We start from the raw sequence: 288358 nt of genomic DNA on the forward strand, positions 1-288358 counted from the left end.
TGATATTTTTCTATTATCACGTCAACACTGGCAATTTTGTTTCAGAGTGCGATTGTAAAAGTAATAAAATAAGCCTATAATACGAGATTTAACAATGTTGGAATATTTTCAATAGTATAGACTGAACACTCATAAAACCAGTTTGAAGTTATCGTAGTACAACGATATCATATTTCCCTGAATGGAAGCACACTTACAGCCCTCTAGCAACCCTATCCCGGGTGAAAATGAACCACGCGTGCGCGAAACGTGACGTCACTGTCTAATAAATTGATTTTCAGCTACCCATCCTTTTCCCACCTGTTTCGTTCCCGGTAATTCTGTCCACCTCGCACACGGTAAAGCGCTGGTGACCTTTTGTATGTTTTTCACAGTTCCCAAGTTTTTTTTTAATAGGCCTTTGTCTTTGGAAGTGAAAAGACTGAGAGCCTGAGGGCTTCGTATTTCTTAAATGAGTTTCTCTTTTCTGGAACCGTTTATACCGTCGAAAATAGGTTGTCTAGAAAACAGGTTAACGACATTAGGCTAGATGCACATAGATCTTACCGTTTTAGCCTGGGTTAAGGAACGCGGTTAAGATGCAAGTTATCTGGGACTTCTATTCGTGATTCATTCATATCATCAATATCAATATATAATCGCCATGACATAATCTCTTTTCGGGTACATTTTTTAATTACCTGTTTAAAAAAAAATTGCACAGTGATCACTGAGTAATTCGGTCTTGATTAAGTATGAAGTTTATTTTCCGTTTAGGCATTTTTTTATAGGTCAAGGTAAATTTATGCTAAGGCTTCAATACATAGTAGTTTAAAAGAATATATTGTGCACAATGCGTAGAATATTTAAGTAAAAATAAATAATTTGTAATGATCAATTTATATTTAATTAATTTTATAAAATGTAATTATTAATCTTAATGTAATTAATATATAGTGTTCATATAATTAAATGAACATGGTTATTTTTATTATGACACTTATTTAAAACTGGATATTTACCATGTTTTTCATTTTTATTTTGAGCTTGATATCTCGACGTTATCGAGTATTGTAGTATAAAACAACAACAACAGCCTGCAAATTCCCACTGCTGGGTTAAAGGCCTTCTCTCCCTTAGAGGAGAAGGTTTGGAAAATATTCCACGACGCTGTTCTAATGCGGGTTGGTGGAATACACATGTGGTAGAATTGTGACATGCAGGTTTCCTCACGATGTTTTCCTTCACCGCTGAGCACGAGATGAATTATAAAGACAAATTAAGCACATTAATCAGAGGTGCTTGCCTGGGTTATGATGCACGCGTTCTAACCACTGGGCCATCTCGACTCTTTTTCGAGTCTTGTTCATGAAATTATAACATGGTAAATAAACCGTTTTAAATAACTATAATATTAATAATTGTTATATAAATCTTAACTAGATTCGTTATTGTTATTTGTTTATACATATTTATTAATAATTGTCAAGATTTTTTTTTTTAATTTTTAAAAAAGGAACAGCCTTATTATACTCTAAAATAATATTGTTGGTTTACACTGGTCTCTCTGTTTTGGAAGAATACTGGGCGTTTATTCCAAACTCGAATGAGAGTTTATTTGATTCACTTGGGACAGATTTTCCTCCACTTATAGGTTTCTTTGCGATGTTTTCCTGCTCCGCGCGAGATCAATTGTAAACACGGATTAAGCACACGAAAGATCAAACCTGCTTGTTGGGGTTGAAACTCGTAACCCTCGTTCAAGATTGAAGTGTTTTTTTCTTCAATTATTATTATTAATATGACAATGTATCGTTGGTATATGCTTAATTTATTATTTAATGCAAATGTTTATTTGTACACCGGTTTTCATGGGTACTCTACTCCGAGATCCCGGGTTCGATTCCCGGACGATTCGATGTTGATTATTATTAGTTTTCTATGTTGTCTCGGGTCTGGGCGTTTGTGATACCTTCGTTACTTCTGATTTTCCATAACACAAGTGCTTTAGCTACTTAGATTGGGATCAAAGTAATGTATGTGATGTTGTCTCATTATTTTTATTAATTGAAGCTACCACCGATTCGGAATATAGATTTCACCGAGAATAACCGGCAAGAAACTCGGTAGTTACTCTTTGTCAACATTTAGAAATACAGTCGTGTGAGTTAAATACAATTACATATGTATGTAATAAATGCTGCCTGGAAGTTGACAAGTATTAACTCCATGCTTTTTTATCGTCTTTACAATCATGTATTGAATGAAATCCTTTATTTTCCAATATTTACAAACGATTTTAATTTACGAAACGGCAAAGTTAAAAATTTCTGCGGAATTTTATCATAGTAACTGATACCTTGCCCCAAGAAGGATTTATTGACTTTGCGGAGTCGGAAACTTGCTTTAAGCTTATCCTTACTTCTTGTATCCCTTTTTTAAAAACAGTATATTTATACATGAACATTAACAACTAGTAAGACATAGTTTCAGGTTTGCATTTTCAAGTTTATTCACCAGTTCGGAATATGATGAAATCTGAAGTAGGCAGACCTTCTTAAGAAGAACCCATGGAACGTTTTGTGCAGACACTAATACAAATAATAATACATGCTATAACTTGAATGCTGGAATACAATAAAATAACAATATATAGTGTAGTTTGGCTGTAGAACATTTTATGTATGACGTGCGCGGATTGCAAGTACAATGTAGGAATAAATAATAAAATAGTTAATAAAATAGCTTCATACATATAATGTATGATGTTTGTTGCCATTGCTTCATCGGTCCCCCGCCTAACTTATATGACTGTATCTCAGCGCTATGTGCTTAATAAAAGGAAAGGAGATCTGTCAATAATTTATAATTGAATAAAATTTGTGTTTATCTATAACTGTAAAGAGTAACTACTGAGTTTGGTGGTGTACGGTGGTTTACGATTGGTAGCTTCACTTAATTGTAAAATGACGATTCAAAAGTACTTGTAAAAGCCTACTTGAATAAAGTTTGTTTTGATTTTTTTATAAGCTAATATTTAAATCATTATTTGATGTTAAATAAAATAGAATTATTGAATTTTCGATTACCTTGACGCTTTGTACGATATTGTGACGTAAGATTTGTAATATCGTACCATAGATGGCGTTCTAATCTTGATTAAAACCAATCCGATTGTTTGATTTATTTTTATAAAATGTAAGAAATTAATCCATATATATTTAAAAAAATGTTCTACTTACGTTCAAAATGGTAGTCATAATTTATTTTATGATTACCGTATTTGGCAGACACTAAAAACATTTATTTATTTATTTATTTAAACTTTATTGCACAACTATTTAACAAAAAATAAATTGAGCAAAAGGCGGGCTTAAAGCTATATAGCCTTATCTACCAGCCAACCTTAGCACATGCAAGAAAGAGCGTACAGTAGATAGCGTAAAAACATCTTAGAAGTGGAGAAATCCTGGAGGTTTTTATATTTACTACACAGACCAAAGTGGTTAAACAAACTGAAAATGCTTAGTCTTATAACAACTCTATAAGCCGAACTTATTGAGGGTAGTTCGCGTACCTTCCGACTCGTATAAAAACGATCGCTCGATAGACTGCAGGTCACTTTGTCATCAGTCGTCGGTCGGTAAGAGTGTCGGTACCTTCACTACTTAGCAGTAAGATCGTTTATTTATAATTGTGTTTTTGTGTTTATTTATGTTTTTGTCATATCTGAAATTAACGGTTGTTTGTGATTGCTCAATATTTTGAATTACTGTTAAAAATTTAGATTATTTTCAAATGAATTAGCTAAAGGTTGTTTCAATTGTTTTTTTTTAATTATTTTTCCTTCTGATTGCTAAAAATACTTATTTTACCAATGGTAAGACTTTATCCACCTTTGTTCAACTTACCACATACTTTGCCACGAAACTGTAAAACTTTGTGTAACTGATTTCAAGAGTTATCTTAGTTCCCATTTTTAAAAAAATTGAATGTTTAATAAATATTAGCCATTTCTTATATCATTATAACGTAAACTAGTGGTTACGTTAATCTATAATTTATGGTTAGTACCATAAGTATATAATAATAATATTAAATATTTATTGACCAAATTACACTACTTTCACACAACATAAAAAACGAAACATAACAAAATGTCACTTATCCTAAAATACATCAAACAAAAAAAAATTACTAAAAGTACAACTACAACCGAACAAGTTTTGAGAGTAAAAAATTAATAATTAAAATAATATTGAACAATAAATAGTGTGCAGCAGTGTAATCTATAATCTCTTATTATTAAAAACCTAAAACACTTAAAACAGATGAATATTTTTTAAGCCTTCAGAGACTCGAGCCAAACATTACCGATCTCCAAACTCCGGGCCGTGACTGGTAAATTCTTAACAGAAAAATCGAATTACTTTTTATTCACGATTCGAAATTTGGTCAGATCAGAACTACAGTCTTATAAGCTAATAACTAAATAAACGAGGCAAGTTAAAGACACATAATAAAAGTAAAATTATTAAAAGCGTTCGCTTCGGTTTTTTTAATATATTTATCTCTATGAAATGTTTAAAAAATTCTTGCAGTGCTCTTCCGTAACTCACGTCGTATCTCACCTGTAAAACGAAAACTGTTAAAGTTAATCCACTGTTTTGATACTTGTACTACAAATACTACAATTGTTATCCTCGATTGTATTTGCCGAGATTTCACAACTACGGTTAGTTGCAAGTTTGTATTAACAGAATAAGAAGCAGCATAATAAGAGCAGTAAGCAATACTGCTCTTATTATTTTCATTTATTTATTTTATTTTATATGGTCCACCTGATGGTAAGTAGTCACCATCACCCATTGACAATGACGCTGTAAGAAATATTAACTATTCCTTACATCGTCAATGCGCCACCAACCTTGGGAACTAAGATGCTATATATCCCTTGTGCCTGTAGTTACACTGGCTCACTCACCCTTCAAACCGGAACACAACAATACTGCGTACTGTTGTTTAGCGTTAGAATATCTGATGAGTGGGTGGGCTTGCATATTTAATATGAGCTTAGCTTAAAATTATCTACAAGATAATAGGCATTATAGATCTATTCATTCACCAGGCGCTCTTCTCTACGCCAAATTATCGGCGAGCTTTTAGCGACGCGCGTGCTAACAAGATGTATTTGTGTGTGTGAGATGACAAATCTCACGCACACATCTAAATCAATGTGTCAATGAGTGTTCGCTGAGAATTTGATGCACCTTCGTGAGTGTACAGATATAGTACGACACAACTTAGATTTGTTGAAAAAGAGTAAGTAGGTTCTTGTCAGTTCTTCTCGGTAGAATCTACTTTCCGAGCCGTTGGTAGCTTCGCTTAATGTAGTTGTTAAATGACGATTTAAAAGTGCTTAAAAGCCTACCTAAGTATATTATAATTTGATTTGATTTGGAGCATCGGCAAATTCAATAAAACCTATTACTGCCGATTTATACAACCAATATAAACAATTCCCTATCGCGCCATTCGACGGTATTCGTCGCTATAGATTCTCGCTTCAGTTCAACCCGAGAAAGCAAGTGCATGTAAATCGACGCGTCAAATTGACGAATATGTTAGGTCATATGCTATTACAATTTATTAGGTTAGTGTAATGATTATTTATTTACATAAGAAATAAATATTGTTAATTCGGGATAGCGTACTTATATTAATTCGGATGCGATCGGTTTACGAATTTTACCAATGCTGCATCTAAGTTGTGTCGTATTATACATACATTCAATGTGTGCGCAACAAAAATCAAATGATACCACACAGCGTACACACAAGGTAAACAAATAAAAAATCAAGCACTTTATAAAATGTACATTTAATCTTACATTCATTTTTCACGTACTATGTACAATCAGAGAGAAAGCGCACTATACACGCACAAAAATATTTTATTCCCTATTTAATGGTATGTATTGTAAGTTTATATCCGCATACGTCAGAGATGACAGACAACGAAGATTTACATTGAACTTTACTGTAAAACATACAAACATCTGGATGCCAATTAATTTTAAACTTTATTATTTTAACAATAAAACTCATTTCACAAAATTATTGGAATCCAAAACGCTCCCATGCGGTGATTAAAAATAGTCATTTATCGACTTTTTAAATAAAAGTATTACTACGGCCATTATAAGCGATAAAAAATTTACAAATACACTTATTTTTATATGTCAAATTATACAAAATTTATTTTCAGTGTATGTTTGTTTTAACAAGAATAACCTCTAAACGAGCATTTCTATGTTACAATAATTAATAGTCATATCTTATATTGTTTCATTAAATGTATTCGCGTAACAAATTGTTCAGTGGAATTAAAGTATATAAACACAAGGGGTGGTTTTGTGCGCAGTTGGAAACCAGGTCTAACATAAAGAAGAATCTGTATCATAATTCTGACCAATTCTACTAATTTATAACGACTTCGATACGTTTTCGATCTCAATTCGACCGGACTTCAACTGGTAAGTCTATTCGATTGCGATAAAATATTAGTAGAGTTACCCCTTCATGCGATCACTAACGCAATTGGAACTGTCCTAAAACAGATCTTCATCATAATGGTGATGATTCAATCGTTAAATAACAGGCTTAGTCTTTAACCACATACATAATTAAATACATCTGTAATTTCTATATATTTTTGTTTGTACAATTATTGATAAAAAAATTACGTTACTTATATAATTTAATAGAAATGAATTTGATATCCTTATATAAAGAATCACCACCATATATGACATACCTTCGACACATATTCTTTTCTCTAAAAAAAAAGACAAATCTCAAAATGTTGACAGCTTTTTAAATTGACAGTTTTGACATAAATGACAGATCGCGTTATGTAAAATGACAAGTAAATTTTACAGCTGTGTTTTTAATTCAACAAATTCTAAGTTTTATTGATTTATTTTATGTTAAATTCTAAACAGTAACAACCATTTCTGATTACGTTCTGTAATACGTTGACAATTGTTTATAGTTAACTATTTGAACATTTAATTAAAATTGTATTATTATTCAAAAGATCGACATTTTAAACAAAATAGTTATACTTAAATTAACTAAAACACGATGTAAACAAAAATAAAATCCGTAACAAAAATGTACATTTCGAATTCTTCCAATATTGGAAATAAAATCATTAATTTCATTGTCCAAATGGAATATTACATCATACTAATATACGTGTTCATATAAAAGTAAACACGAAATAATTATTATTAAATAATCCTTTTTTACTTACATTGTTTACCAGCACACGAGTCTTCATAAGTCTATTAAGATGGACCATAGACTCCCCGATAAAAAACTCCTCGAAAAATAAAACTGGTTTTAACGGATTTGAATCGCGTATATTAATTATTTTTAACATCCCGACGTTTCGAGCACTTTACAGTGTTCGTGGTCACGTGACCACGAACCCTGTAAAGTCGTCGGGATGTTAAAAATAATTAATTTACGCGATTCAAATCCGTTAAAACCAGTTTTATTTCAATGTGTAATAATCGCGAAAATTTAAGACAAATCCTCGAGAGTTAACGTAAATGATGCCGGATTCATTAATAATGCCAAGTTGAAGTGAATCATTATAATACTGAAAATATTAAATCAATATAGAATATTATTATACGTTGTTCATTAGTTTCATTGTTCTGTCGTATCTTCTAAATAATGATCAAATAATTAGATACTATTTGAAATGTCTAGAAGCCAGTTTATTTTAGATATGTACCAAATTAATGCTCATGATATCCTTCTTACAAATATGTTTGCTAGCCATTTGTACAATATCATATATTATATTATGACACAACCGCAAACAGTTCAAGTGCATGGCGTTTTGCGTGCATTCTGATGACCTGTATTGCAAAAAATGTAAACTACAGATCCGTTACCGAGAATATCTTGTTCGGGAAATGGAATAACTTTCATATTCCTTAATCGAGCACTTAGAACGGCTAGTAGATTAGACAACTTGATATAATCATCATATAAACCTATTACCAAGCGTATCTTCGTGAAACTATATTAAAAATAAATGACTAGGCATAATACAGTGAGCGCGGTATAATAGTGGTCAATGAGGAACGCTGACAAAGTTTTAGGCATACTATAAAGTCAAATAAAAATGAACGATGTTATTATTTAGGACTGAAATGACATAAGTGACAATTCATTTTCCAATTTTGAATATGTTGAAATTATCAATAGATGTACGTTTTGGTATCAAGCAGTACTCGAAATATAAAAAGTTGATCACTGGCTTCCAGATCATTACAACTCATTGTTTTATTTAAAAGTCGCTTTAAAACAATATAAGTTACAGTGTCGAAATGTAATCGTTTTGACAGTTCCTTTAAACAGCTGTACAGACATATCCAAAATGAAATAAATATTAGAATGACGGTGAACACAGATTAAAAAGAAAAAAAAATGTTTGCACTTTTCTAAGACAATCAACGCCATCTATCGTGTCATTGCAATAGTGTTTATATTAGGCGAGTAATTGAAAGATTGGATTTGACAACCAAAAGTACTGACAATACCACTGAGTCAATTAGACCAAGACCCACTGGGTCAAAACCTATTGACATGGTAGCTGTTAGCCACAATTGAGGACAAGACCGAGCAAGGATTTATACCTCAATTACCAAACCCGGCTTGACCAATAGCCAAGCAGGAACAACCCATTTCATATCCGAAAAGATACAAATTATTATGAAGTTATTACCTTTCGTTTCTAGTTCTATCTCAAATTTTTAACATCAAACTGAAACAATAACAATCCTTCAATTACTCGATTCATATAAGATATCCTTTAGAACATAATTATGTAATAAATGCGCCATTTTTCAATCGTAAGTATCATTATAAGCAACATTATTTATAATATTTAACTAAATTGCACTTCTCAGTTTCCTTTGGTATATAATAAGGTACATAAAAAGTTATATTATTGTATAAAACGTCTAAACGAAGGCGTGTGATAATAAACGCGGTACAAATATAATATTGTATAAATAAATAACTTACTATTTAATTTAAAGTGAAATTATATTATACTAACTTTAGAATAAATAAAAAAAAATTAAAATAGCAGGCGTTCGAAATTTAAAAATCGCTCATTTGTAAAGAAATCGTGATCACGAATTGTGACCACGATACGAGCAAAAATCAATCACGGCCTAATATAGGTACATTAAGCTTTTATTGATACCTTCAATAAACTACATTTTGCACAACTCGGACTAGATTTTTATATTTTTTTTTACTTATATATACGTGAAGCTGTCCTTAAATATGTAATTATATCTAATCATTGTAACATTAAGTAATATCACGCAGGAATTTGCTTTCATTGATGTTCACACGACGATGTGTGTCATTGGAATGTTTACGAGATCTCTTGACTAGAATGAAAGTAATAAAACGCTGTCTGACACAAGATACAAAAATTGATACCTTAAAAAAGCGTTTAAATTTAAACTTGTGTTTTTTATAAATAAATTATGCTCAGAACTAACACTGACTTTTGGTTTTTTATTACATTTAACATTGTACAACTAACATTTAACAATCTTTGGTTATATATTTCGGTATGAATTTTTGTAAATTGCAACGTTTCACAAATCAATATATATAATAAATTACATTAATTTTCGTCCGATTTCATCGGATATTTCTGCTAAATGCCGCTTTAAGGTCAGAGAATGTCTTTTTTTACATGATTGACCTTTATTATTGCATCTTCTACTAACTATGAAAGCAAAACAATCGTTTGAATCCATTTCAACTGATATGATTATTGGAATACGTCTCCAATCAAAAGATTCGCAATTTTTTGTGTTTGCAACAATTTGAAATACGTCAGAAATTTACCAATAATTACACCATTTTCTTGGCAACAAAAATTCTATAATCACCCTATGATTACAGAAATTGTTATCATCAATACAATGTTGACAACACAAAATTTGCAATGTTTTTAGGAGACGTTTTTTTTTAATTTGTCGACATTTAATAATTGATAGAAACTCTTTACAGACGCACAAATATGCTACAATTTTAAATATATTTATATTATTCGAAGCGTAAACAAGGACGTTGAAACGCATTCAAACGATTAAAATACGCTATAAATAAATAAAACAAAATACATATCGTCCATCTAATACTGAAGAACAACTAAATAGCTATATATGTTTGACTAGAAACATTTATATCGAGAGATCAGTTTGTCTGGACCAACGCCATTGTCACACTAGAGTCCCTTTCTGTACACTTTGAACCGGAAGTTGTCCTACAAACATTCGAATGATCATTGAAATACAAAAATATCTAAAAATATTGATCAAAATTAAATACAATACATCCAAAATTTGACCAAGATCAAAGCAAAATGATCAAAAATAAAGCTTTTTTTTATAAACGTAGTGATATACCTTTGTAACTGAATCTGTTCCTCAATACATATAGTCTGAACATTCGAAATTTGTGACAACTCCTGTTTCTTCTCATAGCACTAACAAATGCTGCTGGGGGATAGGGCGTCACAAAAGGTGGTCGTCGTGGTCATCGTGATCTTCTTCCGACTCGGCTGAATCTAGACTCGGCACGTGGTCTAGGTCCTGGGCCTCGCATTGCTGATCCAGTTCCGTGGAAGGAGCATCATCGTCTTTCCATTTGTCCATTGATCTTCTGCGCGCGTTCATGAAGAAGTTACCGACTGTCGTCGGTTCTAAGCCGAGTTGCCTCGCTATCGTCACTTGCATTTCTTTTGACGGCCTCTTCGTTTCCTGAAATATATTTTAAATTCTTTTAATCCTTTTTGTATCAAATTTGTTTCTCATAATATGTTGCATTCGGACTATAATTGGATAATTGAGGAACTTAAAAATTCAAGAGTTGTTCCGGATTTAATAAAATACAAACTTTAATATATATTTAAGCAAGTAGAATTAAGATAGACCTTTAACCCAATATACGATTGTTTTTTCAAATATTTTAACAATTTTAACAACCCAGAGTATAACTGAATGGAATAGAATAGAAACAACTTAATATAGTTATCAACAAAATACTGATGAAAGTTTGTCTAAGCCTTTGATCACCAGATCAAATGTAAAATTACATATTTATAAACAATTAAGGATTTAGACTACTTTTTACCAAATATTATTGGCGTGGTAAGCGAACCTTTGTAAAATATCGTCGTTGTTTAATTTATTTCTTATTTCAAATTACCTTAAAAATAGCTTGCAGAGTACGCCGCTGGAGATCTGTGAAAACCAAACGCGGCTTCTTCGGGGAAGGCAGTATATCCGAACCCATATCCTCCTTGCGTTTGCAACCTTCAAAGAAAAAAAGGCTATTGAAAAAAACGACATCATTTTCAAATTTCGAATAAGTAATATTTTGCCTTTATCTTAAATATATAAAATCTTCTTTAAAATAAACACGTATTGAATTCGAAAATAATTAAACGAGAAAATATTTATAGAGAAGCCTCACTATTACATAAAGTAAAACAACATAAAACGACATACGATACTCACTGCCTCTCTGCGGGATCTGGGCCGCTGCAACAAACAAAATAATACAATTAGTACACAAATTATTCACATATTTTTAAATATTCTCTAGACCATCTGAAGCCCTTGCAATCTATTGACAACAAACATGCCACTAAACACAGACTACCTAGAAGGATCCTTTCGCAAGCAATGAATTGTGACCACGATACGAGCAAAATCAATTCCGATCACATCCATTGCGAAAGAATACTCAAAAGTAAAATCTAAGGAAACTATTTATATAACTATATCTATTCTGAACTTAAAATATTAACTGTACAATATTTCAATGTCGATCATTTCGTACATGTTTAATTAAAAAAAAAATTACGTGACATTTCGAAACAACAGTCATTTTGATTTTTATACGGTTCATTGACCGTTCGTTATCTCTCAAATTATTGTAAATATGATAAATTCATACCTGGCGACAATGTAAACAACATTAACAAAGGATCTGAAATCTCGCAGGCACCTATAAAATCATATATTTAAAATAAATCTATTGCAGCCCGGGCGCGGGGGGTAAACAAAAAGGAAGGGAGGGGGCAGCGTTAGCAGTCTAACATACATCTTGGCTTCTTCAAGCTAACAAAATACACTTACCTAATGCTAAAAAATATTTTAAAAACTAAAACGGTTTTATTAACTCCCGATTGTATAGACAGTATCGTTGCCTTTCATTGTGTACATTTAGACAATAATAAAAAAAAGAAGCTCCGGGAAGGATACTGCCTATTCAAATAATAAACATCTATAAAGAGCTCTATAAAATTTACACATTTTTATAATTCAAAAAAACAAAAGATAATATATATAATATAACCCATTAAGACATCGCTTCTTCTAAAGGCTTGTCACAAGGCATCTCAATTGTTAAACATATATAACGCTATAATAAATATAGTTTAGAAAATACATACGTATATACGAATATTACCTTTGCAACAAGCTATTCACAGACTTTGTAACCTAATAGAAACCAAGTCCACTGCTACGCAGCCAGGGATCGGGAAGGAGGGAGGATTCAAGGAATTGTTCAACTCAAATCAAATCATCACTTGATTAAACCAGTCGAAACATTTCGTAAAGCTTTCAGTCAGCGCCAACAAAAAGAAAACCAACTAATCATCTATTTCAACGGGAGAAAGTCGACAAAAAGAAAATAAAACAAAAGAGGCCGTTGATAAATCAAATCAATCGATAAAGGATCAAATAGGATCTAAGGGGGGATTTGATGTAATCCTGGGACTCACAAGCATGTAACGTCCCCGGCGGGTTCGTAAGCCGGTGTTTCCCAGGGCGGGGGCCCGGGTGGGTACATGGGGCCCTGGGGCACAGGCGGACCGCCCTGATACTCCCTGGGATAGACCTGCGGCTGCATGTTGTTTACATTGTCGCCTTTTAACGTTTGCTGGTTTGGCGCATCTGGAAAATTATACCTTAATCAATTGCTTCAATGAATTGTATCAATGTTTATATATTTCAAATAACTAAATACATAAGTAATTCTAGAAACAATCGCAAACCTACACTTAATTTAAAAAATACGTGACACTAAGCCCCCTACACGTACCCCTTTCGCCCTTTTTGTTAATTCGTCAATATCATGAGTTATGTAATTGAATATCGATTATTTTTTATCGATTATTGCTGACATGGGATTTTTATCGATTGTAATTTCCGAGGTAAATCGATCAGCTGATAACCCAAGTCGTGTTTCGTTTCTGCTAAACTGAACTATCTCATTTTGTCGCGCAATATAATATTCGAAATTTAAATTGATCGTACTTGTTTAGTAAAAGTGTGGCATAATTTTTTTTCTGTGTCAAATTTTTTATCGTTCGATTTTTAAAAGTTATCAATTCGAAATAAAACAAAATAAAAAAAATTACATGTATAATAATAATAATAAAAGCATAAGATGTCGCTATACCTAAATAACACTAGAACAGTCTACGAGGGGGTCGCTCGATCGATACAGCGGGTGGAGGGCGCGAGGGAGGGCGTGACGTCACGGCAGGGGAAGGAGGGTACCATGTGCTAGCGTTGCCCTCATCTAACGTTTTTAATGTTGTTTTAATCTTCGTGCGCGTGTCAGGAAACGTGTAAATGTGAGGATTTTTCCTTATTTCATTTCGATGTAATTAAACCTATATAATCTAATAATTCATTATGAAATTACTAACCCTATTAAATAATATATCTATATATGATTTAGATTTGTTTCAGTATGAAGATCATTCACGTTAAAGAAATACACGTGAAAACAAAGAAAGAAAAAGTAAATTGCATATAATCTGAAAGCTTTTAGGAATTATAATTTTTTTTTTAATTTAATTTTCAATTATTAAAAATAAGATCAATTAACAGATTACAATTAAGAGTTGTAAGTGAAGTAAATAAAATAATAATAAATTACGCAACACGGCAGGAGCTGGATGCGAATAGCCGAACAAAAACCACAGTGGCGTGCATTTGGAGAGACCTATGTCCAGCAGTGGACAAACGGGCTGATGATGATAATGATGAAATTACAAATTCTACCATCCAAATAATTGGAAGAGCGTGGTCGGAAAATACTTAACCCATCAGTGGGACATTTGCAGGCTGTTAATTTATTATTTAACCTAACTTCTTATAAATATCCTGGATTAGATATAAGATCGCTAGAGTATAGTCAGATGCTATAAAAATAGACTACTTAGATATTCAAACGGTTGGGCCAATCTTTTTGGAACAAACCTGTCTCGTTAGCACGTAGTATAGTATTATGATGATCCTCATTTGAGCTACCAAAGCCTTAATAGATCTCGCATTTCAATCAAGGTCTTTAATAAACTCATTTTTATATATTAAATGTTTCTAACCATCTATTAAGGCGCATATGATCACTTGCTATGTACTCTTCCAAACTATAATCTCTGAGTGATATTTCATTAAAATGGTTGAGAAACGAATAACAACCATTCTTTACTTTCCTATTTATAATATTAGGAAAACCTATAACCATATTATGGTGTTAAGAAAAATGTACTTACTATAGGTACTTAATATAGCTCATTATCCAAGCTCTTACAAACACTTTTGAAATTTACAGGATTATCTATATCAAAATCAAAAATCAAAATCAAAATCAAAATAAACTTTATTCAAGTAGGCTTTTATAAGCACTTTTGAAAAATTCACACATTTAAAAAATACAACGTCATGTTAATTAAATACAATTATTTCAATTAATGTATCCTGCTTGGAAGTCAACAGGTATTAACTCCACGCTTTTTTGTCATCTACAAAATCTTGTATCGAATAGTATGCTTTTTCTACCAATGTATTTTTAACAAACGATTTGAATTTACTAAACGGCAAAGTTAAAAATTTCTGCGGAATTTTATTATAGAAACGGATACCTTGCCCCAAGAAGGATCCATTGACTTTGCGGAGTCGGAAACTTGGCGTTATAAGTTTATCCTTACTTCTAGTGCATATACAATGATTATCACTGATTTTATCAAAGTGATCAATGTTACTGTGAATATACATGATATTGTTGTAAATATATTGCGACGCAACAGTAAGTATTCCTACTCTGTTAAAAACATCCCGAAGAGAGTCTCTAGCTCCAAGATTATAAATAAACCGAATTGCTCTCTTTTGTAAAATAAAGACAGATTTAATATCTGCAGCGTTACCCCAAAGTAATATGCCATATGACATAATACTGTGAAAATAACCAAAATAAACTAAACGAGCGGTATCAATATCAGTTAGTTGTCTAACTTTTCTAACCGCGTATGTTGCGGAGCTGAGTCTTCCTGTTAGGGATGATAAATGAGAAGTCCACTGAAGTCTGGAATCCAATTCTATTCCTAAAAACACAGTAGTATCAGCTACTTCAAGACGGTCACCATTTAAAGATATACTATAATTTTGCTTGCTAACATTAGGTAGGGTAAAAACTACACATTTTGTTTTTTGAGCATTCAAAACTAAATTATTTACTGTAAACCAATTGTGTATCTGTGATAATGCACCGTTCACATCGTCATAGTCATTTTTTTTCCTGTCAACCTTAAAAATCAGCGAAGTATCGTCAGCAATCAACACTATATCACAAATACCCTTAACATAGAAAGGAAGATCATTTATATATACTAGGAATAGAAAGGGACCCAAAATTGAACCTTGTGGAACTCCCATTTTTAACGTAGATCCAGAAGACTTTATTCCATTAATGAAAACTTGCTGGATTCTTTGACTTAAATATGAAGCGATGAGATCAAGAGCTTTACCTTTAACACCGTAATATTTGAGCTTATAAAGAAGCGTTTCGTATTCTACACAATCGAATGCTTCAGATAAATCACAGAATACTCCAATAGCGTTCTGTGATTTCTCCCAAGCATCGTAAATATGTTTGAGAAGCGCAATTCCCGCATCAGTTGTCGAGCGACCTCTTCTAAAACCGAATTGCTCACCATGAAAAATAGCATTTGTACCGAAAAGCTTACTAATCAAATTGATTCTACCGCCAAACAGCAGTACCCAGTATTGATGTATTTAGGTTTGAAGGATCAGTTAGCCAGTGTAGCCCTTGTACCTGACAAGGGACGTAACATCTTATTTCCCAATGTTGGTTCGCTGTCAGGAATGTCATTATCTATAGACGGTGGTGACCATTTACCATCGAGTGACCCATTCGCTCGTCCGCCTATCTTTATCATGAAAATCACTCACACACTCTCACTCTTCGAATCAGAACACTAAAATGAGTGGGTGGTGGCAATTCAATCTCACTCAAAGCTCTACCAAGCAGCTACCACCAGCTACCACCAGTATAAGCGTAAAACGCTTAGGAATAATAGTAGGTAGTAAGGTAAAGTAAAGTAACAGCCTATAAATTTCCCACTGCTGGGCTAATGGCCTCCTCTCCCATTAAGGAGAGGGTTTGGAACATATTCCACCACGCTCTTCCAATGCGGGTTGGTGGAATGCACATGTGGCAGAATTTCAATGAAATTAGACACATGCAGGTTTCCTCACCGCCGAGCACGAGATGAATTATAAACACAAATTAAGCACATATATATAGTGGTGCTTGCCTGGGTTTGAACCCGCAATCATCGGTTAAGATGCACGCGTTCTAACCACTGGGCCATCTCAGCTCTATAGCTTATAGTAGGTAAATCATTGCAAAGGTCATTGCTATTGCTATTCTCATTATTTTTAATACATATATATATCATATCATAAATGTCGAAGTAGCTTTTATCTGTCTATTACGCTTTCAAATCTAAACCACTGATTTGGATGAAATTTTCAAAGAAGCATGTTTGAACAAAGATACAAGAAAGGCCATTGACTACTGTTTTATACCTAAATAAATTAAGCACGCTTCTGATTAAGAAATTATCAAATAACTAGACGATTACAAACAAAAATACTTTCTAAAATTAATTAGATTTAAATTATTTTTGAACCGTATTGATAACATTATTTATATTAAATAAGATGCTACTTTGACTTTTCTTTTCATTATTGTGAATCACGTGATTTATTCTGAAGCTTATGTAAGTGATTGAAGCTCCTTATAGAGGACTTTTGTCAGGAACAGCGAAGTTTTTTTATGGTATTGGTTAGCGGACGAGCATATAGGCCAGCTGATTGTATGTGGTCACCATCACCCATAGACAATGACGCTGTAAGAAATATTAACTATTCCTTACATCGTCAATGTGCCACCAACTATGGGAACTAAGATGTTATGTCCCTTGTGCCTGTAGTTACGTTTAGTGCGTTCTAGCCACTGGGCCATCTCTAATATATTATATACTTGATGAACTTTATCACTCAATATATAAATTGTAACAAAGTGATACAAAGTATTAAATGAGAGCTATAACTGGTAAGTCGTCTATCGTCGTAAAACTCAATATGAGATTGCATTAAAGTAACAACTAAACTTGATTAAAGACTTAAACAAAATAAAGACAAATTCTAGGATAGGTACCACCCACTCATCTGTTATTCTACCGCCAAATAACAGTACTCAGTATTGTTGTGTTCCGGTTTGAAGGGTGAGTGAGCCAGTGTAACTACAGGCACAAGGGACATAACATCTTAGTTCTCAAGGTTGGTGGCACATTGACGATGTAAGGAATAGTGAATATTTCTTACAGCTTTATTGTCTATGGCTGATGGTGACCACTTACCATCAGGTGGCCTATATACTCTTCCGCCAACCTATACCATAAAAAATGGAAATAAATTATGAAAGTCGAATTAAAAAGATCTTTGCTTTAAAAACGTTAAACAATTTGACATCCGCTACAGTGGCCTACTCGTACTTTTACTCGTTCATCAATTAAATACGAGTGGACGAAAATAAATTTTACTGACATTTGAAACACTAGAATATTTTATTAATTGAATATAAATAGTATAGTTCTCTTTGATTCATAAATTCATATCGATTGTTAAAAAAAAAAACATTAATATATCAAGCGTATTATTCAACAAAATATTACAAAGATGATATAAAAGCCTGCAGCAAAAATTGTTGACTTTCAGGCACTATATATAATATGTCATTGTATTTAACTAACATAACGTTTCAAAAATTGGATAAGAGTAACTGCTGAGTTCTTTTGTACAATCAAAATTCCGAAACGGCTAATTTTTATATAGTTATGTAAAACTTGCGACCCACCCCAGCTTCGCACGGGTGCAATGCTGATACTAAATTTACAACGGATTCTTTCTTGTGCCTTTACGACACTGTCACTCTATCTATTGCAAAAAAAGCTTATCAAAATCCGTTGCGTGATTTTAAAGATCCAAGCATACATAGGGATAAACAGCGGTAAGCGACTTTGTTTAATACTATGTATTGATAATGATGACGATTCTAAAGTGCTTATAAAAGCCTACTTGAATATAGTAATGTTTTACATATATAGGTCATATTGATGGTTATGAAAATGTTAAAGTTAGAAAAAGACATTTCCGCAAATGCCTCGTGTCCAATAATAAAAAGGACTGGATTTTACTCTACCATACTTTTCTAATGAAAGTCCATGGATACACATTACACATGTGGCAGCCTCAAGACTCGTACTGCCGAGCATGAGATGAATTATAAACGAGATTGAAACACTTCATAATTAATGGCTTGACAAGGTTTTGATTTCCAGCCATATCTCCTTTATACATATAATAAAGTTGGAGTGTGTTTGTAATATGAAAATAACCTTTTTATTAAATGCTCATGTACATGATATATACACACAAATAACATTTTTTTACATTTTTGTCTGTATGTTCCGGCTAATCTCTGGAACGGCTGGACCGACTTCAACGGAACTTTTACTGGCAGATAGCTGACGTAATATATAATAATAATAAGTAGTAGGTAACTTAGGTTACAAAAATAACTTTTTTGTTCAATTTCATCGCTAAATATGTATAAAAATCTCACTTTCATTTGTGTACTTATCACGTTGACAGATAAAAATGAGAGCAACACGAATAAAAGTAGGTATTTACCAATACGTATCCATCTAAATTCGCAGTTAAGAAACATGGTACAGGTATCTTCATAATAGATGAATTTGCTTGGTGAAAAATATATATTTGAAATTATCTCTTAGTAGCGATTCCTGAAAATAAGAAATAAATTCTAAAATGTTATAAGAGCTTTTTAGAAATACATACTGAAATTATATTTTGGTCTTATGTTGTTTCCTATCAATGAACAGGGCTCTGGTAAAAAATATAAAAAAGTTTGAATGGAATATATTTGGCAATCTTTTACATTTATATACCTACTCTATTATTTATTTACTCTATCCTTGGACCATTAAAAAACATTTTCTTTATTATTTATAATGTCTCTATTTAACCAGGTATCATTAAATGAATAAAAAGAAAAGTTGGAAATCGCACTAGAAATTTCATTTAATCACCCTACAGCATATGTTCGGTTAAATAGGCCTTATGGTAATCAATTACCACTACTTGTAGACATTCGGGCTGTAAATATTACATATTCTTTAAATTACCAATACACCACCTATCTTGGAAACTAAGATGTTATGTTCTTTATGCCCATAGTGACGCTTGCTCACTCATCCTTCAAATCGCAACGGGACTTGAATTAAATCCTTAAAGACAACACGAAAATCCGAGACACTATGAAAGCAAGCCTCTATATATCTTAAACCTTATCCGGAAAAAACAAAACTTTATATGCCCTGCAGAAATAGGAAGATTGCCAAATATATTCCATTCAAACTTTTACTTTTGCCAGAGCCCTGTTCATTGATATAAGACCAAAATATCCTTTACGTATGTATTTCTAAAAAGCTCTTATGACATTTAAGAATTGTGATTTAGAAGATTAAATTAAATATTACCCTGAATGCTCAGTGGTGGACATTTGACAATAATCCTTATTTCAATTTTGGGTAAAGTATATTATGGTATTGTACGTTTAGAACGTTTTTATCCTTGATACCAAATATTTTATTGATAACTCAAAATTGCCATTGAGCGCCAGACAAAATGTCATCAATTAAATATCGACACAAAGATGAGAAAATGGCATGATATATGGTCACCATCGCCAATAGATACCACCCTGTAAGAAATATTAAACATTCTTTACATTCAAATGCGCCACCAAATTTCATGTCTGAGATGCTATGCCTTTCTGTTTTTTACACTGGAACTTACCCTTAAAACCGGACCGGAACAATATTAAGCCGTTTGACGGAAGAATATGATGAGTGGACCTATCTATTGGACCTATCTATCTATATATCCTACGGATTTGGAAACAGACCTACCAACAAGTAAAATGATAGATATATTTACATTTAATATATATAACAGTAACATTAGCTTCATGCCGTTTCCATCGTATATACCATTGTATTGACTTTGCGTGGTCGGAAATTTGATTGTATGTATTTAGTTTACTCTCTCTATGGATATACCAATACTATAAATGCGAAAGTAACTCAGTTTGTTTGTTGTTCTTTCACTAAACCATTGAACTGTATTGTCTACCATCAACAACAGCCTGCAAATTTCCCACTGCTTGGCTAAGGCCTCCTCTCCCCTTAAGGAGAAGGTTTGGAACAAATTCCACCACGCTGTTCCAATACAGCTTGGTCACATGCGTCAGAATTTCTATGAAATTAGGAACATACCGGTTTCCTAACGATGTTTTCCTTCACCGCCGAGCTGGAGATGAATTATAAACACAAATAAAACAAATGAAAATTCAGTGTCGCTTGCCTGGGTTTGAGCCCGTAATCCTCGGTGAAGATGCACGCGTTCTAACCACTGGGCCATCTCGGCTCTATTTACTGTCTACCATCAGATAGTAAATTTCTTCTACCCTTAGAATAAAAGAAACATATCAATATTTTAATTACGAACTCCGAGTAATAAATGGAATAATTGCTTGACCCAATTACTTGAAGTTGTATTTTTATCGTTTGCTACACTCCAGACGCTTGGCGAATTATTGGCGAAAGCCTTCGACAGTCACAACAGTTTCTATTTTGATATGTAAGCAATTATTCTTATAAGACATTGGTGAAAGGAGTTTCTGAAAAATAGTCCTCATGTACCAGATATTCCAAAAGTTATGTAGGTAGTATATTGGTATTGTAATGAATATTTAATATTTCTTTCAATGCCAAATTCTATGAGTGATGCTGACCACTTAGCTAGCGGTGTTCAAATGCCTGGCTGCCCACCTATTTAAAAAAACGCTCTGAATTCAAAAGAACAGTTATCCTACAGGACCAGAGAGAGATCAAGAGCACATAAGACTGTAAAGCTAAGTCCAAGGCCAGTACAACTCTGTTAGTGGGGCAAAAACTCGATGAGATATTACCGGAGATTACAGCCAAACCATTTAGATCCTAAACCAACAAAGCACATTAGACAGAGAAATAATTTAAAAATCAAAAGTCTTTATAAATTGCAAGCACCGTTCATTTATCTCAGAGTCTAAAAACAAATTTAAATTACGGTACGGTTCGAAGATATGCATGTAACTATATACTCAGATGAAAAAGAAAAAAAAAAGATTCACCAAAGGTGAAACACCTTTGTCAAGATTTGTAAGTGTGTAAAAAAGAACAGTTAGAACATCCGCTTTGTCACTTTCCACCTTGCCATGGTTCACGAAAGTTCATACACCCTAAAACTCAATAGCTTTCGAGGGTCTAACGGTGTAAACCGATCCTAACCCCTTTTAATCGTCGTCCCTAACACTGGGAAAATACGCATATTAATTATTCCTAGACAAAGTTAAACATTCTGTTTTTAAATATTATTAAATTAGTACGTTCCAGACAAAACAAACCTAAGCAATCAAAAAAGAATGTATATAAAAAACAAAAAAAAAAACAATCTATAATTCTATTTTTAAAAATACAATCGAATTAATCATCTCTAGACTGGTTTAACGTATTACAAATCACAGACCCTTAAACTTTATCATAGCCCAATAATAAGAATAATATGATTGTATATGGTTTCATAAAAATTTATAACGACCAGCGCACGGTAACAATACAAGCCCTTTGTCCGCCGTTTATTTCCATATATCATTAGTCACGACCCTATTATCACCCGCTTAGAAAACTACAGCCCTATCGTCGTCCCGGTTTCTCCGTCGCGTAGTGACGTACCACGCGGTATCGACCGCGCGCCGCGGCCATCATCGATTGTCGACGAATCGATGCATACAGCTGACGTTCGCGATGTTTGTAAACTTGGCGAATATCGATTTTATTTAAATTTTTAATTTTATGCTTGTTCTCTGTATGTTAGTTAACTGGATACATTGAATCGTCATCGTATGTCCTATGTAATGTTTTTAATCTGATTGTTTTAATAAATAGTGCTAAAATATTTTAACATGTACAATTTCATATTCTTAAAAAAAAATATTTTTTATATTAAAATTAAACGTAACAGGTAAATAATCTTATTACATTTTTACTTTTTTCCTATTTTAAGGGGTCAAACACATTCATTGTAATTCAATAATGATAAATCATAGTATCTATATCCTATAGTTAAATGCTTTAAAGAAAATAAAAACAAACACAAAATAAACTCCTTTCGACGAATTATTTTAAAGGGTTTCTTATAACGCCATTTTACGAAAACATCTTCATATTTTCATAACGTTATCTATTCAGTTACCCGATAAACAAAAATACATATAAAAATCATGCTAAACATACCTGCTAGCCTCAACGCCGACATTCTTTGAAATTCGGGTTCTTGAAGCCATTTCCACATTCGCCTAAACGTCTCCCTGCCAGACTTGAGCTTTGACCAAGGCTTGGGGTTTCGGAGCAGATCACTTAGCGTCCCCTGCGACCGACAAAGCACCCTCTGCGCGAATATTGCCTGAGGGATAGAATACCTCTTCAACTCTCCACTTATCCTTTGAGCTAGCTCCTTTGTATTAATTTCCTCCGTATCATTCTGAGATTGTTGTTGGGCCTGTTCCTCCCTCGCTAGCAGAGCCGCATTCAGATCCAAGCCCGGGCTCGGCAACGGTGGGGTGGGGGACCGCCTTTCAAACGAATTCGGGGACGCACTCCGTCTGCTATATGCCGATTGTGGGGACAAAGGTTCATTATATGGCGCGGGTGATAGGGAGGCATACGATTGCTGTTGCTGGATGACGGTGAATGTACCTCCCGCATGGTATGCAAATTTGTCTGAGACTGTGCTGATCGGAGGTAAAGGCAGCAGCGGCGTTAATGTGGCGTATGACGCTGGCTCGAGTCCTGGGGGTGTAAGTCGGCCGTTGACGGCTGACAGCGGGTGGAAAGCTGCGTCGCCGTCGGGGAGGAGGTCTGCTGGAGACAGTCTGGGTGGCGATACATGGCTTGGTGCCACTATGACGGTTAGAGGCGCGCGGTCGCGAACTCGTGTTTCGTCCATGGCGCGCGGCCGGCGGCGGCGGGGTCGCGCGGGCGACTGGAGCACGCCTGCGCGACGCACCCTTCCGTCCCCTCGGTCCGCCTGCAAACACCCCTACTCTATCACCCTTGCTAACAAACGTCCTATATCCACCACATTTAAACAACCTTGTATCTTATTCAAAGCACGAAAAGTTCCTTTTTTCATTGCCATCTACCGTCCAGTCTGGTTTTATGACGCGAACACTACAATGCACCCTTAACCTACCCTGAGGCGCTTTAACAACTCTATAGCTAACGGTTTATATCGTTTGCAGTCCATTACTGGCAATTGCTTATTTTGTAGACTACGCGTAGTTTTAAAGCGGTAATGTACTAAAAGAAATGACGTCGTACGAGGGTCTGAAGTGTGCTTTCTGTACGATAGTAGACTATGCCCTCGTTTGAGGTACTGTCACTCGGCTACTTGCTACCTCGTGGTGGAACTTCCATAGGAAAACCATCTTATTTAGCTCTGATTCATAGTTAACGATGGAAGTTAAAATACGTATTACTTGATTATACCTACCAAAACATAAATTTGAAAATAGAATTGCACCCATAATTTACTATTTTATGATTTTCCAACTTCAACGCTGGTCTATTGACTCTTAAATATATAGATAAAATAATTAAATATTTAATATATATTCACGATACACTGAAATAAAAGTTACAACCCTAACATATGTGATGAACAATTTATTCCGGATTAATGCGGAATATAGCGAAGTACTAATTCATGACCTAAATTGGTCAACATTCTTATTAAATAATAATACCAGTTATATCATTAACATCTCTACTAACTGTCAAAAAAGAGAAAATTACCCGAAGATTCTTCGCAGTATATTCTAAAATGTCGGTACAACATGCCGATCAAACCTACTTGAATAAAGTATATTTTTATTGTTTCTTTTAATTATACAGCAATGTAATAATTGTTATATTATTTCGTTTATATATAAATGTTTAAATATATGCTGCGGAAATGCTCAAACTTTATGTAACAATTCAATTAAAAAAGATAGTTTGACTCTAAGTTAGTTCAACTATTAAGTAATGCCTTTAAAGTAAAATTCAAGCACCACATTAGACAGTCAAATTGAAGTTGATAGTGTACTCTACATAGGTTCGCTTTCACAAGCACTTATGAACTTACTGTAACTCCTTAGTTTTAACTATTTAAAGTACGGTCTTAGTATTTCTAATTAGAACGGCCAGTAAAAAAATGTGAATTATATACAGTAACATATACATACGTAACACAATTTGAAATTGCAAACCTCTCCGAAAGCAGAGAGCTAAATCCAGTGGATTTATATGTATTTTTTCTTAACTTTCTTCAATCTGAACTATAAAAAAACATTACCTTTTCGCCTTTGAATATTAATCTTTAAAATTGCCGTATTATATTATTGTATATTTCATATGTATATATACTTATCATCATATTCATATTCAGATTACAAGATTATGCAGACGATAAAAAAGCATGGAATTAATACTTGTAGAATTCCAGGCAGGATATATTACATACATATATAATTGTAATTAACTAACATTACTGTATTTTTAAATGTTGAAACTATACAGTATGTATAATAATAATATACATGAATATATACAGTATGTGTAACAATATACAGTAAAAATAACACCTGTAAATCCAAACAAATCGAATTGTATGATTTTCCGAGAGCTTAGCTCACTTGAACTAGACAAATGTTTAAGCACACGTTGCATGAGGATTTGTTGAAGAGAGAAAGCAAATCTGACTCGCTCACACATTTCTAATATCAAATACAACCTATGCACAATTTTATACAATTATTAAAACATATTAACTAAAGATTTCACTATAAAAAAAAATATATATATACTCCTTTCTTTAAACCTCATTTTAAAAATGGAACAATATTTTTTTTGTCTACGATTTTTAAAAAACGAAGCTGATTTTTAGTGTAAACTTATGCGACATTATCATACTCGTTCTCATTGTTCGCTTACCCATTTCACCCATAGAGAACGCATTAGTTACATGGTAAGGTAATCGCACAGACGGGCATACGCCTGACCCCGCTCGACACCTGGCGCGCGACAAAGGGGGCTAGTGTTGTCCCATGTGCTTTTCTAGTATCGATAGCAATATTCTTTACAAATATACTGAAACTCTGTTAAATATCCTACGGCTGGATTTAAGTCTCTTGTTTTGATGAGCCGTGTCAGCCCAATGGTTAGAAAACGTGACACTTAAACGATTATTCTGGAGAATATCACTTAATTCGAATTTTTTACTTCATTAGTATTTATATTTCATTCTCAGTAGTGAAGGAGAACATCGTGAGGAAACCTGCACATGTTGAATGATAATAATCTGCCACATGAATTAGCCACCAACACGAATTATAACACGCGTGATGAAGTAAGCTATAAAATCTTCAACTAAATAAAATAACTTTAGAACATATCACTAATGTGTAATTGTTTATAAACAACATAATATGCATATATTCAAAATATATGTGTGAATATATACCTATATACTGAAATACAAACTTAAAAACTAACAGTTTTTATTTAAACTAAAAAAAAAAAACATCTAACAATAATTATTTGCGCACTAAATTTTAAAGATATGTTCAATATTTCAACTAATGAACAAAATCGCTAGTCAAATACATATTTATCGATATCGATAAAACACCGGTACTCTCATTAAACATAACAAGCAGCCGCCCCTAGACCCTACACCGCGTCCTGCCCGCAGCCAGCGGCCGTAACTTTGTGTTACGTCACGAAGGATATGTTTCGCATATTTCTTTGTTTAAAAAATAACTATTAGATTACATTATAACATATTAATATAAATTATATTATATTATTAATGTAATCCTTTCGATAATTCCTGATATTATGTTAACTTATTGTTCTATATAACGTTGTATAAACGTAAAACTATTAATAGTAACTTAAGTTTTTAAAGCTTAAATCTTATTTTATTTTTCCTTTATTTATTAACCTGGAAATTGTATTAACGTAGTTGTAAGTATTATCCATCTTTCCAATCAAATTATAATTGCTTAGACGGTAGGATTCATTATGTAATGTTTATTTATAATGTGTATAATAGTTTATAATATTATTCCATGTTCTAAATTCGAAAGAATAAATTTAAATATACCTACCCCATTTTTACCGTCCATAAATTTTATTAAATAATCCTCGTGTTAATGTCATATTATTTCATATATAGTTTCATTAATCTAAGTTGCATTCGATAATAAATAACATGAAAGATTAATAAAATAATTTCTGTTACGATTATTTATTCATGTACCTAAGTAATAGAAACTATTTAAAAAAAAAAAAACAAAAACAGAACAAAAGTAAACATGACAATTCAACACCTTTGCTTGTTTAATACATTTGGTTTTCATAAAAAAAAATGCGAAAGACAACCGTTGCGTCCAAAAAAAGTATATTTGCTTTTAAAAAAATTCTAACACAAAGGGTGTTTGAATTTTTAAATTTCGAACCCCATTTTAATTAGCATAGCGCGTGACAGCTGCGCGATCCCACTACAGTGCGTGACGTAACATCGATTTTTTTTTTCATCGATATCGATCGCACACCTGTTCAGCTCGTGCCACACTGTCTTCCGGGTGCGTTGACCCCTTACCACACCATATGGTCTTATTAAAATTTTAAGGATATGAGTTAAAGGGTTTCCTTGTAATAAAAGATTGAATGAAACCTGTATGAAACCAAATGTATTTATGTAGATAAAATATTGTTCTTTTTTGTAGGTATAACTCATAATTGACAACCTATTTCGACCTTAATGTTTATTAATTATATGACAATTATGCTCGAATCCATTAATTGTATATGTTGATAAAGAAAGTGTGTACCGCATAAAAAGTTATTAAGTCAAAAAAAACTTAAAAAATATTTATTCATAAAAAGGTAAGAAAGAATTAAAACAGATTCTAAAACATTTACTATAAGAAAAATCGATCATTGCTATTCTATAATTACCAGTTTATAACTGAAATTTAAAATACATCTAAATTACAGATTAACTATATTTAGGTTTTACATTATAAAACATAGAAATGTTTGGAAGAGTGTGACGCCATTTTGTCAAACTGAATATCTTACCAAATCAATAAATAATTCGTTTTCTCCAGCTCCTGTATTACCTTCGTCCACCATTACAATGTTGATTTTCTTGCCATCGACGAATACATTCACGGTTAATTCCATCATCACCTATAATATCGAAAATTGATAACTACGATCATATCGGAAATTTTACCCTCCGTGTGAACCGTCGCTATGACAACGGGCCACGAATTAGTAGACACCAACACCTTCATTCTATTCCTTTTCCTTACATTTACCAGCATTCATGAAAGAAAGGGATAGATATATGTTTGTCGTTTCGTTTCTAAGCAAGTAACCCCTAGTAAAATCGATATCGCACAAGGCTAGGCGTCGATTATCCGGTCTATTCATTGTCCAAGACCTAACGATCTAACTTGCATATTGGCGTAAGGAATATTCAACTCTAGTGGATTGGTATAAAGCTGATATTCGTGTGTAAGGGCGAGGTTGTTGTGTTGTGTGGTATTGTTTGAATATTTTGTAGGCTCACCGCATGTCACGGCATCGACTATTGATTTTTGCGATCGCTACCGAACGTAACTTCGATTTATTGGACGTTTTCAAACGCAGTTTCACTTTGATTTTATATTTAGGTGTTTATTCTATTATTGTAAAAACTAAGTTTGACTTTAATTACTGTTTGTTTCCAGATAAAATTACATTAATTTAAATGTTTAATATGCCCTTACAATTGACAATTTTATTATTCATTTTTTTATTGAAAAAGTCTTATTAGAAATACTAAATATAATTCGTAATGCATTACTGGGTGTTATATTGGATTAACTATAATCAATCATTTTACAATTAAGTGAAGCTACCACCGGTTCAGAAAGTAGTTACTCTTTTTCATCATTTAAAAAATACAAAATCGAATAGTTAAATACAATTATTTAAATTAATAATGAAAATATTATACGCCTTCTAACATTAGTAGTCACGATAATTATTACTAACAATACGTGGGCCTTGCCTATAATAGATGCTTATTATTAGGTGTACAACCTCATAGACAAAATATAATATTAATTTACGAAAACTTTCTAACAAATTTTCCTGCTAATTACAAGTTTTATTAAACAACACAAACTGGGTTAATAAAAAACAATTAATAATAGTTTTATCAGCATTATAATTAATATAAATATCCTAATTATTATCATAGCATATCCTATAAATATATTGAAACTTTTATGTATGTAAAATAGCAAGATGTAATATTGATTGTATTGTTTTTCCTCCCTAGATCCCTTTAGTGGTTTATTTGTGTTGCGTTCTAGTAACCCACCCTTCTGGGTTATTATTATTAATAAAATAATATTGTGAGGGTGCATACAAAAAGCTCCGACAAAGTGTTAGCTAGACGACCAACACTATGTTTTAGATATATGATATGATGATATGATATATATGAATTCATTCTATATCAGGATAGCGTTTATAGTCTATATATTGTTTTTTTATGGTATATGTTGGAGGACGAGCAAATGGCCCACCTGATGGTAAGTGGTCACCATCACCCATAAACAATGACGCTGTAAGATATATTAACTATTCCTTATATCGTCAATGTACCACCAACCTTGCGAACTAATATGTTATGTCTCTTGTGCCTGTAGTTACACTGGCTCATTCACCCTTCAAACCGGGACACAATAATACTGAGTATTGTTATTTGGCGGTAGGATAACTGATGAGTGGATTGTACCTACCCAGACGGGCTTCCAGAAAGCCCTACCATCAAGAAATATATGTTGATAGGTTGATTTCAAAGGATTACCTAAACTGATTAAGCAATACAGATCTCAGCTGTTTCAACTTTAGGATCATCGGATTGGTTGAATTAAACCAACATAATGTTGTCAATTGTTTTCATATTTAAAAATATATATAAAGATGTACACCGATGATAGAAGTTAATTATTAATGTAGTGCAAATAAATTTATTTAAAAAAAGCAGATAAGTCAGTACTTGTCTTCCACTAATTAGAAGATATCGCCATTTCCAGGTATTTTTCTTTTTACATTGCCATGCCATGCTATTTTAATTATTTCCCTCCTATCTTGTTCATTATATATACTTATGTATCACTTATATATTGTATATGTAATCACTAATACCTACCTATTCATACTGTAGGATATATTAAATATACCACATATCATCATTGCGCCACCAACCTTGAGAATTGTGAAGATAATGTCTTTTGTACCTGAGTACGGACTTATTCGCACTTCACACTCGAACAGACCGATTTCGACAGTTGAATATATTAGTTGTACCAGGTACTACCAAAGGCTTTCAGAAGGCGCTACCACCAAGTCTTCTTCCTAGTCGTTTCCTCATTACTGAGGGGTCGTGACCACCATACGTGTGGCTCTAATGAACACTTCGACCACCAAGTATGCAGTGTCTAATTGACCCCAAGTTTAAATACAGACAGAATTTTCTTATGCTTAATTTGCGTTCATTATTCAAATCATCCATCTCGTTTAAGAAAAACTTCTCAATATTTCGAGTCAAATTCTGCCACTACTGAAATCGATGCAGTGTAATGGATTTTCAACCATATTTAATAGGTGGCTTGCAGTAGTGGCATTTAAGCTATGTTACTAAGCTTGGAATGAGATTCTGATACCCGCTGAGTTTCTTCTCAGGTCAGGTTGTTTCCTTTTCCGGTAGTAGTGTTTAATTAGACTATCAATAATTTATTTTAATGCTTCTATATTTAATAAAGTAATTTGAGTTTGAGTTTGATTATGTGCGTTACTTTTCAACTGGACTTCTCGTCTTGGTAGACTCTACATTTGGAAAAATATGTAAATGTTTTTAAATGTTGAGAAAGAGTAAGTACTGTATTTTTTGACAGTTGTTCTCGGTATAATCTACTTTCCGAACTGGTGTTAGCTTCACTTAATTGTTAAATGACTTTAAAAGTGCTTGTAAAAGCCTACTTAAATATGGTTTATTTTGATTTTGAACTTAACCTAATCTATTCTAATAGATGAGATGTCTATTGTACTCACTGAAAAATATGTTAAACCAATATACATAAAACTTTTACTAAAAGATTCTCAGAGAAAAAATATAATTGGTATAGGAGAAGCTAAACATCGTCGTTATAAATTTGGGCGTTGACGTTTATTCCATGTTTTTGATCTTTAATGTAGCCACTTAAAGACAATTTTAACACGTATTTTAATATTAATATGTAACAAAATAACTTCACTTTATTCTTTTTTCCTATTTTATAAACTAATAACATCAAACCTACATTTGATACATTTTTGGACAAAATGTAACTCAAAAGAAAATTAATTTTCATTTTACTGTTTTTTTTTATCATGCCTAATTGAATTTTTTTTTCAGATATCAAAATGGTAAAGGTATTAAAATAAAACTCAACTCTGTTTGTTTCATTGTATTGCATCAACTGTAACACTTTCAGTTTTCATCGTTATTGAGCAAAGTTTACCTACATTATTATAATTGCTCATAATTCAACGCAAAATCATTTATCATTGTAACAACAATCATTACATATAAAGAACCTAATAAAAACTAACTATCAATCATAAAAAACCTTTTGTACGTTATACATGTACGCGGTAACTTTGTAATGTAGTACATTATAAATAATTCGATGTCGGTTTTTGTGCGAGGATTATAATTTAAAAAAAGAACATTATATTTTTTTAATAATACATTAGCGATTACGCGTTTTAATTTCAATATATATATGCATAAGTGATTCCGCGTCAAACTCGAGCATAACAACGCATGCTATGTCAAATGCTCCAACCCCTCATGACAATACACACACGGCACACGAGTACCGTCCTTATTTTGTTTAAGCTTTAAGCACCAATTTTCTTTATAACAAGTCGTTCGAAATAATTAAACGACTAAAATTCTATAAATATCTTACTATGTATAGGTTAAAAATACATGTTATAACATTTTTACAAGTCTATCTTTAGTTCATATTCCTTTGTAAATCGAATGACGCGTTGTTTTTTTTTTTTTAATAATCCAGGTATTATTTTTACATTTCACAGTCTGTGTCAAGGCGTCACGTCATTTGATCTACACGACAGATTAAACACAATTAAAAAAAAAGAAAAAAAACCTATAGAAAACATGTAAATTAATGTAAGGACAAACATTGTAACTCTTAATTGTTTACTACAGTTTAATTGTACAAATAGAAAATTATATAAATACACTTCGGAAGATATTTACAGACAATTATGGTCATGGACACAATCAATACTAAAAATTAATTAATAAATTCGCTAAATAATTTATAATTGCACATCAAATTCGATGAACTAATAAAATCGTAACTAGAAGTAATTTTTTTTCTATTGTTTAATAATTATCTTTACTTTTAATTATAATTTAGTTACGTATGTTATTCCAATTCAGAAATCCAAAGAAACACAATAAGACGGATTTTAGTTACATCATTTATTTTGTTTATATTTTATATATAAATATATTAGGATCAAATTATAATGTGTGAATATTAATAATTATAATAGATGCTGTTTCAATTATCGACAGATAATATTAAGAAGCAATGCCAGTATTCAAGGGTCAACTACAGACTCTCACAAAGAAATAGCGAGCCTATCCGAAACGCCGCGTAGATTAAGATATACATGCCAGTAAATTACATAATGGATACGTAAGTGGGTATAATGTATGTAAGTACTAAAATTATATAATATATTAGAAGTATTTATATATCAGCGAAACTACGCGTAAAAGCTTTACTTAACCGTACAATAATTATTAGATGAGGATTAAAGTTATAATCTGGATTCGAAATCAATATCCAGACTCGATTGTCCAGTTTGGGTTAATTTGGAAGTATAGATATCACCGACTGGATTATACGGAAGGATCGAAACGTGTACCTATAAAAAGGCAGATTGATATCTTGATTTTTTTTTTCAAATTAGCCGTGTTTGGGACAAATAAATCGATAGGAGATCCAGAGACAAGCCTTCGCGTAAAACAATTCTAATAACGAAGTTACGAGGACGAGGCTTTTTATTTAAAATAACAATAATCATTTATTTCTAGTTAGCACGTTGTATAGAACGCATCATAAATATACAATATTGTTGTATCTAAGGCACATAATGTTTAGGCTTTCAATTATTATTCCATATCGTAACAATGGTGCTAATCAAACGTCAAAAGAAAACATCTATGTTGCGACAAATACGTGAACGTCTTATTATTTAAAGATTCATCGATTTTTTTTTTAAACTTTTTTTTTTCGTTTTCGAATTCCGAATTTGTCGCAAACACATCAACTATTGCAAAGCTATTAATAAAAAACACTACTGAATCTACTGACGCTGTCAATAAAAAACCTTTTCACCTCTCATAATTAAACTTGATTACAATTCTTATTTTCGTCATAATCATAACAAATGCATTACATACAACATGTCTCATTTCGTTAACAATATGTACCAATAATATCTTTCCATTACAGCACTGCCCGTGCACTGCCAATCATACAAAGACTATTTCAATATAAGACACGTCCAGAATGAACAATTTAATCACAGTCTAGAATTTTCTGCACCAATTAGCTTTTAAATTCGTCACCATATTTATTGCCGTCGTTACAAAGTCACTTCGTTCGCGTTATAATACGACGAATTTTAGTTGGTTATCCGAATGTATTCAAAAGCCTTAAGTGTCGTTTACTATTTAATTTTTCTGTACTATATCCTCTAATTATGTCTATAGCTAGCAATTGACTAATTTCCGCCTTCTGTCTAGTCGTACTATATTTGCAGTTATATTTATATATCTATAGTATTTTTTTCTGTGAAATAGCTATGTATTAATTGTACCAAAACGCTTCAATGTTATACTTAATTTACTTAGAACTCAGTTCTCCGGCATTTTATCTATACAAAAAATATCGCGAGTCGACTGTTTATATCTGTTGGATTCTACATCAGTACCAATCTCTAGCTTCACTAAAGCTGTATTTATTATAATATTTTTTTTAATTTATTGCTTGTCATTTATTGCTACGTTACCTATTCTATTCCCTACATACATTTTTTATCAATAGTGCAACGGAAATTAATATACGAAACAATACGGCTTGTACTTGCCTTTACAAATGACAACATAAAGTTTATTCAAGAAACGAGAACACTGAAAGACCATACGATATAATATTGAAATGACGTCGATTTTAAATCATATTTTAATTTTATTGTTCTGCAAAAAAATTACTTACTTATACATGATTTAACTTATAAATCGTTGATAATGAACATTGAGATGAAGTAAGATATTATTTTACTTTGCAGAACAAGCTTTTAATGAGATTAAAGTACATACAGTCTATTTCAATCAAAGATGGATATAATGTAAACAAACATTTGACATTTGACGTGACATCATTTAAAAAGTTGAATAATCTGTGGTGATTTTTATAAATTTTCAAAATGGCGTTTTTATTGTCAGCGAAGTTATTGTTACTTTGGAATTAAAGTAAAAGTATTTAAGTGAAATAGTGTGTTATAAAAAAAGATCTATTAATCAAGAACAGCTGACAAGACTTATGATGATACGCCATTTTGAATCGTGTTTCCCATCAATTTTATAATTATTTTCGACAATATCGCAAATCACATTGTGAAATTTGACGTTTGGATTTGACGGTTAGTTTCGAATTTCGTTTGACGTATTAATTAAGTATTCTGATACGTTTGCTGTCTGTGTTTAAAATATAGCAGAGCTGACCTGAAGTTTGTTTAATTATGATCCGTCTTCGATTGAAACAGGCCGTGATCGTGAACACAGAACTTAATTTACAAACCCAACTTAATCATACCACACTTATAAATCTAAATCTATTAAAAAATCGTGTATATATATTTGGATCTCATTAAGTGTAATTTGGCCACAAATTTAGTTTTCATCCCTTACCAATAAACGTAAGGGGTTATATTAATGTAAATATTCTTTATTTTAAGTACAATAAATTTACATTGTTATTCTAATGACTAGCTTTTCACGTATGGCCACGTATTGCTAAATAATGTAACGAAAGAAAGTAATTTAATTATATTTTGCAACCAAAAAGTTCGTATACGTTGGACTCTTTGGCCACAAAATACGTTATATCGATTTATTAATGAGTCCACGGTTTAGGTATAAGTGGATGGATTATAAAAAAAAAAACTACAATTTACAAGTCCCTAGGTCGTAAGTTATATACGATTTCTTTATAAAAGGCACCTATAAAATGTCCCTCGACGACTGTCGAACTACACACGTCAATCGTTGTTGCTTTCGATTCGAATTTTCATAATTGACAAGATTAGGCGAGTTTTCTTTAATACAATTTTTTTAATGTTTCTGATCTGCTGTAGTTTATTAATCTCCATTGAAAACACCAACCGTAAAATAAGACGAGTTCTAATAAAATATTTATATTCCATCATTTGTTTAACGCATTTATTTAAATGTGTTATTGAATAATTCGGATCGAAAATGCAACAATACAATTGATCAGCACTCGGCTTCTAATTATACAACTAAACTAATCTCATAAGCAAGGCTCGTCTTTCTTATATATTCGTTCAATAAATTAAAAAAATCTCTGTATTCTACTTACGCTTATTCTAAAAAAAGTTTTTCAATACAAAACACACAACAACGAAACTAAAACAACTTATAATATCACACTTTCGTCAATCGCAACGTGTTTTGACGCCAGTAATGGAAGCATATGTTCATATACACTCCTAACTGCCTTAGAGGTCAGCAAAATAATTTATAAGCTGCATTATAATTAATATTTTTTTTTATTTCACTAAATTACTGGAAGGCTTGATCATATCATACTCGATTTATATTCTATAAAAATATTAGAATATAATATGTTGTTTTAATTTTCCGTAACATCATATTTTTACATAATTATCATTGGAGTATTGCTTTTCGTATCATCTATAAATGAAATAATATCATACCGGCCGGCGGCGCCGGACGCGCCGGGCGACGGCGACGACACCGCCGGCCGGCACGGTGCGAACCCAAACTTAAATTCAACTACAACCTTCGCCGAGTCCAATGCGATATTTACACTAGCCCCATTCCACTGTCAAAACGATGCCCAGCCAGCGCCGGACGTAGAAAATTATTGTCAAACGAAAAGAATTTACATCTGAATTTCGAATGCAATTCAAACAGTCTTGTGCGTCACGGGGCGCCAGTGCGGCAGCGGCGCGGGCGTCCAGCGCAGCGCGGCGGCGTCCGGCGCGTCCGGCGCGTCCGGCGCTGCGTCCGGCGCGGCGCCGGGCGGGGGCGCCGGCGGCGCGGATCACGGCGAGCGCAGGTCGGGCGCCGGCTTGTCGGGCGCCAGCTCGTCGGCGTCCACGCCCACGGCCTGCCCCACGCTGGCGCCCGTGTCCATGGCCGTCGCGTCCGACGTGATCACGTTGGATTGGAAGAAGCGTTCTGGAATGTAAAAGACTTCGGAATTATGATTCTCCCGTACGGTAGCGCAGAATTATTCACTCGATTGAACTTGATTTTAATGCCAATAGGATATGAAAATTTTTAATACGTTCACAGAGCGTATATTAAAAGTAGCCCCAGTTTGGGCGCCAATTATGAATCTTCGTTTAATTTAAAAAAAAATACACTTATTTGTGAGAACGTGATATAAATTACCATCGTCTAAAAGGACGACGTGGTCAGGTCCCGTTGGCGCTGTCATTATATTAAACTCTTCCTCTAATGTTGGGAATGGAGCGTTCCACCTGAAACAGTAATATTTATTTAATTTGCTTTTCAATAAATATACTACATTTCAATATTAAATTTGTTTTGTTCATCATCATCTGTATCATTACAAAAGATAAGGCAAAACTTAAGGTATATTAACATTTATTTTAAAATTATAACTGGTGTAATAGAACTAGTTGTTAGAAATGGAACACTTTGTTTCACTATAGCACAACAAATTTATTCAATACATTTCGATTAGTCAGAAAAGAAATGCAATAATCACGAATATTACTTTATAAACTTTATAATTTCATAAATAAAGTTACAGTACTCAAAACGTGAATATTTTGAGTATAATTGAACGCTATGTAAAATTATGACTCTTATTGTTTGATCTCATTTAAAAGGCTTTCGGTGAAAAATTATAAAACGCAAAGTATTTCTTATATTTCTTGCACTATGGTATGTTATTTACTAAACCGTACGACCAGAAATTAATCGAGATATACTTTAAACACAAATTAGGTATTATAAACATATTAGGAATAATTTTACTAAAAACAACATGTGAGCCTTAGCCGCGTATAACATCGGATACCTCAGCTACGTTAGTATTATAATCCCTTCGGAAAAAAGGTTGGTTACACACTCTCGACCCTTTTAACGATAAGCAAGAGAAAAGATGTTACACGACAAAATTGAAGAGGCAAGTAAACGTCTAAAATAAATCTCGATTAAAGATCCATCGTCGGGATCTCAGTTTCTGGGCGCACAGGGACGAGTCTACACGCAAGGATATGTTTAGATATATAATTAGAATTACGTAAATTGTCCGCTGTGGTACCTGTGCGGCGCGCGGGGCGGCGCGCGCGGCGCGTACAGGCCCAGCCCGCCCGGCGGGGAGCCGCCGCCCACCGCGCCGTAGCCGAACACCTGCACCGACTGAGCGTTAGAGACGCGCCACGCAGCTGTCGCCGACGGCTCCGGCTGAGCGGTTACCTGTTGCGGCTGCGCGTGGTAGTGGTTGAAGTGCGAGATGGGCGGGTGGCAGTCGCGGTAGTGAGGCGAGCGCCGGCGCGGCGACGCGGGCGGCGAGCGCACCTCGGGCGACGCCGGCGAGCCGCCGCCCACGCCCACGCCTACGCCACCCACGCCCACGCCCACCTCGCTCGCTGAGGATGTTAAATACAATTTTCGAATGAGTGACGACGACAAAGCTATGCTTTATCTTGTCTTATATATTTCAGTTACTTTAAAACGTGGCTAATAGTTCATATATATTTTAAGTAATATCTTTACTTTGATTGTAAGGCGATTTCATTTATAATAAATCATTAATCGTATTGGCACACTTAGCATAGCAGCCAATAAAGTATTAAAACCTTATTGAATAAGTCGTTACTGAAACCTAGAAATAAAATGTGAACCAATCTGTTACCCCTGACAAACCCTAATTGACATTTCAAATGGTAAATTTATGCCTACAAACTTAAACATTTCATATAATATTGGTCATAATAGAAAATCTAAAATGAGACAACACGAACGAAAATTCATATAGACACAATAAAGTCATCGAATTTTGTATTAGTCAAATGCCTTATTAAAATTAATACGAATTATTACATAAAAGTAATTTTCTTTATAGCTGTATATGTTTACGTAAGTAATAAAACATCGTTTCTTCCATGACATATCGTTATCAAAACACTATCACAAACCTACCCGTAGATCTGATAATGGTGACCGGCCTCGCCATGGGGGGCAGAGGTGGTGGAGGTAACATCGAACTGCTGAAGTAAGGCTTGGGGCTTCTTGATAGACTGTGAACCTGAAGATAAATATTACAAAAAAATATTAACACAGTATTTTCATTTACACAGAAGTTTTCTTTTAAATTTTCAGAATAAGATTGCCAATATTCACAATACCATGTTACAATATTAAATACCAAGTTACTTGAATGCACAACGTAACAGAAAGCCCAACAGCTAGGCAAATATGTCTCTTCTTGAGGCGCTCACATAGAATTCCTATTTGCTATAGGTATACCAATAGTTTTGGTTTGCTTTCTTAAGCTTTATAGGAATTAAATTGCAAAATAACCCAATTAAATAATAAAAAACACGAAACATGAAACTACTAACATTTGTATCATAGTGGACTTTAAAGGTACACTATAAACACTGCTCTCTGATTTCCTATACGATTATCGCTTCTGTAAACATTAATGGAAATACATTGGGACCCCAAACCGATCAGAAGCAAAGGTTTTGACATTTTATCATTTGTAAAATTCCAAAACTATATGGTATTTTATTCATCATAAAAAACGTATAAAAGGAGACATAAATATTTTCACAAGTTGGTGTATAACCTGTAACTGCTGCACATCCGAGGGCGGCTCCTGGCACACGAACGTGACGAAGTCCCCGAGCGAGTCCTGCGGCGCGCCGTCGTACTTCCCGCCGTGCTGGTTCGACAGCTCTGACGCTGGAGGGGACAACATTAACCGGCTAGATACATCCACCGTTTACAAACAAATACACGCTTACCTTTTTAAATAAGACATTGCGTTGCATACAAAAACATTCATATTTCTTTCGTGTTAAATACCCTAGATCTGAGAAATCGTATTACATTTTATTGCAATTCGATTGAACTCCTAAAATCATCATCCTCCTGCTCTTATCCCAAATTTACTTGGGGTCGGCACAGTGTGTTTTCTTCCTCCATACTTCTCTGTCGGACGTCATCTCACAAGTAACATTCTTTCTAGCCATATCTTCTTTCACACAATCCATCGTTTCTTTGGTCGTTCTCTACCTCTATATCCATCCACATTCAAAAAATCAAAATCAAAATAAGCTTTATTCAAGTAGGCTTTTATAAGCACTTTTGAATCGTCATTTTACAATTAAGTGAAGCTACCACCGGTTCGGAAAGTAGATTCTACCGAGAAGAACCGGCTCAATACCTTCCTTACAAATTAGTCCTCATTCCTCTTCATATGTCCATAACAGTCGGTTTCCACATGGCTTGTCGGTTACCGGTACCACTTTCAAACTTCCTCTTATGTACTCATTCCTTACTCTACACATTCCTCTCAGCATTCTCATCTCCGCAAGATTGAATTCGCAAAATAATATTTATTTATGACCAATTTTACGTTTTGGAAAAACATTATTTGCAAATACATGTTGATTACTCGAACATAAATAACACTCACCCGTAGGATGTGTGTCCGTAGGAGGTGGCGCGTGCTGGTAGAAGATGGTGTTGGAAGGCACTAGGGGCGATTGTGCTGCGCTCAGACCCGCTGAACTATGGGGAATACCTGTAAAACCAAACAAACATAGCTAATGAGACAAATTTAGATCGTATGTAGATTTAAGCTTGGATTTCAGGTAATCGGGTCTTCAAAATTTAGGCACGAGGGACATATAATTAAATTGGCCTTGATAAGTCGTCACCACTGCTTATAGAAATTATAGACTATTTTTTTTCTAAGTTAAAGTTTTCCTAAGTTTATATAGTAATATTTTTTATTTTATTTTGTGATTTTTACGTAATATTTTTATTTTATCTTTAAATTAATATGTAAACTTTTTAATTGTGCACTGTTTATAGTTAGTAAATGTTATGTACACTTGTCATTGACGTACATATCTGATGTTTTAATATAGTCACTTTAACTGTAAATGTTCAATATGTATGTTGTAAGTGTGCTTGTTGTAAATAAATAAATAAATAAATAAATAGCCGGACATTTTTTAACGAGAACTTACATCGTCAACTACTAAGCTACCTTTAAAACTGAGATGTGATGTCTCTCGTGCCTGTGTTACACTGACTCACGTAACCTCTAAGCCGGAACACAATTATAATATTGAGTACTTTTGTTTGGCGGTATAATATCTGATGAATGGGTGGCACCTACGCAGATAGACTTGAACAAAGTCCTACCACCAAGTAAACCATCAAGATAATTGGCGAAATGGAAAAGAAAAACTTATGTTTGAAATTAATATTAATAGAAAATTGGTAATGGTCTTATTTTGAAAGAGTTCTAGCCATAAATGTGCAGAAAATAAAGAGGATTCTAGATATAAATGTAATAAACCGTTGTAATTTAACAATGTTTTTAATATTAGAGAGCGGAAAAAAGTTACTGGCCAGTTAGAGAGCGGTACCGGTGGTAGCTTCACTTAATTGATAAATGACGATTCAAAAGTGCTTGTAAAAGCCCACTTGAATAAAGTTTATTTTGATTTTGATTTTGTACGGCTGTATAGGAAAAAAATGTATAACTCTAATTCTTTTGAATATACCCACTAGGAATTATTAAGGAGAAAACGACTATGTGCACAATACGAATCATTTTTGTCCGAACGATGCGTGCGTCGACACCAAACACAGAACGTGACTGATCGTTACATGAAGATATAACTAAATTATTCAGACATTCAATTATTTTTATACAAACATCTATAAATAGGTTCTTAGTGACTTTCGTAATACACAATACGTGTCGCTTTAGACGATTTGTTTTCCAGCTTCTCCGTAAAATTCCACTTGAAATCCGTCAAGTATAAAATTTGAACACATCTTAAATTTTAGGCGTTTTTATACTATCAATACTTGCTCAACTTTGCCGATTCTTAAATTCGAATTGTTTGTTAAAAATCCTTAATAAATAAGGCATTTTTAACAAGACAAGATGATAAAAAACCTTTTTGGGTTTTTTTTATGTTATAGGTTGTGTCACCATCACCCATAGACAATGACGCTGTAAGAAATATTAACTATTCCTTACATTGTCAATGTGCCACCAACCTTGGGAACTAAGATGCTATGTCCCTTGTGCCTGTAGTTACACTGGCTCACTCGCCCTTCAAACCGGAACACAACAATACTGATTACTGTTATTTGGCGGTAGAATAACTGATGAGTGGGTGGTACCTACCCAGACGGGCTTGCACAAAGCCCTACCACCAAGTTAAATCGTGTATATAATCCCTGTTGTATTTTCAGGCAAGATATAATATGTATAATTGCGTTTATCTTTGTATTTCAAATGTTGGATACGAGTACTGAGATTCTTGGGGATTCGTTTCGATAAAGTCTTCATTCCGAATCAGAGGTAGCTTTTAATATAGTTATGACAAATGATTTAAAAATGTTTGTAAGAGCCTCATTAACTAAAGTATATGATTTTGAATAAAATAATTGCTCTAATAAATATTGACTTACATAAAATCCTATTCATTAAGGATATAAATTGAACCTAGGAGTAATAGTGCAAAAACCTTCGCAAAACTTGTAACATCCCATTTTATTATCTCCATTGATCTATTTTCGTGCCGAGCTTGTCTTCCACTCCTTAGATTAGTATATATATATGTGTATAACTTCTGATTCCAAATTGTTATAAATAAAATCATTTAAAATATCACAGGTGTTCAAACAGCGGTACCAAATTTGAATGCAAATAAAAAATACAAATTTATTTCATTCGATAAACAAAATATGTCAGCGACCCATACAATGAACCCGTAACCAAATAAATGCAATGTTAATAATGATTCATATGAAATAATCTTATGCGACCGTATTTAGTACGAGATCCGTGTACGAACAAGTCGGACCAATCGTGAATACTAATCAACCAAACACACGTATCGTCGTATTGTTTTGGTACCGTTCTTGCGCATTCAATTAATATGCAATTGAAGACTTTACTAATAATATATAATAGTAATGAGTCATAAGTATCTCATTGAACCCGTTACGATATTCATAAATAGAATTCGTCAAATTAAACTATGCCCAAAAAATAAACTTGGCGTTAGAAGTACATTTACATCTTTTTTACGTACAATGATTATCACTGATTCTATAAAAGTAATCTATGTTACTGTGAATATACATAATGTTGCTGTAAATATATTGTAACGCCAACAATGAGCACTCTTTTGTTACAAACATCCCGAAAGCCTTTAAGCCCAAATTAAATTACAGCAAAGGCCTCAAGAAAATATTAGTGAATACCTATGAAGAGATTTTATATTGATATTGGTAGGTGATTTAGTGTTAATAATTTGCTGATTGGGTTGATCTTAAATAGTATTTGCTGATGTATATATAATGGAATCATATTGATGATGTATATATGAATTACTAGTGAGAGGCCATTATACATATCTGCTTTTGGAAATCAAAAAATTTAGGGATATTTTCACAGGATATCTTCTTAGTATAAGATAAAGTCCAGAGCTTGAAAACTCATTTCACAATCTGCAGGGTAAATGTAGACAGTATCTTGAAGTCATGGCGTTTTCCTTTTAAAACCGTTCTTCAATAGAAAATAATGATGGAACATTTGTTCATTAGCCGTTAATCCATGGAGCGTTTAATACAAACGGCAGCTTGTTAACGGCTGCGAGACTCACTGAAGCACTGTCCGACGAGCATGGCGGAGGGCGTGGCGCGCTCGGGCGGAGGCTCGAAGGCGGGCGGCGCGGGGCTGTTGTACCCATAGTACGTGGACTCCAGTTTGATGCCCCCGGAGCCCCCCGGTGATTCGGATCCTGTTTCTTGGAGGATAGACGCTAGAATGATTAAAATATTTTACGTGAGCATTTTCTACGTCAACGAAGTGGTAATGCTGCATATATTCATCTCCAACACTAAAACAGTATAATTTAGTCAAACGGAACTATTGCAACTAGTAGTACTAGAGTATTAGCATTTTAATAATGCGTATAAATAAAAGAGGTCATCTTCCAAAACGTGATGTCAAAGGATTAATAGAAACGATGCGACTATTTAATAATGTTAGGTTATAGTAATAAATCTGTAATTACCTTTAGATAACTTCCATAGCTCCTTCGAAGAGAAGACACCGGTCGCTAAAATGATATCGTTGCAAATAACACCGTTGTATGGATTATGGGTATATCCTGTAACCCACGATTCGAAATATTATAGAAAATAAAGTAAAAAACATCAAAAGGAAATCGCCAAACAGAATTGGACTCAAATTAACACATCTAAATGAATCAACTTTATAGAAATACAACAATTATACAACACTTAATAAAGTTTACACTTATATTTAAGTAAAACATCAAAATATTTTACACATCTAAATTAGAAAAACACACAGTAAAACTACGATCGATGCTATTTTAAATATTAATATAAATTAAGATTTAGACGAACGTACTAAAGTTAATGGTGATCAAATTAATACATAATCAGCAAATAAATCCATTAATAGTATTTTCTTAAAAGATATAATAATGTACATATAATGTTATGACAGAATAGTTTTTAGTAATTAGATAAAATACTGTGAAATCAAACTTTTATAGCAAAATAAAGTAATCTTACGTGAAAAATATGAATATGGCGTAAAATTTAAAAGAACATCGAATCTGTTAACCTTGCTATGTAACTTTTGACAGCCATCATCACGATGTTTTAATTACTTTTCAAAACTCATAACAACAAAAATACCGCAATCAATTAATTCAAAAAGCAGCTCTGATCAATATCAAAGTACTTGATGAATTTTTGATGAAATGTCTACCAAAATTGTTTAAAAATATACTAAAAGATTAATATCTGAAAGTTGTTAAGAGTTACACGATATCAACGTAAGAGTGAAAGAGAAGGAACACCGACTACAGTACATATTACACAAAGAACAATCGAGCAACATCAAGAACTTTCAAAACACCAAGGAAAGCATGAGGTGCAAGCCAATACAGGGATAAGTTGAAACGTCCAAATGCACAAATCTAAAATGGTGATCACAACATGTTTTTGTGCAATACCAATCAAAAAATCTCTCATCAATTTTACTGCTGCGACTAAAAATGGTGTTTTATTGTCTTTAATATATTTCACATTTAGTGAAAAATAAATCGTAAAATCATTATTATAGGGAAATATCCTAAAGAACTTTTACGCCGCCGATATAATTGGAAAGAAAAAATTTAATAGTCTAATATTGTACATAAATCTTTTAAACAAAATTATCAATAATAGATTAAAAGTATTTCTCTTATAAGAAACAAAAATTTCATAGACAATTTAAGTCCAATTGCGAAGGCCATTAAAACACCATTTTTAACCACGACACGAACACGCCACGACACCGACACGAGCCGGTTTACCTTTATTCTTAGCCTCGTGTTCATTCTCTTTGTCCCTAGTGGGATGTGGAGAGAGAGATCCGCTTAGTATATCTGAAACATATCAGTTATATGTACTAAGGTACTAAATATGATATATACTGCTTTCTAATTACATGCAAAAAAAGAAACAAAATCCAGAAAAGAAAACAATTGCAGCTCTACTTTTACAATCGAGTGTTAGCAAATAATTTTATGAAATAAAACAGTTACTAGCATTGATGATTTTATAGATGGAAGCTGAAAGCAATCCATCAGCTTAAACAACTATTACCGAAAATGTTTTGATCAGTCTTGTTCTGAAATTCGAAATTTGAAATTTTGAAAGTCGAATATCATCAATGCCAGCATTAACAAAAATGAACTAAGCGTTGTAATTATAAGTGAGCGAGAGACCTGGTAGACCGTCGCTCCCATTACCATAGCTGTTGATGAAGTTCGCGAGGTACAAGTCTAGTTCGCGCACAGACACGTTGATGTGGTAAGGGTTGACGCAGAGCCCCGGCTGCGTACATTCCGGGTGCTTCTCTAAGCGTTCCCCGTCTGTACTCTCTAGCGGTATCGCTTTGAACAATATCACCATTACCAGGTCTAAGCGCCACACCTGAAATATTAAAAAGAGAAGGCTTTAATATAATTGTACCTAAGATAAACAGGTCGCTGGCTCTTAAATTTGTGAAATTGTACCCTTTATTAAGCACTATGACATTCTTATTGAGACTATATAAGTCACACAAAATCGAAAGAACTGTCTTGTAATAATAAGAAAAGACATAGACTTAGAAATTTAGTATCTTTGTTAAAATCAATAATTTCGTATACAGAAAGTAATCGGTAAGCGATGAAGGAAAACATCGTGAAGAAACCTGAATGTGTCTAATTTCATAGAAAATCAAAATCAAAATCAAAATAAACTTTATTCAAGTGGGCTTTTACAAGCACTTTTGAATCGTCAATTAACAATTAAGTGAAGCTACCACATGTGTATTCCACCAACATGCATTGGAACAGCGTGGTGGAATATATATTTTTTATTTATTTATTTATTATTTATTTATTTTATGGAATAGGTTGGCGGACGAGCATACGAGCCATCTGATGGTAAGTGGTCACCATCACCCATAGACAATGACGCTGTAAGAAATATTAACTATTCCTTACATCGTCAATGTGCCACCAACCTTGGGAACTAAGATGTTATGTCCCTTGTGCTTGTAGTTACACTGGCTCACTCACCCTTCAAACCGGAACACAACAATAATGAGTACTGTTATTTGGCGGAAGAATAACTGATGAGTGGGTGGTACCTACCCAGACGGGCTTGCACTAAGCCCTACCACCAAGTGAACATTCCAAACATTCTTCTCAAAATTAGAAGAGGTTTTAGCCCAGCAGTAGGAAATTTACACTGTTTTTGTTGTTGTTCGTTGTTGTTGTAAAATTTGCTAACTTGATGCGAATGACAATTTTAAAAAAGTTCAATTTGTAAAAGGATTTTTTACAGTTATCGTGTATTTACCTTATCAGCTTGCCTCAAGCAGTCTATCCGCCTCATCTTCCCCTTCTGGTCGGGGTTGGAGAGCACGCACACGGCCGGCCGCTTGCCCGTGATACTGAGGACGAAATCCTCTCGGCAGTCCTGCGTTATATCTTTCCTCAGTTTCCCGAGTAGACGCGAAGCCCATTTCTGTTTTACTTCTGCTTTTTCGTTCTGGAATCATTCGAAATTTAACGTTAGCACCAATTTTTTTTAGAAATATCAAAGTTCGTTTGAATATGACGTAGTTTTATTTGGATGCAAAAAATGCTTTGTCTATATAAAATTATAATTCAAAAACTACCCATAATTTTCATAGAAGATATGCATCAATCCGTTGACTCATTAATACAAACAAGATTTCCTCTAATAATACCTAATCGTAGTCTTGAATTAGATATGATGTGATATTGTACAAGAATTTACGTTTCATTAAAATACTCATGTTTAGAGATAATACCCAATTATATTGGCTCCGTAGTAGGAGAATTAATGGAGCGATTTTTACGATTAATTAAATATTCCTGAATTGAACTGGCTAGATAACCATTGTATCATGACACCCAAAATATATCAAGCCTATTCCATAAGGCATATCAAACACAATATCTTGTATAACTATGCTAGCTTACTTACCAAAATACAAAAACTGTAAACCAAAACATTAATTTTGTCGGCCTTACCACCAAAAACAGATGTATATTAACTCCCAACTATCGTCTATCCAAATAAAACAATAATAATCCGTAACCACGGAAATCCTCACATTGAAAAATAAAAAGGGTATTGTTTCAACGAAACCCGTGCTAGTTTCTGATTTGACAGCTCGATATATGAGCTAGCATCATCAATATTATTTTTGGATCTAGGCCATTGGTTAAAGAACTTATGTAATGAAACTCAACATACTGTAACATACATACTTATTCTCTTTATCTCGCTTCGAAGATAAAACGTATTTCTGTATGAACAATCTCGAAACTCACCGCAATCGATCGTAAAATTACAGAAAGTCATATGCGATATTGACTATAATAATAATAATATTTAAAACGCACAAGCATTGAAACAGCTTGTTACCGAAAAACTCTTCAAACATTTTATGAGTGAATTTTTAAATTAAAAATATTATTAAATTTAGAATAAGTCAATCACAATATTTATGATTTTAGATCTAAAGTGCCGTAAAGACTTAAATATGACATCTAATTTTAAACCTAAAGTTCTCATAACTAATGACGTATATTGATCGAATTTTTAAGACTACTTTATCAATGAAAGATTTATAAAGCTTTTCATGTGTAAACATGACTTAGCTGATTATCAACGCTTACATTAAACTGCAAAGATTTTGTGGTGTTAAATTAGAAGAACACACGTTTTTGGAAGGTTATATTTTCTTTATCTCCTCTGTGTCTGACCAAGACAAATTATAGTAATATAGGTACGTACCTATTTGGATAATTTATTCAACAAATATATAGATAAAACAAAAAAACTAGTATAGTATAAACTTTAAATCGTTCTAAACATCCTATTTCTAGATGACAGAAAATTAATAAAATTATATTTCACACAACAAATATTAATTATGTTAAATAATGAGCCATCGCTCTCTGTTCTAATCACATAGATTAATTAAATAGATCATTTATTATAGTCTAGCTTAGGCAGCCAACACACTCTTAATTATTTATGCGCTATTCACATTGTCATATAAATTACGATTGAGACAAACAATGCATTAATAGCTAATAATTGTCGCAAACAAATCTATTTCAAATGTAAAATGACGACCAATTCTTAAAGATTTTGTTAATTGAAATTCATTTTATCCATTACCTTATGCAGATCATTAATATATTATTTATGTAATCCCAGATAGTTAAACAAATGAAATAAAAACTACAACCTCATAATATGAATTGAACACGCACTATTTAAACATAATGAGATAAACTTAAAATCAAATAGATTTATTCAATGTACTTCTACATTTATTACACTTTCTTATTGATGGTCAGATTAAATACTGGTTGGAAAAAAAAAACACCCGGAAAAGAAAAGAAGGCGAAAGAAACTCAGCGGGTCATTTTTTCAAATTAATTAAATACATATTGTATATGAAAAGAAATAGCTAGGTTCGATCGTTTCATGCCCCAAGGTGTGCTATCAAACATAAACTCATTAATTTTATAGTAACCTTTCGCACACAAGCGTTTTTTAACAAATTTTCTAAATTTGGCAACAGAATAATAACGGTATTTACTATATAAACGACACAAATAAAAACTCATAGATTAATTTAATTTAAGTCACCCAAATCTGAATAGTAGACAAAACAATGGGCCTAATTTTCAGCATTAACCTCCTAAATCAACAACTGGGACACGTGCTATGGAATTCTTCGTACGGCGTCCGACAGACGCATTGCGACTATCTACAAATGCAGACATCTTTGTTTTGTATCTTCCGCAACGCGAAAATCTGTTAACTCACGCCATTTTTGGCGTTATATTTTGGTACATTTCAATAATCTTGTTTAGATTGTACACCAAGTTGTATTGGAAAACGTTTAGATTTAAACGGTATTTGAGGTTATAAAATGCAACACTAAAATCACAGCCATGATGGATTTAGGCTATAATTTATACACACTTCGATTCCAAACTCAAAATACACGATTGGATTACTTAAAGTAAAAATTTTGCTTATAAAATTCATTGATAAATTTGAGCAATAAATTGTAATAGTAAGAAACGCTGGATGATTAATTAATGTTAGCGTAAAAATGCGCTGTAAATTACGACTTCCGCCGGATACGTCACTATTTTTACAAATTATTATCTGTACGATTTAAAAAGTTATCATAATACTATCAAATTGTGTAGACTCACTTTACAAATTCAAATAGCAGGCACGATAATCTAGCACTATTGATAATCGGTATTTTCTTAAAGTATTTTATAATATTTTATAATTTTTTACGCTTAAAGCAATGTCAACCATTTTTTAAAGATAGCCAAATACACTCCTGAATCACGATTTTAATATTTTTATTTTAACAAAGGTTTTGATTTTAAATTGACAATCAAAAAGAATGTTTTTTTTGTTACGTAGAAATAATTTCGTGTATAGTACACGCGTAATACATAAACTGTCCATTAGCAAAGCTTTGCTGTATCTGTGGTCAGATAAGCAAAGCGCAAAGGTTCAAAAAATACTGTAATAAAAAATGGAGTCCAGCACTGATGTTACTGTATATAACGCTGTGTTAAATGTTATTTTAAATTACTAGTTTTTAATCATTCAACAAACATGACTTACAACTTTACTGTACATCTAATGGGGTAACTCAGGAACAGTATTTTTTTATACGCCATATTTGTTTCTTTAATAACTGTGTGGCAGCTTGGCTTTAACGCAAATATTCATTATTCTTTTTTAAAAGTAGATTAGGTTGTTAGTACATTTTAAAATTGAACAAATCATTTTTAACATGGATGATTTAGCCTAATGATCGTTATTAATAGTAAATGACTGAGATGAAAGGAAATATAAATTAAAAAAAGTATATTACCTGTAGTTCATACTTTGTGTGTCGCTCCTCCTCAAGACTCATCCGTTTTTCGTGTTTTTTGTAATATTTCCTTTTGGCCGCTTGTAAATTGAACCACGTGTACGAAAAGGACTTTACAAAAGGCATCAGGGCCTCTATGAACGGATGGAACTCGTCCTGTGAACATTCAAACAATCAACAACATTTAAAGAGATTTTATGTCAATTACGAAAACTGGCGCCCAACGTGGGACTCAGAAAAAAAAACAATTAACTCTTTTAAAATTAATTTCTTTAATTCTCACAATATTCTTTTTAGAAATCGACTATTCGATATTTGAAAAACACATGTTAATAATACAAATTGTTAAAACGATACTGATACAGTTACGACTATTTTTCTTGCACTCGAGACAATATTTACATTCAAAGCATTCATAAAGTAATTGTTACCAAAGGCGAGGGTAGGTCACAATTTTATATTCTGATCGGAATTTTTAGTATATGTACGAGAAAACGCTTGAATCGTTTTATAACAATAAACTTCTATAGTTTACAAGTACTTTCAACTACAACTACTTAAATTTTATACGAATCTGAATACAACTAGATACTATACCTACCATTAATTTCAATCAAATATATAAATCAAAATCCAACCATCAAGTTTATATTACAATAAACAAATGCAGTCATTGTCCTCTAGAACCAAAAGTACGAAATCACACCAGGAAATCGAACTCAAATGAAATGTATGCAGGTTTTTCCATTCCATTCGATATGTGATTATTGATCACAATAAAACAATGGCTATGATTGGGCGTCTGATTCTGGAAATTCAATGAATAAGCACCTTATTAAGTTCAATGAAATTAGTCAAATTTTAATGACGCTTGAAACGAGCATCTGTCATAATTACCGGAATAGTTCTTGGAAACAATATTATGTATCAAATGTACCCTCAGATGACCTTAAATAGACTCCCTTAAATCATTCCAATATGACACAAGTACACAGGAACCGTCTAATCTTAGTTGCGTTCTTCGAAAGGTACTATTAATCTAAATTATCTAATATCTAAACATCTATGGCTTTCTAGTGATATCTATGATTGAAGCTAGTTAGCCTAAAACTATTATCAACAGAAGTATAATATTAATAATCGTGAATAGATTATAATATTTTAAGAATAGATATAATTAGAAAAAAATATTGACTACGTCATTCACGTAACCCAAAAGTCTGGTATATTATCATATTTTAACACTAAACGGCTTTACTTATTCTTAGTGTTAACAGATATTATCTATCTATCTCTTTCTGTCCTATTGATTTATCATTCCAAAGTACTGAGTATGACTACTAGAATCTGCCTTCCGACCCGGTGGTATATTTACTTATTATTGTTAAATAACGATTAAAAAGTACTTGTAAAAGCCTACTACATAAAGTACATTTTGAGCGATTTGTAAACTTAAAAAGTAACGTTCACCAACGTTGCAATTTTTCAATAAAAAATGTAATCAAACTGTTAGTAATCAATGCTTAGGACTGACCTTCTCTTTTTCCTAAGGAGATTGTATATCATACCCTACCATAATCTGATAGGAGTTTCTGTATAGAAATGTCAAAGAATATTCTATTTGCATATACTCGAGATCGAAATCTTTACTTGACACACGCGTTCGTTTTAAATCAACTTTCAATAAGGCGACGACAAAACAGTACAAATAAAAACACAAACAAACATTAACAAGTACCTACCATGAGTAAAATTCGAATTAATCAAGTATTCATCGAGTAAGGGAACGCCATTGTTGATTTGAATCATAACATAACATATGCAATGGTGTCGACTTGATTTATCGCATAAATTCCATTCGCAGGTTAAAAGACGAAGTTTTATTGTAACTGTAAAAAATCGTAAATGCCAACGAATCGTCTCGTGCATACGAGATTATACGAAGCGAAGAGGATGCATTCCTGGAAAGAGGCGCTGCATTCAGAGAAGCGAAGAATACGTTGGCTAATTCATTCGCATTTGCTTACATTAGCGAGATCCGTGTTAGATTGATTTAAATTGCATAACATTTTAATATACTCGTGTTTGGTTTAGCTTTGTAAGCAACAGATGTCGCTGTGATGCGTGAATTTTAGACGTTGTTATTTGGTTCAAACTTACAACTAGCCTGTACTAATTCAATCCTACAATTCATAACGGTATTCTTTTTTATATCTGTATCACTAAAGTGTTGTAATTATCATAATTACATATTTTGATGAGTTTTTTTTTAATAGATAATGAATTCAAGAGGAAGGTTTTTGTATATAATACGTGGTCAATATACAGTAGCGGATTCACAAATCTGCCGCTAGTAGGCTACTTAATTTTTGCCGCCCCTACATTTTTTTGCAACATGATTTGTGTTCTATCGACCTCATTACATCGGTTTTTCCCGTTATTAGTATGATTATAAACTAGGTGATATTTCAGTCAGTTACTAGATTAGTTTTCTAACCCGCTATGTAGTGACGAGTATACGGATTACGGACGTAATGTGCATACATATAATTGTAAGTTTTTTTTTTATTTTAATTTCTGTAAGATAATAACAAATTTCGGCTCAATTTGCCGCCCCTCTAAATCTACCGCCCTAGTCTCCAGCCTACTTAGCCTATTGGTAAATCCGCCACTGTAGCCGAAGAAAGACCATAGTGGCGTGCACTGGGAGAGGCCTATGTCCAGCAGTGGACAAAAATAGGCTGATGATGATGATGATGATGATTGCACCCGAGCGAAGCCGGGGCGGGTCACTACTATTTATATAAAAATAAGTAGTAGTAGTAAGTAGTAGTAGTAATGTCCCATATTAAACACAACCATATTATGTGGTACGTTTCGAATTTAGTCTTACGAAACAGTAAAAGTTCTTTTGCTATTTTATTCTAAATAGAAATTAACTATAAATCAATCAAATTATACCAAAAGCTTAAAGTTGAGATGGCCCAGTGGTTAGAACGCGTGCATCTTAACCGATGGTTGCAGGTTCAAGCAGGCAAGCACCACTGCTTTATGTGCTTAATTTGTGTTTATAATTCATATCGTGCTCAGCGATAAAGGAAAATATCGTGAGGAAACCTGCATGTGTCAAATTTCATAGAAATTCTACCACATGTGTATTCCACCCGCATTGGAACACCGTGGTGGAATAAGTTCCAAACCTTCTCCTCAAATGAGAGGAGGCCTTTAGCCCAGCAGTATATACATACATATGTAATAATTTTTAGAAAGTACTTCTTTAAAATAAGCCAGTACCATACACTGCGGTAACAATGGAACATTATTTTATACCAAATATATGTATGATTCAACGTTAACATACTTATTTATTACAAAGCATATATATTAAAACGTTAAACATGATCAATTAAATGTCAAAAATCGAGCTACGGTATTCCATCAAATATATTTCCACATAACAAATGAATGATTTTATGCAATCAGAAATTAAATTCAATGTTCCTAACCTATAAAAAAAACTCATTTAGTCACCTTACCAGTTCTTCTAGTTCTTCTAGGTCGGAGTTCTTATTGAGTGCTAAGACTTTTATATTGATTGTTATATGACGAAGTACGAGAGTTAAGTAGTTAGGTGTAAATTTGACTGTTCAAATAAGACTTATAATAACAATACTTGGTGGTAGGGCTTTGTGTTAGCCTGTCTAGGTAGGTACCACCCACTCATCAGTTATTCTTCCGACAAATAACAGTACTCAGTATTGTTGTGTTCCGGTTTGAAGGGTGAGTGAGCCAGTGTAACTACAGGCACAAGGGACATAACATCTTAGTTCCCAAGGTTGGTGGCACATTGATGATGTAAGGAATAGTTAATATTTCTTACAACGTCATTGTCTATAGGTGATGGTGACTACTACCACCAGGTGGCCCATATGCTCGTTCGCCAAACTATACCATAATAAAGACGCTATACAAAATGTTGAATTAATTAAATACCATTTTGTCTTCTATATGCTTCGGGTACCATCTTTAGTCGGATCTCTGTAATCTTTAAAAGACATCAAAGACTTAATGAAACGTCGCGTCTCATTGCTAATAAACATATTAAAAGTAAAGTAATGACTTTGATTGTGCTGTCTTGATGTACTATTATATGGTAATTTTGTTAAATTACTTAAGTTAAATTACTTGGTAGGGATTTGCACAAACCCATCTGAGCACTCACCAGATACTAGTCTATCATAGAGCAAAACTTATTCTTATTATGTTTTGCCTTAAGAGCAAATGAGCCTTGAGCCTAATAGCGATGATATCTTAGTTCTCAAAGTTGATCGCGCATTGTTGATGGAAAATATTTCCTACACCGAAAAAATAAATATATAAAGACAGTAATTTTGAAAGCACTTGACCTTGAATCTCCTACGCCGATTTGAGAAAATAACTTATGTTAGATAACGAACTTAATAAACGTATAGATAATAATCTAACATCTCACAGCAACCCAATAAGTATTCATCGATTTGAACCATCAGTTTTCTTTATGATAAAATATTTTTTCAGTTGATGATTGTTGTTTCTTAATATTAACGTATTCGAAATTCAAAATTACTATTCCAACTTAACATTGAGGTATTCGAAATTCAAAAGTTAGTTAAGAACGATCGTCGTCCATTCGTTTACAGACTCACAGAACCACGCAGCTAGAAACGCATAAATTTCTTTGATATAAAACGCTTTACCTTACTCTATAATTGTACTACACACGCCCACACGTAACATCAATGAAAATCGTATGGGATACATCACACCCAACCGTTCCAAGATTTATAAACAAAGAACCAGTCAAAACATCGAGTTGGCGGGGACGCCAGACGTAGCGCCGCTCTGCCAAGCACTGTTGGCAGGACCTGAAGCCACGTGGTACTGGCAGTGTCGATTGGTAAACTTGCCAGTAACTTGACCATATGTTGAGGTGATTGTACTGTTGGAATAGGTGAAAGTACGATTCAAGGACGCCTTGGACGGTTTTTGGGTTAAACGATTTGATCAACGATGATTTTTCAATTAGTAATTGCTATATTTAATCCCGATTAGTTTTGCTTACGGACAGTAAAATTATATACGAGGTAAGTCAAACTAGTCTCTATACGACTACGACGAAAAAGTGTCTTCGAAGTCGCATCGTGTCGTCTTAAACCAACCCAGAAAATAGCTGATTGAATTATTTTACGTCAGTTTATGAAACCGCTTCACGATACTTATATATAAATACGTTTTATTTCAGGCGATAAATATACAACCATTAATTTGCTAGTTGTATTAAATAACTATTTAGTACATGTAGTGAACTAAGATACATCTCATTTGTCAAATGTATAATACGATCATCTGATAGGAAATTTAATTTACACAAAATATATATTAGAAACTTTTTGGAAGTCAACCGAAATTTTAAAAATCAGCCAGTCATATTTAAGTTAAACAGAAAAATATTAAACACTTAGTAATAAAAAACAAAATAAATAGATGTAAATAATGTCTTCTAGTCTAAATATTAATAAAAGATTCTTCCGTTCGTTTCGTTCGAAATTTGAAAACCAAATATTTATTAAAAAGAAAGAAGAATTTCAATTAACTGTTTGAAATGTTACATAAACATCCTCCATCGCAATGACCAACGGTACAGGCACAAACATTTAAAATTAAATTAAAAGAAAAGCGTGAAAAGTCGTAAAGCTATCGAAATACAGGTGCAAATATATTGCACCTGATAGAGGATACAGAGTTAAAGTACAGTTGGCAGCAGAATAAGAATATAACAAAACAAACATATCAAAGTATCGTTCGAGCCAGTTCACAAACTTTATGAAATACTTAAGAATACGTTTGTTCAAATAACAACAGATATTATTTACATATCAGCTCTTATTGGTACTTTTAAATGATTATTAATAAGATTAATCACCACATAGTATAAAACAAAGTCGCTTTCTCTGTCCCTATATCCCTATGTATAAATTTTTAAAACTACGCAACTGAATTTGATGCGTTTTTTTTTTTAATAGATATATTGATTCGAGAAAAAGGTTTTTATGTATAATGTACAATTTAGAAAAGAAACACAGATAATTTTAGAGGTTTCCCCTATGTCATATCATTGCACCCGTGCGAAGGGGCGGGTAGCTAGTAAATGTATAATTATCTCCCGTTCGAAATCTAAATTCTGCAGTCCAGTTTGGTTATTTATAAAAATCTCTTTCGAAAATTACATCATTCAAATGAGCTTCGAAGACCATAGCGATATAAACTTCTCAAATCTTATAAGCGCGTTTCATGTATCAATAGCGCAATGGTATAGGTATAAAGTGGCTTTACCGATTATCTTTTATCCCCTTCTTAGAAACTCACTTCTGATTTCATTTAAAAATAGTTCAAATATACTCTTATGACATTGAAAAATTTAAATTTTGATTCACACATTTTTGATACACCATTGAACAAAAAAAATACCACAGAAAAAATTGGAAAATTTTTCGGTTTTCAGACTAACCGAAGTGTTAATATTTTATTGTTCAAGAGTATTTCAACGAAAAATATATTTGCTCAATATTTATAAAACAAAAATAAATTCACATTGTATAGTCTTCAAATTGAGCTATTTCAGAGGTCTCATGTGCCGGTTCCCTTAGTAGGCTGAGTAGGAATCCTTAAGGTTTTTGCTAATATTCCGCGCCACCCTTTAAGCCCGCTTATTCCTCCGAATACAACGTAGAGTCCGTTTTCTTTCAATTCCAATTCTTTCAGTGCAATCCTAAGTATTCGTAAAATAATAAATGGCACACCTTAATTAACGGATATAGTTCTGAGTCTATTCATATATGCATTACAGATATTTTTCTTTGTATTATGACTTTGCGTATAAATTCTAGTGAAGGACAAATGTGTATTCGTTTATATTTAGTTGTGTAAACGGAGTTTAATTGAACTGTTATCTACATAATTAATATAGGATCAATAAAGTTTATTTTATATTGAGATTATAGAATAAAGTATGAATATATTAATTATAAGAAGAGTCTACAAATATAGTAGAGCTGCACGTATGTGTTTCCGATAATAGTCACTTTTTCTTCCGAAATGTGAACTTGCTCAATTGAAAGTATTCGAAAGATCTAGTCGTGTTTACAAACTGTAAACTCTAACAACAAAAGCAGTATAACACGTTCCTAAAAGCCCCCCTCCGGTCCCTCTTCTATCGAATCACACGAACTATTAGGAAAACTTCCAACACAGCCACAAACATTGCCAAAACACTGGAGTGCGTTCACCCTGAAAATTTTGGCGGCAAATCGTTCGACGCTTACGATTCCTTCATTATTATTTTTTTTTTCCGTCTTTATTTCGCGGTCGTCCAATTTATTTTATAGATATTGGCGCCGGTTCATTGGGGATGCCCGGCTGGACTTGGCCCTGGCACCGCTTGGCGTACCTAACTGGGTCGCCTACGTCACACAGGAGCACTGGCCAAAATTACGGCACACGCGGAAATACGCCATGAAAAAAATAAAGCCGCCATCTTGCCACGCGCTGTTTTGGCGCGCAACAAGTGATTCGATGATGCGTCCAGAAATGCATTCGCTTAGTGGACAGCGCACGTAATTCTACAATAAATCCCCATTGTTGTAAACTGAATGCAAAATTCGATTATATGCATTTAGGTAGTTAGCCTGCACGCCGTTTGAATTTAAATTCGGTGAAGTTTACCCGAAGCTTCGAAACGAGGAATTTCTATAAAACGCATTTGAACACAAACTCAATGTATTACACTAACGCGTCAACGTTTTATATAGGAAATTGGAATTACATAAATATATTATAACTTTGAAAACGCAACTTTCCACGAGTCCTTCCTACACAGACACTAATGCGTTGTTTACGCAAATAACATTAATCGCGTAACTAAATTGTGTTACTGGGATCAGTACGCTGAATTTTTATGTGACCTGTTCTCGTCAGAAGTACCGTTTAGATATAATATGCAACAACTATAGTAGCCGATATATATTCTTTATTATTTCTGTGGTGTCCGTCTATATGTTTTACTTTGAGACTACATTCCTAAATAACAAATTTCAAGGACAAATTATAAAGAATAATATGGAACTGCGAAACCACCTGTAACTACAGTAGGTTACTGAAACCTTAATCCAAAAAAGTAAATAATTTATTACCTTATCATGAGCTAAAATTACAACAAATTTAAAATATATACTAATTTAAATACAATATCGAAAAAAAACATAACGCAAGTATTAAGACTGACTCTAAACATATTGAATTAAATTAAGTTTATATAAGTACCCTTTTGAATTTTACAGAATTGTCTTGAATTTAATATTAATGGTAGGTAATGTAGATTCAACAAAGAAAACCCGATAAGAAATCCAGTACACTATTTTGTACCTACAATATTACAAACAGATGTTATAAAAATCAATAATAATTAATTCTAAATATTTTATCTACGACTTAAAAGTCGCTCTGACTTCGCAAAGGTGAAATTTAATAATAAAGAAAATTATTAATTATAAAAAAAATCCTCTTACAATATCAAAATCAAAATATATTATTATATAGATAAATATACTTTATTCATGTAGTCTACAAGCACATATTTCAGAATATAGGTTCTACAGAAAAGCACCGCCGAGGAACTCAGTGGTCACTTTTTTTCAACATTTAAAATTAGCAGTTATATATTATTATAGATTATCATATAATCGCGTGTTGAGTAATATCCCTTATTTATAAATGTTTAAACAATAACAATTATCAATTATATCGACAATTCCGTCGACGTATAACCAAACTGTGATAAAAATACTACCCTCAATATATAACGCTGATCTAATCTTGTCAATGTGTCATGGTGTTAGAACTACCATTTGAACAACACATTTCATTTAACGATAGGTCGTAAACTAAAGAAAACACCTTCGATATCCCCGCTTTCTGACCATCAAAGACACACGGGTTACTTTTCACGACTTACGAATTTACGTATCCTTGGATAATGTTGCTAGTGTAAAAAAGAAAATTAAAATACTTTGAAGAGATAAACAAGTAAAATTTTCTACTTTAAGAAACTGAAATGGATAATGTTGCTAGTGTAAAGAAAGTAATTAAAATTAAAATACTTTGAACCCATAATATATTATTATTATTATTTAAAGAAACTGAAAAATAACGATAAAAAACACTAATGTTACGTACAATAAACATTGCCTTGGTATTTAAAAAACTTAAAATTGATTTAACACTAGCGACCAGCCTAAGATAATAATAATAAGATAAGATAAAGCCTTCACCCGGCTTCACATGACACAGAATTTGTGTATTTAAGACATAACATTGTAAACTTCTAAAATTAACCGTGCTTCTTAACAATAGTAAAAACCTTCCTCTCGAATCACTCTATCTATTAAAAAAACCATATCAAAAACCGTTGCGTAGTTTTCTAAGATCTAAGCATACATAGGGACAGACCGCGGTAAGCCACTTTGTTTTATACAATTTATTCAACTTAAATCCGTTAGAAAATATATAACCCAAAATATGTTTTTATAATGTTAAAAAGCAATCATTTATTGCCCAAAATCTAAAATCAATGCATATACACGGTACATATACCTAAATCACATTTTTTTGAATTTTTGTCTGTCTCTCTTTTTGTTCCGGCTAATCTTTGGAACGGCTGGACCGATTTTGACTTGACTTTCACTCGCAGATAACTGATATAATAAGGAGTAACTTAGGCTACAATAATATTTTCTTTGTTGGGTAAATTCAAACGCGTACAAGTTACCACATCTATTCCACAATATATTCAAAACAAAATCCATAAACCGTTAAAATTACAGCCCTGAGTGTAAAACGCATAACACAATACGAAACATTGCCCTACATTTGAAACCAAACTTGGGTGAAATACAGAATCACCAAATCTATTGACTTTATACATATGTGTGTGTGTATGTGTATTTATATCGCATTACCAATAAGTTGAAGACCAACAGCAGCTGAACTGTTTGTGCAGAAATAGAAAATAGCTTCAAGAAATGAACGCGAGGTCTCAGTTACAGCGATCTGTGGATATCGTATTATTTATTTATTTATAGATACGAATGAGTTTCGTGTCGTCATTTTAATGTATATATAAACCAGTATACGTTCTCTTAGATCTGAAGATCTTTTAACTACATTAATTATTAAATAATTTATAATGAAATTTCTATTAATAAAATAATTCTATATTGAATGAATATATCAAATTCAGCAGTTGAAGAAGAAACTTAATGTATATTTATTTAAACGAGGATTATTATTATTGTAATTATTAATCAATTTATAATGAAATTGCTATTAATAAAATAATGCTTCTGTTTTGTATGAATATATCAAATATATATTTCGAAGACGAAACATAAAGACAAGACATAATTAATAAACTGAACTAAATACGATATATTATTGATGTTGATTTAAATAAAATCTCCTTCATTGAAGAATTTTCGCATTATTAATAGTATTTAAACATAGTCTATATTATTATCGCTTAAACAGAAACCACGCATCATAATGCACTCAAGCCTTTCCTAGAGAAACATATAAAATATCTTCTTAAACTTCTAATACAGTTTGATATCATTCCACTAAAAAGTACTAGAGTAACTCTTAAATGCAATTCAAACACTAATAGAATTATATGTTGGTTTTATAGCAATATTCTAGTCATCCAGTGAATCAAAGGCTTATATTTATTCGAAATTAAATTGGATACATAGAAAACCATAATATTTAACGATCAAATAAAATAGTGATTTTATAAAAATTAACAAGATCATAAAAATAAATATGAAGACGTTAAATTTGTTCGTTTATTTGTGGGTAATCAGATTTTATTATTTTTTCACTGGATTATTTATTATTCCTAAGTGTTATAGGGTATACATTTTGAATTTTCTTTATAATAAATTACACCCGTGCATTCCAAATTGAACACAATTATTAGAGTAATCAAAGGATCTATGTATTGTTTTAGCTTATCAATATAATGTAAATTTAGGACCTTTTGCTTATCAGCTAATTTTAATCTTTGAACTGAATTTGAATTAAAAGATATTAATATTTTTGTAATAGTATAAGAATACTGACGAATGGTAAGTAACAAGACAAAAGACAACCGGAAATTCCAAAGCCACATAAGAATAATTTTACAAATTTCCTTTCATGTCGTATTTTGTAAATTAATACACAAATTATAATAGCATATGTATGTTATATTGTATGCTATATTTATTGGCCTGTTTTTTCAAAAACGGTCGTAATTTAAACCAACATTTTTACGAATAGAGTAGATAGTTTATAACAAATAATTTTCATAAAAAAAAGTTTCTATGTATATATAATAATTTATATAATGTTATATATAATGTCAATAATTTGATACAGACATACACACCATTGCATTTATAACGAAAATTGGTGAACAAAATCACATCTCTATATGATTCGAGGCAGATGTCCGAAAATAACTGAATTTGATTTTATATTTGATTAAAAACTGGTACAGCTAGCGGCGTCTCGGATCTGTTTATAGAATCAAATATGGTTTAAACAACCAATGGATACAAATCTATAATCGGCAATAGTCAAGTGGCATATCAGTATTAGCTTCTTTATAAGTATTTTCTATTACAAAAGACTTGTTAAAATATATCAGACCATTAATAATTGATGTTGAAATCAAATCAAAATAAACTTTATTTAAGTAGGTTTTTACAAGCACTTTTGAATCGTCATTTTACAATTAAGTGAAGCTACCACGATTTCGGAAAGTAGATTCTACCGAGAAGAACCAGCAAGAAACTCAGTAGTTACTCTTTTTTAACATTTAAAGAATACAAAGTCATGTTAGTTAAATACAATTATTTACATTAATATTATAAATGTGTACGTAACTCTCGTCTGTTGGTTCACGACTAAATCACAAAACGATTTTGATGAGACTTGTCATGAAGCAATCTTAAACTGCAAGGACATTTTTACATTTTATAAGTTAAAAACGAACAACTTAAACGCGAAGCTGAGGACGTAACAAGTATATTTTATAAATAAGAAAAGAAAGGAATTACAGTAATAAATGATTAAACATTTTGGAAAAACGAATATTCTTAATACATTTCATAGCCGAAAAAGATACTGACTAGATATTATTTAAGGATTAGGATTTGTTTTTCTCCAATTGTTTTAAGGACATTAAGATCGCACTAATACACCAACAAACGTACCAAGTCAAAAGTGGAATGGGAGAATAATTAGTTCTTTGCAAGGAGGTTGGTAAAAAAAGTTTTTAAGGTAACAAAACGGACGTTGCGTTACTAACTGATAAAATATAATATATAGATTTATGACACTAAATTGAATCAGAAATTATCAGTAAATCGCTATTAAATTTAATCGTCTTAAAATCGCTAGCAGTGTGATAATACCCAGCACTCACCGACCTTCCTCGTAAGAGCTTAGCTACATCAACTGTAGTTTTAATGCAACGTCTTTACAGATGGATATTATATTCTAACCGACTGCTATGTAAGGATGATAATGTATTAACCAATATATCAAGGCAGCGAAGACCTTCATAGATATCGTGCACATATCATCATTATCATTACATAGTATAAAACAAAGTCGCTTACCTCTGTCTGTCCCTATGTATGCTTTAGATCTTTGAACTTACGCAACGGATATTGATGCGTTTTTTTTTATATATAGAGTAATTCGAGAAGAAGATTATTGTATATAATACATGGACAATATAGTAAGAAAATAAGAAAATCTATAGTATATTTAGTATCAGCTTTGCACGCGTGTGAAGCCGGGGCGGGTCGCTAGATTTTTTCTAACGTTTAAAATACATGATCACCACCATCCGACAAGCAAAGTGCGAAAGACGATACGTTTAGAAAGCATGTTACTTGTGAGATGACGTCTGACAGAGAAGTATGGAAGGAGAAGACATGCTGCGCCGACCCCAAATAAAATTGGGATAGGAAGGATAATGATGATGATTATGATCACCACCTTCTATAAATATTGGCGCTAAAAATATGCCCTACATCTTACATCACCTATTCCCCAAAATGGTTGAGAACTAAGATGTTCGATTATTTGGTCCTACACAGCCTCAACTTTCAAATTGGAAAACAACAATACCCATTATGGCTAATGATATTCATTATTCAGTCAAAATAGTGAAAGAAGGTATTATATTTTACTTTTTTTATTACTCTCAGTGTTCGAAATTTGAACTTAATTTCGGCCGAATGTAAGCGATTCTAGCTGCTGAAATTCGGATAAACCGAATGCCATCTTAATATGCCATAAAACAAGGCAATTAACAAAAATATGAGTTAACACTTCTTATAGTGTAAATTGGTGTAAAACATTTTAGCAGGTGCCGTATGTGTATACATTAGTTAAGTAAGAGCAGTCTCCCTGAATATTTTAATGGGCATATAGGCCTTTTTACATTGAACGATATATTTTACTAGCAACATTATAAAGTTAAGAAAACATTAGAGAACCAACGCGCTCGATTCTCACTCACATTAATAGTTCTGTAATATGAAATGTTGACCCATTTTATCTGCAATTGTTTTAAACAACTTTGCAACTCGACTCAATACAAACTTCTTGGTGATTGCTATATATACATAATAATCTTCAAACAAACGGTACTTATACAAACATTTTTAATAAACAAACAATCTATATTAATATTATATATGAAAGTAACTCTGTCATTTGTCTGTCTGTCCCTCCAGTGGCGTAGTTAGGTGAGGAAGGGCCCGGCGCATAGAAAAAGAATAGGCACCGACACCGCACCAACTCTTTCCCATGCCCCTTTAACTAATAATTACCCTTTAAAATTATAGATAACAAATAATAAATCTTGTACGCATGGTCGGGTTTTTCTAGCTTCAGAAGATTAAAGTTTAGTTTAGAGGGCCCCCTGAACTCCGGGGCCCCGGTGCATAGCACCACCTGCCCTACGATAGCGACGCCACTGTGTCCCTCTTCCACTATCAAGCCGCTAAACCGACTTTGATAAAATTTGCTATGAAGCAAACTTGAACTCCAAGAAAGTCATAGGCTAGTTTTTGCCTAACAAATGACAACCAAATACAAAAACGCAAGCAAAGCCGCAGGCTACCAATGTTATAAATATTATTATATTTGGATTTTTTTTGTAAGAAAAATAATAAAAATGATTTGAGTCATGGTAGCACACACATGGTTAATTTTCTTTCTAATTATTTTTTTTTAAATATAAATACAAAATACGAATTAAATTAGATCAAAACAGACCATTTAAACTTTTAAACACATTAACTGGTTCGTTTAGTATATATGTCAGGTGAAATACTGTCACATAAAATGTTTCCTACCTATCCGCATTAAATCAGGCCGAATAAGGTCCCAGCCTTCCGAGAGGAGAACTAGCCTTTACCCAGGTGTAGTACACAAACAGACACTCTATTTAAATACATCGTGTCTAAGCATTGATACCTGTGTGCTTAGCATATTGAATGCGGACTTTGAAAATACACAAAGTTCTCCCAACTAATAAAATATATAATTCATAACAACTTATATGTATGTCACCGTAAGATTACAAAATCCGTTAGATTACAATCTGACGGGAGAGATTATAAACTATCGAAATATTGGGAACTGAGAAGTATGATTGCAATTTAACATATTATTTTTAGTAGTTTATTGTAATCTATAGAAGTTAAACTGTTAGATTACAATCTGTCCCGCGACAAATTGTCAACTGTCGTGCGTTTCAACGAATTTTGTAATCTTACAGTGACATGTATGTCTTACAAAATAAGTAAAGGTTTTTAGTAATCTAATTAGAGATTTTTATTTTTTAGAAGATCTTAAGAGCTGAGATGGCCCAGTGGTTAGAACGCGCGCATCTTAATCGATGATTGCGGGTTCAAACCCAGGCAAGCACCACTATATATATGTGCTTAATTTGTGTTCATAAATCATCTCGTGCTCGGCGGTGAAGGAAAACATGGAATATGTTCCAAACCCTCTCCTTAATGGAAGAGGAGGCCTTATCCCAGCAGTGGGAAATTTACTTTACTTAATTTATTATTTAGAATTAAAGTATACTTGGCTAGAAAGGGCTGCGTCATCCAAATCAGATTTTTCATTTGTTATTTTGTGTCTTAATTTGAAGGGCAAGTTATCTTGTATATATACAGGCCTAGAAGACAACATATAAGAAACAAGGTAGACAGCGCATCGACGATTAAAATATTAAAGCATTTAACTTCTTCAAAACCAAAGTCTATATATGGGCAAAGGTACATACCGTCTCTGCCTAAAATACATTACAAAAAAGTTGTATTGAAATCCAATATTTAAATTTTAAAAATATTCCAATTAAGCTATACTATTGAATTTCTAAACAATGTTTATTTGATTACATTTAAAAATAGAACGTAACATAATTCATAGAGATTTCCCACCAAAACATACGTCAGATTAAACCAGAGACAAGATGCGGTCACAGATAATACACGTTTACCAGAAGCGACAGGGATCGCATTAAAACAACAACTTTATTAGAATTCCGCTGTCCGTGTCTGTACACTCGTATGTTTGTACGTGCCTCCTTGGAGACAAGTGCATTCATCAGGCATAACTCCTTAAGACATCCGGGAACCGCGGCTTGGTTAAAGTTTGCATTAATATACTGCTAAGTCCGGGAGAGCTTAAATACTGACTGCGAAGTTATTTCATTAATGAGAATACTTGAATTATCCTTTTCATTTATATTACAACGGGAATTTTTAATAAGAATAATACTTTGTAACATTACAAATGTTTGATTTCTATATTAATATTATAAATGTGAAAGTAACTCTGTTTGTCTGTTTGTCACGCCCAAACCGCTGAACTGAATTTAATGAAATTTGGTATGATGCTAACTTGAACTCTACGAAAGAAATAGGTTACTTTTTTTAACCCAACACATGGTAATCATCACCCTAAAATGATAGCGAAGCCACGGGCGAATACTAGTATTTATTATAAATTAGTTATAATTAAATAAACGTCGCAATAATGATAATTTTATAAAAATATTAATTCACTGGTAACACATTCATTTTTAAAATATAAGAAACCCAAGAGTTAGGATAGACCACGTGAATCTTAAATATAGATCGTGGGTTCAAATCCAACATCATGTGTTTAATGTCATGAGAAAGTTTGCATGGTACTCCACATGACTACGAACCCGTAATAGAGCGGTGTGGCGGATTAAGCTCCAAAGCTTGTTCATTTATCTCACGTGCGCTAAGTTGAACGCAATCTTATGTAATGATATTATAACTATGAGAATGTACGTATATTTTCAATTTAATTTAGTTTTTTTTATGCTATAGGTTAGCGGACGAGCACATGGGCCACCTGATGGTAAGTGGTTACCATCACCCATAGACAATGACGCTGTAAGAAATATCAACTTTTCCTTACATCGTCAATGTGCCACCAACCTTGGGAACTAAGATGTTATGTCCCTTGTAAATGTAGTTACACTGGCTCACTCGCCCTTAAAACCAGAAAACAACAATACTGAGTACTGTTATTTGGCGGTATAATAACTGATGAGTGGGTAGTACCTACCCAGGCGGGCTTGCACAAAGCCCTACCACCAAGTAATATATTGGATATTAAATGAAATAGGGTTAGATTTGAATTTAATCTATATTCCGAACTTGTAACTCTTCATTTTGTTTGTAATATCCAAATGTTTATTTTGGCTGTGATTATTTCGACTTTAACAATAGCTTAAGGCTTCACGAATACAGAGATGAGCTGATAAAATTCCAGAATGCAGTTGCAGTTATACATTTTCCACGCAATAAAACACGGACATAAGCTCTTTTAAAAATAAGCAACGAAATATCAATTTATCTCCCAAGCCAAACAAATATATCATTTTATTTACAAAAGCAATAAATAACTTTTAACTAAAATTGAAAACTAAAAAGCAATCCCGCGAGGAATAATACCGATACTAGAAACTGACTACACAGATTAAAATCCTTTAAGTTTTTGACAAACTCCAGAATAGTTCGGTTCTTTCGAAGCTGCGAAGTTTTCAAGGGTATTTGAGAAGTTAAACTTCGATATAAAACAGTGTTCGTTGAGTTTATTCGTTTGGTGACACATTTCAAATGCAATCTTAAATTGTTTTATGGATTCTAGTTCAAGTTATTTCGGTGTGAAGAAACTTGAAAGAACGCTCAATCTGAAGATATGGTACGTGTCGAAATAGGATGCTTGGTTCGACAAATATATCAATAAAGCCGAGAAATTGGTGGGTCATAGTTTAGTGTTATTAATACCAGGGAAAGATTTTCCAAAGACCATTGGCACCAGTTATGAAAAATCTACCTGTTCCATTTTTGTTGTATATAAAAACAAATAGTTAGTCCAATTTCGGTATTCACAATGTCTATTGATGATTTCTTCTAAAAAATCCTGCAGGATATTGTATCTTTGCCTGTAATAATAATAATATCGAAATGTCCTGTTAAAAATAAATTATTGCGAGCTAGTCAATAAAATATTGATAAATAACTCATATAAATTTAAATTTAACATACCTATGTTATTTCATTTGTAAAAGTACCTATTCAGTTCAGACTGGAACTTAATCATTATGTGGGAAATAACTCCAAACTCACCACAGAACACAATCAATATCAGAAAATGAAATTCGAAGTTGAACATCAACCCCTGCAGCCCTGAATCAATTTTTAACATTTTACGAATTAGAAACGAAGAGAAAGCTGTATAAATATATATTTTTATGACATAGGTGGCAAACGAGCAGTAGGCTCACCTGATGGAACGTGACTACCACCGCCCATGGACATCTGCAAAACCAGGGGGCTTGCAGGTGCATTGCCGACCTTTAAGAAAGGAGTAGATACGCTCTTTTCTTGGAGGTTCACGTGTCGTATCGGTTCGGAAAAACCGCCTGCGAAAGCTATTTCCACAAAGTGGTTGTGCGAGGCAGAAAATGTCTAAGAAATCGCAATGTTGTGGATTTTCGGATATCAAGGTATAATTCATACTCTATCCCTCATCGTCACAGCGAATCTATCAATGAAAATTAAGAATTGGATCTTTATTTCAGTTATTCAACTCAAATAAACAAAAAAATGACCTCTTTGTTTGTAATAGATATAAAAGCGAAATACAACTCACTGATCTATTACTAAATCTCTGAAACTATAACAAATACAAACTTAATATTTGACAGGTGGGTTCCCTTTAGGGTGTAGACATCCGCTAAGAAAGGATTTTAAGAAACTCCGCTCTTAATGGGTAAAAAGAGAGTAGGAAAATTTTGTTTTATATACTTCTCGCGAGTAAATAAAGCTTCAGCTAGTATTCGTATATTATTGGGTCATCGATATTGATGGATAATGTCAGAAAACTGCATAGAAATAATAATATTTTACTGAAGATAATGTTAAACATACGTTTCGTTGTATATATTACACAACAATCATATATAATACGAGGATGTATATACAAAAGTAGGTTTATTGGGAATATAAATTTAACGAGAAAAACTTGTTTTATATAATGAAATAAAATATTGAAGCACTTTCGAGTCTCTTACAAGAAATGTTGAATAAATTTATAAGAATACAGTGTCTATTCAGAAGAGTCGCTAAGAAACTCTTTTTACTAATTATATACAACCTATTTAACGACATTAACCTCTTCATTTTATTTGGGTTTTAATGGTCAAAGAACGCTTATTTTTTAATACTGACCGTGATAAGATGCCATAAAATATTAAAAAACAAAATTGGCAAAACATAAGTTTTTAGTGAGCATTGAAGTAAGATGACAAATGACTTTTTTATTATTACGAATGTGAAAGTTTGTACAGGACAGGCAAATAAGGGTTTTATTTAAATTTTGATACAATGACAAAGTTTTATAAATCATACTTATATTTTGAGGTCCCAAAAAATATTTTTCAGTGCTGATTTTTTCTCAACCATATACAGGAAAGTTAAAACTAACAATCTTTAGTGAAGGTTTACGCCTCTTCCTTAAGTAAGTTGCCTTGCTTCAAAACACTATTCCAATGCAACAGAAAAGCATTAAATATTGCTCAACCTAAATTCTGATTACTCAGTTTTAATATAGAATAAAAAATGAATGCCTTAAATTTCTTATTTTCATATTTATTTCTCATAGTTTTGCAAATGTCATAATCATACTGTGTTGTTCGTGTTGATTATTGTATAGTTTTAATTTCATAAGTGTTGAGAACGAAAATCGATACAATAATTCCAGTAGAGCTTTTTTTACATCGTTCTTACAATAGAATATAAAATGTATATATTCATGTTCGAAAAAAAAATGTGGGTTTTTTTATTAAATTTTTAATGCATCTTTGACTATATTAATTATTCAATTACAGTAAACGTAGTACTACATAAACAATTTAAAACAGCACTCGATCAGTTATGCAAAAAAATTAAACAAGGAAGAAGTACGAAATTCAAAAAAAATTAGTGATGCGAAAACACCGAAATCCCGTTGTCCCGTTATATTCAAAAAACGCAGATCAACTCGCGTCCCGCGTTGCACTGCGTTTTATATTCCTTTCGCGTCACACAAGGTGAGCTGAGGCCGATGCACTGACACTCGAAAGGCGTACCATTCTAATCACGATCAATTTTTTTTCTCGACAATGGTCAGGCCTGTATTGTATAAATGTTATGTTAATATTTGCATTGTAATTGCTATTGTTTACAGATGTGTCATGGTTGCGTAACATATCGGTTGCTTTTTTTTATCGTTTAGAGACTTTTTTTGTTGTTTCGGTGACATTACATCGAAATATACTCCAGATGATAAGTTATTATTGATAATTTACACTCAAACCTAGAGTAAACTTTTAATAAACATAAATTTCAAATAATTACACATAGAAGTTCGAAGTCAAAATTAGTTCAATATTCATAAAACTCTCATTCTCAACTTTAATATATATTTGGGCAACATTGCCAAATAACGCTTAATTACAAAAAAAAACCATTTTTTTTAGTAACTAACTACGACATTGTATGTTTTTTGTTTTTTAACCAAATCAACTATTAAAACGTTATAGAATGTCATTGTTGATGTTAAATTATTAAACGAATTATTGTTTATGTGTTCATATTTAACAAAAACAATTATCGTAATCAAATCCACAAACATGTATTTTTTTAAATATGATCTTTCGTGCATTTTTTGAACCGCCATTTTACTAAATTAATTGAATTTAAAGCTATCAGAGTGTAGAATTTATTGAGACTAATCTGCAAGTAACCCAGTATTTACTCTTTTTAAACCGACTTAAAAAATGGTATTGGAGTAGGTTCTCAATTTGTCGGAATCTTTTTTATGTATGTTCACTGATTACTCATAATAAATCATATGGAATAAACATTCGAGCACTAAATTCAACTATTAATTAGAGCAGTTGTTTTATTTCTGCTAGTTGTAGAACTCTCATAAACTCATTAAAAGATTACTTCAACAAACAAACATACATTACGCTGGTATCGTGCACTTGAAAACACGGAGATAACTCAGAATGAGGCCATTAGTGTAATAGAAGTCGTTGAGCATTCGAAATCATGCAAATCCCGCAATCAAGCCGGAAAATCGGTGAAAATTATTCACGTGCAGTATAACTCCCAAATCCTGCTAAGACGACGACGTCTCGAACCCCAACGGATGACGTTTAACGGCAATCGTATGCAAATATATCCCGGTGTTGTCCCGGGATACTACGGGATTACAACTACCCACATCACTAATCCTCGTGTAAGTTAGCTTACTGTTGTCGAGGGCTTAGGGTAAGATATTGAGCTCGTATGTTTGAATATTGGTGTAATGTATGGACTGATAAATGCACTAGTGACACCGAGTTATGACAATATCGCCTCGGTAATTTGCTTTGCGTGGTCAGGTCTCTACGACTAGTGATGGGCCGTCGATACGAGCAACGCATTATCGATACACCGCGTATTTTACTATGCAATAAAATTACTACACTCGATTGTATAATGGTATCCGCCTATAAATCATTATTAATAAGACATAGTTAGTTACATGAAAGACGCGGCGCCAGACGTAGAATACATTCAAATCATATATTGATCATTAATTCATCACATAGATCACACTCGGAGAAAACACTTGAAATGCTACGCCGTCCTTAATGCATCTACGGAATACGTAACGACGCTGAGAACGTCTTAGCTTCGCAATGACCCTTTATTAAAATTAGACAAAAATGCACCGCTGGAAATAAAACGAGAATCACGTCCACACTCGAGAGCTGCCCGTTTCAATGGCCGCCGACGTCATTAGGAAGAAAGAAGTAATTAAAACTACGATAAAAAATCTCGAGAAGTAAAGTCGACGTTCCGCATCGCGGCGCGCGGCTGTCGGTATTGCTAGTAAACAATCCATAATCAAAAAAATCTTGTGCAAGTGTTGAACTATAAACAAGATAGTGTTTGGCAAGGCTGCGAGGCGTTCCCGATTAGACTGCGCCATCATTCCGCCGGTTCATTCAATATTTTTTTTACCGAACGCTGTAAATTCTTGGCTCGAACGCATCCGTTTACATGCCAAACAATAAATTTATTAGTCGAACGGAGGAGTGGCAACACTAAACACGCGTCACACGTCGATACGTCATCGATTGCGTGGAATTTCGAAGATTTTGGAAATCGATTTGCGCTCCCCCGAACGATTCGCACGCGCCCGTTATATAACGCCGCCGTCAAGGTGACTCGTCCGAAGCCACTACTGGATCTATTTTAGTTCGAATTTCATAAATATCCCGTGACAGCTCATCTCTCCTCTCCCGCGTCTTCGCCGCCATGCTTCGGCCATCTCCGACGCGGACTTGCGTAATTATCGAGCTCTGATGTCGCACCGAAATACCGTTCGACCGGCGTCGGAGCGGACCGGCGTCCTTGCTAATTTTAAAGTCCTTTCCGAAAGTTTATCGTTTATGAGGTAATAGAGGTGTGACGTAGAGCTGGCAGCGCGCCGGACGCTGTACGGCGACCGGTCCGAGGAAAAATGAACGCGTGCGTTATATTTAGCCGTGTCCCCGCAGCGGCGCACCTTGAGGGACGAATCGAGTCGAGAGATCGCCGCGCGGCCCGACTCTAGTCGGATAATGGGTTCGACGGCGGGCTGGCGGGAACGATCGGAAAACTAATCGTATATTACCGTACGCGTGTCCGGGCGGCAGATGCGCCGACCGAAATTGCGGACCGGCGGGCTCACCATCAATATCGTCGACCTAATTGAATATTATACAGCAATTTGTGTTGCCGAAAATCTGGCTGCGAATATGCGGTGGCCATATATCGTCGGCTAACGGTGTTAATGTTTTCTATGGGCTTGACACGATGCGATGCAGTGTTGCAGAACTAAATTTAGACGAGCTGTTTTAGCTCTGGGCTTTAGCGTTTGCGCAACATCGCCGCGGAACCGTGAGCGGGACGCCGCGTTCTATTATCGGAAAAATGGCCCGATATGTTGAGAAATATTGTCATTTCGGAATCTTTATCGGCTTCTCGGCCGTTCTTAATCGTTTTCAAATCCCGAATACCCTCAGCCTCGCGTCTTGTTACCGAATGATTATGAAAATCGAATGTTTTTGAATTGAAACATTTCTTAAATGCATGAGTCGTACTGAGGAGCACGACAGCTACTTTATCATTAGTCAGAGCTAAATAATAATCGTAGGTGTTCGGGCGAAGGAAACCACGTGGATACTAGTATTATAAACATCGAAAATTGACCGTAGCGCGTATATTGAATCTGATTGAACCTTATATTTTTATCGTAACAGTGACTTTAAGAGGCTTATTTATTTATTAGATAAATAGTTAATACTATAAAATATTTTCCTATTTTTAAAGCAGGAACATATTATGAACATGCTGCTCTAATTCAATATTCAAGAATTTATATTTTTTCAATCAAACACCATACACGATATTCTCAGGAAAATAATGAAACTGTATAAAATATTATAACCTTATTCATATTTTTTTAACAAAATCAAATAACACCTTTTTTAAGAATACTCAATAATTGACTATAATCTGTGGAAAGAACATAATATGTATGACGATATAAATTTTACTCAAAATCTCCTTTCATTACTCATATCTCTTAGTATTTCAAGATATTTAATTAGTAGATAGTTTGTTATATGTTTTATGACTAATTTAAACGCAATGTCTTGGCCGAATGACTATCAACGCACAGCTTACTATTGGCAACAGAGACATTATATATAGTCACACTAAGGTGGAAATTTTCGATGTTTCAAATGAACTAAAAAAAAAGTTAAACGCCATTATACCACAGATAAAATAACAAATTGTTTTCTTTTTGTCACTTAATAAAGGAGGTTTTATTTTGAACCATATTATATAGGAAATTAGAAAGTTTTAAAATTGAAATCTATATACAAAGATTTAAATTAAGGTATGTTTTTTTTAATAATTCATTAACAACATCCACGGGCTCTTAGTTGCCGATACCTTTTTTTAATTTTACTTTTAAACATTTCGGCTTTTTTTTTATTGTTACTGAAGCTGAAGCCGGCGCTGACATTTATTTCATTTTAAAATAATATTTACATAATCTATAATAAATACGTAATTCTCTTAATCCTATTTAATACAATCCAGTGAACCCTCGCGCTCTATCAGAGAATTATAGTCTATTTGAGATAGATAGTTGTTTCTTTTATATACATTTATAAGCTCATGACAAGATATTTAAACTGTAGGGTCGATTGACTATATATTTAGCACATATGCTAGTTTCGCAACGCAAACGCTCAATAACCTTTCTTAGGTTATTTAGGAATTTTATCATCAAGGGCAAATTATAAGCGTAATTTTGTATTAATTTTACCGAAGGAATTCGGGACTGATACTTACATAAACTTAGTTCTGTACAACATGTCATTTGGGCACTCGAGACAAATGAATATTTTGGTTTAAGGTTATATATGTATATTTAAAGTTTTTTTTTTTTAATTGTTACGATTTAAGAAACCGAAAGGCACATCATTCTATTCTCAGAAAATAAAATAAATGGATTCGAAATCAAAATATACTTTATTCAAGCAGGTTTTCGAAAAGTTCGAAAAGTAGATTCTACCGAAAAGAACAAGGAAGTCATTAGTTTCTCTTTTTCAATATTAAAAAAAAAACAGTCATGTTGGTTAATAACAAATATATATGCAAGTAATAATTACGGTGGATCAATAAAAGTGATTACAAACTCAAAAGGGTATATAAGTTCCCGGTACTGCTAAACGACTCGTCTTTTTGATAATAAACAAGTGTCTATTTATTTATTTGTTTATATATAGTTACATTCGCTATTTTTGCTTTACTTTAACGTTCTATTCGCTCCGTATGTCCTTTGTTTTAATCTGAGTATAAAAAACTACGTTGTGTTTATTACATGTCAAACTTATATTAAGAAAAAAAAATTGACAAATGCAATAATTTCTGCAGCCTAAAATATTGATACTTTTTTCTGAGTTCTAAGTAATTCCAATTTATAGAAACGTTGCAAAGACCCGATATCTTCCATCCCTACATGCAACTCAAATCTTGAGAGGTTTATAAAGGCTATTATGAAATCGACCTACAAGGGTGGCTGGAGAGATACTATATCGGACGATCTATGTCTCAGACAGATATAGATAAATATCTTTTTAGAGACAATTTATAGGAAATAGAAAATTGCTTTGAACATGGTGCGTTAAGGTAGTTCGTTGAAGGGTCGTTTAGACCATAACCGGTACGAAAGGGTCAAACCATTGGTCAAATATTTCTATCGCCATGTATTCAATCCATAACACTTCCGAAAAATCATCAATTGTGTATATTTATTTCATTGTTAGTTATGCTTTTGTCTTAACGACTCAAGATTAATGGTTAAAAGAAAGTAATTAAATCTGCATTATATATAAAAGCCCTACCAAGTAAATACCGTAATAAAATATTTTTTATTCATAAAGACAATTCCAATGTTAATAAAATCTTTGCCCATATTATTAGCCTACTAAAAAGAAAGCAGAATTAAAAACATAACCCTATTTTCAAATCTACTCATTGGCGCCAATAAATAACGTCCAAACCGCTGGACAGTTGATATAATACAAAAACAATATTACAAAATCAATTTTCAAACTGTATGCACAAAGATATCTCTCTCACGTCTGACGGTAGTTGAAAGTTGGCGAGTTAACGAAGTTTGCAAGATGGCGTCGAAGTAAGAAACTTCGTGTCAACTGAAATGTATTACATGTTGTTTAACACGTCCTACATTGATTCCAGATTTAAACAATCGAATAACAATCGTTGTTACGATAAATAAGTTTGCGTTTAAAAACAATTCTAAAATTTTCGAACGATTTAAATTAAATAACTGTTTTTGTGTCAGGCAACATTTAATTATACGTTTGAATGTGTTTTATTGCATACAATATTCTTCAGAGAATAATTGTTTAAAATTAATGTAATGTAAATATATTGAATGACATTAGTTAATACGTTTATAACAATATACCACACTAGAAATTTCCGTAGGAATTGTTAGATTTGAAAGAATTTTGCTTGTCATATATGTGTATTTCCTATAACTTTTTTAATAATGTTGCATACTTTAATATTTTAGAAACGTATTCAAAAAAATCTTGGAAATGTAATAGTATAACATATTACTGCGTCAATAAAAGAAAGAGACACATATATATTTTAACACGTCACTCGTAATTCAAAACTGAAAAAGGGTGTCATTGTCATCTTAAAAGCTCGTTTGTATTTTAATTAATATCTCAACTTTGAGGGGCTCGACTTCGCTAGCATTTCAGGAATGGCCATTAGATGTTCGGTATAAAAAGCGTATCCTTCCCTTGGGTTAAAGATTACTTCCTAATAAATTTATACACAATTAGAAGAACATTTGAATCGTCTACCCTTGGATTCCATAGACTAAAACTGTTATCTTACTAATGTTGTCTTAAATTTTCGCGATTACACATTGAAATAAAACTAGTTATAACGGACTTGAATTGCCAATTGGATTTGATTTGGGATGCCAAAAATAATTAATATACGCGATTCAAATCCGTTATAACTAGTTTTATTTCTATTATCTTCCTACTATTCGCCATATTAGTTTATGTTTACTGCTCCTCTACTCAGCTCGGAGTGTGTAGTTTTGTATTACAAAAATATTGTACCAAATAGACATTTTTCTTGAGATAAGCTTGTTCAGATTAACTATCAAACGTTATAAAACATATATATTTTATATAAATGAGGATTTCAATAGCTTTAACATCGATAGACCAGTCACAAGCGTTGGAGATAGATGTGAAAAGTGACGAAAAATTAGATGTCCACAAAATATTTTTACGGACGTTTAATATTGTATTAACTCGAAGCTTTTGCCAACTTCTGGCAACTGTCATAACAGCCTTGACTCTGGTCACTGTCAATGTTTGTCAAAAATAATACTACGAGCACGAGAGCGAAACGTGAAAATTGAAAAAAAAATAAGAAATAAATACGTTCAGATTTGAAACAAGCAAATTTAAACTTCAATATAATCTGTGTAAATTACAAAAAAAATATATTGTTTTAAGGTACGTAATAATGAAAACGAAATTTACGATGGCCGTTTATTCTTTTCAATATAATTTCGAAGCAATTAGAACAAATGACAATTTTTGTCTTGTAAAATGACAATTAACAATTACGTATTTAAAAACAAAATTAGTTTTTTTGCTGCATACATTGAATTTAATTTAAGCAACACAAAGACAATCAAATAAAATATACGTAATGTTATTTCATCAATGCCACTTCTAAGCTTTGTAGGTCTGCCTAAGTCTATATCCTCATTGCCCAGACGGTGCTGAGTTATCGGACTACAATACACCTACTTACAGCCACCAAGACACCGTTGCGGTCACTGAATCTTGTTCGAAGTCGATTGGATTCGTAATGGCTCTAAAGATGTCCCGAATTCGGAAAACGTGTCGAGTGTTTGCCAGTGGACAAGTGTGAAGAGAATTATTCAATTATTTAAAAAAAATCACGAGATTTTTCGTGACATTTCTCAATTTTAAACTTATTCATGGAATACTTTAATTGTATTTTCCACCATTTCGAGGTAAAAAAATGCATTCTATATATATGTAGGTTAACTAACAATTATTTAAAAAAAGTAGGTAATTGATTCCATAAAAAATCATAATGTCCAATATTGGACCAAGTTCACATGCCAAACATTGGTCCAAATAACTGTATAGAACCTTAATAAAATAAAAAACAATTATAAAAAATTTTTGGTAGTATTGCAAACATAAAAGCAGAAATAACAAATAAGGCCGTTTAAAGTGTTCTAGGTAATTTTTATTAAGATAAAGTTTTAGATTACACGTAATTCTGTTAAGCTAATTTTCATTTTTTGTTTCATCTACGAACTGCATTTTTTTAAATCTCTTCTTACTGCCTGTCATATCTACATATGTACAAAGTATATGTAGTCGCCAAGAAGAGCTTTATATATTCTGTATTAATATTATAAGGCCAAAGTGTTTGTTGGAGCGTGCTAATCTCAGAGTCATCGAATCCGATTTGTAAAATGTTTTCGCGTAAGACAGCATATTTATTGAAAATGGTCTATATAATCCCATATGACCCACGGGGATGGGGCAGTAACGATTATAGCGAACGAAACTGCACGTAGTATTTAATTTATATTTATATCTATAAATAAATATTCAGACAACGCCGTTCAGTAACTCTTTTATCATCTATCTATTGATAAGTGTTTAATTTTTTATGAAATATATGATGTTTTTATGGCGGATGGGCAAATGAGTCACCTAATAGTAAGTGGTAAATACCTACCCTCGCCAATGGGCCTCCAATCTTGAGAACTAAGATGTTACGTTCTCACTCTTCAAATCTAAACACAACAATACTGATAATTGATGTTTCGCGGTAGTATATCTGAGGAACCCCTACCTACTTAAACAAGTTTATACAGATCCCAACCACCAAGAAATATAGTGTATGTTATAATATATATATAAGTAGGAAAAATCATATTCAAAACATGCAAATGCATGTATTATATTCTCCTGATTATTGTATTCATAGGCCTTCTGGTTCTATAAAACTATATTTTGTAACGTTATGCGTGTTTGTCAAAACTATAATGAATCTGACACAACAAATATGTAATCATTTGTGTGTCAATGAATTTTTAGAGAAACTTTATACGATGTATAAATACATGTTACCATACAAAGTAACGGAAGCGAGTACAAATCATATATAATCTAAATATAACACAAGTAAAACCATGGGGCATAACTGGTTATTTATATAACAAGCGAAACAGTAGGGGTTCTTAGTTTAGATATAAAATATATAAGACCACATTAAGCGATTATAGCTTTTATTACATAGATTATAAAATATAGTTTATTTTATATTTAGTATCGGTTGACAGCTTACCGTGACGAAGGTCTGCCGGTCTGCCGCTTATCGCCTACAAGCCCCGCGTTAACGTGACGTATATACGTTGCAACTAGATCGTATACCGTATAGGTCAAATATGATATCCTTTAAAATAAATTTAGATAACTATTTTAAAAATAAATATGAGACAACATCACATACATTACTCTGATCCCAATGTAAGTAGCTAAAGCACTTGTGTCATGGAAAATCAGAAGTAACAACGGTACCACAAACACCCAGATTCAAGACAATGTAGAAAACTAATGATAATTGACTCGGCCGAGAATCGAACCCGGGACCTCGGAGTGGCGTACCCATAAAAACCGGTGTACACACCACTCGACCACGGAGGTCGTTAAATTTTGTCCAATAATTGAATATTCAAACATAGCTTTTGTAATTTAACTTATTGTAAGATGAACAAATATAGAGCTTATCTTTAGGCTGATCTTCTCAGTCTTAGTTTTACCTGGTTGTGCTCTTCTATTTTGTACTAATTTCCGGATCTGAATTTATTGAAAATTTCACAAATGTATTTCACAATGCTTGTAGTAGAATTTTCTAAAAAAACATTTTTAGTGTTCATTTGTGTCATGAATGGAATAACTGGTAAATTTAAATCAATCTAAATTTCGAATCTAAAGTTTTGTAGATCTCGTTATGTGTGGTATTTCGTTTATGTACATATAATCTAGACACGCGGTAGCGTGTCAGTATATATATATCAACTAGTCTGTATATATATACTAGTATATGTGTAGATTCCGTGGTTTGTGATGGGACCGACAGACATAGAAGAAAGAAAACTTTCTAGAAGACAGATTTTCTTTCGCATCTAAATGTTACAGATCTTGGCTTTATCTTTGAAAGAATATTTACTTGGTGGTAGGGCTTTGCGCAAGCCCGCCTGGGTTGGTACCACCCACTCATCAGATATTCTATCGCTAAACAACAATACTCAGTATTGTTGTGTTCCAGTGAGCCAGTGTAACTACAGGCACAAGGGACATAGCATCTTAGTTCCCAAGGTTGAATGACGATGTAAGGAATAGTTAATATTTCTTACAGAGTCATTGTCTATGGGTGATGGTGACCACTTACCATCAAGCCCATATGCTCGACCGCCAACCTATTCTATAAAAAAATACTTTGATTTTGTGTAATGATTTTTGTGTAATCAAAGTCGACGATTCGATAATTATTATCTTAGTAAATAAAATAGTTATCACTAAACAGAATTTGCTACACAACTAAGCCTAGCAGCATTCTGTCACAAAATCTGTACCGGGACATAGACCCATGATTGATGAGCAATGATTGACAGATGATATACTTTTTCATTATACGATTTTTTTCTAGTAATGGAAAAACTACACTGAATATTTTTCAAACTCAAACTCAGACTCAAATTCCTTTATTCAATGTAGAAGCATTACACTTATTTATGGTCAATTTAAATAGTACCACTGGTTTGGAAAAAGAAACACCCTAACCTGAGAAGAACCGTCGAACCGGCAAGAAACTCAGTGGGTCTATTTTTTGGTCAAATTAATTAAATACATATTGTATATGAATAGAAATAGCCAGGAGGCGATCATCAACCGACTTCCAAAAGGAGGAGGTTATCAATTCGTCTGTATTTTTTTTTTTTTATGTTTGTTACCTCAGACTTTTCACTGGGTGGACCGATTTTGATAATTTTTTTTTTGTTTGAAAGGTAGTGCTTCCCGTGGGGTCCCATTTTTTTTAATTTTTTTTCCGATGATGGTATCCATATGAAAACGACATAAGTCTTAAATTTGCATAATGTATATGCGCGACAAATCGGTGAATAACTGAAAATCACGTTAACCAATTTTGATAATTCTTTTTTTATTATAAAATATATACTTCAAGGGTAATTTGGTTAAAGTTTGGTAAGGTTCTGAGCACAGGATCCATGACAAAGTAACGGAACGGAAGGGAACGGAACAATTCTGAGGAGCACGTTAGCGATACTCGGTCGAATCTTTTATTTATAGGTTATTTGGATATTTGAGTAATGTGGTTATGTTTACGTAATTATCATAGTCGAATATTATAATCAACTAGCTACCCACCCCGGCTTCGCACGGGTGCAATACTGATACTAAATATACTACAGAATTTGTGTATTTACGACATCACATAGCAAGCTTCTTAAATTATCAGTTTTTCTTTACTATATTGTTCATGTATTATATACACAAACCTTCACCTTGAATCACACTATCTTTTGAAAAAAACCGCATCAAAATCCGTTGCGTAGATTTAAAGATATAGGGACAGAGAAAGCGACTTTGTTTTATACTATGTAGTGATGGAACTCCTATACGGCTCGCAGTTAGGGTGCGATATGGGGCAGAATTTCTTACTATCTTTAATCAAATTTTGTGTATGTGATGTGATGTCATATGATGTACGAAATATAGTTGGTCTTTTTCAAAGGTTTTTTGCTGAGTTCGATTGCAGCTCTTTCGAGGGATCCTTGTAGTTTACGCCGCGTGACGTATTAAATCCGCATTTTCGAAAGTCTATTTTTGCTTTATTCGCAAGTTTCCTTTGAAATTGTCCTCGAAGTAGTTTCTGACTCTGAAAGATATTTGTTAAAGTATTCTCGTATTGTTTTTTGATAGATATACTGTAGGGTTTTATTGGCTGACACCGGCTCCAAATATACCAATAACTATAACTACATGATATAATCGTTAATCGACTTTTAAGTAGTCTAATATTTTTCATTTTATTTAACATAGGAAGACTCTAAAAAATATGTTGAATACGCAATTATTTTTATTACTTTTTCGTGCATATTCATTTGTTTTAAAATAGTGTTTTGTTTGAAGTCGGTTTTTCTTTTTGTTAAAATTTTTATTTAATTCCCAAAGTGTCCTATCAATCATGAACTCAATTTCAATAATTTAGTAATTTCCACAAAAGATATAAAACGTAATGATTACATACGGTAAAAATTAAGTTGCTCCTTGAATTAATTTCTACATAATATAAAACAAAGTAGCTTCCGCCGTTCATGCTTACATCTTTTAAACTACGCAAAGGATTTTAATGCGGCTTTCATCAATTCAACAGAACTATTCACGGAAGGTTTATTTGTACAATACACGCATTTTAAAGTAAAGAAAATTCTAGACTTTTAACTTTGTAAGTTTGACGACCTCCGTGGTCGAGTGGTGTGTACACCGGTTTTCATGGGTACGCCACTCCGAGGTCTCGGGTTCGATTCCCGGTCGAGTCAATGTAGATTATCATTAGCTTTCTATGTTGTCTTTGGTCTGGGTGTTTGTGGTACCGTCGTTACTTCTGATTTTCCATAGCACAAGTGCTTTAGCTACTTACATTGGGATCAGAGTAATGTATGTGATGTTGTCTCATATGTATATTTATTTATTTGTAAGTCAGAAAAAACATGTTTTATACTGGTAGTCGCCCGCGGTTTCGTTCGCGTTTCAGAGTGTTGGTTGTCATATGTCAGTCAAAAAATAGCCTAGTCCTTCCTTGGTGTTAAAGTTTGCTTAATACCAAATTTCATCGAATTCGTTTCAGCAGTTTGGTCGAATGAGCGACACACAGACAGAGTCAGGTTCACATTTATAATATTAAAATAGATTTTGATGATTTTTCTTCAATAAAAAAAACGTTAACCCATATTGTATTCGTGTGAAGTCAAGACGTGTTAGTTTAGTGATATTTTATCACCGCTTATTAAATTACATTGAGTTCCTATCATCATATTATCAAAAATTATAAACTCTACTGTATCTTTATAATATGTAAGTTAAACATATTAATATTAAGAGATTTGAATGAAACAAAACATAATATCAACTCTCTCTCTCTCTCTGAACAACCAAGACCGAAAATTCAGATCTCGGCGTTTACATTCATTGAATATTATATGTAAAGTATAAACATATATAAAATTCTTGTTTGCCTTCAGAAATTCATCATTCAAATTTTGTTTATAAAGTAAAAAAGTAAAGCCTGTAAATTTTCCACTGCTGGGATAAGGCCTTCTCTTCCATTGAGGAGAGGGTTTGAAACATATTCCACCACGCTGTTCCAATGCGGGTTGGTGGAATGCACATGTGGCAGAATTTCGATGAAATTAGACACATGCAAGTTTCCTCACGATGTTTTCCTTCACCGCCGATCATGAGATTAATTATAAACACAAATTAAGCACATATATATATAGTGATGCGCGCGTTCTAACCACTGAGCCATCTCAACTCTTTTCTGTTAACAGTCATTGATCAAAGTCTGATCTGATACTGATAGTATTACCTGATTATTCATTCGTTCCTTAGGATATAAGATGTTAGGTTCCGTGTATCTGTACTTACATTATTTCAATCGAAATTTGTTTTTTTTTTAATATACATACAACCATAGCGCCCCATTCTACTCGGTCAGTAACTATTTCCCACAATCTAAAATTAATTCTCAATTTTAACTAAGTATCGTACGATTTATCGTAACAATTTAATAAATTGCAATGAAGAATCTTCTTTAATTTTCTACATATTTACGCCTGGAACTCTTCAAAATGAAACCACAACCAATTTTTATATGCTGCTCATAATCATTGGGACAAAAATCGGCTTACCCTATTATTAAAACAGCTAATTTATATAATTATTTGTTGAAAAACTATTACTACAAATTCCCTTGCCATTCCATCTGCTTGAAATCTACTTCCTTACCCATGGATGGCTTACATTTAATGAAATCTTAAAATGATTCCAATATGTACCGCGCCTATATCATTAACACTGTTATTTATATTTATCTTTCATCACAAACGAAAAAAACAAAAAAGGTCTTATATTATAAATAAAACGTAATAACAATTTTCAGTTTTATTTTTACGAGTAAGTCTTAATTAATTGTTACAGCAATGAGCTTAACATGTCTCTATTCCGCGTGCTCTGCGGAGTAAGAAATAAAGCCTTGTCCCTACTGTAACAGCATTAAGCAGCAATATCGCGCAATATAAGCTTTTAAAGTTTCCTCGACTTCATTTATTTTCCATTAATTTAAAAGCTCACATAGTACCGTATATAAAAAATAAACATTGAAAAGTTTTAGGTTGTATAGAATTGTTACTGGCCAAATGACAAGAATTAAAACACATTTTTTTTCATATGTATTTAAATAGAAAAGTGTCAATCGAAATATTAATCTCAATATTCGTAAACAAAAAGAAACTCAGAATTATCTATGGATTAATAAAACGTTTTCGTAAATTATATGTTTGTATTTTCTTACGTATAACATGAGTAATGATGCCATCGCTGAAAAAAGTATAATATGTAGTAATTAAATAACACCAAATACTCGGTTGCCATATTAAAAGTCATCTTTAAAAGCGAATTTAACTCCAAAGTGCAATTCCGAAACCTTCCGAAACGCGGTACATATTCTTATATAAGTTTTATACATATTAGTTTAGTAGATTATCATTTAGGCATTACAGCAAAATCTTCCTAAACTCCCTTAACTTATTATTATTAGAACAAATCTAGCAATTTATACTAATATTATACAATGCCAATGAAACTCTGTCAATGTGTTCTTATTTAACAACATGCTATGAACCCACTTCGACCCCAGGATTGACATAAAGCTACCCACAGCTGACAAAAAAACCCTTAAAACGCGTGCAAAGCAGCGTTAGACCACTAGTTATCTACCCAAAGATACTCATTATAGTTTTAAGTCGTTTAAACTGTACTCAAATTTATCCTTGAAATTTTACATACTTTTTTTATGGTCTAGGTTGGCGGACGAGCATATGGGCCACCTGATGGTAAGTCACCATCACCCATAGACAATGAAGCTGTAAGAAATATTAACTATTCTATTGTCAATGCACCACTAACCTTGGGAACTAAGATGTTATGTCCCTTGTGCCTGTAGTTACACTGGCTCAGTCACCCTTCAAACCGGAACACAACAATACTGAGTACTGTTGTTTGGCGGTAGAATAAAGAAACACGCCCAAAGAAGAATCTCTTAAGAAAATCTATTTGCTGATATTATTTGTTCCGCAGTAAAATAACGTTTCATTGCGATAATAATCGTTAAACCAAGGACAAATCCCCCTCACACGAGGCGGATCTGAGGCGGAAGGCAGATTCGAGAGGATAATATGACATGGTCATTATATAGATCTACTTAACATGAGAATCGAGCCAAGATGGACCAGTGGCTAATAACACGTGAATAGAAAATCGGTAAACAGAGCAAAAGTTTTTGGTTATTTGTTATTATACATTTGTATCGGATCGTAAAAGGGAAACATCCTGAGGTAACTCTATAGCCTGACCACCCAAAGCTTTCAGTCGCGAAAAGAGTTTTGCTGATAAGGAGATTACTTTTAGGTAATTTCATCTACAAGTATTTTAAATGAAATTGTCTTTGAAAATTTAAAAATCGCAATGAAAGCTTACAAAATAGGCTCACCACCCAAAACTCCTCAGTAACGTAGGGTAGGCTTTAATCAGCAGCAAAGCTTTAATAATATTCAAGATTATTATTTTTTTATTGTTGATTGCAATACGTCATTTTATATAGTAGAAGTTTATATGATTTCCTGCTAGAATTGCACGTTTAGGTTAATAAAAACGTGGAAGTTTGCGTTTAAAATGAATATGAATGAATAAATCGGAATATAAATAGTTGGATAAATAAGAATAATATTCGACAAAATTATGTCTTTAAAAACCAATATCATTCAAAATAGTTACGTCGCTATTCATTATTTTTATTTAAGTTCTTAACTGGCATTTTTACTAAAAGTAAATGTGAAGAGAATCTGTAGGGAAGATTGGTTTAAGAATGGTTTTTATCCATTTACTTAAATAGAACCTACCATGAAAACGTACTACACTATATAACCAAATACGGACAACCAGAAAAAGAAATTATTTATATATATAATGAATCTCAATTGCGTGATACATGAAAGATGAACTTCTGCCATAACTATCCATTAATCCACAATAGAAAAAAGGAAATCATTCCTTTGCCCAGAAGGGTGTCACTGGCTTTTGCTTTTTAGCAGGAAAATTAAATTAAACGCTTTTAAACTTAGTCAATCGTTATAAACATCACATCACATCACATCATCAGCCCGTTTTTATCCACTGCAAGACATAGGCCTCTCCAAGTGTTATAAACGTGCGAACGGAATGAATATCTATACTTCTATACTAATATTATAAATGAGAAAGTAACTCTTTTTGTCTGTCGCTCTTTAACAACCAATGAACTGAATTTGATGAAATTTGCTATGAAGCAAACTTGAACTCCAGGGAAGGAGGCTACTTTTTTGCCTAACACATGACAACCAGCACTCTAAAACGAGTGTAGACGCGGGTAACAACTAGTTACTTACAAAAAGAAATTTGCAAATAACGTTTTATTGAGCTAAGATTATTATCTTTGTAATGACGTTCAATAACTTGAAAATTACATTGTAATCTTACCAAATAGAAAAGTGTATAATCTTTAGAAACGTCTTAACAAAAATATACTTTTTAATATGCGCGGATAATATATGAATTTATAACACATAATATGCTCTCATAATTATAGTTAATACTCTGTCATACAAAACATTTGTACGACTGAAGATTTTTTTGAGAAATGGGTATTATCTGATTCGTAATGGCTGCTTCATGCGGATTAAGCTCTATACGCTCCCCCTTAATAAGTAGGGAGGCAATTGCTCTCCAAGAAAGACATCCTTATTACATATAATGGCGATTTTAAGGGATTAAACAATCTTTAAAAATAATTGTGACACATGGAATGGGAACCTCTTATACTAGTAAAAAAGTATTTATTAAACATTTTAATAAATATTATATAAGTCAGTTCTTTTATATATTATTTTATCGATAAACAATTTAAATCATCATCAAGAAAAGTCTAACGCATTTTTGTAATTTTTTTATATGGCAAGCTTTTTAAAAATTAAGTGTTGCCAGTATAACTAATAAATTACTGATGAATTCTTTGTTCCTATACATACCTTATATTATTGCCACAAATATAAGCACTTAATATTTTAAATATTTTTAGACCTTACACTATACCGCGTAGCTCGTATCTACGAAACGCGGCCCGTTGTATCAATCTATATAATAAACCAACCGTCAGTAATCCGATGGCCGGGATTACGTAATTTAATTATCCAATACCCATAAGGATAATTGATTATCCATCGTGGCTTTAACCGCAGTTTTTTCATCAATACCAAAAATTCCAATCCGCTAATGGACTTCCCTTTGCCTTTGGATTTCAAATTAAAAAAAAAAAAACATTTAGAAAAAAATAAAAAGGTACGTGCATAACATTCTTGCTGTAGGGTAGTGCATTCGGGAATCATGCACATTTACAACTCAATTAATAAATTCGACTAGAAATATTAATAAAATAAGTCATATGTGAGGGCAGAATACAATTTTTCTTTTGCAGACAATGAATACCTAAAAAAAAAATGAAAATATCTTCCCGCCATTTTTCTAGCCGAATTTAAAAATATTCAGATCGAGAGAAATTATATATACAAATAGATATATAAATATTTATGTAAATCATTTAAGATAAATTTAAATATTGAATTTTATTTTTAAAAATATATATTTTTGTGTTATATATTAAATGATTTACACAAAGAAGTTCTTAATTAAGAACTATGTATTTAATTACGATAAAGACGATTTTTGACGTTACTGTTTTATTCAGATCTCGAAATATTTAATGCTCTAACATTATAGGACCAACAGTCTTATTTAATTGGTCGGAATTGATAATTAATATATTCTAAATTAATTTTTTTTTTCTATGAATTTATTATCTGTGTAAAACCGTTTCGTTAAAAACCGCCTTAAATAATATCAACATTAACAGTTAGTGAAAACATCCAAACACCGAAAGTGGCAAGAAAGGGTGATAGAAAGAGAAAAAAACAACACGATAGGGGGGCGGGGGGTAGAAAACATCGAGTATATTTTTTAAAACACCGATGCGCGGACCGCCATGCGACTACCGGCCGGGTATTTTTGGATTTAAATTTTCTATCATTGTTTTTTATTTATAATAAAATGCACATATTTTTCGTGCCATGTTATGATGTACACGCCAAAAGTTTTCCGAGCATTACTTTTTTAAATTTGTTTAATTTATTTAATTTATTGTTTTAACTACATTTTTAATTATCTGGATAGTTTAGTTTAACTGTCGTATGACTTTTTATTCTGTTAAATTTGGGGCTGCCATTTTTTTTTAATTTGATAATAGGTAATGTTTGATATTATTATTAAATGCGTATTAATTAAATCATTATACTTATAAAGATATAACGTAAGAATTTTATTTTAAAGCAAACAATTACGTTTTTGTTATATGAGATAAGATTTCTATTATATTTTAATTTAAAATCTTATCAACAAAACAGGATAAGGTAAAATCGAAGCCGTTTTAGATTTCCGCTTAAATTGGCGCTATTGGCACTATTGCTGATTCTGCCAAACGCAACGCGCAGCAAAGCGTAGCGTAGGTTCAGCCATTTTCTTCAGGCTATTTTTCTATATGGCAACATTTTCATTAAATCTTTTATCATTTATTGTTTATAATCAAATCACATGTTTTTTATATAAACATTTAGAAATATATTCGTATATCAATTTAGAAACTTAAGATTAAGGGTGACATGAAATTTATTAATAAATATTAATAAAATTATTTTTAATAGCGATCAAACTCAATACCTCTATTCATAACAATTATGAAATTGTATCATACCTATTATTATATCATACGGTTATATTTTATGTTATTAGTTTTGACATGAATATAATTACAAAAATAGTTTTGTTCAAAAAAGTTTTTATATTTTTATTAAAACTACAATATATTTGACTAGATCTGGCTACAGACAGTTTGTCTTCACGTAGTGCTGAGTTGGCTGTCCGCCCTGTAGCGCATCGGAGCGTTGAAACAGGTAACACATTGTATTTGCATTATTTTCAATTCCTGTAATTTTCTTCGCTTCCTTTTTTAAAACCATTTCACTTTTGTTTAGAAAGAAATTATTTATATGTTAAATAAAATACAAATATATTTTATTTATTATATTTTATTCTTAACTGTATTGTCAGTAATTGGATTTTTTAGTTTGTCTTTTTAATTTTTTTATCAATTTTTTAATATATCATGTGCACATTCTATCGTAAATGGTTTTCCCCTATAATTTGTATTTTAATCAATTGTATTTTTTTTATATAGCAACATCGTAATGTTCAATCAATTACGATTTAATTTTAACTTGTACCTCTTGAAAGGCTTGAATTTGAAATAAAAGAAATATTGTATACCTGAAGTTTATCAAAATCTGTTTTGTTTCAGTAATTTCTTATTGATTGTTTTAACTGTCGATACTGTTACTAACGCTTTTTGGAAAACATTACTTTAGGGTCTATATCCTACACCTATATAGCATATATAGTTGACCTATTATATTATTTAGCAAAATACTTCTTCGCAAGAAAATCTATCAATTATATTGTATTGAAGTCCGAATCAGAATGATTTAGTTGGAGACAAGGGACTTCTTGTAAGTTTTTCTGTGAAAATACATTATAGAGATAGTATGTGATAAAAACTCAAGTAATCATTTCTGACTAAGCAATCGCAACACTCTATGCAAAACATTAAACACAAAATCGTACTTATTGCGATCTTTTTAAATCTTACCATGAATCCATCCACGATTACCATCTTTTTAAATCACCTTGGATTCATATTTTTTAAGAATTTGTCTATCAATAAATATAAATTAATAGATCGATGGAAATTTGGTATATGAGTAATCTTTTGGGATTAAAAATCTTCCAAAATCTAATATATACAGTCCATATATAGCCAAATAGAAAACTTGTAAAATTGGTATAGAAGACGCTGTGTGTTGCAATGCCTTCAATGTTTTAAAGGAAAGTTATAAATAACTATAGAAATATCTACTATATAGTCTATGGAATTTGGTCTTATAGAGCAGACCTGATTAATAGTGATAATTATACTTAAATAAACATTAAGTAAGCACCGTGTGTAATTGTGGTAGCGCTGTCAATTAAAAAAGTTTCTGTTACGTTTTCAAAATGTCTAAAACAACGTTCTATATCAATTGGTCGTATAATCCTTTTGAATTATTTTTGAAAAGAGGTAAATGTCATCTAGATCATTGGAATCCAGAATCACACGAAGACCAATAGCATCAAAGACCTCTCAAAATAGACAAGCCCCGAGTGAACGAACGTCGTTGTAAGGTTTAATACTCCTATTGTATTTTTTATTAATTTACAACCCAAAAATTTAGATTGTGTTGCTGACTCGCAATTAAAAAAATGCAGGAATATTTAAGTTATATCAATTAAATCGTTAATAAGATATAACAACGTCACGGACATATAGTTATATTATTTTCCAAATTTCCACATAAAGGCAACTATTAAAGTTAATATCAAGACGATCAACATGATGGATTAACAGAAAGACAAATTAAATATAGTTTAAAATTTCATGAAAATCTAAACCAACTCATTTTTTTCACGTTACGTTATTTTTTTCCAAACATCTAGTAAAATATATGGTGACAATATCAATGATATCATAATGTAAGGTACGATTTTAAGCATTTAGAAACATCGATTATTTGATTACATATACGTAATCTAAGCCTAATAACATAAATAAAACAAACAGCTATCAGAGAGCGAAATGCCTACGATATTTTTTTCGTATTGTCGTATTGTTGTAGAGTCGTAATGAATCAAATGGATGCAAGTGAAACCAAAAAACCTAGCAGACCTTTTTACTATCACAACTTACCCCATAATGCAGTCTATCTGCCTATGGATTTTCTTGACTTCTATACCGATTTGTAGAGAAAGCTACATATATGCTGCATAGGCAAATTAATTTGGAACTATTACACAAAAATGTAGCTACGTAAAATAATCACTGAACTCAAATGACACGTTTATTTTTTTTCTACAAATGAAGCTTTTATATTGTAAAGATGTATATGTGACATATAGTTTTAGTAGAGATCTTTAAAGATACATATTTTTTGTAATATAAACTTCTTTTTAATCTGTAAAATATTTATCATTTATATCATTTATACTTACAGACAGCGTCATTTATTATATACGCCTAGCTTTTTTATTACACTATGTAAAAACCATTGATAAAGATCGAAAAATATATATTCAATTTATATTTAAAATAACATATTAAAATTAAATATTTATTGCTTCCTACAGCTCTCTCTGATAACGTACAAATGTTTTATTAATAATAATAATGACGATCAACTATCTATAAAGTTAATAATAGAATAGCATTAGTAAATGGGAAATAGAACAAAGTCCGCAGTCCGCTGTTAATACATTAAAAAAATCCCTACATCCCATTAATTCGGCACAGATAAATATTATTCCTATAAGACTTTCCAAACATCCCACTGCAGAGCACGGGGCGCCGGCACGATGGCGTAGCCGATGCAGTTACTCACTACCATATTGATTTGTCTACCATTTATATAAAAACTACTTCTTGTGAAACCTTTTTTCATGCCTCTTTATTTTTTTTAATTTCTCGCCCAACTATGTTTTATGCTCAAATAAACTCGATTAGATCTAATCTCGATTAGATTACTAAAATAGATTATTTACTTATGCGTTTCATAAATTATTTATCTCTGAGTTTTTATAAAAAATAATAACGTGAAAAAAACCGCTACATACTCTTTTCTCGAATACTGTATAAGGATAATTAAATATTTATAAAATTCAAAGACTGCAGTGTACGAAAAGTTACTTCCTTGCGGTTGTATCAATCAAATATATTTATCTAACGTGTACCAATTACGGTATAAAACCTTTTTGACAAGTTACGAATAAAAAATTATTCGAAGCCATCTATTTTTTCTAGTGTATCTATATAATATCTATTTATATTTAATCTGTCTGTCGCCAAACTAAGATATAAATTTGACATTACGAAAAAAAATAAATGAACAAAAAAGTGATAACGCTGAATACTACAATATGTTCTTAACACTTGCATAATTATTTGATTATTAATAGTAATCTATAATCAACGTCTTATTTTTTATGGTAACAATTTTCTCTATCGAAAATATTTTAAGATAGAGATAATAACTTTATACTCATTATCTGACAACTATACTATGGACGGAATTATGATAAAATATTTACTATAAATTTTGATATTTCAAATAAATTCATATTTATTTTGACAACTATATTAACATTGATTAAAAACAGATTATAAAACACATATTATCATTAAAAAAAAATCGCTGTGCTTAATATATGTATAACAAATAAAAAAACCTAACCTTAAGTAAATAAATAAGAGTAATCAAAAACGAATTATGATTACTGGAATAATAAACAACGATTGATTATTAATAAATAAACGTAAATTATTACAATTACTTTATAAATAAACATTATTTAGTGTATTTACTTAGTACACTTGTTACGAATATAGACGGTGTCGACACGTGCTTTAATTTATGCATGCCTTATATAAAACACATAAAATTACGTTTAAATTCCTGTAGTTTTAACGATTTCTGAAATAGATTATGGCTGATAATATGTTATTTATACGAAATGAAGTATAACCCTGTCATAGTAAATATTTAACGAAAAAGGAATTGTTAGTAAGGAATATGAATATGATATGAGTTTTATGACATAGTATTTTCATATTCGTTTGTCAATTGAATAAATTAGTGATTATTTTGGGTATGATTTTATATATCATTGTAATTTAAGTATATTTCTTAAATTATTTTAAACACGTGTTAAGATTTTTTATTGAATTTTAGTCGTTCTTTTGTTTTTATATTCAATTAGAATTATTTAGTTCATGATATTGTGTTTTATAGTTGATATTTTTATTTTAGTATTTTATCTTTCTTTTATTTTATTTTTTTTTGTTCCAACATATGTTAATGGAATTGGGCAATAAAGTTGAGTATTTTAGTCTTGTTTTCGACGAGAATATCACGAAATAACTTCGAGAAAAACAACTCGTGACGTTTTATGAAGCTTTCTGTCGTAAAGAGCTTTCAGCTAAAGCTCCAAAACTTCAGCAAAGCTCCTCAGCCTGTTTATTGCGGCTATCGATCTGTTTACAAACTTTGTTTTCGACACTTATAATAATATTGACGTACCACATCACTTTCGTTTAATAAAACCTCATTTTGTTTTACGCGTTTCTTTTTACTCTGCGCTCGAAACGCGCGGTTCGCGCTTTCTTTTTAAATTAATATTTTTTTTAATTTTACAATACCTTCGGCAACGTCGCAAACATCCTAGAACATCACGTGCGGTACCGAAAATACCCGGGCGGCGATCGCGGCGAAGTAAGCGACATTAGCTCACAACATCTGTTAATATGATCATTGTTAATTACATATGGGCGTTGTTAATATATTGTAGCCACCTGTCCCGAGGAGGGCGCTTGCAGGTACGTCGCTACGTCGTCCACCATGCAGGCTCGCGGGAGGTCGGGGAGGAACATAATACGCTAGAGGGCGCGCATCGCGTGCGGGCTGCGCGGCGCGCCGCGTCCGACTGGCGCGGGATCTGCCCTCGCCCCGCTACCGCCCCCCACTCCTCGCGTATCAGGGCTGTGCGAGTTTTCCGTGCGGAAAAACAAATGGAATTGGGGATATGCATATATATTGGATCTCCACACATGACTACAATAATTGAATTGAATCCAATCCGTTATTGACTTGTTTACAAAACCTTCATATTAACACTTATATCTAGTAAATTATAAAATATTATTAGTACAGTTTACATGTACCTATACCGATTTTTTAAAAAATAATCTCAACGCCAAGCATTGAAGTTTATTGTGAAAAGATGGCCACCGCCCCTTCCTTTCGTAGTTTCACAAAGTAATATAAAAAATCAGAATTAAAATATTTTCAAATCGACATATAAACAAAATCGTAACAATAAGAATCGCCTTAGAAACTAAAAAATATTTTTATACGAAATAAAAAATATAAAATTGTGTGTATTCATTTAGTAGTAAAAAAATATATGACACTTTTCCGCATAAGCAGCCCTATCACAACGTCGTAATGCATTCGCGGCACTCGCTGCGTCTCGGCGCCGCTCGGACCCGATCGGTACGCGCTCGGCTCCCCTCGGAAAGCTCTTTCGCATTCGGAACATAGACATGACATATCTTTTATACCCAGCCATTCAAATATCAATCCTATGTAAACACACGAAGGTATAATTTCATTTAAAACTAGTAAATTTTCAAGTGTTGTATTCGACTTTTGAAATATCCTAATTTATCGAACTCACAACTGAACATGTGGGATTTTATGTCGATGGCTTAAGGGCTATTTTGGCGTGTCGCCGTTTTTCAGCTGACGCGTCTATAAATGTCACGTATTGCGCGTGTGTGCGCGTTTGCCGTGGTGTGCGTTGAAAACACATCTTGGGCGGATCGTAGCGTTGGGCAGTTTTTTTTTCTTGACTAATCTAATATTTTTCGCTTAGTAACTTAAAGAAATTCGTTTTTAATTACATTTAAGGAATAAAATAAGTAATAAATTACTTATATTACATTAATTAAATATCAATATGGATATGTATGATCTTTAATTTCGTAATGTAATTATAGATTAAAAATAATATTAGTCACGGTATTGTTCGTTAATATAATTATAAATAGTAATGACGTAAACCGACACCTAAAAATAATAGCGTGCATACTACATAAACTGTTTGATGCAGATGTGAATAATTGCGTCTTGCGCAATGGACACGAGTTCGATTCCCAGTAAAAGCTAATTAATTATTCCATATTGATTTGAGATTGGACCTAATAATATCATTGTTTGTTTACGTACCAAACTACATATATAAGTTTTTATAAGAAAAATATATGATTTTCTCCATTGATTGCAATATATGTAACCAAGAACATACTACGTCTACATTATACACAGTATTTGTTGGCCCCCTTTTTTCTGAGATAAAAAGTTGCCTCCATCACTTTCCGGATCGGAAATGATCTCTATGCAAAAAAGTCACATAGTTTTATGCTATGTTAAAAGGACAAAACAAGAATACTGTAAACATATACTATATGTTTATAGTAAAATGCAAGCCAGTAAATGTCATCCTAATAGTTAACGGCGTTCTCTCTTTTTAAGGGTTTAGAGCTTATTCCAACACTCTGCTCCAATGCGGGTTGAAGGATTGACACAAATTAAGCACATGACAACTAAACTATTCCGGGATTGCACATTTTCGTTCGTAAATGTATACGAGTATTGATTATTATGACAGACTAATTTATTAAAGTTTATATAAACAATTATATGATTAAACCTTATTAGTTATATATTTTGGTACGTTATATTAAAATACAACAGTAAATTTCTACTGCTGAGTTAAGGCCTCCTCTCCCTTTGAGGAAAAGGTTTGGAACATATTCCACCACGCCGTTTCAAAGCGGTTTGGTGGAATACACATGTGGCAAAATTTCTATGAAATTAGACACATCCATTTCACGATGTTTTCCTTCACGACCGAGCACGAGATGAATTATAAACACAAATTAAGCACATAAATATTCAGTGGTGCTTGTTTAGGTATCAACCCGTGATCATCGATTTAGATGCACGCGTTCTAACCTCTGGATCATGTTTTTATAATATAGCTACGTAAGCAAGCTAATGTTATGTTCCTCTGGCTACAAACATTGGCCCTGTATATTAACAATTCCTTACATCGCCAATGCGCCGCCAACCTCTGAAAAAAAGGTAGGTTTAATGGCCCAATCAAATCAAATCAAATCAAAATATACTTTATTCAAGTAGGCTTTTCCAAGCAGTTTTGAATCGTCATTTACAATTATTAAGTGAAGCGAGTATCGGTTCGAATTGTAGATTTTACCGAGAAGAACCAGCAAGAAAATCAGTAGTTACTCTTTTTCAGCATACAAAAAACAAAGTTATGTTAGTTTATTACAATTATATATGCCTACACGAAATAGAAGACAGTAAGTATTAATTCCACGCTTTTTTATTTATCTGTATAGAGTCTGGTATTGAATACCATGCCTTTTTTAATGTATCTTTTACAAATGATTTGAATTTATGAAACGGCTAAGTTAAAAATGACTGTCTATCAATGCACCTCCAACCTTTAGAAATAAGATGTTTCCCTTGTGTTGGTAGCTAGACTGCCATCCTTTATACTATGTATTGCTCTTTGGCGGTAGGGAATCTGACCCGGACTTCCTTGCACGAGGCCCTACCAACAAGTACGTATCTATTGTTTTTTTTTTTATTTATTTTACAACACACAGGCTCGCATATGCCCGTGCCTTTTTACTTTTTATTTTAAACATTTTGGCGTTTTATATTTTATATTTTATAAACATCAGCAGATCTTCGCTGGATTTCATTCTTGTCATCTTCTTGGGAGACGTGGCCCACACTGACTTAGTTTTTACAACAACAACAACAACAGCCTGTAAATTCCCAAAAAAAAAGGAGGACTAAAGGCCTCCTCTCCCTTTGAGGAGAAGGTTTAAAACATATTCCACCACGCTGTTCCAATGCGGGTTGATGGAATGTACATGTGGCAGAATTTCTATGAAATTTGTCAAATGCAGGTTTGCAGGCAAACACAATTATGCACATACATATATATAGTGGTGCTTCCCCGGGTTTGAACCCGAAATCATCGGTTAAGATGCACGCGTTCTAACCACTGGGCCATCTCAGTTCATCTTAAAAGAGAGTAAGACAAAAATAAAACAGTTCTACATTTAATCTAATAGCTTCAATCAATAATATAGAAGATTTTTCTTTGCAATTCTTGTACAGTAATGTATACAAAATAGACGTTAATAAGTTACAAAGAAATTATACAACATAATTAGAAACTAGTAGGTTAAAATATTTTATATGTAGAATTTAACATCTTATGTAAAACTAAATTAAAAACAAAACATCGAAAGCGAACATCGACATTTACTGCAATTTTCAAATAACCATAACCGATAGTCGAAATAGATAACGAACGTTACGGAGCTATCGCGGAACATAAAGTCGGACAGGCGAAATTAAAAAGAGTAACTGCATTGACGCCGCGGGCGCGACGAACGGTTTTTATTTTCGTTCGTAATTATTGGTGGGGCTTTCGATTCTAAAGTTAAAACTTTTTATTTAATTTTCTTATAAATAAAAAGATGAGATCGAAATTTCACTGCCTATTAAAATAAAAAAAAGTAAACCCCATTTAATACGTTACTAATGATAATCATTGATTTCAAATTTGGAACGCTATTTACTTTAACTAATCATACAATGTATACGAAAATAATTATAAAGATAAACGATTATAATGCGTATGCCTTAAGAAATTAATTTAACTCAAACTAAATGTCTCAAAAACCAGAATATTAATATTACGAAAGGATGAATAAATTATATAAAAAAATATTTATAATTCTATAAATAGTAAAATAAATACCTTTTTGAAAGCTGTGTTGAATTACCTTTTATATCCAACAGACTTAGATCTGTTTTTATGAGATAGGTGGCAAAAAGGCAGGAGGCTCCCCTGATGGAAAGTTACTATCTGATTACCAGCGCCAATGGACATTTGCAACACCAGAGAGCTTGCAGGTGCGTTGCCTGCCTTTAAGAAATAAGTACGCTTTTTTCTTAAAGGTTCCCGATTCATATCAGTAACTCGTACTATACGTATTGTTTAAAGGAATCACATTTACGAAGCTATTAACATTATAAATGCGAAAGTAACTCTGTATGTGTGTTCGCTTCCAAGACCAAATCAATGAACAGTATTTGATGGCATTTAGCTATGTAGTTTTAAACCCGTAACTGATGTGAATGACTTTATTTTAAAATGTCAAAAAAGAGAAACTACTACTATCTTGACGACGACCTCCGTGGTCGAGTGGTGTGTACACCGGTTTTCAAGGGTACGCCACTCCGAGGTCCCGGGTTCGATTCCCGGCCGAGTCGATATAGATTATCATTAGTTTTCTATGGTGTCTTGGGTCTGGGTGTTTGTGGTACCTTCGTTACTTCTGATTTCAATAACACAAGTGCTTCAGCTACTTACATTGGGATCAGAGTAATGTATGTGATGTTGTCTCATATTTATTTTATTTATTTTGCTATGTAGTTTTAAACCCGTAACTGATGTGAATGACTTTATTTTAAAATGTCAAAAAAGAGTAACTACTACTATCTTGCAGGTTCTTATCGGTAGAATCTACTTTCCTAAATAGTTGTTAAATGACGATTCACAAGTCAAAAGCCTACTTGAATAAAGTATATTTCGATTTTGATTTTGATTTTTGATCTTCATAGCTAACAGCAGACAACCAATCGGGAATCGGCGACACCTAGTCTATAAAAAAAGTTAAAGTATATTGTCTATTGAGATATTTAAGACGCAATATAATAGGGGAGACCCTTCCTTCCTCTAGAATAAATAACATCAAACAAATTCCATACATATACACATATATACACGAGCTGTATTAATAAATTACTCGCATGGCTTATGGTAGCGAGTTTTTCAATAGGATTTATTTTATTATTCGGATACAAAATAACCACGCGCCATTTCATCAAAATCTTAGTATGTTTTTAATATATAATACACTAGTTTTCGCCCGTGGCTTCGCTTGCATTTCAGGAGTTGGTTATCATGTGTTATGCAAAAACGTAGCCTTTGACCTTTCATGAGAAAATGTGATACTCATAGCATTGGTACAAGGAACAAACACAAACTTGTTACTCCTGTTACTCGACTGCATAGAGTCTGTAACTCCTTTGTGGGGCAATGTATTCGGTTTTACAACAGGATCCCAGAAAGCGTTCAAAATGCCTCTTTTGCCAAATAAAAAAAAATATTAAGGAACGCTTGTGTGCAAAAGGTTACTATACAATTAATGAGTTTATGATCGATAGCACGCCTTGGGAATGAAACGATCGCCTCCTGGCTATTTCATCTCATATTAAATTGTTTATATAATATATGAGATAAACAAAAAAACCGCTCAGTTTCTTTCGCCGGTTCTTCTCAGGTCAGGGTATTTTCTTTTCCGAACCGGTGGTAGTGTTTCAATTGACCATCAATAAGAAAGTGTAATGCTTCTATATTGAATAAAGTTAATTGAGTTTGAGTTTGAGTTTCATGGAGTTCAAGTTCGCTTCATACCAGCGGTTTGATCGTGAAAGTGCGACAGACAGACAGAGTTACTTGCACATTTACAATAAATACAGACTGCCTTCATACATAATGTATTCAATTATTTAAAGAAACGTAGGGCTTGGTACCCCTTTGGGTACTCTCATCATATATTCTAACGCCAAATAGTCCTGTATTGTTCTGTTCCAATTTTAAGAGTGATTGAGAAGAAATAATTGGTGGCACATTGCTGTTACGAGGAATATTTAATATTTCTTCCAGTACCAAAGTCTACTAGTAGTGGTGACCACTTATTGTGAAGTGGACCATCTCCCATTTCCCCTGCCAATGTACAGTCGGGGTAAGAACAGATTCGTCACCTTAAGATGTATTTTCGTGTGCTCAGTATGAGCGATAATCTGCTTTACTGATCGAGAATGACATATTGCGTCGCAATGATTTTTATATTGATGTTTAGATTCAAAAGGTACTAAGAGTTTAAGACTTGATAAAGGAATAAATTTGAAAACTGATGAAAGTTTTCTTACTCTGACTGCATCATTTATTTTATGCAACAAAGGTTTGTTAAGGCCACGGCTCAACCTTAAATGACTCAAATATTGTTTGTGTATGTTTTATGGTGAGGAAGGTTGGACTTCACTTCGAAAAATGTCGTAATCGTTATGTTGATACGCTACTTTGATCCGTATATCTTCTAAATATTGTGTTTATTATAGTCAATATCGCTTATCACCGTTGACATTTAAAACCATTTGGCCTTAGTGCACTCGAATCTTTTCTTCTGTAATATTTATCAATGCAAATCCTAACAGGCAATAGTTTATTGAAGTTCCCCCATACTTATATCCTGTATTTGCCCAGGAATTGAACATCAATGGGTTGTTATTTCGGATAAAGTTTTACCACGAGTATTACTTCTGAGGCTAAACTACTGAAATTAGGAGTACGTAATTTAGAGAGGTTAACTTTTATGACGTCACAACCAGAAAGAACGATTTTTAATAATCAGCTGAACTGCTAATTGAGCCAATGAAAGCAACCATTGAAATCGGAATCCCATATAAACCGGATGATATTCTGTCCAATATATACCCACCGCACCGTAATAGAGCAACCTGGCGATTAGAGCACGCCTTAACCCAACAGTGGCACAATTATGAAGCAAATATTTTTTAAATTAAATTTAAAATTAAATAAATATTGGATAACATCATATAAATTACTCTGAACCCAATGTAAATAGCTAAAGCACTCGTGTTATGGAAAATCAGAAGTAACGACGGTACCACAAACACCCAGACCCAAGAAAAAAAAGAAAACTAATGAACATTTTCTAAATCGGCCCGACCGAGAATTGAACCCGGGACCTCGGAGTGGCGTACCCATGAAAACCGGTGGTCACTACGTGACCAAGGAGGTCGTCCTTTTTCAAATAATTATAACTACATTATATAATCGTAAATCGACTTTTAAATAGTCTAATATTTTTCATTTCATTTTACCTAGGAGGATTCTCAAAAATGTGTTAAATATGCAATTATTTTTATTACTTTTTAGTGCATTTTTATTTGTTTTAAAATAGTGTTTTATTTGAAGTCGGTTTTTCTTTTTGTTAAAATTTTATTTATTTTTTGATTTTAAGTGAAGCTGATGTAGACTAATATTTTATTCTTAATATGGATAGATTAAGCGTGCCGTTTATATGAATCAAAAACTACTTCGGCGACAATTTCAAAAGAAACTTTCGAATAAAGCAAAAATAGATTTTCGAAAATGCGGCTTTAATACGTCATGCGGTATAAACTACAAGGTACCACCCTCGAATGAGCTGTAATCGACCTCAGTAAAAAAACTTTGCAAAAGAGCTATTCGTATGCTATGTCGTACATCATATGACATCACATCATATACACAAAATTTGATTAAAGACAGTAAGAAATTCTGTCCCAAATCGCACCCTAACTGTAAGCCGTTTAGGAGTTCCGTCAATACATAGTATAAAACAAAGTCGCTTTCTCTGTCCCTATATCTTTAAAACTACGCAACGGATTTTGATGCGGTTTATTTTAATAGATAGTGTGATTCAAGGGGAAGGTTTGTGTATATAATAAATGAACAATATAGTAAAGAAACACTGACAATTTTAGAAGTTTGCAATGTGATGTCGTAAATAAACAAACTCTTTAGTATATTTAGTATCAGTTTTGCACCCGTGAGAAGTCGGGGCGGGTCGCTAGTTAATTATAATATTCAATTATGACAATTACATGAACATAACCACGTTCCGGAAGGTGATTTTTGAATCACCTTCCGGAACGTGGTTATGTTATTTATGGGTTACTTGGATATTTGTATCCAAGTAACCCATAAATAAAAGATTCGACCGAGTATTGCTAACGTGCTCCTCAGAATTGTTCCGTTCCCTCCCGTTCCCTTAATTTGTCATGGATCCTATACTCAGAACCTTACCAAACTTTCACCAAACTACCCTTAAAGTATGTCCTTTATAATTTTAAAAGATTCATCAAAATTGTGCCAACCAATTTTGAGTTATTCACCTATTTATCGCGCACATACATAATGCAAATTTAAGACTTACGTCGTTTTCATACGGATACCATCATCGAAAAAAAATAAAATTAAAATGGGACCCCACGGGAAGCACTACCTTTCAAACAAAAAAAAATTATCAAAATCGGTCCACCCAGTAAAAAGTTATGAGGTAACAAACATAAAAAAAAAAAAAAAAAAATACAGACGAATTGATAACCTCCTCCTTTTTGAAGTCGGTTGAAAATAGCACAATCCTATTGATATGTACTGATGTGTTTTAGAAAGACATGTGATTTATGTATATATTTATTCATCAATCATCAACAGCCTTTTTTCGTCCTCTGCTGGACAGAGGACTCTCCAATCGCACGCCACTGTAATAGCACCCCGTCCCGCCGTTACCATCGTCGCCATATATTTATTATGTATATATATTATATTATGTATATATTCATTTATGGATATAATCTATACTTCTAATCTTATAAATGTGAAAGTAACTCTGTGTCTGTCGCCTTTTCACGACCAAAGCGATGAACCGAATTTGGTGAAATTTACCAAGAAGCAAACTTGAACTACAAGGATACATAGGCTACTTTTTGCCTAACACATACCAACCAAGCCCTAAATACGAACGAAGCTGCGGGCGCTCACTAGTTTGTTATTCGCAGACAAAGTCGCCGTCGACAAAGTATAACATACGTGTATTTTAGAAATGAGATTGAAAATCATATAACATAGTTAGATATGTTAGCACTCGTTAAAGAATAGAGTTTATTATTCCAGCCCATACGTTCAGAAAACGTGGAGTGAAAATCAAATCGGTATTTAAGCCGAGTGCACACGAGCAAGTGAATAATTTAGCCGGCGCTCTGTTCTCGGCCTAATATAATATACGACCCTGGATTTTGAGTCTCTTAGTTGTGTTATATTAGATTTACGATTCTGTGATTATACGCAGAGTAGCTGGAACCAGAGATAACTTTGTAACAAAGATATCTCTGGATTATATATATATATATATATATATATATATATATATATATATATATATATATATATATAAAAATGTAGATACTTTTTTATGCAAATGATCCATCTGCTGGCTGATTTGATTTCGTTTATTGATACTGTTAGCATAGTTATTTTAATATGATCATATATTAATTGTTTTCATGTATTAAAAATATTATCAGCATAATAAATTACGTTGATTGTCTGACTTAACTAATTTGTTTATTTTTTTTTATGGTATAGGTTGACGGACGAGCATATGTGCCACCTGATGGTAAGTGTTACCCATTACCCATAGACAATGACGCTGTAAGAAATATTAAGTATTCCTTAAATCGTCAATGCGCCACCAACCTTGAGGACTAAGATATTATGTCCCTTGTGCCTGTAGTTACACTGGCTCACTCACCCTTCAAACCGGAACACAAAAATACCGAATACTGTTGTTTGGCGGTAGAATAACTGATGAGTCGGTGGTACCTACCCAGACGGGCTTGCACAAAACACTACCACCAAGTATATTTTTTAAAATAAATCAAAACGCAAATGTTGCTACAGTTGGAGGAGGAATGTGTAAACATTTAACACTAGGAGTAAGCCTAGCAATTGTCATTCTTACTTTAATTGGAAAGATCGAGCAAAATAATCAATCTTGTATTAGTTTTGATTGTGAACCACTTCAGGAGAAATATAGTTTTGATTGTGACGAGAGTTTTTGTTATATTGCAACAATACTCTGTAAAAATATAAATCAAACTGATTTTAAGAAGTATACGTCATTGCATCGTTAACTAAGGGAGATTTCAAGTGGCTAAAGTATTTAATTATTTAAGTACATAGATAACAATTACACTGGTTCACATAATATTTAAACTAAACACATAAATTCAATCGATGTTTACCAATATTAGCTAAGTAATCTTAAACAGAGCTCTAACACTTATAGACCTAAATTCTTTTCTTTGTATTTTTTCTGAAGATTCATTAATAAACCAATTATGTAAATAATTATATTTCGCGTGACATAGTCCATACGATGACTGTTATAAATTAATTTTTCCTTTTTATTGTGTCTCAGCCTTGTAATCTGATGGAATGTCAACGTCATCAGAAGAGAAAGAGATAGACATCATCTTTTCTCCCAGTTTAACATTATAAATTAATTATAATAGCACAGAGATAGTTCTTGAATGAAAAACTTTTTAAACTTCTACCGTCTTTCAATCTTAATCCATTTCAACCAGTCTTATTAAATAGATTAATAATATGTATTTAAATCAATTGAACTAATAAAAATTTCAATTGAAATCATCATCCTAAAACACAAATATTAATCCAACACTTGCCAGTATGTTTAAACAATACACGAATTATTTTTACTTGTAAAAAAAAATCTCTGTCATCAATTACTCTGCGCCACAAAACTACGGCCGTAATATGCTTGCTCTTTACATCCCCCTACCCCCTAACACTAATCAGCTTCGAATAAATTATCAGAGCCTTTAGTTCAGTGCAACGCTAAGTGCGCAGCGTATATGGATACGGAATATCCTTTGGGTGAATTAATTTTGCGAAAGTAGAAATTATTGCCACCGTCGCAATGAGTAATTATGTTCGAACTTGTAGTGTTTGCTTTAAATTGTTTTTTTTTTTTTTATTTATGCCAGTGTGTTCTTTTGCTGATTGTATTGATCCTCTTTGCAAGCCGACTAAATATAAATATTATGTTCTATTATTATTCTCTTATATATATTATGGTATATAGAACGTATTAATTATGACTAGTAAGTCTTCCGGAAAAGTTTGCATATATTCAATTTTTTTTAAGAAGTTTCGAAACCTATGTCTTGTTTTATTTTGATTTCTTTTCATCGTAAACTACAAATCACTCATCTATATTTGGTACAAAAATTGTGAAACCTTACTTAAATGTGATATTTTATGTCAAATAACATACATTGATAAGTTAGAAATGGAGTTTGCCGAAAACAGATTAATTTTGTTAACGTTTTTAATTTCTTTTCTTATACAGCCGTAGTCCTCTCTAACCTTCTTATATGTCCTTTGTTTAATTTTAATAATTTAGGATAATGCAATCAAGAATCCTCTTTAATTTTATGCACATTTACAACAGGAAACTCTTCAAAATTTGACCATAACCACTTTTTTATGTGCTGCTATCGTCACATAAGCACTGGTACAACAATCGAATTACACTATTATTACGTAAGATTGTTCTTATTTTGTTGTTTAGTTTGACAAGCGGAAATTTATATTAATACTATTTATTAATGAGAATCAAACATTACCATTTATTTAAATTGTTTATATGGAAGCTAGTTTATACTTTAGCCGCATTGTTATTTACCGATATTCTCCCAGAGACTACTGTAATAATGCTGACAAATATTATACAACTGAACTACAATTCGACTACATTCGGTGAGCCAGTGTAACTATGCACAAGGATCATAAGATGTTAATTCCTTTAATACTCATAAAAACTTTTTTTTATAAAATAGATTGGCGGACGAGCATATGGACCACCTGATGGTAAGTGGTCACCATCACCCATAGACAATGACGCTGTAAGAAATATTAACTATTCCTTACATCGACAATGCGCCACCAATCTTGGGAACTAAGCTGTAATGTCCCTTGTGCCTGTAGTTAGTATTACTGAGAATAAGTATTAAAGTGTGGGAAAAAAAATTGTATTTAAATAAATATACATAGTTACAACTCTCAATGCTGTAGTTTTTCTATTCCACTAATCGAAAAACATACTAAAATCTATAAAGAAAAATAGACCGAAAACGAAACAAGATATAAGAGGAATACTTTATTTTTGAAGTAAGCTAAAAATATACAAATACAATGCAAGATAAGATAGCCATCTTGCGGCTTGTAATCTATTAATACTTTTAAAAAAACAATGGCACAGTAGACAGCGGCGCTAGAGTTAAAGCAAAGCCCATATGCAATGTCAGTCAGTGTTTACAGTAGGAAATTTAAGTCAGTTTGATTTTGTACCGTTAGAAAAACAATACAAATTTGTATATTATTAAAGATTGAATAATAATATCAACTGATTCAAAAACATACGCAAGTTAAGTCTATTTACTATTTTCAAAATTGATTATGTTTTTTAGTTGTCAATATATAATTTCAATAGATTTTCAAAAGAATAAATTACTGCCGAATTACACAACCAATAGAAATAGCTCCCTATCGCACCTTACGCTATTCTCGGGTCAGATCAACCCGAAAAGCAAGTGCATGTAAATCGTCGTGTCAAATTGTCGAATATATTAGGTCATATGATATTACAAGTTATTACGTTAGTGTAAAGATCATATTCACATAACAAATAAATATTGACAATTTGCTCTCGCGTAAAACGCTCTCAGCGTATTTTATTCGGATGTGATCGGTTTTACGAACTTTGTCGATGCTACATCTAAGTTGTGTCGTACCATAGGACTTTATCGCTGTGAAAAATTAAAAACAAAGCGTATCATAATTTATGCGTTTGCATATCTATTGAGTTAAACCCTATAACTCTATTGTTATGAATTGCATGCAGATTTATGTACAGGTTTTAGCTTGTTCACCTGTACTAATAAATGGTGAGGCGTTTTTTGTAATTCTAAACTCATATAACTACTAAATAAATACATAAAAATAATACCAAACGATACAGCACATTGAAAAATAACTTATACATAATATTAGTATGTATTATTATATTTAACGTGATAAGCGTAAATTTCATGAACTAGTAACAAAAAAAGTTTGTGTGTGTAGTGGAAACTAATGGTAACGTTTTTGCTATCGCTACACTATGTAACTTTTAGTATGTGGCAGTTCGCGACAACTTTAATGCCGGTACCTATACATGCACAAAAAATCAACAAACATCAATTTATTGAAATTTAATACACTGTATTTACTGTACTTTCAATTGTACAATGGTATAAGTTAGCTATAAAATGACGAAGCTTAATATATATATGTTTATATATCAACAGATAATGTTGTTTTTGAATCTCTTGTTAAGGTAGTACTTTTGTATACGATATGTATTTAATTGCAACAAAAGTATACACTTGTTATCATTAAACAAAACAAAAGAAACTGAAGTATTATCGTATTATTGGAATAGTACCTATTACACAATAGCTATATTTATTTATATAACAGTAATGATTGTCATCCTAAATCTCCGTCATCCTCAATATCTATATATGCAAAGCAGCCCTACCACCAAGGGATTCGTAGCGACCTTTCTCAACAATCTCATAATACACTGTTTGCCCAAACGTGAAAATTTGCTTATGAACATTAAAATGTTGAGCAATACATTAATTTACATAATTCGAACATTTTTTTTATTTATAATACTGCTCATGCTCATCGACAGCCAATAATAAAAAAATAACCGGCTAATTTTTTTTTCAAACGGGTTGTAACCAACGAAACAAAAACCAACAGAAATCACAGAAGCGGCTCATAAATGACAGCAAGGACTTTGTACAATCGAGGTAAGAAAAGGTTCGTCACCTTGAGATCTATTTTGTGTGCTCAGTATGAGCGATAATCTTCTTAACGATCGAGAATAACATATTGCGTCGCAATGATTTGACGTTTAGATCCAAAAGGTACTAAGAGTTTAAGACTTGATAAAGGAATTAATTTGAAAACTGACGGAGGTTTTCTTACTCTGAATGTGCAAACCCGTCTGCGTAGGTACTAACCTCCCATCAGATATTCTCCTTATACTATCCTAAACAGCTATAGTTAGTACTGTTGTGTTACAGTTTGAAAAGTGAGTGAGCCAGTGTAACTTGATGGTAACACATTGGCGCTGCAAGTTTCTTACAGCGACCATGTCTATGAACGATGGTGACACTTACCAACAGACTCTAAAAAATACAACAACACTTCCTTCTATTTCTTCCTTCCATTCTCTCTCTCTTAGCAATTAAAGTTAAATAATTAAAACCTCCTTTATTTTCCACAAACATTAAAAAAAAAACTCGTTCAAAAGCTATCCACTTAAGTTGAAAATATTTTCCGGGGCGTTTTATTTAACGCGGGGACACGGAAAGCATAAGGAGACTGCAATTTGCCCACAGCATTAAAATAGCTCGGGAATTTGTGAATATTGGATAGGAATTTATATTAGATGAAACCTCCCGTATCGTAGACCGAGTGTTAAGAAGGCTATAGAGGGAATAGTCCAAACTCATATAGCCTATTCCATTCGAAGATTGAATAAAGATAAACAAACAGACATACTTAGACTTACCTAACAGTTCTTTATTAAATATTAATTATGTATACATATAAATATATAAATGGAGTGTCTGTATGCAATATTAAAATAGCCCTTTTTTACTCAATGCATATGTATTTATACACGGTACATATACCAAAATAATATTTTTTACAATTTTTGTCAGTCTGTGCGTTTGTTCCGGCTAATCTCTGGAACGGCTGGACCGATTTGACGGGACTTTGACTGGCAGATACCTGATATAATAAGGAGTAACTTAGGCTACAATAATATTATTTCAAACGCGTACAAGGTCGCGGACACCGCTAGTTTTTAATAAAACTCTATTCCATTTAATGACTTGTATCAACTTTACTTTTACTTTACAATATAATAGTTTATATACTTATAATAAACAGGACCATCTTTAACCTGATAGAGGCCCTGGGCATATTAGGATAATGAGGCCCCTATGACTAGACAAATTAGGACACAGATTTATATTATACTTATTTATTTTATCTGGCCCTGATATTTTATCGATGGCCCTGGGCACTTGCGCAAAGTGTCCAATGGGATGGAAGGGTCTCAAACTCAATTCAACTCAAATTCATTTATTCAACATAGAAGCTTACTTATTGATGGTCAAATTAAACACTACCACCGGTTCGGAAAAGGAACACCTTGACCTGAGAAGAACCGGCAAAAGAAACTCAGCGGGTTTTTTTGTCAAATTAATAAGATACATAATTGTATATGAATAGAAATAGCCAGGAGGCGATCGTTTCGTTCCCATGGTGTTCTATCAAACATAAACTCGCTAATTGTATAACTTTACGCACACAAGCGTTCCTTAACATTTTTTTTTAATTTGGCAACAGAAGCATTTTTAACGCGTTCTGGGATCCTGTTGTAGAACCGTATACATTGCCCCACAAAAGAGTTACTGACTATGCAGTCGAGTAACAGGAGTAACAAGATTTTGTTTGTTCCTTGTACCAATGGTCTGATTTTCTTTTTTAAACGAAAATAGTACTGATCATAATTTATTTACGGAACGCGTTTGACATTCTAAATGTACATATCAAGAATTTTTATAGCTACACTATTAAAATTCCTAATTGTATTACAGTTTGTTATGAGAGAAAAAAGTGTGGTTCGCCTCTTTGAGCGATTGAGATACACACATACATGAGATACAAACCGTCAACCGTTTGAATCGTCATTTAACAGCTATATAAAGTGAAGCTACTACCGGTTCGGAAAGTAGATTCTACCAAAAAGAACCAGCAAGAAACTCAGTAGTTACTCTTTTTCATATAACTACGCTTTCTCTGTCCTTATGTCATGGTCAATTTAGTAAAGAAACACTAATAATTTTAGAAGTTTCCACTGTGATATCATATCATTGCATCTGAGCGAAGCCGGGAGGATCGCTATTAATACTTTAAAAACAAGTAAGCATAAGCATGTAATAGTTTATTCCTTAAAATAAAGGAATGATCTTCCCTCCTTTATGTTCGCCCAGTTCCTCAGTATATACTTTTTTTGAACGAGGATTAAATCGAGTATTTACGAAAAACAACAGCTTCGCTATACCCCTGGCATTGCCAACACTGATGGACGACAATGTCCACCGTGGGCCGCGCTCGTCTAAGTCGATAGACAATAAAATAATACTCTACTTACATAGGCTCTTACAAGCACTATACATAATAATACACTATTAAATTTAATTACAAGTAACCATCCACTCACGCTAAAATTATTAAAATAAAATTCTGAAATTATTAATATACATTGCATTAAAAGACACAAATTACACGTGTGTATACAAGCCTAAACAATAAACTAGTATTATTTCTTATTATTATATATTATTATTAAAACGTTTGGCATGTCTATCTGTTCTTAAACCTTCAGCGTAAGATTATCTTTTGATGTAGCGTCGCAGTGCAAACTAGGGAATTTATAGTTGACACCACTGACTCTAATACATTACCAACCACGTTTCAATCGGTTAAGTATTTAATTAATATTTACTTTATTTTTTAAGGAAGGTCAAAAGTATGTTTTATTTAAAACAACTATTGTACTTTGACAATAATAAAAAAAAACAATTAGTAGTAGTCTAGATATTTTAATAAAAAAAAAACAATTATAGGAGTATTGGTCTACATATTTTAATAAATGCTAAAGACTTAAGAATAGTTATTTAAATTAAACTTATTTAAAAACTTGCTAGTATAAAACACCATTTACTTAGACTACATGTGTTATATGTACAAGTATTTTGTTCAAGACTTTTGATATCAAGTTCTGCTAAATCAAATTACCTTAAATTTGACATGAGCCTTACATACTTACGTCTATCGTACTTAGCAAACTGACAGAATTTCAGTTTCTGTTACTACAAAACTGTTATTAAAAAAAAAGAAATGGTCAAAATATCTGGGGAAGAAATATACTTTTATTTCGAACAGAAGCGACCTGCTTCTTTTTAATTACGTCGCAACTTTTGCTATTACATCATTTATTTAATTATAAAATTTCGTATTACTATATTAATTACTTAATTATTACAAAATACATATAATGACAATATCTACATAATAATATCTGCATTTTTATTACACTTGAAACAAGACCTGAAATTTATGCCTCAAAACTGTATTACCGCCATTAAAAATGCAAAAGCACAAGGAACGAGTTAAATAAATAAAAACTAGTAACATGCATAAACCTAGTATTTAATTACTATATTTATATTTTTGTAAGGAACAATAATAAAACAGAGCAACAGTGGCTTTAGTCCTTTGGCCTCAAAAGAAAAAGGGACAGCTAGCCATAATATATAGAAATAGCTAAAATAGCTTAGAAAAAAAGCATTCGTCCCATTAAATAGAATAACATTTAAACCTTATTACTAGTCATTTAGTAAAAATAACTGAAAATTAGAGTTGAGATGTCCCAGTGGTTTATTGGCCCATTAGAACGCGTGCATCTAAACCGATGATTGCGGGTTCGAACCTTAATTTGTGTTTATGATTCATCTCGTGTTGGCGGTGAAGGAAAACATAGTGAGGAAACCTGCATGTGTCTAATTTAATTGAAATTCTGCCAAATGTACATTCCACCTACCCGCATTGGAACAGTGTGGTGGAATACATTCCAAACCCTCTCCTTAATGGAAGAGGAGGCCGTATCCCAGCAGTGGTAAATTTACAGGCTGTTACTTTACACTACTTTTTTTAACTGAAAGTCTATTAAAAAATTAATTGTCTAGTCTATCAAAATTATTCGGACCACAACTATGTACTTCAAAGCTTTCAAATCTAGTCATGTAGTAAAAGAATAGCTGGTTATTCTCTCATTATTAGGTCCCAATTTTTCATGCCTTCACGCTCCTGTACCGCAGTTTGGTGGAAACTCGTTAGCTGAATTTAACCCGCCACACGCTTTTTGGTGTTTTTTTTTCACTACTGAGGATTTTTATTCAATAATTAAACGGCAATCTACTAGCTGCTGGGGGAGTGGTCACCTCTGTCCACTGGTCCACATATACACTGGCACTGTAGGGAATACGTTATATTCCTTGCATCGCAAATTCGCTACAAATCTTGGAAACTAAAATATTATGTTATGTGCCTGTGGTTACACTGGCTCTCTCACCTTTGGTGGTTTTTTGTGTTAGGTGGTAGAATATTTGATGATTGAGTGCTTCCATAAAGTCCTATAGCCTAAGACCAACGAACAAACAAAGATAGCACTAACACTTCGTTAAACACTGACATTTTCTATTACGTGATTTGAAGAGTCTCCATGAATTACCTGCACTGAATAAATATAAATATAAATAAATATGAGACAACATCACTTACATTACTCCGATCTCAATGTAAGTAGCTGTAGCACTTGTGTTATGGAAATTAGAAGTAACGAAGGTACTACAACATAGAAAACTAATGGTAATCTACATCGACTCGGCCGGGAATCGAACCCGGGACCTCAGAGTGGCGTACCCATGAAAACCGGTGTACACACCACTCGTCCACAGAGGTCGTCAACTGAATAAAAAGTGTAATTATATTTCCTTTTTTATTTAATATCAGCGACTCGCCCGCTTCGCAAGGCATAAATTAAATTGTCAAAGATTTACACTCATCGGCTGCCACTTGAAGGAATATAATGCTTCGGTCACACAGACCAAACTCACGATAAACTTTAATTTGCCGTTAACGAGGATTGAAGATATTGGCGAAGTAGGAGACGCATATTATTTAAGACAAAAACCCCTTTTGACACGTGATCATATTTATCGATCGCGCTAAAAATATTTCAGCATTAAAATATGACACCTAAGCCAAGTTAAAACTGATCATAAAAAAACTATTTTTTTTTAATTTATCGAAATAGACAACGCTCAGAATCGCACCTTAACGACTGCCTGTCACTTAGCGTCAAAGTATTGGTTTAACGAGTTACTTTAGTACTACTACTACGCTTTAACACATATACCATATTACCCCCAGAATAAGACATGTAGGCTCACCTAATTTTATCTTATCTCTTAAAGACCGCAACCTACTATCTCATAAAGCCCGTAGCACACAGCGCGTTCTGTTTTTTCCCTACTGATTTATACCACGCTTATCGCGCTTCTGAATTTATTTGTCTGCTAGCTGCAGCCCACCATTGGTGGCTTTGCGTGGAGACAGAATAAAAATATAGAATTGCCTCTTTTAATCTGTACAAATAATAACTGTCAGAATACAATTTTGCTAGATTATTAAAAAGACTAAACGTCTTGTGTTTTTCAAATTCAGTTTATATCATTTTGAGCTTTTTTAAGTAAAATAGTGAAACATACGAATTTGAAATAATAAAATATTATTTAATGAGATTTCACTTTACATAATATGTATGTTTATTAGAGTAAAATTGTACAGAAAAGTCTACCGTCCTATGGGACATTGACACTACTGTATTCCGTTTTGAAGTACGGGAATAATTACAGACACAAATATCTAAACATAGCATCTTATTTACCATAGTCGGCAGCGTAGAAAGTGGAGGTGGCATATTGGCTAGTCTCTCTGATGTGATGCTCATTAATCAAATATTTGCTTATATAATAAGAGAAGGTCAATAAAAATAAGTCTCAGATCGTGTCTAGTCCTTTTGTAGGTCTATTATCATGTAGTCTCCGGTGCGGTAATTGTACAAATTATAAACATGTGCCCGAGTGCGCGACTGACGCGGATTGCAGCCGCAGCCTGCCCCGCCGCGACATACTGCATCGTTAAATTAATTATTATAACGAATATCTTCGAATACGCCTCATCAGCAACTTTAAAATTACCAATCAATACCCATAACTAAAGATCATTGCCAATATATTATCAAGCGTTTAAAAAAAAAACAGCCTTTGCAATAGTGTTGTCTATTATGAATAGATGTTTTTTTTACATATGTAAATCCCCTCTTAGATTACTGTAGGAAGTTGTTATTAATATGTACTCTACTTATTAGTATGTACCAGTACACATGTTCTCCTACTCTAATTACATGGGTGCCTTCAAACGAGGTGTGAAGAGACATCTTGGGGGGTTGGTATGGTGAGGACTGCAGCTCATTCTTATTAGCTATACTGGTCGTCTTCGCTTTCGGATTCAATTTACATTTAATATCAGATGGAGTGTAGTCACATCCACCAGAAAAGTATAAAAAACTCATTTTTTTGGATATGTCTTACACTATGTTAATTATATGATCTAGTTAATTATATAATCTTATTCATACTGTAACACATCAAGAACTATCGCGCACTGGTAACTTTTGTCACGGTGACTGTTTCGTCACTCTTGTCGAGTCCATGAATATGTATAGATGCAGACACAAATGTCACGTCGTGACAGATAGTAAGTGTAATAATGTTGTGTTATAAATAAATATATATTAAACATAAACTCTTAGTAGTGCAGATTATAGCTGAGTTATTAGCAAAACGCATAAAATACTTAAATCTAAGTTTGTTTAACTTTTTTCCTACTTCCATTGGAATAGGCTGTAAAGAGACTGGTTAAAGTAACCCTTAGTCATACCTAAGCGTCGTAGCGTGACTAAGAATTATAGAGAAAATGAGATCTTTTACAATACATTCATAATCTTATTATGAAATCCACCCATTAATTGAATAATAAAATAAATTTGAATTTAATAATGGAGTTTTTTATTTTAAATATAATGTTAACGATTAGAATTTTCTTTAAATTAAAACAAAATATAAATAAAATTTGCTTAAACTATTAAATTACTACTGAGTAACTAATGAGTATCATGGCGGTCAAATCGGTGGTAGCTTTAAGCTTAATACAGTTCTATAAATTGACTTTAAAAATACCTGTAAAAGGCCACTTAATAAATAAAGTATATTTTGAGTTTGATTAGATTTATAAAGTACATATACGTCGATTCTTTTTTAATATTTACATGTTTTGATGATAGGCAAGTGAGAACAGTAGATATAGAACTGGTATAAACGATGAAAATACATAAAATATATTCACCTGCTTATTAAAATAATATTTATTTTTAATAATCACATTTTACGAACATTTGAAACAAAATATCGACGTATATATTGGAAGTAATAGATATTACAAAACACCAAATATGTGTAAAATTTCAGCTCAATCAGTAGAATTGGCTAAAAATTAAGTTGCAAGGTTTGACCTACATTTGATTTGATTTGATAACTATCAACTGACACGACAAACTAACTCGTTTAAAATATGTACATACGTATATAAGATGTATATATGATAATATCATAAGGGCAGCCGGTTCTTATCAGGTCTGAACCAGTCTTTATAAAATGGCGTTAGTGTTTATTTGGCATTCGATAATAAATATAATCAATAGAAATTTTGCCAGAACGCCGTTTAACTTTGCCATTGTTTGTTGTAGTAACTAGATACGGCCGAAAATATAAAAAAATCTGAAAAAATGCTTAGTCAAATATCGGTCTGTTGTGTGGAAAAGTTAACGAAAATTCTAATTGCAGTCAAAACGGGTACTGGCTCGGCAAAATTGCGAGGTCTCGACTCTCGGTCTCGGCCAATAAATGCAATAATTGACGGAACGGAGGAGCCTAATATTCTCCATTCGCATTCAGCGCACTTGCAACAAATTGCTATTTCTTTTTCCCAGGCGCTATATTTGTATTTACTACAAACTCCTTGCAGGCAATTTTCTAATAGTCAACTAATTAAAATAATAGAATGAGATTTAATATTTAAAAGCGATTTTTGATTATTTTCTTTTAATAATTGTTTTTACCAGTGTATATACTAAATCTTGTTGTCTAGACGCAGTATTTAATATGCTATACACACTAACCCCAGAAGAGTATTTTTAAGGTATGTAGAAATGCATAGGCATTTAGCATTTTGGACTCTGAAGCTAAAAAGTAACGGCGTCGTTATGTAACTTCCTAGGCGGGCACTAACTGCTATAGACGTGATCAAAGAGCCACGAAGTATTTTTGATATGCCAATTTTTATGATATTTCCTTGATATTTTTAGACCTATTAAATATTCATACAAAAATATACTGTCTAAAAATATATGAGGTGCCAAATTTCGATAATGAAATTTATTAACGTGTAAAATATTAATAATCTACCGATATTAAAATTGTTATTAAAATATTTATTCATTACCTCTACAATAACGTTTTTACAAATCAAACCAGATTCATAATCAAAGTACTTTTAAGTACCCACCCAATTGATAAATAAGGTACTAAAATCTATTAAAATATGCCAATATTCTAGATCTACTTTGATTTGCATTCAATATATTAAAATCATAAATTATATTTAAGTCAACGAGTAAACTACTACCTCAATGTATAAATAATTGTCATTGCAAATAGAATATATTTTTTATCTGTCCATTTGGAAAACCAAAAAAAATATAATACCGAATCCAATATTAGTATTTCAGCACGATACAGATTCGTTTCGCGCCATATCGTCGAGTTTTTCCCGCGCTAATTACGCTGCACCGCGAGAGCCAACGCCGTTTGTGGCATTCCGCGACCCGACGGTTAGCTAATCGTACTTTTGTAAGATTACAGACATAGAGAACGCAATCTTTTTTAATGACAAGGCTAAACTTAATGTCTAAAAGCCTGAACGAGATGGAATGGGTTTTGTTTGGGTGAATTCTACGTAGTTCTCTGTAGAAACTACGTTTAATTATGCAAAACACAATATCTTAATGTAGTTGAGCTTTGGGAGACAAAGAAGTTAAATGTTTATGATTTTAATTGTTCAATTTCATACATATTCACATTTTTTTTTTGAAAAAACAACAATCAAAATGATTATGCTTTATTTTTTAACATTTTTCTTAGTTTTAGATTTAATTAAACTAGTAGCTTCGTCATTTAGCTGTTGGAAGAAGGCTTTAGACGTCTTTAATGATTTTTCGCTTGACTCCACACCCTTCTTAGTGTTTCTGTGTTCAGTTACTTTCATTACTTGACCCTTTTTCCGTTGAAGTTTCTTCTTTTTCCTTCTTTCTCTGTTTTTATCCGTTTGTGTTCGTTCTTCTTTACTCATTAGATCTCCTTTACGTTTCTTTTTAACTTCTTCCGGAGCTAATAGTGCAGCATCACTTACAGCAATAGGAGCAACCTCTTCCATTGAAATAGCAGGAGTATTGCTGATAATTTTAACTTCAGCTTGCGGAGCTTTTGGTGTATAATGATAGTGACACAATGCATCGAGCTTTGAAAACAATTTAGACATAGCAGTACGGATTTCAGTGTGACTTTCAGGCTCTTTTTCATCTTCAACTTCACCTGACAGCGCTTGTTTTTGTTTAAGATATTCTGTCTCATATACTTGGGCCAAACTTAATTTGCTCTTAGATTGATCGAGAACTTCAGGCTTTTTGAATAGTAATTGATCATCAACTGGTTTTTCTTTTCTAATGACATCATCCCATGCTTTATCTTTAACTCTTTGTTTAATAAGCCCTTCTAGAGTTACAGTAGTTTGTTCTGTAATTGTTGGTGGGGGCCGAGTAGTGAGATCAAAATCGAGTACTTCTTCCAGCAAAGAATTTTGAGGACGCTTTGTGGCATCAATTTCTCCTTTCAATTGCCACGGTGCTTCTGTTAATGTTTTCTCCTCCAGTTTTGATATGCGTTCCTTTAATCTTTGTTGTCTCAACTCAAATTCTGATTTTTTTTCCTCTACATGTTTCTCTCCATTTACTTGGCTAACCATGTCTTCATCATCTGATTCACTTTCTTCAGCATCTGGCTGACCAAACCTGGGTTTCTTATGTTCATCAGTTTTTGTGTTTTCATCATCTATTTCACTTTCATCTGAATTTGGTTCAGCAAATCTTACCTTTTTTTTACTTGATCTATCAATATCACCTTCATTTGATTCTTCATCATAGCTCTCAGCATTTTCATCACCATTTTCATCATTAAAAAAATCTGAATACATCATTTCCTTGCCACCTTCATTGTCCGAGGCCTCACTTTCAATTTCATCAAACATATCAATGGATCCTTCATCATCATCATCGTTACTCTTCTTACCTTTCGCTTCAGTTTTCTCTTCATTCACTAAAAACTTTTCCATATCTTGTAACTTGAAAAACTGGTCATCCACTACAGATGTTCTTGTATTTAGCTGCTGTTTATTTACTTTATTTTTAGATTTAACCTTGCTTTTTTTGACATTGTGAGGTTCTAACTGCTTATTTTCATTGTCTGATAAATTCTCACTACAGGCTTCATCAGGTTGGGCACGGTCTTCGGGAAACTGAATTGGAAACGTTAAATCCTTTTTGCTAGACATACTATTGGCGACGTCCCATACAAGTTGATCCCAACACTGGCTATTTTGAATTTCTATTTGTTGCCATATTTGCTCTTCGTCGAAGTCGTTTACGATGATCTTCTTTAAGGCTTGGCTCTGTTTTGTTTTGCTATCCTGCTCCTGGGATTTAGTGAAGTCGTATAGCGATTTAACCAAGTTCTTAATGTCCTTTTTAATATCGTCTTGAACCGTTAAATATTTCACTGGTTTTTCAGTGAGAGTACTGAATTTATCAATCATATTCTGCATTTTGGCGTTCGCCATGTTGTTGTTTTACTGAATTACAACTTTTCTATATGCATTTACAGTAAGAGATATAATTAAAATTATTATATTTGTAAAATCGTCTAATCACAAACACACGAGGTCGCACATATTTGACAATTTTGACATTTAACTTGATAGAAGGCAAAAGCATGCGATCTTGACATTACATTGAAACTACCAAAATGGATTAAACAATAATAAACTGAATATTGTTGTATATCAAATTGATTTTCCAATGAAAGTATAATAATAAGAACATATTGCAAGAAAACTTTTCTTATGAAAAAGTCAAAAAAAGCATTATGTAAGCTTTTATATAATTTCGTCTTAAAAATAAACTGATCGCTTAAAAATTACAATAATCAATAATAACCACAAAAAGTGATTCAAATGACTAATATTTGTTTAAAGTTGTAAGACTATGTTTGAAAAGATTTTTTTAAAATTTTATTTTAATATTTTACTTAATATAATTTCAGAATTTCTCAAATAGGCACACAACAAAATAAAAAATTTCTCTCTGCTGGCAGCACTGCTTACTCGACGTCTCCGCTAATTCGTCTGTCGTCAGCCCAGCCATCTTTGTTTATCATTGTCACTTCAGTATTGCGTGTTCATTATACTGCTGTAATTTAGCAGCGATTTGTGGACATGTAACGTGTTTATTTATTTTTGCAAACCATTACTTTAATAATAAATAATATTTTAAACTATGCCTATACTATTAGTGTAATATTTAGCACACTGTGAAACAATAGAAATCATCGGTAACAATTATCTTAGTTATAGGAGGTAAGAATTTAGTATAACTGTTATCTGAAGTATATGTAGGCCTAGAGTGTAGTTCTACATCAGTGAACATAACGATCTCAATGTTCCTCAAGAGTAAACTTCTTCCGCCCACTCTATACTGTACAACCTGTTGAAAATACCAAAAGCTCAATCCAAGTGAAAGGCTTGAATTTATCTTCCGTAATCTCGATGGTCGCATTCAATGCAAGTTCATCTGATAATTATAAATTAAGACAAAAATTAAATCATAATTATTAATTACAAAAGTTATATGGTATTAATATTCTAAATCTAATATAAATAACTCTAAATGCAGTTCATGTTATGTAAAGTTATTATTTATAGGTCATGCCAATATTTTAAATATTATAGTTAATAAACATTGGGCTAAGAAGGCTTGGGTGCAAAAGATTATTATTAAATTATTGACCTTATGCATGATATTACATGTTGGAAACTATTTGATTTTTCCAGGTCACTTCAAATAATAGATACTGTAAACACAAATTACTAACACTTCTTGCATTGAAGGTATTTTTCTCTGAAAGTAATGTTAAAATATTATAAATATTTCACTATCAATAAAAATTAACATTTGTAGTGAATATCTTAAAAAAAATATTCTTAAGGCTTCTTCTAACTCTACTTGTTGTTCACTTAATTATTTTATTTTTATAATAAATCACACAATTTTGACCTCAAATTGATATGATATCCTTGATCAAGGTCTAAACTACTCAAGGGTATTCAATATTGATGTAGGAAAAAATTGTAGTGTAAATATTGTATTATAAGTAAAATTTAGTTGATCATTTATCTTTATTCCTTTTGCCATTAATATACTATGGAATATAATATTTTTATACTAATAATATATTATTATGCTTGTATTTGTGGTATGTACAGCTGATTTTCAACAAGAATTAATTTAAGAATAATTTCTTTAGGTATTTCTTCATTTCTCAAGTTATAAACAAGCATACTGTTAAAATTCATATTTGGTAATTTTAGAGTGTATATAACTTGTTTCGTTTTTAATTTTCAGGTTATGGAGGCTCAAGACCAAATGGAAATGAAGTATAGTGCAGGCAATGAAGTCGGGGGTTTGGAGCTTTGTATTGTGTGTGGAGATAGGGCTTCTGGCAGACACTATGGTGCTATTAGCTGTGAAGGTAACTCATACATAGAATACTTTAGTAATGAATCCTGGCAGAACTGTATAGCACAAACTGCATGCTGCCTCATCATAATTTTAATAAGTGTAGACTTATTAGTATTGGTCAGTGAGTCAATAAAGAAACATCTTATTAGCATATACACATGTAAAGTGTTTCAGTAGTTATCTTTAACATGCTATAAAGCATTTTTTTTATGTTATAGGTTGGCGGACGAGCATATGGGCCACCTGATGGTAAGTGGTCACCATCACCCATAGACAATGAAGCTGTTAGAAATATTAACTATTCATTACATCGTCAATGTGCCACCAACCTTGGGAACTAAGATGTTATGTCCCTTGTGCCTGTAGTTACACTGGCTCACTCATCCTTCTAACCGGAACACAAAAATACTGAGTACTGTTATTTGGCGGTAGAATAACTGATGAGTGGGAGGTACCTACCCAGACGGGCTTGCACAAAGCCCTACCACCAAGTAAAATTTGTCCAAATTTGATTGTAAACTTTAATTATCTTTGATTTTATATTTTACTTATCTTTCCATTTTAATTATTTAATCCGTTATCGACACATTTTATAGTACTATAACAAATAACAAAATAACTATAAAATATAGAGCATCAAGCAGACAGTACATTGTTACTACTAGTCAGAAGGCAGTACCGGATAGTTCATTACATTTTTCATTTGAAAGTGTGGGTTCTTTAAATAATTTTAATAGAAATATAAAATATTGCTTTATAGGTTGCAAAGGATTCTTCAAACGTTCCATTAGGAAGAAGCTGGGCTACCAGTGCCGAGGCAGCATGAACTGTGAAGTAACTAAGCATCACCGTAACCGGTGTCAGTACTGCCGACTGCAGAAGTGTCTCGCTTGTGGTATGAGAAGCGATTGTGAGTACCAGCCATTCTTATAATATCTTGTTTCTTCAGTGCTGTTAATAGATGTTATTATGAGACTAATAAGGTAGACGAAGACGTTTCTTGTGGATGTGGAATGTCTCCTTTTGTTAATGTCGGTTGATTAGAACTATTGATGATTAAAAATCATAAAGTTTACTGAAATGATATTTAATTGTTAATGTGACAAAGATTCAATTACATTATTATATGTAGATATGTGTACCAGTTGAGACTGTTTGATCCTAAGTCCTTTAAGTCAACTTAAAAATATCAACTTTGACCTCGAATTGACATGACATTGGACGAGGTCTAAAAATAGTCAAGAGTATTGAATATTGATTTATGTATAAATGCAAATTGATCAAAATATTTGTAGAGCTATTAGGAAGTCACATATAAAGTATATAATTGTATGATTTATCTTTTCTCCTGCCATTGGAATGTAATATAGTAAGTATATATAACAATTATAAAGTGACCTTTTGGTTCCATATTAAAGCCTACAGCTCTTAGTCATGCATGCTTGTTTATAAACATTTTTATACTTGACAATCCAAGTAACTTATATACTTGAACGAATACATCCAAAGTTGTTACCGCATTGGTGGTGTAAGGAAAAGTTGATATTGCTTACAGCACCAATGTCTATGAACAGTGTTGCCAACTTACCATCAGGTGGCATAATTACCCTTCAATATACATTAAAAAATGAGATTTCCTAATCAATTATGTAATATATTAATTTTCAATATATAATATAATAATAATGACGACCTCCGTGGTCGAGTGGTGTGTACACCGGTTTTCATGGGTACGCCACTCTGAGGTCCCGGGTTCGATTCCCGGCCGAGTCGATGTAGATTACCATTAGTTTTCTATGTTGTCTTGGGTCTGGGTGTTTGTGGTACCGTCGTTACTTCTGATTTCCATAACAAAAGTGCTTCAGCTACTTACATTGGGATCAGAGTAATGTATGTGATGTTGTCTCATATTTATATTTATATATGCCGAGTTTTGTTTTTATAACCATCTTCATATTATTGTGTGATTAAAAACACTCGGCGAGCAGTAATTCTTGTACTGTAATGACAGCGGTTCAACACGAGAGGAAGCCGATCGTGGACAAATCAAAGGGCGAGGCGAGGGAGGCTCACGAGAGGCAGGCTGCCTACTCGAAGCTGTTAGGGCTGGCCGGACAAGCACAGACCGCTCAGGTGAGTGAGGAAACCGTAACCTATACTGTATTAATGCTGTGTTACAAGGTAGGACATATCCCTGGATATTGTTCCAATGGTAGTTAGTAGATATGTGAGCTTTCTAGATTATAATTGTATAAAGAGGAGTTAGGCATCAACTTGTTATCAGACATGATTATTTTCGAAATATAAGTCTATATCTTTCTTTTTTGATAACCCCTGAAATAATTCTTTTAGGCCATCATGTCTTCTGCGTCAAACTGACGTCGCCAGGATGTATGATAAAAAAAAATCCTAATAAACTCTTGAAGCTTCCACATATATAAGGTGACTAGCGGTCGCCCGCGGCTTCGCCCGCGTAGATAACGGTTCATAATCAGTCTTTTAATATCCCTACTCCTGAGGCACGGTCACATTTGAAGAATTACTGCAACCGGCGCTTGGATCTATTGTGATAAACCTCAAATTGGTGATCACAACACCTCAGCCAGACCAACATCAGCCACGAATCTGATGAGGTTCTTAGGGTCGGAGGCCATTATGCCCTCTAAGGACCGGAGTTATAACATTTTATAGTTCTATCTTTTATAGTTTAGGCATCATACGCAAAAAAACAACTTTTTTGGTAGATTTTTTCCTTTTTTGTCCGAAAAACCCAAAATATCTTACGGAATCCTTTTTTTTTTTTCAAAATAAAATTTAGCCTATGTTATGCGGGATTAATTTAGCTTTCGAATGGTGAAAGAATTTTTAAAATCGGTCCAGTAGTTTTTGAGCCTATTCATTACAACCAATCAAACAAAGTTTTCCTCTTTATAATATTAGTGTAGATAAGATTGTGGTAAAGTGCGTAAACACGTACTTATACAGAGGAAATAAAAGTACTCATGCTAACAGTCCAGTACACGTATATTAGTCACAGTTCACAAAACACACAAGAAAGTTCAAAAGGCAGAATAGAATATAGACAGTCACACATAGAAATATAGCATAACACAAAAACTTAGGAACTCAGGAAGTATAAAGTGATAAGAAACAAAGCAAATCGCATCGAACGTTAAAGCCGACTCAGTATGTGACTTTGTTCCGCAGTAGTCGGTAGTCGGAGAATAATATCCGAACGCCATATACTACGGGTTTCGCCCGAGTATGCTTGTGAATTAATTATTTATATATATTTTATTATTTAATACAAATTATAATGTGTATGTATGTATGTATTAGTGAAATGTGTAAGATGTTTATAATATTAATACATAAATAAATAATAAATAAAATAAACTAAATAAATGTAATAATTCGCCTACAAGATATATGGTGTCTGCGCAGATAAACCCGAAGGAGGAGCCGGGCGACGCGTTCGGCGCCGTGTCGCCGGCCGCGCCCGCGCTCAACTTCGCGCTGGCCGCCGCCGTCGCCTTCAACAAGGGCAACCCGGGTATCGCACGCTCGCATTCAAACCAACACACTTTCAATGAAACCTTTTACAGTTTAAAAAAAATGGAACTTGGTCTTCTTATATCTATCACGATCAAATTTTATATTCTGAAGTATTTTTATTGATGCAATATATACTAGTTTTTTTTAATTCTACTATACAGTATACATACATAGCCTATTCCAATGGAAGTAGGAAAAAATTTAAACAAACCATAGATTCACGTATTACATGCGATTTACTAATACTTCAGCTATATTGTGCACTACTAAGATTTTATGGTAAACCTATCTTTATTATAATACAACACTATTGCACTTAACTACTTCCACTTTAACTTTTAGTTCCAAAATTCCGATAACAGTTTTGTCGAGGTTTAAAACGCCATTTTGTGTTTTTATCAAGTCCATAGTGAATATCATAGACTAATCAAGCTCTCGATCAATGTCAATTAGCTGTCAAATGTATGTATGCTGTATGTATTTATGCTTTTCTCCTCTTATGATAGCAATATGTGACATTTATATAATTTCCTATATGTTTTATTCAGTGTCGCCGTACCTCGGGGCTGGCACGCCGGCCGACGTGGAGGGAGCGAGACGGCAACAGCTCATGCTGCAGACTCAGCTCGCTAAGAATCTATTCAAGATGGGACAATTTGGTTGGTTTTTTTTTTCTATAGATTTTGTTTAATAGAAATAAAGTACTTCCTCTACTAAAGTACACTTGAGTTCGATTAATCCGTTATATATATGATACACTCTGTAATGATAAATAAAAGATTAATAAGGATTTTTCTTTGTATATTCAGAGCTGAGTTGAATCCCATTTTTATTTTAAATGAATATTGTAAAATAATTTATCTATGGTCCTTGTAATTACTTGTTAGGGTAAAGTGTATTTAGATCTGGTTGGGCCCCGGGACGGAACAATAAAAAATTGTTGTTTCTATTGAAAAGTTCTCGAGTAACTGCCCATGTCTTGAGGTTGAAAGGTTGTCGATTCTTCGCCTGAACTAATGCACATGAACATGAGATTGAAACCTTGTAACCGTGAAACCGTGTAAACGATATAATTTAAATCCGTTCTCTTTCCCAGGCGCCATAAACGAGTACCTGCAGTCGGCGTACGGCGCCGCCGCCGCTGACGCGCCGCTGCCGCCGCACGCGCCGCACAGCGCGCCCCACGCGCCGCCCGACGCGCTTTTCGACGGTACCACTGCCACACACATACCACACCCCCCCCCCATTCTACTTATATAATTCCCGAAGGCTTACATTGAGCTTTATAGAACTGTTGCTGGATTTGTGCAGATGACAATGAAAGTCACTAACTAGTTCACGATTTATTAAAGAGACGGTACGATTATACGGACAGTGACGCACTTGATAGATATTCTGTTTTACTTATGCAATGCTTCGACTTTTATACATGATAAGCAAAGAATATGAGATACACAGATGTAAATATTTTAGTCATAGAATATGTACTAAGTGTTTACTTTAATACCTATGTGCATATACGGCACAGAACTTTAACAGATCTACAGTACGCTAGAATCCATATGCTCATTACTTTTTTTTTTTTATTAATTTACAACATCCACAGGCTCGCAGATGCCCGTGCCTTTTTTTACAATTTAAATTAAATTACATTTTGGCGTTTTATATTTTATACAAAACATCAGCAGATCTTCGCTGGAAATCATTTTTGTCGTCTCTTTGGTAGACGTGGCCCACACTGATTTTTGTTTTTTTTTTTCAAGTAATGTATACATAATCTATAATAAATAATATATAATAAAAATAAAATAATAAAAAATAAATTTTTAACTTTTCCGTTTAGTAAATTTAAATCGTTTGTAAAAAATACATTGGTAGAAAAAGCATATTATTCGATACAAGATTTTGTAGATGATAAAAAAGCGTGGAGTTAATACCTGTTGACTTCCAAGCAGGATACATTAATTGAAATAATTGTATTTAATTAACATGACGTTGTATTTTTTAAATGTTAAAAAAGAGTAACTACTGAGTTCCTTGCCGGTTCTTCTCGGTAGAATCTACTCTCCGAACCGGTGGTAGCTTCACTTAATTGTAAAATGACGATTCAAAAGTGCTTATAAAAGCCTACTTGAATAAAGTTTATTTTGATTTTTGATATAGCAGTATATGTGTAATTCGTATTACTACAATCTATGCTCATTACTTAGTATGAGAACCGTGACGCGTGACATGTGTTTCATCCAGGCTCGGAGGGCGGCATCCTGAGCACGGCGGAGAGTCTGCAGCTGCCGCTGAGCGCGCCGGCGGGCGGCGGCGCGCTGCGCCTGCACGCCGCCTGCGAGGCCGCCGCGCGCCTGCTCGCCGCCTGCGCGCGCTGGCTGCTCGCGCTGCCGCACGCCGCCGCGCTGCCGTACGTGCACGCACGCACACGCACGCACCACACACACGCACCACAAGCACACGCACACGCGCACACACACACACACACACGCACACACACCACACACCACACGCACACACACGCACACACACACACACACACACCACACGCACACACACACACACACACATCACACGCACGACACACACACACACTCCACACGCACACACACACACACACCACACGCACACACACACACACGCACCACACGCACACACACACACGCGTGCGCACCAGCGCCACGCCACGCCTTACGCACTACACTACACCATACCGCCACTCGCACGCCATTGCCAAGACACACCTTACCGTATTCTCGCGCACCGTCGCCGCATCACACTTTAGCATAGCACAATAAACTACACCGCACCAAAACTCACAACACTACACTACACACTACACTAACTACTGAGTTTCTTGCCGGTTCTTCTCGGTAGAATCTACTTTCCGAACCGGTGGTAGCTTCACTTAATTGTTAAATGACGATTCAAAAGTGCTTGTATAAGCCCACTTGAATAAAGTTTATTTTGATATTGATTACACAATACACGCTAAACTTCAATGTCTCTACCATTTGCAATACTTTCCTCTGACAAATTATAGTACACTCATTGCTTATTTCCTTACCTGTCACAAGTCGCTCGACTGCCATTCTTAAGCGTTATCAATCCCCAGGTTCGAGATCCAGGTGACGCTGCTGCGCAAGTGCTGGCCGGAGCTGTTCGTGCTGGGGCTGGCGCGCTGGTCGGGCGCGTTAGGGCTCGGCGCGCTGCTGCCGGCGCTGGCGTCGCACCTGCAGGCCGAGCTGCGCGAGCGCGCCGAGCGACCGCCGCCCGCGCACCCCGCGCCCCACGCGCCCCCCGCCGCCGACCTGCCCGCGCCAGAGGTGACGCGCAATAATAATAATAAATACTCTTTATTTCTCGCCGACCTGCCCGCGCCAGAGGTCACACGCAATAATAATAATAATAATAAATACTCTTTATTAATCGCCGACCTGCCCGCGCCAGAGGTCACACGCTCTTTGCAATACTCTTCGCCAGTAACACTCATTATTTGTATAGAATCACAGGCAAAAATAAAAAAACACGAAATGAAAAAGACATAATGGAGTTCTCCAATATATTATTACCGTGTCTTGTCATTTTGGAACAAATTTTGTTTTATTATCATATATATACTTTAAGACAATAATGAATCACCCAATTATCATAATTAATTATAATGAATCAAACTCCTTATCCTTCAAAAATGCGAGGCTCCTTACCCTAGCAGTGGAGTATTTACTAATTCATTGTTACTTTATAACGCATCTTTGCATTTAATAAATGTATATTAATGATGATTTAAATGTGTATATTTTTATTCTGGCATTGTGGTAAAATTAAACTGTTTTATTCTCCAGATAACTATTTCCGACTACTCCGACGAGCGTATCAGCGAAGTGTCCGCCATGCTGTGTCGCTTGCACCAGTTCATAGGCCACATGGAGCAGTTACAAGTCTCGGACCGGGAGCATGCTCATCTCCGGGCTCTGTGCCTCTTTTCACCTGGTTAGTATACTAAAAACCTTTAAATGTCCACTAAGATGAAGGTTGCAAATGAGCCATTTGTTGATAATAATGAATCCCCACTGACCTTGAAATATTAACCATTATTTATATTATCAAAGCATTAGCAACCTTATAAACTAAATTCGTTATTTCCCTTGTTAGACACACTAATTCACTCATCCTTGGGTTGTCTGGAAGAAATGGCTACTTAGCCATAAGACCGCCCGTTGTACTCTACAATATTATATATTATAATTGTAACATATTATAATGTGTATTATGTGGTGTACAATAAAGTATAAATAAATAAACACAACACTTCTAAGTCACGTTGTTTGACGGCAGAATATATCAGTAAGTGGTCGCTAAGCAGGCATGCACGTACAAAGCCTTACCGCCAAGTGAACCTGTAATCTCATCATTTAATAATCATTATCATATGTTGTTTGTGTAACAGATTTTTTCTTTTGAGCTACCTGTTGATATCTCACGTGTGTCTCCACCTTTAGATGGCGCACCGGACTTCTTAACGCGTAAATTACAAGACTACCAATCAAAAGTGCTCCGTTCTCTGCGTACCACCTGCCAGCCAAATGACGAGAGAGTGGCAACACTGTTGCTGCAATTACCCGTTCTACGTACTTTCACGGGAACGTTCATTGAGGATGTGTTCTTTGTTGGTTTTGTCGGTGACGTATGTATCGATGATGTCATACCTTACTTACTTAATGCTGAACGTTGATTTGTTTACTAGATTTTTAATGATGGCAACTCCATAAGTATTGCATATAATTTTGTTTATAAGATAATTTTAATTGATAGATACTTTTGTCGCCTTATTACCTATGAATTTCATTACGGTATTTTAAATTTTTAATTGCAATAAGAAAATATAGGTTCCTGTGTTAAGTTAAGATTATACATTCATGTAACATGTATTAAATATATATTTTAAAGAATAATTTGAAATGACTGAGACAAGTAAGAATCGAATGATTTTAAGTTTTGACTCTTGATAGAAGCAAAGTTAACATTATCAGCAATTATTAACACTGTTTGATGAATGTTCCTTACCTTCGCTCCAATACCGCGCTCAGTGTCAAAACTATTAGCAGACTGTGTCTACGATATCTAAGTAAAGTCTCGAAGTCTGTTTTCATGTGTAGCACCTACGCATAACATGCACTTTCTATGTTTTAATGATGAAGTCTCTTTAAAATGTTATTATAACTATTATGTTCTACACTAGTTATTTAAGATTTAGTTCTATAGTCCAATACAAGTATAAATTTATGTAATACCTATAGTTGGACAGTATAACTTTTGTAATGTAATTATAATGTAAGTATATGACTGCTACCGTCCATTTTAATTAGAGATGTAAAAATATAGAATATTAATGAAACTTTATTTTTAATATTGATATATTATAGTTGTTTAAAATCCCAGTAAATGTTGATATAAGTGCCTTATTAATAAAAATATTATCAAATAACATAATTGCTTTTTCTTTCGCCCGTTTATTCTTATCATTTCAGCTGGGATAGGAAACAGAATCAAAGTAAATGGAATCCATTATATTTTATCTTAAATCAGTTACTCAAGCTTATTTTGGAAATAAGTTTACAGTTACGCACTCGCACCTTAACATAATTTTGATACGGTAAAAAAAATATTTAATAATTCAATGATTTATTTTTAATGAGTTGTTTAAAATTGTAAACTCTTTTATATAAAATACTTACAAATGCTCAGCAGGACACATGCAGCTCGCACGCCGTAGATTTTGAGAAATTGTAAAGCTAATCTAGCTGATATATACCTCCAAAAACAACACCTAAACCAAAAGTATATTTAACAAATCATTCTTCAAGGTTCACCTGTTCTCAATGAAAAATAATTCATACAAATTGAATGGTTGTTGCCATTTCTCTATAGATATAAATATATCATTGTCAGCTTACCTTTGCTGTTGGATATAAAACCTTTATCAATAATAATTTATTTTATATTAAAATATTACATTACATTATTAAGCAGAAAGTTTTAAAATTATGTCCACACCAATTCTGAATTGTCAAGTGTGACAGCAACATGTTGTGACAAAAAGTTTCAATTTTCATACTAACAGATAAGTTATCGGGTCGTTTACTGTTGGTTAGATTAATTATTATTAAATATAAAACTCAAGCGCTTACCGTTTCGTTACTCAAATTCTCCCCTATAAAGTTTATTTATATACTCTGGGTAATAATATCTGTGATGTTTATGTTACTGGACACTTTATAGATAACTTTTTATCATAACTATATTTATCTTCCATATAACAACAAGAAACCATTAAGTAAATATCAAAAATGAGCTCAAAGTTAGCTGTTGTTACCGGAGCGAACAAAGGGATCGGTTTCGCGATAGTTCGAGGTCTCTGCAAACGTTTCGACGGCGTAGTTTATTTGACATCGCGTGATGAGAAACGCGGCGCTGAAGCCGTCGCTGCTCTCCAGAAAGAAGGACTAAACCCAAAGTACCATCAACTCGACATCACAGACCCTAAAAGCTTAACAGTATTTCACGATTATGTGAAGACAAAGTATGGTAACATAGATATTTTAGTTAATAATGCTGCTATTGCCTTTAAAAGCAACGCCCCAGACCCAGTAGCGGTTCAAGCCGAAGAAACCTTGAGAGTCAATTACTTCTCAGTTGTTTCGGCTTGTGAAATATTGTTTCCATTACTTCGCAATGGTGCTAGAGTTGTGAATATATCTAGTTCCTGTGGGCATTTAAGCTGTATTCCTAGCGAAAAACTAAGGCAACGATTCCAAGACCCTAATTTGACTATACCAGAACTATCAGACCTAATGCGTCAGTATGTAGAGGCAGCTAAACAAGGCACTCATGCCGCTGAATGGGGAAATTCATCATATGTTGTATCCAAGGTTGGATTAACAGCATTGACTAAGATACAACAGAGGCTTCTTAATGATAAAGGTGAATTACTAAACTCTTTATAGCTTTTTTTTTGTGCTACTCATGTTTTTTTCATAACCTGTGCAAAACTATCATAATTTAATACAAGTTATACAGTAGGTCTTTGTTAAAAAATCTTCATTTTCACTTAATTTTCAGATATTAAAGTGAATGCTGTACATCCTGGCTATGTGGACACTGATATGTCATCCCATAAAGGTCCATTATCCATAGACGAGGGTGCACAGGCACCACTGTTTTTAGCATTGGATGCTGCCGATTCAGTCAGAGGTGAATATGTTTGGTGCGACAAACGGATAGTCAGCTGGTCAGGATCAAAGCCAAGCGAGAATTATTAAACTGCACTGAATATATTTAAGCTAACTTTTGTATAATTATTTGTCAATAATGGCAAAATCGTGAATGGATTGGAAAAGTTATTTTTATATTCATTGAACCGGTAATTAAACAAATGTTTTCCATAATGTCTAATTAAATTCCATTTTTATCGTTTTTGTTTTGTATTTCTAAGAGGTACGGATGCTAAAAAAAACAAAAATTATATCTAGATTATAAAAGCAGCGTTAAACTTGTAAGCAAGAAATTAAAAAGAAAAGCAAATATATGTAAGCATTGCATGCATTTCATTGTTAAAATTTGAATAAATTATACATTGTAATAATTAAATTTGAATCATTTTCTGCACAACAAAGAGTTAAAAAAAATATTTTAATGATTGTGACCTTTTTTTTATTGTATGGAATAGTAAAATTTGTTACAGGATATTTTGAATAAGTTTAAAGGAATAAATAAGGTGCCTTCTTAAATACAATTTTTTTTTTTTTAAATATTTATTAGCAATTAAGTTTGCTTTAATATTATTTACTGTGTGTATTTAATAAGGAAGGTTTTTTCGAGGAAAGATTTATTATGTATGAAAAGAATAAAATGAGAAGCAAAAAATAATGCAAAGAACAGAGTTAAAAAAAACTTAATTTGAGTAAAGTTGTTGATTCAAAAGCACAAAAAATTGTTAATTTCTATATTTTTACGTTATATTTTGTAATTTAATCCACAACGATTAAAAAATATGATGTAACCTCCTGCGGCCAGTCCAAAAGTACTCTTCTTTGAGCCAACATAAGCCCGTGCCGTGTGCCGGCCCAATTGTATGCTTGGGAGTTGGACATATCGGCAGTAAATTGGGCATATCTGCATTTATTTTAGGACAGCCCAAGTATCTATGGTATCGAAGGTTATTTCATAGTTCAGAAACAATAGGGATATATAACTGTATTTGACTAATGTGACTGCATTTTTAAATGTTGAAAATGAGTAACTGTTGAAAATCAGAACAACCGACAAGAAACTCAGTTTTTTGTACTCGGCTTTTCTCGCTAGAATCTACTTCCCCGTAAAAGCCTACTTGAATTTTGTTTTGAGAAGCCTTTGTAGAATATTGAATATTTAAATACACTTGCGTTTCTCCTGCCAACGATGGCATCAAGGGTTGAGGAAGGTTATTAATTTATTGTAAATTGAACATTGAATAGTGTCATTTTTTAGTCTATTTTAAAAACACATGAACAATGGTCGAGAGCTCGAATAATACATTATCATGTACGTTAGCCTTGAACCTCGGTCAAGCTATCATTTTGGAAATTAAAAGATACAAATGAAGTGGATAAGAGTAGTTAATGCAATGATGTATTATAAATAAATATATGATAATAATATTAAAATAAATAATCAAAAACTCTTTTTAGTACATAATATAGCTGAGATATTATCGACTGGCATTGACAACGTAACTCTTAAAGTTTGTTTATATTTATTATTCTTCAACAGTCTGTAATTTTCCCTCTGCTGGGCTAAGGCCTCCCCTCCCTTTGAGGAGAAGGTTTGGAACATACTCCACCAATGCGGGTTGGTGGAATACACGTGTAGCAGAATTTCTATGAAATTAGATATATGCAGGTTTCCTCACAATGCTTTCCTTCACCATCGAGCATGAAATGAATTATAAACTCAAATTAAGCACACGAATATGCAGTGCTGTTATGCAGATTCAATACCAGGCAAGCAGCCTGTCATTGAATCCGCAATCATCAGTTAAGATGCACATGTTCTAACCACTGGGCTCTTAAACCATATTTGCATGTATCTTATACGAAGTTCCTTACGAAGCATCCTTTAATGTAGCGATCAAAACATGATCTATACAATAAAGGATAATTAGTATGCTACGATGATCTGGAGCCTTATATAGAGGAGTATCATTGTTCAAACACACATTACAAAGCAAGTACCTTGTATTTGTACATTCCTTTTACCAAGTGATCTGTTATACTTGGTAATCCTCAGCAGTGTTCAAGTATATAAATATACTAGCTGACTGACCTTGTATGCCTTTGCATATAACCAAGATATGATTGTAGCCTAAGTTACTACCTATTATATCTGTTATCTGCCAGTGAAAGTCCCGTCAAAATCGGTCCAGCCGTTCCAGAGATACGCCGAAACAAACAGACATACCGACAAACATGTAAAAAAAATATAATTTTGGTATATGTACCGTGTATACACATGGATTGAGTAAAAAGGGCTATTTTGATTTTAGAAAGACATTCCAATTTTATTATATGTATAGATAATTGCTATGTATAAATATATGGTGGAGAGTATATGAAAAATATTTTGTTTAATTATTTGTGTTTATAAAATATCAATAAATGTTTTATTTTATAGCAACATTTTCAAATCGAATTTTCACGAATGATTTTACTCCAAGGACCATCATTAACGATTTTTTTAATTTTGAAATATTTTATTCATTTATAAATTAGGTATAAGTGACGTAACAGCTTAGTTCCTAGGTTTGGTAGCGCATTAACGATGTAAAAATGGTTATATTTTTTTACAGCGCTGTTGTCTATGGGTGGGGATACCCACTTACCATCTGGTGACCCATTTGCTTATTCGTCTACATATATAGTAAAAAAGTCATAGCAGAGAGTTTATTTTATTAGCTTGAAATAAAAATAGATTCTGTTCATTCTCCATGCCTTGGCAATCTTACCCAGAGTTTTTTTAAAAACCCAAGATTATGTAAGCCAAAGGCGTTGCACATACCGTATTCGAGGGCGAGTAAGACGCCTTATCTGGTCAGGATCTATGACTCGCGTATTCTGAGTCTAACCATTGGATCATTAAAAATTTTATATTATTAAAATACAATTTAAATAATTATAAGGAAATTAAAAGAAAACAACAGATATAGTTTCAAAATAACGTAAGTTTATTACATGTAATGAAATAAAAATATACTATAAACTTTTATTGTTACACGTATAACTGATTTCACATCTGCGGCCATAGAAATTCTTATACGATCAAATTAATTTGGTACGCTATCATTAGTATAACATGGATCAATGACAGGGAACAGTAGTGACGCGACGTTTATCGATGAAATTATCCCAACGGAAATGATTGAATCGCTTCACTATTGCTTGGGCCAACATTTTCAAATGTTCTCTTTTCAAATTTCTGACATTACAATGACGTTTATAAACAATAAAAAAAAACAAAACAAAATAGTCAACAGGTAAAACACGTCTCAATGGAAATTCATTTGAAAATCTTCGCCTCGAATTCATACACAAATACTTCAATACCGGGAATGAAATCTATATGTGGATCAAACCCGAAAGCTGGGTGGACTCGTGAAAGCTCGAAAGTATCTACGAAAAACTTTTAAATGACAAAAAAAAGACATCCATCAACCCAACTTCTATACAACTAAGAAATTTAACTTTTTATCTCCTTATACCAAAATATATTATTATGGCTTGAGTTATCATTTCGAAGATACATATATGTCTATATTATTAATATAATTTTTTTTTTCATGTTATATTCTATACGTAACCTAGACTTACCTATTAAGACTATTGCAACACTTTTAGGATCGCAAAATGTCATATTTAGAGATCTGTGTCATATTCGTTCTTGTAATGTTCTTCTTGACAGATAATATATGGGTTCATTCCTATTAATCATAGCTTGGTGCTAAAAGGACCAATGAACAATATACTTTAATTTTGACTATCAGTATGGAAACAGGGAAAATCTATTGACTGATCTATATAACATATGCCCTTTTGGTGTTAGTGACATTAAGTTTATGCCGTATTAATAAAAAAAATTAAATGACATGAACTGACAAAAGATGGATTATTTTTCACTGAAAAACCGTTGGTTAGTTTAACACCCGGCTACAGAATCGTTTATACCGAAATATCAGCCCAGATTATTTTAAGGTGATTCGATAAAATACGAAATCAAAAAGAACATTACAAACATGTCCAAAACTCATCGGCAGGACAAAAAAGCGTTGTTGCCTAACGAGTCATCAAACATTTAAAAAAAAAAAGAAAAAAATGCTAAGTATTTGGTAAAGCCGGCAAATATATGCGCTAGAAAAATATCATTAATCATTGCCTTCTATAAGACCGTGACCGAGTTAAAAGCGAACGCGATATTATCTTAAGCGACGGCCACACTTGCGCGAACAAGCGAGCGTGTAATAAAAACAAAAAATATGCAATCGCTTTGAGTCTTCGCTATAATCAGTGTTATATTGTATTTCAGTTCTACGGATTTCGTAATTACTTGCAAATTGATAAAATTATCTTCAATTTTTCACACACAGAATTAATCGTAGTGATGTAGCTAGCACATATTTTGTTGCGGAAAAAAATGTTGTACTATATTTTAACAGTTTTCGATTTAGCATCTGTTGGCGTGATATTTAAAAAAGATATTTTTTGCAAAACAATATAAAAGGCAACATTGAATATTGAATATAAATTGTGCTAAAGCAGAGTACTATTAAAACAAAAATTACACTAAGAACCATTAACAATTGTTATTTCTCAACCTCTATATTGACAAATTTACGAAAAATATTCCTTTATTGACGTAAGGACATCGGATCACAGTACGAGATGAATATCAGTTGATTGTAGACATAACTGTCACTGCCAAATCTCAAAGTGTTGCCATTCGAAAAATAAACTACTCTATGGTAGTCACGTGTGAGGGAGACGGACAGTGAATATAGACATTGACACGTTTATTTAAAAATTAACACTATAATAATAATAAAAAAAAATAATATTAAATACCTATGAGATATAAAGTGATGACTTTAGTCCGACAACGGGCTTTTCGATTTAAGTTGGTTTATGCTATGGGGACAGATTAAAAAGATATTTACAAAAATCTACCATGCTCACTCACATCCGCGTGCTGCCAGTACAATGTTAAATAGTGTAAAATATTTCATTAGCAATAGTTTTTTATCATAAAATTCGAGATGTTATTTATAATAAGCATTTAGTTTCTTAAACAGGAATCATAGAGACATTAGCTCCGAAGCATAGACAATGCACATTCTCGAATTACACAGATTATAAATGTATTCTTATTACACAGACCCTACTAAGAATTTTCGATCGTATTCCTCTCGAACCCATTTCGAACTCGAATCGATAATAACATCAATTTGAACACCTTTCTTAATATATTAACGCTAATACTAAGCGTAACTTACGAGACACACGTCATCAACCAAGTCGACAAACAAGAGAAAACCCGACTATGTTTAAACGTTTAATATATTCTTATATATAAAGACGGATATTTAATAGTTATAACATTAATAATTTTGTAATTTATAATCTATATCAAACGAATATCCACAATGTTTCATTGAAAATAAAACATTCGTGAGACTTTTTAATTTAACCGAGTTATACGAAAATTAGTGTATCGTCATATTGTTACTGAGAGTGCAAAAGTTCTTATGTAAATGTTAAAGATAATAATTATTAGGAAAGATACTAAGCGACTTTACTATCTTGTTTAGAGTTATATTGGATATCAATTTGGCAAAGAGACGAATCAATGTACAACGAATTACGCGCCAAACTATATTGAACCAACGACCATAGACAATGTCACATCACCAAGGCTCAACTTACCTTGGAAGCTATGATGTTCTGTGATATCAACAATTCCTGTCATTGCCATGGTAACCAATGTCGAGTTACACTTTTAAAACAGCACATTCATATATTAAAAAACATTAACATACGACCTTTAGAACTAACAATAATTATATGACCATTAATAATAATTTTTTAAGCATATTCGATTAAAGTGAACTTTACGCATCGCTTACTACATAATATAATCAAAAAATCTTACCTAAGGTTAGTTAAATTATTGTTATTTATCAAAAAATCTAAACGTGAAAGTATCAAATTATATGATTAATTTTAAATTTTTTCATATGATAATTATATAATAGTCGGGTAGAACGTTGAATTACGGAGGGTGGTTTGATTGACATTATTCTTTTGTCTATTCTCGGATAATGACGTCTGAATTCATAGACAAGCCATAAACAATTTCACCGTTAAAACTTTTCTGACACACCAATTTTAGAATACAAATTACATTTACATTGAAGAAATTTAAAGCGATTTTGTGTCCACTGTCATTTTTCTGAGCAGTTTTCGATCTAGAATCCTAAAATTGGCATATTGTGGTCCATACATTATACAAATTATGAAATTAACGATCTGACAGCGGACACATTACACAGACTATATAATATATAACTGGCTTTACACTGTACGATTGGATACTTGCTGTGACGTGCTGTTTTTTTTTAAACCATAGATTATATTACTACCTCGTTACTCGATATTCAATTACAACTAAAATTTAGTTTTAAAACTTATCGGTCTAATGTCAGAAGGTAAAAATGAATACAATCGATAAACTCATTTCTAAAGATATGTCCAAGGTTTATAAAAAGACGATTTTAAGAAAACATTATCTCCTCTTAGGTTTCTTTTTTTTTTTAAATTATACTGTCTGAGGTAGTAAAACAACCTTTTACATCGGGCGCCCCGTTACAACTGAAAGGATATTTCGTTAATCACAGTTTACTTCACAATATGTATATAGATTTTAAATTTGAGACTTTAAAAATTTTCACACAAAGTTACAAACATTTAACAGACGGATCTCGACTCTGAGCTTCATCGACACCGATCGCGAGCAACGGAGACACAACGCACAACCACATACAGAGGAGACTAGCCGGGCCAGGGCGACACAGACGCTGGGAGAGAAACAAGTATCGATCGAGTCCATTTCGATGAACGAAATGCAATCGGCGGATGGTCTAGCACGCCACGCACGCACGTCGCGGCGCAGTTCGTTATAACTCCATGTCGTGCGCCTCGTCGTCGCTGAACTCCGACATGGAAGACTCCGTGTCGGAGGCGGCGCCGTTGGCCCGCGCGCCCGCACCCGCGCCCGTGATGGCGTCCTTCTCCAGTAGCGCCTCCTCCGTGGCGAAGCGCCGCACGTAGTCTGCGGGCACGCCACACTCACCACTCGCGCTCATTGCGACACTTGACACTTGCCCTTATTTACCCATCTAGCCCCCTATTTGTTCGCGTTTTTACTACGTATGTCCGTCATCCCGTAGGGGACCATTTATCATCAAAATTGGAACATGTGAGTGGTATATGCTGAATTTATGAAGCTAATACATTAAATTGAAAACGATAAGTGTATAATACACCCAAAACAAGTCATTCTAGCTTTTAATTTTACTCACATACTACATCCTACTGCTAAACGATCACCTCTGCTTTTAATCATATATATATTGACGGATATAACACTTCAAGATATAATAACGATTCTTTTGAACTTCATGATTCTCAAAGCGAATGTATTATAACCCAAGACATTTAATTATATGAAGTCTCTCTCCATTTGAGCCATAACGCGGGCACTCAAAAGACTGATGTTTGGTAATTAATTGACAAAACCACGCTGTTCCAATGCGGGTTTGTGGAATACACATGTGGCAGAATTTCTATGAAATTTGTCACATGCAGGTTTCCTCACGATGTTTTCCTTCACTGAGCTGAGCACGAGATGAATTGTAAAGATAAATTAAGCACATTAATCAGCGGTGCTTGCCTGGGTTTGAACTCGCAATCATCGGGATGCACGCGTTCTAACCATGGGCCATCTCGATTCTGCATACATAGCCATTGACCACAATGACAACGTGCAAATCCATATAAGTTTACTCAGACTTACCCGAGACCTTCTTTTTGTACTCCTCTGGTTTATGGAGGTACATGGCGGCCGCGTCACCATTCAGGGGATCGATGGGGTTCGGATACGTCAGTAGCTGCGGTAGGAACGACTCAAAAATATTTGACAAATCTGGAATAAATAACAATAAATTAAAAGTGCTACTCATAAACATCAATAGCTTATAAGGATTTTAAAAGAATTTCATTGCTTTATTGAGACAAAGAAGATGATAAAATCGACTACTTTGTTTTAATTATTTTGTAGTACGACATATATATCTAAATAAAGATCTAGATATATAATTATTGGCACTTCGATAAGGCTTCGAATAGAAAACTCGGCTAAAGCGTCGAATTGATTGATGCAGTTGAAATAAACAAACCTAAGAGGTATATATTCCATACTATTTGGAATAATTTGCTGTGCCATATTAAGTTATTTAGTTAAATATTTTTATATTTAGTTATAACAAATCTCTAAAAAAAAAAAACATTAAAAGATAAGACTCAAAAATATTAAACTAAAACAATTTTATATTAAAAATACAAATAATATAAAAATAATAACATTATTTTACGAACATTGTTTTGTAATATTACCTGCATGTCACTAATGTTATCATTATATTTTCTCTGTATAATTTAGTTTAGTTTTTGTACTTTTTTTTAATCAATTTTTACTTTTGTAATGATTAGAGTCGATGACGCAGGGTGCACGGGAAAACTTCTCGAGTTTATGTTTGCACCCTTTAAACGAAAATATTATTGTATATATGTTAACAAATAATAAAATAAAAAAAAAAAAGTAGAATACTAAGTTTTTGATTAAAACTGTACACATACTTGCATTATAACAAAAGTATTCCAATTAACTACGGTGACTTTAATCATTATTCCATACTTCTGATAAAGAACCTTGTCAAAGTTCAGAACGACATTTGTTCATGAATTCATAATGAAGGTCATAGTTTATTCCAAAAGTTGATAAGTAAAAAAAAAAGCAAAGAAACAGCCCGTAAATTTCCCACAGCTGGGCTAAGGCCTCCTCTAATATTAAGGAGAGGGTTTGGAACATATTCCACGCTGTTGCAATGCGGGTTGGTGGAAAGAACATGTGGCAGAATTTCGATGACATTAGACACATGCAGGTTTCCTCACGATTTTTTCCTTCACCGCGGAGCACGAGATGAATTATAAACACAAATTAAGCACATATATATATAGCGGTGTTTGCCTGGGTTTAAACACGAAATCATCGGTTAAGATGCACGCGTTCTAACCACTGGGCCATCTCAGTTGATCAGTGATTTCTGTCAATCTATTATTAATGAAATATACAGGCGGTATGTATAAATAGGCCAACAGTTGGAGTTGGTGAAGTGGTCCATTCATAATAATTCATTCATAATTCATTTATTTATTTGCAAGAATATGGTACACAATACAGGTGTTCATTAATATAAATTCTCATATTCTACCGATTTATCGGTGTGCAAAATATTAAACATGCCATAAATAATAATTTATATAACATTAACAAAAGCAAGACTACCATAAATTCAATCACATTAAAATAAAATAATAAAATAAAATTAAGGAATAAATAATTTAGATTAAAAAAAATAAGGATTACATAATAATACAAATAGTTTCAATATTTTCATCAATTTTTGTCACATAAATATTCATTAACGTTATAGTACAATTTATTCAAAAGCAAATCAAATACCTTTTTTTTAAACACAGTAAATGGTAAATCCTTTAAGTGGTCGGGAATATTGTTATATATGCGTATCGCCATACAGTATACATTTTTTTTATATAAAACTAACTTTTGTACAGGAGCATCCAATACCGTCCATTGACGTGGAGCTGTAATAAGCATTAACCAGTCCTTATATTATACGCAATACAAAACTGATTTTATTTAAACATTTAATTAATACGATACGGTACACTTGCATCACCAATGCCGCACCAACCTTGGGAGCTAAGATGCTATGTCTCTTGTGCTTGTGCATTGGGACATAGCACTCGAACTTTGAACTGGAACACAGCGATGGAACTTCTATGGCTTAAATCTGTGATGTCTTTGATCGATTGACAATTTTATTTGCTATCATTACTCATATACATGCACTTGTAATCTTATACCAAGATGACATAATGTCTTCATCATCACATACAATAGAAATAAAGAAGAAATACCCTGTCTTTTAAGGTACAGGTACATCTGTTGAACTTACTGAAACTTACAACAAAATAAGGCTATAAACTCAAGTGTGTATGATCATTAGCTTACCGTAAAGAGCTGTCCAAGCTTGGTTGATGACATCCAGACATACAGTGCCGGAAACTTCATCGATGTTGGGGTGGTAGACTTTGTTCATAAAGCCGATGGACGGTGACTTGAATGGGTAGTGGTCGGGCAAGTGAACGCGAACGCGCCACACGCCACCTTCGTATGGAGCTGGAAACCATTAGAAAGAGATGTTAACACTTAGCATTAGAAAAAAAATCTTAACACTGAATAGGCATTGGTCTCAATATTCGTAAAGACCAACATCCCCATTGATCTAGTATCTAGCTTATTAATCCAGAGAACCCAAGTCTGGGGTTTGGCTGGAACAAAAACGTTGAAGAGAAATTCAAATCATCACAGGAGCCAAATCTCAAGTTAGGCAGTGTTTCGATACCCGTGATAAGGAAAGCACGATAAGCCGTTGGTCCTTAACTCATTCGGGTAGCCTTGGACATTCCCATTGAAACATGAGAATGGTTGAGTGTACACTTGTATTACTTTAGTCCCATATTTCCCATTTCTAGTTCCATTTGGCTGGTCCGGAATTCAGTTTAATGGTTACGGAAATAAAAGTGATAAAAGCTAAGGTGGACGTGAATGTATCTCAGATAATCATTATAATGATTACGTCATTGAACAGAAGACTATCATGCGTAATATTGAGTTTACAATAACCACGACAAAAGTTATTTTATCTAAATCTTCCATTTGTCAAGTTACCATTTATAAATTCATTAATTGAGTGGCGTCTTATCATTAAGGATCTCCTTATTTAGTTATCAATAGAGGAATATTTCCATGCGTCTTAATGTCTAGTGGTGTTTTATTCAATATAACACCAGCAATTATGATTACACGATGATTCGTAACAGTTGTTTCATGATCTAGCATATTTATTTTGATAGGATATATTTTGTATTCGTTTCCTTTCAAATGATGCTTCATTATTAAACGATTTTTTTTTAATTTTAATGGCCTTTCATTTCGAATAAATAAATAGCCTCTATTTATCTCTATTGAAGGCTCTAACTTTCGGTTGACTTGAGGTTACGACTGAAGTTTTATCGTCAAGCATTTCTTTAAGAGACAAAATGAGTATGACACGTCATTATTCTCATTTCTATATTTATTAATCTTGATAACTTAAGTAAAATCCATGAAAATTAGTTGAAGGGCATACATGAGGTATATATGTACTTTAATCGTTTAATTACAGTGTCTGTATAACTCAAAAGTTTTTCTATATTAAGCATATTTCAACATTTTTTTATATTCGATGTTGCAGTCCATTCATCAGTATTTAATGACTTATTAATATATCATTCAGATATAAAATATCACATTTACTACTTTCATATAATAAGAATAAATGCGGCCCAGAACGCTTCCCTATAGCACACCAAATACTACTGATTTGAGTCACTTGTCTCCTTAGTATGTATGATCTGATAAGGTCTTAATCATTACCCGCACATAAATATAAATTTAATATAGTTTCTGTAGTAAAAAAATTATTAACAACATGATCGAAGGCTTCAGTCATATCCATAAACATAGCGTAATATTATAGTTGATTTATTATTGAATACTTATTACGTTACGATAACTGTTGATAGTATGAATTATTTACGCCCGAGTTCTGAGCAGTTCGAGGATAAATCGCTTACTTAAAATTAATTTTGAAAAGGTTTTAAATATTTTTATAGATATCATTTGTATGAGGAAGGATTATTTATCAGAGGGATGTATCGGTAACTTCACAATACTCTACGGGTTCATAGAATATGAGCACTAAGCGCCTTGAGAATGCTCAATTATTTTGGCAGGATTAGTGTTGATGTTGACGCTGAATAAGTTGTCAAACTAATCTAGTTCCCAGCTTAAACGCATATTCACGCATAGATAACCTTTATTACTTTAGTTACTGTTTGAAAATTAACTATATTACGAAAACCGTGACATTAGTATTCAAATGATGTATTTATTAATCTCTTTCTGTCTAATTTCATTGATATCTGGGAGGGTGCAAGTGTCCACGAAACCAGGCAAATGCGATCCCATTACGCCACCAGAAGGATGGATAGTACCACTGGTTATTTAATGGGTGTCTCGGTGTTCAAAATTAAGTGCGCTGAGTTGATTTTTGTGAAACAGGTAATAAGTTTTTCCAGGAAGAAAAAAAGGAGATGCAAATGCAAATTGTAGCCCTCTCTTTTTGTGGCTCATATTCAGTAACAAATATCGTCTTTGCGGAATTTAGGAATACGATACGAACGCACCATGAATCAGAGCCCGGTTGTAACATACGCACTTAAATAGTTACAATCCAGATCAACGAATAATTAAAAATAAAACACTGTAAACAAAACACGTGTTAATAACTTCTCTCAAACCTAATTCCATCAATTCATATTGTTGACGAAAGTACGACTCTAAATTTAAAACTGAATTTTTCCCAAAAGAGATACTGATCTTCTATTTATGTAGGGTATATAATGTGAAAGCCACACTTTAGCCAAGAGCTGAGACTGGATCTTACTGGTTCAATCTGAGTCCAATCTGCTACAGAATTCAACAAAATCTCCATACACACTCATTGTACACATATAATTATGGTATTCGTATTTAAAAATAAAAAAATAACCATAAAGTCAATTACAAATTTAATAGTTAATTAATTAGTGCAAATGGTCAGCTATTTTTCATTAATGGAATAAAGTCTATTGGATCTACGCTAAAAATGGGTGTTCCACAAGGTTCAATTTTGGGTTCCTTTCTATTCCTAGTATATATAAATGACCTTCCTTTATTTGTTAAAGGTATTTGTGATATAGTATTGTTTGCTGACGATACTTCACAGATTTTTAAGGTTGACAGGAAAAAAACTGACTATGACGATGTGAACGGTGCCTTATCACAGATACAAGATTGGTTTAATGTAAATAATTTGGTTTTGAATACTCAAAAAACAAAATGTGTAGTTTTTACCCTACCCAAAGAAAGCAAAATTATAATATATCTTTAAGCGGTGCCCCGCTTGATGTAGCCGATACTACCGTGTTATTGGGAATAGAATTGGATTCCAGACTTCAGATGAGTCCCCATTTGTCGTCCCTAACAGGGAGACTCAGCTCCGCAGCATACGCGGTTAGAAAAGTTAGACAACTAACTGATATTGATACCGCTCGTTTAGTTTATTTTGGTTATTTTCACAGTATTATGTCATATGGCATATTACTTTGGGGTAACGCTGCAGACATTGAATCTGTCTTTATTTTACAAAAGAGAGCAATTCGGTTTATTTATAATCTTGGAGCTAGAGACTCTCTTCGGGATGTTTTTAACAGAGTAGGAATACTCACTGTTGCGTCGCAATATATTTACAACAATATCATGTATATTCACAGTAACATTGATAAAAATCAGTGATAATCATTGTATATGCACTAGAAGTAAGGATAGGCTTATAACGCCAAGTTTCCGACTCCGCAAAGTCAATAAATCTTTCTTGGGGCAAGGTATCAATTTCTATAATAAAATTCCACAGACATTTTTAACTTTGCCGTCTCGTAAATTCAAATCGTTTATAAAAAATACATTGATGAAAAAGGCGTATTATTCGATACAAGATTTTGTATTTAATTAACATGACGTTGTATTTTTTAAATGTTAAAAAAGAGTAACTACTGAGTTTCTTGCCGGTTCTTCTCGGTAGAATCTACTTTCCGAACCGGTGGTAGCTTCACTTAATTGTTAAATGACGATTCAAAAGTGCTTGTAAAAGCCCACTTGAATAAAGTATACTTTGATTTGATTTGATTTGATTTGATTGACTGTATGGGTTATGATTGCAGTTTTGCAGGATCGCACCAGTAATGGGTCCTTTCGTAAGGAAACCAGCGCAAACAACAATACCCAAAGATCTAGAAAGCTGACAAGGAAATGGACCAAATAGGAGAAACGATTTGTTTAGAGATCGACTCTAGGTAGACCTGCAAGACGTTATCAGACAAAATGAAGTGAGGATTACAAAAAATAGAATGATAGTAAGATAATAAAAACCGAAAAAGTAAAGAAACTGCCTGTAAATGTCCCATTGCTGGCCACCTCCTTATTGTTTGACTTATTTCACCACGCTGTTCCTATGCAGATTGGTGAATACATTAGGGCAGAATTTTATTGTAATAAGACACATGCAGCTTTCCTCACTATGTTTTCTATTACCGCAAGAGATGGATTATAAACACCAATCAAAAACATTTAAATGCAGCGCTGCTTGCCTTGACCTAACAAATGGGCCATCTGAGCGCGTCGAAGCCGAAGATCATGCTCAACATAAGCCTATGTCCAGGATTGGACAAAAAAACGGGGCGGAAAATAATGATCGTATCTACTTAATTTATCCCCAATTCTTCTCAGCAGAATCTACTTTCCGAATCGGTGTTAGCTTTACCTTTAATTCAACACTGTATCATAACTTGAATAAAGAATATTTTGATTTGAATTGATTTGATTTAATAACGTTTTAATATTCTTCTGTAACTACCGTTCTATCTGAATATTAGTCTTAGGTTACGGAATTAGTACGAATATTATTTTGTATGTCAAAATCACCAATAAGGTACGAGGAGCGAGTACGGTTTCCTTTAAAAAACGTCATAGCAAGGAGCGCTGCCATACCACAGCGGTACCGGTCTGTCATTGAATTGCTTTTTGTTCGTCATGGGTGACGTCATCAACTAATGATACTTTGAATTGAGCATAGAAACAAATAAACAGCTTTGACATTGGATTGACATATAAAAAGTTAAGATCTTGAATAATCTATGGTACTTATTATGGATTCGTTACTAATAATGTCGGCGATATTTATAAGGTATATATGTATTGTTTGATTTTCAATATTTGTTTTAGATTATTAGTTTCCTAGTATATTTTTTTATATACATTGTAATTAGTGTACAAAAATAAAGAGTACTAAATAATATTTAAAAAAGAAAAAACAGTATAAAAATAATACATTTTTTTTAAATATTTTCTAGTACGATTTATTTTACTAAATTAAATAATTAATTATAGATTAGACTAGTGTTGTGACATTTTAACTTTTTATCAAAAGAATGCACAATAGTTAATACCTTCGTGTGATAAAAAAATAAAACTATCCGTAGGTATGACGAAAAAAAAAGCATATATAGACCATAGAGTACATCCAATTGCTAAACTTATTGCGTAATAATTTTCTTTATATTGTAATTGCAAATGAAATTATGATAACTACTACGATAAGGGTTAAAAGGTTAATAATAATTTAATTATCATCATAAATAGTACTAAAGAAATCGTTTAAACGAAATTCACGAAATGAATCTAATTATATGTAGGTAGTTAAAACATTAAAATTGTCAAAAAATTCAACGCATACTCGGTGTAAGATGACCAGAGAAACACACTAAGCTCTATCACTATGTGGTCGAATAGGCTATTAGACAATGCAAAAATTTATTGTGAGTTACTGTAATCGGTGTATATTATGAGTTTAAAAATGGTTATTTACTAACGAAACTTGAAAATAATAATTAATTTATAAAAAAATCAATAAATAAAAATGCATTTTTTCAAACGTTTGTCACGTGACACAAAACGCTCCTGATTGGCCGGGCTTATGATGAAGTCACTTTGTTGTAAACCTTGCTTTTCTACTATATGTACCACATATTAAAATACAGCAAAGTGACGTCACCGACCCCATTGCAGCGCCATACTGTCCAAGTAGCGTTTTCGCGCGTTATTTAAATATGAAATTTTTAATATGATATTTTTCGGCAAATATGTACTAGAAATAAATAATATCTACTTTTACTGGGTTCCTTAACCTCTACTAAGTAATATAAAATGGATTTTATTAACCAGTCAAATAGCCTATTTAAGTTGTTCGACACTTTCAATAGTTGAACCTGCGGCTTCATCCGTGTGCAATTTGTGGCTTTTATTACCTGATTTAAAACATTGTCTATTTCACTTCTGAACAAGGTTATTTTGTAATGATGGAAGGAAGTAATAAAATCGGTTCTGTTTATAGATTATAAATAAATATGTTTTTTTTTATTTGTATAGGATCAAACTCATATGATCAATGTATGCTTACAGTATGATCCCAAACAAAATAATAATTAAAGAATTGAATGATAGAGATCTAAGATAAAAATACCGTATTGATATTCTCCTCCTTTTTTTGAAGTTGGTTAACAAATAAATTCATCTTTCCTCTCTTTTTAATAATCGGCCTCATTGGACAATTAGTCCCTAGGGAGACTAAGTATGCAGAACACATTATACCATAATATGTACTACGTACTTGGCTGGTCTTACTAGCTCAAGTGTGTTTGTAAACACTATGGTCATCTCTGTTCTGTCATTTTTGTAATTCGATACGAAAAGATTTCAGGTGACGTACCAACAGCTTTAAGTGCTTTCAGAGGCAAGGGAGTCTATACACTTCCAACTTCTAAACTCTGGGCAATGACCACTACAAATAATGGAACAATCCAATACATTTTAATGATTCACTTGGGTTGCTTAATCCAGGACCTCGGAGTCTGCTATCAATATGAAACTAGCCATTAGATCAACCAGTAGATAATTGGAGGGTTATAGTATATTTAACATCACCATGACCCGCTAGGATCATTATGGACTACCACGAATAAAACCACGCGGAATAGTTAATATAGACATCAGACTGGGGGCAATTCTTCTATGATTGACAATTTATGGCAATTAATTTAATTATATTAACAATAACATCTATTCTTTCAGGTTTAGGTGAAATTAGATCAGGAATGTATGGTTATATATTAGTAGAATTGGCCCTTAGTTGCATAAGATATTTTGAAACGATTAGGTCATCCCTTAATCTCGGTTGGATCTGAAGCCAAATAAAACACAAATATATAGTCTGACACCATGAACCATAAATAACATCAACCCTGACCGCGAGAGTTGAAGAGAAATAATCGATTCATAATAAAATACATTTACAAATATAAAATGACAAATATTTTTTTTCCATAAATATAAGGCTATATAGATTATAACAAGCACAGGGACAGAATCAGTTGACTTTTATAGAGAAATAAATTCTTCAGGATTCTCAAAGGTAGTTCTAGTGTTAGGTACTCTATATCCTCTATACCCCTGAGAGAGTATCCTGAATTTCGTGATTAGTTAAGTAGTTAAGCCTTGATATCGCAAGAAACACAATTTCACATATATAACATAAAGCTGCGTTTACACGGGCAATGAAAATTGTTCATTTATAAATAATTCTGGGCAATTCTGACAAGACAAAATGTCGAGCATTTTTTAAAAAGGCCGGTGTGAAGCGACATAGTACTCCAATAAACTAGGTATTAGTTACATACACGAGAAATTTGAAAACGATAATCCAAAAACTATCGCCCTAGCACAGCTCGCTCTCTCGAAACGAGACAGAGTTAAAATAAGTGCAAGAGAGATAGAAATATAAAATTGACTTAAATCTCCATGACCATGGTCGATAACACAGAGCAATATCAAACATATGGAGCAATTAGAAGCAATAATGCCAAAACAATTGTCATAATCTATAGACATTGCTGTTGATTGCTCCACTAATCACTCCAAACTATAAAAGTCGTTGTACAGTGTTGCCCATCAAAAAATCACTCAAAAAATTGCCCGTGTAAATTGATCTTTATTTAATATAAATATGTTAAGCTTATAAAATTATAATAGGCTATTTGACTTGTTTTTAAAATCCGTTTTATATTATTTAGTGGAGTTAAGGAACCCAGTAATAGTTGTTAATTTTTATTTCTAGTACATATTTGCCGAAAAATATCATTTTAAAAATTCCATACTAAATAGCGCGCAAAAACGCTACTTGGACAATATGGCGCTGCAATGGGGTCGGTGACGTCACTTTCCTGTATTTTAATCTGTGGTACACATAGTAGAAAAGCAAAGTTTATAAGAAAGTGATTTCATCATAAGTCCGGCCCATCAGGAGCGTTTTGTGTCATGAGTCAAACGTTTGAAAAAATACATTTTTATTTATGGATTTTTGAATAAATTATGTATTATTTTCAATCTTCGTTAATAAATAACCATTTTAAACTCATAATATACATTGATTACAATAATTCACAATTTATTTTTCGCATTGTCAAATAGCCCATTAAGCTGAAATTATATATTAAAATAAAACAAGATATTTAAATTATACTCACTGCCGGGAGGTCCGAAGAATTTCACGCAGAACTCATTCAGACCCCCGAGTATCGTTACCTCATGTTTACTTTCGATACTGATATCATTAATGTAAGGAATTCATTATAACAAAATAACAATAAGATATCACAGACGGTCATTTGTCACTACCGCCCTTAGATCTCTCTTGTATCGCCAATGCGCCGTAAAGTTTGGGAACTAAGATGTTATATCCCATATGCTTGTAGTAACACTGGCTCAATCACCCTTCAAAGCAGTACAACATGTATTGAGTGCATGGTACCTACACAGAAGGCCTTGCATAAAGCCCTAACACCAAGCATATTCATATATTTTATCAATAGTAATAATATTCAAAACTAGTGGACCCTCTCAATGGGGCTGTTCAGGAGTTAGGTAGACTATTCTGCTGTGATATATCTATAATGCCGTTATGTACCTAAATTCAATAATGAGCTATGAGCAAAAAAGGCGATAAAAATGTAAATATACATATGTCACTTATTGACGAAAAGATCATAAAATTATATCCAAAACTAATCAAGATATCAAAAAATCGCATTTATATATGGATAGAGAAACTTTTTCTTATTAATATACAATCAAAAGTGTAAAATCGATCAGATGTCAATTAGCTGCATTATAGATATACTACAGAAGTACTCCTTTTAATCCCTCACAATTTATATAATCTGGGTGGAAAATTTCCTAAAAATCATTTGAGTAGTGATGACCTAAAAGCTTAACAAAACAACAAACAACATAAACAAACTCACTTCGCATTATAATATTAGCTAGGGCAAATAAGTACATGAAAATCTTTTACATATTATAAATATAAAATTGAACATGACTCGAAAATAAAATCAATCATAATAATAAAAAGACAGCAAACACGCACAAAAAACAACATACATTCATTTGTTTAGATATAATTTAAATGTAATAATATCAATATGAGTTACGATAAGTTGTCTTATCTACGATGATTTGACAAACTGTGGGAAATTACATAGCCTATTAAAAATACTTAGAAGAGTACTAGAGTACAACTTGCAATCATAAAACACAAATATGAAATAATAAAAAAAACCTTTAAAAGTTCTACTACTAATTCTATAAAAGGTATTGAAATGTTTTAGCTAACTGCATATATCACAGACATTTTAAATTCGGAAATATTTATACACGAGACTTAAAACAAAGAGATTTCATCTAGTCACAAATTAAAATCAACAGCCTGTCAATTTCCCACTGCTTGGCTAAAGCCTCCTCTCCCTTAGAGGGGAAGGTTTGGAACATATTCCACCACACTGTCCTGCAGGTTTGTGGAATACACATGTGGCGGAATGTCTATGAAATTACACACATGTAGGTTTGCTCGGGATGTTTTCCTTCAACGCCAGGCCGTAATCAATGTTTACCTGGGTTTGAATTCACAATCATACATCAAGAAAGTAGTCCTTCTTAAAGAATGATTGAAAGAACTAGTGTTCTAACCAATCCTAGCTCTTTTATTAATTAATATTTAAAAAATAAAATAAAATAATGTACAAAGCATGGAGATATAAATGTTGACTGCATTTCTCCCATTGACATCACAATTGAAAACCTTTGTCATTTTTGTATATATTTTTAAACCTTATTTATTTTGTTGTTATAAACAAAGGATTATAGAATTCGACATATAGGTTATATTATTAAACCTTTGGTGGTGGTAGCTAAACTAATTTAACAGATGTCAAATCAGGTAATGATTATAAAGAATATTGCTATATCTTTTATTCCCATGCATAAGAAAGCAAAGATTATATGTGAATTTCTTCTACTTTAATTTAACAACTCAACAGAATCTCTAATGTTTGTATGTAATAAAATTGCTATATATGTAGAAAGTACATAAAGAGAAAATAATATCAATCTAGGTATTTGAAAGGCAAGTCTGATTATCTACATGTATTAAACTATTTAAGTGCAAATAATATATTTTCACACTTCCTATACAAATATATATATGAGTCATGCAAATATACAATGGTTGTCTAGATTTTAGAATTATCTAACTACCGGAGTAATCATATTATTTGAGTTATAAAATAGGTTTAATTTTCTTTTTTCGAATTAAGAATGCTTTTATTCATGTTTAAGTGTTTTCTTAATCAAAACAAATATTAAAAAATTTTAGAATTAACTAATTCTTGATGAATATATATGGTAGTATAGACAAGGAATTAATTTTATAACATTTGTTTATCTATTATTTGAATTATGATGCTTAGCTATTTGTGTCTTGTGAAGATACTAGTATTTGGCAGGATACCAAAACCACCATGAACTTTATTTTGTCTCCTACAAATTGAATATTTATTTCACGTAATTGTCGTATTTTTTTCTGTCGACATGACGTCACAAATACATAAACAATAGAACAATTATCATAATTAATCTATGCATCGTAGTATTTTAAAAAAAAAACAAGAAAAGATAGCTATTGATTATTATACCATATCGATTGTTTATTTTCTTGTAAAAATTAACGTATAGTCTATTAAAGTTAATAGCAATAGTGAAAAAAATGCGCAATCGAGACCGTGGCCTACATACATATTACGAAATATTACAATCTAAATACACGGAAGAACACCGTTCGCTAACGTATCGTACTTTATCTACCTGCTATACACATATATAGACTTATGGACCCACACAAAGCGCCATAGATGATAAGCCCTTCAAAACATATTTCTAAAATAAAAATATAAGTATCGTAAATGATTTTAATGGATAACGGTAACGTCTATTCAGTTTAACGTTAATACACAAATAGCCTATATCGATTTTGTATTGAATCGTGACAATCAGCTGATGGCCCTTCAGCTACCTACTTATTTACATGGAGGCCCAACGCAGTGACTGCTTTGTATGGAAGATAACAAAGGATACAGTTTTATGACGTCCGTGTCCATCCGACGTTTCCCAGCGCTCGGTGACGACATCTTCGTGATCTATTTCAAATAAATCACTGTATCGAACACGAACACTAGCACAAACCCACACTCGACGCAGCGAGATAAAATTTTCGTCCACCAGCAGCAGTCAGAAAAATAACATTGTAGAAAAACAATGGACACATACCATAGACTAAAATTTCGAAGGTGATGTGTAATGAAAGCTGTCTTGCCCTACTAAAATAAATTTATGACAATATATTTAAATACTATAAGTAACATTTTTTTAAAATAAAACATATTATGACGCCTGCATATATATATATTTTTTTTATTACGTTTCCATGAGTATATCATGATTACAACATTTTTAAAGAAAACCAAAAAAATGTCTTTCACGTGCAATAGATATGATATTTTACCGATGCACTCCGATTTTATTTAAAACAAAATAATTGTATATTTGTAATTAATACATTTTTAGAAGCCTATTATATATTTCATAATCCATAGATTTTTAATGACCACAAACAAACTCCATTAGGAAAATATTATGCGTCAAAATAAAAAAAACTCATATTTTGTCTACGCCCTATAGTCTAAAACTTCGCGTGTGTGACCCGTGGAACATTATTTATAATATGATCTAATTATAGATTTATTTCGCATATCGAAGTCAAAAGTTAGTTAGAAAAGTGTGCGTGTGTGTAGTGACTCGGTATCAGTGCACAACGATTGTAAAAACATGTGTTTCGATGTGAATATAACTTGGTGAATAACATTACCAATACCAAAGAATACATGTCAACAAATTGCAATTATTTCTAGTAGCGGCCGCTGGAGTGTTGTTTGATTGTGGGAGGAATTTAAGGGAACTTTGTCGGTTATTGTAAATTGAATGTATGAGTCCGCAATCGGTGATATCGACAGTGTAATGAACTTAACTTTACTTCCGGTGTTTTCGTGATGGTGTATCGTGATTAGTACTGTGTGATAATACGGCGGGATGGCGAACCCTACGATCGGGGTATCGTTTGACCAGAATGACATGACCAGGTAAATATTGAACGCCACTTATCTTATAAGAACAAGTGATCCATAGTTATATTTATCTAATATTTATGGATTATTACAAAATGTTAAAAGCATATTTATATATTAAGTACAACAACAGTTTGTGTGAAATGAAAATAAATAAAATAATTGTATTTTTTAATAATATATTTGAGATAACATTCATAAAAACTATACACATATTAATTCAATTATGTTTATTAGATATAAATAAAACTTGATTTAATATTTTTACGTGTTTATATGTACAATTTTTATATGCATTACAACTGATATATATAAATAGAAATATTAATTTAATTGATTACTTAAGAATAAATGGTACAAAAATCTCATCAAAAATGAAATAACATACTAAAGGAAAACAAATATAATATAGCAGATTAATTTGCCAGGTTGAGGTCTTATGGAACAAAAGCTATGCTACTTACATCTAGGTCAAACAATTTGTCCTGAAATATAGACATATTTTATATGTAGTGGTTTTTAAAGCCAAATTTATGATTTCACTAGCGGAGCCCGCAACCTTGTATGCGTTTGAATTTGACAAAAAAAATATTATTGTAGCCTAAGTTACTCCCTATTATATAAGTTATCTGCCAGTGAAAGTCCTGTCAAAATTGGTCCATCCGTTCCAGAGATTAGCTGGAACAAACAGACACTGACAAAATTGTAAAAAATGCATTAAGTAAAAAAGTACTATTTTAATATTACAAACCGACACTTCAATTTTATTATATGTATAGATGTCTTGACAATCCTAATATTCTGTGTGCAATTTTGTTGTTTACATCAAACTTTGACTGTACTAGATTCCTGTTTAGAGTCCTGTTCACTTAATGACTATAAGAGAAATAGCAATATTTTTGGTCCATCTACTGGTTTAGTTTAGAGATTATGATGTGAGATGTAAGATATTGATAAGAATATTGAAGCTATTAAAAATAATGCTAGCTTTAAAAATTTTCGATGATATACTTTTTTGTTTTGGCTATAAGTACTTGTCTTCTTTGATTAGAGAAAAAAATAAATGAACATGCATTTTCTTAATCATAGTATAAGTTGTACTCATATAACCAGCACATAAAAATGATGAATTTGCACCTAATCCTTAGTAAGTTAAGGGATATATTTCTGTATATCTATCACAAGTTTCAAAAACAAGAATCAAAATTTAGTATAAGTATAATAAGTAATGTATGTTCATTAATATATCTATTGTAACTTTATATAGATGTGATAGCTGATTTAGTCTAATAGATATTACTTACCGAAATGATGGAAAATTACATATATTCAATAGTTACTAACAATGAAAATAAGAAATGTGCTCCTGCTGTAACGCAGTTTACCTATTCCAGAGTGTAATGTACATCAAACTTGGGTTGCTTAACATTCTTGCCTACTGTATTCCTTATATAATAATTCTTATATCCATTAGAAATAAGGTTAAGTTGTTAATTGGTTTAAAAAAAGTATGAGTTTAAATTCAATTCTCAGTTTAATGGCTTTTTAATTGTGCCAAACAGGTATGGATGGAGTAGGCTCCAAACCTTTTCCACAAAAGGTGGAATAGGCCAGCCTAGCTGTGGGATATTACAGCTGTTGCTTTCTTTTAATATGGTACTTATCTTATTTATAAAGTTTATTTATATATGTATATTAACTATCAGACTTAATAAGATGTAATAAAGATAAACAAGGCATAGATTAACATATTCCACAATAATAGCTCTGCTGTATTAGGTACAGCAAATATTATTGTATTATTAATAAAACAATACTATTCCGTCTAAATACAATGTATATCTTTAATTTAAACTTTAATTTCACTTCCACAGTTCTGATACCAGTATTTATATAGTATAATTTTTCATTAATACATTATATATTCTAGATTTATCAAGACGTGGACCAATGACATAATGTCAGTGTTTTTTTTTTCTCTAGTGAGTTTATAGCCTATAGTTGTAAGTATAGGTTATGGTTTTTCAATATTGAATAATATATCCCATTTTTTTCAAGTAAATTTATTAATCAAATAATGGTATAGTTTGTCAGATTGATTTGCTTTGCCTGGCTGGTCTTATATGCCCATGAGTGGGTGTCTTAAGATGCAATATTTAAAAATAGATTTTTCATTTGTATGGTTAGGCACCATACCAATTTGTCAGATACATATTTTTCTAAGATAAATAATTGAAATAACCTACTAAGTTATAAAGTAACTCTTAATTAAAAATAATAATTATTATATAGTTTTAAAAAGCATTAACTTGCTAAGTTAATGCTTTTTAATAGCAGACCTAATTCAGTTCAGTATATTTATGTCAAAAACAGTGCACTGTAAAGTTTTATGGCTGCTCTAGTTTACTAAGACAGGTTAACAGCGAGCTTAAATAAACAGTCATAAATAATCCTAACAAATAACAGTTTACTTTTAGTAATATTAATAAATGACTCAAACATTTTAGTACAATTCATGTACTTTATCAGTCAGCAAATATAGGCACTATATATATTGCTGTATTTGGAACTGAAATGTTCGTGAGCTAATGTCAAACTTACCAGTGGACAATATAGTAATCTAATCTTAGAAGTCTCAGTTGACAATGTATTGATGTTTTTGAGATGAGTTATACTTCTGACAGTGCCGGAATTCATTTGTAAATTATTTCATGCGGTAAAAATCAAATGGTATATTTTAGAAGTATTTTATATGTTCAAAGCCTTCTCAAAAGAACAGAATTTTATATTCTATATAATTGTAACATACAATAGTATGTTCCCTTAGTTTATGATTACACCTTTAAATCTTAAAATAATAGCTTAAGTTAATACCTTATCCTTCCACAATTAATGGACTATCTAATGCAATATTTTTCATACTTGTGGTTGTTGAAATAAAGGCATCCAACCACACAAATTCCACACTCTTATATAAGATAAATTATAAGGACATTTTTATTATAGCTTTTAATTATGTTAACAAACATTGTTAGTGAATAGTTCATTTTTTTTAACACACTTATATTAAATATACAGAATACAGTAAAGTACAGAATTTTAAAATTATTATTCTGTTAGTAATAGAGATAGGTACAGTGTAAATTTCATTACCTAGATGTACATATATAAGATATATGGGAGTAAAACCTTTTAAACCATTTATTTTGCTATACACATACATTACATAGATTATACAGGAAAAAAAAATTTAATTTAAAGAACACAGTGTAGGTAGCAAGGGGTTCATCTCAGTATAAGCTGTGCTAATGCACAGCACTGATTTTCAGATGGCCCCTGACTATTGGGTAAACATAAACGCAAGCGTGCACACGAAAATAAATAAATGAAATTATAAGAACAAAAACTAAAACTAAAAAGCCCTTATACTAAAAAAAAAAACAAACATATTACACAAACAGAAAAACATCAAAAGGAACTTAGAGATAAGATAGACAGACAGACAGACAGACTTAGACATAAGACATGAGACATTAAAATTGAATATGATTAATACTAAGTCTATGAGGTAGTATGACTGATACTATATTTGGAGTTTGTTACTCTGACTTTTGTTTATTTAGTAGAAATTTTAATATGAATGAAACCGCGGCTGTAGCTAGTACGACGCAGTTCGAAGCAAATTGATAGGCGCGCGCGTCGAGATTATTTAATGAAAGAAATGACCCAACCGACCGAGCTTTCAACGGTCCGTCAAAGCAGGATATACTTCGGGACAGATAACTTAGCGGACGACCATATCATATTATAATATATTCTGTATTTTCTATTTTTACTAGAAATTTTAATGAATACTTTTTTGTCACTTGATATACTTTTATTTATTTATTGTGGTTTTGTTTCATCGCATTGACGTCACGCTTGGTGGGAGGAGGGTTTTATAGTTTTATGACCCAAGGAATTATGGAAAATTGAAGAGTTCAAGAATGTGTTAAGTGTAAAAATATATATATTTTTTGTTTAGAACCCTCTTTAGTGTATTAATATAGTTTAGAAAACAATACACTCAGTATTGTTTTCTAAACTATATTAATATTATAAATGTGAAAGTAACTCTGTCTGTCTGTTTTTCGCTCTTTCGTGACCAAACCGTTTAACCAAATTCGATGAAATTTGGTATGAAGCAAACTTGCAACCCCAAGAAGGCTACTTTTTTGCCTAACACACGACAACCAACAATCTAAAACGTAAGCGAATCCGCGGTCTAAAAATCTAAAAAAAAAACTAGTCATGTACACGTACTTACGTACGTGCGCAATGGTACCGACTACAGAACAGTGCGATAATATTGAAATAATGATTTCAGCTGGTACTTTGGCGGGCTGTCTCGTGCGGAGGCCACAAAGCTGCTACTCAATGAGACTGAAAGCGGAGTCTTCCTCGTCAGGGATTCCAAAACTATTCATGGGGATTACGTTTTGTGTGTCAGGTATGTGTTGAAATTATTGGAAACGTCAAAACAAGAACGTTAACTTTTTTTTTTAATGTAATATCTGGATATTATTGTATTCTGCCTTATTTGTACGTAATATTTTATAATTTCTAATGAAGAAGCTATTTCAACTGAATTATTCAACAAAATTCAAACAGCTTAATTTGTTTTAAAGAATACCTTTGTTTCTGGGTATTAAAAGGATTATGTTCTTACTAACGTTAAATAAATATTAAAAAACAATATTCTTGAGACGTTCTTGTGGTTTGCATATGCATGACAGGTGAATATACGTTTATTAATATCTTCGACGGTCTCGTTGTCTAGCTAATAATTCTGCAAATCCCGAGGTCCTTTGATCAAATCGATCTTTTTAAAGATTTTTGATTGAGGATAATTTTCGATGTAATTATGGTTTCCTACCTTAACAAATATTCTGTCGGATCGCCCCAGTTGAATAGGCTATTGGACAATGCGAAAAATAAATTGTGAATTATTGTAATCAGTGTATATTATGAGTTTAAAAATGGTTATTTACTAACGAAAGTTGAAAATAATAATTAATTTATTAAAAAAAATAAAAATGCACGTGACAATTGTCAGTGGCACAAAACGCTCCTGATTGGCCGGGCTTATGATGAACTCACTTTCTTGTAAACTTTTTCTACTACATATATGTACCACAGATTAAAATACAGGAAAGAGACGTCACCGACCCAATTGCAGCGCCGTATGTGCATGCGCGCAAAAATGGTACTTGGACAAAGTAGCATTTTTGCGCGCTATTTAAATATGGAATTTTGAATATGATATTTTTCGGCAAATATGCACTAGAAATATAAAACACAACATTTACTGGGTTCCTTAACTTCTACTAAATAGTATAAAATGTGTTTTAAAAACCAGTCAAATAGCCTATTATATGCGTTAAGGAAAAGATACTTTAGTACAAGGCATAGTATAGTACTATGTCTTGTGCAGTTGGCTTATAGTCCTTTTTAAGTTATATATCAGTGAATATTATAAAATATTACTAATCAGAAACATGATTAGTAATATTTTATAATATTCACTGATATATGAAGCAAATAATTCCACGATGATTCTAGTTAGATTCCTTATCAAACTCAGAAAGGATTTCTCCAAGTTCATCCCGTAAGACGAAATGGGGATGAAAATATAAATGGAAGTTTTAGTTTATAAAGTTCGAAATATATAAATCAGATTTTTGGGGTTCCTGTGGGTCAAATTTCAAATGAATTAAAGAATATCCTTAAATGCTTACAGGGAAGATGATCGCGTGTCGCACTACATAATCAACCGCGTCATATCCGCGGACGGTACCACGAGGTTTAGGATTGGGAATCAGCTGTTTGCGGACATGCCTGCGCTGCTGGCCTTTTACAGACTGCACTACTTGGACACGACGCCGCTGGTCCGGCCGCTGCCGCAGGCGACCGCTCAGGCGGCGCCGACGGCACCACCACATTTGTACCACGTACTCGAGGTGGTGATCGCAAAATTCGATTTTGATGGCAGTGTGAGTAACTTTATACCTACAGCTATCAATGTTGCCAGATCAAAAAAATTACATTAATATTTATGATATTAAAAAACAAGGAGGATTTGAATTTTAACTTTTCATACAGTAAAGTGAATATTAACTCTTTATGGTTTACATTTTGACACATGATTTTTGTGATATATGTGAAACCAGAGGCCTTGAAAATTATTGTCAACTACATGACAAACAAAAAAAAAATTGAAAGTTGAATTAAAATAAAAAATAACCAAAACTGTAAAGTCTGTGAATGATAAAATCTGCTCCATCAGTCTCTTTCGGTACAGTTGCTAACCATTTTATACGAGTAATGTTTTTTGCGATTTCCTATGAATTATTTTTTGAGATTTTATACCGACATTTCAGGGGTGCAATGCTCATACTAAATATACGACAGAATTTGTTTATTCAAGACATCACATTAGATTCTTCTAAAATGATCAGTATTTCTTAACTATATTGTCTATGTATTATTTATATACAAAATCCTTCCTCTCGAATCACTCTATATATTAAAAAATACCACATCAAAATCTGTTGCGTAATTTTAAAGATCTAAGCATACATAGTGACAAACAGCGGGAAGCGGTTTAATCAAAATGCCTCTGTTGCCAAATTTAAAAAAAAATGATTAAGGAACTCTTGTGTGCAAAAGGTTACTATACAATTAATGAGTTTATGATCGATAGCACACCTTGGGAATGAAACGATCGCCTCCTGGCTATTTCATCTCATATTAAATTGTTTAAATAATATATGAGACAAACAAAAAAAAATAACCCGCTGAGTTTCTTTCGCCGGTTCTTCTCAGGTCAGGGTGTTTTCTTTTCCGAACCGATGGTAGTGTTTCAATTGACCATCAATAAGAAAGTGTAATGCTTCTATATTGAATAAAGTTATTTGAGTTTGAGTTTAATAGTATGTCAAGACAAGATTAATATTATTTACTTTATGAATTAATTTCGAGAATAAAGCCAGTAGGTGAGTGACCCAAAATCGCGACCCAATATTTTCTGTCTATCTCCACTGTCCCAGTTTTCGGCATGGCGGAAGCGATCCGGAATGTTTTTACAGAAATAGATTCCCTTAACGATTAAACTGGGCGATGTCTCGATGACTAAATCATAAATCGTTGGTTTTTTTTATAAAAATAGCTAGATGAGTCTGTTGTTTGCTTCTAGGAATGCTAGATTTGGAGCTGTTTTTTTTTTGTAAGTCTAAATATCACATATTATAGGCCCATTTAATTTTAACAATTCGAATTTTGCTTTTTTTTATTAATGTCGGTAGGTAAGTTTTCATCATTTCAAAATAATCAAACTATTAAATGATATTGAATTTCTTATTCTACTTTTCAAGGAATGTTAACAAATTTAAATCTATATTTATTTACATTTATAATAGGTAATAAATAAGAGAAATTATCAAGTGAACAAACGTGATATCAAATGACATTGTATTTAGTTTAATCCAATAGCAAGACGTGTAACGATAGAACCAGCCGTGACCTTGAAATGAAGCGATATCATTGGTCGACATCTAAATTATTACGGATACGCGTAAAAGGGATGAAATGATGACTGTCGGTATATGTTAACAGATTATTATAAATTTCGCGCGGATAAAACCGTAGGCTCAGCTAGTAAGTAATCTATAGTAATATTATAAATGTGAAAATAACTTTGTCTGACTGTCTGTTGACCCGAATTTAATGAAATTTGGTATTAGCGTTTATCCTTTTGTGGAGTTCGCTAGTACAGAAAGACATATAAAAAGGGTTACTTTCACATTTATAATAATATTAATATAGATTCAACATATAGCTTTAATATTGAAGAACAAACATGAAAGGAAATGCTCCTGTCTTTTTTCCATGCTGGAAAGTAGGCTTTCTTTTCTATAATTTGCATGTAATATATATGTATATCATCCTACAAATTAAATCCTTGTATTGTATATGAATCGTATTAAATGTTTGTGAAGTGTTTAATCGGGCGGAACTAAAAATCTGTTTTTCATGACTTATGAATGTATTTTTTGGGTTGGATATCAGTGTATATAAAATCATATATAAATTATTGATACTTTGATTTTGTTTTGTGTAAAAAATACCTGTAAAGTTGCCATTTCAAAAATATTTTTAGAAGGTGGGAGAATGGTCCCTGTGCCCGATTAAAGGTTAATTAAGCGTACATTCGTCGAGAAGCGACTTTACTACATACCAACGTAAATTTCATACGAATATTTAGCTTAGATCCTAAACGTTAGTTTTATAAAAAAATATTTGTTTACGAAATCGACGAGTAATTGTTTAGTCTGGAGTTTTATAGGTGTTCCTTGTTCCAGTGTTAATCAAAGATAAGAGACTTTAAAAAAAACATGTTCTCTTTTTAATTTTATTTTAAACGAAAGCTATTTTTATTACTTTTTTTTTATTGATTCACTTTCATGTTATTGGTTGATTATCAGTGTTTTTTTTTAAATCGAAGACTTAATTTAAAAAAATGAGGTGCGTTGGGATGACTTATTTGGAAAAACGTTGTTTATGTCTTATATATTATGTCTTAAATAATTCGATAGACATAATTAAGTGTAATTATTTTTAAAAATGAAACTAAATAACACGTTTGTTTCAATGCGCTAATACAAAGATCAAATAGAAAAATTTGAAAAAAGAAATACAGATCAGAGTCTTAGGAGTGTTTTTTTAATGTAATAGTTAGACAGATGCGCAAATGGATTACTTAATTAGGCTAGTCGTTACCATCGCTAATAGACTTTCTCGTTGAACCATTTCTTACATAACTAAAGCGCAACAAACTTAGAAATAGCTAAGAAGCTCAAATAAGGGGTGAGAAGGCAACTTCGGGACGACGTGGTGAGGGCGACTAGCGCAGCACATTCTTGCTGACAGTGCTAGTCGTCTTAGCGTTTAGAATTCGATTCCACTTGCCATTAAGTGTAGAGTGATATTCCTACCCGAATAATTTGAAAAAGTTATGTCCCTTGTGCCTGTTGTTACTCTAGCTGTCGGCGACCTCTTGGTAGGCCATAGAAAAATGAAAATGCTATTAAATTTTTTTAAAAGATACAGAATTGAAATCGTTCAGATTACATTATGTAGATGCTGATGATGATGATAACATTATGTAGCTAGAAACATAAGAGAATAAAAGAAATGAAAACTACAAACTACGTAAATAGAAAACTGATTTTACACAAATTTTATTATAATGTCTGTGCTTGCATTTGAGAGGCTATTTCTTGTATGTTACCTGTCATATTTGACAACTTCTTTTACTAAACATTCACGGGCCGCGCTTTGCCAAACGCTGCTACAGCTCAATTATCAAACAGGAACGACAATATTAAGTATCTGTTTGGTGGTAAAATTATGAGTGGTCGGTACCTACACAGACGGAACTGCACGAAATAGGCAGTGTTATCACTTAAGAATCTCGGAAAGCACGCAAAGTTACTGTCCCTAAAAATTAACATTTTAGATTTGCCGGATCGATTGGAGTATGTTTGGGTATACAGTGTATTTAAGGTGGCACACACACGTGTGGACTCCAATGTGTCCAAGCAAAGTGTAGTTTCGTATAAGTAAGGCAGTCTTATTATGACATAATAATTGTTTTAATACATCATCAGGACGCAGACGATCTTCCGTTCCGTCGTGGTGAGAAGCTGATGGTCATCAATCGGGACGAAGAGCAGTGGTGGACGGCCCGGAACGCTCAGGGCAGGACTGGCTCCATACCTGTTCCATACGTGCAGAGGGTATTTATTAAGATTCAAATCAAATCAAATCAAAAACTCTTTATTTGGACATACACATTGTACAAATCATAAAATAAAATAAAAAATATACAAAATGACAAAAAACAGGAAATAATGTGATGCCCAAATTGGTAAACCACTCAGCTTGGGTTGAAACCATTGTTAAATGAGCTTCAACGCTGGTATTCTGTGGTCGCCAGTAGCTACGTACGTCACGTCATTCAGTAGACTTGTTGAAACATGTTAAGGGAAAAATAAGGTCATAGCATGTGACACTGTTGAGCTACTTTCCTTTACTTAAATAATTACGAAGATAGGTAACTTTAACAATGTATTCCTCATAGTTCTGCTATGGGTTAGAGGATAAACAAATCTGTGTCAAACAGGCAGGTTTCCTCACGATTTTTATCATCATTGTCCAATGAGGAATTAATTATAAAACCAAATTAAGCTCATAATTATAAATTAAGGATATCAACTGAAACATCTCTTTCATACACTTTAGAAATAATAGTTGTTTTATTATTTTCAGCTTCTAGATCCAGCCGGTATGCCATACCCACCTAATGAGGCAATCAACCAGTTTGGAGATCCACCAAGCCCACCTAACATAAAACAACCGCAGAAAGGAACTAACATGCAGGTACTTAATGCATATTACTCTAGCTCTAAATACATTTATCTTTTCCCTGTGAATATAATAATAATGTCGTTTTATGACCCATTGGTGAGAAAGCGTGCATCTTAATCGATGATTGCGGGTTCAGACCCAGGCAAGCACCGCTTAATATTCATGTGCCTGAGTGTTTATAATTCAGATGGAAAACATCGTGGGGAAAACTGCATTTGTCTAATTCCATAGAAATTCTGCCACATGTGTATTCCACCAAACCGCGTTGGAACAGCGTGATGGAATATGTTCCAAACTTTTTCCTCAAAGGGAGAGGAGACTTTAGTCGAGCTGGTATTTACGGCTGTTGTTGTTGTTTATGGCCCACTAAACAGAAATGTCAAAAGAATTTATTAAGAATAAAAATGTTTTGCTGCTTTCAACAACTGTTGCTTGTTCGTTTTCGACGAAATGAGTTGCGGACTATTGATCATAACTTATTGCGCAAAATGTTAGCACTGGAGATATACGTCTCCAGTCACTAGAGTATTATAGTAGTCTATTCCAATTAAAGAACTAATAAAGATAAATTAAATTTATTATATATATACAGGGTTATTGGTAATACGGGTGACCATTTGCAATAATTTTAATCCCCATTTGTTAAACTTGGCCTGCTAAGCTAAGAAAACGGTTATGTTTTTAAAAAAAATGTGCAGGCTAAGTTTTATAAAGATTTTTTTAGATTTTGAGGCTTTTTGAGGAAAAAAAGTTAAAAAAAATTGAAATAATATCATTTTCCGTCTCGCATTTTTAAATTTAGACCGATAATTATTATTTAAATATTGACAAATATCCAGTGTTTAATAGTTTTTATAAAACAAAAGAAAAAATAGATTTTAATTCATACTTTTTTTTAATAAAATTTTTGAAGTTGCATTTTTTGACAAATTTTGAAAAAAACTAAAAAACGTGATAACTCAAAAATGTTCACTTTTGGTTTATGCATATGGGGGTTAAAATTATTGCAAATAGTCCCCCTATCTTTGTATGTTGCCTTGGTCAAGTTTGATCGTCAACCAATATAAGAAAGGAAAATCTAACAGTCTAATGTAATGTTACCAGGAAATCACGGGATTTTGATAATAACTAGACCACAGCATCACCTAACGGATCCCAGCATAGGCCGGCCAAGTCATTTAGTATAAAGAAACGACAATCATACGACAATATATATATAAATCTCTATAATTTACTCATCTACCACAACTTTACCATCAAATGCATTATTTCCAGCGGACACTCCCAGCGCTCGCGCGTGTGCGGCAGTCGAGGGTTCCCAACGCGTACGACAAGACGGCGCTTAAGCTACAGGAGGGGGATATACTCAAGGTGACCACAATTATTTTATGCTATGATGATGGTGATCACGAATTTCTCAAACGATTTTGATTACGTTAGAAAGTTGAGCATTAGGTACAAATAATAACTATGCTCAATGTCATGCTTGGTGGTGTAGTAAAACATCGTAAGGAAACCTACACGTGTGTTGTTTACTGAAATTCCTCCACATGTGTATCCTAACCAAAATTGGAGCAAAGTAGTGAAATAATCTCCAAATTTTCCCCTCAAAAGGAAGAGGTAGCCTTAGCCTAACAATGAGACATTCTACTAATATACTTTTACAATAAATATATTTTTAAAGTTAATTTCTAAAACTATGCTTGTCTTTGTCTATCAAATGTTAACTAAATGATCCCGCCTGGGTAGATACCACCCACTAATCAGATATTCTACCGCTAAACAAGAGTACGCAGTATTGTTGTGTTCCGATTTGAAGGATGAGTGAGTCAGTGTAACTACAGGCACAAGGGACATAACATCTTAGTTCCCAAGGTTGCACATTGACGATGTGAGGAATAGTTAATATTTCTTACAGCGTCATTGTCTATGGGTGATGGTGACCACTTACCATCTAGTTGCCCATATGGTCGTCCGCCAATCTATACTATAAAAAAAAGAAAATATAAAGTTATAAGTATTAATAATATTTGTACAGTTGTTATAGTCATTTTCGACGGTAGGAATTACTCACAGTATTCGCTTCTCCTTTGGACATTTAGATACTTTAAATGATTAAATAAAACCTTTTTTGTTTTTCAGGTAACAAAAATGAACATAAACGGTCAGTGGGAGGGCGAGTTGAACGGTAAAGTCGGTCACTTCCCGTTCACGTACGTGGAATTCCTCGACGACGTTGCGAGCTAAACGCGACCAATCAGGATCCCGCTAATTAATCGTGTTACAAGTGTAATTTATATAATAAATTATAAAAGTGGTTGAAAAGTGATCGAAGAATACATTTATTGTATGATATGACAGAAATTGTTTTCGTGACTCGTGAATGTTACGTTTTTTTTAATCTGTACACGATGAATAAAGGACGTTTATTATGTATTACAGTGAGATAATCACACTTCACTGCGGAATTGTCTTTGCCCGATAACAAACTGACTTCCTGTTTGTGGACTAAGTTTTTTTTTTATTTGCAATTCGATCGCAGTACCACCTACGGGGTCTAATCAAAACCAACCTGGTGATTTTAAATATACACAAAAAAATTATTTAAATTGGTTAATTAGTTTAAATATATGTGTCTATTATTATAATATATTTTTTGTTGTTATTATGCTTGAGTATTTTTTTTTATAATTAAACGGTAACAATGGCAACACTAAAGATAACTAGAGAGAAATATATATATATATATGTCAACTAATATTCAATTACTAATTTTCTCAAGATTCTTTAAATTAAATCGTATTGCTTTTTAAAATGTAACTCAGATTTTATGTGTTTATATTGTTCAAATTTGGAAACATTCATGGGGTATATGAAATGACAAATAGCCTGTAGTGAAGTGTGATATATCTTTACAAATCGTGCCCACCGATACGGGCTATGTTCAATGTATACCTGTTAAAATCTACAGCTTTCTTCTATAACATTTGCTATTTCTTACAAAAACTTTTACACGCACAAAACGGCTATAATAATAAAATACAGCTATGAAATAATTTGCACGTATTTTCTATAACTGTAATACTAAAGACCAATTTTCTATTTCTCTATGCTTTTATTAATCTGTACACATTATCACTACACCATAGACTAAGGACCAAACTTTTTTAAATATCTTTTTTAGCTTTAACTTTCAAAATGTATTGCTCATGACTAATAGGAAATTTATAAAACAAACTAAAATAATTCTATGTATATTTTATGGCCGGGTCATTTACACTAAGTTTTTTTATATATTACACCACTAATTAATGTTAATTTGATTGTATAGTCTGTTTTATATATTAATTTAATTAACATGCATTTTTAATATTTTGTAACATTTTCGTTATGAAGCACTTGGAATTGTTGGCAACACTGAATTCAATAGACATAAGAATATAATGTTTTAAATTAGTAAATAACACTCGGATAAAAATATTGAAATGTAAAAAACAGCGGCTAACTGCAGAAAACTATTAATTGTAATGAAATCATTTAAAGCGCTAAAAATTTAAGTAGAGGAAGCATATATATTTGAAAATAGACTAGTGTTAGTTATAACAGATGGGCAAAAGGGGGCAATGTACGTATAGTAAGACACCGTAAAACCGATCACATCCGAATTGAGTATGCTATCCCAAATTATCAATATTTATTTCTCATGCGAATATGATCTTTACACAAACGTAATAACTTGTTATATCATATGACCTAATATATTCGTCAATTTGACACGTCGGTTAACATGCACTTGTTTCCTCTGACGCGTGAATCTATAGCGAGGAATAGCGTCGAATGGCGCGATAGGAAGCTATTTCTATTGGTTGTGTAAATCGGCAGTAATCGGTTTTATTTTCATTCCATTGCATTTTCCGATGCTACATCTAATTTGTGTCGTACTATACGTACCTTTTGCATGCAAATGACAGTAGACGAACGACAAGTGATTGTCCAATAGGCGTCAAGGATTGATTGACGGACCAATCGCGTGCCTCGGCGTCCCCGGCTTCATTCCTCCAAAAAGATCTTACAATGCTCTACTATACATGTCGAGGTAGAGCTCACCACTCATGCTGGTTACTGTACTCTGTGGTTTTCGGTACACCTGACAACGTGGCAGAATTTAATTCATTTAATTTAATAAGAGATATTTAAATACATATGTAATATTAGTAGGGATTCCTTAAATATGATAATAAAAAGAACAACACCAATTAAATTTGTAACTAGTAGAGAGGACTATGTCTAGTGTTGCTAGATGTAAAAATCATCAAAATATGTAGTTACGTTTAGTGATTTTATTCGATTAATATTTTTGCAGTAAGCCAGTATCGCTAAATGTTGTTCCGTATCAAGGAATTGACGGTTACATCGAAATAGTTAATAATTGCTTTATACAATTTTACAATTTATGCTGTTATGTAATTGTTAAATAATACTCGGATAAAGAATAACTAATATTAAATGAGATTAAGTAATCCAAATAATATCATGTTTCGTCTTGCATTTTAAATTAACTAAAGTAACTGAAAACTAATTATTGAAGAGAGAAAAATAATAGTTAGTGATATGCGTGAAAATTGAATTGGCACAAGGGTGAAAATAAATTTCCATAATATAAATGGCTACCTCAGCATACATTCGCATAGGCGACGGACAAACTGACCTACAACCTACGCTAAAAAAAATTACCTTATATAAAACAAAATTGCTTTACGCCTCTCTTCGCTTACATAAAATAGTCGACGTATTATAATTTGTTTTTATTAATAAACAGATCGACTTAAAAGGAAGGTATATATGTATAGTACATATTTACCTTGCCGATTTTTTTTATGTTTGTTTCTCAATTTATAAGATCTTTATTATTGTATACATATGTATTATGTACCCGGGAAGGGTAGCTAGTGATTTATTAAACAAAAAGCAACGCAAGCGTAGTACGTAAATGCTTTTGTCAGATTTATTTTTAAATTTTCATAATCTTAGTATCAGTTATTTGACCCCTTGTCTGCCTCTACTTTTCAGTAAAAAAATTAAGATTAATGATTTTTTTACATGTTAAAAATATGTTTGTTTGCAGTGACATATTCGAAATTTAAATTATCAACGTTGCTAAAATGTACAAAGTCATAGTAAAAAAATGACAAAAGATTAATTCGAGTTAAGAGCTGAAGTATCGGGCATATCTCGAATTCGTTTTTCTATATAAAAAAAAAAAATTAAACAATATACAACCGTTAATCGGTATTATAGCTTAGGGGTAGTTGCAAATACAATGTTCAGATCATTCTTATAAATATATAGGTTTATAAATTATGTAAATGAACCCGAGTTGTGGGCGGTAAATCATTTTTCTAAAAATTGCATTTTAAATACTTTTTTTTTTTAATTTGTAAGTGTATTAAATATTTTCAACAACAGGTAAAGGCATCAAACCATACATCCAAAATTAATACTCTATGTACAAAGCACAACACTTTTTTTATTAACGTTAAAATATTTTAAGTGTATTTAAAATACAATAACGCCACAAAAAAAATCTTACGCTGTTTTAAAACTTCGCCTTTAAGACGAATTCGAAGAAACTATAAAGTAATTCTTCCAAATTATTATAGTCAATATTTTTATAATAATTGCTGGTGCAAGAAAGTATTTAGATTAGTATTATCTCAACTGGACAAGTTTAATGACATTTAATTTTAAGTAAAAAAAAATATAGCATTTTTTTAATTACCATTTTTTTACTAATACCAAATAATATACATTTTTTTTTCTTACATAAAAATGTCTTTTCTCTTGGCCAGTAAAAGTATTGATTAAAAAAAATGCTTCTCGTGAAGTGGGGGATAGATAAATACCAAATGTTATTCATTGTATAAAATCACTATATTTTGAGATTACGAATCGTATAATGTATGTATGTAAACTTTTTAAGTCGCGTAAATCGAAAAATTTGTCTAATTTTTTTATAATGTTATGTGTAACATTTTAGTAATAATAAAATTTAGGATGAAGAACGAGCCTTTTCTTTTTATTTTATATCCGGTGAAAATAAATTGTTATACATTGGACCCTTTAGATTGATACTTCCGAGTCCTTATATTTAATATTACCATTAAGTAATGTATTGATAAGAAAAACAGCGTATTCGATTAGAAAATATCCAAATAGAGAAAACGAACGTCGAGAAAACTTATTAAATTTGTCAAAATTTAATTATTGAAATAAACAACGATAATATTATATCTCGAACTGTTACAACTTGATAAAAGTAATCCTTTTGAATTGAATACTGTATAAAATAATTCAATGTCTCTTTCGTTTAGTCTTCGAAGATTCGAACCTCAGCTTAGACTAAAAAAGTTATTGGATTTTTCTATCGAAAAAAAATTGGGTACCGTCAGGAGTCCGAAAATTTGAGATTTAAAACCTCGCGTGCCTGCAAAATCTCGCAAAGTCTTCGGTTCGGTGTCTAAGCTTTTTCTGATCGTACCGTCCAATCGGGTTATGAGAGCGCAGCTGTGTTAGCGCAGACTCTTGCACACAAATTATAATATGAAAAAACAAACTAATATATCATCGGTACTTAAAAACTGCGAGGCCTATGATTTCTTTTGATTGGTGTATGGTGTATTTTTTTATATTTTTAAATCAGAATCACTAAAATTGGTCATTAGTTTGATTAATAACAAAATGGGATTTCCTGAGGTTTAAAAGAATCATCTTTAGAGAAAGGATAACATAGAAGTCAATTGTATAAAATAGGTAACCAACGACTGGCGAGCTTAAAATATAAATTATCGCATATTAGAACTAGTATCAATATCATAATTTCGAGGGATAAATTATCCATCTACTTGTGATTGATAAAAAAAAATCTCTTTTATTTTGTCAACTAGCAACAATACGATTTACAGTTTGCAACATTATATTCTACTTTTCAAGTTTTGACAGTCTTCAGATTTTGGATTATCGTGCTATCGGCGAATTTGTTGCGGTCCAAAAATAATGATCTTGTGTTATACTTTTTTTAGGAAGTTGTGTTCAAATGTTAAAAAGAACAAAATATATTTGAGTGTTACATTGGTGGACGTGTTATATCATTGAGTGAATTGTCGCTGAAAGTGTTTTGTAGAAATGCGATAGAAGCCATACATACATGATGGCCTACTGATAATTCGTCACAGAACGGTACATAGAGAATGGCGATAATCTCATTAACATTGCAAGTTTAGTCTGTGAAACATATTCAAAATAATAAAATAAGTACTACATTTCTTTAGAAAGTAGTAAATACGAAAACGTATTTATATTATCGAAGCTTAAAACTTATATTAAATCATGTTTTAAACGTTTTCGTGATATAGTTATATAAACTGAAAAAAATATAAATGTTTATATTTGATATCTTTTGAAATAAATTATAAAAAAAAATGGATCCCTCACCAGAAATGCGTACGGACATACAAATCAAAGAAGAACCCGTAGAATACCATGAAATGGATATTGAAGTTAATTTAAAAATAGAAAATGATATTACCAAGGAGGTCGACAATGTTCAACCAGATAATTTTGTCGCTATTAAACAAGAGTTTCCGAGCAAGTTGACTGTCAAATTAGAGCCTGTAGATCATGATGATAATACTTATGAAAACCAAGAAATAGTTCCGGAACAAATGATTATGAAACTTGATCCTTCATATTATGATGGTGAAATCTATAATAATTATGGTAATTAAGAAAATATTGTTGATCTTTAAATATATAATTTTTCTTTATGTGTATATTCCACTGTATGTATTCTAAAGAATTGAACCAATTTCAAATATTTTTTTTGTATGAATTCGAAGAGAGGATCTCCATGGTTAAGACTATACCTTGTCAATGTTTCTTGAATGATATATTTTTCAACCAAATGAGGTCTTTACAGGCCTTTTATCTTTTATTATTTCTATTAAAATTAAATAATATTGTCATTCAATTGCTTCAATTATGAAGATACGAAATTATTCGTCAGTTCAAATATTCCATTTAGTGTATGTAAATGTTATTTGTTGTTATATTTTTAGTATGCAATAATATCCTCAGTAATGTTTCTAATGGTATAATTGTTTTATTTACCACATTATTATCACAGAAAATATTTACATCAAAGCTCAATTCTGCAAAACAGTAACCACACATAAAATTAAAAAAAAATTTTGAATCAAATAATATATAGTGTTTTAATGGGATATTCTTATAGGAAACTAGTATCTGCCTGCCATGAGTGGGTTGGGACCTTCCATCACCAAAGCACTATTGCATTAAATAACTTAAATATATTATTAAACTGTTCATATTACAGGCTTCCCTTATGTGGGGCAGAGTGCAGGTTCTAGGTACCATTATTGAAATTATTAATTTTCTGTTCCCCTGATTACATGTATGCAAACTGTCTCAACAATTGGTTGAGTTGTTATAAATGAAAGTGTTACATATAAACATACTTTCGATTATTATTAATGAAATGAAATCCTCAATAATACTATGAATGCGAAAGTAAGTTTGTTTGTTACACTTTCATATCTTAACTGCTCAATAGATCATAATAAACATTACCATTTATTTTGTTCGGGGTCTCCCCTTAAACGAAAACTTAATAATTATTTATAAATAATTATATTACAATTATTTTAAATATAACAAAATTGTTTTGTTTTAAGATGGAAAAGTATTAACTAAATCCAGAGTAAGACAAGACAAGGAAGAAGAGGATGATGACTATTTGCCTGCTAAGAGTAAGAAAAAGGTAAATTACTTCAAAAGAATTTGTATTAGTTAGTCTTTAAGATTTCCGCTTACAGTAAAAGTAACAGCCTGTACATTTCCCACTGCTGAGATAAGGCCTCCTCTTCCATTAAGGAGAGGGTTTGGAACATATTCCACCACACTGCTCCAATGCGAGTTGGTGGAATGCACATGTGGCAGGTTTCCTCACAATGTTTTCCTTCACCGCCGAGCACGAGATGAATTATAAACACAAATTAAGCACATATATATAGTGGTGCTTGTCTGGGTTTGAACCCGCAATCATCGATTAAGATGCAGGCGTTCTGACCACTGGGCTCATCTCAGCTCTTTTTCGACTACAACTTTAATAAAAAAAAACTTGTGAAGGAGTTTTTTTGTTTAAAGTATGAGTTAAAATGGTATTTTTAAATGCTTAGTATTAATGAGCGGCTGAGCCGTCAGCCTAACGAACTTTCTCGACAATTCGACATGGACCCAGTATGTGAGAAGATTAAAGGTCATATACCCATAATTTCCTAAGGCTAACAGACCGGTAGTAAATCTGTGCAACAAATGAGTGATGTCTCCAATCAAAAATCAAAATCAAAATCAAAATAAACTTTATTCAAGTAGGCTTTTATAAGCACTTTTGAATCGTCATTTTACAATTAAGTGAAGCTACCACCGGTTCGGAAAGTAGATTCTACCGAGAAGAACCGGCAAGAAACTCAGTAGTTACTCTTTTTTAACATTTAAAAAATACAACGTCATTTTAATTAAATACAATTATTTCAATTAATGTATCCTGCTTGGAAGTCAACAGGTATTAACTCCACGCTTTTTTATCATCTACATTATCTTGTATCGAATAGTATGCTTTTTCTACCAATGTATTTTTAACAAACGATTTGAATTTACTAAACGGCAAAGTTAAAAATTTCTGCGGAATTTTATTATAGAAACGGATACCTTGCCCCAAGAAGGATCCATTGACTTTGCGGAGTCGGAAACTTGGCGTTATAAGTTTATCCTTACTTCTAGTGCATATACAATGATTATCACTGATTTTATCAAAGTGATCAATGTTACTGTGAATATACATGATATTGTTGTAAATATATTGCGACGCAACAGTAAGTATTCCTACTCTGTTAAAAACATCCCGAAGAGAGTCTCTAGCTCCAAGATTATAAATAAACCGAATTGCTCTCTTTTGTAAAATAAAGACAGATTCAATATCTGCAGCGTTACCCCAAAGTAATATGCCATATGACATAATACTGTGAAAATAACCAAAATAAACTAAACGAGCGGTATCAATATCAGTTAGTTGTCTAACTTTTCTAACCGCGTATGTTGCGGAGCTGAGTCTTCCTGTTAGGGATGATAAATGAGAGGTCCACTGAAGTCTGGAATCCAATTCTATTCCTAAAAACACCGTAGTATCAGCTACTTCAAGACGGTCACCATTTAAAGATATATTATAATTTTGCTTGCTAACATTAGGTAGGGTAAAAACTACACATTTTGTTTTTTGAGCATTCAAAACTAAATTATTTACTGTAAACCAATTGTGTATCTGTGATAATGCACCGTTCACATCGTCATAGTCATTTTTTTTCCTGTCAACCTTAAAAATCAGCGAAGTATCGTCAGCAAACAACACTATATCACAAATACCCTTAACATAGAAAGGAAGATCATTTATATATACTAGGAATAGAAAGGGACCCAAAATTGAACCTTGCGGAACTCCCATTTTTAACGTAGATCCAGAAGACTTTATTCCATTAATGATAATTATGACTGCATCACAAAACAGTTTTGCTCATAGCTTTACGGCTCATTGCAAATTCACGCGAACAAAAGAAATAGTATTGGAGTATTTATAACATGTTAGTGAATTAAACAAGCCTCACAAGTCGCACCTGAGGTGTTACTTTTCATCCTGATATAATTTATGCATCATTAATTTTTGTCTTCTCGGAAGTGGGTTGATATGACGGCCAATTCTAAAACCGCGCGCGCTGATTGGTCAAATTAAATAACGCGCGCTTTATGGCTTTATGTTATGTACTTTCGTCCGTTCCGTCTTTTTATAATTTCTGGAGATTTAGGGAAGCGAGAGAGAGTTGGCCTAGGCTAGCTTATAATGCTACAGATTCTGTGCTACTGGGTTTAAATCTCATGTCGGTTCAAGGATTTTCTGAGTAATAGACAGGATTGTGTCTTGAAGTCGTGAAGTCCCAGAAAGTACATCGTTGTCGTCCTAAGACTTCCTTTCTAAGCTGATGTCGAAAAAAAGTCAGAGGTTTTGATTTCACGATCAATACTTTAATTGAATAGATTTCCAAGTGAAATTTAAGTAAGTCAATTTTAAAAACTTTGTAGATTATTATATTATTTATTCACTTGGTGGTAAGGCTTTGTGCAAGTCCGTCTGAGTAGGTACCACCCACTCATCAGTTATTCTCCCGCCAAATAACAGTACTCAGTATTATAGTGTTGTGTTCCGGTTTGAAGGGTGAGTTAGTCAGTGTAACTACAGGCACAAGGGATATAACATCTTAGTTCCCAAGGTTGGTGGCACATTGACGATGTAAGGAATAGTTATTTTTTCTTGCAGCGTCATTGTCTATGGGTGATGATGACCACTTACCATCAGGTGGCCCAAATGCTCGTCCGCCAACTTATACCATAAAAAAATTAAATGTCTCGCTAGCTAGTCTAGTAGCTAGCTCATGATGGCTCATCTGGGGCTTATAAAACTGTTATTAGGTTTTTCTCTCAAGAAATTCTCGACCGCAGGCCGAGGTTAGAAAGTTAGCAGCGTCACACTCCCGTGCCTCGGAAAGTACGTAAAGCTACTTCTAATCAGATCTCAAATCGGTCGGACTTCAGACTATAACATCAAGTGAATAGAGTACAATTTTGTTTGTGCACAGACTGGATCACCGTTCTGATGATACAGTGCTTGAATAATCTCCGAGATTGGTTCATATTTCTTATGGCGCCAATGTATAGGAATACAGCGATGCAATTGACCATCAAATGACCAATTTGTTGTTAGTATTAGATATAAAAAAACTAATCGATCTTGATTGTGTTTGGCATAGCTAAGAGAATCAGTTTTCCTGTTCTGTACTGGCAACGAAGTTTTCCCCCTCTTCAATTCGTATCCTCAGGTACAACTACAAAGTCATTTCCTTCTGACCTAGGAGATAGTCCTTTTAGGCCTAGAGGTGGTGTCGGAGTTGGAAATTCAATAGTTGTCATATCTGGAGCTTGGCGTCTTTCATGCCTATTACAGGGTGGCTGTTCGGTATTTATAGTAGCTTGAGGTTGAGGTCCAGTAATGTCATGCGTAATGACATTACGGGTCATGCGTAAATCGTCTAAGACGACAGACATCTGTTTCTGGGGAATGTATCTGTTCGTTTGCTTACTGTTGCTAGGGATATAAAATCTTTGTCAATAGTATATTTAGAATAATATACATTGGTAAGCCCGTCTGGGTAGCAGTACCTATGTACCTAGTAATGTTGCGTTTTGGTTTGAAGTTCAATAAGCCAGTGTACAGGCATAGGGGGTATAACATAGTTTTCATTGACGGTGGCGTATTAAACAATCCCAATTTATTTATTTTTTCAGAAAAAGGAGTCAAATGTAAAACCTCTATTCAAGGGCAAACAACGAAGTAAGTTTTCAAAACAGTTTTTATATTTTAGTATCGCTCCTCCCGGTCAAATTGTCAAGTTATAAAAAGATTAGGGCACCTTTTTATACCATTTTTTTTTATTATTTTAAAGTTTACGTTTCAAATCATTCTCCCTCGGCAACATGCAAGAATATTATATGTATACAATTTTTCCTATATTTGAAGTATTAAATTTTACCGTCAGCACGACGATTATGGAGTTAATCGACCTAACGACGCGAAAAAGCACTCAAATTGTACCTGATAATTAAACTTTGTTAATGTTTATTTGTTTTATTATCTAATAGTTGTTGCTCGTGGATTCCTTCGCGTTTCAGGGGTTGTTTGTCACGTGTAGCCTATATCCATCCTTGGAGTTCAAGTTTGTTTCATAACAAAATTCATCAATTTCATCAAAATTCAATTACAAATTACCAAGCACATTCCTAGACCATACAATTTGTTCGAGAGTCACCCATGCTTACATGTTTAGATAGAGAAGTAAACATCTTCATGCTCAACGTCATATTGATATTATTTCAGACGACGAACAGACATATTCGGATGACATAACGAAACACATAGAAATAGTGACGATAGACGAGGCCGAGCGGATATTGGAGCATCACGACTTGTTCAATAGTCGGAAACACATGAACTACACGTGTGAGCCGTGCGCGCTGGGCTTTGTTATTGAGGACGCCTACCACATGCATATGAAAATACACTCGCCGGTAAGTAGCAGCAGTGGTTTAATAGGAAGGCGGAGGGCTCGGTTGGCCCCGGGCCTCGAGTTTTGGGGGCCCCAAATGCATCCCCACGTTATCCTGATCAAATCTTAAAGAAGACTCTAAAAATGTGTTTGGTACCTATAATTTCATCAAGATCAAAACACTACACTCTGTTTAGCTGTCTAGAGTTTTCCAAATTAACATAAATACTTATTTATACACACAAATGTAAACTTGATAAAAAGCTTTTAAAACTATTTTCTTTTAGCTTATTCAGTAAAACATTCAATAAGTTCTATACAACACTTCCATCGATATATATATAGTAAGTAAGTCGCTGCGGTCAAAGCTGGTCCCAAGTTTGATAGGGCTAGGCGTGGTGTCGCAGGAGAACGGCAGCCACGCGTGCGACATCTGCGGCGCGCGCGTGAAGAGCGCGGACGTGCTGTACCGCCACCGCCTGCGCCACTACCGCCGCTACCGCTGCCGCGTGTGCGCGCTGCGCCTGCGCGACAAGGACACCGTGGCCGCGCACGTCATGCGCGAGCACGTGGGCGCCGCATTCGCTTGCACGCACTGCGGCCGCGGGTTCAAGTACGTGACAACACCCTCCCCCCCCCCCGAACACGTTTCACTTGCAAGTCTGCAAGGTACCAAGGCCCTTAATCGAGTTATGTGTTCTCAACCGAGCGTGTTCTCTCTGACATGTTCCTTGTCACTTGAGCTTGAACATGATGCCGAAGGCGACCCCTGCATAACGAATCTATTCATAATGAACTATAATGACGATCGGTCTTATCTCTGGAAGAAAATCAAAATGTTTTTTTTTTTAATTAGAACTGTTCATAATCAAATTTGAATCATTGAAGTTATTAATTTCGGGATATTTACAATGTTTTTTATTTTTGTTCGGTGGAGCTCGATATTTCGACATTATCTGCGAATGACTTGTTCACGAGACAGTCTCGTGACATAACATAACTTTAATAATAAAAATAACTATGTTAATTTAAAATCAAATTTGAATCGTTCCACCCATTATCTGTATTTTTTGCTCTTCGCATTTGATTGCACAATGAAGTATATTTCTATTGCACTAATTAAAGGTCGGCATTGGTTCCCCTCCAGTGCTAACGTGCTAGTCTAATGTGGTGGTCACGCCCGCAGACGGCCGCAGTACCTGAAGCGGCACGTGGAGCAAATGCACACGCGGCCGCTGCACCTGGAGTGCCCCGTGTGCCAGCGCGTGTTCTACGAGCGGGGTTGGTACCGCTGTCATGTCAGGTCAGCTGGATCCTCTATAATCTTCAATAAAATTAAGATATTATCAAATACTATAAAAGTGTAATATATTATGTATTATCATTTACTTAGATTGTTTTAACATACTATGTAATTTATCACATAATAACAATAGTAAGATTTGCAAATTTCTTCTCACGTGTGTGTCTTCGAGTTAGTTAAATCATTCGCAGAAATGAAGAACAATTCGAGCTCAAGAGTTACACCCTGTAGAACTCCGAACAATGTATACTTTTCAGCATTCTATGTTAGATATTAAGTCTACTATATATTTGATTGCTGAGTTGTAATAAAACAATTGATTATCTTCTTTACTGCTATATACGTAATTAATAATGCATTACGCTTAATTAAGATAGTTATGTTCAATACAATAAAAAGTTTATTTGGTATGGTTTAAAGTTTTAGAATATGAAATAAGTCGATATATTTAGACTATTTTGCCAAAATTATTTAAAAAGTTAATACAAAATTATGAAGTGCTTCAAGAAGCTTGTGTTTTCGTGTTTAACAAAAGCATTTGAACATTTTTATGCAATATTGAATAATGAAGTCAATTCCGTTGGTTGAATTCTTCCGGGATAAAAGTATAGTACGACTCAACTTAGACGGCTAATTCAGTAAAACCGATTACTGCCTATCGCGATCGAATAGCGTCGACTGGCGCGATAGGGGGCTACCCTATCGCGCCAGTCGACGCTATTCATCGCATTTGCATGTAGTGTTAAATTGACGAATATATTAGGTCATACGATATTACAAGTTATTACGTTTGTGTAAAGATCATATTCACATGAGAAATAAATAACTATAATTTGGGAGAGACATCTATGTTGTGTCGTACTATAACTCGGCTGCTATTCCAAACTATAATCTATCTCTGTGTCAAATGACGTAAGATCCGTGTTGCTAACTAGTGTTGCAAAATCTGATTATATTATTCAAATTTTATAAATCAGCTGTCCTGTTAATATCGATCTATATTATAAATGCCACTATAACGCTATCTAAGATGTTATGTTTTTTTGTGCCTGTTGTTTTATTAGCTTATCTCCCGTACCACAATACAGCCATACTTTATGTTGTTGTCTGAAAGTGTAATCGGATGGCACCTAGATCGGTGTCTTGGCTTTCCCCACCACGGATAAGTACTGAAATTTTAGTAGAAAACAAAGGATTGAATTCCAGGACTCACAATGAAGAAGTACGCAAGAATGTAGATAGGAAGGCGATATGTTCGCACTGCGGACGTGAGTTTAGGAATAAAGCCTACCTCATCCGACACTTGCAGACACACGAGGACCGGCAGCCAGTCGTGTGTAAGCACTGTTCTAGAACGTTCAAGAACATCGAAGTTCTCAGGGTACATTACAGGCAGCACCATTCGAAGAATCCTCTGTAAGTAAACACACATAATATAAATCTAATAATAATAATTTACTATATAAGAAGTATTAGTCTTTCAAATATTACTAAAAAATGGAAAACACAATCATAATATATAAAATTGATTTTAAATTTTTAGGCTAACTATAGTTGATAGGTGATACTCAAGATAAAGTTCTTGTTGATTATTGACTTACAAACTAAGATAGTTTGTTTCATGACTACGACATTATGGAGTCAGGGACACTGCACTCAGTCTTCTGATTTCGTATCTAAGCAATCGTATTCAGAGGGTTGATGTTAATGGAAAGAAATCTCCCGGGGCTCAGGTTACTGTGGGGGTCCCTCAAGGATCAATTTTTGTTCCATTTCTCTTCCTTGTTTATATAAATGACCTACCACATCTCTTAAGTGATAAACTCGAGATAGTATTGTTTGCTGACGATACTTCTTTAATTTTTAAAATAAAAATACTTCTTTTAATGTATGACGATGTGAACAATGCTCTCTCGGAAATAGTACATTGGTTTAGTGTCAATAATTTAATGTTAAACAGTAAAAAGACAAAATGTATTAAATTCACTACTCCCAATGTAAGATGTGTCAAAACGAATGTACTTTTAAACGGAGAAGCATTAGATGTTTTAGAGTCAACAGAGTTCCTTGGTATTACAATTGACTCTAAGCTCCAATGGGGCCCCCCATATAAGTAAATTGGCGAATAGACTCAGCTCTGGAGCCTATGCGGTAAAAATGATTAGATTTTTTACTGATGTGGATACGGCTCGCCTTGTGTATTTTAGTTATTTCCACAGTATTATGTCGTATGGCATCCTACTCTGGGGTAATGCAGCTGTCATTAATACTATTTTTGTACTACAGAAGAGGGCTATTGGTGCAATTTATAATCTGGGCCCAAAAGATTCGTTAGGATGTAAATTTAAAGAAATTAAAATAATGACTGTCGCTTCTCAATTTGTTTTTGATAATGTTATGTATGTACGCAAAACCATAAATGATTTTCCCAAAAAATGTGACGTACATTCCATTAAAACTAGGAACAAGAATAAACTGATACGCCTAGTACCCGATTACACAGGGTTAGTAACTCTTTTTTGGGGCAATGTATACGTTTTTACAACAAGATCCCAGAAAACGTTCAACAATATTCAATTATAAAATTCAAAAGAATCGTTAAAGAGCGTTTGTGTGCTAAAGGATATTTCAACACTAATGACTTTCTAGTTGATTGCACACCTTGGGAATGAGATGATCGCCTCCAGGCTGTTTCAAATAACAAGAATATGTTTATTACTGTAAATTGTAAATTGACGTTATAAAAAAAAATAAGAAAATCCCGATGAGTTTCTTTCGCCGGTTCTTCTGGGGTCTGAGGTATTATATTCCGAACCGGTGGTAGATTTTCGACAGTCAATAAGAAAGTGTAAACACTTCTATTTTGAATAAAGGTTTTTGACTTTGACATGACTGTATAAAATAAACTTTTCGAAAGGGGCAGGGAATCTGTCCTTTTAAGAAATTAGTTGCCTGTAAAATCTGGCATAACTAAGCACATATGTATGTGATTATGCACGACGGCAAAAATAGTTTATATCGAACATTTTTTAGGAACGAAGATGGTACCTTCAACGAGAATTTCACGGGGCGGACGTACGCTTCGCAGGGCCGCGTCAGAGGGTAAGTGCAGTAGAGCTAGGGGAATAGCTCTCGTGTGGGTCTGGCGTGGGAATACATGTGTGTGTGTGCAGGGCGGGCGCCAACACGACGTGCGGCGCGTGCGGGCGCGTGCTGACGACGCGCGCCATGCTCGCGCGCCACACGCAGCGCATGCACACCGAGCGCGTGCGCAAGTACGTACCGCGACACTACAAATTCACTCACACCTATCGTCATATTCTGAATTATTTCATAGTAGTAAAAAAGTAACAGCCTGTAAATTTTTCACTGCGGGGCTAAGGCCTCCTCTCCCATCTCGGTTCAATTATTTCATAGTTATTAGAAACATGTGCATTTTACTAATATAAAATTAATTGCAACCTCGTGGCTCAGTCTACCCGTGCCATCGATTCAAAATTATTATTTCCTGACGAGTTTGAGGCAATTCTTCAATATAAATAAATCAACTGTAGTTTTTGAAAAGTTCCTTTTTAAAAAGTGTAGTGTAGTACTTGTGAGATTTATTAAAAGACTCACCAACAGCGGACTAATAGTTGGCATGCTCCCACTCCCACTAGGTTGTCAGCAATATTATTATGTAACTAACAAAATGTAAATTTAACCCGTTCCGAAAAATAAAGTCATAATATTATAGCCAAATCTTTCATCACTAGTTCTAATATAAATATGAATACGTTCCTAGTGAGATTAAAATAGAATTGCTATACTATAACAGCGGTGAAGGAAAACATCGTGAGGAAACCTGCATGTGACAAATTTCATAGAATTTCTGCCACATGTGTATTCAACCAACCCGCATTGGAACAGCGTGGTGGAATATGTTCCAGACCTTCTCCTCAAAGGGATAGGAGGCCTTTAGCCCAGCAGTGGGAATTTACAGGCTGTTGTTGTTGTTGTTGAGATTGAAATAGAATTGGTATACAATAAAGTACGTTCGGCGGGGCTCAGGTTCCAGTGCGACTACTGCAAGAAGTGTTACTTCACGAAGGCGGAGGTGCGCTCGCACATCGAGTGGTCGCACCTGCAGCGGCGCCGGCACGCGTGCGCGTGCGGCCGCGTGTTCCGCACGCCGGCGCGCCTGCGCGCGCACGCGTGCGCCGTGCACCTGCGCATCGCGCCGCCGCGCGACAAGACCTGCCCCGTCTGCGGGAAGATGTTCGCGGTCAGCCCACAGCTCCATGCATTGCTTTGCTAACGCTCTTTTTTTTTAAATTGACTATAGTACGGCATCGGCAAAATTCGTAAAACCCCTATTATACCCCGATAACACCCGAATTAAGGACGCTATCTCAAATTATCATCTATATGTGAATATGATTTTTACACAAATGTAATAACTTGGCACTTGTCACGAGTTGAACTGACGCGGGAATCTATAGCGTGGAAAGGTCCGATAGCGAGGTGTTTCTATTGGTTGCGTATCATCATCATCATCATTATCATCATCATCACCATCATCATCATCATCACCATCACCATCATCATCATCATCACCATCACCATCACCATCATCACCATCACCATCAGCCCGCTTTTGTCCACTGCTGGACATAGGCCTCTCCAAGTGCACGCCACTGTGGTCTTTCTCCGGCTACTCGCATCCAGCTCCTGCCTGCCGCCTTGCATATATCGTCACTCCACCGTGTCTGAGAACGTCCTACACTACGTTTGCCGAGTCGCGGTCTCCACTCTAGAACACGTTTCCCCAACGGTTGTCGGTTCTACGACAAATATGACCAGCCCACTGCCACTTCAGCTTACTAATCCGGTGGGCTATGTCGATGACTTTGGTTCTTTGACGGACCATCTCGTTTGATGCGATCCCTCAGAGTAACGCCTAGCATAGCCCTTTCCATAGCACGCTGAGCGACTTTAAACTGGTGGACCAGCCTAGTTGTGAGTGTCCACGTTTCGGCTCCGTATGTCATGACGGGTAGGACGCACTGGTTGAAAACTTTCGTCTTAAGGCACTGTGGGATCGACGATGTAAAGATTCGACGTAACTTCCCAAACGCTGCCCAACCCAGCTGAATTCTTCTATTCACCTCGTCCTCAAGGTTGTTTCCATCTAATCGCAAAGTCTGCCCGAGGTATACAAATTTTTGAACAACTTCGAGGACGGTACCGTGTATCGCAGTCGGTTCCGGTAGAACATGTTCATTGAACCTTGATTTTATCCAAGTTCATCCGTAGGCCGATACGCATAGAAGAATCAGCCAGCTCGTTCAGCATTTGTTGTAGGTCCTGCAGCGTTTCTGCCACGATGACGATGTCGTCTGCGAATCTCAAGTGAGAGATGTTTTCGCCATTGATGTTAATGCCACGTCCTTTCCAGTTCAACGTCTTGAACATATCCTCCATTGCATTAGTGAACAATCGGGGGGAAATAACGTCCCCTTGTCTCACTCCTCGATGCAATGGAATGGGATTTGTTTGCTGATTCTGTACTTGGACGAACATGGTGGCGGCTTCGTAGAAACATCTCATCACTTGGATATATCGCCTATCAACTTGGCAACGTTGCTGGGACTCCAGAACAGCCCAGATTTCAAACGAGTCAAAGGGCTTCTATAGGCCGTTCTTTCGTTCCGTTCTCTAGGCCGATTATACTTATGGTACTTCTGTATAATCTGCTGCACTGTATGGATGTGGTCTATGGTGCCGTATCCGGTCCGAAACCCTGACCTGAGACCTGAGCCTTACGTCTGTTGTGGTTTCCACGGCAGCAAATCGGTTCTCCAGGATAGACTGGAATGTTTCAGATCCAGTAACGGTTTGGAGAAGCATTGGTCGGAGCGTGGACTTCATTAAGCGGACACGCTCGGCCCTAAAATTGATATTCCCTCGGAAGAATCGGTGATCACTACCGGGAATAAACCTGTTGATCACTGAGACGTCTCTGAATATTTGCCTCTTGTCCGTCATTATGAAGTAGATCTCATGTTTTGTCATAGTGTCGGGGCTTTGCCACTTCCACTTCCTTTGCGGAGGAATGGCCCCTCCCGTTCAAGGAAGATGACGAGCATTTGGCCCCTATGATTCCTGCTTCCAAATCCATGGGGTCCTACTACGGATTCACTGCAATTCTGTACTCCCACTTTAGCGTTAAAGTCCTCCATGCAACATTTTAGTGGGTTTTTGTGGTGAAGAGGAGGGCCCTCGATATGAACAATTCTTCCACTTCATCGTCCTAGTATGTCGAGGTCGGTGCGTACACTTGCACCACCGCGAGGCAGTACCTCTCGTTGAGAGGTTTAAATTATAATGAGGTACGCAACCCTGTTCGAAACACTGGAGATTTCCACAACGTTGTCAGCTAGGGACTTATTTACTAGAAACCCAACGCCACCTTGGGATTGTTGGTCTCCCTCTCGGAAGAACATTAGGTGGCCCGATTCGAGGGTTACGGTGTCCTCTCCCTCTCTACGGACTTCACATAGCCATAATATGTGCCACCTAATTTTCCCAAGTTCTACCTCAAGTTGCGCTAGATGCGAGTCAAGCCGTAGCGTGCGTCCGTTGTACGTCGCCAGGGTCAGTCGGTTGTGGTGGCCTTCCGTAGCCCGGTGATTCTTAGCACCCCCCGTCCCGTCGTTACCATCGTCACCACCATGACGAGGAATAGCGGGGCTACCGGCAACTGGGAGCCGTGGCTCGCGTGTGTTCTGCAGATGAAGGATATTGCCCATAATCGCCACGCTGGGCAGGCAGGTTGGCTGCGTAAATCGGAAGTAATCGTTTTTATGGAATTTGCCAATGCTACATCTAAGTTGTGTCATACTATAGTAATCGTACACCAGGCGTAATTTTAACATATCAAACTATCAAAAACGTCACGAAAATCACTGACGATTCCATTATTTTTATCAGAGCCTTTTCAGTTGAACTTTATGTTTTCTCAATTCTAGAATCAGCAAGTGCTCACGCGTCACATCAAGGGTCACTCGGGTGAGACGTACCCGTGCAACGAGTGCGGGCAGAAGTTCAAAACGCAGTCCTACGTCAAGATACACTACAAGCTGAAGCATCTGAAGATGTCTCGCGCTGAGATCAAGGCGCAGAGCAAGCGGACTCTCATCACGGTGGAGAGCGCCATGGGCGAGAGGATGGTCACCAAGCTCAAGGCCTACGACCCCGTCGCCAGCGCCGACGACCCGCTCTACATAAACGCCCAGGAGAGGGAAACCCGCGTCAAAATAGAAAGCCAGGATATATCGGTGCCGCTGTTTGAAACGTTCGTCGATATCCAGCGGGAGTGTTGAACTTTGTTGAATTTTCTAATAGTATTGTCAGGATGCCAGAAATGATTGTAAAAAAATTCTTTATTAATTTCTACAGCCTATTCCAATGAAAATAAGGATTATATGTTAGCAAACCCTACTTAGTGGTTGGGCTTTGTGGTTACCCCTACTCATCAGATATTCTTCTGCTAAACAATGGTACTCAATATTGTATAATTCAGACTTGGTGGCTGAGTGGGACATTTTAGTTCACAAGGTTGGTGGCTCATTAGCAATGAAAGAAATGGTTAATATTTCTTACAGCGCCACTGTCTGTAGGGTGTGGTGACCACTTACCATCAGATTACGTGCGAAGTTGGTTGAAATGCAATCGTTTAATACTAAAATTACAAATACGGAAATAATCTGTCTGTCTGTTTGTTGCTATTTCATCATCAAACCACATCACAACACAGGATTTAGGTTAACAGACCAAACCCTAAAATCCGAGAGAATCCGCAAGCGCCAATTAGATAAGCATATCGTCAATTCAAGATCAGAGAATAGGCTATAGAATTTACTAGAAGTCCATTCTAAAATAAAATAACTGCGTTAATAAGTATTGATACAAACTAAAATATTAACACTTAGACCGATAGTCTGTGTATATAAACGAATTGACTAACTCATCACAAGATCTCCAAAACTATAAGTCTTTGTCACTTTAAGGGAGGGGGGGAGCAATTGGTAGGAGTGGCTATAATTGAAGTGTATGAATTGATCCCATACGAAGTCGGGAGTTACAGCTAGTATTAAATATATGAAACATATACGTTTAATATTATTAATAGTAATAGTCACTGCCGATGCAAAAAGTTCAAAGAGAATATTTTTAAAGTGATACAGTATATACCATATATAATCTATTCCAATAGAAGTAGGAAAAAAGTTAAACAAACCTTAGATTGACGTATTATATGTAATTTGCTAATAATTCAGCTATATTGTGCAGTACTAAGAGTTTATGTTAATAACAACAACAGCCTGTAAATTCCCACTGCTGGGCTAAAGGCCTCCTCTCCCTTTGAGGAGAAGTTTTGGAACATATTCCACCACGCTATTCCAATGCGGGTTAGTGGAATACACATGTGGCAGAATTTCCATGAAATTTGTCACATGCAGGTTTCCTCACGATGTTTTCCTTCACCGCTGAGCACGAGATGAATTATAAAGACAAATTAAGCACATGAATCAGCGGTGCTTGCCTGGGTTTGATCCCGCAATCATCGGTTAAGATACATGCGTCCTAACCACCGGGCCATCTCGACTCTCGAATATTCATAACACAAAACTATTACACTTAACTACTTATTTCCACTTTAATTTTATTTCCAAAAATTCCGATAATAGTTTCGTCGATGAAAATGCCAATTTTTTGGCAAATCCATAGCTTAGATGGCAAGCTCTCGACCAATGGTATCGCATCAATTTGCTGTCAAAACTTGTTTATTTGACTTTTATCCTGTTTTTGTTGAAATAGAGTATATGTATAAGAAACGTTAAAAGATATGAAATGTATGTATTCAAGATTTGTAGCTAAATATTTATATGTTTTTGTTTCATTTCACAATTACCTTTAATTTATGGATATTATTTATTTTTTTGTTTAATAATTAATTAAATATATTTAGTATGTTGAAGTTATAGATTATTGTAAATATTATTTATTCTTAAATGTCTTGATCTCTAGGGTTTAGTATCAATTAAATAAGTGCTGACAATCATTTTGAACACAACTGCATTTGAGGGGTAGGTATTGTACACTGGTTTACATGATACATAAATAAACGACAACCTCCTCGGTCGAGTAGTGTGTACACCGGTTTTCATGGGCACGATTCCCAGCCGTGTCGATGTAGAAAAAGTTAATTAGTTTTCTATGTTGTCTTTGGTCTCGGTCTTTGTGGTGCCGTCGTTACTTCTGATTATCCATAACACAAGTGCTTTAGCTACTTACATTGGGATCAGAGTAATGTATGTGATGTTGTCCAATATTTATTTATTATTTATTAAATAAATGAAACTAAATCGACCAACTGTTCCAATCTAACCGTCAATTTTTAAATGCACAACGCCTAGTAAGATCTTTATGTATTCCCTAAATCAATAATTGAATTGAGACCAGCCAACGTAGAACACACGTGCATAAGTGTGTGTGTGCAAACACAGGTGCGCTTTATTACGTCACTCACATAAACTGTTGGCTTAGTAAATTCAACTTTTTGTTGTTGTATTTATTTATAATATTAGAAGCAACTTTTGTGGCAAAGTCACATCACAAAAGCAGTTTTACCAATGAGTGTATATTGTATTAATGTCCCTTAGGGTCGGAGTCACCTACCCGGGGATATAACCTATTGTAGGAGAATTCTAGGTAATATATTTGATCAACGATCTCCAAACAAATTGTTTGCTAGGTACTGTCCTTAGTATTGATTGTTAAGTGTTAAAGTTGAATGAAATGCAGGGAAAAATAATATGATGCATACACATGTGAAGCAATCAATAAGAAATTTAAATGACATCTTAACAATTTATAAAAAAATCAGTATTATGGAGTATTATGATACTCCATAACTCAACAGAATAATGTACTTAATATGCGTTCATAATTCAGCTCATGCGCTGCATTAAATTGTATAATTGATGAATACAAAGACCGACATTGAAGAAGCGTGCTCTATTAAGTTGAAATCTCATTGGAAAATAAGTCTTTGTCAAGCTGAAGAAAATTAATATTATGCTTCAAAACACATGACAAATCAAGATATCTCATATCATACATTCATTATATTACAAAATAGGCTATTTGACTGGTTTTTAAAATCCATTTTATATTATTTAGGAGAGGTTAAGGAACCCAGTAAAAGTTGTGTTTTTTATTTCTAGTACATGCCGAAAAATATCATATTAAAAATTCCATATTTAAATAGAGCGCTAAAACGCTACTTGGAAAATATGGCGCTGCAATGAGGTTGGTGGCGTTATTTTCTTGTATTTTAATATAGTAGAAAAGCAAAGTTTACAAGAAAGTGACTTCATCACAAGCCCAGCCAATCAGGAGAGTTTTGTGTCACGTGACAAACATTTTTATTTATGGATTTTTGAATAAATTAAGTGATATTTTCAACTTTCCTTAGTAAATAACCATTTTTAAACTCATAATATACACTGATTACAATAATTCACAATTTATTTTTCTTATTGTCAAATATCCTACTGCAACGATGTACAAAAGAAATGCGTTCAATAACGGCAAAGTTATAATGTTTGTGTGTGTTTATAATAATTCGAAAGCCACGTTACGTAGTTCGGATGAGACTGTGACCTCATTAAGTAAGGATACTGTTATATATTTCAAACGCCATTGCGATGCGCCATTAGATAGTTTAATTTATTTCAAGTAAAAATCTAAAATGGCGGCTAGCAATGGCAGTTTCATAAATACTGAACGCGTTTTTCGTTTCGTAGGAGACAGGTTTGGTTAACTTTATTTATTATACTTAATTTATTTTAGTTGTTTCTAAGATTTATTTATCGTCAGTATTTGAAATTAGTTAAAGACAGTAAATATTGTTTTTATTATGTGATAATAAACACGTGCATCACATATAAGTCCTAAAATATATTTGTTTTTTTTTTTGTTATTAGAAAGATTGTTTAATTTATTGCATATAAGAGTATTATGAACTGTACAAATAATTCGATGAAAAAATAAACTGGGGAATATTTAAAATGTTTGTTTCACTTGTTTTTGAAACCTGTTACCTGATGACAATAATAATTTGATTTCAGTCAAATTATTCAAATGATGACCGCGTATAATATTGGCAAAGCAAGCAGAAAGGCAATCGATACAAAATTACTTAAAATTACTAATTGGATTTTGAAATTAAATATATATGTAACACAAATCCTTGGATGAAATTACCAATAATTATTAGTAAATACCTTTGAAGCACCTATAAAGGTATCATATACTTAATAATTAATATCATTAATTTAATTAATATTTATATTTATGTGATACTGCATAACGAAATGGCAAAATATAATTATAACAAGTAAAAGGTTCGTTAAACTAAATTCAGCACCAAAATGTACGCTAAGAAATATTAATAAAACAAGCGGTTTTAATACAAAAGCTTATAAAAATTATATTATTTTAACAAATAAGTACATGTTTATAGATGACACAAATATGTAACAGTTTGGTACGTAGATCTGTTCACAAAACGAAGTCGTGTAAATTATTGACGTCAGTTACTAGCACATATTGTGTTAGTAACTTACGTCATAATGAGCATGATGTTCCTGATATATCAATAAAAGGAGCAAAATTATGGCTATTAATTATTTGTTAAATTTAATCTAGTTATTTATTTATTATCTATTTTACTTTAAAATATCGACGGTTAGAGGTGCGTGCCTTCGTAACTTAAATATACGTATAGAACTTCTTTAGCTATAGTTCACAATTTATTGTAGTTAACGAATTAACTATAATAAAAAAAGTTAATATCAATATCGTAATTATTCGGCTTGTTAAATATCTCCTGGTTTTGGTCCCGACCAGCTGACTATCCGTTTGTCACACCAAACGTATTCGCCTCTGACTGAATCAGCCGCGTCTAAAGCTAAAAACAAGGGTGCCTGCGCACCCTCGTCTATAGTCAATGGACCTGAGTGAGATGTCATATCAGTGTCCACGTAGCCGGGATGTACAGCATTCACTTTGATGTCTGAAAATATTAAAATAAATAAATGAGTTTCACGATGTCTGTGTGATTCAGTGTAGGTGCACGCAGTGGCCATTATGACGATCAAAAAAAAGATTTTTAAAAAACTTTCTGGGGGCACCTCAGTGAAAGCCCTCAAACGCCCGGTTTATTTGTATCCCTTACACCCTACATGTAGCAGTATCCTACTGGTACACATGCATTAAGTCATGATTACATGTGCATGTTTCGTATTCAGTGAACGTGCATACACTTAGCCCACTCCTATGGATTTAAAAAAATTGGTTTCAAATCGGTTTACCGGAGTACACAAGGTACTCAATATCTATAATAGGTACCTAGATTCAACCTCTAGAATAATAGTAATGATTAAATAACTAATACGCACCTTTATCATTAAGTAATCTTTGTTGTATCTTAGTCAATGCTGTTAATCCAACCTTGGATACATTATATGATGAATTTCCCCATTCAGCGGCATGAGTGCCTTGTTTAGCTGCCTCTACATACTGACACATTAGGTCTGACAGCTCCGGTATACTCAAATTAGGGTCTTGGAATCGTTGTCTCAATTTTTCACTAGGAATGAAACTTAAATGACCACAAAGACTGGAGACATTCACAACTCTAGCACCATTGCGAAGTAATGGAAACAATATTTCACAAGAGGAAACGACTGAGAAGTAATTGACTCTTAAAGTTTCTTCGGCCTGCACCGCTACTGGATCTGGGGCGTTGCTTTTAAAAGCAATCGCTGCGTTGTTAACCAAAATATCTATGTAACCATACTTTTCCTTTATGTAATCACGGAAAGTTGTTACACTTTTGGAATCTGTTACCTCGAGTTGATGGTACTTTGGGTTTAGTCCTTCTTTCTGGAGAGCAGCGATCGCTTCAGCGCCGCGTTTCTCATCACGCGACGTCAAATAAACTACGCCGTCGAAACGTTTGCAGAGACCTCGAACTATCGCGAAACCGATCCCTTTGTTCGCTCCGGTAACGACAGCAATTTTAGGACTCATTTTTGTTATTATATTAAATGCTTACACTAGTTCCTTCCTTTATATCTATAGTATGAGTGCTATGAAAATGATACATTCAGCGATAACCAAATGATAAGATATATGGATATGAATTATCTTACCACCAAAGTACCACTACAGAACGCTATTATTATTGCATTATTTGTAGTATACATGTAAGCCCCACTTACATTTCACATGAGGAAACGTGAAAAGCATTTTTAATGTAAGATTAAAGAATAACAAAAATCTTGTACGCTCATTGCAGCCCGCGCCGGCTGAAATACTACTACAAAAATATATTACAGAATGTTATTATATACAAAGTTCATAGCTTTTTGTCAACAGAAAATACACACCGCTAAGTCTGCATTTTAAATATTTTCGAGAATATTCATTTAAATTACATACTGCAAATCTCCATACGAAGGGTTATCTGACAGCGGTAAGCGTACCTGTTCAGTTTTTCGGTCAATAGACATTAGACAATACAAGCCACCATTTCCATGCATTTTTAATCTATAATGACTTCGAAAATATTCATTTAAATTCCACTCTATATTGCTTAAAATCGCTTCGAAAATGAAATATTGTCTCTTTAAAGGTACATACTGTAGTATTTGATCTATCACGAAGGCTTAAGCGTTGTAAGCGCAAAAAATGTATTTATTTACATCACATTAGAAACCTATTAAATATTATCAGTGTTTCTCTACTATATTGCACATGTATTATATATAAAAAAACCTTACTTTTGAATCACTATATAAAAAAATGCTGCATCAAAATCCTTGTATCATTCAAAATCAAAATAAACTTTATTCAATTAGGCTTTTATAAGCACTTTTGAATCGTCATTTTACAATTAAGTGAAGCTACCACCGGTTCGGAAAGTAGATTCTACCGATAAGAACCGGCAAGAAACTCAGTAGTTACTCTTTCATTTCATTTCAAATACAATTATTTCAATTAATGTATCCTGCTTGGAAGTCAACAGGTATTAACTCCACGCTTTTTTATCATCTATAATATTTTAAACATCTTAGCATACATACAGTGGTAAACAAAATTGTTTCATATTTTGTAATGAAAAATCGTGATAACGTTGTATAAAAAATTATGTCATGTCTTTTTATGGCTGATAAAATATTTAGCCTTTGTCGTTAAATCTAGAAAAAAAAAATACTTATTAATAAATATTATGTAATAAATTATTGTGTAAGAAAGATTGCACAATACAACAAGGGTCCTTATGGGATAGTAATAAGTAGTGTCATCGTGACGTCATAATGACTGTTCATTTTACGTTAGATATAGAATACTCCAAATATAAAGACTAAATATTACTAAGGTATAAAGTGTATGTATAGGTACTAAGTGTAGGCATTATTTTACAACTACTCTAAATCTTTGTACAGTCATTTTGTTGCACGCTAACTATTGAGAAAAAATGATGAACGAAAATAAAACACCATTTGATTTATTAACATAATTCTATTAAAATAAACAGTTTAACAACAGGCTTTTTATATACAGTCCACCATATATCTACACACTCATACTACATATTTCTATTCATATTTTAATGCTTTGTCGAGGGCGTCAACGTCATCGTGTGATCACTCTAGGGATGTCTAGTGTTAGTTGAAACAATGATTACCTATATAGGGCTAAGAAATATCTTCCAATGAGTAATTATCCTTCAATGTGTACATACGGACATACAGCTATTGTATATCCAGACATATTATATTAAAAATATAATGGAATTTTGTAAACTGAATAAGTGCAGTTTTTATGTATCATAAAAGACAAAAAATATTTTAACAATAAAATAAATAGAAAAATTCTGTACACAGGATAATGATCTCTTGGAAGAAATTTCTAGAAGACATTTCCATTATGACCTCTAAAGTACATAATTGAAAATTATTTATATAACATGTGAACTAATCACTACATTTATATTATTATAAAATACTTCATAAATTTTGACAAAACAACTGTAATAATTAAACTATTTTAGTGTCATTTAATTAAAAGCGAAGAATTACTTAAAATGTCCCTAGAGTGTCCCACCATAAATGCTGTTCTGGTGCAAAGCAATAGCCGTTTATCATTAATATAAAATATATATAAAATAATACAAACAATTCCAGAATTAACATAAATATCAATTTGTGATATTCAATTCGGTTGGTTATGTTAAAAGTTAACAGGTTAGTTTAGTAAAGTACATATTTCAAAATGTTTAAGTCAAGCTTATTGTGAGTTTCATTTCAAATGATTAGAAATTTCATTGATTCTTCAGAAAGCCAACATTGCGCAAACATTGGAACAAATATGTTTAACAACTAGAGATAGATAGAGTACAGAAACATTTGTCACCAATGCATGTTGACAACACACAAAAGTTTGTGAAGACGCAGCTTTACATAAAGATATACAATTAATTCATTCATAACTTTGGCATAGTAACTAGCCATCTTAGTTTTTTTATATTAATAAACAAACTGGGGAATATTAAAAAAGTTTGTTTTATTTGTTTTAGAAACCTAACGGTTTCGATGTCAGTCTAATTGTTCAAAGATGACCGCGTATAATATTGGCAAGAGCAAGAGCAATAGGCTATTTGACTGGTTTTTAAAATCCATTTTATATTATTTAGTAGAAGTTAAGAAACCCAGTAAAAGTTGATTTTTTTATTTCTAGTACATATTTACCGAAAAATATATTAAAAATTCCATTTTTAAACTCGTAATATACACTGATTACAATAATACACAGTTTATTTTTCGCATTGTCAAATAGCCTATTCAGAGGAAATAACCCGTGGATTAAAATGTTTTCGAAATAGTCTTGTCCAATTACCGAAGACATACCTATTGGAGCCAAACCAGAGCCGTTTTTAATGTGTTAGAGGTGGTTCGATTTATTTTCCATGTTTTTTTTAGCTAATAATTATTTCCACTTGATATAAGTCCCTTTTGTTAAGCATTCTTTTAATGGCCTGCTCCAATATCTCAACAGCAAACAGTAGATAGATTATAAAACATATAGTTTGAAAGCGTAATTTGAAAATGAATGTAATTTTCTTTACCATTCAATAATAATGTATAATCTGTTCATGATAAAAAATAATATAACCCCTAACGATTTCTACGTGTGACAAGCTGGTTCCTAATAGTTTGTGTATTATTTGATTTTAAAATATAATTATTATTTATCAAAACAAATGAATGAAGGCAGTTTTTTTAATATTTTGTTATTTCATATCTAATATTTTGAAATTAGTAATTGTGACTTAGATTTTGAAATTAAATAAATATGAAACACTAATCGTTGGATGAAATTTCTGAAATCTGCAATAAATACCTTTTAAGCACTTGTTAAGCTATTATACATTTAATAATTAATATTATTTAATATAATTTAAATGATACTGAAATATAAATATAATTATAACAAGTAAAAGGTTCATTGAACTAAATTCAGCGCCAATGTACGCTAAGAAATGTTAATAAAACAAGCTGTTTTAATGAAAAAGCTTATAAAAATTATATTATGTTAACAAATACATACACGTGTATCTAGATGACAAAAATATGAAACAGTTTTGTACGTCGATCAAAACGAATACAAAACGAAGTCGCGTCCCTTAACGTTAAATTATTGACGTAACTGATATATCAATAAAAGGAGCAAAAATATTCTTATTAGTTATTTGTTAAATATAATCTAGTTATTTATTTATTATCGATTTTACTTTAAAATATCGGCGGTTAGAGTTGCGTACCTTCGTAACATAACTATAGTACGACACAACTTAGATGTAGCATCGGCACAATTCGTAAAACCGATCACATCCGGATTGAGTACGCTATCCCAAATTATCAATATTTATTTCTTATGTAAATATGATCTTTACACAAATGTAATAACTTTTAATATCATATGACGTAATATATTCGTCAATTTGACGCGAGAATTTATAGCGATGAATAGCGTCGAATGGCGCGATAGGAGCTTAGCTTAAGGTTAGCTTTATTGGTTGAGTAAATCGGCAGTAATCGGTTTTATTGCATTTTCCGATGCTACATCTAATTTGTGTATATTGTGTATATACTATACACCTATAGAACTTCTATAACCATTGTTCACAATAGTTAACGAATTAAGTATAATAAAAAAGTTCATTTGTTTATCGTAATTATTCAGCTTGTTAAATATCTCCTGGTTTTGGTCCCGACCAGCTGACGATCCGTTTGTCACACCAAACGTATTCGCCTCTGACTGAGTCGTCAGCGTCCAAAGCTAAAAACAAGGGTGCCTGCGCACCCTCGTCTATAGTTAATGGACCTGAGTGAGATGTCATATCAGTGTCCACGTAGCCGGGATGTACAGCATTCACTTTAATGTCTGAAAATATTAAAATAAATATATGAGTTTCATGATAGTTTTCCTTTTTATTCATCATGAACGCAATGTCTGTGTGATGAGATGAGATGCACGCAGTGGCCATTATGACGAGAAAAAAAGATTTTTAAAAATCTTTTTTTCACCTCTGTGAAAGCCCTCAAACGCCCGGCTTATTTGTATCCCTTACACCCTACAAGTAGCAGTAACCTGCTGGTGCATCTGCATTAAGTCATGATTACATGTGCGTGTTTCATAAACGTTACGTGCGTACACTTAGCCCACCCCTATTTAAAATATTGGTTTCAAATCGGATTACCGGAGTACACAAGGTACTACAATTAGGTAGTCTAGGTATACATTATCTACATATAATAGTAATGATTAAATAACTAATACGCACCTTTATCATTAAGTAATCTTTGTTGTATCTTAGTCAATGCTGTTAATCCAACCTTGGATACATTATATGATGAATTTCCCCATTCAGAGGCATGAGTGCCTTGTTTAGCTGCGTCTACATACTGACGCATTAGGTCTGACAGCTCTGGTATAGTCAAATTAGGGTCTTGGAATCGTTGTCTCAATTTTTCACTAGGAATGAAACTTAAATGACCACAAAGACTGGAGACATTCACAACTCTAGCACCATTGCGAAGTAACGGAAACAATATTTCACAAGAGGAAACAACTGAGAAGTAATTAACTCTTAAAGTTTCTTCGGCCTGCACCGCTACTGGATCTGGGGCGTTGCTTTTAAAAGCAATCGCTGCGTTGTTAACCAAAATATCTATGTAGCCATACTTTTCCTTTATGTAATCACGGAAGGTTGTTACACTTTTGGAATCTGTTACGTCGAGTTGATGGTACTTTGGGTTTAGACCTTCTTTCTGGAGAGCAGCGACGGCTTCAGCGCCGCGTTTCTCATCTCGCGACGTCAAATAAACTACGCCGTCGAAACGTTTGCAGAGACCTCGAACTATCGCAAAACCGATCCCTTTGTTCGCTCCGGTAACGACAGCAATTTTAGGACTCATTTTTGTTATTATATTAAATGCTTACACTAGTTTCTTCCTTTATATCTATAGTATGAGTGCTATGAAAATGATAAATTCAGCGATAACCAAATGATAAGATATATGGATATGAATTATCTTACCACCAACGTACCAATACAGAACGCTATTATTATTGTATTATTTGTAGTTTACATGTAAGCCCCACTTACATTTCACATGAGGAAACGTGAAAAGCATTTTTAATGTAAGATAAAAGAATAACAAAAATCTTGTACGCTCATTGCAGCCCGCGCCGGCTGAAATACTACTACCAAAATATATTACAGATTGTTATTATATACAAAGTTCATAGCTTTTTGTCATTAGACAATACACACCGCTATGTCTGCATTTTAAATATTTTCGAGAATATTCATTTAAATTACATACTGCAAATCTCCATACGAAGGGTTATCTGACAGCGGTAAGCGTACCTGTTCAGTTTTTCGGTCTGTAGACAATACAAGCCACCATTTCCATGCATTTTTAATCTATAATGACTTCGAAAATATTCATTTAAATTCTACTCTATAGTGTTTAAAATCGCTTCGGAAATAAGCTATTGTAACTTAAAAAGTAAAAAAATGTATTTGTGGGTTATTCCCTAAGAGATAGACACAAACCATCGCGGACTTTTTTGTAGAATCTTTTAAAGGTGTACCATACTGTAGTATTTGATCTATTACGAAGGCTTAAGCGTTTGCAATGTAAGCGCAAAAAATATATTTATGTACATCGCATTAGAAACTTATTAAATTATTAGTGTTTCTCTACTATATTGCACATGTACTATATGTATAAAAAAATCTTTCTTATGAATCACTATATAAAAAATGCAGCATCAAAATCCTAATATCATTATAAACATCTTAGCATACATACAGTGGTAAGCAAAATTGCTTCATATTTTGTAATGAAAAATCGTTATAACGTTATATAAAAAAAAAATTGTTTTTTTTTTGGCTGAAAAAGTATTTAGCCTTTGCCGTTACATCTAGCAAAAAAAACATATTTTTAGTTATTTAACAAATTATTGTGTAAGAACGATTGCACAATACAGAGCCCTTATGGGAAAATAATAAGTAGTGTTATCGTGACGTCAGAATGACTGTCCATTTTACTATCTATATCAAAAATCAAAATAAACTTTATTCAAGTATGCTTTTACAAGTACTTTTGAATCGTTATTTTACAATTACGTGAAGCTACTACCAGGTATAATAGAATACCCCAAATATTTAAACTAACACTTAAGATTAATAACACGGTACTAAGTGTAGGCATTACTTTAAAGGTACCCTGACACTTAGTAGTCATTCTGATGCACTCCAACTATTGAGAAACAATATTGAACGAAAATAAAACACCATTTGATTTATTAACATAATTCTATTAAAATAAACAGTTTAACAACAGGCTTTTTATATACAGTCCACCATATATCTACACACTCATACTACATATTTCTATTCATATTTTAATGCTTTGTCGAGGGCGTCAACGTCATCGTGTGATCACTCTAGGGATGTCTAGTGTTAGCTGAAACAATGATTACCTATATAGGGCTAAGAAATATCTTCCAATGAGTAATTATCCTTCAATTTGTACATACAGACATACAGCTATTGTATATCCTGACATATTATGTATATATTTTTTAAAAATATAATGCAATTTTGTATACAGAGTAAGTGCAGTTTTTATGTATCATAAAAGACAAAAAATATTGTAACAATAAAATAAATAGAAAAAATTCTGTACATAGGATAATGATCTCTTTGAAGAAATTTCTAGAAGACATTTCCATTATGACCTCTAAAGTACATAATTGAAAATTATTTATATAACATGTGAACTAATCACTACATTTATATTATTATAAAATACTTCATAAATTTTGACAAAACAACTGTAATAATTAAACTATTTTAGTGTCATTTAATTAAAAGCGAAGAATTACTTAAAATGTCCCTAGAGTGTCCCACCATAAATGCTGTTCTGGTGCAAAGCAATAGCCGTTTATCATTAATATAAAATATATATAAAATAATACAAACAATTCCAGAATTAACATAAATATCAATTTGTGATATTCAATTCGGTTGGTTATGTTAAAAGTTAACAGGTTAGTTTAGTAAAGTACATATTTCAAAATGTTTAAGTCAAGCTTATTGTGAGTTTCATTTCAAATGATTAGAAATTTCATTGATTCTTCAGAAAGCCAACATTGCGCAAACATTGGAACAAATATGTTTAACAACTAGAGACAGATAGAGTACAGAAACATTTGTCACCAATGCATGTTGACAACACACAAGTTTGTGAAGTTGCAGCTTTACATAAAGAAATACAATTAATTCATTCATAACTTTGGCATAGTAACTAGCCATCGTAGTTTTTTATACTCATTAATTATAATATAGAAATGTAACCAGACCAGTTTATTTTTCATTTAGTTTGAGTTGCATCAGACCTGCATGAATCCTAATTCATGCTTGCTATATTTTAGTGTTATTGTTTTGACAGGATTGGAGATTTTTGGGCAGCTGTGTGATATTTATCAGCTGTTATTAGGTATAACTCTTTGAACAGCTGATTCCATACCATGATTAAGAGTCTGACAATCTTTATCAAACTACACTCATCGGATGATACCTCTACAGTGTTTAAAATCTGACAAAATTTATTTTAAAGTAAATTTCAATTTGCATAAAACACGAGTCATCTATACATTCTCATTCAACATTATCTAATTTTAAATAGTGATGCGGAATGGATTTATCGCTCAAGCAAATATTTTAGTCCTTTCTATATTACGAGTAATCCAATTGGTATCAAGATTTGTTTGAAAATTTTCCATAAGTATATCGCTATGTTTCCTATTTATTGCTGCAAAAATTAATACAAATTAAAGCTATTGACAAAAGTGGGATTTTATACAACAATTATTTTCTCTGGTATTTAATTTTATATCATTACAACATGGTCTGTCGAATTTGGTTTTAAAATTAAAATACAACAATATAGCAAATATTTCTTCAAAACATTCATTGCTAGACTCATAATAATATATTCTGATGGCATCATATATTTCGAAGCAAGCTCCTGTGTCTATAATATAAATTATACATCAACCCCATCTTCGCATTTTGAATTTAACTTTGATGGGTTAATGAATTCCTATATAGATATGTGATGGGGTCAAATGAGCCACCTTAGCATGTAATTTTTTTAAATATATCTTCAAGAGCTGTCGTTGACACCGTAATGGATCTGTTACAACTTCTAACATTATCCTCATCTTTCAGTATATATCTGTATTTATCTGGTTCATAGACTGCCTGCCTTTATACAATAATATACTATATTTCAGGAGAAGTTTAAACCAACGGTGCGATATTGTCATAATGTCTGTTTAACATTGATAGCGGTTACTTACGTAACATTTGAAAATCTTGAGGTACCACTGCATCACTAAACACAGAACACATCACATTCACAAATTATTACATGTTAACCGATGATAAGTCCACAACCAAACTTGAATTGCTGTTTTGCCTGGTTCGCCATACCGGACAGTGCAAACGTAAATGGCAACGGCTGCAGTTTCTTTTCTAATACCGCTCCTATATTCCAGTTGGAATCTACCATACCTGGAATACAAATTATCACATTACCATCAAATTAAACATGTAAATTATAAATTAGTGATTAGTCTGACTGTTAAACATGATCACTTAGTTTCACGTGATCTTATTGTGTTTACACTATTTGGTGTTAAAGATAAACATGAGGAGGAAACATGAAATTCTAACACATTTATATTACCACAATAAAGCAACAAGATGGAATAGTCTCTAAACATTCTTAAATAGAAGGCAAGATCGTAAGCGAGTGGGATACAAGATGTTATATATTTATATTATTAAGTATTTATGAAATATTTTGATAAAGTGACTATAATAAATAATAAGTTGTTTATTCATACCTCTGAAGACCAGCTCAGCTTTTGGTATGGTGACTTGGTAACCGACTGTACCGACTGATTCCATTCCTCTGAATGACGTGTCTATTTCAGCTACGACCTGAAACAGTTTTAAAATTATTTTAATTTCATTAAATTAATATTTCAAATAAATATTTTGGGAAGAAAGACAAGTAAATGGCCTTATATTGGACACTATGTTTTGGTTCAATTGCTTTATAGATGTTTAACATTGTCAAGCTAGTTATAATCTATTGACTTGCTTGATGTATTTACTTGATCAAATGAACACAATTCATTTTTAGTCATATTCTTACATTGCTCGGTGGATGAAACATATCCAATATATTTATAATCTGAGCCTATGCAATGAAACATATCCCATATTACAATAGTCTGATATAAGTCACCTGTAACTGTTCACTGGCTTGCTTGAAGTAGCAAACGTGGAAGCTGGCCGCTCCCAATGTTGCTGATAATTCAGAATCTAAAGTAGGAAAATAAATGACATTAAAAAAAAAACAGCTTTATGTAGTCATAAATTCCTTTTTTATATACCTGAACATCAAGCATTTGTTTGTCAGACTAACTAATCTTAGGATCTTCGAGATATCCACAAACATATATAGATTTGGAGTATTATTATTTTTTCATTAGTTGCTAATAGTTTTATGTATCTATATTTTTACTTACAGCCAGCATCACAATTAAACTTTTGACTTACAATTATGATTTATAGTCGCAGAGTTGAAGAGTCATTATAATTGAAGGCTATTACAGGGCTATTGTGACAATCACAATCACAATTTATAAATATTTAAATAAAACTAGTTATAACGGATTTGAATCGCGTATATTAATTATTTTTAACATCCCGACGCTTCGAGCACTTTACAGCTTGACCACGAACTTAATATACGCGATTCAAATCTGTTATAACTAGTTTCAATTTGCAATCACGAAAATTTAAGACAACATTATATAAATATTTATTTTTTAACTAGTTATCGCCGGCGACTAGCTCGCGTAAAGGGCTCGATCGTTGGGTATTTTATATAAAAAGGTATCCTATGTCTTTCTAGATGTTCAAGCTTGCTTCATAAAAGTTACTAATCATTTAAAATGTTAATAAAGATAAGTGTATATGTATAGTGTAGAAATGAATGATTGAAGTGCCAAGTATTTATTGATCAAGATGATAAATACTGTTCATATAAAATAAACAAAATAAAAAATGTGACAGTACCGTCCATGGTGTATCTTGCCGCCGCTGAGGCAATAGCTATCTCGCCGCCCGCGATACGCGAACTGGACTGATACACGAGCTCTGCACCCAGCGCCAGCCGACGAGTTACCGACTGGAATATAAGACAGAATATTTTAAATTAATTAATTTTGATATAACTTGGCACATGTTACTACACTATGTAACTAGCTAAAAGACACAATGACGAAATTTATAATACGTTACCTATAGTATAATATATTTTTTTAAATGTTGAAAAAGAGTAACTACTGAGTTTCTTGCCGGTTCTTCTCGGTAGAATTTACTTTCCGAACCGGTGGTAGCTTCACTTAATTGTTATATGACGATTCAAAAGTGCTTGGAAAAGCCCACTTGAATAAAGTATATTTTGATTTGATTTGATACACACCTTTAACCCCAATTTAAGCCCCTGGAGGGGAGATTTATAAAAAGTAGCCAATTTACTATACCAGGTCTCTCTTTCCATTGCAAATCTCATCAATGGGTTCAGTGGTTTAAGCCTGAATTAGTATCGACAAAGCTTTACAAAGCTAATTGTGCACTGGTAAGAAAGAAATGTACACTCTTGAACTTCCCAATGGAGGTCAACATTTCTTTGACCAGAATGAGTGGTGAGAAGATAATTTATATCAATGAGGCAGTCGACAATATACAATAAAAACATATTTACCTGAAGGTAATGTCCTACAAACACTGAGGACTTTTCACTGCAGTCTGGCTTTCCAGCTGCGAGGGCCAAGGTATAATCGGAACCTTTGTATTCCAATGTACCCTGTGTGGCTGTTAGTTTGCATTCCTGGACCTGAAGTTCAACAAAATGATTTTAAATTTTTTACTTAGAAGGATACAAAAATAATATATTTCAAAAAAGGCAGTGTTTTGGTACAATATCTACAGTTTGTTTCACATAGCTAAGCTGCTATGTAGTAAGCAGAAACTGAAACTACACATGTAGGAAGCACTTGTTCGTTCCATTGAAAGAGTTTACATTTGATGGTAGTTTTCGTTATAAACACTGAAATAATTCTGATAAATAGATCGAGATAAAAAAGTTTGTGAGATAATATCTCAGTATCCAAGGTTGTTGGTGTATAAATAAAAAAGGTGAATAAACAAAAATGTGGTATAAACAAAACATTTTCTAAAGAAAACTTTGAGTAAGTTTCATTGGAGGAGTCTCAGCAATTTCTGAGCGAGTGAAAAAGAGTTCATACCTGAGCCGCTCCTTTTAATCTTATTTCAGGTGTTAGCTGGTGTATAAGATTGAAGTTGACGTTTCCTGCGGGATCTACATCACCCAGGACAACAGGAAATGCTTCGGTGGGAGAGATCTGCTTTGTTCCAATGTACGTTGCACCCAACTTGTAGCCATTCTGCATTGAGCTCATTGTCAAAGTATGGGACATCTGTAAGGAAATTATAATAAATCCTTATATGCATATATATTAATTGTTCCATGAGATAAAGTTTACTGCTTTACCACTGTGTGTCTAGTGTGATGGCATAACTAACTACATTCCTTATATAATAAAAGAAAAAACATTTTTTACTTCATAAATAAAATGAATTTCATTCCTATACCCAAAGTAATGGTTTCGTTTAAAGTATCTGGTGAGTGTTTGATCATATGTTTCTAAGTAATGTGTGAGATCCTAGCATAATTTCAGACATATTCCACTTGGAAATGAAGTATATCATCCCCTATGTCTCGTAAAATTAATAAAACCTTTGGTCCTATTTATGCACTGAAATATAAAAAGAATGAATTTTGTATCTACCTGAAAATGATTAGATATTCCTTTGTTCACCATGAGCTTGCCTCCCTCAAAGTTGACTGGCATCACATCTGTAAACAACAATTTAAACAAAAATTATATATATATTTACTTAAGCTATATAACAAAAAGGGTTTAAATACCATGTAAAAAGCAATATGTGTGCTTCATCTTCAAATGTATAATTAGTAGTCAAAGGTAACATAAGTTTATTTTTATTCTTAACCATTTTACTGCCATAAAATAAAAAAAACAGCAATATAAAAAATAGGGTATATAAAAGTTACTGTTTATTTGAGCTTTGAATCTTAATGTGATGAGCAATTATTACTATGTCTTTTTTTTTTATTCCTTTACAAAAGTATAAAATCAGTGACCAAAGTAGTGACAAAAAAAATAAGTGTCTCAAATTCTGAAGATAGAAAAAAAAGTTAGTTTTTAATTTTAGTAAATAATTTCTATAAAGCGAGAGTTTGCTTTTAATTTTAATTACTTTACTACAATCATAAGGTCATGTAACTTTCATTGGAATATATACTACAATTTTTTTTTAAGATCTGAAAGTATTTATTAGTTATTTTTTTTAAATATATTTGTATGGTTTTCCAATTGATTAATTCATGTTATGAAAACATGACCACAACATTTAAACATTTTTATAATAGTATTTTAAGCATGATTTTATTTTTAAGCTGTAGTATTTATGTTGGAGATTCTTATTTAGTTTAATAAATAAATAATTTGTTACATTATTTTAGGGCTTAAAACTTAAATGTGTTGTCTATACTGTATAGGATGTGTGAATAGAGAGAATCATCAAATGTAGAACATGTTAATATTATCTTATCTAGCTACAAATATAACCATGCCTGCCTTAAGCCTACAATCAGTTTTAAAACTCAAACAACTAAATCAGTGCGTTCATCTACTATGAAATAGTTTATTTGACAGATTTATGTTTTAGGTCACAGTGTTACAATCGTAAAATAATATTGTCGTTAATATACAACAAGATCTACATATTACATCACAAGGTAACCACACTTTTAGTCGATAGCCTATATAAAGTTTTTTCCTAATTTCTGAATGGATCGAAATGAAAAACACTTTACGAGAAGTATATAAGCATAATATCACACGTTTTATACACTTATATGATGTCCTTAGACCTCTGTAAGTCTTACCTTTGGTCTTTTTGTGCAATTCATCCAACGTTCCTGGATTTTCGCGTTTGTTGGCATTTTCTATATTTTGCACATCGACGCTAGTGAGTCCTGAGTTCGATACACGATATCTACTTGCTATAGCGCCCATTTTAGGAGGGATTTTACTTTACTTTTCCTAATTTCCACGAAAATCGATGGACATGTGCACTGAAACACAAATCGGCAGAATAAAAGACAATCAGTGTGAAGTTGACAGAATATGATACTGGTCATAGACAATATATTATTTTTTTAATACGCTATGGCTACTACCTAGCATTAAGTTATTATATTAAGAATGTTATTTTCATTTTAAAATTTAAACTTTAAGAATGACTTAACCTAAGAATTAAAACCAAGACATTAAATTTATTATCTTGAAATTATAGCCAATAATGCTTTCTTTTACCACGGATGACACGAAAATAAACTTGTTTTGTTGGAAAAATAAATATTATTTTTAGTAAGAATTACTATAACGAAATTTTAAGTAATAATATTAATTATTATGTCCTAATAATTTGAATTCCTTCTGTATATTGCCAGGTCTGGCTATGTGCCATTTATAAGGCTGATCAGTAATAGAATGTTCGAAAGTATACGGCTTACTTCAAGTAACGTGCAAGCTAAAAAGATGAAATTGAAAGATGGGTAGGTTCTTATTTAAAAACGTAAAACATGTAGGATGTCATAGGCATATGACTAAAGTTTAGGGTTTAGTAATTGTTAAATATAATTTTTTTACATATGAATTAATTTGATTAATATTCGACTTTATTTTAAAGAAAATACTGGTTGCATTGTCTTTTGAAAGTTAAAGATTTAAGACACAATATAAAAAAGTAAATAAAAACTAGCAATACTGCAAGTTTGACATTGACATTATTATTGTCAAAAAAAAACTAGACGAAAACAAATCAAGTGGGCAATTAATAATTGAATACAGATTAGTATATAGAATTTAATTGAACTGTTTCGACAAACCAAATAGTTTATTGAATTTAACTTATGAATTTCACAGTTTTATAAATAACAATAACCATACTAAAATGCCGAAAGTAGTTTCGAGAAGTATAGTGTGTTCTGATACAAAAGATCAAGAAGAATACAATGAAACAAAACCTCTACATATTTATTACTGCATTTGTGGCCAAATGTCCCTTATATTGGACTGCACAATAGACAGGTTACCTCTAAGACCAACAGACGGCGCGAGAGTTATCGATGGATCCAAGCATGCACACAAAATCACATCAGATCCCGATGAAACAGTGTACTTAAAACGCGAAAAAGGCATTGAAAGACAGTACAGATCGAAGTGTAGGAAATGCGGAATACCTTTATTTTATAAGCATGATCAAACTAGCAACGTCGTTTTTATCATGAACGGCGCCTTAGTACAGTCTGCTGAAGGATCTCTGACTGACATATCCAAGCAAGTTGCATTTTCGCAGCCTAAGAAAATTATGGTTACTAAACATACGAAAAATATGGGTAAGTTTAGTTCGGTCACTGTCTCGACTATAGACGAGGAGGAAGATGAGATAGAGGCCAGAGAAGTGGCGGACAGCTATGCAAATAATGCAAGGATTATTGAGAAACAGTTGGAAAGGAAGGGAATGAACAAACGACAAGCGGAAACACCGTCACAGAATGTTGCCGAGAAAAGAGTAAGAGGAACATTAATTGATAAGTAAATGTATTTATTATTTAATAAACAGTTATGTTCATATGTTTTGTATTCTTTTTTTTCGCAATTTCAACTTGTTGAAGTAATTGTGAAGGAACTTTTGTGAATGTATAATAAAGTATTGTTCATATTTCAGTTTTTAAAATGTTTATCATTGATCTCCAGAATAGGATACACACTTATGAGTAAATTACATCCAGTAATGTTTTAAAATGTATGTGCTCATTTAATTATTGAATCTCATCACGTAAAATACTTAGGACTTTATAGAAATAAAAAGAAACAACATTTTACTTTTTCAGGTTTAATTATATGAAAACAATTTTACAATGTTTTTTAAACAATAAATATAGATAATTAATAATGTTTTAATTTCAATTAATGATGGTTTAAATATATTTAATTACAATTTTTTTTATTTACATAATTATGTACAATCAAAATTCCATTATAACTAGCCACAAAGCTAGAATATAAAAAACATACTTAAAAAGACCAAAATTTCAATACAGATTTCATAATTTGTACATTATTTACATTTTTATCCAAACATTGTAATGAAGACAATTTTTTTTTATAAAATTGTTGTTTATAAAGCATAAATATAACTATATAAATAAAAAAAAAACTTTAGTAGGAACAGATAATCAACACATATTTAAAATTTCATGATTTTAACAAGAATAACATAGAGTCAATAACATTATAGAAGACAGACAGGCATTTATAAATTGAATAGGAGATACAAAAAAAATATCTCCAAATATTGTGCATTTGAAACAAGTACATACAATTTCATATAAATCAAGATAAAATAATATTGGCACTTTTAAAATAAACATAAGTTTGATTTTACTTATGTAATTTTTATGTATGATTTTTTGGAGTAATATTTTTTTATAATTTTTTTCCTTGCATTAATTTGTAATAAGGTGATGTATTAGTTTGAAAATTAGTTACAGAAAACAGTCAAGAGAAGACAGTAAGAAATAATTTATAGACAACATTTTACTTTTTTGCACAAGAGAATAATGAAAACTTTAAGTCTCCACATAGTTGTGGGATCTTAATAATATTATTAAAAATCTTTACCACAGATTAAAAAAGTTGAGTAAAACTTTGAGTTACTTTATTCAGTTTTACATACTTTGTTTTAATTTCTTAATCCTAGAGGAATGTGGTTTATGGTTGAATGGATAAGGTTTCACAGATACTATTCTACATATACATCGAGAGTAAAGGGCACTTACTAGGGAAATTCTTATTTCTAATATATGAATTGCTGTACAAAACTTTCCTTTCTCTTTTTTTTAAATCTCACTGAGTTACTGAGAAGATTGAAAAAGTTTTGAAAGTTATTTTTTTTTTCAATAAATAATTTAGATTTTTGGTTTTTAATTTTTTAACTTACTTGTAATTCAAATATGTTCAGTGTTTTTGAAAGAACATACTTCGTATCGTAACCTCATTGAAAAATCTTTTCGTTATAAATGCTATCTTATATTATAATGTATATGATAAATAATAAACATTATTTATTTCTCTACTGTCTTTTACGAAATACGGTTCATACAATGTATTACGTGCGGTAAAAAATGTGTGTTTAAAGTATTTCAATTCCTTTGAGTATGAAAGTTGATGATCCTTTATTTTAGTTCGATTATATTATTTGTTTTAAACTGATCTTCACGGCTTATAATGTTCTTTTTACAATATAAAACTTACCGAATAATTTAAAATTAATTTGAACTCCCGTTAATTTGGGATTGATTTATAATATTTTAACAATTTAATCGAAATTGAATTACTAAGTTATAAAGTTTGTCAAGTCTTTAAGTGCAATATTGTCAATCTGGTTCATTAAAGATACGTGAGTAAAAATGCATAAATTGTGTTGAAATTTTTTTTAGTAAAATTTACATTTGCAAAATAAATATCATAAAAAATTGTTCAAAGAGTCACGTGAAAGGCAAAGGTGAAAAAAATAGGATCCATTTTCACTGTACTACAATTTAAATAATTCAATTTTCTACTTATCAACTAATAAATTACATTTATTAATACTTGTTTCGTGCCATGGTTGCACACAATTTGATACATTTTAAAATAAACTTAAAGCTCGAACAAACTTTAATAATATTTTTTCAACTAGCCGTTTTACTATATAATTCTGTTGATTTTGAATAGCGATTCGTTTCGTGGGCTGCCTTGTATTGTTTGAACTGGTTTAGTATTTAATCGAATAATTGAATAACGAAATAGCTGCGATATAGCTAAAAACAATCGCTTGGCAAACTCAGATTATAAAACAAGAGAAAGCATACAATCATTTATATCTAGATCGTCGTTAAAAATAATGGCCAACAGATGGCATTAAGTACACGCATGGTTGTGAAGTAGTATGACGTTTGGCGTGTGTCAAGTGTATCTGTCACACAAACTAAAATAATAATATAATAGATAATAATATAATCCAGTATATAAATTATTTTGGTAATAATTCCCGGTAGTGCGAAACGGTATGACTTTTTGTTATTGTACCAGGAATTTGCATGTGGTTTCGATTTTGTTGCTTTACTATACTGTTGCGCAAGCTCCGTCTGGATATTGTTTTATAATCTGAATTTGCAGAATACTTGACTAATGTATAGCGAAATCTTCAAATCTGTATATATATCTGAAATAAGTTCTTGTAGTATCGTTTTACTTTACACATCGATTATATTTCACAGATTCACAATTAACCTTTAAGTAGTGAGGTGGTTTAGTCAGATCATAAATGCTGACGTGACGTCTATCAGACGGTTATTTAAAAAACCGAAATGGGTTCTTAAAATTCGCAGGAATTTCGACAATATTCTGACTTCGCTCGACTCATAGATAATCGTTGCGTTCGATCCCGAAGCTACAGGGAAAGGCTCGAGGTAACTTTAAAAGCGCCGAAATAAGGCTCATATTTGTTTTTTCACCGTCTGTGAGACACCCACGTCAGTACTTAAAGGATAAATTTTATTTTTTTGGTTATAATAAAAAAAAAACGATTTTTATATTTTATCTCTCGTTGAAACTGTTTTTTTCGTAATTTGTTTTAATACTCATTCAAAATTTTCTGAACATTATTAATTTTGTTCAAAATAGTCCTCAGTGTCAGTACCAACTATTAAATCCAGCGAATATTTTAGTTAAGCCGTAAGCTATAATTATAATGATCACGGTAAAAAGAGTAATACCCAATAATCTTAGACTAATATTACACCAGGCTCTTATTATCTATTACTATAAAATACCTACTGAACTACAAATCTCACTTTTAACTGTGTTAGTCACAATTCAAGAAATTCAGTATTTACTGTAGTACCTAGTATTGATCCTTCTGTTCAAGTATCTACTTAAATTGCCAAAAAGGCTAAGGTCTATGATACGAAGGTATATGAGAAACAATTGAGCATATTTTTTTTTTGTTTTAAAGTGTAAAATTAACAACGCAAGGTATGTTTTTCAATTGTCTAAACAAGCACCGGCTTGCGTTTTCGTTTTCGTCTATGCTGAGGATGACATTTGTCGACGCCATTCTTGACGCCATTTTGTGTTGGTGCTATAACCGCTTGGTCGGCGGCGGCATGGCTGGCTGGTGGTAGGGATGGTACTGACGGGCTAGGATCTCGCCCTACAACACCCCAAAAGTTACCCTATAAATTCATTATACCCTTTCTTCACATCGCATATGTATTCTACTATCGATTTAAAGTTGATTTCACCATAATATATTGTTCTGATTTGAATGAAGCATCGAATCATAATATTGGGCATTTTTTTCTGGATCAAATATATAAATTTGGCTTACGAATCGGTGGTGAAATTAACCTTAGTATTATTATGTGATGCTTACCACTTGGGCCTGTTGGTTTTGAACTTGTTTTATATTTCTCTCTTGAATCATTAGTTGGTGCGCCGCTCTGTTGATTGTCAGAGAACGATTAGTACGATTGAAATGAACTGAACTAGCTTTTTATTTAAAATCGGTAGGCAGTCTGACAAAGCTTTCAAAACTGCCCAAATGCATAGGGATTGAACTAAACACACAGTAACCATTTCTTACATCACCAATGCTCCACGAATATTTGGATCTGAGTTGTTATTTCCTTGTGCCAGTTATACTGGCTTATTAACTCTTCAATACTGTTATGTCTTGCTCTTTTATGGTAAAATATATGATGAGCGTTTGGTACCTACCAAACCTACCAGACAGGTACTAAGCCCTACCGATAAGTAATTGATTGACTAGCATTTTGTTTATTACCTGTCCATTTGTTCTTGGGTCATATCAAGTGCTTCCTGCATTTCTCTCGAAGTATTTCTTACGAATTCTGGATCACAGTAAACCCCTAAGCCTTGTTCGGCCAGTACCTGATAGAAAAATAGTAATTATCATTTTGGATGTTCAGATCAGAGAAATCTTAACTATATTTAACTAGAACAGGTGAATCTCAGCTGATTATTAAAGATTTAAATTTGGGCAAGCACCGCAAGGATTTCTTTTACTTAATTTGTATTTTGTATAATTAATCGTTAAAGGTAAACAGGCGGAAATCTGTAAAGAAAATGTGAAATTCTGCCTCATATTTGAAATAGCCTGAAAGTGAAATAACATCGAAACTTCTTCAAGAGAAAAAGATAATTTGATCCAGCAGCAGGACTTTTACAGATTGGTGCTCTACTGTTTTAATTCTTATCAGTCTTACCCTCGTGACCAGGCTCTCCGCGGAACCAACAACGGGTACTGATGAGCTGTTCCGAGGGCTTCCGGGAAGCGATACCACGCCGCGTCCGGAACTATCGCCTCCTGGATTACGTTTATTAGGGTGAATTTCCCAGGCACAAAAATTACGTGGCATCAATGAAATCGGTACTATAAAACATGGTTATAATGTTCTAACATTTTTTTCTGGTTAGGTGAAATAGTAACCTATGTGTAGCACTAAATATGAAGTTAATAGGATTAATAGAAGCTCCAAAAAAAAAAGTTACACCTCGAAATCTTTCATTGCCGTGTTTGTCCACACATTACCTCGATGTGTATTATACGTCATTGATAAAAATCTATTGGTTATTTATATTAAAACCAAGTTTTAATTGATACGTGAACAGTTAAAGTATTGTTACGGAATACATTTATTCATATATTTAAACAATACAAAGAATGGTTAATAAAAATACATTTGTCCTAGAACTACCTTTCATCACCGTGTCCTAAATATATTTAAGAATATTGTTTTATCTAAGGACTTGCGTCCACCACCCCTGTGCGCTAAACGTTGCATGATAGTTTCGCTCGGTGCTCCACGTGGAAGCAAGTGCATACGTGCCTACGTTTTCGCGCCATAAAGGTAAGTATTCGATTTTTATGTTACTGGACATTTTTTCTATCATCGCCGTGGATAGACCTAACTTCTATTTGAATAAGTTTGTCCTCTTGATTAGGCATTCGATAGAATGCCATTTGTCTTATGTTTATTTGTGACGTGTTAATTACTCTGAATAATTAATAGATTTTTGGCTACTTGATGTTTTTGCCTTGATTTTCATCGCCGTGCTCTCATTGCCATGGTTTCCGTGGCCAAAATTTGCTATGGCAATGAAAAAAAGACACGGTGATGAAACGAAATTTCATTGCCATGCCTTTTAAAACAATTTAGTTTCATTGCCATGAGCAGTTGTTTCATTTCCGTGACTTATGTTTTCATCGCCACGGTATGGTTAAGGAAAGAAACAATCTGTAGTGTACATTCAACTACAAAAATATATCTCCACGTTAACCTTACGAAATTATATACATTTGGACACAATAGACACTCAAACATACGCACACACAATCGCGCACACACTCACACACGCACAAAGACTCACACACACACGCACAAACTTACAGTCACACACACACATATTAGAGTCTCATTATAAACATAATAATGGGTTGCTTATTTTTAGAAAACCAAGATGCCTAAACCGAAACTATCGGAAGAGGAGAGAAAGGAAAGAAAAAGATTGGCCGAACAAAAGCGACGTGAAAAATTAAGAAGCGACCCTGTTTTACGAGAGGAGTATTTAAAAAAAGAAGATGAATAGGCTATTTTGATTTGTGATGTGCAAAAATATATCTTTGTGATCTAAGTTAATATTGAAGTATAGATAATAATAATGAGACGAGTGAATTTGAAAGGCTGCTATTCCTGTTAACAGTGCTATACTGTTAGTGTTAATTACATGTAAGTGTTAATTAGAAAGGCTGATTGTATTCTATAATAAGATTTCTTTATTGGAAAACGATGAACATACCAAGTTCACACCCTTTTGTATGGTTTATCTTTCTTGCTACACTACACATATCTATCATATCTGAAAACGAACCGTAGACAAATGTGTAATCTTGTTGAATCCAATACTGTAAGTCTGTAATATAAGATTTAATAGAGAAAAGGTAAAAAATATTATGTTGATAATAAGGCTGTGATTAGGTAGGCCCTACGATTTGTCCAGACTTGATTAAATCATAATAAATAATTGTTTATTCGCGAATTGTAAAATTATGTTGTGTTAAGTATATATTGTTAGCAATACCTATTGCATACTTTAGAAAAGTTTATTTTTATTTGTTAATTTCTGTTCTGTTAATTTTTGTGTGAAAGAACTTAAAATAAATGATTGTGTTGCTTTGATTATATAAAAATTTTCTTTAATTTTACTCCTATGCAAGAAGATTATTGAGAAGAGGGTAAAAAGAGTGCATGTGTATGTGTATGCCTTTCCCTCTCAGAGACATGGATGTGTCCATCCCAGGTAAGTATTAAATACATATAAAAATATCATGTGTTATTGGATTTTTTCATTACCGTGGATTGATTCTATCATTCCCGTGGCACAGTTCTTTCATTGCCGTGGACACATGTTTCATTGCCGTGCAGCCATGTTTCATCGCCGTGGCACGAGATTTTTCATCTTGTATATCTAGTTAGTTTTTTAAGCTATCTGCTAGATATTAAGCAAGAATACATATATTATCAAAAACTTAAATAAACACTATTTTTTCTTGTTCTAAAGTTGCAGAATAAAAAATCCACGGAAATGAAGATTTTATTGGACCTGTTGAAATTCACCCATTATAATTAGAGATGGATTTGATATCCAATATATCATTAGCTTATCGCTTTACTTTCTGTCTGTTTTTTAGTCTCTGGGGAGAATTCTAAAATGTTTAACTACGAAAATAATCTTTATACTATAATTTGTGATGGATACTAGTGATAAAGTTACTTATTAAAATAATTCACTTTTTCAATTTTAACGGACTGTTTTCTACGTCTGTTTCATTAAAATTATTTACAGTGACTTTGTATGCATCATATTTCTAATTGCTAAAATTCAAACTCTTAAAGCTAGCTTGATGTTTTTTGTAATTCTTAAGCGGTTGCGTTATCTACTCTTAACAAACTAATCATCACTTAGCCCTCGTGAAAATTTATGATTTCTTACAGATCGTGCATGTTTTAATGAATGCGTTCAATATTCTGTTAGTTTTTTAATGTCATCTAAAAGCTTCTATTGTTTTTCAACTATACTAAATGCAACACTATTCAGCCGTTCAAATGATGTGTTAGTATTCATGCGATTACATTTAAATAGTTTATATAAATGTCGTCCATTTTGTTTAACTGTTTTTTGTTCATTTTAATATGTCGGTTCAAAGTCGTGATACTTGTGGTGTCGTTAAATTAAATTGTGCTCGGTCGATGTAAAGGTGTACTTTAAAGATGCAATGATGACGTTTACGAACAATCAACATCGTGAAGACGGTTTCGTCTCGCAATACAAATAGTGTTTCTATACCATTTAGCGACTTCATGTCCACTTTCGTCTGAAAAGCGTCAAAGTTTATTATTCAGTGCATGATGCTCGTCATACCGATGAGAAAGCTTCCTTCATTTTCATACATTCGCATCGATCTAAACTCGATCTATCGGAGAACACAAGAATTTATCTTTATTCGTCAAGCTCGTGTGGGCTCCGTGAAGGAAGCTTCCCGCATGCGTCGTGCGGACCTGGGTGCGGCGGGGCTACAAGCGGGGCGCGCGCGCCCGAGGAGGCGCTGCGCACCATCCGACCTGGCGGCGCGGGCGCGGGCGCGGCGCGCAGGCTGCGGCGCGCGCGCGCGTGCGAGAACGCGAAGGGCAGGCGCGCCGCCGCGTTGTACCCGTACAGCGTCATCGGCCGCGACTCCGCCGGCTGGCACTCGCGCGCCAGCAGCAGCGAGATCTTCGGCGCTATGGTCTCGCCGGGTGACGGCGTGCGGTCCTCGGGGGACGCCTTGCGGGGCAGGGTGAGCTTGCTCTCCCCCTCCGGGTGGATCTTCTGCCTCGACGGCGAGGTAGACTTGGCTCCGGACGTCTCCGGTGTCGAGAGGTAGTTGACGCATCCGAACGCGAGACCTATCTGTCCGAGCATCTCTGGGTAGTTCGACTTTTGATTGCTACGCGTCGACGCGATCCGGCAGCGTGGATGGAGAAGAGATGTTAGGGTTAGTGACACACTGGGAATTAGTTAGTCGGTGCCGAAGGGATTCAAAATCACCAAAATCAAAATTGAATAATTAAAATCACTCAATCACACGTTTAGCTACCTTTGTAAATAGCGTTCTTTAGATCGTTTGTTGTCGCTCTGCAATGTGATAAGCGATACGTTTATTCACTATTAAGTACGTCGATTTTTATTAATGAATTATTACACTAAATTACGATGGCTGCTTTGACAACATATCTTAAGTTTATACTCACTCGAGCACCTGGTATATCTTCTCCGACTCGCCGTTGAATATAAGAGGTCTCAAAGGTATTTGTTCTTTCGGTTGTCCGTTAGCTCTATAATATAAATAAACGTTTAGTTTCAGCTAATATTCTAAATTTGAATTAAGAATGTACTTACAAATTGGGCGCCAGTGGTACTGCAGCCATTCCGTATTCACGCTGCATCATCGAACTCAAATGGTTACCTACGCCTTCTACTGAAATGAAGACATGTGGTTTTAAGAATCAATATGCTTCTAAAAATATGCATCAACGATTTAAATAACATACCAGGAGGTGCTTCTCCATGTTTCCTATGTCTATGAAACTGCCGATTGGGACCATGTCTGCGTATACTCGACCACACTCCTCCAAATAACGAATGGTTTCTCTGCAATTTTGGTCAATTTGAGAAGCAGCATACATATCCGGAATTTGTAAACATTTTAAAATGTAGGAAATGGTTAAAAAATGCCAAAATATATAAGTGATAAATTAAGTTCGGATGAAATGCGAAAAAAATTGGTATCGACAAAAATGACAAACACAATTCAAATAAGTAATCCTCCTACGTAATATGAAGTATACGAACATTTTAAAATCACTTACCCTATGCATAGGAATATCGTTATCAGCAACAATTTCATCTAGTGTGCCCGATATAGCTCGCTTTAGTTCCGGCCCAGCTTCGTGCAGCGTTCTTAAGCCAGCTTGCAATGTCATTTGATGACTCTGTTCGTCGCTTTGTCTCATCTCTTGCTCCTTACGCTTTTTGAACCTTTATTCAACCAATATTCAATTGTAATTGTGCCATTATTCTGTGTCGGTACTTGTGACATAATGCGTTATGAACATTAGCAGATGAGCAATGGTAGATGACTTGGATATAATGTATACTAAATTCTATTAGACTAGCTCTGACCTAGTTTAAGATAATGTCACAAGTTCAGACTCAGGCCACGATTAACATTTAACTAATAATATTTTGCCAGCTAGTGCAGCTAAATTCTTATCTAGACTAAATTTGTAGAGAATTTTCGTTTTCGTATACCAATACACATCTAATTCATCAAAAATCTACTTCCAATTTCTGTCATTCTAATACAGTAAGGCTAGAAATGTACAAGTGTCATGGAAAATTCAATTTCGGTACCTTTTTCATGTTTTTAAGAAAATTCGGAAAAACACAAAAACACAACATTGAAAAAGAATTCGAGGTTGGGTAAAACAATTATGTGGTTCGTTTGTTTGTAAATGTGTGTAAATGGCATGCTGATGTCGTAACATGATTAGATTGTGATGTGGGTATTTGGAAAAGTTCGTCAAACCGTTTAATATCATGGTATATTATTGTTTTCGTAGGACCATGCGGGACCGAAAACTACTAAACTGACTCCTGCCGTACTTTGCATATAATGTAAAACTTTCAATATTATCTATATTTGATATTTTCAAGAGTAAAACACTAAGGGATACATTCTCTCGCCTAAACAACATACTTTTCCTTTAGATGCGTTACTTACGCGTGATTCCTATGGAACAAAAACAACGTGTCAGTGTCAAACCGAACTTAATATAAATAAAAAATTATGGTTAATATCAAAATAACATAAAATATAGTTTTTTATTACAAGGAATCCGATTTTTCGGTACAATTAAATCGGCTCTATAACTGACGTATCAAATAATCAAATAATTTAGAATAGTTTGTGATTTTTCAGTATTCTTTAGCACATGCATGATGTAATCTTCAACTTCTATCGAATTGGTATTGGTAACATTTGATACATTATATTGATCTAAATTTTTTTAACATTATAAAAATTCTTCAGCTGTGAAGAACAAAATTAAAACCTCCAACAACAGTTCCAATATAAAAATGTCAAGAAGTTTCTACAAATTAATTAAATACAACTTCAATGTCTCCAAATATTTTATTCTATTTTAGTAACATCTCCTACCTTCTAAAGTAGTCCTGTATGAGGAAGGTGGCGTAGAACTTTCCGACTGTGATCTCGTTAGGGTCTCCTGGTGGTGGCACCACCTGGTCGAGGAGTTTCGGAGAGGTTCGCTTCCAGATTTTCTTGATAACCGCCCGAAGTTCCGTGTTGCAGTCGTCTATATTGCCTGTAAGAACGTATATAGTATTAAAAAAGGTTCTTTTGTTTACAAGATTTCCGTTCCGAGAATAATTGGGTACCACATAGTAAATTATAATTTCTTCTTAAATAAAATTACTTAAAGCTAATAGAAAATTAAAGTACCGTCCTATCTATAAATCTCAAAGTAATGCATGTTTAAAAATAATGAGAAAAATCTTGGAAAGTGAGATTCTTGAGAAATTTATGCTTTTAAATTGGGCAAAGACAATAAGAATTAGTGTATTTAAGTGTCAACCATCAGTTTTGATCTTAAGCGAGGTTCGCACGACGGCGAAGAGTGTGGCGTTGAAGAGAACTGTTCCATCTGAATTGAGTGGCATGTTCATGGAGACTAAACGCTTGCACGCCACGCGGTGAGGACACAGCTTGCCGAAACCTGAAAAGATATAAGTCGCAGTCAAGTCACAGGTATTCTAGGTACTTATAGTTCATTTTTGTTTTGGTTCTAAATTTAATACCATTCTAACAAGTGTAACTGTCAATTGTATGAAATATTTGTTCGATATTTAAACTTTAGTGACTCTGATAAATTAAGATAATAAAACAAGGACTATCATTATAAAATATTTATTTGAACTGTTTTTAGCGATCCTTTTTAATTTTTATATATCTTCAAGATCAAAGACATTTTAATTTCACTGGTATTTGTTCTTATATCTTTTGCACTATAATAATGTGATGGCACTCACCTAAAGGAGGACTTATTTTTCTTAATAATGTGACTACATCTAAATGTTTTATTCGTCCCTTAGCGTCAGGGTCGTATTCACTCCATAATCTGAAACCAAAAGAAAAAAACATTAAAAATCCATAATAATATAAATCAGAATTTTGTACTCAAATGTGATGATTTCTAATTACCTTATAAATTCATCTAAGTGGTGTGGTCCCAATATTGACCAGTCTCTGGTTAAATAGTCGAAATTATCCATAATGACAGCGACGAACAAATTAATAATCTGGAAAGAAGTAAGTTAAAAGGATAACTTTATGTACAATATTCCATAAAATCACCCAAAATCTTCAAATGTAAAATAAAAACCTATAATAAGACAAAAGAAAATATTTGGCTGAAGTAGTATGTGTCGATATATGGATGTTGTGTGTCCATATTTGTTAGTCTGATTACAGAAAAGGAGAATTATAATAATGTTTGGCAGCATAGTCTGGATCAAGAGTAAAATAAAAGAACTCTTCAAGACTTTGTTTAGTAAACATGCCATATAATTATCTAATATTTATCATTTTGATAACGAAACACTCGTTATCAAAATGATAAATTAGGAATGTGTTCACGTCCAATTTAACTAATTCATATTCGAAAAGGAATAATGGGAGATAATTATGCAAGTTGAATGTTTTAGTCTTGCAATATAATTTAAGTGCAAATATATAAAATATTGAGCAATTTACTCACGAGAAAGGAGCAAAGCACGTAAAATGAAATGAAGTAGGGAAAGGCGAGCACGCTGCCGCAGGAACCGCTGCTATCTTCCTCACCCTCCTCATCATAATTGCGGTCACAGCGCACTTCAGGCTCCGGGGATACTCCCATCATTATGTCTTGCCATGCTTCACCTGGTAATTTTACGAGAAAAATTATAGAGGGTCAAAAACTTTTCGAAAACGCACGGAGAAGGAAGTAATAAAAGGGATAAACAGATGAAAAATATTCTGTAAAAAAAAATGGTAAAGCAATATGCTTGTGATATTATGTTTAATTATTGAATAAAAAATTTAAAAAAGCAAAGTGTTATCATGGCCATTGGCAGGGCATGATTAAATGTTGAATTAGAAACAAAAAAAGATAAATACAAACCAGTAGCAGATCGAAACAAAACCAATATGGCTTGCGGAAAAGTCTGGAAGTGGTTGTTTCTTGTGATAGGCGTATCGTCATCTATTGCTATTTTCCCAAACACCTGAAAGAAATTACTTAAATGACAAATCTAAGAGTTTTAAGAACTCTCTTTGATCAAACGGAGACTAATAAGTTACAAATTGTAAAATGTTTGTCAAAATTAAACTAATATGGCCTAGTGGTTAGAACGCGCGCATCTTAAAAGATGATTGCGAGTTCAAATCCACGCAAGCATCACTATATTATACGTGCTTAATTTGTGTTTATAATCCATCTCGTGCTCGGCGGTTAAGGAAAACATCGTGAGGAAACCTGCATGTGTCTAATTTCATTTAAATTCTGCCACATGTGCATTCCACCAACCAGCATTGGAACAGCCAGGTGGAATATGTTCCAAACCCTCTCCTTAATGGAAGAGGAGGCCTTATCCTAGCAGTGGGAAATTTACAGGCTGTTACTTTACTTTACTTTTACTCTAAACTGATAACCACCAAAAAAAACCAGCGGTATCAAAATTGTATCAAGAAAATATGAGATTGAATTTTGATTACTTCATAATAAACTTACTTGCATCCCGACCACAGCGTAAATGAAGAACAGCATCAAGATCAACAGAGCAACGTAAGGCAGCGCTTGGAAGGATTTGATGAAAGTCCAGAGCAACGTGCGAATGCCCTCTCCACGAGACAACAGCTTCACGAGTCTCATCACACGAAACAATCGGAAGAAGTTTATAGACGGGATCGAACTTTCCTGCGAGATTAATTTCAATTTGAATCTTTGGATGATACTCTTAATAACTTTATGTTAAATGTATCAGAACTGTTTTAATATATGTGTATCGTTTGGAGCCGTAAATATACTTTAAGAGTTTGAATGGATTTATCAGGAATTTACGTGTGGCAAAACAATACGCAAGTGATTTTAAGATGGTGCTGTCCTGGAGTATGTCAATAAATTTAGAATACATGTAATGATTTTGTAAATTAGTAAAGTAGAAATCTGAAATATAATTTATTTTAATTGCGTCATTGAATATAATGATGCCTGTTTTCCATTGATTTTCTGGAATAAGTTTAATAGTGTGAGCTGATTTTTGTCCAAATGATTATTTGAAGAATTTGTAGAAAATCGGTCATTGTGTTATTTTGAAGAGCTTCAGCTGAATGTGCAGAAACTAAAAAAGTCGGATCGTCAATTTACTAAATTGTTACGATTTAACAAATAATTAATTTTAGATAGTTGAAGTTACTGGCCAAGGAGAGAGCGACGCTATGGCTGTATTTATAAAAAAACAAATGTAGAACGTTCAAAAGTCAGTTTACTTAAATTAAATCGAAACAAAACCTGTCATGGGTTTCGAAACTTGAAAAAATCTATTGGATAAATGCGAAGTTTCGTGTTCTACTCACTAGTAGTAGATGAACATTGAAAATATGGCAATTTATCAAAAAGTGCTAACTATATATTTCTACAGTGTATATACAATTTGTAACATTAATATCTTAGAATATTTATATGAATTTACATATTATATAACACTATAACTAACCCAGAAATTTGTGTGACTGTGAAGTGCACTTAGTGCCTTTTTCTATTTCTATATATTTCGTATTTACGTTGAAAAGTCTATTTGCAGGTTACTGTCCCATATGTAGATACTGAACATCAAAAGCTAACCTTATAATAATAATTATCGGCTGGACAACATCTAAAGCTATTTCATTAGTAACATCTATAATATCCAAATGATTATCAACTTTTTGAACTCTCATTTATGAATTTTTAAATTTTATTCTATCAAGCTTGTCATTATTTTCTCTAAAGTATTGTGTGATGGTGATCTACTGTCTTCATGTCTTTCGCAAAAGCGTGAACTTACCTTAACGACGTGTGCTCTTGGCAATCCACTTCCCTGCAATAAACATGATTGCTTCAATCATCTACATATACATATATACTATACGGGATGCCGCTGCTTGCTGTTAATACAACATCTATATCGTCCATGCTCGGGACAGTAACTACATCGTCTAATTTAAAATGGTCATCCTTATACAATTGTACATTGAAATATTGCTACGTGTAATTATGAAAATATTTGGATGTATAAGTATTTTATCCAACCATATAAAACAAAGATATCTAGTAGTTTTCTAGTGAGTGTATGGTAGACGGTTTGATAGTTATACTACTTAAATTCTTATCTTTGACAGAAAAAGGTCGTTGCGCAAGAATCATCTGAAGTTTTCATTGGATATTTTTATTTCTACTTTGAATTTGGAATTGATGACATTTCATGTTCTATTTATAAACAAATCCATCAACCCGCATTGGAGCAGGGTAGTTGAATATGCTCCAAAACTTCTCAAAGGGAGAGGAGGCCTTATTCCAGCAGTGGAAAATTAACAGGCTGTTATTGTTCTGCTGTTATAGAAAAATCATCAAATCAAATCAAAATAAACTTTATTCATGTAGGATTTTACGAGCAATTTTGAATCGTCATTTTACAAGCACTTTTGAATCGTCATTTTACAATTAAGTGAAGCTACCACCGGTACGGAAAGTAGATTCTACCGAAAAGAACCGGCAAAAAACTCAGTAGTTACTTTTTTTTTTTCATCATTTCATCAAAACATTTGTACATATCTACCATAGAAAAGATGACCATTTTAATTTAAACAATGTACCAAGTGATAGTGGTTAACTAATAATAACAGATTATATTGCGTATAGCGTGCAAAGTGAACATTACCTGATTTTTGAGTTCGTTTACTTGTGAGACGACGATGTCGATGATGCTACCTAAAACGATGATGAAGTCGAACGTGTTCCACGCGTCTCCGAAATAGTTCTACAAGATAATAACAATCATGAAACAATCATTAAAATGCTACGTATTGAACTGTACACATACCGTACTGATATAATATAACCTATCTGATAAATTGACCTTGTTTTGCTACACTTATAAAGCTACTATACCGTTAAGTATTCCTCTTATACAATTTTTTAGCATCGATATTTAAATTAGATTAGTATTCGAATGGAATTATATCAATTATTTTTAAGGTTAAAGGCGTCCTTATGGCGTTTTCTTAGAAAAAATCTTAGTATTTTTTCTTTACAGGATAATCTTCAACATTTTTAATGAAACTTGTGATTTCAAAATCGATATTGGGTATGAATTATAAAGCTACGTAAAAGAAATCTAACCTTAAATCGAAATGCAGCTAATTTGAAGATAAATTCAAGAGCAAAGACCGCAGTGAATATCATGTTGAGCAAGTCGAGAGCCTTGCTGTACTCGTGGGGCTGGTTGTGGTACTTCATGGCGAGGGTGATAGTGTTTATCATGATGAGGACGAAGATCGCGTATTCGAATGGTTGAGAGGTGACGAACCACCACACTTTGTACTGGATTCGGTGCTTCGGTATATATCTATGAAGGTACAAATTAATTAATACATCAATACTACAACGTGATAGAAAGATAGGTACATATATTTATTCACTCTTAACTTCATAAATTGATTTTTCGAACCTATTTGAACTTATTACTTAAATTTGTTTATACGTCAATAATTTTTTATCTTCTTCTTCTTAATCCTGTGCTTCTAGAGCAACATCAAGTATCACACGCTAGAAAAAAAACCAAGATCTGTTTCTCACTCAGGTTGTGTCCCGTTGTTGTGCCTTTGAACTAAGAGAAAGTTGAGGAATATGTTTCTGCATTTTCAAGTGTTTTTCTGCTAGTTCATAAAGCAGTCAAATTGTCTTCGTCGCCAAAGTCCGACGTAGCTGAATTGTTTTTATTTTTAAGCATAAGAATTTTTAGACTTTTTACTTACCTTCTAATAGGTTTGGCTTTCAAGGCGAATTCTATACAATTTCTCTGATTCTTATCTAATTCACAGTTCTTGTATTCCTGCTCACCCTCATTTTGGAATGTCACTATGACGAAACCGACGAATATATTTACCTAAACAAATTCAAGATATTAATTTCCAATTTTTTTGCGGTGTAAGTACCAAGGCTAGACCAAGATGTAATCTCTTGGATTATAATAATTTACGTAGAAGAAGTTTGAAAAAATTAGAAGATATGTATATTGTAGTTCAACTCATTGAAACCATTGACAAAAATGTGCTTTCGAATATACTTCTAGCTGTAAAAAACTTTTGGCAAATGTAATCAAAGTATAAGCAATTGAAAATTTAATTAATTCAATTAAAGATCATCGAAATTCAACTCCAGGTGATGATGAAAATTTGTACGACAATTTTAATTAGGTTAATTACTTTAAAGTAAATGCTCACCATAAAGAAGGCAATTATAATAATGTAAATAATATAATATGCTGCAACAATTGGACGGAAGTTAGTAATGGGACCACGATCCTCTGCATTCGAATCTATAGATACATACAATAACCTGAAAATTATAAAAACATATGTTATCTTTCATTGTATAAGGATGACCAATTACTATGAAATTCACGTCAAGAATTTAAAAATTAAATCATTATTCTGCATGAGACTATATAAATTTGAAGAAAAGTTGTTTTTGAAGACAGTACTCCTTATTGCATTGTATACATTAGCTATCTTCAAGTGAAAGTACCATCAAAATTGATCCAGCACTTTCAGAAATTACGATCAGGTGTTCTAAGTGAAACGCTACTGTTCATCCATCCCCGTAAGTCGTGAAACCTTTTAAATAGGCTACGTAACAATGAAACAGACTAAAAATCTCCTCACTTTTAAAATCTATATTTGAAAATCTGCATCAATTTTAAAATAACTTTATTCAACATAAACGTATCACACTTTTATTGATCGTCAAAATTTTACAGTCAGTTTGGAAAGGAAGACTTTAGACCTGACAAAAACCGCCTAAAGAAACTCAGCGGGATATTTTTTTGTTGTTTTTCGTGTTGCAATATTTAAAACAGCATGGTGGTTGTCATTTTCAAGGTTTTATTAAGGTTTTATTAAGGTGTTATTGTATATGCAGTCGTTGATGTTATAATAACCTATTACACAAATGTGTTCTTTAAAGGTGTTCTAAAAAGTTTTAAAGCGTACACTTACCCTGGCCATCCTTCAAAAGTGGATACAGTGAAGAGGGTGAGCATCCCTTTCATAACATTATCAAAATGAAAGTCATTCCGTTTCCATTCTCTATCTCTAACTACGTAATTACGATTTTCGAATACTAAATAAGTTCCCCTGCAAAAGAAATCGATTGTGATATGATTCTTATCAGAATTCGATTGAAAAATAATAAATAAGATATTACTTACTGACACTCATCTTTTGTCATTTTAGAAATATCGTTACACCTAAAAAATTTACCCTGCAACAAACTTCGTGATTAGTAGACGTTATGTTCGAATCTGAATTGTTTATTTACATGCTTCGAAGCAGTTACTTCAATTACTGTTGCGTTATAATAACTCATTTCTCATGATGAACTTATGTTTTAAGCATGTAATTCATTTGTTTCATTTGTTTCGTTATTGAATTTAATAAACGTGCAATTATTATAGTCGTTGATATTTAAACTTGTTTTAATAAACTTACGTCTTCCAAAATCGTTAGTATTTTAGATCAAATGCTCTGATATGCTCACCTTAAACAACTGTACACCGACGACAGCGAACATAAATTGTAACAAATACGTAACTAACATTATATTTCCTATAGTCTTAATCGCTACTATCACACATTTCACCACATACTAGAATTTCAATGAAGGATAAAGTGCGAGTTAGTTGCGTGGATGTATACGTTACCAAGGGAAGTATGTCCGTAATTGTCCGGTAACCAGGCAGCATCAGGACATGAGGGGAAAAGCAAACAGTCTTTTTTATAGGACATTTTAACATGAGGATTACGGAAATGATTTGAATCTACGTATAATGTTAAATACAATCGAATCTTGTTAGACGTTTTCAAATGGGGATTGAAGACAAGTAAACGCCAAGGTAGGGGGTTATCTATGCAACGGGGGTTCATATTAGTCTTCTAAATGATTTGGATTTTATGTAATACCTACACCTTTGGGTCCAAGGCAGTAGCTACTCATGCTATAGTACATTAGTGACGTTTGAAAGACACCACAATTAGTTTTCTATTCAATAGTCTAAATATTAGTTACATGTCTAAAGAAGGTCATGCTGTAATATTTTGGTCACGTTTTTCGGACTGAGTATTGTGTATTATTATATCTGTTTCATTCGTGTTTTATTGTGATAGTTGTGAAGTAGAAAGAGATGAAGATATGTCAGAAAAAGAAAATTGAGTTGTTGATACATGTATAATGTATATGTGTTACGAATAAATAAATAAGCGTCTCAAGTTAGAACATAAATCAGCACACGAAGAAAATAAAGCGACAAGCAAAGCGTCAGAATATATAGAAAGGAAGACAAAAAAATCATGAGAAATGAGTAGTGAGAAAGAAATAGAATTAGATACTAAGAAAATAATAAGTAATTTTGAAATTGTTTTAATACCCAAAGGTGTAATAGATTTAAAGATATGTAAAGACTGTGATCTGTGTATCACTCCAACCGGTGGCACACAAAGTCGTATTGCCCGAGGGGTAAAGTGCTATCTTGAGGTAAAACTGATGGAAGTGCCCCCTACCTTGAACATTTGCACTCCCATGACCGCGAACATGAATTGAAGCAAGGACGTTACCAACAAAATGTTTCCAATCGTTTTGATTGCAACGATCACGCACTGAACAACGTGCTATAATCAGGGAAAAATTGAAGACAATGATAATTTAAATCTTTAATATAACTTTCATATTATAATCATTTATTTCATCATTTTAAATGTTAGTTTCATCATAAGATAAATGTATGTGTTTCTTTTAGAAAATCAATTACTGACCTTAAGGCCTTTGGCCCTGTTGATGGCTCTTAGAGGCCTCAGCACCCTGAATACTCGCAATATTTTCACCACGGATATACTCCCAGACCTAAAATACCACTAAGTCTAAATAATAGAAAACTAGGACTTTTTTGGGTACATTATATACCTAGTACCCAAAAAGCAATTTCAACAATGATAATAAATTATAGATATTTATAAAAGATTGATGATATAATTAGCAAAAATTGGTCCAAAATATTAATTTTGTTAGAAATTATCATTTTTTGTAATAAGCTAAGGAAGATAGATAAGTCAAATGGAATGTCGTACTTAAAGCTCATAGAGATAAGGGAGACGCAAACAACCAGCATGTCGAGTACGTTGAAGGCGGAGCGCAGGAAGGCACCTTCGTGCAAAATGAGGCCGTATGTCACTAGCTTCAGGAACAGCTCCAACGTGAAGATGCCCGTGAAGAATATGTCAAATTGACTCAGTAACTAGAAAAATATGGTTTGAATTTGGAATACGAATGTTAGAATGGGCAAAATACAATCAAATTACAAATAAATACATGATTGAAATAAAATACCATAGTATAAATTTATTCAATTTTTAGGTGCATATCGATTTAGAACTTTAATATTTCCTAACCGTAATGTATTATCTATGTTTAATCGTGACTCTTTCTCATCATAATAATTATCATTTTAATAAGTGACTTGATTAATAATTTAGTGTTGAATATTTTTGAAGTGGGCAACATTATAAAAAAAAACATTGGCGGGAAAATTATGGTGCTCTTCTTATACAGAAGAATCTCCCTGGAACCGAGACCATTTTTATAACTTTATCTTACATTATTAATTATATTTTAATTATGTTTATTACACTAAATTACTTCATATACAGCTCGTATTAATACATTGTACAATTACTAGCAAATAAGTTTAGCCTAAATTAGTAAATGTTAATAAATTACCCAATTTCTGAATCCTTTTTGGGCGGCGTCTAAAGGATCCTCTGCTGCCAACATGGCAGAGGACAGCATGATGCACACCAGGATGATATTTCCAAATGTCGAAGATGCTGACATCTTATAGCAGAATACACGAAACCTAATATGACGTGAAATTTGTAAAATTCATTGATAAACTAGTTGGCATATAAACTATTACAAACATTGATCACATTTATTAAACTATGCAAAATAATAACGACAAAACATAAATTTGCGTAGTTCGATTACATTTATATATTTTATACAATGTATATTTGAAATATGAATGACATTAATGGAAATTTATTTTCGTACATATTTTTACTAAAACACAGATTTTCAGCGCATAATAAAATTTTAGTTATAACTAAATCAGAAATAACACATTAATCTAAATCATGCAAAATAATTAGATATAATACTATAAAAAACACATGTTAAAACTCGCATGCTATATTGGAAGCTTTAAAAAATAAAAATTGTCATGCTCTAAAATTTCGGCATGTTCCAAAAAATAAATAATTAAACAGCTAAGTTTCGTCTAAACTATTTCAATTAACTTTCCATTGTCTATATTCATGCTCCACTAACTGACGTCTACGGACAAACCTAGCCGCTAACATCAGAAAATTGGAGGTACCCTGCCATCTCATTGTAAAAATCAACTCAATTTTAAATAATTTTGAAAATTTCGAGGACAGCACACGTGCAAGTCATACAGGAAACGGAATGGTAGATAAACTTATTTTAAACGTTAACAATGATCAATGTAAAAGTAAATATCAGCCAATGAATGCACGCCAATAGGGTCACAATGAGACACGGGTACCGAATCACCAATCACCTGTTCGTTGGTGAGAATACGAAGAAACTACTAGCGTTCGGTATTGGCGGCGTCTGATTTGGCATATTCAGTTCAGATATCCGCCGCGGTCTAGCGGTTACAAGCGTTCCCTCCTCTTCTAACTCGCCACCATCTTTGTGAGATAGAAATATACAATATTCCTCTGGTAAAACTTTCTAGCTACTTATATTTACCTTAAAATATAACCGTTTACCTTTATAATTTATATAAAATTAATGTGTTCATGCCGAAATGTTTTACGTGTGCCCTCTCTGCGAGATTAAAACGCCTAAGTTTTAATCAAATGATATGCAAGTAAATAAACATAAGTGATTAGCTAATAAATTGTGAGAATAAAATTAATCATATAAAATAACATAAACAGCTCAAATTATTAAAGTTGTTTAAGACAAAGGCATATATATATTTAAAAAGAATTGACTCCAATGACCTACCGATATTGAATGATATTTTGAAATTCAAGAATGATATAACGGTCGTCATGAGAGCCAAGGAAAATAAAAAAAACGAAGAGGCAGATAATTAAACATCTAATCGAAAGCGTCGCTCCCCCGCGGTCCCTAACCTGTTGTCTTTTGAAAATATGAAGAAGGAGGTAGCATCAGGGATCGGCTTGGCCGAGTCCCGGATGTCGACCTCCGACAGGCGCCGCGGCCGCGCCGAGGACGTCGTCGGCTTGCGTTTCAAGCGCGGCTCGTCCTCGAACTCTGTGTTCACTATTTCGATTGGATTAACGTCACGTTCCTCTTGCCAATTTTGTGAAGATTTGTAGAAACATTTTTGGATTCCTACATTTTTAAGTGATTCGATTCCTAGGTTCAAATCACGTATTTACATTGTTTACCTCTTAGATAACGCTCTGGGTAAATAAATACCGCTTTCTGTTCTAAATTGTAAATCACCTACAATTAGGCTTAAACCTTATTTTAAGTATTATTGTAGTTTTTTTAACAGTACAATGTTATAACTACCATAAATGTAATTTTAAGTATTAGATACTAAATTTAATTCGATATAAGTATGATACCATTTAAAAAAACATTAATATTAAATACGAGATATATTACCTATATGGTTTCTTTGATGATTCTCCATTTCTTCCGCTTCTTGTTCTTCCTCGATTCTCTCTTCATTCTCCTCATCAATTTCAGCATCTTCTGCATCTCCTTCTATTTCTTCTTGCTGTTCACCTTCCGATCCTGTTTCTTCATAGTCCCTTTCAGAGCTGCGATCACATTATTATTTAATATGTAGATACTTAATCTCAAGTTCTATTATTATTGGTGTCTTATAAATTGAATTTTATGTTGAATATTTTTTACAGTTTGTAAGCCATACTTATCAGTGGTATAGGCATCGTCGTCGTGGATATATTCATCATCTGTGTCTGCAAGTGCGCCCTCTACTTCTCCTGGATCTTCTTCTTTCTCTTCTGCGCCCTGCTACAATTTTTAAACAAATTAAATGTAAATGTGATAAATATTTAATAACGGTAGAAGTATAAATTACTGTATCATTAGAAATATTACTTACACCTTCTTCTTTTTCAATATTGGTCAACGATTCTGCATCAGCCAAGTTGTCAACAGCGATGGCCAAGAAGACGTTCAGTAGAATGTCTGTTTTGCGGTTCAGAAAACTATTTTTGTGTCACGAATAATAAAGCAGCGTGAATGGATAATAATAAGATATATGTATTTTGCAAAATTGTCATCTGAACGCTAGAACCCTTTGTCGGTGTTTGATGGAGTCAATGATTCACCGGCTAACAAGCGCAATCGACACTTCTCGAGTAGTGGTCGATCAGTTCGGTCGAATATAGAAATGGACGTGCAGACCAGATTATAACTAAGCGATTGATTTATAAACGAGTTCATTAATCAACTGTTACCAACATTACCCATCGACATCCACTGCTTGAAACCTCCGTCGTATAAGTATTGTAAAAAGGATACAGTTACCGCAAATAAAGAGTATGATGAAGTAGATGCAGGCAAGTATACCAAAGGTGCCGACTCCACCATACGCCTTGATACCTTCGTACATCACCGCATTCCAATCTTCACCTGTTAAGATCTGGCAGATAAAGAAACAGTTAACATTTGAAGCATAAAAGTCTAACTGTGTAAAAATGTTTAACGTTTTAGAAGGACCAACTATATTTATGTAATTAACATTTTATGGTAGGTTATGAAAACTATTTTATATGGGTATTTGTAAAAAATAAGGCTTGAACAGCTTTGAAAAATAAGCTACACATTTAAATAAAAGAAATTGTCATTACCTGAAAAACCGTGAGCAACGCTTGCCAAAAACAATCGAAATTGTGGCGATCTTTTTCCTCCACCGGGTCATAGTTGAACTTCCCACCAAAAACCTGGAATAAATAATAGTCACGAGAGTAATTAAGTAGTTCATACTAATGCATGTTGCTTATAATGAATGAATACATCTGAGAATTTTCTGATATATCATTGTAAATTTAACTATTTGCACAGTCGCAGTCACCAAGGCCAGGAAATTTTTAAACTGGGGTAGAAATGGAATATTTGGTAGGTAGTATTTTACCTGCATGCCCAACAGCGCAAAGATCATGATAAAGAGGAAGAGTAGCAGCAGCAGGGATGCGATGGACTGGATCGAGTTGAGCAGAGATGCCACCAAGTTAGACAGCGAACGCCAGTACCTAATAGAGCGTCAAGCCATTACTAATAATATGCATTTAGATCAATCAAATCGACGATATTGACATTTCAATAGTATTGAAGAACAAATGCCCATATCCTTTTCCAATCGAAGAAAGAACAAAATTGTTTCGTACGACTTTGTTCTTATTTCCAAAGTTTCGATAAGATGATTTATCGATATTATGATTTTATCGATATTTATACCATAGATTAATCACCTCTCGACTAATGATTGCATCAATTCGACGTCAAATGTTGTTTATTTATTTTTTGACCTTTCGTGGTTGGAAAAGTCTGTTTATTTACTTTAATATATATTTTAATAACAACGAAAACTCTCATAGAAAGATCTTTTACGTAACTACATATATACCATGATATTATATGGTCACATACTTGGTAACCTTGAAGACGCGCAGCAAGCGCACGCAACGCAGCACCGACACGCCGAGCGGCGGCATCAGCTCGCTCTTCGTGAGCACCATCTCGCTGATGGAGCCCACCACCACGAAGCAGTCGAATCGGTTGAATAGAGACACGAAGTAGCCCTGAACATCAACGTATCGAGATTTATTCAAATATTAAACTTTAATAAATATGAGACAACATCACATACATTACTCTGATCCCAATGTAAAAGTAGCTAAAGCACTTGTGTTATGGAAAACCAGAAGTAACGACGGTACCACAAACACTCAGTCCCAAGAAAACATAGAAAACTAATGATAATCTACATTGACTCGGCCGGGAATCGAACCCGGGACCTCAGAGTGGCGTACCCATGAAAACCAGTGTACACACCACTCGACCACGGAGGTCGTCATACACTTGATAGTCACCAGGGATTAAATATAATAAATAGTTTTAATTGGGGTTATTAGTCCTGAAAGAGCCGAGATGGCCCATTAGCTAGAGCAAGTACATCTAAACTGATGATTGTGGGTTTAAACACAGGCAAGCATCAATGAATTTCCATGTGTTTATTTATAGTTGAAATTTCATCTCGAGCTCGGTGGTGAGGAAAACATCGTGAGGAAACCTGCTTGTGCTTTCAACAAAATTCTGCCACTCGTGAATTTACCAACCTGCATAGCATAGTAATAGATCGGAATATTCTTCTAACCTTCTCCTCAATGGGAAAAATGAATAGTGTAATAATAATACTCATCGACCTTTGCCTTTAATAATTCATACAGATAAATTACTCTAATAATTGTTATAAGAGTAATTTATCTTTATGAATCAACTAGATTATCTTAAATTAACAAGAAACTCACCTGTAAACCTAAACTGTACATTTTGACCAACATCTCCAATGTAAAAAGTGCAACGAACATCGCATTTCCATATTCTTGAAAGTGATCGAGCCATGTTGGCTGTCTGCAAACAAAGAATGTAGGACAGGCCAAAATCACGAGACAGTTTTAAAAACAATTAAAGACAGGGTTTTGTAAAATACTCAGACAAATTGTAATTGAGAGCTGAGATGACCTAGTAGTTAGAATGCGTGCATCTTAACCGTTGATTTCAAGTTCAAGCCCAGGCTAGCACCACTGTATATGTATATATGCTTAATTTGTGTTTATAATTCATCTCGTGCTCGGCGGTGAAGGAAAACATCGCGAGGAAACCTGCATGTGTCTAATTTCATCGAATTCTGCCACTTGTGCATTCCACCAACCCGCATTGGAACAGCGTGGTAGAATATGTTCCAAACCCTCTCCATAATGGGAGAGAAGGCCTTATCCCAGCCATGGGAAATTTACAGGCTGTTACTTTACTCTACAGACAAATTGTTCCTCTTAATTTTGATTTAAACCTGACAATTTCACGATATGGAGAGATGCTCACTGGTAGTGCTCGCTGGCCAGCACGACGGTGTTGAGGAACACGAGTACAATGATCAGCCAGTAGAAGGTCTGCGACTTCACGGCGCGTCGACACGCCCGCTTCATACGACGGTTCGCCTTGTCGAAGTCCTTCTTCCACAGTTTGCCAATGGAAATTTTCTGTTGCTCGACCGGTTCTATACCTAAGTGGTCCGTTGAATCGTTTTCTGTTTGGTTCTGACCTAAAAATGTTGTGTAGCATAAATGAACATATAAAATGCGTTACGAAAAAATTAAATTTAATAAGCCATTTTTACTAGCTTATTTTTTGGAATTTACGATTAGCATTAATTTTAAGAAATGTTTCGAAGAATGTACTCTAACTACTCTTTCTTATGAATATTTGATCGTGACAGTAAATCAATTCTGCGTTAAAAAAATACTCAACATGTTTCCAATTACAAAAATTTCGAACTTCCATAAACCGAGATCGATTCCCTTAAGTCATTCTAGTTCTCAACTACATACGTTGTATAATATAAAAAAATATAGTTTTTTATTCATCAAAAATGTTAATATTCTATTCGTCATTATATATCAGTCAGTCAGTTAGATATATATCAGCAACTTGTCGGTTTCATCTAGCGAATGATTAAGAGTTAAAAATCAATATTACTTGTTTACCTATTAAGTTACCAATGACATAATCTCTCTTTTGATCTACTGGGTCGTGTTGGTCTGCGAGAGGTTCCAGATATTCGGCCTGTGTAATCCAGTCTAGATAACCCTTAAGATCTTCTTCTAGCTGCTGTTTTTCTCTTAACTTCTGAAAATCTCCTCGGTTTTTCGCTTTCTCTCTTTCTTTGGAGAACTCTCTGAAATTAAGTTATATACTGAGATGTGCTGATAAAATTGTGGAATCTGTGTATATTAACGAGGATAAATATAATGTCATAATATATAATATCTATGTTGTCTAGACTACTTAGTGTTCCTGTCATAAGTATTGTAAAGTTAGAAGAATCAAACAATATAATAATCGAACAATATAAATATCACAACAGCATATATGTATATCTACCATTATTGCATTCACAGTATTTGGTGGAATTTTATGCTAGGGTTTTGTACCCATCTGGATAGCACCTACTAATTAGATATTTTGCCACCAAACAGCAAAAGATATTTAGTATTGGTGTATTGTTTGAACGTTGTGTGAGCTAGTGTAACTACAGGCACCAGTACATCTCCACACCCAAGGTTGATAACGGTTTGGCGACGTAAGTTATGGTTACTATTTCTTACAGCGCCAATATCTACGGATGGCATAGTATGACCCAAAACATTCAGATCACTAACAAATACTTGTTTTAGCTTAATCTTATGTTTATTATGAATCACTTACCCAGACAACACACCGAGAATAAGGTTCATAACGAAAAATGCTCCCAATATGACCATAGATACGAAATAAATCCATTCCCAGCTGTTCCCCATCGCGTCTTGGATCTAAAAAATAGTTGAAATATTTCAATTTTATAACGGTTTAGTTGAAAATCAAGCAATATCGTAAATTATTTTACGTCTTTTAAATTATTGTATATAAGTATTTTTTTCTTATGATATGCTGTTATCAGTTATACATTACGTAGTTATAGATAGTTTTACATTATGTTAAGTGTACTACTTGTCTCTTGATATTATAATAATTGATGGCATATACAACATTGTTCAAATCAAATCAATTTGTTTCAAATAAACTTCACAAAGAAGTGTTTTTGAATCGTCGATATTTAAATACTACCAGCATTCCGTAAAGCAGCCTCCAACGATAAGAAAAATCTAATCCAAATTTAATAGTTTAGGAAAATTGTTATTTATATAATGTAATATTTTATTATATGGATAGTACCCTAGCCAATTAAACAAAACCTTTTACTCTTACATTATACATGACATCTGTCCAGCCCTCTAAAGTGATGCATTGGAAGACGGTGAGCATAGACAAGCCGAAATTGTCGAAATTCGTGATGCCGAAGTTGGGACCGATCCAACCCTCCCTGCATTCCATTTCCTCACCAATCATTGAACAGTTGAAACCATTATCCAAGTCACATGGATGAGGATTATCCATAATTTCATCTGGAATAACAATAACACATAGCATTTAAAAACAGAAAAGTAAAATATGTATACAGAAAAACCAATTATTATAGAGAATCCATGATAAGCTAATTCTGTAAACGGTCTACCAATTTCCTGCACGACCTTTATGCAGAACAAATAAACAGAGGTTTTCATTATAGGACGATTTTATTTCTGATAAATTAAATGGTGCGGGAAACTAAATAGTATTTAGATTGATCCGAAATTTTCGTTAACGATAGGATAATTGGGTGAGCAACAGGTTGTTTTATCCACTGAGACTTTCTTGCAGTTCTTACAACTAGTTTCAAATTATGCCAGTGAATGTTATTTCCAAATCGTAGCATATGTTATATCATGAGAAATGTTCTATTTTTAATAGAAATAATTATATTAAGATAAAATCGTCAAAATAAATGGGGATATCCAGTAATCAAATACATAAGTAATGTTTAATGGAATTGCATAATTTTTCGAGTTACTGAAGAATAAATGACTGAAATGTAAAAACTTGGACTTTATCATTATATAATATCTTCAGTTCTAAAGTTGAGAACAACGAGTGGTTAAACCACGTGCATTTAATTGAAGATTACGAGCCCAAAGTGCAAGGCTATTAGGTTTTATGTAACATTTTAATTCGTTGAATCATCTAGTAAAAGTAGAGTATCTTTTCTATGAAATTCTGGTGCATTTTTGAATAATAAACATTTTGGAATAAACGTTTTGGGAGAAAGCTCTATAGATGAGCAAGCCTTTTTCCAACAATTGGTCATAAATAGCGATTTTCACATATAAAATATACAGACAAAGATTTTCCAACATATTATTATTTACTAGTAGACGGCTTTGCTCGCATTTTAGGTTGTCATGTGTTAGGCAAAAAAGTAGCATATGTCCATAGGAGGTCAAGTTTGCTTCATATCATAGTACCGCTGTTTTGATAGAGCGACAGACAGACAGACAGACAGAGTGACTTTTACATTTATAGTATTAATATAGACAATTTAGAAATAAATACAATAATTAAAGTAGTAATGGTTCGACGACCTCCGTGGTCGAGTGGTGAGTACACCGGTTTTCATGGGTACGCCACTCCGAGGTCCCGGGTTCGATTCGCGGCCGAGTCGATGTATATTATAATTAGTATTCTATGTTGTCTGAGATCTGGGTGTCTGTGGTACCGTCGTGACTTCTGATTTTCCATAACACAAGTGCTTTAGCTAATTACATTGGATCAGAGTAATGTATGTGATATTGTCTCATATTTATTTATTTATATTATTGAATGGTAAGCAATATAAAAATATCACCTGTTAATCTGTTGTAACACGTTTTATGCATCTTTCCCGAGAACAGTTCGAGACCGATGATGGCGTATATTATGATGACAAAGATAACCAGCAGCGCGATGTGAAGTAGCGGTACCATTGCCTTCAAGATAGAATTCAAAACGATTTGTAAGCCTGGAAAAGAAATGAATGTGTGTTACATCTGACTTATTAAATTTATTTTAGAGGATGAAAGATCGAAATATGATCACGAATCCATTTTGACCAGAGACGTTTGTGAATACATCGTCACGTGATCGATTACAACAGACCCCTTGTTTTTAGACCTTATTGTGATGTTTAATTTCTTTCTAGAACCAAGAATCAATAATATTTAGTACAAGGCTAAATTAAAAGAGAAGATTGATCTATCTTAGGCTGAGAACTTTAATTAGTATCAGCATTTTGGCTCATGGTCACTCTTTGGGTCCAACTAAATTCAATAAACCTTAATGCTTATCGACCCGCGTTGGGAAATAGCATTAAACCTTTTAATATGTAAGCCTGGTTCCAGCTAGAATGGGTGAGCCTGATCTTACTGTATTTGGAACATGAGATGGTTGGAACGCCGGCATCTTAGCCGATGATTACGGGTTGAAACCCAGGCAAGCACCATTGAATATTCATGTGCTTAATTTGTGTTTATAATTTATCTCGTTTTAGGCGGTGAAGGAAGACATCGTGAGGAAACTTGGATGTGCCTAATTTCATAGAAATCCTGTCACATGTGTATTCCACCAACTTTCATTGGGAAAATTGGTCGAATATGTTCCGAACCTTCTCCTCAAATGGAGAGGTCTGAGACCAGCAGTGGGAAATTTACAGGCTGTTGTTGTTACTGTATTTTATGCTGAAAATTAAAATAGACACATGTGTGTAATCCATTGCTATTCAATCATGTCATCTGCTCGGAGACACGGAAGGGATCAATATGCACGAAGCTGATCCGGTTACTGACCCGACAAATTATTTAACGAGCGTTATAAATCAATTTGTAAAGCTGCAACTGTTAAATCATTTTGCATCCGATATCGGTTTTTATTTTTTATGATGATGCTATTTTTGGGTAAGCGTCAATTTTAATTTTATGTAAAGAATATACTGTGTGGGATGGTTCGTGAATTTATCGATGTAATAAGGAAAATTATTCAAAATAAAGTATATTATAGATAAGTAAGAATGAATAAGTCCATTGCTAAATATATTAATTCGACATGTTAAGAGATCTAGGGTTTATAGACAATTAGTAGTCGCCCGCGGCTACGCTGACGTTTTAGGGTATTGGTTGTCATGTTAGGCTAAAAAAGTAACCTTTGTCCTTTCTTAAAGAGCAAGTTTGCTTCATACTAAATTTTATCAAATTCGGTTCTACGGTTCGGTCAAGAGCGACAGACAAACAGACAAGCAAAGTTACTTTCACATTTATAATATTAATATATATGTGACCATCAACTACCATTTTACCTAATGTCTTATTATACTTTAAAAAAATACATACATATTTAAATATCATTGGGATTTTGAGTATTAATGAATGCGATACAAATTCAATGGGTTAAAAACAACTGCAAAACATACATTACTGAACACGTTTTCATGTCAACAGCTAAGTACTCACTGGGAACGCCTGACACAAGTCTCAAGGGTCGTAAAACTCGAAACGCTCGCAGAGCTTTCACGTCGAACGCATCTTTGAAGATACTAGATAGTACTGTGCTCACCATGCTGAAAGAAAAATCGTGTAGGTAGTTACAACTTCTCTATTTAAAAGAATATGTTTTTGCTTCATTTGGCTATTTATTGTCGAGATTCACTAATGATAAGTGAGTTATACATTGTTTTTATTATGCAGCAAATTAAGAAAAGTAAGATATTCACAAAATTTTATATTCATTTGTGTGGAGTTGATATTATTCACATACACACACACACACAAAACTAAATATAGGTATGTAAATTCTTCTTTACAGTTTACACGAAATATATGGAATAAAAAGTTTTCCTTTTAGTTACAACTTTCTAGGTAATGATCAGAATTGATGGTAAAACCTCAAGGAATTGTCACGTTTCGTTATACGAATGACGTTGAGAGAAAGAGACCTACATATTTAAAAAGTTTCGCTTTTATTATAGATCTCTTCATTAATGAAGGCGACTAACGAAGATAATCTAAATGGTATTTAATTGTCCTCTCTATTCCTACATTAGTCTTCTCACTCACACTACGATGTCTTGTCAGTACGAGTTTCATAAGGATAAATTTGCCTGGAGAAACACGACTTCGTAATAAAATAAATGTAGGCGTAAATTGATATTTATTTATTTCTCCGCAATCTTTTTGTCCGTGTTTTTTTATGTCAGTTGCATTTCGTAGTGTAAAATTTTATTCATTACTACTATTTATATGTACAAGAATCTAACGTTATTTTTTTTAATAAATAATAGACTAATGACTAATTAAGTTTTTATTATCTGTGGATAAATGAAAGGTACTTTTGGCGGGCTAAAAAATAAAATAAAAATGGCAGGTTTTTCTAATTCATTACAAATATAAAAATCAGAATTACTAAGTACAAATTTTAATAAAACAATTAAAGTAATTGGAACATTTAAATAAAACTAATTATAACGGATGAATCGCGTATATTGATTATTTTTAAACATCCCGACGTTTCGAGCACTTTGCAGTGTTCGTGGTCACGGGTAGACTAAGATGACATTTGTCTATTCTATGTCTTGAGACCTATCAAGAGTAATATCCCTTTACAAACTGCAGGAGTATATAAACTCGAATGTGAGTGTGGTTTATCTTACATAGGCCAAACAAAGAGAAGCATCGGTACCAGGGTCAAGGAACATATAGGAGATGTCAAAAATAGGCGTTCTTCTAAGTCTGCAGTCTGTGAACATGCTCTGGATAAACCTAACCATTTTATCCGATTTGATAAACCACAGATCCTCGCTAGAGAACACAGATTCATTCCTAGAATGATACGCGAGGCTATTGAAATTCAAAAACATCCGAACTTCAATAGAGAAGATGGTTGGAGACTTTCTAACACCTGGGATCCACTTATTAAAAAATTTAAAATCCCAAATCCAACAGACTGCAAGGCCTAAAGATACAGTTAGTGCCTTCTGCGTGCAACCGGAACGTTACTCAAGATATCAATTGAGAAATCGTTGGCGGTAGTTGTTAATAATATTTCCTTTGTTCTTCGAATAGACAAATGTCATCTTAGTCTACCCGTGACCACGAACACTGCAAAGTGCTCGAAACGTCGGGATGTTTAAAAATAATCAATATACGCGATTCATCCGTTATAATTAGTTTTATTTAAATGTGTAATAATCGCGAAAATTTAAGACAACATTAATTGGAACATGTTTTTACAGGTGTCACTGACCGATATAATTCGATAAAAAATATATAGATTATAAAAATATATGAATAAACAGACAAAATAAGATTTTTTAATATTATTTTCTCTTCTTTTTTTTAATATTGTTTTTATAATGATTAAAAAAGGCCCTCTTGTCAAATAAAAGTGATATCAACATTTAAATTTTTCCACTTCAAGCTTAATTGGGCCACTACTCCGTACAACTGTGACGAAACTTTTCAACTATGTCAAATGATCTCTTAAAAAAATAGGCTGCCAGATAGAATAACTGAGGCTTATACAGGAAACTTCCTTACGAAATATGTTTTATTAATATATATTAAAATTTGAGGAAGTCCTTTTTATGGTATAGGTTGGCGGACGAGCATATGGGCCACTTGATGGTAAGTGGTCACCATCACACATAGACAATGAAGCTGTAAGAAATATTAACTATTCTTTATATCGTCAATGCGCCACCAACCTTGGGCCTGTAGCTACACTGGCTCACTCATCCTTCAAACCGGAACACAACAATACTGAGTACTGTTATTTGGCGGTAGAATAACTGATGAGTGGGTAGTACCTACCCAAACGGGCTTGCACAAAACTCTACCTAAAGTCATGAATCAGATTCATAATTATTCTTCGATGTTATTCCGCCTCAGAGCTAGAAATTCCCTTGTTGATAATGGAGGAATTTATTTCAAACTACTTATCGTAAACGGCTTCGGTTTTATAGGTTAAGTCCTTGTAGTGTCTTTTAGTTCTGGTTTGCTTAGACTACATTTTATCAAATTCGGTTCAGCGGTTTGCCCGTGAAAGAGAAACAGACTGGGTTACTTTCGCATGTATAGTTTTAGTATTTATGTAGGTGGACTAGCAAGTAGGACATCTAGTGTGTCTTATAATCATCGCCTATAGATTTTGCATTAGTAAGATGTTATGTCCCTTGTGCCTGTAGTTAGATTGTTTCAATTTTCAAACCTAATACAAGAATATTACTTATATATGAATGAGTGTGTATAGCTACAGTTGCAACAAGACTATATTGACTGTAATATTTTTTTATAGTAACGATGACAAAAATAAGTACAAAAAGCAAAGGTAAACTTATAATGCCAAGTTTTTGGTTCCGCAAAGTCAATACGTCTTTCCTAGATATTTATTTATAAAATAAACTTCCGCTGATATTTTTAACTTTGTCAATAAATAAATATAAATGTTCTGTTAAAAAAATTAGTAATAGCTTAGTAGTAATAGCAACAGTTGATTTTTGTCGAAAGATTTAAAAGAACTAATAATCTACTTAAATTAATGAGTTGTATACGTTGATTGTTCGATCATAATGACAGAACTTTTAAAACTTTAAACAATAGCGCGTAACAAAAAAAAATAAACACGTTATAAATGATTCTCAAGAGTAAAATTAAACAGCATAATGATCAACAATCTTGAAACATTATTTAAGTTTCATAGCGTTTCCGAACGTTTCAAAATAATAATATTTACCCAATAACAACGATTGTGAAGTCGAGCAAATTCCAACCATTTCGAAGGTATGAGCCAGGATGCATGACGAAGCCGTAGGCGATGATCTTCATAACACATTCTCCCGTGAATATCACGAGAAATATGTATTCGATTTTTTCCTGAAATATTAATACAGATTTAAAGATTTTTCACACAAATATACGTTTACGGTTAGGACGTGTGCATCGTAACCGATGATTATTAAACACCACTGAATATTCATGTGCTTAATTTGTGTCTGTTATTCATCTCGTGCTCGGCGGTGAAGGAAAACATCGTGAGAAAACCTGAATGTGTCGAATTTTATAGAAATTCTGCCACGTGTGTATATCCATCAACTCGCATTAGAGCGTAGTGGAATATGCTCCTAATCTTCCAAATTTTCTCCTGGAAGTGAGAAAAGGCCTTAGCCTAGCACTGCGAAATTTATAGGCTGTTATTGTTGTTGTATTTACTTATGAAAATCCATGTTGTGTTTGATCTAAACTTGGAAGTTTGTGGGTATACCAAGTTTAGGGATACAATCTGAGTCATTGTTATTAGATTACTCGAAAAATATTTGACTTAAAGAAATCTATTAACAAAGGAAAATAATCGTATATAATTTATTAAACAAAAGTTATAAGATAAAATGAACTGAGCAGGAATATAAACTTAGATCATGGAAAAATCGAGTTTCTAAATTAAGTAAATTCATGTAATAATTAATGGTAACTTACCAAAACCCAGTTCGTATAGTTTGAATCGCTTGCGGGGTACGGAGTGTAGACGGCTAATGCTATACAGTTTGCAAAAATCGTTGTAAGTATCATCCATTCGAACGGTCTGGTCTTTGAGTTAAAGAATTATTTGACCATTTTCATATTTGTGTGGTTGGTAAACGAGCAAATGAGCTTGATGGTAAGTGGTCAAAAATGTTAATTTGCAAATAGCCTTTTCATCACTACATATTATCAAACAAAGTCCCCCGATCGCGTCTGTCTGTCTGTATGCTCGTGGTAAACTTCAAAACTACTGAGTAGATTTTCATGCAGTTTTAATTAATAGACAGAGGGATCCATACATTATTAATCATCTCGGTAAGGAACAAGAAAAAAATTGTAATTAAAAGATATAAATATAAACTAAAATCTTATGTCCACCCGTTTGTAGCCAGGACGGGCCGCTATTTTATTATAAATGCTACGTGATACGCTTTTGTAGTATTTTGTAAAAATGTAGTTATCTTCTATATTAGGAAAACTTTTAAATTGATTCAAGAGGTTATTATACGAGCGTCAACCAAGACTTAACTTCGATAATGGTAATTGGACCAAATATCATCCAATAGACAACATATTTTTAATTTATATAGGTATATCTTAAATATTCAAATCCAATATGGATCTCAGTTTACCGATCTGCTCTGCTCTGTTGTGAGTACGAGAACTTATAAGATACGCAAGTTTCCACGATCTTTTCATTTACAACTACGCACGAGATAAGTTCTGAAACGAATTTAACTCATGTAGTTGTTGGGATATATAAACAAAATCTTCATTGGCATCGTTAATAAGTCGAATTTTATAACTGAATGTATATAAATTTAAATATTATTTAAGATAAATGACTGACAGTCAATTTTTGACTGTACTGAAAACCAAGCAGACTTATACAATCGTTTATTGCACAGCCTTCCTCGATGGTTTTAAAAAAAATCTCTTAGATTGGTTTGTTTGAAACGAATGGCCATAAGTCCGCCCGTTATACAACACATAAAATAATTGTCTATGAATTTGTTTCGAGCATTACTTTTTTTTTGTTTTGTGTTTAGTCCTAAGATTTCTGTATTTGTTTTGTACATAGTATATTTACAATTAATAATAATCGGTGACGATTTACGCAAGACGGCTGGTAGGAGCTGGATGCGAGTAGCCGAAGAATGATCACAGAGGCCTATGTCCAGCAGTGGACGAAGATGGGATGATGATTAATGATAACAATCGGTATGTAACATCACTTTGAGAAAATGTTCAATTTAGGATTTTTGGAACGAAGTTAAAAAACTTTGAAACAAAGAAAAAGCCTCTCCATGCTATCCTCTTTTTCTATTTTCTCTCTGTCTCTTTATATCATTATAAAAGATTTTATTAAAATATAAAGTTTTATTATCCTGCGTTTTACCAATGGTTTTATGTCTTGTCTTCATTAATTATTTGTATATTGTTTATTCAATGTGTCTGCTATTTGATTTAATACAAAAAATATATCGAAAACAACGTTTTTTTTCAAACAGATGTCCCTCGACACAACTAATTTTGGTATTTAGTATTATTTAAACTTAATAGCTCAAATTTCCTACTAAAATAATAATAATAACAAATTAATAAATAAATATCAGACAACATCACATACATTTCTCTGATCCCAATGTAAGTAGCTAAAGCACTTGTGTTATGGAAAATCCGAAGTAACGACGGTACCACAAACACTCAGACCCAAGACAACATAGAAAACTAGTGATAATCTACATTGACTCGACCGGGAATCGAACCCGGGACCTCGGAGTGGCGTACCCATGAAAACTGGTGTACATACCACTCGACCAGGGAGGTCGTCCAAAAATTCATGGATATTTAATCAATAAAACGAATTAATCAATTACGCAGATTTCATGTGCTATATTTGCATACCCAATAATAATTATTGGGTATGATGTAACATAAACGATTACATTTATTTATATTCTTATATCTCTAATTTAAAAAATAAAAAACGTAAACAAAATTAAGTAAATTGTCATCGAAAGACTCCAATCCTGACAGAACCATCAAGATGCACTGGCACGTAATTTTCAACCAATACACGCGACATGCATCCGTTCTACGCCAGTTCACAATTTGAAACTTCCCATCGATAGATTACAATATAGCTAAAAATAATACGTTAAATTGAAATCATATTTCACAGTTGACAATATTTCGACTTTTTATAATCTGACAAAATTATTAAGAAACGCTTGTGTGCAAAAGGTTATGAGTTTATGATCGATAGCACACCTTGGGGATTAAATGATCGCCTCCTGTCTATTTCATTTCATATTAAATTGTTTATATAATATATGAGACAATAAAAAAAAAACCCGCTGAGTATCTTTCGCTGGTTCTTCTCAGGTCAGGGTATTTTCTTTTCCGAACCGGTGGTACTGTGTCAATTGACCATCAATAAGAAAGTGTAATATTTCTATATTGAATAAAGTAATTTGAGTTTGAGTTTGACGAGACAGATTGTAATCTGACGAATTTTATAATCTTACGGTAACATGTACATACATTGGTATGACGACCTCCATGGTCGAGTGGTGTGTACACCGGTTTTCATGGGTACGCCACTCTGAGGTCCCGGGTTTGATTCCTGGCCGAGTCGATGTAGATTACCATTAGTTTTCTATGTTTTCTTGGGTCTGGCTGTTTGTGGTACCGTCGTTACTTCTGATTTTCATAACATAAGTGGTTCAGCTACTTACATTGGGATCAGAGTAATGTATGTGATGTTGTCTCATATTTATTTATTATTATTATTATAAACATTTGACATTAAAAATTTTGTTTAAAAAAGATTTCATTGTTTTGTCGCCAAATGTATATGTAATGACTCAAGTTTCGCAGAAGAATCACTAGTAAATAAAATAACTGGCGTTTCTATGTAATCGTGTTGAACGATAAATATCGTGACCGTTTCAATTAATGTAAGCTTGTCAAAAGTAATCCGGGTGCTTAAACAATTTTCTCTGTTACAATAAAGCTATTGTGTTTAAATATTTTTGTTTATCAATCTTTAATTAAACGGCTAGGGAAATATAATTACGAATTTATCAATAGACTTAATCTAGATTCATTTTTTGAGTTTTTTTATGATATAGGTGGTAGAGGTTGGTGTTAAATGGAGGAGCAAATGGGTCAGTTAATGGTAAGTGGTCACCACCATACATAGACAATGGCGGTGTAAGAAATAGTAAGTATTCCTTACAATGTGCGTTATGTCCCTTGTGCCTGATGTTACTGGCTCACTAACCCTTCAAACCGGAACACAACATTACTATATATTTATACTGGGTGTATTACTGGTATTTGACGGTAGAATATCTGATGAGCTGGTGGTACCCAGACGGGCTGGTATAAAGCCCTGCCACCAAGTAAAGTCAGTTTAAATTATTAATATGAATACGATCAAATTGGATCTTAACTAGAAGCGTTAATGGTTTAAGGGCTGTCTAGTGATGGAAAAAGTCGATTCTGACCCCTTGGGCTATGGTCATCCCTACTCGTATCACATGCACTTAACTTATTTCCAGAGATTAGCTGGAACAAGCAGACAGACATACAGACAAAAATTGAAAAGTTTTGTGGCGCGGAGACATACATATGGATTTAGTAAAAATCTGTTATTTTAATAATATTAATTAATTAATAATTAATTTGACGTTCTCCATGGTCGAGTGGTGTGTACACCGGTTTTCATGGGTACGCCACTCTGAGGTCCCGGGTTCGATTCCCGGCCGAGTCGGTGTAGATTACCATTAGTTTCTATGTTGTCTTGGGTCTGGGTGTTTGTGGTACCATCGTTACTTCTGATTTCCATAACACAAGTGCTTCAGCTACTTACATTAGGATCAGAGTAATGTATGTGATGTTGTCTCATATTTATTTATTACAAACAGACACTTTAATTTAATCTATCTATAGATATATGTTACATGTTTATGATGTGATTAAGGTAAGTATTGTATATAATGATGCCTTCATTAATTTTATTATTATATTTATGGATTTTAAATTTACACGTGTAACTTATGTGGTTATATCTGCGATCTACTTATGTTTATATTCTAGTCAAATTACGTTTGTATGAAAGAAAAGTGATTAATGTGGTGGTAGGGATTTATGCAAGCCAATCCGTGTTGGTAACACTTTCCAAATTTTTTATGGTATAGGTTGGCGGACGAGCATATGGGCCACCTGATGGTAAGTGGTCACCATCACCCATAGACAAAGACGCTGTAAGAAATATTAACTATTCCTTAGACCGTCAATGTGCCACCAATTTTGGGAACTAAGATGTTATGTTCCTTGTGCCTGTAGTTACTCTGGCACATAACTGCATCATAACTCTTTACTGCTAACATCAATATTTAGTATTGTTGTGTTCCGTTTTGAAATGTCAGTGACAAAGGACACAACTTTGGTTCCAAGGTTGGCGGTGCAGAGCCAATGTTTAGGCGGCATCATTACTTACCATAAGGTCCATTTGTCAGTCTGCATACCTATCACAACATTATATAAATCAAAGTCGCTTTTTCTGTCCCTATATCCCTATGTATGCTTAAATCTTTAAAACTACGTAACGGATTTTGAGGCGGTTTTTTCTTTTAATAGATAGAGTGATTCGAGAGGAAGATTTTTGTATATAATACATTGACAATCTAGTAAAGAATCACACACAGAAGTTTCTAATGTGATTTCGTAAATAAACAAATTCTGTTGTACATTTAGTATCAGCTTTGTATCCGAACGAAGCTTGGGCGGGTCAATCAAAATCAATCAAAATCAAAATAAACTTTATTCAAGTAGGCTTTTATAAGCACTTTTGAATCGTCACTTTACAATTAAGTGAAGGTACCACCGTTTCGGAAAGTAGATTCTACCGGGAAGAATCGGCAAGAAATTCATTAGTTACTCTTTTTTAACATTTAAAAAATACAACGTCATGTTAATTAAATACAATTATTTAAATGAATGTATCCTGTTTGGAAGTCAACAGGTATTAACTCCACGCTTTTTTATCATCTATTCACTAGTTACAAATGAAATAGAGAACTAAAAATGACGTCATATATTTGTCTTTATTGTGATCAACAAAGTGTATTTTTTTAAATATTCGAGCACAATAGTGAATACCTACTTGCGGTATTTCCTGAAGGGCAATTTCCAAATGTTTGTGCCATTCATTCATACATACATGGCGTTGTTTGGCTCGTTGCCAGAGTTTTTTTTTACACGTTCTACGTTGTTTTATTTATTTTTAAATTAAAGGGCGTTGTTCTTTAATACGTTAACTCGATTCGAGGGTTTTATATTTACGTTGTGCACGTTTCGATATGCAATCATTATAAAAACTATATTCTTTCAATGGTTATATAGGCCGAATTTTATTTCGAATAGTTTAACCCAAAAAATATCTGAATACGAACGAATTCTATAAAACTAAGGGTTCAACAAATAACTTTAAAGTATAAATACAGTGATTGCCTTTTCTTCTTTCAATTTCAAGAGCGAAATTCGGAAGAAATTGAATATTTTGATTTATCTATACATATAATAAAATTAGAGTCTGTTTGTAATACTAAAATAGCCCTTTTTACTCAATGCATATGTATGTATAGACGGTACATATACCAAAATAACATTTTTTACAATTTTTCTGTCAGTCTGTCTGTTTGTTCCGGCTAATCTCTGGGACGGCTGGACCGTTTTAGACAGGACTTTCACTGGCAGATAACTGATATAATAAGGAGCAACTTATGCTACAATAATATATTTTTTTTAATTCAAACGCGTACAAGGTGGTGGGCACAGCTAATCATATATATAAAGAAATTTTTTATATTTTGGATTTTGGGAATAATTGCATTACATACATTTTAGGTAAAATAAAATTTGTAAACAATAACAGTTCTTCTTGCTAAGATATAAAAATAATAATGTTTAAAGAAAACCAGATCAAGAAAAGATACTTAAAAGTTCTCACAGAGCTGACAGCGTATTCGTTTAAACGCTGACACGTCTTTGATTCATCTGGCACAGACAATTAATCAAAAACGAACTAAAATACGCGAGTTACAAACTCCTGTTTATGTGTTACGTAAAATTACATTTTAGCTTCAGCCAATCGTCGGATGAGTTACGATCAATGCGAGCGATTACAAAACTCGCAATTATTTATTTATTTGGCAAAAGTTTAGAAAGAATAAATTAGGATTGATAGCAGGAAGTAATAACACACTTGAGTTTGTTTGGAACTGGTGATCAGAATGATATATTAATGGAAAAGTTATAAGCAGCGTACGTTCATAATGGAAATAAGCAAAGTACAGATTCCATAGAGATTATTCGGGCTATTTATAACACGAAATTGCGGCAGATTTAGGGAGTTCAATTTACAATTAGGTTACGGTACTGAAATAGATTTCAGGCGGTGATGTACAGCATTTGTATACAAGACGTTTTACCTTACGTAATAACATATATGTACAATGTAATTTTTAAAAATAAATAAACAATTTCAACATCTAAAGATGTGTAAACCTTCGCGATGATTGTTTGGCACGTGAGGATAATCACTGACAACTGCTTGGCATGGTCTGGCATGAAACTATCAACGAGGGAAATACACCTGACTGCATGTTATATATTATGAAATAAACTTGGACATCACACAATCAACTCTTAGACAATATGTTGCCAGTGAGTGAAACTCGTAAATCATATCCAAACGCCATGGCTGGTCGAAGACCTTTAATTAATACTAAGTCTTTATTTACTTATATCAAATCAAATCAAATCAAAATAAACTTTATTAAAGTAGGCTTTTACAAGCACTTTTGAATCGTCATTTGACAATTAATTGAAGCTACCACCGGTTCGGAAAGTAGATTCTACCGAGAAGAACCGGCAACAAACTCAGTAGTTACTCTTTTTCGAAATTTAAAAAATACAAAGTCATGTTAGTTAATAACAATTGTTTAAATTAATATATCCCGCTTGGAAGTCAACATTTATTAACTGCACGCTTTTTTATCATCTATTTAATATGTTAACGGACTATTTCAGCAGTAGCATAGTAAGCAGTTTCGGTATGTAATATTGTGAGTGAGTTGTGAGTGAGAGGTGAGTTCAAATTGCTCTCAGAATGGGATACTTCGAAATCCTTTTTCGACTAGAATGCCAGCGAGTTAAACGTTAAAATTTGTTTGCAATCGACGAAAATAATTAAGAAAAAGAAACTTCAAAGCAATCAGTCGAATTAATAGCTTCCCTTTTGTTTAAGTTGTATAAAAACTTTAGTTTATTTATCTTACTCTCTAAGTTTTTCAAGTCTTTTTAAGTCAACTAAGTTTCATTATAATTTAAAATATAAACCTTACCTATATACCTTCCTGAATTAAACAAATTCTATTATAATTAGAGATCATAAATGTTACAAACTAGCAGTGCGCGCGACCTTTTTTTACGCGTTTGAATTTAAATAATAAATAAATAAAATAATAAATAATAAAATAAATAAATTGAATTTAACAAAAAAAAAATATTATTGTAGCCTAGGTTACTCCCTAGTATATCAATTATCTGCCAGTGAAAGTCCGGTCAAAATCGGTTCAGCCGTTCTTGAGATTTGCCGGAATAAACAGACAGACAGACAAAAAATGTATAAAATGTTATTTTGGTATATGTACCGTATACATATGCATTGAGTAAAAAGAGCTATTTTAATATTACAAACAGACACTACAATTTTATTATATGTATAGATAATATTTTTCTCTCGGGTCCTGACGACGACCTTCGTTTATGCCAACCCGGAACTAGAGCTGAATTGAACGGTCTAATCACGCTTGGATGGATTTGGCTTTCAGCCATCGGGCCAGGTATTGCAATTTTTCAATAGCATCGAGAGAACAAGTATATAGGTCACATCTGTTGTAAGGAAAACCTCATGAAGTTGAAAGTTCTATTTGAATAACTTTGCATTTTTGGGATCTTACCAATTTTTTTTTTCTTTTGTTTGAGTCATTCTATATGAGAGGTTATTATGCCACCTGATGATAAGTGGCAATCACCGCTCATTGGCTGTTATAGGTGGCAAACGAGCAGGTGGCTCGCCTGATGAAAAGTCAAGCGCCCTTGGACAATTGCAACACCCAACTGTGATGTTATGTCCCTTGTACATGTAATCGGTTCATTCACCAAACGATAAACAGTAAGATAGCAACCATAGCCCAGCATTTAGATATGAATCTTTGGTAGAAACGGAGAAAGCCTGAAGCGTAAATAGGTTGCTTTTGGTAAATGAGGTTTATTTACTTTAAAGATTTCCCATAAGTACCATTTGGGCACTTAACTTTTCTTCTATTCCACTGGTTGTTAGAATACTTTACGAGTATAATTTAATTTATAACGTATTGCATATACTGCATATCTTTTGAAATTACAAGTATTATATGAAGTGTGTCATAAAGTCAAGTAATATTAATTTTATGTCTCTAGACTTAAATTATTGATAAATAATATACTTGCAAAGGATACTTCCATTCAACGATATCTATACACAATTTTCTTAGCGGATTCTTGAGGGTAAGGCAAAAGAGAGCTCTTTTCGGTCTCTCTTGCTGCACCTTCGGCCCTCGTCGAGCAGGCTTGCGTGGAGCTACGGGTACTGGTATGAGGGGCCCGGCGTCTGGCGTGGGATTTGCCGCTGGTGTGGTTGGAGTCGCTGCCACATCTTCGCCAGCACCTTCTGTGGCATTCATTTTGATCTGAAAAAGATTATATGTATAAATTATTGGAGCTAGGTCATTTTAATTATTTATATAGGTTTTTTTATAATTTTTAACTTAATTTTCAAACAGGCGTATGTGTCAATCGGTAATAAAATGTCACCAGTATAGACGTTGGCGTTGGATCAATTGGTCAATCTTTTTGGCCGCCTAACAAAGATTACCAGTATCTTTAAAATATCTCAAAGTATGTTACGTGGAAATTGTTTTGCCAATGTGTTACCAAGCACAATTCATACATTAACAGCTTTACATATACAAGTATTGCTTGTTAAAAAGTTGTAAACTTTCAATAGGCTAAGTAGGCTGGAGCCTAGGGCGGCAGATTTAGAATACCAAATAGCCCAAATTTGTTATTATGTTACTAAAATAAAAAAAAGGGTAATTATATGTACATCCATAATCCTTATTCTCGTCACTACATAGCGGGTTAGAAAAACAATCTAGTAACTGACAAAATATCACCTAGTTTATATTCATACTAATAACGGGAAAAACCGATGTAATGAGGACGATAGAACACGAATCATAAATGTTGCAAAAAAAGTAGGGGCGGCAAAAATTGAATAGCCTATTAGCCTAATAGTGGCAGATTTGTAAATCGCCACTGTATGTAGTTGGTCCTATGATTTGTTTCGTAAGAACTCAGATTTTTTCAAGGTCTGGAGACCCATAAAAGCATTAAAGTTGGTCTTTTTAAACGTCAAAATACCATTATAAAATCATTAGGTTTAAGATGATAACATCACATGTATAATGAACAACAAATGAACCTGTTTATTTAGGGTTTACTTTTCAGTCTGTAAAAGTCCAACTCAAATAATATTTATTATGATTAAATTTGATGGAGTCTCCATTACACTTCACAGATGTAATGCATCTAATTTAAAGACGTTTTAAAAGTGTTCGAAAGAGCCTACTTAAATACTAGGTGCATGATTTGGTTCTTTTTTGACAAGAGCGTCAAAATTTCAGTATTTAATTGTACTTCTAACATTTTTTATTATTGGTCACATGAAAAGTAAGTTCACTTGGTGATAGGGCTTTGTGCAAGCCCGCCTGGGTAGGTACCACCCATTCATCAGATATTCTACCGCTAAATAATAGTACGCAGTATTGTTGTGTTCCGGTTTGAAGGGTGAGTGAGCCAGTGTAACCACAGGCACAAGGGACATAGCATCATAGTTTCCAAGGTTGGAGGCGCTTTGACGATGTAAGGAATAGTTAATATTTCTTACAGCGTCATTGTCTATGGGTGATGGTGACCACTTACCATCAGGTGGCCCATATGCTCGTCCTTATAACTTTGGTAACTGACAATGCCCTTTGCCAGGTGAAACAAACTCGATGTCAGCTATTACAATGTTCTCACTATAAATGTATCTGCTTGCGTATTTCAAAGAAATACAATACAAATCGTCGAATAAAAATTTCATTGAACAGTTTAATTACAGGGCGAGATCAAACGATTCTATAGAAGTGTAGAATGTTTAGAGTTGAGCTATAAAAAAAAGTAGAAAGATCTCTAACATATAGATATGGATTTGGTCTTTTTTGTGTTTACCTTGTTGTTAACTGCTATACTAGTAAGTACTAATTGATTGGCCACCAACATTGGCGCCAATCACACCAATATACCACCAAAGGATGTCGTGTCTCCTATACTCTAAGTTACACTGAGTGAGTGGCGGTATATATGAGTAGGTCTTAGGTATAAATGTCTTCAATATGACATTTAATACTTTTGATTAAATATTCCATTACTGTTGTTAAGTGCAGCTATCTCGCTAAAATTTTAATATTCAATGAAATTTTACCACTTGTCTATCCTAAGCCTTAACCAACATTGGCCTTGACTGTAACTACTTTATTTATTGCTAGGCAATAAAAACCCTCCCTTAGCTCCGTATCATCAGTTATGAGTTTTGACGAGCTCCATGGTCGAGTGGTGTGTACACCGGTTTTTAAGGATTCACCACTCCGAGGTCCCGAAAAAGAGCAAAAAGCCCAACAACCAAGCTTGCGTGTTAGATATCAGCGATCTTTGGGTTACCATGTTTTTTTGAATTTCCAAACCCGCAGAGGACAAGTATGGTGGAATCTTTTTTAAAACTCACATCTCTTATTAACCATAAAAATGACGCCGTTTGATAAATATATGGATAATTCTCAAGGCTTTTGTCCAACCAAGTCGAAGCAGAAAAATGGTCATTAATTTTCTGTCTTGTATTGGGTCTGGGTGTTTGCGGTACCATCGTTACTTCTGACTTTCAATAACACAATTGCTTTAGCTACTTACATAGGGATCACAATGTATGTGATGTTATATATTTATTTATTAAGACCGGGCCTTGATATTAGGTTTACAGTACACTAATACGCTTCGGTAGTTTGCGTGTATGAATATAAACGTTTAAAAAATACGTTATTTCTAAATGAGCATAACGTTGTTAAATAAACTGTTTATCTTTTGTTTAAAACATACATAAATTAACCTCAGCGGTAGGGAATTCAATAACTCATCTTGTAAAAATATACTGTAACGCTATTATGAAAAAAAAACTTAGACATTTAAATCGATCGTAAAATTTTGAAGACCGACTCGCTTTTATATGCATACATAAAATTAATTAAAACAACTGTATCGAGATTTATTAATAATTAAATTAATACGTTGCTTTAATAAGTGTATCAATAAATATAGCGTGTTGGTAACAGATTTATAGTGTAAGAAATGGTTAATGCTTCTTTCGGCGCCAATGTGTACGGACAAGTTAAGCGATCATAATCAAAATATGCTTTATTTATTTGCATTTTACGGTATTAAAAGTTACTACCGGCAATGTTGATTCTACCGAGAAGAAGAAGTAACTCAGTAATTGAAGAGTCGAAAACTTTATATGGTATTATATGACTAATTTGCCAGAGCCAATTTAAAATAAAAAGATGCTGTGACTGCCGCTTAGAAGAAGGATGTTTTCACTTGACATTTCATATAACATGTCCGATATAATGAATTAATTTGACAAAGTTTTAGAATAATACAATAACGAACATGTCAATTAACACAGGAATAAAATATTACTTTAAATAATTTATACTAATATTATAAATGTGTCTCTGTGTCTCTGTCGCTCTTTCACTGTCAAACGACGGAATAGAATTTGATGAAATTTGGTATGAAGCAAACTTGAGCTCCAAGAAAGGACATAGGCTACTTGTTTGCCTAACATATGACAACCAACAACCTAAAACAGGAGCGAAGCCACGGGCGTCATCTCGTATTATATAAAGAATGAATGAATTGTATTTAATGAATGGAACAGGTCGCCTTTTTTACGTGACGGTTTTTGGCCAGATCAGTTATTCCAAAATCAAAATCAAAGTCCAAAATCTTTATTAAATATGGAATTGTTACACATGTTTATTGATTTTTAAAAGTCTACCACCAGTTCGGAAATTAATACATCGGACCTGAGAAGAACCTCCGAAAGAAACCCAGCGGGATTTTTTTTTATTACGAGCAACTTATATAAAAAAATATCTGTCCAGAACAGGTCCTTTGTCCAGCGGTAATAAGACATGGATTATGCTCATTTTACGATGCTTTTACGTATAAATCGTCGAGATTTAAGACGCCTCATGGTATTCAAATACGGTTCGTAAAATAAAGTGTATTAAACATAGCGCTCTAATTATTATTGCTCTTCATAAAATATGTATTTGTAATGTTTATTTTAGATCTCACAACCTTGATGTTAGCGTTAGTTTTATTTCTGGTCAGATAGATACGATGGACGATACTGTCCAGTGGAATATACATTATTTTTAATAGATGATCTCGGATTTAACTCTGGTGAACTTTTTTACGCAATTTTTTTTGAATCAAGTCTGACATTAGCTAGCTCAACTAAAAAACTATTAAGTTTTTGTTTAGCTATCAATAATGTACCGACAATATTTTGATAATAGAAAAAAAAAATTATTAAGCAAGTTTAATAACTGAATGAAAATTATAAATTTTTACGAGAACTCTTGAATCATTTGTGATATTAAATTATATTTAAAATTCTCACCGGTTCGGATTGGAATGACAGGAATCTCACTGTTTTTCCGCACTTAAATTACGTGTATGAATTTAATAAATTAAAATGAGACACCTATTTACTTATTAATTAACATTTTAGTATCTCCCACAGAAAGAAACTCAGCTGGTTTCATTTTTACATTGTCAATTTAAGATCGATTGGGTATATTCAGTATATCAAGAAATAATTTTCATTCCCAAGGTGATCAGCCACAAACTCTCTAACTATATAATAATATTTTGCATAGACTTCCTTTATTGAGCCGAGATGGCCCAGTGATTAGAAGGCGTGCATCTTAACCGATGATTGCGGGTTCAAACCCAGGCAAGCACTGCTGAATATTCATGTGCTTAATTTGTGTTTATAATTCATGAAGGAAAAAATTGTGAGAAAACCTGCATGTGTCTAATGTGTCTGTGCACCAACCCACAATGGAACTGGTGGAATATGTTCCAAACCTTCTCCTCAAAGGGAGAGGAGACCAAAGCCCAGCAGTGGGAAGTTTACAGGCTGTTGTTGTTGTCCTTTATACATTTTTTAATTTGATACAGAAGCATTTTGAATGTTTCCTAAGACTGTTGTGAATATAGTTAATTATTCTCGAGCATGAATGTCAAAAAATGATCCAACCTCTTTTCCTTTTATTACGCTGATGTTGTTTATTTATACAACAAAGCAATGACGTGAGCCCCGGGAAAGGGCTTTTGTAAGATCAGATTACTTCATTACAATGTACTTTGAGGTTTTTTAATGAAGTATTCTGTTTCGCGATCTGTATATCGCTACTGATTGTTTCGTGAGGGCCTCATTGTTGGGAAGTTGAATACATCGAGACATCTTTTATTATCTTTAATAAAAAGATTTTTTGATGTATTCAACCTTTTTCAGCAAATAAAAGCAGGTTATATATTTTTTTATTGGCTTGATTGGCTATTTAATTTGTCTGAATATAATGATGTCCTGGCCTTGAACCCTTTTTTTTCTCGCTGGAAAAACGCTTTACGCGCTTCCCCCACGTGATGTTAAATGGGGGGGGGGGGGACTCTCCGGAGCCCTGGACACTGAGTGCACCCAGGTGCGCCGGGTTTATCTACTAAAAAAGCAGCGGTACCCTCTCCGTCTTTCGGCGGGCGCCACGGGATCGCTTACGATTGGCCTTGAACCCTGGTTCGTAGTCTGGCCAGTAAAATGTTATTTAAGTTTTTCTTTACAGGAATTTCCATTGGTAGACGGAAGGTAAAAAGTTACAGTGTAACCTCTCTCGTTTCAGGTAAGGCCGTTGGTCTAGCGCCTGAATTCTATCCAGTCCTGTTGAATTGCTGTTTCATCTGATTATCAGTTAAGGGACTAAAGAGTTCACTTGAGAATTAAAGCCGTCACTGAATCGGCGAGCAGGATATGATTTTTTTAAATTATATCTGGCAATACTGAATTTCGTGTATATAAATGTATATTAAAAAAAAAAACTTCACCTGTAAATTTTCTTGTAAAATCCAGATTAGATATAGGTTTATCAACATGGCTTGAGCGGGTAAAAAAAATAGTAGATTGAGCTTTCTATCAATATTACTTGATGGTCAGTGTGTAACCCCAAACCCCACATTTCCACGTGGGAGAAACGAGTAAGGCATTATTCCAGCAAGATAAAAAGGTAACTCTAACCTTCAAACGGAATATGGCAAAGTATTGTTTTTTCACATTAGAAATTATGGTGACTGGTACCGAACCAGTAGGGTTTGGAAAGCCCTACCATCAAGTGTACTGATCTAGTTGTATTATAATTGTTATAAATAGTAGCGTATAAGGTCGACTTTGATTTCCCATTTTATTTGCAAAACTTCATTAATCAACGCTCAAATGACCGACGCTGTAAGCGGAATGCCATTAATATCACAATTCCTATCAATCATACAAATTACTAATACTAGAGCTGTATCTAATGTGGACCAAGTATATAAACTAGTTATGCAGAGTATTTATTAAAATTAGCGGTTCTAGTTATAATGGTTGACTTTTGCTTTATAAGGTAAATTATGTATAGTAGGACACAAATTAGATGTAGCATCGGAAAATGCAATGGTTTGAAAATAAAACCGATTACTGCCGACTTACACAACCAATAGAAATAGCTCCGTATCGCGCCATTCGACGCTATTCGTCGCTATAGATTCACGCGTCAGAGAAAGCAAATGTATGTAAATCCACGCGTCAAATTGATGAATATATTAGGTCATATGATATTACAAGTTATTACGTTTGTGCAAAGATCATATTCGGATGAGAAATAAATATTGATAATTTGGTATAGCGTACTCAATTCGGATGTGATCGGTTTTACGAATTTTGCCGATGCGACATCTAATTCAATTCAATTTTTTATATTTATGGCCTCTGTCAATAGGTTGACAATTCTGCCAGTGTCAGGGTTGAAAAATACACGTGGTTGCTTAATACAGCTCTTTCTCGTTCTGCCCAATGACCAGTAGCACGATCTAAAACAAATAGGACATCACAATATAATACACCAACACCCACTAAGATACAAAATAATAAAACTACCTACATAGATATACTTATTATATAAATAATATATACTTAAACTAACTCAGAGTTTGATATTATATCTTTCAATATACTTAAATAAAATAGTTATAATAGAAATTTCTGAAGATGACAAAATGCAGGAATGCGACATCTAAGTTGTGTCGTACTATACATTATTGTTTTTCTGTCAAATGTCAAATCTGACAGAACTCTTTTTTGATTTTGACATTGACATTGACAGATACTGGTTTTTCTCTGGAAATCAATATGTAACATCTCGCACGTGACATTGGCGAAATAATCTGTGCCCTCTCGGAACCAACAAAAGCCACAGATAAAAAAATAATGTTATTTTCTTGTAATGCTAAAGTTATACGGATTCCGATTTCGCACGCAATTCTCTGGGATCCTTTGAGGTAAGGCATTCGTTTCTTTATTCAAATTTACTAGTCTTTTAATTTTTTCCAATAATTAGATTAAAATTTTATTCAAACGACACGTGTACATAGTGGAGTAAGAATTTGAAGCAGGATATAAATTTAATTGTACTTTATTACTGTATCTGTATTATGTTTATGTAATATACTGTAGTCTATTGTATTATGTTTATAGAATAAAATTAAAAGTTAATTATTTTCCGCCACGGTTAATGACATAATAAAAAGGGCTCTTGCCACCATCGACGTTCCTGCTCTTACTGATCCTCGTGGAATTAGTCGTGATGATGGTAAGAGACCTGATGGATTAACATTGGTTCCCTGGGCACGTCCCAGGTCGGGCCCTTTTGTGGGACGCCACATGTGTTGACACACTGGCCCCATCTCATATCCGAGAAACAATGTTAAGAGCTAAATATTCGTGTATTATATCTAATTACTTTTTTGTTCCATTTCCTATCGAAACGCTTGGCCCTTGGAGTAGTGGTGCAAAAAGCTTCATCAAAAGTATAACACATCGCTTTATTGCCTCCACTGGTGACAGGAGAGCTGGCTCGTTTTTTGCCCAGAGGATTGGAATTGCGATTCAACGGGGAAATGCTGCTTTCTTGCCACCATTCCACGCGGTCAAGATTTATACAGTAACTAGTTTTAGTTCATATTTGTATATATATTTAAGCATTTAATGTTGTTAATTCTTATGTTAATAAATTATTATATTAGTACAAAAGAGTTTTTGCACACCAGTACGCCAAGGGCCAAAAGTAAATTTACATAGGACCCGCATATTTAGATCTTTTTAACAGTAATATATCACCACAGTATTACTGCTTGGCGGTAAAATAAATGAGCATGTAGGTACCCTACAACCATTGACAGCGTTAATAAACATACATCACTTGTCCAGTTAATTTAAAGTGACTGGCGTTTTAACGTTCTTTATTATTAAAACAAGTGTTGCTTTGGACGGGCCATCTATTTTTGTCCGAAAACTTTAATTATTAGTTCTTGCGTGTCTGAGGTTCGTTTACACGGAACATTTGACGGCTAACGCGGTATTTAGGGGTAAATAATGTTACAAGCATGAAAAAAAAAATTATCTGTTGTACGTTGTTTTAGAAACGACTAGACATATGGTGCTGTAAACGATTTTCATTAATAATAAATGATCTTTCTAATGAGGTTTTTGTATTGATGTATTTTGAGCTAGAAATGAAGAGATTTTTATAAATAATTACAGGGTTTCAATTACTTGGTTTAGATGCGTAAAATTATTTAAGCGACCATTTGTTTGATGTTGATATTACAATACACTAAAATACATAATTGTATAATTTCAAATGACAATGTATAACATATAATTAATTTTAGTAAAGAAAGGAAATTGTAGGTAGGCTTTTTTCGTATTGTTTTTATTCTCTTAGTCCATAAAATCAATTAGCTTTATACAGTCTTTGTACACCCTTCAAAATCAATGAATTGTAATGTGTACAGATCCTATTTTTTAATATTTTTAATGTACAATATTTTTTTACTTTTACTTAAATATAATATAATACAAAACTTTCTTATTTTTCAGAAAATGGTCTAAATTATTTCGAATATTAATATGTTGTTGTTCTTACGCAAGCGTTACTATGACCACTTAGTAAATGTACCGAAGGGAATACAGAGTTCCAAGGCCATAAATATAACGGACAGTTCTTTATATACGAAAACAATTTTAATTGTGTATCGTAAAGTTCAGGAGATATAACTAAAATATACTAATCGAACAGTATAAGTATTAGTAAGCTGAAGTGGCAGTAGGCTAGTCATATTTGTGGCAGAACCGACAACCGTTATGGAAAACGCGTTCTAGAGTGGAGACCGCGACTCGGCAAACGTAGTGTAGGACGTCCTCAGGCACGGTGGAGTGACGATTTACGCAAGGCGGCAGGCAGGAGCCTGATGCGAGCAGCCGGAGAAAGACCACAGTGGCGTGCACTTGGAGAGGCCTATGCCCAGCAGTGGACGGGTACGGGCTGATGATGATGAGCAGTGTAATACGATATCGATATGTGGAAGAAGTGATATAAAATATATATAGTTTTTTAATCAGTAATGGCAAGACTTGAGTTTACAAAAAGGTTTAATGCCCTTGTGTCAACGTCACAGTACAGAAATAGAAGAAATGTGATTTATTATCTGTTTATCGCGCTGTCACTTTTTGGCGGGAACATCTGCCGCACTTCTTCATAAACGTCATAGAGTCGGGTGGAATTAATTGAAATAATATAAGATAATGTATGAAACCGCAATAACAAAAGCCATAAATAAGAAGTAATAGATAATGTAGTGATTTAATTATTAAATATAGAATGTTACAGAATGGTGAATGGTTCGATGGTAACAAAACGTATTGTTAAATTATTTTTTTATGTATCGACGTCAATTTGATTTGTTTTTAAAAAGTATAAGTATATTTTATTATTGTACGAAGTTTTAAGGGATTACATTAAAGATTTGAAAAACAATTTGTATTTTTTTTTGCTTATGGTAACATTCTGTCCACAATAACTTCAACTAAATTCCATTCTTAGTTTAATTTAATGACTTTTTGGTACATAATGTTTGACAGACATTTGAATTTGACAGGTATTAAATTTGTTTAAATACTTGTTGTCTTTCCAGCAGGATATTATATATTTATTTAAATTTAAGCGAAATAAATAATTATATATTTAGTCCATTGAAATGTTACATTGACTGAACATTTCCTAGTGGACGCAATTTCATTTATGGGCATGTAGGGAGAGCCAATACATTCTTAACCCCAAGTTTGTGGGTTTGGCGTTATATATAATAATAACAATAGTCGTTTGGCCCTTAACTTGTAATATTTCAATGGACCAATAGGAAAAAGAATAACTACTGAGTTTTTTTATATGGAATAGGTTGGCGGATGAGCATATGGGCCATCTGATGGTAAATGGTCACCATCACCCATAGACAATGACGCTGTAAGATATATTAACTATTCCTTACATCGTCAAAGCGCTACCAACCTTGGGAACAAAGATGCTATGTCCCTTGTGCCTGTAGTTACACTGGCTCACTCACCCTTCAAACCGGAACACAACAATACGCGTTTAGCGGTAGAATATTTGATTAGTGGGTGGTACCTACCCAGGCATGACATAATATCAGCCCAACATTTACATCAAAATATATGTGTCAATATCGACACAATATATTTAAGACGCTATCTAAGACAGACGAATAAATTTTGATCATCGTTAAATTTGAACATCTATTTGCAATAAAAATGCTTTATGTGAAACGTTATAAGTAATAGATGTTATCTTTCCGATGGTCTATTTAAATATGATATGAAATAATTTACGATAGTTTTCAATCCGTGTAAACCGGATGTACTCAAACAAATGGATTCATTCCACCCACCGGATTCCATTGTGAAACTTGAACATTTGAATGTTTCAAACGTTTAAATTAGTTTCTAGAATACAATAATAAAATGGAGCACATTTTTCAATTTGTATGCAATTTGAGTATGTTGTCAATGATTTGATTTTTAGTTTACAGTACGCGATTGTATGTAATTAAACCCTTGGACGGGCGTTGAATTTGATTGGTCAAAATTAAAATATACTTTTTTCCAATAGGTTGTTATAAGATCTTACATTCCGTCATTTTGCAAAAATAGATTAAACTAGTAGTTCGGGATCCCTGGTACATTTTTTACATACGACATATTTTATCCTTGCTATCTTTGTTAACTTGTTACCTTTGTTAACTGAGCTGAGATGTCCCAGTGGTTAGAACGCGTGCATCTTAACCGATGATTTCGGGTTCAAACCCAGGCAAGCACCATTGTATATATATGTGCTTAATTTGTGTTTATAATTCACCTTGTGCTCGGAGGTGAAGGAAAACATCGTGAGGAAAGCTGCATATGTCTAATTTCATCGAAATTCTATCACACGTGCATTCCATCAACAAGCATTGGAACAGCGTGGTGGAATGTGTTTCGAACCCTTAATAGAAGAGGGGCCTTAGCCCAGCAGTGGGAAATTTAGAGGCTGTTACTTTACTTTACCTTTGTTAACTACCATAATTGAGAGTGTTCGTACAGGAAACTTTTTGGACGTCTCATTATAATGTAGCTTCTCATAAAACATTGCCTTGACAGTAAACAAGTGACTATAGCGTTCCGATTGGTTGTAGCACTGGTTCAAGTAATTAATAAAGAAAATAATGTTATATGAATATAATTAATATCCTATAGCACTCAAGAATTACTTAGCTTACTAACTTTTTTTTTAATGGATCATTAGTTCCTGAGATTGTTCCCTACATAGAATGCGAATTTTACTTCTTAGTAATATTAGGACAGATTTAAAGTTCTATTGAGAAGCGGTAATAAGCTAAATTCCTTTTTCGATCTGTCTAGCTTTTAGGGTTTTAACAGTCGAATTAAGAAAAGATAATTTGAACCTAGAACCATGAGAACTATGGCTTTATATCAAACCACTAGACCAGTAGATCCCTAACTTATTTTTCTCGTGGACCACTTTCAAAATTTTATTATTTTCGGTGGACCCCCGAAAATCGGTGCTGCTATATTTCTACCACATTCTTAAATTCACCAAAAAAAATAAAATTGTGTCGCTTCTGAGTTCTGTCACTATATTCCGATAGGAAAAATAGTACGTTTTCTAACACTTTACTTATTAAAAGAATAAAATTACAAGAAAAAAATAATAAGGTAATATAACTATACTTACAATTTTGCTCTTTACCATCAAAAACAGATAAATTTTCGTAGACCCATTAACATTTTATGGACCCCCATTTTTTATTCACGCCTAGGTAGACCCCCATTATGTCTCCCGTGGACCCCTGGGGGTCCACCTGGATCACTTTGGGAATCACTGCACTAGACTAACAAGGCATACTTAAAACACTTCGCAGGGATCATCGGACTCCATAGTCAGTATCACTACATATTATTAAACTACTCCCCCGGCCGCTTCTATCAGACGTATGTTCGTGAATCCAAAACTACTTTTTTTTTTTTGACGCAGGGTAAAGTGAAGTAAGGGGTAGGGTCTTCATAGATACCCGACTCCTGGGGGGGAGGCCGGGTTATGTGAGATTGTACTCACTAAAACCCACTGCGATGGCCGCCACAGCACGGAAAACGGAGAGGCTACGGGATCTTTTGCAGCACGTCCGCGGCCTCTCCCGGAACTCCAAAACTACTTAACGGATTTTCAGCTATTACGGTAGTAAAGATATAGTATTCTTAAAGAAGATTTATTAAGGTTTTTGTCTAAGTTGAAATAGAAAAGAAAATTATTGAACATGTCGGAAAATAGGAATAATAAAAGGTTAAGAAAAACTTATGTCCACCGGTGTGAAGCCGGGACGGGCAGTGATAAATAAATCGAACAATTATTTTTGTTGATTGTCTTCTGAAATGCACATATTGAAACTTTCAATCATAAATATTATTCATTAAAATATATAATGAAAAATATAGTTCGATAAAGCGTAGGTGGCACTAAGTTTGTGTTCGATGAAAATCTATAAAATGTAGCTCAATGAGTCATACGGGCTGGTGACCGCCTACGATCTGAAGAGTTACATTAACTGATGACGTAGGTCCACTACTCACTAGTTATATGGAACCTTCTTTGTTTAAGTTAATAAACGTTGACCTAATTGTTGAACTTGGACGAATAATAATAAAGAAGAACCTCTTCTTAAAAAAAAACTTATTTGGAGATTTCTTGACACTAATTTTAATTTCAAGAATTTAAAAAAGGATAATCAGAATTTAAAAATTACATTATTCAAGAAGGCTTTAACACGCACTTTTCAATCGTCATTTAACAACTACATACATATAATCTTCTGTGGTTACACAAGCTCATTAATATTTCAAACCTGAACACAATAATGCAAACTTTGCTGTTTGGTGTTTGGTGGTAGCATGTGTTAAATGCAAAAGGGCCACCAAAAAGTCCGACCAACCAAGATTGCGTGTTTAATATCAAGCGATCTTTGTGTTACCATGTTTTTCCGAATTTCCGTCATATATATACAAACCCACATTGGATAAACGTGGTGGAATCTTTTCTAAAACTCACATATTTTTCTAAAACAGTACGCAGTATTGTTGTGTTCCAGTTTGAAGGGTGAGTGAGCCAGTATAACTACAGGCGCAAGGGACATACCATCTTAGTTCCCAAGGTTGGTGGCGCAGTGACGATGTAAGGAATAGTTAATATTTCTGACAGCGTCATTGTCTATGGGTGATGGTGACGACTTACCATCAGGTGGACCATATGCTCGTCCACCAACCTATTCCATAAAACAAAAACAAACAAACATCTCTTTTTAACCATCAAAATATGGAAACACTGCTGGATAGATAGTAGTTTCTATGTTGTCTCGAGTCTGGGTATTTCTGGTGCCGTCGTTACAACTGATTTTCCATTACACAAGCTATAGCTACTTACATTGGGATCAGAGTAATGTATGTGATGTTGTCCAATATTTATAATTCTTAAAATAAATAGAGAGATTGTAAGAATTGCCAGTATTTCACTGTAAAAACATTTCAGAGTTTAATTTTCAAACGGCGTCATCGCTTCAGTACTCGGTCGAGTTACATAGAATTTCACTGTAGGAAGCAGTGTAAACACACTTTGAAGTTCTATGCGTCATTCTATTGTTGATCAATGACGTCAGTGTACTGACGAAACTTAGTATTTTTTTTAGAAGATTTCGCGTGGTTTGATTTTTCTTCACGTAGATTTTTTTTGATTATAGCGAGATTTTATCGACGCAGGACGAATTCTAGGAGTTATTGCTATATACCTAAATTGTTACAATTTCTTTTTTTTGCATTAGATCGACAACAAGAGTTTTTTGTTGAAGTTATGGATAAACCCTTTGAATATAAAAAAAAATATATATTATTGTAGCATAAGCGTCAAAATCGCTTTAGAGATTAGCCGGAACAAACAGACAGACAGACAGATAGACAGACAGACAGACAGACAGACAGACAGACAACGAAGTTTCCTAACGAAGTTTTCCTTAACCGCCGAGCACGAGATGAAATTGAGCACATGAATATTCTGTGGTAATTGCCTGGGTTTGAAACCGCTATATAAGGTGCCACGTGCACCTTAACCGATGAATCCTAACCACTGGGTCATCTCGGCTCACACAGTATGATATGAATCAATAACAATTTTATAAAATTGTGCTATCAGATTTATAGAACTGAGTCCAAACTTTCACGCACTTATATGCACTTAATCATAGTGCAATGATGTTCTAGTAAACAGATATGTCATTAACGCGCAAAAAGTGAAGACTCGAAAACGTCCTAATTGTGACGTTTGCCTTTAATCGTTTTCATCATAATTATGCCAGTAATACGTTATAATTATGTAGTAATACTTTTTACGTAATTAAAACATCTAGTTATCCCTTTTACTTATTGTTTTTATCAAGCTATCCTTTTTACTTGTAACGAAATGTCAAATAAACGGTCCCCGGCGCGGCACACTTTTTTCTGTTGTTTAGTATGAGTATAACATATCTGTTTATTAGATCATAGTGTGTCAATATTTCAAGGTCGATGCCAAATATACGAAGTGTGATAATATTAGTCCGTGCTTCTATGGAGTCGTAAGTAGGTTAGCGTCGAGTTTTTTACTATCCACGAGTGCACTAACTGCAGTACTTCTTTATGTTATTTTTATGACCATTTTATGAGAGGAATAAAGTAGCACTTACGTAACAGAAGTCTGAAAGCTTGAATGCATTTTAGTGTATAGCGAGTATCCCTGTTATTCATTACAGAAATCAGAGGAAGATATGATATATTCCTTTTTTGTAGATAAGCAGACATTTTTAACTTTGCCGTTTCGTAAATTCAAATCGTTTGTAAAAAATACATTGGTAGAAAAAGCATATTATCCGTTACAAGATTTTATAGATAATAAAAAAGCGTGGAGTTAATACCTGTTGACTTCCAAGCAGGATATGTTAATTTCAATAATTGTATTTAACTTAAATGACTTTGTATTTTTTAAATGTTAAAAAAGAGTAACTACTAAGTTTATTGACGGTTCTTCTCGGTAGAATATACTTTCCGAACCGGTGGTAGCTACACTTAATTGTAAACTGACAGTTCAAAAGTGCTTGTAAAAGCCTATTTAAATAAAGTTTATTTTGATTTGAGCTGGCGAATTGACCACTTAAATGGTAAGTGTTCATCACCGACCGTAGATGTCGAGATATCGTCAAAGAACCACCAATATCGGGAACTATTTTTTATGTCCATCTCTACATTCACATTGGCTCAACAAACCGAAAAACAAGAATGCAAAGGAATGCGGTTTGGCGGTAGAATGTTGCTGATTGGATGTTACCAACACGACTAATAAATTATAATTCATCTCTAACTGGGCAATGCATCGTAGTAAATTGCCTCAATTATTTTCAACTGCCCACTTTTAATTAGTGTGGTGGATTATAGTCCAATACTTCTCCTTGAAGCAGAGAAGACTTTACTCCAGCATGCTATGTTTACTGGCATTTATATAAAGGTCATATTGAAGAAATGAAACAAGCAGCTGATTGGTCATTTTAAATGTTTAATCAACCAATCATCGGCATTTATTAAGAAATTTGAGTGATCTCTAAAAATATATTTACCAGAATCGGTATTATATCAGAGACCGTGAATCATAACGCGGAACTTCGCAGCAGATGTTACATATCAGTTTAAAATGTTGTTTTAAACTCATATTTGGGATATAAATAATTATTTGAATGATGTATTCGTGGAGATATGATTTGTAATGTGGTGTTAGCACATGTTTTAGTGTCCATATATCAATTAAAGACTACGAAATGTTTGTACTGATTACTTACAGGTTAATTTTGTGTATAGATATTTGCTTCAAATACGCAAAACGTTATATATAAATATGAGACAACATCACATACATTACTCTGATCCCAATGTAAGTAGCTGAAGCACTTGTGTTATGGAAATCAGAAGTAACGACGGTACCACAAACACCCAGACCCAAGACAACATAGAAAACTAATGGTAATCTACATCGACTCGGCCGGGAATCGAACCCGGGACCTCAGAGTGGCGTACCCATGAAAACCGGTGTACACACCACTCGACCATGGAGGTCGTCGACGTTGAGTCAATAGATTCTGAATCACGCAATCGTTTTGTTCGGGAGAAAAGTATATATACTTATGTCTGTGTTGAATTCGCCTTCGGAATCGTGGTCCCAGATTAGTGACGTCACGAAAACGACCATGACGTCATTTAAATAGAGCTATGAGCAGAAGCGCTCCTCATTCTACCGACTAAGTTCTGGGGTGTGATCTCATAGGAGGAACCTTCGGGATGAATGTCATTCAGAGGGTTCGAACATCAAGGCCGACTATAATACTTTCTCGCCCAGTGACGTCATAAAGGCCAATAGGGCCTACCTACAGTTAATACACAGAAAGTGGAAGTTTCTCTGTACGCACTAATCTATTTCATATATGATATTCTGAATTTATATTAATTTTCTTACAACATATTCATAGCATTTTCAACTTTGGTTTACAAAATTTTAAGGCGATTAGAAGTAATGGGAATAAATAACCAAAGTTCCTCTTGATTACGTAATTATTTGCTTTTTTCTCTTAAGTTTTTCATTAAGAAACTTTTTTTATGACTTCAACATCTTGAATGATATGACCTTAAGGGGATGTTCGTTTTGTTTTTATTGGTATAATAATAATAATAAATAATAAATAAATATGAGACAACATCACAATACATTAATCTGATTCCAATGTAAGTAGCTAAAACACTTGTGTTATGGAAAATCAGAAGTAACGACGGTACAACAAACACCCAGACCCAAGACAACATAGAAAAGTAATGATTATCTATATCGACTCGGCCGGGAATCGAACCCGGGACCTCGGAGTGGCGTACTCTTGAAAACCGGTGTACACACCAATCGACCACGGAGGTCGTCAAAATATAAATATATAGTATATATTAGTATCTCCCAATCAAGCAAGGTCAACGGCAATAATCCACCTTTTAGCATCATTCTTCTTCTTTATCACTCGTAATAAATTAAGCGAGCTTTATGGATATTTTTTTATTAAAACTTCGTGTATTAATAGACCCTTTTGTCTTGTAGTATGATTTATAAATCTTGAGCATGGGTTAATGAATGCATAGTGCGTCTAGACTGAATTGAACGTCGGGATTGTAATCATCTTTTATGATAATGGCGAATGTTTATTGCTTTAAATATCACGATATAATATTAGGGAGAATATGAGTAATGGTATGAAGTAAATAAATATAACTAGTACTTGCTCACGGGTTCGCTCGCCTTTTAGGATGTTACTTTTTTATGGTATATGTTGACGGACGAGTATAAGGGCCACCTGATGGTAAGTGGTCAAAATCACCCATAGACAATGAAGCTGTAAGAAATATTAATTAATCCTTATATCGTCAAATCGCCACCAACCTTGGGAACTAAGTTGTTATGTCTCTTGTGCCTGTAGTTACACTGGCTCACTCACCCTTCAAACCGGAACACGACAATACTGCGTACTGTTGTTTGGCGGTAGAATAACTGATGAGTGGGTGGTACCTACCCAGATGGGCTTGCTCTAAGCTCTACCACCAAGTAACATTATATGTTAGGCAAAAAAGTTACTTCTTCTGGCGTTTCTTGAAATTTAAGTTTGCTTCACACAAAATTTCATCAAATTCGGTTCAGCGGTTTGGTCGTGAAAGAGCGTCGGATAGACAGACAGAGTTACTTTCACATTTATAATATTAATATAGATTATACATCTTAAATTATACTAGCGACCCGCCCCAGTTTTGCATGGTTACTTGTTATATATAGTGACCAAATTACATAAAATCATTATAAATTGTAGCCTATGTGTTAAACTAATGTATAACCTATATTAATGTAAAAATTCATTCAAATCCATTCAGTAGTTTTTTCGTGAAAGTGCACCAAACATACATACTTCCATCCTCACAAACTTTTGCATTTATAATATTATAAGATAAGATAGTATTATGTGTCTTTATTTTATATACAATAAAGACTTTACAACAGGATCCCAGCACAACGTCGAAAAATGTTCATATTTAAGAGAATCATTCAGGAACCTTTGCTAAAGCTTTTAAACTCGATAAATTTAGAATTACACTTGATAGAACTTTGGGAATAAGCCGATTGACTTCATGTTGTTTCTAACATGATGTTATATTATTTAATACTAGCTGTGCCCGCAACCTTGTACGCGTTTGAATTTAACAAAAAATATTATTGTAGCCTAAGTTACTCCTTATTATATCGATTATCTGCCAGTGAAAGATCGAAAATCGGTCCAGCCGTTCCATAGATTAGCTGGAACAAACAGACAGACCCACAGAGAGACAGACAAAAATTGTAAAAAATGTTATTATGGTGTATGTACCGTGTATACATATGTATTGAGTAGAACAGGGCTATTTTAATATTATAAACAGACACTCCAATTTTATTATATTTTATTGTATGGATGGTTTTGTTGCACAAATGCTAACTTCAAGCTTATGAAGTTCTTATGATGTACTAGTTTTTGCACGCGATTTTGCTTGTTATGCAATTCTACGTCTTAATGGTCTAAGATTTTATACAAAATTTTATTTAATTCGGTTTTGTGTATGCGTAACAAACAGACAGAATTTTCACATTTATAATTCTACTAGACATAAGTGTATATGGTCTAGTACACAATAATAGGCCTTATTTATTTATATGTTCCATGAATTTTAATTTTATTCATTTGAAGCCGTTACGTTATTTGTTTGAAAATTTTCTGCCGGATATTTTAACGTAGAATCGAATACAGGAAGGATGTATTGGCTCTGTGAAGTCGGAAACTCGGTAGTACGAGTTTATATTTACTTCTCGTGTTTGTACATATGTTATTGTTTCTATATATAATAATTTCCATTTGAATATACGTATACGGTACTAGCTGCACCTTCGATTTTGCTAGCGTGAAATTTATAAAGCTTAACTATGATTTTACCCCTTTAAGGGGTGAATTTAGTAGCCTATATCCTTCCACGGAATTCAAACTATCTCTACAAGAAATTTAACTACAAGAAACTTTAACATTTTTTTATATTAGTGTAGCTTATTTGATTGAGATCGACGTATATTGAATCTCATTACGGTTAATAAATCTTCATTATATATACATATAAATAAATATAACTGTATGTATGTCACGTGGTCTCTCTACGACGATATAGGGTTTGGTGACAAGACAATAAGAATAAGATAAAATTTGTCCAGAACAAGTCTTATCACACACACACACACACACATACGCACACAAGAATCGGTCCAGCCGTTATAGAGTTCAGTGACGTTATATAGAAGCTTTCTATATTTAAAGATAGATAAATTTAGGAGTATAATAATGTTCGTTACGAGACATTAATATCTCATTTAGATAAATTAATTTTCTCTTCGTCTTGACAGGCTTATGTTAGTTAAGTGAAGTTTTAATCAAGATGGTGACGACACACAAATACATATGTATTGTAAATATAATGAGCCGAGATGGCCCAGTGTTAACCGATGACTGCGGCTGGCCATAGCCCAGTAGTGGGAACATTACAGGCTGTTAATGTAATGTATGTATAATGTACATTAATATTATAAATGTGAAAGTAACTCTGTCTGCCTGCTTCAAACCAAATTTGCTGAAATTTGCTATGAAGCAAAAACTCCAAGAAAGGAAAGAGGAAACTCCCTAAAACGCAAGCAAAGCCGAAAGCGACTTCTAGTGTAAATATATTGCGTCGATAAGCATTCCTTCTTTGTTAATACGCCTACGATATATGAGTCTCTTTGTTTGCTTAATGGCTTTAAAACCGTTGCCTCCGTTCAAGATAAGCTATTGTTTGTGTTTTATGGCCCACATAGTTGGTGCCGTCTCATCTAGGTACCACGCGATACATTCGAAGTAATAGTTTATCCGTTGAATAACTATGGCTAAACTATGACGCCTTTAGTAGAATCAATTCTGATAGATGATTGTTTCACTTTATTTGCTTTTTTTTTTAAATAAAAATAAGCCGAGATTTCCCACTTGTTGGAACGCGTACACTATACTGCGAAACACCGTAATTACGGGTTCAAGCTAAGGCAAGCATCACACAATTTTCATGTGTTTAACTTGTGTATATAATTCATCTTGTATCAAACCTGTATGTGTCTAATTTTAACGAAATTCTGCTACATAAATAACTATTAAACCCCAATGGGAGTAGCGTGGTGGAATATGTTCCAAAGTATCAAATCGTATATTTCCCACGGTTTTAATCCAGCATAAGATTTTATGCTTCTTTTATTCCAAACTTACTCGTGAAATGTTGACAACTGAGTTACGGTGATATGCCATTTTGATACGTATATCTTATAAATTTTATCATTATTATAGTCATTGTCGTATATCAAATTCTGACATTTCAAACGTCTCTTCTGCACGAGTTTCGAGTTTTGGTTACAGAATAATCTAACAGGTATTTCAAATGTGATGTTCCGTGAAGGTTTTATTTTTAGTCATAACAAATATAGGCTTAACTTAGATAGCTTAGTTTGACATAATATGCAACTAATTAAAAGAGCTATCGACCGGGTTACGTTTGAGAGCAATCGAGACGATGGCGCTGTTGCCATCAAACACGTCCCGAGCTTGCATATCTATCCGTTTCAATGGAAAATGTAAACAAAAGAATATCCAATTAAAAATTATCATATAATTATGAAATTCATTTATCCGTATCTTTTTTTTGTACGCAACTTAGCCCTGATGGTAAGTTATCATCACCGCTCATAAATATTGGTGCTGTTTCATTATTATCAGCCCGTGTTTGTCCACTGCTGGGCAAAAGCCTCTCCAAATGCACGCCACTGTGGTCTGTCTTGCATCCAGCTCCTGGTGCTGTTTAAACAATCCCTACATCACAACACTCCGCTACCAAACTCAGGAGCTACTTATTCTTCTCTACTTACTCTTCAAACTGGAACACAACAATACTTAATATTACGAGTTGTCGGTAGAATATAATATTATGATAAATGGGTAATAGGTACCCAGGCCGGTTTGCCAGGTCTATCATGAATGCATTTAATATAAAAGAATTCTCGAGGTTGGTATCGTATTGGCGGCTTACGGAATGGTTAAAATATCTTACAGCGCTTATCTGTATAGGCAGTAATGACCACCTATATAAGGAAAAAAAGTGCCTAACAGCTAATGACGTCACACAGTGGATTGCAGTGGAAGTCTACTCAATAATTTAAGTACTGATGCTTTTGGAAAATGTTATACAAGTATGTAGAGATGCAAAGATAAAGTCATTCCTATTCCGTAAAGTCAATAAATCCCATATGACTTCTTTTCTAAAAAATACACAGATTTTTTTAACTTTGCCTTTTATATCATAACATCTTAAGAGGTCACTTATAAATATGACGAACGTTCTCAATGCATCTTGACATATAAGATCTTGTTTTGTAAACAGCATGTGTAATTTATTTAAAAATAAATTTTATAAACATGTCAGTTATTTAGTTCCAAAAACCCTTTTTACTCTTCGAAATGTTGCATATCCATGAATTTTACTTTCCGAGCACGTGTGTCATGATTTTCGTTTAAAAGGTCAAATTTAGAAATATATGATGTTTTCATAGGTGGAAACGAGTGAGTAGGTACCGAGTTTCTCACCGTTTCTTTTTCATTATGTGTTATCTTTTTCTATGTTCCGTAAATTAAAATTAGATAGAAGCATAAACATGAGGATAGTGTGGTTTTATGAATTACTTAAGCGACGCTATAGATTTTATGCTTAATCGTTAACTTTTTCAAAAAAAAATGGCTTGTTTATGAAGCGAATTATATTAAAAATTAATTATGAATTTAATATAGAATAATATGGCCTTTAAGGCAAATAATTTAAATTAGTATTTTCAAAGATATTGCCGACTTAAAATGCAATACAAAGCGAGTTGTACGCTATTTAGTATCAGCTCTGTGCGAAGCAGGGCCGGGTCGCTATAGTCAAAGCACAGCTACATAGTATAAAGCAAAGTCGCTTTCTCTGTCCCTATGTCCCTATGTAAGCTTAAATCTTTAAAACTACGCAACGGATTTTGATATGATTTTTTTAATAGATAGTCATTCGAGAGGAAGGTTTTTGTATATAATACATGGACAATATAGTAAAGAAACACTGATCATTTTAGAAGTTTGTAACGTGATGTAAATAAACAAATTCTGTAGCATATTTAGTACTAGTATCGCCGCCGCCGGAAGCCGACCGGTCGCAATAGTATATTATAAAACAAAAACCAAAATAGGTTAGCCAATTCTAGCTCAGTGACTAGTGATAGTTCAGGTCACTTGAAATGAGTCAAGGCGAGGTAAATAAATGCCGACGATTACAAGCGAAACCAATAAACTTTGTAATTCCGTGTTTCCGGCGCGACCTGTTGTAATATTTATATAATGTCGGCGCCAGATTTGTGTAAACATTCTTGCATGTTTCTTAGAAATAATACTAATCTGTGCTTCATACTCAGTAGACATAATTGAGATTATTAAAAGTTTCCGTTTATACATAGCTCTTTAATAAATATGTTGGAGGAATCACTATTTTTTTATTATCATTGACTTTATGGTAGGGTTTTTTAAATGAGTGGGTGGTACCACCCAGGCCAGAGTAACTATATCACAAGCGATATAACACTTTAGATCCCCAGTTTGTTGGTGCATATGTGATGTTTGATTGCTTAAAATGTCCAGCAGGACGTCATCATGGGGTCCTGTTATTACTGTGTCCATAAAACTTATGGTATAAAACGGCTTATAAGGGAGGTTTTATTGAATTTGCTGATGCTACATTTAAGTTGTGTCGTACTATACTTGATTAAACTTATAATACTCAGATTTACCAGTACTAAAGTTTAGAGTACGTCTTTGTTATTTCCGCAAATGTATAGCGTTGCGGTTTCGTTCATTTAAACACGCTATTCGTTTAGTAGCCGTAATTTGTATTGTTACAGAACAGGAAATATAATATTACGTCGTTAAATCATTGAATGTAAATATAACCGCTTAAAAGTATTATTTATTGTAAAGTAATGTTTGAATTATTTAAAATTATTTTCAATTTGAATCTTTGAGAGCAAAGTTATCAATCCTTGAGTGGAAAAATTAATCGGCTAAATATTGGCAAATCATGGCCAATTGAAGAGTCACAAATCATGATAAGATCGTAGGTTTTAAAGAGTTCATTGTGCTTTATTTCGTTAATCTTTGTTGACATACTTGTGCTCCGTGTTGAAGATGTATGGAATTCAGCCACTTATACATATATACACTAATTCGCAATAAGTTGTGTGACTGAGTAATTTGGATCTTTTTCATCAGAAGATCAGGCTTTACGAAAGTGGCATATTTAAATGTTACTTTGGCAACTCTTTGAAGACAACAAAATCTAGTAAAGTTCTCAAGAATTCATTATTTAAATACAAATAATTTATCAAAGTATTCCAGATAGATGCCATTGTTAAATTACTACACGAACGTATACATCATTAAGCAGATATTTACCGAGAAAGCGGTACAAGACAAAACATGAAACCGGAGAGGAAATTAAATAAAACATTCAGATGTCGTAATAAAGAAATAAAAACGCAAAGAATTGAATTAAACTTCAACAATTCATGAGAAACGCAATAAAGCGAGACAAGTATCGTCCTAGAGACGAAGGAATCTGGGGCAACTAAGGCGATTTGTGCGAAGGTCGAGGAAAAAATGTATAAAGAAATGCCACCTCATAAGCTACCATCCGCTGTGTCTCTGATAAATTAAACCTACAAGGGTAAATGAAACAGGGTCTGATATGAAGATTTCCTGTAGCTTATATCTTGACAGGGATTAAGTAGAAATGAAATCATCCGTTCGGTTTTGGTTGAGTAATTTTGTCCTGACATCATAATAGTATTATTGTTACTACAATTTTGTTTTATTATTTATATTAGGACTCGATGAGTCGTACTTCCTTATATATGCGGCATGTTCTAGAAATTATTATTATTCGATACTAGAGTCTCGCCCCGGCTCCGCATGGGTGCAATACTTACACTAAATACTAGAATTTGTTTAATTACGACATCACATTAGAAACTCCTAAAATTATCAGTGTTTCTTTAATATATTGTCCATGTATTATATACAAAAAGCATGCTCTCAAATCTATCTATTAAAAAAACGCATCAAAATCCGTTGCGTAATTTAAAAGATCTAATCATACACAGGAACAGACACCGTTAAGCGACTTTGTCTTAGACTGTGTAATAATGATGATGATATAAGGAGTTGTTGAGTTGTACCTACATATGCGGCATGGCATAGAATTCATTGATTTATTTAATGAAATACTCTTGTGTTGCCAATACAAAAAATTACCCTTCAAAACATTATACCACCCAAATTCCCTTCTTTTTTGAAGTCGGTTGAGGATGGAGGCGCTATGCGGAACGCCTGCGGTCGTCACGTCCGCCGGTAAGACGTCGCAAGTCGAGGACCCAGTTTCCGCCTGCGGAGGCGTTTGATGTGGAACGTGTATTTGTCTCGTTCAGCTTATAACTCGTGTAATTTGTATCTCAACAAACAGAACCTAAATCTAAATATCAGAGTTTATCATATATATATAACATAGTTATTGGGGCCTGTTTATACCCGACTCAGATATGGTCAAATACCCGACTCAGATATGGTCAAATGATTTACAACAACAACAACAGGCTGTAAATTCCCACTGCTGGGCTAAAGGCCTTCACTCCCTTTGAGGAGAAGGTTTGGAACATATTCCACCACGCTGTTCCAATGCGGGTTGGTGGAATACACATGTGGCAGAATTTCTATGAAATTTGTCACATGCAGGTTTCCTCACGATTTTTTCCTTTACCGCTGAGTACGAGATGAATTATAAAAACAAATTAAGCACATGAATCAGCGGTGCTTGCCTGGATTTGAACCCGCAATCATCGGTTAAGATGCACGCGTTCTAACCACTGGGCCATCTCGACTCCTCAAATGATTTACCAGTTGGAAAATAAGTAGTGATGATAAGGTTATTATTATTGTTTGTTTATTAATTATCATTTGCAAATCACTGGATAAGCAAGATGATTATGGGTTCAAACCCAGACAAGCACCACTATATATATCTATGTGCTTAATTTGTATCTATAATTCTTCTCGTGCTCGGCGGTGGAAGAAAACATCGTGAGGAAACCTGCATGTGTCTAATTTCATCGAAATTCTGCCACATGTGCATTCTACCCCCATTGGATCAGCGTGGTGGAATATGTTCCAAGCCCTCTTCTTAATGAAAAAGGAGGCCTTATCCCGGCAGTGGGAAATTTACAGGCTTTTACTTTACTTTATTTTATTTTATTTTATTTTACTACCAACATATAAATAAAGATTGTTGTCAGGCTGTAAATAAGATTAATAATAGACATTATAATATAAAGCCACATATCACCAACTTGTTTCAAATAAACGAAAAATATACATTACAACTATTTTAAATTGATACATGAACGAAGACTCTATGTATTTACATTACTATTTTATTAAGTAGTAAATGGTTATCGAAGTAGCTTATGTCTTTCAGCACGCGATCTATATTTAGCTTTCGAATTACACAACTACTAATATTTAAACAGGAAAGTGCCTCTAGCCTCTTTGGTTTACTGACTATAAGGGAGCAGAACCCAAGGTACAGATATTCCAAGTCGGGCTCAACAAGAGTTATTGTTTAATTTTTGACAAATAGTGCCACTGTACTGTACTGTCAAAACCAGACATACTGAGTATAAAGATTTGTCCAAATATAAATAAAAAGTAATCTGAGTATAAAAATTGAAATATTTTACTTGGTGGTAAGATCTCTTGCAAGCCAATCTGGATAGGTACTTTCCACAGATAACATATTCTACCGCCAAACAGAAATACTGTAAGTATAGCTGTACGTATATTTCGAGACAAAGAATACAAAATATTTGTTCCCAAGTTTGGTTGTGTATTGACAATGTACAAGTATTTAAAATTTATTTACCAAGTTTTTTATTTTTATTTGTTGGAGCCCGATATTTCGACATTATCTACGAATGTCTTTTTCACTAGACTGTTACATGGTAAATATCCCGAATTAAATACTCATACTAATAAAAATAACCATGTCAATTTGTAAATACTATTACCCAATTAAAAAAAGGATATTGTAATATATCTACAAACACACTTGAATATTGGACGAGCAGTTACTTTTAAATAAAGACGTATTATCGCTTGAATGCCCTTCGATTTATAACACAGATCTCTGTAATAAAATATGACTTACTATTAAAATAGCTCAGTATGAGAACCGCCTAGCATTTCAGAAGTACTTATAAAAATCTTATTCATCACTACATATTATGAAACAAAGTAACCCCACCGCGCAACTATTATATATGTTCGCAACTTCAAAGTACTGAACGGATTTTCATGCGGTTTTCACTAATATAGAGGTATTCATAAGGAAGGTTTAGGTATTAGGTATATAATATAATACGGTTTTTGTGTAAACAAGTTGTAATAGAACGATAGTTGATAAGCATGTCGGCAAAAAAGCGACAAAAAAAGACTGTGCGAAGCCGGGACGGGCCGCTACTATATATACGGACGACATCTACCCCATTTTTTTATTTATTTTTTCGCTGGAAAAACGCAGTACGCTCTTCCCCCACGTGATGGTAAGTGTAAGTGGAGATTTGTGGGACTCCTCGGTTTCCTGGACGCCGAAAAACTAGCGGTACATATTATAGCAGTACATGTTACCTGAATACCGTCTTTGCGGGCCTCCAACACCTAGCGGGGATTCCCGGGGTTAATCTACCCCAAAGTCAAGTAACGCTTAACCGAAGAATGTCTTAGAACAAACATTGATAATACTTATTAAATAAATAAATAAATATGAGACAACATCACATACATTATTTTGATCCCAATGTAAGTAGCACTTGTGTTATGGAAATCAGAAGTAACGACGGTACCACAAACACCCAGACCCAAGACAACAGAAAATAGAAAACTAATGATAATCTCCATTGATTTGGCCGGGAATCGAACCCGGGCCCTCGGAGTGGCGTACCCATGAAAACCGGTGTACACACCACTCGACCACGGAGGTTGTCAACTTAATGGTTAAATAAAATATGAAAGTAAGTATAATTCTGTTAAAGACATGGGAAAACGGACTTTATTTCACTATGAATACTGACGCTTTTCAATTGGATATGTAATAGGAAGTATAAATGAATTAATTAATTAGTTTCAGGCATGTAAATCGAAATAAATTATATAAATGCTTCTTACTCGACAATAGCGGCGAAAACAGGAGTTATGTATTTCTTGGGGTACGTTCCTTAGTAGGATTTATTATTAATGAAATTATTTATTTCTAACCTTCGAAGTTGCTTAAAATATATTGACAAATACAGTTTGTCAAATCGACAAATTTCCGTATCTACAACCAAGTTATTTGATTTAAGTGGTACGTTATGGAATCGTCAATATTTCAACTATACCATCGTTTCGAAAAGCTACCAGCGAAAAGGAATGATAAGAAACTCGTATATCATTGCATGTGGTGGGCTATTTCATATCATGATGTAGAATTCCCTTGGGGGTACTGGGGGCGCACGCATTGTATATAAGGTGTGGCAATAAATATGAGTATGTGATGAATGTGGTGAATTATTTTGCCGATGCTTATAAATAGGCTAAAGTTCATTGAACTTTATGGTTGGCAGAGGTGCCCAATAGGGCAAATATGTGGATGCACTTGCTGCGCAATAGGGGATTATTGGGGAATAAGTATCATGGACAATGGGGGTGTCATGTTGTTTCCAATGTGGTAATTGGCGCTTATAATTATCTTGTAATTGTAAAGTCATAAACATTTCGTAACTATTTTTTTAAATGTACCTAATATAGTGCCTAGTAATTGTCTTACTTTTCAAAAAATGTCAAAAGTAACTTTATTCAAGTGGGCTTTTACAAGCACTTTTGAATCGTCAATTAACAACCGGTTCGGAAAGTAGATTCTACCGAGAAGAACCGGCAAGAAACTCAGTAGTTAAATAGTTTTGAAGCGGATGTAAACGTGATTTTAATTTTCAAACTATTTCCTTCATTTGACAATGCGAAAAATAAATTGTGAATTATTGTAATCAGTGTATATTATGAGTTTAAAAATGGTTATTTACTATCGAAAGTTGAAAATACTACTTAATTTATTCAAAAATCCATAAATAAAAATGCATTTTTTTCTAACGTTTGTCACGTGACACAAAACGCTCCTGATTTGCCGGGCTTATGACGAAGTCACTTTCTTGTAAACTTTGCTTTTCTACTATATGTACCACAGATTAAAATACAGGAAAGTGACGTCACCAACCCCATTGCAGCGCCATATTGTCCAAGTAGCGTTTTTGCGCGCTATTTAAATATAGAATTTTTAATATGACGTTTTTCGGTAAATATGTACTAGAAATAAAAAAAAACAACTTTTAATGGGTTCCTAAACTTCTAATAAATAATATAAAATGGATTTTAAAAACCAGTCAAATAGCCTATTGAAAATGGACTATAACTGCCCTTTATACCCTAGTGAAACCGTTGACGTAACCTAGATATATTATATGATACATAAATAATGTTTCTAAGAGATGACCACAGTCCAAGTTTTGAACCCACAGATCAATAAGCCTCGGGTTAATGTATCAAACGATGGTCGAACCTGATGATCATCGGTTCATTGAACACCAATCATAAATTCTTATAGGATAATGAGTGTATTGAGCAGAAAACCTTTTACTTAAGGGTAAATTGTGTACAACATAGTAAATAATAAAGATCCCGCAGTTCATTAACTTCTTCTACCATGTTTGGCAAGAAAGCCAATTATTTGCTTTCTTGTTGGTAAATAATTTAAAAATGTACATATGTATATGTTTTCCTAGCAACTTATTTTTATGTAGGTTTGCGCAGGGTAAAAAAGCCGCCTGATGGCAAGTGGTCACCACCACCATTTTCTAATATCGCCTATGCGCCACCAACTTTTAAAACTACGATGTTAAATCTGTTGTGCCTGTTACGCTGGCTCACTCACACTTGTAACCGAAATATCACCTATATTGAATATTGCTGTTTGGCAGTTAAATATCTGATTGGTGGTACCAAGGCAGATTGGCTTGCATAAAGCCAAGTATCATGTCTCTCAGGCCAAATTCCATAATAGTTAGAATAGCTTTAAAATTAATTTCAGTAAAATAAAGTAATCGCAATGCTTGCTGGCTTATTGTCTTCAGTTTTCCAAAAAATACTTTATTCAAATACGATTTCCTCTACATTGCAAACCTTCCTTACAATAAAATCCCTGTAATGGGACGATTTAAAAGGTCCTTATCATGTTTATCTTCAATACGATTTTATGCTATTCATCCAATTGTGATAAAAATTAGAATCAAAATATTCTGTATTCAAGTAGGCTATTAAAGGCACTTCTAAATCGTCATGTTACACTGTTGAATAGAATTTAAAGAACCACCGTTTTGGAAAGTAGATCCGGACAAAAATCGGCAAGAAATTTATTATACCAATATCTTATCTCGAGTTATCTTGAGAAACATTTATTTGACTTTACAAATGTTTCTTTTTGATTTGAGGTTTAATTTTTTTTTAGACCAAGTTCGTATCCGTGGAATATAATTGTAGACACGAATTCCGAATTTCCGAAAATTCATAGTTAATTTATCCAGATCCATTTGATTTCCTCATCCTATAATGTTTGAATGGACTTTTGTTACTCAATCACGTCAAAACAACTGAGCGAATTTGAATGATATTTGGCACAGAGATAGACCAAATCCTTTTAAACGTGAGCAAAACTGCGAACGGAACTTGAAGCTAGAAAAGTAAAGTAACAGCCTGTAAATTTCCCACTGCTGGGCTAATGCCTCCTCTCCCATGGAGAAGAGGGTTTGGAAAATATTCCGCCACGCTGTTCCAATGCGGGTTGGTGGAATGCAAATGTGAATTTCCATGAAATTAGACACATGCAGGTTTCCTCACGATGTTTTCCTTCACCGTCGAGCACGAGATGAATTATAAATACAAATTAAGCACATATATATATAGTGGTGTTTGCCTGGGTTTGAACTCGAAATCATCGGGTAAGATGCACGAGTTCTAATCACTGGGCCATATCAGCTCTCAACTTAATAAAAATGAAGATTTGTATCAAAAATTCACCTGCCAATCAACGTCGTAATGAAAGGATTTCAGAAAACATGTTACGGACTTACGAGGTTTTACTTGGAAATGGGTAGTTTTGTATGAAACGGTCTGGCTGGCGGCCTTGTATGCATTCGTGGATGTATTTCATAATTTAAGTATAATACCAGCAACGTTGGATATAAAAGAACAGGTTTTGAAAATGTCACTTTAATTAGTTGATATTTTCATTGAAATGTTTGATGTAATTTTGTCCCGCTGAGTTTCTTTCGCTGGTTCAGGTTCGCTCAGGTTTTGTTTCTTTTTCCGAACCGGTGGTAGTGTTTAATTTGGCTATAAGTAAGTGTCAATCCAATCCATCAGCCCATATCCGCCCACTGTTGGACATAGGCCTCTTCAATTGCACGCCACTGAGATCGTTCTTGGGCTACTCGCATCCAGCTCCTGCCAGCCGTCTTATGTAAGTCGTTAAGTTCCCTTCTATAAGTAAGTGTAACGCTTCTATATTGAATAAAGCAATTTGAGTTGAGTTTGAGTTTAGGATTAAGATATTATTTTCTCAACAACTGTACAGAGTATAATTTAGTGCAAGAAATGAAAAATTAATTTATATTATAGATGTCACAGTAGCAGGTAACACTCTGTTATCCAAGAGATGGAAGTAGACATAATATTTCTTACAGCGTCATTGTCTATGGGTGATGATGACCATTTACCATCAGGTGGCGCATATGCTCGTCCGCCAAACTATTTCATAAAAAAAACCTTACTGGACCAGAGTAGCGACATACAGAGTACAATGAAAGCAGTTGGAGGAGGCCTATGTCAAAAGACACACCGAATTGAGGGACATTTTATAACAACAACACAACTATATAACACAAATAACTAATTGTTCGGAATAAAGGGCTGTTATTATTATTATTATAGATGTCACCAACGTGTTATTGGTCGGATGTTTTAGGTGTATTAAATATTTTATAAAAAATTAAACCGAATTCAAAATTAGAAACAGCTAGTGAACTAAAGATAAAAAAAAATCTATGATACTAATCGAACGATTTTAATGAAACTTACACTGTTCCCTATGTTGAAGTGTAGCTTAACTTAGATTAATAATGATCATCTCAATATTCATAAAAATATACACACAATCATACACTTACAAAATTAAGCACACGTGGTTCCTAAATGGATCTTCATACTTAAATACAATTAAATTGTCATTGATAAAATCCTCGAGAATTGGTTCAAAAATAGCCTAAGACCTTCCTAGGGCTTGAGTTTGCTTCAAGTTTTATCAAATTCGGTTCATTGGTTTAGTAGTCAAAGAGCATATAGATATAGAGTATAACCTTTTCATTGTTAAACTTTTTTCAAGACAACAGTTATCTTTAAAAATCGATCTGGAAGCTGTCTATTAAAACACAAAAGTATTTAGGTGTGCTTTTTCGGATTTGAAACCACAATCTTCATGAATTAAGCAATTGGAGGAATCACCTCGACTCTTACCTTTTATTCCATTATTTGAATGGTAATTGAAAGTTCTGGCATATATTAAGTCGATTTAACAAGAACTATTAATAAAACCCATTTTTTGTGTAATTGGACGTAAACTTCAAACATAAAGTGTTATTTCGGGTACTCAGAATAAACGATGATTATTGCTTGTAATTTATGTTAATTCTATCTCATTTTTAACTGTCTGTTGGTCTAGTGGCTAGATATAAGGCAGACTCTAAAGTATAAATCGCAAATTGGGCTGATAGATTTTTTTTGGATTTTCCTATAGAAAGATTCTCAGTTAGAGTCCTGAATATGACAGTTCAATAATTTTGTACGTATTTATAAAAAAAACCTACCTTGTTTACCGATCTATTGACTAATAACTGCAACAGAATTAGCTGGTGGTAGGGCCTTGTGCAAGCCCGTTTGTGTAGGTACCACCCACTCATCAGTTAATCTACCGCCAAACAACAGTACAGTAGTATGCCGTTTCGTAAATTCAAATCGTTTATAAAATATTAATTGGTAAAAAAGGCATATTATTCAATACAAGATTTTGTAGACGATAAAAATGCGTGGAAATTTACAAAGTACCGTTGTATTCGAAGGAACTAATTTTTTTTTTGCCTAGCACTTCACATCTGGTATGTTATATTATAAAATAATATAGGTTTACATCGCCGCGTATTTTATTAGTTGATTATACAATAAAATTTCCCTTTGTGTACACCTGCGATTTTAATTTTAATTATATCTTTAATACACAAACGTTTCAAAATTTTTTAATTTTAATTAACATTATTTTGCCATATATAAAACCTTTTTTTTTTCAACATTCAAAAAGAAAAAGTAATGTGTAAAATCGAATGTTCTGTGATCTTTTTTTTTATTCACTTAATAAAATAATTGTAAATATTAAAAATGGTCGTGTAATAAAATATGGTCGGTACTGATTTATCATATTAACTTAATGTGATGAATCAGCACCAGATACATACAAGAAATAAATTAATAAAAAATTACCGCCTTTCTTAAATTAAATATATATTTTTTAGGTATTTTTTTTTATAAATAAATCTCAATGACAGCTATTATTTAAAGTATGTACTAAGCAGTGGCAGATTTACCAATAGGCTAAGTAGGCTGGAGCCTAGGGCGGCAGATTTAGATGGCCGGCAAATGTAGCCCATTTTTTTTTTATCTTACAGAAAATGCTGTTATAGCGTTAAGTCCGCCCTTTGTACTTGTTTTTGTGCAATAAAGAATAATAAAAAAAAAAATAATATTATAATTATATGTGATACACATTACTTCAATAATCCGTATACTCGTCGTTACTATAATAACGGTAAAAAGTCGATGTAATGAGGACGATAGAATACAGATAATTAAGTTGCAATTTCAGAATAAATGTAATTAATATGATTGGGAACTAAGCTAACGTATTGAATTTCAAAAAAACAGCAGGGACGACAAAAATTGAATAGCCTACTAGCGGTATATTTATAAATCCGCCACTGGTACTAAATTATTTTTATTAAAGTAAATAAAATGCACTCACCTGTAGGATAGCACTCTGTTTAAGCAGAGCTTCCTCTCCCTAACTAACGTGGATATCATACGAATATTTAATATAATAATCACTTGCTATTATATTTTCATACGTAATACGGAACCTATCTATTTTAGAATAACGTTACGTACAAGTTTAGAATTGATACGTTAGGATTTTGTCTGAAACTTAAGGCAGTCTTTAATATTAGATTTGATTAGGTTTATTTTTAGATAAAAATTTAAATATAGGATTTTTAATAGAGTGTTGCTGCTTTCGTTCGGCTTGGTCCCCTGTAACAAAGAAAAAAAACATTACTCCATATGATAACTTAGTTTAAATGTACGGGGTAAGAAAAGGTTCGTCCATAAGATCTATTTTCGCGTGCTCAGTATGAGCGGTAATACCGATCGAGAATGACATATTGCGTCGCAATGATTTGATGTTAGATTCAAAAGGTACTAAGAGTTTAAGACTTGATAAAGGAATCTGAAAACTGATAAAGGTTTCCTTTCTCTGTCTGTACTTAAAGTCTATTGTATTCCACGAGATGAGAACCAAAAGTAAAATACTCCTGCGTGCTCATTGGTTAGGTGGTTAAGTGTTTAACCTTCATTGGCGAAATCATTTCTCACGATTGAGTTTCAAGCCGCATCAACCAATGAGGTGCGATTATTTTGTTTCCTAGGTATTCGACGCGTGGAATGGTCTGTATAGAAAATTGGGAATCAATTTATAAGATTAAAACAAGAGTAACACAGGGTCGGATGTAGAAATGTGTTTTGTATTTTTGTACGACACGTGATTTAAAGCGTCGAGGAATCATATCGATATAAATATTTCAATCTTTTAAGTTGACATAATTAGTTTGCATAAAACGTAAAGATAATTTTATGCAGATTAATTCAGAATTTATTGAAAATAAATTAAATGTAATAGAAACATTGAAGATAAATAAAAATATTTCAGTATACTTTCCATCAATGAAACTTTAAATCTGAAAACACATTTGACAGAAATCACAATATATTTATACTAGTTATTGCCCGGGATCGCTTTCGTTTTAAAGGCGTTGGTTGTCAGGCAAAAATGTAGCCTGTCCTTCCTTTGAGTTCAAATATTTTTCCTAACAAATTTCATCACATTCGATACATTGGGTTGGTCGTGAAAGAACGACAGACAGATAGATACATTTACTTTATAATGTTTCTTTCGTATTTTCTAGTTAAAATAAATGATTACATTAATTGTCTTCAATATTTTTTTTAAATCATGTTGAATAGAGAGAGAGAGAGAGAGAGAGACAACAACAACAGCAGCCTGTAAATTCCCACTGCTGAACTAAAGGTCTCCTCTCCCTTTGAGGAGAAGGTTTGGAACATATTCCACCAGGCTGTTCCAATGCGGTTTGGTGGAATAGACATTGTGGCAGAATTTCTATGAATTTTGTCACATGCAGGTTTCCTTACGATGTTTTACTTCACCGCTGAGCACGAGATGAATTGTAAAGACAAATTAAGCACATGAATCAGCAGTGCTTGCCTGGGTTTGAACACGCAATCATCGGTTAAGATGCACGCGTTCTAACCACTGGGCCATCTCGACAACACAACAACAACATTTAAAAAGTCTTTCCTTGTCATAATTAAGATAACCTTGTGATACCCTCCTGATAGATTACTCGTACTTAGCGAACTTCGTGGACATAACTGAGGAATAAGGATAAGCGAGAAGTAAGTGTAAGCTTATAACGCCAAGTTTCAGACTCCACAAAGTCAATAACTCCTTCTTCGGGAAAGGTGTTTGTTTCTATACTAAAATTCCGCAGATAAAATTAACTTTGCCGGTTCGTTTTAAGTAATTAACGTTACTTAATATTTGTTGACTTGTTGCAGGATATATTTTATAAATTTAATTGTAAAAAAGATTCTTAATCCAGATGATGCAGGATATATTACATACATATATAATTGTAATTAAATAACATAACTATTGTATATTTTTAAACGTTGAAAAAGAGTAACTACACTACTACACATACAATACATAACTTGCCGGTCCTTCTCGTTAGAATCTACATTCCGCAACCGGTGGTAGCTTCACATACTATGGTTTTTAAATGACGATTCAAAAGTTCTTGTAAAAGCCTACTCGAATAAAGTATATTTTGTTTTTGTTTTTTTACAGTTGATAATATATATTTAGGTAAATATATCTAAAAAGAAAAAATATTCGTGGCATTTCTTTTTGACTGTCAAGTACTATCATGAATAAGTGAAAAAATATATATTTAAAAAAAAAATCACGTCAAATCTATTGACGTACAGTATTAAAACGATTGCCCTAGAAACGTATACGATCAAAGCGACCATTTAACGGCACTCAATTCCGAGACTATGCCTCGTCATTGCTGAGATAGCTTGACCGCTAAGTGTTGATGCAATCAATGACGTCACGAATTTACATAAGGCTATCTGAGGCTAGACTTTAGCTGAGACTCGTGATTGGAAACCTAAAAGATTAATAATTTGGCCTGCCATTATTTAAATTAATATATCCTGCCAGGCAGGATATATTAATTTAAATAATTGTATTAACTAACATGATTGTATTTTTTTTAAATGTTGAAAAAGAGTAACTACTGAATTTCTTGCCGGTTCTTCTCGGTAGAATCTACTTTCCGAACCGGTGGTGGCTTCACTTAATTGTTAAATGACGATTCAAAAGCCCACTTGAATAAAGTATACTTTGATTTTGATATTTGATTTTGAAATTCAAGCAAGCAAGAAAGCCTTTAAATTTCCCACTGCTGGGCTAAGGCCTTTTTTTCCCTTTGAACAGAAGACTTGAAGCTAGTTCCACCACGCTGCTCCACTGGGGTTGGTCGATATACATGTGGCAGAATTTCCTTGAAATTAGACACATCCATGTTTCCTACGATGTTTTCCTTCACCGCCGAGCACGAGATGAATTATAAACACAAGTTAAGGACATGAAAACTCAGTTGTGTTCGCCTGGGCTTAAACCCCAAACATCGGTTAAAATGCAAGCGTTCCAACCACTGGACAATCTTTTTTTTCTTACAAAATGTTTCCTTTTTATTGTGAAATCGGTAGGAAGACTGACAAATGTAAATGGTAAAATGGTTATGATAGCTCGCATTTTGGCGCTGTAATTAATTTTCACAACAAATTTTCGGAATAATATAATCTATGGATTTGGTTGGTTTTAAATAACACCTATGTCCTTTCTTGAAATTCAAACTTGCTTCATAACAAATAGCATGAAATTCATTTCTGTGTACTTATATATTATAATAATTTAGTAAATATAGATTTGATTTCTATGGTCCATCTCTATTTCAGCTACTTTATGTATCGCCAAGCGATTTATAATGCAATACATCCAAATAGCCTTTTAATCTAATGTGTGTTTGTTAAAGGCGAAAATTTGGTGTACTGTGGAATAATGCTACGGGCAGTCTTGCCAACTTTACGAGAGCACGAAATTGCTGCTATAAAGTTAATTGTAATTTTAACTCGCAAATATGCCAATTCCTGTTTACGTATTATTCGGTTTATTTGCTTTTTTTTATACAATAAGTAGTCGGATGGGCAAATGGTATACTTGATGGTGAGTGGTCACCACCACCCAGAGATATTAGTGTTCTAAGAATTTTGTACCAGGAATGATTACATCAGACCAATGGCTCACCAACCTTGGGAGCTAAGATGTTACGTCCCTTGTGCCTGTGTTACACTGGCATACTGACCTTTCAAACCGG

The 288358-nt window shown here is 33.3% G+C and overlaps 13 protein-coding genes across 39 annotated transcripts in view; 5 read left to right on the plus strand and 8 right to left on the minus strand.

The window, feature by feature from the left end:
• Positions 1 to 10048: 10048 nt before the first annotated feature.
• LOC124540520 (hepatocyte nuclear factor 6) lies at positions 10049 to 23657 on the minus strand. The gene is made up of 4 exons (XM_047118154.1): positions 22898 to 23657; positions 11610 to 11633; positions 11299 to 11405; positions 10049 to 10850 (listed from the first exon to the last, which is right to left on the minus strand). Exons 1-4 carry the CDS (start codon positions 23607 to 23609, stop codon positions 10605 to 10607), a joined length of 1089 nt encoding a protein of 362 aa, XP_046974110.1. The 5' UTR covers positions 23610 to 23657; the 3' UTR covers positions 10049 to 10604.
• Positions 23658 to 31203: 7546 nt separating this feature from the next.
• LOC124540519 (nuclear factor 1 B-type) lies at positions 31204 to 93385 on the minus strand. Of its 9 annotated transcripts, none has more exons than XM_047118149.1 (14): positions 93258 to 93385; positions 49897 to 50052; positions 46299 to 46490; positions 45200 to 45383; positions 44762 to 44833; positions 43445 to 43489; positions 43031 to 43189; positions 39808 to 39915; positions 38956 to 39071; positions 38304 to 38409; positions 37578 to 37750; positions 37402 to 37511; positions 36522 to 36610; positions 31204 to 36305 (listed from the first exon to the last, which is right to left on the minus strand). In XM_047118149.1, the coding sequence occupies exons 1-14, from the start codon at positions 93333 to 93335 to the stop codon at positions 36169 to 36171; spliced, it is 1725 nt and encodes a 574-aa protein (XP_046974105.1). In that variant the 5' UTR covers positions 93336 to 93385; the 3' UTR covers positions 31204 to 36168. The 9 variants fall into 9 exon arrangements, with proteins under 9 accessions (XP_046974105.1, XP_046974103.1, XP_046974104.1 ...); XM_047118147.1 differs by having other exon boundaries at positions 43445 to 43540; XM_047118148.1 differs by having other exon boundaries at positions 45176 to 45383.
• Positions 93386 to 116271: 22886 nt separating this feature from the next.
• LOC124540506 (U3 small nucleolar ribonucleoprotein protein MPP10) lies at positions 116272 to 118192 on the minus strand. The gene has a single exon (XM_047118126.1). The coding sequence runs from the start codon at positions 118058 to 118060 to the stop codon at positions 116288 to 116290; it is 1773 nt and encodes a 590-aa protein (XP_046974082.1). The 5' UTR covers positions 118061 to 118192; the 3' UTR covers positions 116272 to 116287.
• A 399-nt stretch (positions 118193 to 118591) lies between these two features.
• On the plus strand, positions 118592 to 128860 carry LOC124540510 (orphan steroid hormone receptor 2-like). 2 transcript variants are annotated; one of them, XM_047118133.1, is made up of 11 exons: positions 118592 to 118855; positions 119901 to 120027; positions 120778 to 120927; positions 122032 to 122150; positions 123462 to 123570; positions 124121 to 124231; positions 124669 to 124782; positions 125820 to 125985; positions 126691 to 126901; positions 127421 to 127568; positions 128078 to 128860. In XM_047118133.1, the coding sequence occupies exons 2-11, from the start codon at positions 119904 to 119906 to the stop codon at positions 128308 to 128310; spliced, it is 1485 nt and encodes a 494-aa protein (XP_046974089.1). In that variant the 5' UTR covers positions 118592 to 118855; positions 119901 to 119903; the 3' UTR covers positions 128311 to 128860. The 2 variants fall into 2 exon arrangements, with proteins under 2 accessions (XP_046974089.1, XP_046974088.1); XM_047118132.1 differs by having other exon boundaries at positions 118593 to 118855; positions 122029 to 122150.
• An 808-nt stretch (positions 128861 to 129668) lies between these two features.
• LOC124540546 (carbonyl reductase [NADPH] 1-like) lies at positions 129669 to 131013 on the plus strand. Its single transcript, XM_047118202.1, has 2 exons — positions 129669 to 130559; positions 130698 to 131013. The coding sequence occupies exons 1-2, from the start codon at positions 129926 to 129928 to the stop codon at positions 130895 to 130897; spliced, it is 834 nt and encodes a 277-aa protein (XP_046974158.1). The 5' UTR covers positions 129669 to 129925; the 3' UTR covers positions 130898 to 131013.
• Positions 131014 to 133815: 2802 nt separating this feature from the next.
• Positions 133816 to 152460, minus strand: LOC124540399 (ubiquitin-conjugating enzyme E2 H). The gene is made up of 5 exons (XM_047117914.1): positions 152250 to 152460; positions 149306 to 149382; positions 141036 to 141203; positions 138735 to 138863; positions 133816 to 137990 (listed from the first exon to the last, which is right to left on the minus strand). The coding sequence occupies exons 1-5, from the start codon at positions 152300 to 152302 to the stop codon at positions 137836 to 137838; spliced, it is 582 nt and encodes a 193-aa protein (XP_046973870.1). The 5' UTR covers positions 152303 to 152460; the 3' UTR covers positions 133816 to 137835.
• A 364-nt stretch (positions 152461 to 152824) lies between these two features.
• On the plus strand, positions 152825 to 167498 carry LOC124540501 (adapter molecule Crk). The gene is made up of 7 exons (XM_047118122.1): positions 152825 to 153310; positions 157662 to 157784; positions 159075 to 159327; positions 163003 to 163131; positions 163664 to 163774; positions 165038 to 165133; positions 165905 to 167498. The coding sequence occupies exons 1-7, from the start codon at positions 153261 to 153263 to the stop codon at positions 166007 to 166009; spliced, it is 867 nt and encodes a 288-aa protein (XP_046974078.1). The 5' UTR covers positions 152825 to 153260; the 3' UTR covers positions 166010 to 167498.
• Positions 167499 to 170764: 3266 nt separating this feature from the next.
• LOC124540542 (zinc finger protein 567-like) lies at positions 170765 to 185789 on the plus strand. Of its 2 annotated transcripts, XM_047118198.1 has the most exons (11): positions 170765 to 171538; positions 172513 to 172598; positions 176231 to 176276; positions 176820 to 177010; positions 177396 to 177601; positions 178175 to 178291; positions 179498 to 179707; positions 181325 to 181393; positions 181465 to 181566; positions 182342 to 182555; positions 185302 to 185789. In XM_047118198.1, exons 1-11 carry the CDS (start codon positions 171241 to 171243, stop codon positions 185653 to 185655), a joined length of 1893 nt encoding a protein of 630 aa, XP_046974154.1. In that variant the 5' UTR covers positions 170765 to 171240; the 3' UTR covers positions 185656 to 185789. The 2 variants fall into 2 exon arrangements, with proteins under 2 accessions (XP_046974154.1, XP_046974155.1); XM_047118199.1 differs by lacking the exon at positions 181465 to 181566.
• Positions 185790 to 190161: 4372 nt separating this feature from the next.
• Positions 190162 to 191524, minus strand: LOC124540502 (carbonyl reductase [NADPH] 3-like). The gene is made up of 2 exons (XM_047118123.1): positions 190801 to 191524; positions 190162 to 190415 (listed from the first exon to the last, which is right to left on the minus strand). Exons 1-2 carry the CDS (start codon positions 191432 to 191434, stop codon positions 190219 to 190221), a joined length of 831 nt encoding a protein of 276 aa, XP_046974079.1. The 5' UTR covers positions 191435 to 191524; the 3' UTR covers positions 190162 to 190218.
• Positions 191525 to 195381: 3857 nt separating this feature from the next.
• LOC124540491 (carbonyl reductase [NADPH] 3-like) lies at positions 195382 to 197050 on the minus strand. Its single transcript, XM_047118106.1, has 2 exons — positions 196254 to 197050; positions 195382 to 195853 (listed from the first exon to the last, which is right to left on the minus strand). Exons 1-2 carry the CDS (start codon positions 196885 to 196887, stop codon positions 195657 to 195659), a joined length of 831 nt encoding a protein of 276 aa, XP_046974062.1. The 5' UTR covers positions 196888 to 197050; the 3' UTR covers positions 195382 to 195656.
• A 2201-nt stretch (positions 197051 to 199251) lies between these two features.
• Positions 199252 to 205359, minus strand: LOC124540466 (mitochondrial import receptor subunit TOM40 homolog 1-like). Its single transcript, XM_047118064.1, has 8 exons — positions 205120 to 205359; positions 203939 to 204006; positions 203375 to 203566; positions 202831 to 202962; positions 202140 to 202251; positions 201304 to 201380; positions 200897 to 200993; positions 199252 to 200561 (listed from the first exon to the last, which is right to left on the minus strand). Exons 1-8 carry the CDS (start codon positions 205247 to 205249, stop codon positions 200422 to 200424), a joined length of 948 nt encoding a protein of 315 aa, XP_046974020.1. The 5' UTR covers positions 205250 to 205359; the 3' UTR covers positions 199252 to 200421.
• Positions 205360 to 206010: 651 nt separating this feature from the next.
• On the plus strand, positions 206011 to 206870 carry LOC124540442 (STING ER exit protein). The gene has a single exon (XM_047118009.1). The coding sequence runs from the start codon at positions 206190 to 206192 to the stop codon at positions 206835 to 206837; it is 648 nt and encodes a 215-aa protein (XP_046973965.1). The 5' UTR covers positions 206011 to 206189; the 3' UTR covers positions 206838 to 206870.
• Positions 206871 to 210291: 3421 nt separating this feature from the next.
• The window catches only part of LOC124540440 (muscle calcium channel subunit alpha-1-like), a 108040-nt gene continuing 29973 nt past the window's right edge, over positions 210292 to 288358 (minus strand). Inside the window, exons 2-48 of one of the 17 annotated variants that reach the window (XM_047117999.1) lie at positions 284584 to 284867; positions 250689 to 250918; positions 242067 to 242172; positions 241327 to 241466; positions 238050 to 238156; positions 236414 to 236566; positions 234901 to 235097; positions 234361 to 234464; positions 233640 to 233830; positions 232978 to 233197; positions 232404 to 232506; positions 231523 to 231674; positions 231008 to 231125; positions 230724 to 230816; positions 230395 to 230515; positions 229973 to 230058; positions 229778 to 229881; positions 229507 to 229664; positions 228419 to 228551; positions 227557 to 227692; positions 226908 to 227074; positions 226596 to 226683; positions 225325 to 225432; positions 224996 to 225048; positions 224784 to 224921; positions 224010 to 224124; positions 223542 to 223672; positions 222907 to 223132; positions 222446 to 222544; positions 221573 to 221605; positions 220258 to 220443; positions 219649 to 219751; positions 219247 to 219407; positions 218691 to 218788; positions 218519 to 218607; positions 218065 to 218205; positions 217629 to 217794; positions 217191 to 217199; positions 216277 to 216445; positions 215959 to 216058; positions 215807 to 215885; positions 215659 to 215742; positions 214927 to 215354; positions 211573 to 211673; positions 211131 to 211237; positions 210720 to 210786; positions 210292 to 210519 (exon numbers count right to left, since the gene is read on the minus strand). In XM_047117999.1, coding sequence (XP_046973955.1) covers positions 210337 to 210519; positions 210720 to 210786; positions 211131 to 211237; positions 211573 to 211673; positions 214927 to 215354; positions 215659 to 215742; positions 215807 to 215885; positions 215959 to 216058; positions 216277 to 216445; positions 217191 to 217199; positions 217629 to 217794; positions 218065 to 218205; positions 218519 to 218607; positions 218691 to 218788; positions 219247 to 219407; positions 219649 to 219751; positions 220258 to 220443; positions 221573 to 221605; positions 222446 to 222544; positions 222907 to 223132; positions 223542 to 223672; positions 224010 to 224124; positions 224784 to 224921; positions 224996 to 225048; positions 225325 to 225432; positions 226596 to 226683; positions 226908 to 227074; positions 227557 to 227692; positions 228419 to 228551; positions 229507 to 229664; positions 229778 to 229881; positions 229973 to 230058; positions 230395 to 230515; positions 230724 to 230816; positions 231008 to 231125; positions 231523 to 231674; positions 232404 to 232506; positions 232978 to 233197; positions 233640 to 233830; positions 234361 to 234464; positions 234901 to 235097; positions 236414 to 236566; positions 238050 to 238156; positions 241327 to 241466; positions 242067 to 242172; positions 250689 to 250912 — 6075 coding nt within the window. In that variant the 5' untranslated portion in view covers positions 250913 to 250918; positions 284584 to 284867 and the 3' untranslated portion in view covers positions 210292 to 210336. Of the gene's footprint in view, positions 210520 to 210719; positions 210787 to 211130; positions 211238 to 211572; positions 211674 to 214926; positions 215355 to 215504; positions 215543 to 215658; positions 215743 to 215806; positions 215886 to 215958; positions 216059 to 216276; positions 216446 to 217190; positions 217200 to 217628; positions 217795 to 218064; positions 218206 to 218518; positions 218608 to 218690; positions 218789 to 219246; positions 219408 to 219648; positions 219752 to 220257; positions 220444 to 221572; positions 221606 to 222445; positions 222545 to 222906; positions 223133 to 223541; positions 223673 to 224009; positions 224125 to 224783; positions 224922 to 224995; positions 225049 to 225324; positions 225433 to 226343; positions 226452 to 226595; positions 226684 to 226907; positions 227075 to 227556; positions 227693 to 228418; positions 228552 to 229004; positions 229156 to 229506; positions 229665 to 229777; positions 229882 to 229972; positions 230059 to 230394; positions 230516 to 230723; positions 230817 to 231007; positions 231126 to 231522; positions 231675 to 232403; positions 232507 to 232977; positions 233198 to 233639; positions 233831 to 234360; positions 234465 to 234900; positions 235098 to 236413; positions 236567 to 238049; positions 238157 to 241326; positions 241467 to 242066; positions 242173 to 250688; positions 250919 to 284583; positions 284868 to 288358 lie in introns of all 17 variants that reach the window. The other 16 variants (XM_047117998.1, XM_047118008.1, XM_047117994.1 and 13 more) reach the window with 16 other exon arrangements.

Source organism: Vanessa cardui, chromosome 25 (genome assembly GCF_905220365.1).
Source record: "Vanessa cardui chromosome 25, ilVanCard2.1, whole genome shotgun sequence".
In the NCBI taxonomy this organism is placed as follows: Eukaryota; Metazoa; Arthropoda; class Insecta; order Lepidoptera; family Nymphalidae; genus Vanessa; species Vanessa cardui.

Excerpts from the sequence above, each read along its gene's own strand:
- LOC124540501 (XM_047118122.1), top strand. The coding sequence starts at position 153,261 with ATGGCGAACCCTACGATCGGGGTATCGTTTGACCAGAATGACATGACC. Across the intron at positions 159,328-163,002 it reads AATTCGATTTTGATGGCAGT|GACGCAGACGATCTTCCGTT; the intron begins GTGAGTAACTTT and ends ATACATCATCAG. Across the intron at positions 165,134-165,904 it reads AGGAGGGGGATATACTCAAG|GTAACAAAAATGAACATAAA; the intron begins GTGACCACAATT and ends TTTGTTTTTCAG.
- LOC124540542 (XM_047118198.1), top strand. The coding sequence starts at position 171,241 with ATGGATCCCTCACCAGAAATGCGTACGGACATACAAATCAAAGAAGAA. Across the intron at positions 176,277-176,819 it reads ATTCAAGGGCAAACAACGAA|ACGACGAACAGACATATTCG; the intron begins GTAAGTTTTCAA and ends ATATTATTTCAG. Across the intron at positions 181,567-182,341 it reads CACACCGAGCGCGTGCGCAA|GTTCCAGTGCGACTACTGCA; the intron begins GTACGTACCGCG and ends GGCGGGGCTCAG.
- LOC124540466 (XM_047118064.1), bottom strand. The coding sequence starts at position 205,249 with ATGGGCGCTATAGCAAGTAGATATCGTGTATCGAACTCAGGACTCACT. Across the intron at positions 202,252-202,830 it reads TTGTAGGACATTACCTTCAG|TCGGTAACTCGTCGGCTGGC; the intron begins GTAAATATGTTT and ends CTTATATTCCAG. Across the intron at positions 200,562-200,896 it reads AGCTGAGCTGGTCTTCAGAG|GTATGGTAGATTCCAACTGG; the intron begins GTATGAATAAAC and ends TTTGTATTCCAG.
- LOC124540502 (XM_047118123.1), bottom strand. The coding sequence starts at position 191,434 with ATGAGTCCTAAAATTGCTGTCGTTACCGGAGCGAACAAAGGGATCGGT. Across the intron at positions 190,416-190,800 it reads AAGATTACTTAATGATAAAG|ACATCAAAGTGAATGCTGTA; the intron begins GTGCGTATTAGT and ends TAATATTTTCAG.
- LOC124540546 (XM_047118202.1), top strand. The coding sequence starts at position 129,926 with ATGAGCTCAAAGTTAGCTGTTGTTACCGGAGCGAACAAAGGGATCGGT. Across the intron at positions 130,560-130,697 it reads GAGGCTTCTTAATGATAAAG|ATATTAAAGTGAATGCTGTA; the intron begins GTGAATTACTAA and ends CTTAATTTTCAG.
- LOC124540520 (XM_047118154.1), bottom strand. The coding sequence starts at position 23,609 with ATGGACGAAACACGAGTTCGCGACCGCGCGCCTCTAACCGTCATAGTG. Across the intron at positions 11,406-11,609 it reads CCAGATCCCGCAGAGAGGCA|GTTGCAAACGCAAGGAGGAT; the intron begins GTGAGTATCGTA and ends TTTTCTTTGAAG. Across the intron at positions 10,851-11,298 it reads CTCTGCAAGCTATTTTTAAG|GAAACGAAGAGGCCGTCAAA; the intron begins GTAATTTGAAAT and ends AATATATTTCAG.
- LOC124540506 (XM_047118126.1), bottom strand. The coding sequence starts at position 118,060 with ATGGCGAACGCCAAAATGCAGAATATGATTGATAAATTCAGTACTCTC.
- LOC124540399 (XM_047117914.1), bottom strand. The coding sequence starts at position 152,302 with ATGTCGTCACCGAGCGCTGGGAAACGTCGGATGGACACGGACGTCATA. Across the intron at positions 149,383-152,249 it reads GACACGGACGTCATAAAACT|TATCGAAAGTAAACATGAGG; the intron begins GTATCCTTTGTT and ends TAATGATATCAG. Across the intron at positions 137,991-138,734 it reads GTACAAAAAGAAGGTCTCGG|ACTACGTGCGGCGCTTCGCC; the intron begins GTAAGTCTGAGT and ends GCGTGCCCGCAG.
- LOC124540519 (XM_047118144.1), bottom strand. The coding sequence starts at position 93,335 with ATGTTCCTCCCCGACCTCCCGCGAGCCTGCATGGTGGACGACGTAGCG. Across the intron at positions 39,072-39,807 it reads TACGGACACACATCCTACGG|CGTCAGAGCTGTCGAACCAG; the intron begins GTGAGTGTTATT and ends TGTCCCCTCCAG. Across the intron at positions 36,611-37,401 it reads TACCACAGCGGACAATTTAC|GTGGAACGCTCCATTCCCAA; the intron begins GTAATTCTAATT and ends TTACTGTTTCAG.
- LOC124540510 (XM_047118132.1), top strand. The coding sequence starts at position 119,904 with ATGGAGGCTCAAGACCAAATGGAAATGAAGTATAGTGCAGGCAATGAA. Across the intron at positions 120,028-120,777 it reads TGGTGCTATTAGCTGTGAAG|GTTGCAAAGGATTCTTCAAA; the intron begins GTAACTCATACA and ends ATTGCTTTATAG. Across the intron at positions 124,783-125,819 it reads GCCCGACGCGCTTTTCGACG|GCTCGGAGGGCGGCATCCTG; the intron begins GTACCACTGCCA and ends TGTTTCATCCAG.
- LOC124540442 (XM_047118009.1), top strand. The coding sequence starts at position 206,190 with ATGCCGAAAGTAGTTTCGAGAAGTATAGTGTGTTCTGATACAAAAGAT.
- LOC124540491 (XM_047118106.1), bottom strand. The coding sequence starts at position 196,887 with ATGAGTCCTAAAATTGCTGTCGTTACCGGAGCGAACAAAGGGATCGGT. Across the intron at positions 195,854-196,253 it reads AAGATTACTTAATGATAAAG|ACATTAAAGTGAATGCTGTA; the intron begins GTGCGTATTAGT and ends TAATATTTTCAG.